At 47.5% G+C, this 288,358-nt stretch overlaps 1 protein-coding gene across 1 annotated transcript; it reads left to right on the top strand.

Annotated features, from left to right (window-relative positions):
• The first annotated feature begins 70,676 nt into the window (after positions 1-70,676).
• On the top strand, positions 70,677-273,224 carry MSANTD1 (Myb/SANT DNA binding domain containing 1). The gene is made up of 3 exons (XM_069632051.1): positions 70,677-71,118; positions 183,456-183,740; positions 268,369-273,224. The coding sequence occupies exons 1-3, from the start codon at positions 70,865-70,867 to the stop codon at positions 268,607-268,609; spliced, it is 780 nt and encodes a 259-aa protein (XP_069488152.1). The 5' UTR covers positions 70,677-70,864; the 3' UTR covers positions 268,610-273,224.
• The last annotated feature ends 15,134 nt before the right edge of the window (positions 273,225-288,358 follow it).

Below are 288,358 nucleotides of genomic sequence, written 5' to 3'. Positions count from 1 at the left end.
GACTTTCCATATGAAGGACAGCCAAAGCTGTATTCAATATGTAAAGTGGACCTTCTCCCCGGAATACTCCAGTTTCTTTGCGGGGCTGGAGGACCAAAATCATTTAAGATGGTCCACCTATAAGGCGGCCATCTTGAAACATTTTTCTGTTCACAGAAATCCTCAAGAGGCTCGCAAGGCAGCCTACAATTTGCAATGTGGGGAGGATCAGGCCCCACAAGAATTTGTGCAGGAGTTAAAGCGTGCTTTTGCACAGACCACAAGAAGGGTGCGCACGGATAGCAGGGAATTTATAAATACGTTTTTCCATGCCTTGCCCAAATATATCATGACCCAGCTCGTGAGGGATTTTCACGAGAAAAGATCTTTAGACTGGGTCATTGAACAGGCTACCCGGATCTATGAGGTGCAGAAACCGGTAGATAGCAAAAGTAATGCCCAGAAAAACCCCAAAGCCAACAGCACCCCTGCTGCTGCCAAGGTGGCAGAGGTAAAGGTCACCCCCGTTTTGGATTTGGAGATGGGGGGGCCTAAAAACCTGCCTGCACCTAATAATGCTAGGCCCAGGAGGTCCTCGGGTCAGTCACAGACAGGGAGCCAAGGAGGCAGCCCCACAAATGGGGTCCCTCGCTCTCCTGATTATGTAAGTCCCCGTTACAAGGGAAATCGACCCATCCTGGGTTATGTGTGGACTCCTCCAGCCCAAGGGGGGGGATCCAGACAAGCACCTAACCCAGGGAACTTCCCTCCAAACTTCCCACAGGAGGGCAGAAATTTACCAAACCCTGGGCAGAACTTTTTCCCCAGATATCCACCCGACTTTCAGCCCCAAAACCATCCATCCTTCTTTCCCCAATTCCCTGAGCCCAGACCACTGAATCCGGGAGAGGGGAGGCCAAGAATGGAGGGGGTACCCAAATCTTCCCAACCCGGGGTATCACCAGAGGAGGGACAGCTACCCTTCCCGGGATCAGCCCAGGGGAGAAAACAGGGCCCCGTATCAGCCTGAGCGGGTTTCCCAGTTAGGGCGCCAGGTTCAAAACATGGCGCGGGACCTGGGTCACATACTGAGGGCTCAGCAGAACCCTCAGATGGGCGTGCCGGCGCAGAACGCACCCAACTCTGGACCTGGTGCTCCAGAACAATGACGGGGGCAGCACCCCGATAACACACCGGTTCCCAGGGAGGAGGCACAAAGGGAAGGGGGGTGTAAAGCCTTGGAGGAAGCTTCCTTCCTCACTTGTAAACAGCCCCTGGAAACCCAGGAACCGGAAACGAAATCTCTTGCCCCTGAAAGTCTGCCCCCTAAGGAGCAGAGGGGGGGTGGGAGAAACAAAAGACCCAAACAGACTCAGTTTGAGGAGGAGGTACAGGTCTTCCAATTTGAGGGAGAGGGATCCTCAGAGGATCCTGGGAAAAGGATCTTCTCCTTCAGAGAGGGGGGAACTCCTCCCAAAGAAAAATGGGTCCCTAGGGATGCAAATCCAGACTGGGGAGATGTGGAGACTGAGCTACCGCCACCCACCATCTCATCCCAGAACCAACAGCAAGAAAATCCCCTGGTTCAAACCCATCCTGGTGACTGCCTCCAAAAAGGGGGGGGCGGCCCGGAACCGGAGCCAGGGGAACCCACAATGGCTCTGATCTCCAGTTGCCAACTTTTTCTTTCAGATTCCCAAGGCTCTCCACAGAATTCTGCCCAAAATTCTTCTCTCGCGATGTCCAAAACCAGAAAGTTAGCCCACCAGTTGTCCAAAAATGTACATTATCTGTGCCCCCTTGAGGAGAAGGAGGGAAGATATTATGCCTCGGTACAAGTACAGGGGCAGGGTACAATCTCGGCACTGGTGGACACTGGATCTCAAGCTACCCTTCTGTCCAGAAGGGCCTTTGACGAACTGAATGCAGGAAGGGGAGAGAATTACCAAATTCCTCTCACCTCTCTTCCGGGACAACTACAGAACTTTGACGGGAAGGAAATTCCCGTTGAGGGGACTGCAGACTTGGACATTAAAATTGGGCGACATAAGTTGAAACACCCGGTCATAGTTGTGACCCCGGAGGGCACCCCTTGTTTACTAGGGAATGACCTCCTGAGAAGGTTGTCACCCCTAATTGATTGCGTAAACAAGGTCCTCTGGACCCAGACTAGCCGACCCATAAAATTAAAACAGAGTGTCAACCATGTTAGTTTAAACGGCACATGCCACATGGTTGAACAAAAATCTGACCAAGTAGAATTTCACTTCCAGAACAACCAGATTCCAGACGTGACAGTAATAGCAGTAGGACAACAGACTAGTGATGGGGGGTCCTCTCTATTTCTGAAAATCAACCTTCCTTCCAGTTTAAGGTGGTATTCCACGCTGGAAGGAAACACTCTGAAATTCTATACCAATCCACAATCTGAAACTCCCACTCCTATAGTCCAGAAAGATGTGAAATCAGCTCAGAGCCTGGCTGATATTCAGCAAATTGGAGAGCAGTTGTTCATCCCTGTTCAGTTAAATGATGGGAAGGACTCTGTTCTCGCTCGAGTGTGTGTGAACAACGGTAAGAGCTTCATCAGCGAAGCCATGTTTCGCCAACTCCCAAAAGATCCAGCCATTCCCCCCTTCAAACTGATAGACAAATGGGAAATGGACCTGGAGGCACCTAATTCCAAACATCTCCTGCCAAGCAGGTGTATGCTCAAAATCTCCATTGGCAACAAGAGCATAGTCCACAATTGTTGGGTCGTGCGAGACGTCCCTGCCGCCTTTTACTTAGGCAGTGACTTTCTCAATCGCTTTGCCATTAGTTTGGACCTAATAAACTTCAAAGCTTGGTCCCGATTAGCGGATAATCCCATGGGCTTTGATGATCCAGAAAAAGCATTTAGGTCAGCTCAATTGCTACCTTATGCAGTTGAAATTCAGATCAAAGAGGAAGTCACCATCCCAGAAAGGACCCGACAATTCTCCCTGGAAGTGAAAGTTAAAAGAGGACAATATTTGCAAAACCCTGATGCTTACATACATCTAAATGCTTCTCTCCAACAGCAAGGGTTGGGGGTAAACCCAACTCCATTAGTCAACATAGAACATGACACCATTCTAATAGAGGTGGATAACAGCGACTTAAAGAGTATTACTCTAGCCGCAGGCACCATTATTGGAATGGCGGTTGATGACCGACATTTTTCCATAGATTTAGGTAATGAGCTGTTAGGACCAATCCCCAAGGACTGTTTTGACAGTGACAGTGAGGACAATACAACACCAGACAGGATTTTTACCCGGCATGGGGGGAACTTCCTGGTGTACACTTCCTGCCCTTATGGTAAGGAAGATGTGACGTGTGACTTCAGGAGGGATGAGGTGATTTTCCAGGTCCATGAGGGCTGCCTTTCCCACCTGAAGCCTCCGGTCCAAATCAGCACTCTGACCAGGGACTTCTCCACCCAGCTGGAGGAGGCCGCGGAGATAGCCAAACCAGAAGTCTTTCCAGGCTTCAGGCAGATGGTGGAAGAGAGAGTCAACCTAGCTGATGCCTGTGTGACTCTGGAACAAAAGCAAAAGTTGAAACAAGTTTTCTTGGATTTCCAAGATCTCTTTGCGGTAGACTCATATGACTGTGGTCGCACTGACATCCACACAACAACAATCCCCACGGACCCTGGCATGACTCCTGTGTTTGTGAAGCAATATCGCTTGCCTCTCGCATCAATGGAGTCCCTTACTGAAATAATTAAGAACCTTGAGTCCCGGGGAATAATCCGTCCAGTCCACAGCACCTTCAATAATCCGGTGCTGGGAATATTGAAGCCAAACGGCCAGTGGAGACTCTGTGCCGACCTCAGGGAGCTCAACAAACGGGTCCATACTTCCCGATGGCCTCTGCCCTACATTGACCAAGGGCTGGCCCAGATCCAGGGGTCACAGGTATTCACAGCAATAGACCTGACCAATGGATACTGGACTGTGCCTGTCAGTAGGGAGGACCAATACAAGCTGGCTTTTACCTTTGGGGGCCAGCAGTACACCTGGACCCGGACTCCCTTCGGATACCTCAACTCCGGCAATGAATTCAACATTTTTCTACACAAGGCCATGCCCGACTTGGGTGCAAGGGGTAACCTGGCTTATGTAGATGATGTCCTCATCAAAAGTTCATCTGTGGAGGGACATATAGCGGAGATCCGTTATGTTCTGACACAGTTGAGGGCCGCCGGAGCAAAACTTTCCTTTCAGAAAGCACAGTGGTGTAGAACCCGTGTTAATTTCTTGGGGCATGAGATTACTCCTCAGGGCCTCTGTCCCCAGGAAAAGAAAGTGGAAGCACTTCAGAAACTGAAAGACCCCACAACTCTGCGGGAACTAAGGAGCCTCCTTGGACTGACTAATTACAGCAGAAAGTTCATTGAGGGCTACGCAGAGATCACCAGACCCCTGATTCATCTCCTGAAGGGGGGGGTCAAGTGGGAATGGGGTCCAGAACAAGCCGCGGCAGTAAAACAACTCAAAAGAAGCCTCTCACAAGCGCCTTGCCTAGCTTACCCGGTCAGAAACAAGGAGTTCTTCCTGGAGACAGGGTTCTCTAATACGTGCTTGACGGCAGTATTATATCAAAAGCATGACAAGGTCAATAAAGTAATCTCCTATGCGAGCAAAACTTTATCCTCTGTGGAGGAAAAATTCAACGATTGTGAGAAGGCACTCCTGGCAACGGTGTGGGCATTGAAGAATTACCGCCCGTTTATCCAGGGGGAACACATCATAGTGGAGACTCCACACCAGCCTCTGCAATATCTCCAAAGTGACAGAATCCGGGCCGGAAATGTGAGTAATTCCCGAATTACTTCCTGGATTCTGTCAATGCAAGGCTTTCCTGTGGAGGTCAGATATGGCCAAAACAAGAAGAGTCCCCTCGCGCAAGGTCTGGCTGACTTGCATGATTGTGCCAGAGAAAACTGTCTCGAGGACGAAAGTCTAAAAATAAAGGACAACATGGAGGCATACCTTAATTCCCCACACAAAGTCTTTGAAGAGGACAAGTGTGAGGGAATGCCCACTGTGTATGTGGATGGATGCTCTTACCATGTTGACAACAACGGGGAGAAAGAACTGGTGGCCGGCGTAGGGAATGCATGGGTGAATGAGTTCCCAGAACCCTCCGCTGGATACAAAATTGGTCCCCGAAGTAGTCAGGTGGCAGAATTGATGGCTGTGCATCAGGCCATCCTCACTGCTGTCCAGCATCAACTCCACGAACTGGTCATAATCACAGATTCGGATTATGTACGGAACGGGTTCGTGGAGCACCTGGTTAATTGGAAAACCAGAGGCATGTTATGTGCTAACAACAAACCCTTGAAACATGGGAAGTTGATCCAAAACATTGATGATCTGGTCACCTCGAACGAGATGACCATCTATTGGAAGAAGATCAAGGGTCATTCCAAAGTAGAGGGACCAGACAAAACTGGAAATGACTTAGCTGATCAGTTGGCCAAGACCGGGGCCATCCAAGGGGATCTAATTGAGATTGAGTCCCTGTTGGGGGAAATCCAGGTCACTGCTATCACTAGGTCCCAGACAAATGCTCACAACGACCTTTCAATTGCACAATGGAGTAAGGAGACCCCTGATGCTGATTTGATTACCGCTCAGAAGGGGGATCCAATTATTGGTAAATTTTACCAGCACCTTGAGGACCCTGAGAACTTTCCCCTGACGGATACCGATTACATTGGGAAAGAGGACCTAAGAGTGTTGATGAAATGTCCAAAAATGTTCCGAATCCAAGACGGTTTGTTGGTAAGGAAATCCAAAGCTGGCCACGATCAGTGGGTGGTTCCTACCTCATTCCGAAGCCTGATGTTAAGTCACGCCCATGATGCGGCCACTGCCGGTCATAGGGGGTTTCACACAACATTGGAAATCTTAAGAGAGGTTGCATACTGGCCACACATGGGGCAGGACCTCGACCAATACTTGAAGGGGTGTCTTGTGTGTGCACAATTTCAGCCATCATCCCTTACGCACCGGGCGCCTTTACAAAAGAGGGGAATGACACTGCCATGGTCAGATTTACAAATCGACTTTGTAGGCCCTGTGATTCGCTCGGCTAGGGGGAATAAGTACATGTTGACCGTGACATGCTTGTTTACCAAGTGGGTGGAATGTCTCCCAGCCCCAAATTGCAAGGCAGAAACTGCAGCTGCCTTGATGATTAACCACATCTTTTCCCGTTTTGGTCTACCTCAAAGGATTGAGTCAGACAGAGGTAGCCACTTCACCAGTGAAGTAATGACAAAGATGTGGGAGATACTGGGGGTCAAGAGAAAGCTGCATATTGCTTATAGACCAGCTTCTTCTGGGGCAGTAGAGAGATATAACCGGACAATTGTGAGCATATTAAAGAAGTTTGTGGCAGATTCTGGGCCAAGTTGGGATATCCGATTACCTCTGGTCCTAATGGCCATCAGATCTACCCCTTCATCTGCAACCAAAATGTCACCATTTGAGTTGATGACTGGGCGCAAGATGGTGCTTCCTCAGCATTTGCTCTACAGGACCCAAGAGCAGACACTAATAAATGCCTCCACTACTCATGAGTATGTGGAGAATTTAAGGAAACACCTTCAACATGCTTTTGCTTATGCTCAGCGGAATCTAGAAAGATCAGCTGATAGCATGAAGACCCACTATGACCTGAAAACTTCCAGGAAGGAATATCAGGTGGGAGACCGGGTCTATCTATACAACTTCCAAAGGAACCAGGCCAAGCAGCGCAAATTTTTGCCTACATGGAAGGGACCCTTTGAGATCATCGACAAGATCTCCCCTGTGGCCTACAAAATCCACATCCCCAAAGGTCCTTTGGCAGCGGGGGAAGACAAGTGGGTCCACATAAACCAGTTGAAATGTTGCCATCCCAGGCACACTCTGCAACAACTGGAGGAATCCTCTGGAATCCTAGCGGGTACTGTCTCAGACTAATTCTGTTCCAATCATAAAACATACCACATCTAGTCTCTAAAATATTGTGATTTGCATGAAACTGTCTCTTAGTTATACTGTTTTTTTATCAAAATAAGAATGTAATGTTTCGTCATGATGAAATGCATATGCTGTCCCACCATCTCAACAGTGGTGGAAAAACGTCTATGAGTAGGTATTGCCGCTCTTCCTTTGTCGTCCTAGGAGAAAGAAGACCTTGAGACTGGCCAAGGAGGACGATCCGGAGACCGGGAACGAAGATCCAATGGGCCCAGTGGACCGCCCAATACTCCCATCAGGACTGGCGAGGAGAACCGATCGATCAGTACCGGATGGAGAAGAAGATGATGAACTGTGCCATCTATTGGAAGAAGATGAGGAAACATCCCAGGTCTTGCGAGTCCCATTCGTGAAATAGAATGGCCATCGCAAGAGGGGGGCTTGTGGGATGTATTTACCCATGCATCCGAGCCATACCTCAAAACTGTGCAGTACTGACATGGAAAACATCATGATGGCCAGAGCTTCCCAGAAAATGCACAGGGAAATGCATGAAGAATAGGCTGCCATTCATTTTTGCCGATGTTATGGGCACAGAAGGAAACTGCCTAAAACCACCATTGAACTACCCACACAGTAGTCTGAAACCATTGGGAATGGAAATGCTGATTGCCAAATGCAACCTAGAATTGTGGGGAATTCATTTCTTAAATCCCAAAAATGGGTGCAGTACCAGTACTCACCACTATCCAAAAGCCGGCGTTTTAAAACCACTCTGTTTCCCTGAAGGCAAGTCAAAATGCCTATTTTCAAACATTGCAATATGTGCAAAATATTTACTGAACACCAGCAGACATTTGGCAGAATGGAATTTTGTGTGCCTACAAAATCTGGGAAATGAAGATCATAAGACAAGGTTTATAACAAGACTGGCTGAGCTGTGGATTGCAGCAGTTTAAGTTGCACTGGATTTAAAGACACTAAAATCGAAAATGTTTAGATTAAATGAGTGACCTATGTTTGGTATCACATGCCTTTGTAACTGTTGAAATGTCATAGTTTTGCACTTAGACTCAGCATCCTAGCTGCATGTGTAAAATTGCAAGTTAAGTTAAAAAGCAACAAAAAACCTGCCAGTTAGCTGAAGGTCTGGCTTAAGGAACTTGATTTTGCTTGGCAGCTACCCCCATCAGGAGTGAAACTTGAGTCACCACTGTGTTCCCAGGCTAACCTTCCTTTTGCTGCCCACACTAAGGATATGCCATCTATCTGATAATTGAATTACCTGTGCTCTGCAGGAGAGTGAACAAAGCCCTCTTCACTCAGGCAAAGGTTTTATTACACAGTCGTAAAATGTAGCTTCCTCTTGGCAGGAGCTGGGAGGGGCACTGCCTGTGAGAGCAAGCTGGCTTGGCAGAACTGGATTAACCAGTATTTCTACCTTGTGCTGAGAGAAAACCACACCCCTTTGTAGCCAGAATATTGTTTAGAAAAAGATTAATAACTCATGGTGCGGACATGTGAAAATTTTATAAATGATACCATAATTCTTGTGATTTTTCTGCCCACAGTTTAAGACGTGGTAGGAACCGGTGGTATGTTCGGGGGGGTGTCAGCGGAAAAGTGGATATTACTCTAAATGTGTGCATGTTAAAAATCTGAAACTTCATCAGTTAATGTCCCTACTCCCTGCGCACATGTATGTAAAGTTGGGTCCATGTCAGAAATTGAAAAATCAGTTAAAAAGTCCATTATGTGCCATCTCTGAATGCAAGCTCCTAGAAAGAGCAGATTTGGACAGAGACATGGCTAAATTCAGCCACACCATGTATATGTAATTTCAAGCAACTGTGTAACTGTGAAATATGTCTTTTATTATCAAATATAGAATGTGTGCAATCTGACAGAGGAGTGTCCTATCTGCAAGCCATAAAATGACATCACTCTGACTCACAGTTCATTCCCCAATCAAGGGGAGGAATGAAAGCTGGACCAATGACAAGTGAGAGGGGCAAGTCTAGTGATGCAACACACACACCCACTCTCAAAAACACATAAAAGCAGAGAGTCAGGACAGATAGGGACCTTCAATTCCATTTGCTGCAACGCGCTCTGCCGGACCATACAACATCCAGAGATCCAGACTTTACCTCCATCAAACCTCCAGAGAGCCAAACTAGAGACTTCAATCTATTCAGAACTAAGAGACCAGACCAGAGAGAAAGCAGTGCTGTACCCAGAGAGACCCAGACCAGCAGAGAGAGCTGACCCAGATCACTGTGAAGTGCAGAGGCCAGACCAGACCAGAGTCCAGTTTAAAACCCTGACCAGATCCGTGATGAGGCCCATTTCACTCAAGAATATAGTGTGAGTACATAGCAAACTGTGCAGAACCAATCTCTTAGTTAAAATAATATAATTCAATCCTATTTTAATCTAAGTAGAACTGCAGCTTAGAAATTGTGTTATTCTGCCATCATTTTTAAAGCTGAAAAAGTGTTGCGTTTAAAATTTGCAAAACTAAAAACGACCTCTACTAAATCGCTCATATCTCCGCAACCGTTTGTGCTAGAGACTTGCAGTAACTTTCATTTTGAAGCTGAGATCCTAGGCTTTCCTAGGACCCCAAAACGATAGAGATAGTCCTTGTGGTTCCTCTGTAATAGCGCTCGGCGCATCCGCGAATTTTGCCGCGATTTGCAAATTTCTCCACATGTAAAATCAGCTGCTGCTTGCCTTCCATTTGCCAGAAATTCGTTTAACCTGCTAATCATTCCTGAATCCTTGCTAGTGTGAGCCTGGACTAATATTAACTAGATACCACTCACCCTGAACCTCTGAAAGGGAATTAAAAGTATTTTAGCATATTTTTCAATTCATTGCCAGCACATATCAAAGCAATTTGGGCCTGTGTTTTCAAACTTATGTAGTCTAAGCTTGCTGGGGTGAACTGAATCACATTTGATTGCATTTCTGAGAACTGTGTGTTTTCCTTCCATTTCCTTGCATTGCATAAAAGGGGGGAGGGGATTGCCAGAGAAAAGTGATTACATTGTTTTGCTGAAATCATATCAAGTTGTTTTCTATACTGCATTTCATTCATTCAACCTTGCATTTCCTTGAACCTTATAAAGCATTCTCTACCACATTATACTTCTGTACCTATTTACCAGTGTGCTACCTTATCCATTTCATGTCAACTCATTAGTGATTATAAGAAGCGTGTTAGTGCCAGATTCTCTGTTGTTAATTTTTATCATATCAGATTAAGTGTGCTAGTCAATTATTAATTTACTATAAAGGGTGATATATATCTATTGTTAAATTATCAAATAAACCTTTTAAACTTGCAAAACAGAACTACTTCTTGGCTCAGTGGGGTCAGGGGGATTCCAAGAGAGGGGTGTTATATAGGGGTAGTCATCCAGAACGCATGAACTGGACCTAAAGATATATCAATAAGGGTTTTCATTCAGTATTATAGACTAGGCGTTGACTTAGCTGTAGTGTTGAATTGAATCCCCTTACAAAGCACAGGCTTCGATGAAGAAAATTTTCCCAGGGAGAGTTTTTGGCGGGACCGGTCGCTACAGAGGTCGCTCGACCGGTCGATACCAAGCATCCAGAAGGCCTCAGTACAACAGAAACCAATACTGGGAATCCAGACAGCCTAATACCTTCTTTCCCCCAAGAGGCCGCTTCCCTAGAGGAAGACTAAGCAGGGGACAGGGAAGAGGACAAAACTTCCCCACAGGTGAGAAACTTTACATATCCACCAGTACCGGGGAGGACAGCTATATTCTGGGAAAACTGGTGCTCGCTTTCCAGCGACGCTTGTGTCCTTCAAACAGTGAAAGGCATGTGTATAGAATTCACAGAAACCCCCATTCAGGACCGAGCGCCATGCCCCGTAGTCACGACGCTGACCGAAAAAGAGCTTCTAGACTTGGAATTGCAAAGCCTAGCAGAGAAACGGGCGATCGAACCATGCATAGCGCCACCAAGATTTGTGAGCAACGTGTTCCTGGTTCACCGAAAAGACAAAGTGAGACCAGTGATAAATCTAAGGCACATGAACAGCTGGGTGGCCTACAACCACTTCAAAATGGAAGGAATCCACCAGCTCAGAGATACGCTCAGACAGAACAACTGGCTGGCGAGGATAGACTTGAATCCTACGATTCCTGTACAGAGGGATTTCCGTCCATTCCTAGCATTCGACTGGGACGGGCAATTATGGCAGTTCGCAACAATGCCTTTTGGGCTCTCCTGGGCGCCGTGGGTATTCACGAAAGTGATAAAGCCGGTAGCCACAGCGATCAGAGGGAAAGGAATTTGCATGCTTTTATATCTAGACGACATCCTACTGATGGCCGACAGCAGAGAGACCCTAGTCTACCAGACCGACTGGGTAGTACACCTCTTAACTTCGTTAGGTTTCCTGGTGAACTGGGAGAAGTCAGAGATGGCTCCGGCGAGGAAGATAGAATTCCTGGGATTTGTTATAAACACCAGGTCGGCAACACTGGAACTCCCAAACAAAAAGATCAAAGACATAAAGAGAGAAATAAGAGCATGTCTCGGCAAAAAGTATATCACTCTGCACCATAGCGAAAGTAGTAGGCTTACTAGCGGCATCAATACAAGCAATCTTCCCAGGGCCATAACACTACCGAGCCCTTCAGAGGCTGAATATACGGCATCTTCAGCAAGGCCTACACTACCACCAACTGGTACTCTTAGATGAGGAGTCCAGAACAGAGTTGGAATGATGGTTAGCGAACATGGAGGCCTGGAACGGCAGAGCCATCTTCGGCGACCGCCCAGACCTGATAATAGAATCAGATGCCAGCAGAGTAGGCTGGGGAGCCCGGTACCGGGATCTCCAGACTGGAGGGAGATGGAGCGCATCGGAACTCCAATTACACATAAACTGCCTAGAGTTACTAGCCGGATCCTTTGCGATCAGGGCATTTACGAAAGGGAAAAAGAACTCCTGTATCTTGCTAAAAATGGACAACATTTCAGCAGTCAAATACATCAACCATTTAGGAGGGACAAGGTCCAAATTGCAGGCGGAAATAGCCAAGGATTTCTGGCATTCCTGCCTAGAATCAGGGATCTCGGTGGTAGCCGAATACTTACCAGGTTTGTTGAATGTAATAGAGGACTGGAACTCCAGACATCTCTCAGACTCCAGCGACTGGATGCTGGACCGGATGATTTTTCAGAAACTGGGAAAGATCTGGGGCCCAATATACACAGATCTATTTGCGTCCAGGCTGAACGCTCAGAAAGAGAGGTTCTTCAGTTGGAGATTGGACCCAGCGGCAGCCGGAGTGGACGCTTTTCTACAAGATTGGAGGGAGCACACGCTTTACGCTTTTCCCCCCGTTCATAATGATGAACTGAGTACTAGAAAAGGTATGCAGAGAGACAGCAGACCTGATAGTGGTAGCTCCGATCTGGAAATCCCAAGTATGGTTCCCAACACTCATGGAACTATTGGTAGATTACCCGAGAATATTGCCCCAAGGAGAACACCTCCTCACGGACCCAGCTGGGTCATCTCACCCTCTGAGAGTGAAGGGGACACTGCCATTGATGGCATGCAGGATAGCAGGAGACGCTGGAACCTCCCGGGCATTTCGCCACGAGCTGCTAGTCTCATCGCAGAGTCATGGGCTCCATCAACTCGAAGGAGCTACGACGCAGCTTGGAACAAGTGGTCGACATGGTGCAGAAGGCGAAATATTCATCCCCTTTCTGCCCCTCTAGTTGAGATCTTGAATTTCCTAGCGGAACTCCTCCAGGACGGCAAAGCATACAGAACAATAGGGGTATACAGATCTGCAATATCAGCAGGTCACCTACCCGTGGAAGGAGTACCGGTGGGAGAGAACGTAGCAGTAATTCGGCTACTAAGAAAATAAGATTCAGGAAACCACTGCAGCCGAAATATGAATCTTTATGGGACGTAGCAATAGTATTGAAACTATTTGCGGACTGGCACGACAACAAGTATCTGTCCCTATGACAGCTGTCTGAAAAACTAGCCATGCTACTATGCTTGGTGTCATGCAGGAGAGTAGCAGACGTGAGAGTCTTAGAAGTGAATAGGAGAACGTACGGGCCGGAAGGCGTGACGTTCAGCTTAGCCAGAAGAACTAAAACGGATTCTAGTACCATCACATACCCGTACATGCAGGAGCACCCGAAATGGTGCGTAGCGGCATGTATAAAGGAATACGAAAATAAGACAGCCGAAATAAGACCGGCAGGGACGACTCAATTATTAATTGCGCGCAGAAAGCCACACAGAGGAGTAGCAACAGCCACCATAGCACGGTGGGTCAGAAATATTATGAGTTTAGCAGGCGTAGACATGACAAGATTCGGGGCACACTCAGTCAGAGGAGCGATGGCCTCGAAAGCACTATGACTAGGCGCAACATTACAAGACATCATGAAAACCGCAGACTGGGCTAGTGATAAGACATTCAGGACGTTTTACTACCAACCTATTAATGCAATGGCAGGAGTAGTAGTAAGAAGCTTTGAACAAGCTTAATGCTCGCCTCCGTCTCGACATAGAATGAAGATTCCCCCTGCTAATAGCGCAGGGAGCTCTTGATTCTATTAAAGACAAGGGGGCGAGCATTAAATTCCCATTCCGAATACACAATGAATGTAATGATGAAATACATGTGGTGAAGTACTGTTGATAATTAACATGGCTATTTCTTCCAGAATAGGGTGTGTATTCCCGCCCTAACGTATACTATTTGTTTCTTATTGACTTTAGGGGATGCGCAAAAGAACAGCTGAAAGCCCGAATCAAAGCAGGTCGCCTAGAACAGCTTCGAAAGCTCGTATGTGAGAGATCGAACTGGTACAAAGCAGGAAGTTCAGCACAAGTTCAACAGTTGAGTGTGCAGTTAAGGAGAAGGGACAAGTTCAACCAGTCAAAGAAGAGGAAGGACAGAGGAACAGGAAGGACAGGGTCACATGGCCAGAGGCTAGGGGACTACAGGATTGATGGGATTTCAAGTTTGTTTAAAAAAATAAAAATAAAATTTTAAATTGAAAGTTTACAAAGTTATATTTGTTGAAACTGCTGGAGAGTAGAGAATAAAGATGAAAGCTTAATGCTCGCCTTCTTGTCTTTAATAGAATCAAGAGCTCCTTGCGCTATTAGCAGGGGGAATCTTCATTATTATCCCGCTTCTTAAGCCCAACAAGCCAAGCATGGACTGCGGGTCATACAGACCGCTATCCATGCTGAATCAAGACAGTAAGATACTTACGGCTGCGCTGGCGAATAGGCTGAGACAGATGATCAACAAACGTATACATCCCGACCAAACTGGTTATGTTCCGGATAGAAGTATATCCGACAACCTTAGAAGGCTCCATCATGTCATAGAACAAACGGAAAGGTACTCGCAGGAGGTCGCAATAATCTCATTAGATGCAGTGAAGGCCTTTGACTCTGTCAAATGGCCTTGGCTGATGGCAACTTTAAAGGAATATGGGATTGGCAGGGATGTCATTTCACCAGAATGCCAGGGGTAGCGGAAGTGACAAAACAGGAAGTGGCATCACATAGCACTGTTCCTCAGTACACTAAGAAATATATGGTTATATCACTGTAATCTGATATACATTTCATACAAGAATGGATCACCATATGCAGCATTAATATCAGTGTGTATAGGCCCATATTACCAAATTACTTTGAATGTAAGCATTTACACTTACCTTGGCTTGCCTGCAGTTACTGTCAGCTCGAGGTTCTGGACAAGGCAATAGGAGCAGCTCCTGCTTGGTGCTGGTGTGCTCCGGCCGTCCTGCTACCAGTCCTGTGCCAGAGGATGCAGAAACCTGGCATAGAAGAAAATGGCAACGCATGGTCATGGTGCACAATTACACTTAAACTAATGCAACATGCATCTAACCAAAAAAAGAGGCAAAGCAGCATGCAGCAAAGTACCCCAGCAGTGAGCACTTAACCCACTGAGCTATCTTACCAGCTATATACCCTTAAATGTGCATACCACATTATTTGGTAATGTGTTGGCTATGGGGGTACCGTTTCTTATTAACATAACAATTATTATTCGAGTGCTTAGAAGCAGCAGGAATATGTCATGCTGCATTAGTAAACATGATGATTGCAGTGCTAGATTGTTTGTAAAGAACTCGTAAAGTTGGTGGGTAGAGATATCCTCATAAATGTTTATTTTCAACTGCACAATTGATTCCTCTTTGTGCCTACTTGCTGGAAACAGTGCATCCTCAGAGCTCTCCTGGGACATCAGACACTTGCTGCTGCAGTCTCAGGAGTAAGGGTCTGCCGCCAGAACTACAAGTTTGACTGTACTGCTCCAGAGGGCAAGATGACTGTCCTGGATTACACCAAGGTCCAATTAAGTCTGCTGCCCCCAAGGAATCGCTCCCGGCCCACACCCTGATGTATTCGGAACAAAATAAAGCTGTTTTCAGCCATTTCTGGGGTCATAATTTCTTTACATACCTCAGCGCCCTTTGACTTTCATTGGGCATAAAACCCTTAAGTTAAAAGTAGCCCTGAGCTATGTAGCCTAGGTCAAGGGTCCCCTGGGCCTGGGAACTAGTAGGCTATGCCCTCACATTAACTGGAAGACTACCGAGCACCTTGCAAAAGGGACCTTTTAAAGAAACCAAGCCAACATGATCAGCAGTCTGCAGATGAAGTCAGCCTCCGGTGCATTGGGAATCTGACTTTTGTGGATTGTGCAAAGTAGTGTGTGCACATCTGGATCCTAGGTGAGTAGTGGGGATGTAGGTGAATATTGCACTGTGAGTACATGCAGTTACAGTCTGGGCAAGATCCAGCTTGCTTCTTCATTTTGTGTTGGGGAAGGTTGCTCCTTCCTATGGTCAAAATCGTCAGTCAAATGCTCTTCAGAACAGTTTTGTCAGCAGAGGTTTCCCGAGGAGCAGCAGTCCGCCAGGCTGAGATAAGAGTGTGCCAGGGTTTAAGGCCCTGTATTCTCAGCAATATGCCACTGTGCCTCTCCTAAGACAAACGCGTTGCCCTCCTGAGCTATCATTCCCCCCCATTGACTGGGAGATCCATGACATCCTCTACCTCCGGCCCTGTCCTATAACGGTGTCCTTCACCTTTAACAATGGGGGAGGTGGGCTGCATCCCTTCTCAAGGCAGTATTCATGAGCTAAACCGCGGATTTCACAAATACATTATAATGCAGGCACCGGGTAGCGATAAAAAAAGCGATAAAAATTTTTAAAAAAGGGCTCGCCTTCACGTGACACAGGCCCGGTGCTACAACGCCCTCCATTTTAGTATTTCACGCTTTCTAGGGCCATTTCTTCATTGATGCAATGCTAATTGGCCTTGGCCAGAGTTATAACGTACCTAGTAGGAGCATAATCCTAATTATAGGGAGGTTGGGGGAGGAGAGTGTTTAATATTTCTCTTTTGGCCCAGGATACAAATTAAGTTTATCGTCTCAGCCTGTATGCATTAAAAGGGGATTCCCACCTCACCCTACATCTCACATGAATAATAGCAAACCAAGATAACAATGATAACAGTGGCCACTTATGCAGCACACACCAAATTGAATGGTGTCTTGGCATTTAAATAAAAAGTGGAAGGATGGGTGGCTGAAAGGGGACTGACAGACTTTGAAATGACCACCAGCAGGTGACCGTCACGTCTCTGCAGTGAATGTTCAACTCGCTGAGCTATCCTTGGCCTTCAGTAGGGGTACGCGGAGTACAGAAGAAGTGACTGCTAGTGAGCACATACAATAGATGTATTACCACGTACTATGGCTAGTTAAACCTCCTGATGTGAGAGATGAGGGATCCGAGGTTAAGGTCTTTGCCCACGATCACACAACGTGTCAGCGTTAAGACCAACATGATAATCGGAACTCTTTCCGACCTCCAGTGCATCTGCTGTGAAAGGCAGCGTTGCTATCCTGGCTATTGAGACACTTGCTTCAAATTCATGCTTACCATGGCTTTTCGGCACCTGAGTAAACACGAACTGCCCCGTTTCCCCGAGTTCTGCTCTTTTATTTTGCCAAAAATTAGCAGAATGCATACGTGTCACAAAAAACACCCAGCTCACAAACACTCCATTAGCTGGCATAGTCTTGTTCAGATGAAAGTGTTTGGAAGCTTAGAGGGGCACATAGCAGTCTACTCCATAGAAGAGCATGGCACAATGTTTAAATGTGAGGTCCTACCATAAACAATAATAAGTCTGTGTTTTCATATAGCGCCTGTGACCACAGTGTATGACATTTGTAAATAGCAGGTGTTGCTGTTACTTTTTAAAATGTATTTAATTCTGTACACAGCAGAAGCAGGCATTCAAAAACAAAGTCGTACGATATACAGTGAGTGCAGAAGTACATACCATAGCATTACAACATCAAGGGTAGGAGGAATTTGCATATGCTTCAACAGTGTAGAGAACTCACTAGTAACCTGCTTGGTTCTAACAAGGGAGTTCTGGCAAAGCTATAGCCGTCTTACTGCTCGGAGCTGGTTTTGTATGCTATCCTGCGGGCCATGATAGATTGTGGGAGGCAGTGTTCGGCAATCTTCGGAGTCACGCCCACTTGATGGCTACAGCCATACATACAGCCCGAAATGAAAAGCTAATGACATAGCCCGCCTACAGCCCGCCCTCCAACATCTCTATTGAGGGATTGGCCAGAGCTACCAGGTGGGCGTTGTTTCAGGGCCTTCACTCTGTCATGGGAAGCCGAATATCATACAGTATGGTATAATATACGGCTTCCCATGTTGGTTTTTTTTTTAATACTGTGCAAAGTCTGGGAGCCTAGCATTCGCTCAGTTGTACATTCGCGCACATGTTATTATTTTAAATGATATAATCATAAGAAAGGTTGTACTGTTACAGTAGATGGGGCACTTAAACACGTTTTATGGCATAATTAACCTTTCTATATTTTATTCCAACATCACACTACAGCCAAAATAAGAAAGGTTGTACTGTGACAGCAGATAGGGCGCACATGTTATTATTTTAAATGGTATAATCATAAGAAAGTTTGTACTGTTACAGTAGATGGGGCGCTTAAGCATTTTTTATGGCATAATTAACCTTTCTATATTTGATTCCAACATCAAAGCACGAGGAATCACTGCAGGAGCCTCTGTTAAGGATAAAGGGGGAGGTTGGGCTCAGTCACACAACTCTGTCACAATGCAGGGGGGTGCACGGTAGGGTCTCCCTTCAGCATGTGTTATTGGGAAGGGAAGTCAACAGTATTTTACGTAATTGGTGTTAAGCTCCCTGTTCACCCCCGGCTTGGTAAACTGTGCACATTATCACACACTGCTGCAAGTGACTGGTATGGGCTGCGCTATGTCATGGATACAACACCACTGGGCTAATGAGGTTCAAGCCCCCTACCTAAAGTGTGGGCTGTTTGCATGGGGATGAAATGCAGACTAGTGAGAGTCTTTGTAATTCCTTTCCTTTTGTCCTCAGCAGTGCTGTTCTTCGGCATTCATGCATTCAGCCATCACACACTACAATGGGCATTTCCAACCGAAAGATCCCCTTCCACTTACAGCTACAACTATCAATTCTGTGTCTGCTTCCAAGACGGATCTATCCGATTACTGTGCCCCAATTACTATGACCCCCACAATGTTGACTTTTTTATTTCAACCCCATTTTCACCTCATATATATGCTGGGAGAGACACCATCAGCCCCCTTACATGTATTATGGTAATTCGCATCCCCTGTCTCCCTGGGGTTAACTCACACTGACGCAAGTGGTCATCCTGCTGTATGTTTAATCTGGTCCCAACCAATGTAGAGGCACCATCTACCCCCTCCCGGAACACCCCCATACCTTTCGATTGTGGACCATACCATAGGAACACCTATGGTAGTTCGCATCCCCTACCTCCCTGGGGTTAACTCACACTAGCGCACGTGGTCATCCTGCTGTATGTTTAATCTGGTCCTAACCAATATAGAGGCGTCCCCTAGCCCCTTCCTGGAAACCCCTATGCCTTTTGATTGTGGGGGGTGCAAGATATCATGGCCTGAATGCACCTATGGTAATTTGCATCCCCTATTTCTCTTGGGGCTATTGACACTAGCGCAAGTGGTCATCCTGGTTTATGTTTACTCTGGTCCTAACCAATGTAGAGGCGTCCCCTAACCCCTCCCGGAACACCCCCATACCTTTCGATTGTGGGGGGTGCAAGATTTCATGGCCTGAATGAACCTATGGTAGTTTGCATCCCCTACTTCCCTAGGGTTAACTCACACTGACGCAAGTGGTCATCCTGTTTTATGTTTAATCTGGTCCCAACCAATGTAGATGCACCATCTAACCCCTCCTTGGAGACCACCATGCCTTTTGATTGTGGGGGGTGCAAGATATCATGGCCTGAATGCACCTATGGTAATTTGCATCCCCTATTCCTCTTGGGGCTATTCACACTAGCGCAAGTGGTCATCCTGTTTTATGCTTAATCTGGTCCCAACAAATGTAGAGGCACCATCTACCCCCTCCCGGAACACCCCCATACCTTTTGATTGTGGGGGGGTGCAAGATATCATGGCCTGAATGCACCTATGGTAATTTGCATCCCCTATTTCTCTTGTGGTAATTCACACTAGCGCAAGTGGTCATCCTGTTTTATGTTTACTCTGGTTCTAACCAATATAGAGGCATCCCCCTAGCCCCTCCCGGAACACCCCCATACCTTTTGATTGCGGGGGGTGCAAGATGTCATGGCCTGAATGCACCTATGGTAATTTGCATCCCCTATTTCTCTTGGGGCTATTCACACTAGTGCAAGTGGTCATCCTGTTTTATGTTTAATCTGGTCCCAATCAATGTAGATGCACCATCTAACCCCTCCCTGGTGGACACCCCCATACCTTTTGATTGTGGGGGGTGCAAGATGTCATGGCCTGAATGCACCTATGGTAGTTCGCATCCCCTACCTCCCTGGGGTTAACTCACACTAGCGCACGTGGTCATCCGGCTGTATGATTAATCTGGTCCTAACCAATACAGAGGCGTCCCCTAGCCCCTCCCTGGAGACCCCTATGCCTTTTGATTGTGGGGGGTGCAAGATATCATGGCCTGAATGCACCTATGGTAATTCGCACCCCCTATTTCTCTTGGGGCTATTCACACTAGTGCAAGTGGTCACCCTGTTTTATGTTTAATCTGGTCCCAACAAATGTAGAGGCACCATCTACCCCCTCTCGGAACACCCCCATATCTTTTGATTGTGGGGGGTGCAAGATATCATGGCCTGAATGCACCTATGGTAATTTGCATCCCCTATTTCTCTTGGGGTAATTCACACTAGCGCAAGTGGTCATCCTGTTTTATGTTTACTCTGGTCCTAACCAATATAGAGGCGTCCCCCTAGCCCCTCCCGGAACACCCCCATACCTTTTGATTGTGGGGGGTGCAAGATATCATGGCCTGAATGCACCTATGGTAATTTGCATCCCCGGCCTTCCTGTGGTTAATTTACACTGACACAAGTGGACATCCTGTTTTGTGTTTACTCTGGTCCTAACCAATGTAAATGCACCATCTAACCCCTCCCGGAACACCCCCATACATTTTCTGTGGGGGGTGCAAGATATCATGGCCTGAATGCACCTATGGTAATTCACATCCCCTACCTCCCTGGGGTTAACTCACACTAGCGCACGTGGTCATCCTGTTTTATGTTTAATCTGGTCCCAACCAATGTAGATGCACCATCTAACCCCTCCCTGGAGACTCCCATGCCTTTTGATTGTGGGGGGTGCAAGATATCATGGCCTGAACACACCTATGGTAATTTGCATCCCCTACCTCCCTGGGGTTAACTCACACTAGTGCAAGTGGTCATCCTGTTTTATGTTTACTCTGGTCCCAACCAATGTAGAGGCACCATCTACCCCCTCCCGGAACACCCCCATACCTTTTGATTGTGGGGGGTGCAAGATATCATGGCCTGAACACACCTATGGTAATTCGCATCCCCTATTTCTCTTGGAATAATTCACACTAGCGCAAGTGGTCATCCTGTTTTATGTTTACTCTGGTCCCAACCAATGTAGAGGCACCATCTACCCCCTCCCGGAACACCCCCATACCTTTTGATTGTGGGGGGTGCAAGATATCATGGCCTGAACACACCTATGGTAATTCGCATCCCCTATTTCTCTTGGAATAATTCACACTAGCGCAAGTGGTCATCCTGTTTTATGTTTAATCTGTTCCCAATCAATGTAGATGCACAATCTTACCCCTCCCTGGACGCCCGGATACCTTTTGATTGTGGGGGGTGCAAGATATCATGGCCCAAACACACCTATTGCAAATTTAATTCTAGCCGCCGCTCCCCATAGGAAACCCTGTGATCTTCCGGCCAATGGCGGACGATGACGGATCGTCCAAAACTCTGGAGACAAACTAGTTTGGATCTTTTTCAACCATCCGCACCGCTACCACGTGAGCATATGGCTCTTTAGTAACGTGCATGCAATGGATGGGGTTGCAGAATAATTCTGAGTCCAAATAATGGAACCAACTCGGGAAGATGGCAAAGGTACTGTTTTATTAACAATTATCCAAAACAGGGAGGTTACAACGGACATCAACGGACGTTCGCTCAGGCTCTTGACGATTTTCTCATAAAAACATCCTTATATGCAAAGAATACGTCAGACGTGATGTCATACTGCATGGCAAATAATAGGAAACCTATCAAAGGCTGTGATAGGCTTAAGAGGAACAACTAAGTATACATTGCATAGGGACTAGGATTGGGATTTGCTGCCCACTCTCAGGTGGAAAACGTATGCCTACCTCTTAAAACTTGTAAAGTACACAGTTTACCATTGGTCTTCAAACTATAAGGCTCTTCACTATATGGCCCTCTACAATTGGTTGGCATACTCGTGCCATGTCTGGAACATTCGGTTCACTTATTAGCACGTAAACTCAAACCCAGGTGCCAGGAGGTGAACTGGACATTACCTCCCCACCTAATTAGCCCAGCATCTCTCATCAACCATGGCTTCTGCCATGAAGATTGTTTTATAAATTGGCCTTGTAAAGTATCCTTGTCTGTGGGAATATATGGGAGTGCAGGCTCTCACTATCGTTGTTCTAGGACTCCAAGCTGAACTCTATTTCCATCCTAGGCTCACATTACAGGAGTCCATGAATTGGCCCATTTTGCAGCAGCCAACATGACCTCTGACCCTTTCAGTACAACTCACACAAAGGGAACTGATGTATGTGTTATTATTGTGTTACAATGCAATACTATTATGTCCGTGGCACTAAATCATAGATATGTACTGTGAATCATTTAAAATTCCAATCCGAAGCATATGTGATTGTGCACTTCTAACAGGCAGGGCACCTGGGTAATTGGCGTGCAGGCCAATGGTGGTATGTGGGTGGGAGCATATCTATTCTCTGTCTTTGCATCAGGTGGTGTGGGTTTTCTTGACTGTGTTTGTGCTTCTTTTTGTCACTTTGGTTGGGTGCATTCTGGTACATGTAGTGATTTTCGTATTGGTGTACGGAATGGATGTTGTTACGCATGCACTGGATCATTTTCTTCAATTGAGACACACCTGTCAAGCCCTTGCACTCACGCATGCTATTACTGTGTTGCACCTTGATTTCCCCCTCTAAACTTGCACGTTCAATGCATTCACTAGCAATAGTAGGTTTGTCTCCCCTTACCTTTTTTTTATCATTACTTGTTGTACTATTGTAGCAATTATTGATCTTTGCTCTAATTCATGGTCTACCTTCCCCTTTACCTACCCTGTCTGCCCTCTGTGCGCTTTCAGGGTGTTTTGCTAATTGCATGAGCGCAGAATATTTGAACAACAAATAAAGGAATGCACTGCTGATCAGTGTTATACGTGCCCATAATTCAACAGTGCACATGCCCTTGTAGTTACATTCACCCAGCATCCGGTTACACAGTCCACTGTGACGTGCCATGTACCCAGGCAGCGTGGAGTTGCGCAGCACCGTGGAGTCATGGGTTGAACCAGGACATCTGGCACAGCAGTGGGTGATGAGGTGGCGGGCATCACACACCATTTGCATGTTCAGTGAGTGATAGTTTTCTGTTCCGGTAGACTGCCTCAACAACATGCCTGGCCACCAGCTCCACATGTGTTCCGTCCAATACACCTATGATATAATATGGGATTTATAACGCACCTATACACAAGTGTTTCAAGGCGCGATGAGGCAAGGGAGGGGAACCAAAGGGAAAACAAAGACAATGGTCTTACTAGGCCAGGTGACATTGAGATTGCGCAAGTGCAGGGGAGGGGGGAAAGGAAAAAGTGCGGGGGAGGAGGTGGCTGTGCAATACATAGGATCAACAGTAAAAAATAAATTAAATTTAAAAAAAGGTAAAAGTGCAGCCAGCTTGTGGCAAGTGCAGGGGTAAGTGCAGACATCAAGTGTCAAGAGTGTGTGGGGGACTGTAGGGATACAGAAACAGCCACCCAAGTGCAGCTGTTGCCTGGAAGGCAGTGCAGGTGTGCAACTGGTGGGGGAGGGTTCCTGGGCCCGAGATGAGAGGGTAGCCAGGTGACCAATGCAGTTTCAGTCAGGAGTTCAGCAGGGGAAAGGGGGAGAAAAGAATCAAAGAGGAAGGTCTTGAGGTCCTTCCGGAACAAGAGATCGTTCTCCTCAAGTTTTAAGGAGGCTGTTCCAGAGGGAAGCCCCAGCCGAAGAAAGAGATTTACCACAAACTCGTTGCTTAGAGAAGCGACTGACCCTGAGGGAATTCGAGGCGGGTGAGCGAAGAGCTCGACAAGGAAGATATTTAGGAAGAGAGAGTTGAAGGTATTGAGGCCCCAAGCCTCAGAATGGCTTGTGGACAATGCAGAGGGTTTTCAACTTAATCCTCGCAGCCACTGGGAGCCATTGCAGAGATTTCAGTCCTGGAGAGATACGATCCCTGGGCTTGATGCCAAAAAACAAGTCTTGCAGTCCTGTTCTGGATGAGTTGCATAGGGCGCAGAGTAGAAGCAGGCAGATTAAGAAAGAGGCAGTAGTGCAGCCTAGAGAGAACCAGAGCTCTAGAGACAGTGAACTTCTGGAGGAAGGAGAGGAAAGGAAGAATACCTCTGAGGAGGTGCAGCTGGTAGTATGACTTCTTAGAGAGGTCGGAGATGTCAGGAGAGAAGGAGAGTGGGGAGTCGAAGATGACCCCGAGGTTTTTAGCCTCACAGGTGGGAGCAGAAAGAGGGCCAAGAGAGGCTGGCCAGAGAGCGACAGTAAAGGAGGGAGTAGGTGTGCCGATGAGGAGAATCTCTGTTTTACTGCCATTAAGGCAGATGTCGTTGGCGAAGCACCACACCTGGATAGCGGACAGACAGACAGTCAGAGATGAGAAAGGGAGAAGAGGTGGCAGAAGGGAGCCTGAAATGAGTGTCATCCACACAGCACTGAAAGTTCGGGCAGAGAGCAGCAATGCGGTGGGCAAGAAGTGCCAGGTATTAATTGAACAGCCAGGGAGAGAGGTTAGACCCCTGGGGAACACCACAGGTAGAGATAGAGGAGAGCAAGGATCCTAGTTGGACCTAGGAGTGTCGATCGGAGAGGAGAGAGGTCAGCCAAGCCAGGGCCTGATCAGTGATCACGGAGACAGTTGAGCAGGATGGCATGGTTGACCATGTCAAAGGCAGAAGAGAGATCCAGTCATGCCTGCAAGGGCATGGAAGGCAATTTTAGTGCCATTGACCTGGTCAGCAGTCCTGAGTAGGATGATGTGGTCTCCAACCTGAAACAGGACACGCGAAAAACAGGGTTGCAATATCCCATGCAGTTCACCCACAGTGTGTTGGTATGTGCCCGTGGCTATGAAGTGTAGCACAGACACTAACTTGAGCAAGTGGGGGGTATGGCTGTACGGATATGTTTGTGTTCCTGTCCTTTTTGTTGTTCCTCTTCTTCCAGGAAAGGTTTAAGTGCCTTGCCTTTTTTTTCCTTCATAACTCTTTTTCCTTAATCCCTTCTACCTCATATTCAGTTCTTTTTCACCTTGGAATAGTTGTTTAATGTGGTGAGAATTTCTGTGTTGATTTCTTTCTAAAATGTGAAACTGGTTTAGTCACTGTATGGATTAGCAAAGTTGGGTGGCATGGTTGATGTTTGGAGAGGTTTTTTTCTTTTGATCTTTGCTGTCTTTAAAGGTGGGTAAGAGCCAAAGGTGAAATTCTCTATTTCTGTAGCAGACTGTGAACCAATAATAAGATTCTATCCAAAATAAAAAAAGATGCGTATTGGTACAAATTTACAACCATTTGCTTCTTAAATATCCATTGTGAAACATGTTTAAAAGTTATCGAGGGGGGTGTGGTTTAGGAGGCCCACACACGGATGCCTCCTTAACAGTCTCCGGACATCGCCGGGCCTTCAGTGTTAATGGCGCCGTCATAAGTGTCGCCAGAGCCTAGAAATCCTCACTCTGGTTAGGTGAGGCCTCGAGGCATGCAGGGACCGAGTTTCGGCACCCGCAGCCCTCGCTGGACAGGGTTGGGAATCCTGGAATCAGCGGAGCGGGGACCGCACCAACTCCAACATGGCGCCTGCAACCCTTGCTCGCCATAAACTGAGCAGCTGACCCTCTTCTCCAGGGTAGAGATGCGTGGGTCTGGGACTGTAACTTGCACTAAGCTGTCTGACCCGAGCTTTTCCTTTGGGGATACCTGTTGTTTTTTCTCTGCATCTTTCTCCGCTCTTCCTTTGGGAGCTGCCTTGAATTACATGCTTTCTGCCCAGCTGGTGAGTGCTCTGGCAGTTGGAGGCTTCCCGCGAGGACTTGCCAGATGCCTGACTCATTGCTTGATGCATACGGAGCATCTCCTTGAGGGCTTTGGTTGGTCCTAGGTGTGTGGTGCCTGGGTGTGCGGTGCTTCTTACTACATGGGTGATAGTGGTATCTGTTGGAGTCCCTGTGCATGGATTACATGCTGCCTTATCTCTCTTCACGAGCATTGTAGTTAAGAGCCCTCAGTCCCTGTGCACAGATCACATACTGCCTGATCTTTCTTTATTGGTGCTGGGGCTACCTGCGGTCCCTGGATTTGTTACCTGGAGGCTGTGATGGCAAAGAGGGGAAATACCCCTACAGATGGTGATATTGCGTGCTTGGTACATGCCTGTGAAGGACCTAAGAAGATTGACAACGCTGCCCTGCTGGTGCAGTGTCCCCAGGAGAGGGGAGAGGACATGGCTCTACCAGCTACCAAACCGGATCTGGCTAACCTGATGAGGGAACTGAAGCAGGCACTCCAAAACAATGTTGCCGAGCTCTCCTCTAAAGTTGTGACAATTGACAAACGCGTGACGGAGGCAGAACAGTGTATTAGGGACATTGAGGACTCTTTCTGAGCAAACCTTGGAGTCTTGCGATGCTTCCCAATGCCTTCCGAGGTGTGAGGCCCTGGAATACATGCAGGAGGACATTGACAATCATTCACGACGTAACAATGTCAGGCTACGAAGCATACCTAGATCTGTAAGTGACTGCACCCTCTTCCGGTCTCCTCTCTGACTGTCTGAGGATGCCAAGGTGGAACTGAACCATACCCATAGTCTTTGAGGGTCTCTCTGGGATGGATCAAGCCAGTCACCTGATGTTCTCAGTAGAGTCAATTTCCTCACATTTAAGCAGCGCATCTTGGAAGCAGCACGTGCAGACCAGTCTTCACTTTTCGGGGTGCCGACCTTCAGATATCCCAGGATCTGGCGACTTTCACAATCCAGAGGAGCAGGATGCTTTGTCTACTTACTGTGTGGCTCAGGGAGGATGGTATTCATTTCAGATGGGGCTTCTCCACTGCTCTGTTCTTCACTTTGGAGGGGAAACAGTGGTCAATAACATCACATCAGGATGCTTAGGATTTACTGTCGTCATGGCCATCTGGCCCTCATGAGGTTGGGTCCCTAAGCCACAGAGGGGATTGTGGTCAAGAGCTGGTAAGGCGCGAAACCCTGGGGGCCACTCGGGAGTAAAATGAAGGTGATTGGCCCCACGCAGGTGAAGTAGTTCTGGATGCTTTTTTTTTTTTTTTACTTATCTCTAAAGGTTCTGGTTGAAATTAAAATGGATATTTTATTTCTATCGCGCTCATACACAAGTGTTTCAGAGCGCGACAAGGCAAGGGAAGGGGAACGGAGGAGAAAGAAAAACAACAATCTTATTAGGCCCAGTGACATTGAGAATGAGCAAGTGCATGCTAGAGGGGGAGAGGGAGAAGTGCATGGAAGGGGGATCAAAAGGAGAGTGCGGAGCAAGGAGGAAAAAAAACATAAATAATAATAAATAAATTAATAAATAAAAAGGCAACAAACAGAGTGCAGCCAGCAAGTGGCAGTACTGGGTTTAAGGCAGCAGGCTGGGTAGGTCTGATAAGTGCAGGAAGAACAAAACAAAGGGGTAGGGGCTGTGTGGGTACAGATACAGACCCCAGTGCAAGGGGTGGCTCGGAGGCAGTGCATGCGGGTGGCAAGAGGAGCAGGTACCTGGGCCCGGAGGAAAGAGGGTGGCCAGGTGCATGGTGCCGAGGGAGAGTAGAATCAGCAGGGAAGAGGGGGGGTAAAGGCAGAAGCAAAGAGGAAGGTCTTGAGGTGCTTCCGGAAGCGGAGATGGTTCTCCACAAGTTTCCTCAAGATGGTTCTCCTCACTTTAACTGTTTGGACGATCTAGACTCTGTGAGCGGATGGACTTGGCGATGGCATGAATATTCTCTCTATTGATTTGTAACTGTGTTTTGGTCTGGCGACAGCAGGCAATAGCCCCGGTCTGTGATAATAGCTCCTTTTCTGAACCGTTTTTATTTTTATACAAGTCTTTCTTGTTGGTGGGTGTGGGTTGGGCTTTTTTGGAAGGGTTCTCGTAAATGTTGAGGTAAAATTGGATGCGCGATGGTAAGAGTCATGATCAGTTCACTACTTGTAGAGTGTGACACCTGCTTAGTTTAAGCTTATCTTTTATTTCCACTTAGCACTGAGGTCGTGTTAGCGGACTCCCCGTTGGGCCAGAGTTAAAGAACTTGCTCTTAATGTGCACAGATTGAACTCCCCCTTAAATCTGTGTTGCAGAGATTGAGGGACCAGGAATGTTCCATAGCCTTGTTACAGGAGACGCACCTCTATTTTCGTAGACTGCGCAATAGACACTTTGCTAAACAATATCTTGCCTATTTCAGTACTAATAAAGGTGGAACAGGGATCTTTGTTGAGTTGGGAGAGAAGAATGACCCGGGGGGGGGTCGGTTTATAGGGGTCAAGGGCTTGTTAGGCGGTCATCTGTTTACTGTCATATCTCTTTATTCCGGCAGTGAGAAGCAGGGTGGATTCCTGGTGGACTTTCTGTCGGAAAGGACTGCTTTTGCAGATGGACAAGTGATCTTGGTGGTGGGGGTAAGGGGATTATAATGTAGTACCTGACCCCATGATTAATCACACCCACCCTCTGCTACAGACTTTAAACTGGCCCAGTCTTTAATTAAAGTTCTGAGGGAAATGAATCTGGTTTACTTGTGGAGGCTATTGCACAAGGGAGAACTTGACAACACACATTTTAAACGCATATAGGACTTTCTCAAGGATCAATCTCTGGCTCATATCTCCCTTTCTCCAGCATGGGATCTGGCATGGATTCACATGCTCGTGAATATTCCCCGTTGTCAGGCCGGGAATCCTCGGTAAAAGAATAAACTGTTTGACTTGCACTTACAAACTGTCTTTCTTCTATACACCAAACACTGAGCTCTGGGTCATACTGTCCCCAGCCAATGACTGCCCTCTCCCTAAGCCACTCCACTGGCAGCCATCTTCACATTTTTACCGCACGTTCAAGTGTTGGGAGTCCTCGTGTTGTGCTCAGAGAGCTTTTCTACGTTTTTGCGCTTTTTCGATAAAAAGTTTCTATTTTTGTCAAATAGAGCCCGTGTGTTCTTTCGTTCCTTTGACCGGCAAGCAGGGATCGGTTTGTCGGCGTCTTTCAACGCCCCTTAAGGGCAAGAATTTCATGAAAGAGTTTCATGGAAGATTCCAGAAGATTCCAGAACGCCAATGGGCCTACATCGCACTACGGACCATGTCGGAGGAGCAGACAGAGGGAGGCTCCCTCTTCAAGCTCTGCTCCAGCTGCGGATTGAGGAGGATTGAGGACAAACACTCTCAGTACCTCTACTGTCTCCATCCAGACCACAGCGAAGCATATTGTGAAATCTGCCTTGGGTTCTCCAAGCGAACCATCAAGGACAGTCACAGTAGGTTGGTGGCATGGCTTAACGCCAAGGCCTCTACCCTGTGCGGCAAGCAGGGGTATGCCTTACCCAGGACCGGCCGGTCCAAAGAGCTGGCTTCTAAGTCCTTTGAGGGTGCTCGATCCGCGGGGGCCCAAGACAAGGCCAAGTACCGCAAGTTTGTTTCCGTCTGGGTTTCCGCACAAGTGGGTCCCACGATACGCAGCGCACGTTCATCTTCGCCATCTGCCTCCATCGCCAGTCATCGCTCCAGCTCCTCCTCGAAGAGGAAATCGGTTAACCCAGGGAAGCTGCGGGAAAAGCCGGAGAAGACCAAGGCGCAAGGAAAGGTGTCCGACCTGCCCCTGAAGGCCCAGGTGGTCCAGACTAAGTCATCCTTGAGGATCGAGCTGGTGGCGGCCGCCCTCTCGAAGGCAAAAGGGGCTGACCTGGTCCAGCGAGTGGGAAAAGATCTCCACCAACCGATGGGTGCTGGACGCTCCCACCCACGGACACTCTCTAGAGTTCCAGCAGAAGTGTCCGCGGATACCACTTGTGGCCCGGCAGGAGCAGCACATCCCTCCGCTCCTGCGCGAAGTACGGGCCATGTTAAAAAAGGGGGCTATAGAGCTGGTTCCGATGTGACTGCGGGCTCCGCAGTCTACTGCAGATACTTCTTGGTGAAGAAGACTGGAGGCCCATTCTAGACTTGCGGTGCCTTAAGAAATACCTCAAGTTCCAAAAATTCATGATGGTCATGTTGCAGCACGTGCTTGGCCAACTGGAGGAAGAGGACTTCTTGTCGTCGCTGGATCTGGAGGATGCATACTTCCACATCCCCATTCACGAGAAGCATCGGAAGGTCCTGTGCTTCGTAGTACAGGGAAGGCACTACCAGTTCAAGGCCCTTCCCTTCAGACTGAATTCGGCACCCAGGGTGTTCACAAAAGTGCATGGCACCAGTGGCGGCCCATCTGCGCCTACAAGGGATACATGTGCACACGTACCTTGATGACTGACTCATCCGCGCCAAGTCCAGTGAAGTAGCAGTTCAACACACGGAGAGGACCGTCCAACTGCTGACAGATCTGGGGTTCTCCGTCAACTATCCAAAATCCTGCTTGATACTATCACAGAACGTGCTATTTCTGGGGGCCAGGCTCAACTTGGTCTCCTGCCTGACCGCCCCCTTGGAAGAGAGGATAGTGGCCATGCTGGGCAAGGTGCAATAGCAAAAACAAAGAGGTGATGGCTGGAAGGTTTAGACTTAATCTTAACCACTGGCAGTGCTCTGGGCAACCCTCCAGACCACCGTTCTTCGCCTGCCAAGCCATTACAGAAGGGAAAGACCATATGCAAATCAGGCTTGGCCCCACCCCAAAAGGGGCAGTCCAGCCCGAACTGCTAGGCCACATCCCTTCTGCACGAGACCACAAGCATCCCCAAACATGTTTCGCCCTTGTTGGGGCTCATCAGTGAGGAGTAGCTTGGGTCTCTAGGCCCAGCAGGCACGGGACCCACGTCTGGGCATACCCGTCCCACTCGGGGTGACATAGCAAAAACAAAGAGGTGATGGCTGGAAGGTTTAGACTTAATCTTAACCACTGGCAGTGCTCTGGGCAACCCTCCAGACCACCGTTCTTCGCCTGCCAAGCCATTACAGAAGGGAAAGACCATATGCAAATCAGGCTTGGCCCCACCCCAAAAGGGGCAGTCCAGCCCGAACTGCTAGGCCACATCCCTTCTGCACGAGACCACAAGCATCCCCAAACATGTTTCGCCCTTGTTGGGGCTCATCAGTGAGGAGTAGCTTGGGTCTCTAGGCCCAGCAGGCACGGGACCCACGTCTGGGCATACCCGTCCCACTCGGGGTGACATAGCAAAAACAAAGAGGTGATGGCTGGAAGGTTTAGACTTAATCTTAACCACTGGCAGTGCTCTGGGCAACCCTCCAGACCACCGTTCTTCGCCTGCCAAGCCATTACAGAAGGGAAAGACCATATGCAAATCAGGCTTGGCCCCACCCCAAAAGGGGCAGTCCAGCCCGAACTGCTAGGCCACATCCCTTCTGCACGAGACCACAAGCATCCCCAAACATGTTTCGCCCTTGTTGGGGCTCATCAGTGAGGAGTAGCTTGGGTCTCTAGGCCCAGCAAGCACGGGACCCACGTCTGGGCATACCCGTCCCACTCGGGGTGACATAGCAAAAACAAAGAGGTGATGGCTGGAAGGTTTAGACTTAATCTTAACCACTGGCAGTGCTCTGGGCAACCCTCCAGACCACCGTTCTTCGCCTGCCAAGCCATTACAGAAGGGAAAGACCATATGCAAATCAGGCTTGGCCCCACCCCAAAAGGGGCAGTCCAGCCCGAACTGCTAGGCCACATCCCTTCTGCACGAGACCACAAGCATCCCCAAACATGTTTCGCCCTTGTTGGGGCTCATCAGTGAGGAGTAGCTTGGGTCTCTAGGCCCAGCAGGCACGGGACCCACGTCTGGGCATACCCGTCCCACTCGGGGTGACATAGCAAAAACAAAGAGGTGATGGCTGGAAGGTTTAGACTTAATCTTAACCACTGGCAGTGCTCTGGGCAACCCTCCAGACCACCGTTCTTCGCCTGCCAAGCCATTACAGAAGGGAAAGACCATATGCAAATCAGGCTTGGCCCCACCCCAAAAGGGGCAGTCCAGCCCGAACTGCTAGGCCACATCCCTTCTGCACGAGACCACAAGCATCCCCAAACATGTTTCGCCCTTGTTGGGGCTCATCAGTGAGGAGTAGCTTGGGTCTCTAGGCCCAGCAGGCACGGGACCCACGTCTGGGCATACCCGTCCCACTCGGGGTGACATAGCAAAAACAAAGAGGTGATGGCTGGAAGGTTTAGACTTAATCTTAACCACTGGCAGTGCTCTGGGCAACCCTCCAGACCACCGTTCTTCGCCTGCCAAGCCATTACAGAAGGGAAAGACCATATGCAAATCAGGCTTGGCCCCACCCCAAAAGGGGCAGTCCAGCCCGAACTGCTAGGCCACATCCCTTCTGCACGAGACCACAAGCATCCCCAAACATGTTTCGCCCTTGTTGGGGCTCATCAGTGAGGAGTAGCTTGGGTCTCTAGGCCCAGCAGGCACGGGACCCACGTCTGGGCATACCCGTCCCACTCGGGGTGACATAGCAAAAACAAAGAGGTGATGGCTGGAAGGTTTAGACTTAATCTTAACCACTGGCAGTGCTCTGGGCAACCCTCCAGACCACCGTTCTTCGCCTGCCAAGCCATTACAGAAGGGAAAGACCATATGCAAATCAGGCTTGGCCCCACCCCAAAAGGGGCAGTCCAGCCCGAACTGCTAGGCCACATCCCTTCTGCACGAGACCACAAGCATCCCCAAACATGTTTCGCCCTTGTTGGGGCTCATCAGTGAGGAGTAGCTTGGGTCTCTAGGCCCAGCAGGCACGGGACCCACGTCTGGGCATACCCGTCCCACTCGGGGTGACATAGCAAAAACAAAGAGGTGATGGCTGGAAGGTTTAGACTTAATCTTAACCACTGGCAGTGCTCTGGGCAACCCTCCAGACCACCGTTCTTCGCCTGCCAAGGTGCAATGGCTGTTGACACTGAAGACTGCCACGGTGCGGACCATCAAGTCAGATGGGGCATGCTTGTATTCAGTGTTCTCCAAATAAAACTATAAAAATTCTCTTTGGTTATCGACCTCCTGGCCCAGCACAGGCTTTCCTGGAGAAATTAGAATTATTTCTGGCAGACACAGGGAATAAGCATGACAAGCTGTTATGTTTGGGGGACTTCAATATATGGGCTGAGGAGGTGACATCTGGGGATGGGAGAGAATTAAAGGAGACCCTGGAAGCCCATGCTTTGGAACTTCTAGCATCATCCCCCTCACATTGCCAGGACCATTGTCTTGATGTCCTGCTATATCGAGGGAAGATAATTTGTCATGTTGAGACAATCGCAATATCATGGACAGACCACTATGCCATAGTATTTGAAATGAGAATGCATAAGAAAACTCTGCAAGTGCACACGGAAAATTGGATGGGGGAGTTCCGCAAGCTGAAAGATTTATTGAAAATCTCAGGGGAAACTCTGAAACATGCTTTGGAACAGATTGAAGAGGCTCTTCCATGTGAGGAGTTCTTCAATAAAGGCATGTAAATCATGGCTATTCTATGTAATGCACAGGCCCCTCTCCAACAAAACAAAGCCATGTAACCCCTGGTTTTCGCCAGATTTGGCCAAGAAAAGGGTACAGTTGAGATCTTTAGAGAAAAAAATGGAGAAGACATCGTACAGAGGGCATTTTAGAACAGGTCAAGAGCGCCTGAAGAGAATATGGAAAAGCCATTTTTGATGCCAAAGCTAAATTTATAACGGGGAAAATTGACAAAGTCATGAACAGGCCACGGGAATTGTACGCTGCTATTTCCCAGTTAGCAAATCCTGGGTGTGCGTCAGCAGCACCTGAATCGTCACAAGCACAGGCGGATGCTTTTAATAATTACTTTATAAATAAAATAGAGCTAATACAAGGAAAGATTATGGAAATTAAACCATTACATCCCCAAGAGGATCTGGAAGTAACAGAAGAGATTAGCCCAGAATGCATATCTCATGATGAAGACACTGGGGCGGATCAGAAGCTATTTATGTTTACGAAAGTATCTGAGGAAAGGGTCTGCACCTTGCTCTCTGCGTTGAAGGCTACTAATGATGTACTCTTCGTTATTCTATCTTCAGTAGCTAAACTAATAGCTCCAGATATTACCCCATTTATCACAAAATTTGTTAACAAATCTCTTACATCAGGGGTAGTACCGATGATTCTGAAGAAATCTGTGGTCACGCCACTGCTAAAAAAAACTAATTTAGACCCTAAGAATTTCCAGAATTACAGGCCAATGGCAGGATATTCATGGCCATCGAAAATTCTGGAAAACATTGTGACAGCTCAGCTGCAGGAACATCTGGATCAGGAGAATCTGCTATCCACTGCAATCCGGCTTCCGACCAGGTTTTGGGATGGAGATGGCGTTGCTGACGGTCTGGGACTATCTATTGGAGACAGCGGATCAGGGGGGCGTGTCCCTGTTGGTCATGTTGGACCTGTCCGCCGTCTTTGATACGGTTGTCCATGGGACCCTGCTGAAACGTCTGAGAGAAGTGGGTGGAGTAGGGAAACAAGCTCTTCAATGGTTTGAATCTTTTCTCTCTAGAAGAGAACAAAGAGTAGGATTTGGAGATTTCTTGTTAGATTCAGGATTACAAAGCTGTGGAGTCCCGCAGGGATCGTCCCTTGTCACAGGTTTCCCCCTTTCTCACCTGCTTTCACTGCTTGATGGAATCCAGAGGAGTTTTCTTCCGTACGGATCGGGTCTTGCACAAGCCTGCTCTGCTGTCTTCGGCTTCCAGTGTTCGTTCAGCTTTAACGTCCGGGAAAAAATGAGGAAACTCCAGGAAGACCAGGAAAGGAGAAGTGCACTCAGAGGCGGGTGCACGGAATCCGGGAAGAAGGCTAAATAGGAGGAGGGAGGATAGAAGGGAAAGCGGAGGGTCCAGGAATCGGGGAACTACAGAATTCCGCAAGGCGAACTTCGGAGCACACGTCTAGCCACAGCAACAGTAGCGTTGAGACGCGCGGGCCGCGGGGGCATGGCCATTTTATAGAACATGCTGCCTCGGACGTAAAGACTGGTAGGCAGCGTTCTGTGTGTACGGCCATGTTGGAAGTAGTACAGAGTGTAAGCCCCGACGCGTCAAGGACCAGGAGGTCCAGAAGGGTCATGTCTGATGGTTCATGACATCCCTCTCCCTACTGCTTTTTAATTTATATGTTAAACTACTCATGGACATTCTGAGGAAGCACGGCATACAGTTTCACTCATACGCAGGTGTTCTTGAGGATACAGAATCTAGAGGAGACGTACGAAATAGTTGACCGGTGCCTACAAGAAATACAGGCTTGGATGTGTGCGATGCAGCTACTGCTGAATGTCAGCAAAACAGAAGTGACTCTATTCGCTTCAAAGCACAATCTGCAGAGGGAGCATTTACACTCCATATGTTTCCTGGGGACACAGCTGAATTTCTCCAAGAAAATAAAAAATGTAGGCTGTGTCTGGGAGGATAACATGGGAAGTGGAACTCAAGTTAGTGCGAAGGTACAAGCAGCTTTCCACTCACTACGCCTATTGAAACATATCCTACCATTCATTGCGAATGAGGACAGAGCGGTAGTCATTGGCACTCTGGTCAACTCGAGGTTAGACTATGGAAATGTATTGCTGTCGGGTATACCAGCCTATCAGTTGCGAAGACTGCAGGTGGCCCAAAATGCAGCGGTTAGGCTGGCGTATAGCTAAAAAATCAGCTCCAACCTCTAACTTAAGAAGGGCGTATAGCTAAAAAATCAGCTCCAACCTCTAACTTAAGAAGAGCCCTACATTGGCTGGCAGTAAAGGAGATAATTGAGTTTAAGGTACTCTGCTTGGTTTATAGGTGTGTTAACAAGACAGGAACAAGATATCTATCAGATAAAATCAGGAGACATGTTCCTACCCGACAACTGCGCTCAGCAGATCAAAATCTGCTTCATATACACCACACCAGGTATATGTGCAAAGGGGACCGCAGATTCGGCGTCTACGGTCCAAGAGCATGGAATAAACTACCCAGAGAAATCTGTGAGATTAAAACCTTTCCGGCATTCCAGAAGGCTGTGAAGACCTATCTGTTTTGTTAGAACTCTCTTAGACCTTAACTGGTGTATTTCAATCTCATATGATTAAGTGGATTAAGACATGGGCCTCATTACGAGTATGGAGGTAGCCATGCCGCCATACCGGGTACCGGATCCGGGTTCCTGGAATGGGGAAATACCGGGCCATTCTGACCTTGGAGGGCCTGGTATTCCCCCATTCCAGGAACCCGGACCCGGTACATCCCCATTCCCATTTGAGCCCCCATAGGGCTCAATGGGAATAGGGAGTATGCTAACCACGGGCCCGTTAATGACGGGCCTGTTGTAAGCATCCTGGTCTGCTAGCGGGTCCCACTAAGGACGCCTGGTTTTACCAGACGTCCTTAGAGGGACTCACGAGCAGACCTCGTAATGAGGCGGTAGAGGGTTAACGGCGCTGGCAGCTCTACCAGCGCCGTTAACCTGATCCGGCTCTGCAGGTTGCGGATAGGACCCCTTCAGGAATTCCTGGCGCTTGGTGGATCCAGGTGTCTGGAAGCTTTGCAGACAAGATTGTTCTCGACGAGGAGTTCCGTCGAGCGATAAGGTGGTGGGGCGTGCGCTCCAGCATTGCCGGGGGCACGGATTTCCAGAGCCCCCCATACCAAGAGACAGTCACCACAGACGCGTCCCTGGAGGGCTGGGGAGCCCACACCGGACGTCTCCACGCCAGAGGCCTGTGGCTACCATAGGAGAGGGCTCTCCACATCAATGTCCTGGAGCTGCGGGCAGTGTTCTGGGTCCTCTAGTCATTGCTTCTATCACTCAAGGGCAAGGTGGTGAGGGTCTTCACGCACAATACCACCACGATGTTCTACATCAGGAAGCAAGGAGGTACCAGATACCCGGCACACTCCAGAGAGGCGCAGGACTTGTGGCACTGGGCCGTCAGCCAAGAGATGTTCCTCATTCCTTTTCACCTGGCTGGAGTCAAGAACACCATCACCGACTCCCTCAGCAGGGAGCTGCGCTCTTGCCACAAGTGGGAACTTCGACATGATCAAGTGAACAACCTCTTCCTCAAATGAGGCAGACCCCAGATCAATCTGTTTGCGACAGCGATGAATTCCAAATGCCAGGGATTCGCCAGAAGGTTCCACCAGCCGAGGAGCATGGGGGACGCGTTTTCCTTTCTGTGGGAAGCCCTGTTCTGCCGGAATTCCCCTTCCCCCTTGCCTCTCCTGCTGCGAGTCATCAATCAACTCAAACGGTGGCGATGCAAGATGATCCTCATCACCCCGGCGTGGCCGAGTCAGATTTGGTACCCGGATCTTCTCATCCTGTCAGTGTTACCCCCGGTCAAGCTGCTGGTGGTTTGGATCTGCTCGCCAGAGAAGGAAGCGCAATCCTACATCACGACACAGGATCGCTGAACCTGAAGGCTTGGCTCCTGCAGCCTTAGGGTTTGGAGTGTATGAGCTGCCGGCGGACACCAGGGAGGTCCTTACCAGAGCCAGAGCATCGTCGACTCTTCATTGCTAAGGGCACAAGTGCAAACATTTTGCAACGTGGTGCCGGACGCAGAAGACCAACCCTCTGAATATCTCAGCTCCGCAGATTCTTCCGTACTTGTACTTGGTCAAGGCAGGGCAGACGCAGGCCTCTATCAAGGTGCTTCTGGCGGCTATCTCCCGCTACACCAGGTCTCCAGGACGGTCTACTCTTTGGTCCCACCGTCTAGTCAAGGAGTTCCTCAAATGACTGTTTTGATCATTACCGCCGGAGAAGGCCCTTACCCCGGCGTGTGAACTCAACGTGGTGCTGACGAGGATCATGGGGGTTCCCTTCAAGCATATGCATCAGGCCCCTCTCAAGTTCCTTTCGTGGAAGACAGCTTTTCTCGTGGCCATCACCTCTGCCAGGAGGGTAGGTGAGATCCAGGTCCTTTCCAGCGAACAGCCTTAGCTGACTTTTCACAACACAACGGTGGTGCTGCGGATGCACCCCTCCTTCATGCCAAAGGTTCTGTCAGAATTCCACCTCAACAAGCCTTTGGTGGTGCCTGTGTTTTTTCAAAAACCTTTGTCGCTGGCTAAAAGGACTTTGCACTGGCTGGATGTGGCTTGTGCGCTGAAGTTCTATGTGGCACGCACAAAGTGTTTCCGGAAGACATCTCAACCATTCATGAACTTTGGTCCTGTGAACCATGGGAAGGCCTTGTCCAAGGCTTCCATCTCCAGGTGTCTCTCCGGCTGCATCACACACTGTCACTGGTTGTCAAACCAACGCTGCCCGGCCGTCCGAGAGCCCATTCTTCCCGAGCGATCGCTGCGACAACGGCGTTCCTGTCTGGTGTGCCCCTGCTGGACATCTGCAGGGCTGCTACATGGAGGTCCGTGCACACCTTTACAAGATTCTACTGCGTCCACAGGGATTCCAGAGAGGAGTCCAGGGTTGGCCAAGCAGTGCTACGCAACCTGTTCGCTTGAAGGTGAGCCTGTTCCGGAGGGAAGAGTATTTGCTTCTGTTGAGCCTTGCCACCTCCTGTGGTTGTGTAATGTTGTACTGCTATGTATTCTTTATTCATGAGCATGTGAATCCATGCCAGACCCCATGCTGGAGAAGGAACAAGTTGCTTACCTGAAACTATTGTACTCCAGCATGGGTCTGGCATGGATTAACATGCAAAACCTCCCTCCTGCCCCTCTGTGGCTCTTCTTGGTCATACTGCCACTTTATGGGCTATTAAATCTGGAGATAGCTGCCAGAGGAGGGGCTTAGGGAGAAGGGCAGTCATTGGCTGGGGGCAGTATGACCCAGAGCTCAGTGATTGGTTTATTGGAGAAAGACAGTTTGTAAGTGAAAGTGAAACTGTTTTTTCTTTTTGATTCCCGGCCTGACGAAAGGGAGTATTCATGAGCATGTGAATCCATGCCAGACCCATTCTGGAGAACAATAGTTATAGGTAAGTAACTTGTTCCTTCTGATTCCGTTTGTATCAGAGGTACTCATTGCTACCCATGTACTCTCAGATCATGCAGCAGTTGAGTGTACACTTTCAGTTGATAGGTTGTCCCCCGTTAGCAGGCCCCCATGGAAGCTGCACGAGCCGGCCCTCTCAGATTTGGTGTTCAAAGGACTCCATAACTAAGGCAATAACTGATTTCTTTAGGGAAAATAGCACTGATACCGTTCCGACTGCCAGTGATTAGATGGGAACTGATTGCTCACACGACTGCTTGCACTTATAGGAATAGAACCCTAAGGTAGGCACTTTAGGGGGAGATGCGCGCTTCAGAAATGCTTCATAAGCATTTCAATTCTGTCATGGCCAGGAAGGGCCTACGGGTAGCGCGAAATAAACTAGAAGCACACTTAGCAGGACATACGGCCAAATCGATTATTCGTGCTAAGCAATCTTATTATGCCATGGGTAATATGGTGAATACATTTCTGGTTCATAAATTGAAGGCCATATATACAACAAATACTACAGCAGTGCTGGTAGACTCAGACATAAATATTCAGTGCAGGGAATCGGCGAAAAGGAAGGTTTCTGAATGATATTTACCCACAGAATCTGCAGCAGGCCCGCCCCCCCCGCCCCCATCTCTGCGACTTATGCCAGACTACCAAATCAGGCTCTCGTCTACTGGGCAGGAGACCTTAGACACTCCTGTAACCACGGAAGAGGTGGCAATAGCAATAGTTTCTCTTAAACACAGGACCCCTAGTCCAGATGGTTTCTCAGCATCGTTTATACGATTTTTCAACCACAACTACTCAAACCTTTGACTAACTTATTCAACTTGTTCCCGGAATTTAGGGAGGGTTATTCCTTCGATGGAGTCAACTACAATTTTAATACTTAAGCTGGGGAATCCCACACAGGATTGTCACCCGTACAGGCCAATTTCTTTGAACCTGGATGCCAAGTTGTACTCTAAGGTGTTGGCCTCGAGGTTGGGGACGGTTCTACCCCAACTGATAAATCCGGATCAGGCTGGGTTTATTCCAAAGCAAAGCACACAAGACAACATCAGATGAGTCTTGGGTATCCTTGACCTAGCCAGGAGGGGATAGTCGTGCCCTGGGAGTACTCACACTGGATGCTATTAAAGCATTCGACAGAGTGCACTGGCCCTACCTTTGTGAGGTTCTGCTTGCTTTTGGATTTGTCCCGTTGGCTAACTACCATTGACCTTTTACTGGAATAAGGGTTAATTGCCCCTGTCCCTATCGCTCATGGAACTAAGCAGGGTTGTCCACTGTCTCCTTTGATTTTCGCTCTTGTTATGTTATGTTATTTTGCATTTATATAGCGCCTTATATACCATTGGTATGGTCTGAAGGCGCTGGTAGGTTGAATGCCCTTGGGAACCGAAGCTCATATCAGTAGAGGGAATAGAGAGGGTCAAAAGGTGCGTGTGAGCACCGGGTATGTGTGCAGCTCGTGCGGTATCGGTGTAATAGCTGCTTTCTAGCGGTAGGTGTAACGCTCACCTGATTCCCACGGAGGCGCAGGTCTGGCTTCGAGTGCTGATGCTTCTTCAATGGTGAAGCGCAGGACTCTGAAGATGGACAGGAAGGGCCCTCTACTCTGGCTTCTCCGGCTCGCAGGAATATTCCCTTGTGCGTGAAAAGGGAGTATTACCTACTGACTGAGTTATGCTCAAGCCTCCCACTCTCTTCCAACCCTCCACGATACCCTGTGAAGTCTCACCTTAGGGTCAGGAAGGATGAGCTCTCCATCCTGCTTCCGATGCAGGGGCGCGTTGAAACCCAGTTACTTCACTGGATTGAGGATTGATAGGAGTTCAGGTAAGCTTGACTATTCAGGTAAGGCTCTGTAAAAGTTCTGTTGCAAGTTCAAAAGTCCAAGCTTAATAATAATGTTCATTGTCTTTTGGCAGCAAGCGCTAATGCTTATGTCTTTTTTCCCCTTAGGGTCCGGAGTTCGGAATGCCGGAGATATGGCGCCGACCCGAAGTGAAACGTGCAGTTCCAGTTGCAGTAAATGGCAGGTTAGTTCTGGATGAGCGCTCGGGAACTGTCTTTGCATACGCTCATTCAATGTCTTTGTCTTTTTTCCCCATAGGGGCCGGGGTCCGGAAAAATGCCTGGAAGCGGCAAGACCCGAAATGAAATGGGAATGACCCAACAGGTAAGTCTTATTCCCTTCCTTCTCTCACCTCTTATTCTTGTCTTTTTCTCTAGGCTCTGGGAAGTGGCTGTGTATCCGGATGATCGCTGCTGAAGATGGAGGAACCCAGGAAAGGTGAGTGAAATGCAGCGCTGCAGCGATCGTAACAAAATGCTTTTAAAAATAATGTCTTCCCTTTCAGGATCGTCGGTGATGTCTCCGTGGTGCAGATTTAGCTGGTAAGGTCTCTTGTCTCCCTTTGTAGGTGACCCAGGATGCTGACAGGCGTGGCTGAAGTCCAGATGCAGGAGCTGACACAGTGAGCGTCCAGCTGCGAGGAGCAGAACAACGCGAAGCATGAGTTGCTGATCGGGTGTGGTTTGAATAGCTTTGGAAGAAGTCCCAAGTGTGTATCCTTCCTCCGATCAGGTATGTATCCTTCCCCGACCACACCCGGGTGGAAAGTAGTCCCACAGGTAAAGTAGTTCCATTCAGGCCTCAAGAGGGCCTGGATGTGGCAGCATGGTCTGCATCAGGTAAGTGCACATTAAAACACTTGAACACATGTCTAGCTTTATGAGCCTGGCGCTTAAGGCGCCAGGACAGAGGTCCAACATGAGCCTGGCGCCTAAGGCGCCAGGACAGAGGTCCAACATGAGCCTGGCGCCTAAAGCGCCAGGACTGCGTCCAAAGGGCCCCAGCTTGGGCCCGCTGGCACTCCCCTGGGGGAAATGATGCCTGCCTCTGGGGTTGCTGGGTCGGACCTGGCTCCTTGGAGGTAGGCATCATGACAGTAGGTGTGATGGTTGAGAGGTCAGGAGTATGTGTTCGTTCTGGCAGGATTTATCCAGATCGGATGTGGCTGCATTAGGACTGAGGAGAACGCCTGGCTGGGGGGTGTGCAACCAGCAGTGTTTACTTAGAATGATGTGGAGTGAGCAGCGGATGTTGATATGAGAACAGTTATACCGAATGGTGTCATAGTGTCCCTGTGTTCTAGTTGAGTGGTGATGTAAAGGTGAGAGTAAGCATGATGGTGTGATATGATGGATTATATGCTCTTTCAAACGTTATCTGCATTTCAGACCATAGTATACACGTCACGCAATTCTATGCGCTCCTGTCCGTTCCATGCACTCCTATCTACTCCATGCACCCCAGTTTGCTCTATACATTCCGGTCCGCTCCATGCACTCATGCATTCCGGCCCACCCTGCGCGCTCAGGTCCGCCCTGCGTACTCTAGTCTGCCCCAACATTCACAATTCTGTCTAAGTGTGGACATGCTAACATTCAAGGTCCTATCTAGATGCAACGCAGACCAATATTCACAATTCTGTCTAAGAGTGGACATGCTAGTATTCACAATTCTGTCTGGGTGTGGACATGCTAATATTCACAATTCTGTCTGGGTGTGGGCATGCTAATATTCACAATTCTGTCTAGGAGTGGACATGCTAATATTCAAAGTCCTATCTAGATGCAACGCAGGCCAATATTCACAATTCTGTCCAACTGTGGCCATGCTAATACTCACAATTCTGTCCAAGTGTGGATATACTAATATTCACAACTCTGTCTAGGCGTGGACATGCTAATATTCACAATTCTGTGTGAGTGTGGACAAGCTAATATTTACAATTCTGTCTAAGTGTGGACATGTTAACATTCACAATTCCATCTAGATGCGACGCAGGCCAATGTTCACAAATCTATCTAAGAGTGGGCATGCTAACATTCACAATTCTATCTAAGAGTGGACATGCTAAGAATCACAATTCAATCTAGATGAGACGCAGGCCAATGTTCACAATTCTATCTAAGAGTGGGCATGGAAGTATTATGGCACTCTATGTTATTGGTAGGTAAGATAGAGTGGCAGGGGTTCTCTGGAGTAGAGTGATTGCTCTACTCCCCACCCATGCAACACTCACGGTTTTTGTTGGTGTCTGTTGGCTGCTGGCTTCCTTGGCGTCCCCTTGCGGACACCTGCTGACAATTCCTGGAGCCGCCTCTGTTGGAGCCGCCCTTGGCCTTGGGGCCCTTAGCCGGGGGCTGCACGGGCAGAGGGCTGCCCTGGGAGGACCAGTGATGAAGGGTGAGAGGACCAATGAGAACGGGTCTGAGCAGGTTGGGAGGTGGGAGGGAAGGGAAAGAAGGAAGAGGGTGCGGAGTGGGAGCGGACTGCTAGGGGATCAGAAAGGCCTCTGGATATGGGGTCAGCCACAAAAGCCTGCTGCCTCTGGGTGTGAAGGAGGCAGGCAGGGGGCACTGCGGCCGCTAGGCCCAACGAGGAGTCAGGCTCCACCAAACACGGGAGGGGGTGGGCCAGGAGGCGGGAGGAGGGAGGAGGGAGAAGGGACGCGGGAAAAAGGCAGGGGAAGCAGGATGGCGATCGGGGGAAGGCGGTCAGCCACACAGGCCGAGATGTTGTAATGGAGCCATTTGCGCAAAGGATCAGAGACAACTCGGAGATCACAGGGACTGAGGTAGCTTGGGTGCAACACAAAATGCCTCTTTATGCCGATGATGTCCTGCTCATGTTAACTAATATACCAACCTCCCTTGAGGCTGTCATGTCTGAATTAAGATGATTTTAACTGGCTTCTCTGTCAATTACTAGAAATCCTTGCCATAAGTGTGCAATTGCCCAAGCAAGTCATTGCCGCTGCGAGATCCACCTGTCGAATTCCGTGGGCATCTGACACTATTGAGTACCTGGGGGTGAGGATTCCTAATTCCCCGCAGGATGTATATTGGGTCAACTTCCCAGGGTTGCTTAAGGATCTTGCCGAAGATCTTAAATGTTGGAGTAAGCAGGAAATATCACTGATGGGACGAATCGCTGCAGTAAAAATGAATCTTTTACCCAGATTCTTGTATCTTTGTCAAGCCTTGCTAGTTAAGATACCCAACCTTGAAGTACGCATGCTGCAGCGTAGCGTCCTACAATTTATCTTGGTGGGCAAAAAGCCTAGAGTTCCAAAAGCTGAGGTTTTAAGCGATGCCCGGAGGGGAGCAATGGCGGCTCTGGACCTCCTCAGGTATTATGTGGCTGCTCGGGTTACGCACATTTTGGCTTGGAGGTCCCCTCCCAGATGGGTAGTTCTTGAGAAAACCAACTCCTCCTGCCGGTTATCTTTCTTACCCTTTATCGACAATACTAAACTCCCCGATCTGACACACACTTGAGCTCGACTAAAATCTTGCTGTATTACTGGCACGTGGCTTTTATGAAGAAGTGGGTGAATCGGGTTTCAGACCATGCTCTCCAGTCTTTGGTAATGCAGAATTCTCCCCAGGATTCTTAGGGAATAGTTTTTCAAATTGGCATAATGGGGGTCTGCATAGCTTGCATCAGCTGTACCAGGAGGGCTCTCCTCTCTCGTGTCCGAATGTAAGGCTCAATTCTCACTAACCGAAGGCGAATGATTTAGATATGGTCATATTCGGCACTGGATTTCACAACTGTGAGGAGCCAGGTGACCCGCGAAGGTGAGAGTATTGGAATGTACCCAACAGTATGGCATAGATGGGGGTAGAATCTCATGCTTTTATAAACTTTTGGGAGGCAACTTACTAACCGTCAGATCCTCCTACATTGCCATTTGTAAAGCGGATGTGGGACCTCCTGTCGAGGATTTATGGGACGAGATCTGGGCTAGAAACTGTTGGGGAGGATTGGTCCAAAAGACCCTCCTTGCCTACATCCCCTCCCCAGGTGAGGGCCATGGCTCATCAGGCGTCCCCTCTTTACCACCAGGGCCCAGGTGGTGGATGGCTCACCTGCTGAAGGCATTGCCCAAACATATTGAATTTAGCCAGGCCTCAGGAACCATTTTGTCTAATAAAGATGGTGTGAGCTCGGCGCACTGCAGCGTGGCCCCCACCTTTAGAGAGTTTCAATTATCCCTGTGGCCACAGCTCCCTGGCAGATCCGCTGTGAGCCCGTTCCCACGGACAAGACGGACATGAGCTAGTGTAAGATACCAACACTGTAACATTTCACCTTCCGCAGTGTATCACTGCTCCCAACATGACCCGGCCAGCAGAGCCTGGGTGGAAAAAAGAACTGTAAAATGGCCCTTGGATAAAAGCAAAAGTTCCCAAATACTAATGCCAAAACTACCTGCGATGGGTGCATTTTCTCCACAAACCTCTTTGATTAGAAAACCTGCAAAACATATAGATGTGACAGAATGCATGTTCACATGGCATTAGCAATGAAGCACCCACACCACTGCAGTTATGTACAAATAATGTAAGCGTCCCGGGGGGTTATTTGCTATGCGTGTCTTTGAAAGGTTTACACCCCACGGTCCCGCGCCATAACCGCACTAATGCTGCTAGAGTGCAAAGAAAGGCAAATGCAACCATACTGAGGGCTCGTGTGAAGGACGTGCGAGAATGGGCCCTTCATGTGTGTATGTCCAAGCCCCTTATGTGCCCCTACCGTCACGTACGGTGGCGAGTCGTTTTCTATGTACTCCACCAACCTCACTACTACCTCACGTACTGTAAATGTATATGCATATCATAGCTCTCAACTCACACGCTTTTGGCGGGTGTCACCCGCCTTTTAAAGGGCTGACTCACCCGCCAAGCCTCCTGCACGCCCATGCATTCCAATGGGCGTCTCACCCGCCAAAAACAAAATCAGGTGGTTTCACCCGCCTTTGCAACACAAAGGGTTGAGAGCTATGTGCATATGCTAAAATGTTGTAGTTGTTAAAACATAGTGTACAAATAATGTGCTCAGACTGGCTATATTTGAGAGGCATTTAGCAAAGTTAAAATGTAAGCTTTGGAATGATTCAATGAGTATTGTAAAGTATTCGAATGTTTATGATGCTTTCACCTAAAATCGGCAAAACACAAGGAAGATACCTTTGTGAATATGTGCAAGGCCATTCCCCCTCCCTCCCTGAGAAGCCTGTCAGACGAGAGAGCAGAGGCCCGCGCCGCACATCTCCACCTCCCCCAACTAGGCTGGAGCCGCTTCAAAGATTTGTAGCTCCCTCTGCAGCACCCAAGGCCACGACCCGCCACCTGCATTATTCACAGCCCAGCAGTAAACCTCCACCTGAATACACAACTCCAGAGGCGCCCTCCCCTACACCCCACAACCCACCGGATCACCTTAGGTTAATGGCCCCTGTAAAATTAGGTCACCCAATATTATGGCAACCTTACAGCAACACATTCATAACGACTTCTAACAAGACAGGAGGACATGTACCGCCTGTCCCATGCCCTGAGACCCAGCCCCACGACCTATGGTACTCGGTCAACAGGACACTGGTAACCATGTACTGATGAATCGCCATCAAACCCCTCTAAAGGTGCATTCCTCCTGTGTTGCATTAACCTGTAGTATAACCTATTGGGAGATTTACTAAAAAGAATAATATTGCAAATGACTGAATTACTGTGGTGTGCATGGCCTAGGGCAAAGAAGTCAGGAAAAGACATTCATCTCTGACACTGGCCACAGTGGCACAACAACACCGCCCGGATGGACCCAGCTGACCCGCCAGGCCCAGCCCAACCCACGAGGTTGACCAGTGACGTCCTCCAGCCAAGACCAACCACATCACAGCATCACCTATAGCTAGTCGTCGCCACCCAATCCCATTGAACTTGTGCCCCCTATAGTGTGTAGGTTTTGATGACGTTTTTTGTGAATATATACGCCTGTCTTTGCTATTGTCAGGCAGAGCGCTCTCAGAGTTTGCAGAGTTCTTTGCATGCCCTATTCTGATTGATAAACTCCCATTTACGCTCACCCGCACTTTGTCTTGGCCTTATTCCCACTCTGGGAGAGTCTATTACTGTCTCTCATTGCGGGGAGGATCGTGCTGGTTGGGGACGCTTGCCTTCAAAACCACGCCTCCTCTAGATGTGTAACCAATAGAGAATGTATGCATAAACTTTGCTACAGATGGTACCGGCCTCTGCTAACTTTACATAAAATGAATGCTGCTTTGAATTCGGCTTGCTGGAGGAGGTGCGGCCTCGGGAAGCTACTTTCATATGTGGTGGTCCTGTCATGTATCCACACTTTTTGGGTTGCTGTACTGTCTCACATTAAGGAGAGAACTGCAGTGGACTTACCCCTGGCTCCACTAGTTGGCCTATCACGTCGCTCAGTGGAAGATGTGTACCCTAAATCGGGTTGCAGAGCACAATCGGCGACACACCAATTTTTAGCAACTAAAATATAAATAGCACGATCGTGGAAGGCTCCTATGGGGCCAGTATTGGCACAATGGTGGATGGAGGTATGGGACATCTTGGTTGACGAAAAAGTTACAGCATATGTAAAACAATGCGCTGCCTTGGTATCTAGATTTCTGGCTCCCATTTGTTGACTATTACCAGAATTTTCCCTCCCTAACTTTTAAACCGTCTCTACTTTCAAACTATTCCCTGATGTGATGTCCTTGGTATGGTACTTTTTTTATTTTAACAGGGTTATGCATTTTCGCATTAGCGCCTCGGTGGTGGGATGGCTTGTTGGACCCGGGAATGTTGTGCATGATGCATTCAGCCATATTTTACTGTCTATGTATGTCTCGCATCCTTGTTTGAATAAAAGGTTTGGGAAAAAAGTTATAGAATTTTGCTTTTATACTTAACCGATACTTCATTGTTCTGATATTGTGAAATGTGTAGGCTTAATTGAGCTGCAACAAGAATGCTGTGTGACTTGACTAGTTTATATTTGTGTATGATTTTGTATTATCTGGGGAGATGGTTTATATTTATGGCCTGTATTGTTTGTCTAATTGTGCATAGGAGACTTTTAAATATTCATGTTCGTGTGCAAGGTTTGTTGGAAACCAAAGCACAAATGGAAAAATAAATAAAAAAGAATGCTAATCCATGCACTGGGAGGAATTCTTACGCTGAGGTGCAGGCCCGTTTCTTGGCACGGGTGAGGCGGGCAGCTGCCCGGGGCGTAACCGCCAGGGGGGTTCGCAATTACCCCGCTACACTGGAGCCTCTGGAGGGGATAAAATTCTCCAGTTTGTGGGGCGGCGCATTGCCGTGGGGAAAGTTCTGTGGGTCAGGTACTGGCGCTGCCCCTTCCGACTGTAATGTCACAAGTACTACGTAACATTACAGAAGTCAGAGGCTTCCTCTGACCACTTTTGCGCCACTTGGGATGGGGGCATAAGCACAACAATTAAAACACTTCAGGTCCCCCTGCAGCTAAAACCAGCTCCTCCCATCACAATGCAGGCAGGAAACTGCTAATGGTGGGCCATTAGTCACTGAATTTTTTCGTGCTGACATTGTGTTGGGAGGGGAGGTAGTGTGGGGCGTGGGCGTGCACTGTAGGCAGCTTTGCCTCTCCCAAAATAATTGTTTAAAGCGGCGCTCGTTCTTTCATGCTGCTTCTTTTCCAAACTTGATATCAATTCCACTTTAAACCACTTCCATGGCACTGGTGATGAGTTACTTCATTATGCTGATAATAGTTTTGATCAGTGTTGCTGAGTAAATATTCTTTAAGCCATGACCCGGTTCATTTATTTATTTATGCAATGTTTGTCAGGTACATGGACACAGATTATTTATTTATGCAATGTTTGTCGGATACCTGTATCCAACAAACATTGCATAAATAAATAGGTACCCGACAAACATTGCATGAATAAATAAATAATCCGGTTCCATGTCTCCTTATAACACGTCAACAGTCAGACTTTACTGTATCAAAGCATACACTTGATTCCCATTGAAAGCATTTTAAAGTGATTGTTTATTGTGTTCGGGTGTCTCCTTGTCATTGCCCTTTTGGCTTAGGTTGCCTCCAAACCCCCTTCAGCATCTTGTGTTCTTTGATGGTTGCATATACTGCATCCTGTGCCATATTCATGTTCTCTTGGTGTGCCCAGTCCTCATTATCTGCAGCCTAAGTGGGACTAGAGCATACAATTGTCTTGGGCACCAATGAAAAAGTGGCCCACTGTTGCAAATGGCAATTCATTCCTCGTGTAACGGACTGTTTGACTTTGGGTAGGAGTCCCTTAATGGTGTAGTTTGGGAGTGGGGTGGGGTGCGATGCAGTGGGGCTGGCGCGCGGGGTGCGGTGGGGCTGGGACGCGGAGTGCGGTGGGGCTGGGGCGCGGAGTGCGGTGGGGCTGGCGCATGGGGTGCGGTGGGGCTGGGGTGCGGGATGGGATGTGGGGGGGTGTATTCCTAGTGTTTCGCTCTGGGCACCAAATGGATTAGAAACTGCCCTGCTGAAGTGCATTATAATGGTTTTCAAACAGGCAACATAACTGTGGAAACCATGATGACCATTCTCCATGATAAAGAGAGTGGAATTAACATGCAAGGAGGATTCATGACAAGTGGGAGTATGGCATCCATCCTGCCACAAGACTGCAGCCTACCTTGTGTTCACTTATTTACAGGCACGCCTGATGCAGACAGGTGTGAAACCATTGTTCGCTAAACACTCCTTTTGCTTGGTATAATATTTCTTTACATTAATGTTTTGGCTATAGAACAGTGATAAAACACACAAGTTATGAAATAGTTAAGTTGACATTCATCACACAATGTTGTCCATGCACGAAGCCCCCAAAACAGACCACCTTGAGATAAGCATTTCCATAAAACTTTCAGGTGCTTCGTTTCAGCAATATGGTGATTAGCCCTCTCTTAATATGGCATTCTTACGTATTGATGTGTCTACGTACATGGGGGAGTAAACAATGTTACGTTGGTGTCATGAAACAGAAAAGTCAAAATGTTTTTCATTTATGTGATTTTTATTATTTTTTGATCCCAGCAATTAAACCACTGTACAGGGCTTTTGTAATCCTCGGTAGCCTTTCAAATACTGTGCTTTCTTTGTGTCGGTGCAGAAGGGTCCCTCCTTTGTTCCTGCTCAGTCCCGTGTGTGCCTCAAGCTCCTGTATTCCCACCACAGCCCCGCAGTGTAGAGCTTGGTTCTACTCCATGCGACTTGATTTCTTCAAACCCCCTCTTTCCCAGTCTCCCCTTCCTCTCTCCACGGCCGCTCAGTGTTGCCAGGTCAGAAGGAAAAAATAAGCTGAATGTTCCTTTAAAACAAGCCCAAAACAAGCTGACTCCCAACCAAATAAGCTGCAAAAACAAGCGCACCTCTAAAATAAGGTGGAAAGGTCTCAGAAGTTGAAAAATAACTATAACGCAAAGAATACATACAGAGAGCCCAAACATATGTTAGCAAAAAGCATTTATTAAAATTGTTATTTTCTAACAATTGGTGTCTATTTTAATTTTTTGTATGTGTGCGACTTATAAAAGCAACATTATTGGCTTTTTGGATCCTTGGCTGATCTGGTCCTTGATTCGTCGCTCCCCTCTGGTCCTTGGCTCCATTGCAGGTACCTGCCAAGTAGCCCCATGTACTTCATGACACTGAGCCAGTCCAGGCATTTCGTATTAAATGCTAGGACTGGTATTTTATTTCTTCCCATTATAAGTATGGGCCTACAAGGACCAGTATGCAAAGGGAAAATCCAGGACTAGCTCATGTCGACAAGCGTGACATGGCCCCCCCACTGTTGTCCTTCTGGTATTGGGAAACCTGGTTGATTGCTGTCATCTGGTCCTTGGTTCATATAGTCCATCACCCCTCTGGTCATTGGCTCCATCATGACTTACTCCTCTAGTAAATCACTAGCCCACCCATTGACTGTTCATTGTCATGCTAATCCCAACCCTGTTCTTGCCCCTCCCCGCCCAAAACACCTTCTCATGGGAACTCTTTGAGCTCTCTTTAATCAAGCCTTAACATTAAACTTTGCACTCAATGCTGAATTAATTTTAGCTGTAAATGCTACTGGTGTAATAGAAATGTCTTAACCTGGTCTGCGTTCAGCCAATCAAGTTAAAAACACTGTGTGTGTCCTTCAGTGAAGTCATGTTAACAGTTTTTGGCTTTTGCAAACTTATCAGGCATTTGCCAGGCACTGCCATTAGATGCCCTGTAACTTGCACCATTTTGCACCTTGTGCCGTTCATACAACTAAAGACAGCAGTGCCTACCAAGGGCCTTTCCCATGCCTACACAAAACCCTAAACTATTGTCATTGTCTATGCTTGTTTCCATCATGACTAAACTACATGTTGCTGTAAATACCCCTGTTTACCTCTTGGCTAGGTAATGCATCTTCAAACCGTCCAGGACGCTGCATGGGGCTTCACATCAGGAAGGCAATCAGCCCGAGCCTCACAGCGTGTGCATAACTGCTTACAGCAGGACGGCATGTTCGCCTTTCATATTCATTTTTCTTTTTTGTAAATGGGGCCAAGACAGACAGACTGGCAAACAAGCGGAACAATAAGCACACAATTAAGGAAAAACGCGGACAAAAACCGCGACAAGCAACTTGCTAATATTATAAGCGACTTTGGGCAAAAACAAGCCCAAAGTCACTTATAATATAATAAGCGGACATGGAAACACTGCTGCCGCTACAAAAGAAGAAAATATGAGAACTGCTTAAATGATGGACACGGGCACTCAAGGACAGGGGTGGAGCTACGAGGATCACTGGCCAATCCCAGGAACAGAAATGTAGGAGGGTGGGCTATGACATTAGCTTTTCATTTCGGGCTGCATGTATGGCTGTAGCCATCAAGTGGGCGTGACTCCGAAGATTGCCGAACACTGCCTCCCACAAGCTACCATGGGAGGTAGGATAGCATACAACACCGGTGTTGCAGCAACTCTCAAGAACTGATTTAGACCCGCAGCCCGACTCCCCTTCCTCTGAGGTCCTATTAACATAACAACTGCTCACCAGTCTCTTGGCAACATTAAACCCCCTTTCCCTGCACCGTGGCCGTGAACACAGCAGCGCCAAACTCGCTGGGCTGGTCCCTGTTCATAGACACCAGACACAGCCTGAGGACGGTGGTCTCAGCAGTGCAGACCAACCCTCAAGCTCTGCTGCCAGCTGCAGTCACAAAAAGCCCAGCAATGATCCGTGTCCCGGTGCGGGTGCCCTGAATATGCAGGAAGCATAGCGAGGTCGGACAAAGTTCATGGTTGCCAGGCAACCATAACCTCGAGTCTCCAACGCTCCAGCCAGACCTAGTGGAGCCGCGCCCGCCCCCAGGCAGGCATCATGGAGCTTGCCTTGCAAGTTCCCGTGTGCGCGAATCAGCCTGCCAGTGCCTTGCTGCATAATTCTTTTAAAAATATAGTTTTCAAATCAGAGGTCGCAAAAAGATTACAGAGGTCGCAAGGGAATCACCAGAGGTCGCTATCGTGACCTCTGGCAACCCCCAAATCACGTCCATGGGGATTGGGCCCACGTACTTGAGATGGGTGCAACTGCTGTATAGTGAACCACTGGCCCGAGTAAAGACGGGAGAGACCATCTCAGAACTATGGCAACTCAGCAGGGGCACTAGACCGGGATGCCCATGGTCCCCAAAGCTGTTCATTTTAGCACTGGAGCCCTTTGCGATATACCTGAGGCACAATACGAAGAGGTGGGGATTAGCACGAAAGGGGGACTACACTTGATATCAATGTATGCTGATGACATGCTGCTGTACTTAAAATATCCTGAGAAGAACCTACAGTATATCTTGGAAGTGATGTTATGGAGCGATATGCGGCGCTCTCTGGCATAACGGTTGTTAGGCAGAATCCTGTGCAGTTCCCTTAGGGAGCACTACAGAAGATTAAGGCTACAGGTATATGCAATAAATCCCTCTTAGTATCAGTCTGTACCACACAGATTTAGTTGGTAGCTGTGGCTGAGCAGTCAGACCTATCTCAAGAGGGAGATGAGCAGTATTCAGGGTTTACACAATAGGACTACAGTATTATGGAACAAGGAAACACTAACCAAAGCTTTGTATCAAAAAGAATATATATATTTATTTTACACACTCTTAATTCAACATACAAATCACTATTCTTAAAGCAAGTTAAAACAGTCTTGAAAAGTATACACAACTCCCTATTTAAATTGTAGACAAGTTTGAGCAAGAGTGAGAACAGAGCAAAACGGCACAGTGAAAACCAAGCAGAAATGGCACTCTAACAATTTCTACAGAGGGAGGGAAAGAACAAGTTATACAGGGTTAGACTCCTAAACACACCAGCAACACTTCCCAATCGGATTTTGAACACGTTAGGCAAGGCAGTACTTTAGTATAAGCAATACTTTGGTGAAAACCGAGCACAATGGCTCTTCAGCAATATATAAAGGGGAAGGAAAGGTGGTTATAAGAGTTTAGATGCACCAATACATTTCTTAGTGAGAAACAATCTAGAGAAGGCAGTTGTAACAGATTTAGCCATAGTCAAGAGGCCTGTGCCAGAGTCAATGGTACAAGGCCAGGTGCCTAGGTTCAAACTGTTTTAGTCGCTGCAGTCAAGTCTTTGTTTAGCGATGAAAAAGGCCGTTGCAGATGTAAACGATAATGTTAGAAGAAAGGGAGGCCAGCCCAGAAGGTAAGTAAAGGATTTAAAACGCCTTTAGCAATACCCAACGAAACGGGAGGCCTGGCGGAACAATGTACCTTAAAAGTGGTAGAGGCGCCTGCGGTGGCGGTAGTTCCTGGCAGTTCCTGCAGTTCGGGAGATCCAGCAGAGGAAGAGAGGCTCTCATTGTGGAGGAAGGTTCAAGTTACTGCACTGCCCAGGGATGAAACCAGCTGCGGTGCTGCCAAGACGGATAAAAGGTACGCTCCTTTAAATCATGGTTGTGGTGGACGGGTGCCTGGATATCCGGTGTCCTAGTGCTTGGCACTGGCGATTCGACCAAGGCAGGCCTGCAAGGTGATTGACAAACTGGTTGGCCCCACCAGCTCAAGGGAAGAAGACTCTTGCAGATGAAGATCTTCTCGAGTCGTTGGAGAAAAGTGGTGAGGTTCTGCAGCAGGGCTTCACCAGTGGTTCAGTCGTTGTAGATGTCTTTGGCTTCAGTTCGGACCTGAATACAGGGTCTATGAGTGCCTGAGGTTTGAGCCTCCATTTGCGCCCAGGGGATTGTCTATCATTCCAATTTATGGTCAGTGTGACTGGGGAATGGACTGCATATGTCAGTGGAAGTATGCCTGCCTCACCCATCCGGTTTATCAAACACTGGATATCGACCATCGGTCAATTCTAGAGTGTGAGTCGTGCACACTTGAGTAGAATGTGTAATCACGAGTTTGCAGGTGTAGTATTCTCCATGCATCCACCATCCCCAAACCCTCCTGTTTATCCAGGATAACCCGAGCAGCTCTGGTCAGTAGACAGGCCTTGCTCCCAGTTCTATCTAGGCAGAGGTCCAAAATAGTATTGAAGTCCCAACCCCACAGAACTGGAATAAGAAGATACATTGCAAGCATATCCGCAATCTGCATGTTGAAGTCTGGATCATCTATGCTAGTTACGTATATTTTAAACAACACAACCTCCAGTCCCGCCAGTACACCATACATCAGCACATATCGCCCCAAGTTGTCCACATGTATTGCCTTAGGTACAAATAGTATAGATTTATGAATCAGAGTCATGACACCTCTGCATTGTGTTGAATATTGTGTGTAGTATCGCTGCAGGCCCCAGTTCTTAGCACATTTTTCACAGCCTGTCACCAGCCAGTGTGTCTCTTGCAGAAAGAGGATGTGGACCTTGTGTTGCTCAACATATAACTGAAGCTTCCGCATTTTTGTATAATTGCCTAGCCTCTGATGTTCCGGCTCATGCACCCTAGTGTGTTATCCGCCATATCGTACCTGTGAACAAAAGGCATCTTGAACACGAGGGCCACCGAAGTGGCATCCCATGAAGCAATCAATGAAGGGATTATACAAACCTACAGTCTCACCACACTCAAGTATTTTCAGTAACCCAAAACCCGTCCCACCTCCTACAACCCTCACCCCCTGCCCCTCCCAACATGGGAAATGAAAACCCAAAAATATAGATAACTAAACCATTACAAATTAGCATGGGGGGTCTGTTCTTCAAGAGCAGCCTGCTTCACGACACAGCAGTGAACTGTACAGCTAGTCTAGTAGGCACCATATTTCAGGAATAACATCAAGACAGAGGACAGAACTTAGTGGCCTCTCCAGGCCTGTTACAGGAGAGCAGTAGACCGTCCTCAACAGTGTGATATCTACGGCTGTAGTAAACCATAACTGAAGGACTAACCGGATCAACCCGGGAAGTGCTGATCTACAATCTTCATCGCCTCCTCTGGGGAAGGCCAAGGATCACACCCCCGGCACAACACAGAGAACAGGTGATGGTTGGTGGACGCAGCAAAGGTTGCAGAGTGCGTAACCACGCGTTTCTGGGGCCAAGGTATTGACCAGCAGGCACAAGGAGCAAGGGTTCATCTGTGTAGATAGGCACCTCACAGTTGGTCGCTCAGTAGCAGCTGGGATAAGCAAAAGTCTGCAAGGCTAGGAGAGCAGCAGGCCCTAGGGGGGAAAAGGCAGAGTTATCACTTGTGGGGAGGGTGGGCCTTGATGGGAGCAGGGTGAGTGCATCTCAATAGCCAGCACCAATATTCTTCCAAGGGCAGAGAAGCCAGGGCCTGTGCAAGACAGCCCAGAAACCCAGTGTTGTAAAGACCAATGCGGAGTCTCAGAGAGTGCCCTTGGCCGGCCTCGCAGCACCCCGACTGGTTGGTCTCACCTCTGGCTTGAAGCAGCTCCTGAGCAAGTTAAACGTTGGCAGGAGGACACCAGCTGCAGCCCCTGGAGACAGCTGCACATCCTGCAGCTCCCAAGCAGGAACGTAGATGCTCAGCAGCGCACACACAGCGGGGACTAAGATGGTGCAGAGAAACAGCATGTAGGTGGTGTGCCTCTGTGGCACCATAGTTTTAGGATCCCAGTGAGGGCTGGAGGCTCGCCAATCCTCAGCAGGCAGACAGACCAGAAAGAGGAGTGTCACAGTGCCTATACACAGAAAATAATGGTAGGGCCAGGGTTCAGTCCTGAGCGGCTTCGCTCAGAGTGCGCAGTAGATATGGGGAAACAAGAGTTAGGGCACCTGAGCAGAAGGCACCCAAGCCACTGCACGGCAACGATGCAGTGCTCCAGACAGGCACAGGGGCTCGCTGGGCTCCCCGGAGTCAGGAATCCGTTCAGGGAGGGTGTTCATCCTGCGGGCGTCCAGTCCGACGTTGGAGGTGCCAGGCGGCAGCTGCCAAGCAATACTAGTGGAGGGGTCAGTGCACAGCCAGGAACACACCGGCGGTGATGGGCTGCAGGAAGAATAGGGCAGCGGCGATGATGCCGCATGCACAAATCCAGCATCCCCAGTTGGGGCGGGATAGCAGGAGGAACGAACCAGCCAGTAGAATCAAGTGGCCCTCAAGGCGCCTGGGTTTCTAGGTGGGCTGAATGTGAGGGAGGGGTGTAGCCACCCCCTGCACAGGGTATCCTAGGAAACCCAAGTTGCACTTTTTCATGATTGGCCGAGGTGGTTGTCCAGGCTGGACAACCCCCTGCTGGGTGATTGACAGCCAGGCTGTGTGAATGGGGGTTTTTCACATAAAAGGCAGGTCTCTTGGGCTGGAAGTCAGAGATTCGCCACTGGAACTACAAGGAACCGACGAGAAGTGGAGGAGAGGTTGACTGCTGCAACTACCCCGTACCGGTGAAGCCCTGCTGCAGTCCTGAGCTATCTACCCTTCAACGACTAAGAGGAGATCCAGTCCGGAGTCTTCTTCACTTGAGCCTGGTGGGGATAACCAGCTCATCTTCTTCAGCCAGAGGTCGCCTTTGTGGTTGAAATTGCTGCACACTGCTGTAGTGGTCCAGAAAGCCACCTGAAGAACCTCTTCTGTTTTTAAGGAGTGAATCTTTTATTCATTGTCGCTGCTGCCGGCCTCATCCCTGTGTGGTGCGGACCCCCTCATCGTCCTTCTTCGTGCTGAAGCTGCAGGAAAGCGTGGGTCTGTGGGAAACCAACAGGAACAACTGCCGTGGCACCAGCTTCGTTCTTTGAGAAAGATACTGTGTCCTGTTTCAGGAATTTTGGAGTGAAATCCCTATTTCTCTACTTTAAGGCTTGTCCTTACTTTTCCATCCTTCTTATAACTTTTGCTTCCGAACATTGACAATATCAAAGTACTCTTGGCAACGTTGAACCTTAAACTGTCCGACTGTGTGATCCTCGACAACAGGCACCCGATGTCACTTGACTTTGGCTCCAGCCCTTTGACTCTTGAATTCCTGTCTATGTGTGTTCTTCGATTCTGTCTGCCTAACCAACATATTGCCTATGATTTTTGCCCCCAACTCGCTCTGGGTATCTCGGGTGCTAAGTGTGTTTTTGCCCTGGTAGCATTTCTTGCCGTGGATACGCGTTTATCTAGTAGACCAAACTGTCAAAAAGTGATCGCATTTGTATTTGCGGTAACGTGTTCTGTTTCGTAACACCGGTCCATTCAAACACAGGGTACTTATCTTGAGTAATACTGTACAAATTGAATTTGTTAGTTGTAGTATATTTTACGTGCGGTTTTTTAATTAATAGAAGTGTTGTGTTGATAACAGATGGTTTAAAAAATAAATGTACTTATAATTTTTTACCTGAAACCTTGAGTCAGTGTTTGCTTGAGTCACAGTTATTGTAGTCCCTTTGTGTAATCTCTGCTACTGCTCATATACTCTTGAGATAAGCCTGGCTGCTCCGCTACTGCTACCACTTTAACAAAGTAGTACAGGCTTGTACCGAAGGAGGACACATGTGCGCAGAGTCCCTGCAGGCAGTTTAGCAGTATCAGTGTGCTAAACTAGGATAGTATTACTGCTGTTTTGTTCCAGCGAGCCGCGGGGCCACACAATTAGGCAGCCATCTTATTCGTGCACATCAGCGACCCTCCACCAGAGATTTCTATATGTCTGGCTCCCGCTTCTTGAATGGGTGAAGGTCAGAGAGCATCATCATTATTATAAACGGTGGTTGTTAAGGTACTTCTCAGGTACTTCTCAATCTTCTGAGGGTACCGTCCTAGCATGAGTTCAAAGAGGTGACGAGTGGTTAAGAGGGAGTATGTTATGCCACAGTGATTGTTAACTGTTAATTGTTGGGGGGGATAATAGTGTTTTTGTTTTTTCATTGTATTTTCTCAAGTTTTGTTACATAAGCATGGTGAATGTGCTGACCTGACAGAAATCTGGGTCATGGTGTTTGATTATAGATGTATGTAACGTCAGCGGACATCGTTTGTTGTTGTTTATCATGCTGTTTCTGAATATTTACCAATAAATAATGTTTACAACAAAAAAAACAAAATATTTGCTTGAGATGTGCACTCAGCCAAGTCAGTTTCAAGATTGTTACGCGCCAAGTGCAATTGTCTCATGGCTTTTATAGAACTTGACTGTTTCATGTAACGCTTCACCATCACAAACTTCCCTCCTCAGGACTACCCGGAGAGCTCTATTTCTATTGGTGTACGTGGCAGTATGTGCAATGATTTCCCCCTGATTACAGCTTTCATGGCATCCCATAAAACCGCATCCGAGACCACCCTGTCGCCATTCTCCTTAAAGTAATCAACTATTACCCTTTGCAATGGCATCCCTCAAAGCCACATCCTCAAGGATCGCCATGTCCCTAAGGATTGATTTGCACAGTTTCCAAGGCAGTCTGTGGGTAGGGGACAGTATATGTACTGTGAGAAACCAGAGGGTATTCTCACTCCTAGATCCCTTAGATCCTCTGCGCAGGTGGACAGGGAAAGGCCATCGCTATTGGATCCTGACCGTGGAGGCAGAGAAGCGAGGGAGGATCATCTGGCGGGAGGGTCTTGGAACTGGGAGTGGCGCACCCTTGGCCGAGGCATGTATCCCCCTTTGCTAGTGACAGCCACACCTTCCCTTCACCAACCTTTATGGGCTACTATGAGCCAGCTCCTCTTATTTCCCTACAATTGACTGTGGACAGTACTCGGACGAAGAAGAGGCAACTACGATCAATGAAGACTACACTCTTTCACCACTCTGGTACTGGGATGAAGACGAGCATGCAAAGAGCTGTGAGGGTCAGGCATGTCCCTTTTAATTATGGTCATGCAGGGCTAATGAAGCATGCACACCTGCAGCTTTTCAAGGGGCTGCAGGTGTATAAAAAGAGACCAGCCCAACAAGAGAGAGAGCAACAGGGAAAACAGGTAGACCTGTGTGAGGAGTGGCAAAACAAGGAGACCAGCTGGAGCTTTGGTAAACCGTGGGGATCAGAGCGTTCCGAGACCAAATGTCTTGAAACTAGCTTTAAAACTCCTAACCCTGTGTCCAGATTTTGCACAGCTGGGAGCAGTGCCGAACTGGGACGATCTGTAATCCTGAAGACTGGTGCTCGTTGACTCAGGGAGTCAGAGCCACGCCGAAGCATTTTAGGGGCAGACTCAAGACCCCTAATCATCATGGTAGCAGTGCAAGCAGGGGAATCTTTCAGCGAAGCCGCGTGTGCATCCAAGAGCTCAAGAGCCGGTGAGTTTCAGAGACACAATAATCAACTAGAAGCTCTGCACACAAGCACGATACCTTAAAGCAACAGTATAAGCAAATGCATTGTCAGTGCTGTAAAACTGCAAATGTGAGTTGATACAGACTGACAAGACACTGTTAAAGCGAATAGAAGGCTTACAAACAACAATCTTTCCCATTGTGATTCAATTAGGCTTTACACAGAAAATATTATAAACCTGAGAAGGGAAGAGAAATGTTGAGCAAGCCACAGAAATGGTTGAGTGTTTGCTAATTGAACTAAGAAAATGTTGGGAAACCTTTCAAGAGAAATATAATTGGATTTTCCCGATGAAAGGCACATTGTCAATATTTATTTGATATATGTTGCACAACAATTTTACTCAAATCTTAGTCAAGTACATTCAGACTGAAGAAAGCCAAAGAGTGAACTTTGTGAGCCAAACAGTGAGCTTTGTAAATAAATACAGTGCAGCAAGGCCAAAGACTGACAGGAGGTGTGTGACTTTCTCTAATAGAGCCAGGAGGCTACCAAGGAGAGGCCAGGGAAGTGTGAATATTGTCCACCAAAGCCAAGAGGCCAAAATAGAGAGGGTTATTGGCTTCAAAGGTCTGGTCTAACATGGCGACATGTTAGTTCAAAAACTGTTTATATTCTTTCTCAGGTTTGTTCTGTATAAATAAGTCGCGTCTTCCTGGGTTGTGGTTTAGCCAAGAAAAACCACGCATCAGGTAAGTATAGAGTAGAGACCCAGAATAAAGACTGCGGTCCAAGAATACGTTGTAGAGTGATTTAATATTTACAAAAAAGTTCCCTTCTTGATGACACGTGTTTCGGCCTTCGTTAAAGCCTTTTTCAAATCAAATTTAGCCCTCGGTTGAGGGCTACTCAACCAAGTTATTAGTACAAACTTGTAGTCTTGTGTGCCTCTAATACTTTTATAGCATATCTGCTCATCATTATCCGGGTTGGATCCCTGTCGCTCTGTTCGATGGGGCACCCTCGAGGAAAGGAAGCGCGCGATCGAACGCGAGAGGACAGAGCGAATAGGGATCCAACCCAGATAATGACAAGCAGATACGCTATAAAAGTATTAGGGGCACACAAGACTACAGGTTTGTACTAATAACTCGGTTGAGGAGCCCTCAACCGAGGGCTAAATTTGATTTGAAAAAGGCTTTAAGAAAGGCCGAAACACGTGTCGTCAAGATGAGCACTTTTTTGTAAATATGAAATCACTCTGCAACGTATTCTTGGGCACAGTCTTTATTCTGGGTCTCCACTCTATACTTTCAAAAAAGGAGGGATCCTGGTTGCGTGACCTGTGATGGGTGGACTGTGTGGTCTGACAACTGCACCTAGACCAATGAGCCCTGAACTCTGATAGGAAGAAGTCTTGAGACCATCTTTTCTTTGAACTGTGCTATTTGGAACTTAGAGAAGGGAACCCCGGGGATTGTGTGGAACTGTATTACCCTGAGTGGGAGAGAGGTAATTCAGAGACTTTTGTGGAACTTTCCTAAACTTGGGCAAGGGGAGCTGAAGAAGAAGCTGAGTGCTGGAAGCAGCTCATAACTTTGTGTTGATCACCATTGATTTGATTATTGACACCCGTACACATTTTTTAGCTTTAGTTGTGAGGACAAGTATATGTTCTGGACACAGGCAGACTTTTAAGTTAAACTCTTCGATTTTGTTTCATTCAGGTAGGGAAATCCCATCTTAGCATAGGGCAAGTTAAGCCTTCTGCCATCCTGACATTTGATTTAATAAATTACTTTATTTTGAATCTTAAATCTGTTGTCTGTGTCGTACTTCATTATGCCTTCACATTACCAACATGTCAAGTTCCACAGGGACATGGTCAAACAAGATGCGGGCGGCAATACACACCTCAGGATTGTAGGGTACCAAGGAGGGAGGGGAGAGACAAGCAACAGCTAAATCCTCATGAAGGTCCTGTACACATGGGAACATTGTTTATAGTCGCGCTCCCTCTCATGCGGTAGTCTCCAGAGATCTATGACATTCATTTCCAGAAATATTGTCCGTACGGAAAGGGTATGTTTGAGATCAATAGTGGAGGGGGGGTGATTTGTCAGGGTCAGGCACCAGGTTAAAATCGCTCCCCACAATTAGCTCCCCTTCGACAAATGGAACCATATTGGACAGAAAATTAGTGAGAAACATCCTGTTGCTCATTTGGAGCAAAAGGGGAGACAATCATGAACAGGCACCAGAATAGCAGGCCTTTAACACCCACATACCTCCACGTGGATCACGTTTAACCTCCAGTTCAACAAAAGGGATATCCCTAGCGAATAAGATCCCGGTCTCTCCCCTCTTGGATCCGCTCGATTCCATGTACTGTCAGTGAAAGTGTCTACTCAGCATCCTACAGATGTTGGAGGGCCAAATGTGTGTCTCTTGGAGTAAGGCAATAGAACACCCCTTGTCGTAAAGCTCTTGCAGGACTGACCTGCATGTATTGGGAGAATTAAGCCCCTGCACATTGAGAGTAAGCACCTTCACCCTAGACGGGGCAGGGTCTACTATGCTATCGGGATCTAATTTACCATGAGTATAAACATATCTGTATCAACTGCCAGCATTCGGAAACAACAGAAAATATAGTGCCTCTGATAGCCTTGCATCCAATTACAACCCAATTTAAAACATGTCACGTGCCCCAACTGCCCCCCTTATCCCTGAAAAGGAAGGGAAAAAAAGGAAAAATTCCAGAGAGAACTAATAAAAACATGATCTATTATCACCATAGCTCAAAGCTAATGCCTTCTGCCTCCGGGCCCAGAGTACGATCACAGAACTGCATAACATTTAACAGAGCCACCACCCAATCCCAAACACTGCTGGAATCTTAGGAAACAGTCACTAAGATCCAGAGCCCAAGAGAACAGGCAAGAGGGATGCTAGGCTGGCCTCAAATATTAAACAAAGAGGGTCAACACATGGGATAGCCCGGGCAATGCAGGTGAATTTATCCTCATTTAATCCCAGAGGGTCTGCCAGGCCTCTGTGTCTTGCCCGCCCTGAACCATAGCTTTCTTTGAGGTTTTGGGTTGCCCTACTGACATGAAGCAGGTGACAAAGAGGGCTCATCCGCATGAGGGTCGACAGACCATCTGGACAGAAGGTCTTCAGCTTCCTGGGCTTTTTGTATCGGTCACTGCCTCCCCTCAAGAGTAAAGATCAGAGCAGTAGGAAGGCCTCATCTGTAACAGATTCCCTCCTCCCTAAGCTGGTTAGTGATCAGGCGCATCGCTCTGCACTTTTGAATAGTAAAGGCAGCCAAATCCTGGAATGGCCAGTTTCCCCGGAAGTGCAAGTTCCGGAGCAAGACGGTCCACAACCATTACTCTTTATTTGATGGAGAAGAAATTAACCCAAGTAAGGACGTTAGATGGCAAGTTCGTTCTACCACTAGCGGTTCCACAGAGGCGATGTGTAAGGTCCAATTTGATAGCTTCATCATCATGAAGACCAAGAAGGGAACGGAAGTGGGCGCAATCATAGTCTGGAAGGTCAGTATGCACCAAACTAGGAATCCTGCAGATCTGCACCCCCAGCAAGGGTAGCAACAAAGACACAAGTGTTAAAGTATAGGCCACATCATCTCCAGGAGGTAAGTCACTTCCAAGTTCCATAACACAGTCACACCATTTCAATGAGCCGCTGCAGATTGCCAGGAGCAACAGTTCACACACGACCTGCTGTTTCACACAACACTTCCTGGTCATCCGTTGAGTACTCCCTCCGTCTCCATGAGCTCCAGATCTCCCTGACAAGCCAGGACATGTTGGAGTAGGCCACCCCAACATCGCGGTCCAGCCGCTCTGATTGAGAGGCGACTGTGCGGGTGCTATCTTGGATTCAATGCGCCCCTGGCCCAAGGTGACCAGAGGCAAAATGGTTAATCGCCCTCATTATCGTGAGAGGGTGTTTAGATTCTATTAAAGACAAGTAGGCGAGTATTATGCAAACAATCTTTACTACTTGACACCACAGCAGGAAAGAAAAAAAACATTTTACACAAAATAAGTTTTTTCAACTTCATACTGAAAAAACTATATTTTAAAACAAAGTGCAGGGACGCATCCCAAACCAAGATGGAGAATAGGTCATGCCCTGCCATTAATCAATGGATAAGGACCCTCCCCCATGTAAGTCCTTTCCTCGAACACAACATCCTCTTCTGCAGCTGCACTATGACAGATGCCATCCCAGAGGATAAAACACTGTAGCACGAAGGACGATCCTCAACCAGGTCCGATATTTGCTCGCACCATCGCCTTCTTGAACCCTCCTGGAACTTCTTTGTACCAGACACACCTCACCCCGAAGCTGCATGAAAATAGAACATAAAAAGGGTAGGTTGGTGGGTTTGTGGCATAATTCTCGCTTCCTTGTCTTTAATAGAAAATAAACCCCCTCTAACGATAATGAGGGGAATTAACCATTCTATGTCAAGAGAGGAGGCTTAAAGTTTAACGCCCTTGCATTTCATTGATGGCTACATGCGCAATACGTTTATGATAAAAGGTCTTGAACGTGGATTCTCTAGACCAATCAGCCACTTTTAGAATGTGACCCAAACTTCCCCCCAGGAAGGCGGCCTTAGAAGCCATTGCAACTCTTACTGAATGGGCCCTGAAAGAAGAAATGTCAATACCTGCTTCTTTCATGACCCACCTTACCCACCTGGCTAAAGTGGCTGGGGACACAGGCTTATGGGGTCTACGGTAAGAAAGGAGCAGCTGAGAGGTCCCCGTGGCCCTAAGCCCCGTCGTCTTTTAGTCAAAACATTTTGAAGATTGCACTACACACAGCTTGTGATCCTGTGAAAGCAGGGTATGATACCGAAGAAATCATACACTTTTTAAGAGATAAAGAAGGTCACCCCTTGAGGGGAAAACATTTTATCATCCACATCCAATGCCCTGATATCAGACGCCCGCTTGATGGAGACAAGACACAATGGAGACAAGACACAATAACATGGCTAACTTGGAGAAAGGTTGCTGCAATGATAACTCGTTATTATGAGGCCAAGAATGAAATAAATCCAATGCTAAGTGGACATCCCACAGGATGAAATACCTGACCCTAGGAGGGACTTTGATGAGAATAGACTTAAGAGCCTTACGCACCAGGAAGTGCCTACCCACCGGCTACCCCTTTACCAACACATGTCCAGCAGAAATGGCAGACCTGAAGCTGTTAATATTTCTATAGGCCTTACCCTCTTTGAACAACTCAACCAAGAAATTAACTACCTCTACTGGAGAGGCAGAAACGGGATCGGGGTGCCGAGCCATGAACCAGCCCACCCGACGGCTGCATGTTGAGGTGTAACCTGATTTGGTGAAGGCTACCCAAGAGTTCTTGATGATGCAGAGAGAGTCTTGTGAAAGTCCTTGGAAGCACCAGGAAGAGCGGAAATCCTCCAGGCCATAAGGGAGAGAAGCCCCTGAAGGACCAGCTCATTAGGGAGACCTGCTGGATCCATTATTACCAGAGGGTAAAAGGGGAGAAGTCAAGGAGCCTCGACCCCAAGCTCTAAGAGTGCTGGAAACCACACCTGAGAGGACCAAAAGGGAGTCACTATGCCATTGTCGTGGCTTACCTGCGCACTTGTACTAGGACCGTCGGTATCATAGCAAACCTGGGAAAAGCATAGGACAAGGGACTCAACCAATCCTGTAGGAAAGCGTTGGTTGCTACTGCATTGGGATCTGGACTCCAACTGTAAAAACGGCACACCTGACAGTTGAGCCTCGAGGCATGGAGGTCTACATAAATCGGACCCCAGAGAGAGGATCCTGGCAAACAAAGTTTTGTCCAACATCCAGTCGCTCGTGCCCTGAAGATGCCTGGAATACCTGTCCGCCACCACATTGCTGTCCCCGGGAGATACTCTGCCTTCCATAGAATGTTCCTGTCCAGGCAGAAATGCCAGAATTCCTTTGCTAAATCCACCAGGGCTTTGGGGTGAGTTCCCCCCAGATGGTTCATGTAACAAACTGCTGATAAATTGTCAATCCAAAGGAGGACACAGCGATTCCCCTGATCTTTGAGAAGACTCTTGACTGCAAAGGAGAGTGCTAACAGCTCCAGACAGTTGATATGCAGAGATTTCTCTTGACCTGAGCACTTTTCTCCCATAGACACCTGCCCTATCCTGGCACCCCAGCCTGCTCTTTTGGCATGCTACTCCAGAATGTCATCCGGAGAGGGCCCAAAAACTGCCCTGCCATTCCAGGCGTCCATGTGCTTGAGTCACCAAAGGAGTTCTAACCTGGCCTCGGGAGACAGAACCATTAGCTGAGTGTAAGATAGACTTTTGCGCAGATGCTTTCCTATGAGGCGTTGCAAGGCCCTGTAACAAAGGGGTGCTGGAAAGATGACTTGAATGGAGGCTGACAGCATCTCCACTACCCTGGCTAGCTGCCTGATGGAGACTTTCCCTTTCCTGAGGAGGTGGCAGATCTCCTTCCGTATTTGTCTGCTGTCTTGAAGGAGAAGGATGTAGTGCTTGGAATTTATACTAAAGCCCAGAAATTCGATACATTGCGTATGTTGGGAAATTGACTTCTTGGCATTTATGAAAAGCTGAACGCTTGTAAAAGAAAAAACGTTAAATTCAGATGAATCTGAAGAATCTGAAAACTCTGTGCTAGAAAGAGCATGTTGTCCAGGTAAATGATTATTCGTATCCCTTTTGACCTGCGATGATCCATCACCGGCTTCATTAGTTTGGTGAAGCACCATGGGGCTGATGAGAGGCCAAACGGGAGGGAGGCAAACTGTCAAGTGTGAGACCCCCATTGGAACTGGAGGAACTCCTGGTGGGGGGCATAGACTGGGACTACCAAGTACTCTTCCTTGAGGTCTATTTTGACCATCCAATCTGCAGGGAGAAGGGTGTCCCTGAGGAGGTGAATTCCCTCCATTTTGAAATGTTGATAAACCACAAATGAGTTGAGGGGTAGCAAATGTATGACTGGGCGAAACCCTTCCTCTGGCTTTGGAACTAGGAAAATAGTGCTTACAAGTTGGCAGGCTTTGAAGGAGGCTGGAACCACTGCACACTTGAAAATTAGATCTCAGACCTCTGCATCTACTAATTTTTGCTTGGCCTTGTCAAACACAAGGGGATGTGAGCTGGCAAGGAGGGGAATAAAAGTCTATTTGAAATCCTCTTGCAGTCTGCAACAGCCAGCGATCCAAAATAAGCACCTCCCAGTGAGGAAAAAATCTGGCCAACTGCCCCTAAACTTTTGCAGGAAGAAACATTTAAAACATGCGGCATTACCTGGAGCTGTCCTTGCTCTACCAGCACCCGTGCCAGCACGTCCTCTCCAGTGGAACCCCCTTTGGGGTAAAACTCAGTCTGGGCTCACCGAGCAGAGGAGGAATTGTGTGCACCTCTGGATGCATATTGTCTGGGGCGGGTAGAGCCCTTGGGAAAGTGCCCAGAGGAACAGGCTCTACCTCTTCCAGCCTTGTCAAAAATCTTAGGGGCAAACACCTTTTTTATGTTAACCTGTGCCTTATCTAAGGCTGTGAAGGTATGTACATAAGCAGACATGTCTTTAATGAAATGTCTTTAATGAATCGTTCACCGAACAGATTCATTGGGCTTTGGGTCCCGCCACCCCCTCTGCCATATCTGCTAATTTGGAATTGAGACACATGAGGAGAGACTTGCGCCGTTCCTTGGAAATGGCGGCGTTGGTATTGCCGAGAAGGCAGACCGCCCTCTGCACCCAGCCCCGGGGGGCCTGAACATCTACAGGAGAATTCGATAGCTCAGTCAACTCCAAAATCAGCTTCAAGGGGCCTAAGATATCCAATAGCTTATCTTGGCAGCTCCTCCAGGCTGTATCAATCTCCTTCTTGTGGTCCTTCCCTTTTTGAGATAGGAATGAGACTATGGACTGGTCGATATCTGGGGTAAGGGCCACCTTGTCTGGAATGACAAGCCTGGGACACTCAGAACGGAGCTTGTTCCTATCCTCCTTAGGCAAGGGCTGGCTAACCCAATGATTCAAAAAGGCAGAGATAGTATCAGACGGGTGCCACTCCACTGATCTGGGATGCTGAATGAGGGAAGGATCGAAGAAAGGAACCCGACTGTCGTCTAATAACGAGCCCGGTATCCTCTGGGATAAACCTGCAGGACCCCCTTTCTTCTTACGTCTTTTGGGAGAGGAGTCTGAATCCTCCGGACTATATTCTGAAGACATGGGAACAGAAGGGACGCTAATAGGTGGCTCAGTGACTCGGCCAGGCGGGACCCGGCTGTGTCTGAGGGAGACCCTCCTGGACCAACTTTCGCTTTGGTCCCATACTAGGGGGATGACCCTGGCCTGGAGATCTGACACTGGATTGAGTTGTTCTTCCAAATGCTTGGACTTTGCAGAACACTTTCGAGGGACATGCACTGGAACCGAAGGTCCCCCTCCTCAGGATGAGGGTGAAAACCAGCGATTTTATTTATTAGTCTGTCAAAGGCTGAGGCCAGAGTGGAATTCAGGTCATGAAGGGCAGAGTCCCTAGTAGCCTGACTCACCTGAGCCACTGAAGGCTGGGCAGGAAAGGATAGCTCCTCCGAACCTCTGCTAGCACCATCCTCCCCCAACCTCTCACTTTTTTTAGAAGGCCTAACCTCACTAATGGCCTCAGCTGAAGAAGGGGCTTCCGACCCTTTACTGGCCACCATGATGACAGCAAACACAAAATATGGAAGGGAACAGGAAAAGAAAAATGAAGAGGACACACTTTCCACAGGAATAATGATCCTGAATCAAAACACAGTGTTCTGACCAGACACACAAACTTTCAGCGTAATAGCAGTAAATCACTGAGGCACAGCAATGGTGTTTAAATATCAGCATGCCGAGCAGGCGGTGTGCCAACAGCTGCTTACTCCAGCAGTGTATGTTTAATTTAGCAGCGAGCGAGGGAAAATGCCTCGGAGTCACAGACAGGTCAAGCCTGTCAGCCTAGCAGGCGTTACGCGTCAGGCATAATGCGGGTGGGGCCGACTAAGTCGGGAGAGCTTCCTGAGAAAGAGGGAGAGAGCTGCCAGACCACATGTGTGCTGTCTTGTAGGACCGCACGCATCAGGCGTGACAGGGAAAGAAAAGAAACTAAACGCCTGGAGGCGGGCTCTCGCACGTGTACTACCACTTCAACCAGAGTTGAGCAAACGCGGCAGTCGCTCACGAGGAAGGGACAAACAGGGTAAACCTATTGTCAGGCCTGAGGGAAACGGCAACACCTAGGGCGGTAAGGAACACGCCCTTGAGTACCAGTGAAGGACCCGAGGTGTGAGACCACGGGAGCAGAGACCCAAGTACTGGGGAAAACAATTTGCTTAAAGCAGAGACAATGCTGAACCCACAATGTTACAAAATAACTGTAACTAAACTGACTAGCAACAAAGTACACAACTGTAGGGAGTTACTTAGCTTGTGGTGTCAGCAGCAAAGAAAGAGGTTGTTGTGTTCGAGGAAAGGACTTATATGGGGGAGGGTGCTTGCCCATTGATTGATGGCTATGCATGACCTATCCTCCATCTTGGTTTGGGATGTTTCCCTGAACTTTGTTTTAAAATACTATTTTTTTCAGTTTTGAAGTTGAAACAAACTTATTTTGTGTAAAGATTTTCCTCTTTGCTGCTTTGGTGTCAAGTAGTAAAGATTGTTTGCATAATATGAAGCCTCCTGTCTTAACATAGAATCCGCTGTCAAACGGGGATGGAAGGAGCTCCCCTTACACCCTGGTGTGCTCACCAGGTTGCCCACATATAATTCGCCACTCGTGGCTTCTCAAGGAAGCAGTGCCGTGGTGGCATGGTGTTGGGTCAGGCATGGAACGAGGCGATCAGAATTAAATAGAAGAACTGGTCCTCCTCAATTTGGAGGACCCTTTCGTATGGAAGGTCCTTTTGGGGAACTGAGGTTTATCCTCATTGCTTCTGCTCAGAATTGGCTCAGCTCCTAGAGCCAGCGTTGTGCTAAGCCTTGACTTAAAGAGACAAGATGACCTGGGGACATGGCGGCGTGTGGGGAATCCTCTGCATCTACTCCAGGTGGCACTTAACACGGGGTGCAAAACAAGAGTCGAACTGTGTGATTTCGTCACACTTCACAAAGGTCTTCTTTGAGGGTTAAGAGGACCTGTGTGTTTTGGCACTGTCCACATATTGTAGTTTATGCTTGACTTATGTGAGTATCTGTACCATTATATCAGTGGTCTTGTGAACAGAGCTACCAGCAAAATATGGAGCCGGGGGCATTACAGGCAGTATAGAATGTGTACTTCGTTGTGGACATGTTACGTTAGATTGCTTGGTTTTTCATCTTTCTATGTTTGAAAATATCTTTGTTGCTAGTGAAAATCAAAGGAAGATAATGCAGAATAGAAAGTCACCGGTATTGCAATAGAATTTACAAAAACGAGCATCTTATACTAGCAAGTAAATTAAGATATACAATAATTTAAAATGTGCAATAGAGAAGGAACAAAAGGTCTCACATCTAGCAAGAAAGCTGTACATATAAAAAATATGCAATAATTTGACAGTGGCCAGTGTAATATGTGTGTACTAAAACCTGGCTCTAACACTAAGATTTCAAACACAATATTAAAATTACTTCCTCTTGTGTCCTTTGCTTCTGCTCTCTTAATCGTCTGCGTGCCTGGGAGACTAGCTTAAAAGCCCCTTGCAACCACCCCTCCCCCCTGCCAAGAACAAAATGTCTGTTTGAAAGGCAAGAGGAGAGTTAAAACGCTGGAGAACTTAAAAGTGGATTCCTCCCAGTCTGCATGGCGCTTTTTCTGTGAAATCTTTTTTTAAGTGTTTAAAAGCTTTAATATTGATGGCCTGTCAACTTTGTCCTGATTCCTTGGCTTTCAGTTAAAAGGTTTTTGTTGTTGTAGCTTATGCAGTTGCTCTGTTGCTATGGGAACGTGACATCGAAATGACGTTTCTCTGTTTAAAAGCTTTTAACTAAATTCCTGCCTGTCAGATGTAGGCCCCATTTTATGCTTTCAGGCTTCAAGCTGTTGCAAAAGGGTTTCATGTGTGCAGTTGCTGCTGCTCGATTCCTCCAGCCACACACGGCCATGGCTCGGTCTGCAAGAAGCTAAAGCAGAAAACCTTGCTTGAATTAAGAGGGCTCTTTTAAAAACCCTCTGAGATCAGTCAGAGATGGCAGCCGCAGACATTTCCAGTTACATCCTTGCTTCCCAGAATGAAAAACACAGGAGGGCCAGAAACTGGACTGATGCAGAAATGAGAGGTCTCATGTTTGTCTGGGAGGAATATTTTGACGAACTGAAGCAAACCAAGCGTAATGCAAAAGTTTACGAGAAAATGGCCAACAAACTCTTTGAGATGACTGGGGAGCACCGACTGGGGGAGGAAATAAAGATTAAAATCACTAACATGACGTTTCAGTACAGGTAAGATGCAATTCATATGCTTTAATTGCTGCAAGTTTAAATACTGTGGTCTGGGTTATATTAACATAAAACCACACAATGTGTTGGTTTGTGTTTTCTGTTCCTCAAAATACTTTTGTAACCAATGTATTTAATTATAAATAAATCTCCATGCAAAATGTGATTTTTCTGTTGAACATGTAATGCCAAAACTTATATCGCTGAAAGAAGCGTTTAAGTCTGTTTCCATGCACCTCTGACATTTAAGTCTGTTTTCCATGCACCACTGACATTTGGTGGTAGGGGATCATCGAAGTTCAGCGCTTTCGTCAGAGGCTTCCTTGAGTATACTTAAAAGTGAAAGTTCAGACTCGAAATGGCGGCGTTGGGAAGAAGCCTCCCCTGCTTTGGTCTTGCTGGAGGAGGAAGTGTTACTCTGGGTGGGTGGGGGTGAGGGGTCTTTTTACTGACACCAATTGGTGAGCCAAAAAATCGAAAACGACAGCAGCTGCAAGAGAGCTCGCGCTAATGCTGTGTATTCTGAGAGAAGGAATCAATTTGCACTGTGAAAAAACCGCTGGTTGGAGGGGGAGGGGGAATAGTTCAACCACGGATTCAAGGCAATTATATAGCTTCACATCCACGTAGCGGGTGAAACACACACGTGTACTGTAGACAATGGGAAATTTGAGCTACAAGTATGCCATACGTGAATATATTTAAACATTATCATGAATTGTGTTTCAAGTCGATTGCGGCCACAAAGCACGGTGTAATTTAATTGGGTTATCTATAAATCTTCAACTTTGTGTATGTGAGTGGGTGCAACGAATGTCTCGCTCATCTGTAATATTGAACATGCGTCGTTGGTTTGGCCGTTTCCAATAATGTTGTGAATGTTTGTCCACGTCAGGCGACCCTGATAGCTTTTTCGATTTGACGTTTATTGTACGTTGGTATTTTGCCAGAAAGTGGGTAATCGTATACAGCAAAAATACAGATGTTTTAACATCGTGAGTATATGGCCACATAACCAACGGGTTCACAAGGAACAATGTCGCAGGTTGGGAAATCTTGTTACAGTGAAATAAAGTCACAATTGCGAGTCATTTCTGGTGTTTTTGAAAAGTTGAGTGACCCGTTGCACCTGTCCTTGAAGCTGTTATATTGTCCCAACATCCATGTAATTTTTTTTCTCTGCCTGCCAAGCCTGCTAGTAAACAGTCCCTTGCCCGCAGCTAAACTAACCAGCAAAAACAAATCAGTTTGTGCTTCAGCGGTGCAAGCAGGAATGTGAAACTACACACTTTAATAGAGATCTCAACTACTTCCATTTTAGAAGTGTAAATCACGCTGCCATGTTTTCAGTTCTGCCTATTAGGAAGCGTTTATCACCACCTATATAGGGAAACCTCAGCTTTGGAGTACAGATAGGTAGACGTTGGGATGTGAGGAGGGGCAAGCAACTTGTGTGTGCTTGGTTATTTATGCAGTCAAGGACAACCTAGGGCCATGTTAATCCTTATGGCCATTTTTACCCGCTTCCTGCACCTCCCCGCCCAAAATCAGCAGACCTAGGATGTTTTTAGATAGCTTTATCAAACAGTAACATCAAACGGTGTGCTGTACAAGGCTGTTCTGTGTTACATATAAGCGCTCTTCTGAGAATTAATTGATTAATAGTGCTATAAATTAGCTCTTAGTGTAATACAAATATGTTAAACAAGTGTGCCTTCAGCCACTTGATTTATAAGTAATGTCTGTCCTCACTACTGTCCTTGCACGGAAGGCCTTATAAAAACAAGCATTTTCAAAGCCAACTGTTTTGACTTGTGTATAGGTATTGGGCACGCATTTGCAGAGAGCTTGGCTTGTGCTGGAGCAACTGCCAGATTTGGATGGGTTAATTTTGAACCAACTTTGAACTGTTTCTGAAGATTTGTGGACATTGTATATGGCTTCCACTTTTGCTCCGCCCCATTGCGCCCAATTGCCTATAAAAATAATGGTCACACGCATTTTCAGGGTGCTTGGCGAGTACAGTTGTGCAGGAGGAACCGCCAGATTTGGATGGTATGTCAGATGGACTATTTTCACATTCAAGGATTTGTATCACAGCCGGAACTGTGATCTAATATGTCCTTATTCTCATTTTCAGTACAGCGCAATTTTTGAACCAGTTTTGAACTGTTTCTGAACTTTACAAGTTTGTAGTTATTTCAGAGGTCAATCCTCTGAAATATCACCAAATGGATTTACAGTTACCACAACTTGGTCAGGTGGAATTTCTACCTGACTCCAAGTGGTGGTAGCGGTGTAAATCCCCATTTATTTTGAGTCCATTGGACCCAATGCGGCTTTTTTTGCAGAATTACCGCTGCAGTAATTCTGCCAAATGTATTATTTTTTTTTGGGGCATTGAGTGGCAAGATTTACCTCCATGGTTTTTCTAGAGGTAAGTAAATCTTCCACTCAAAGCCAACACTCATAATTTGGCGTAGTGGTAACACATTGGAAGTAACTCATTACCTCCAATTTTACCACTTACCGCCATAGTCGTAATGAGGCCCATTGTATACGGCTTTCACTTTTGCTCCGCCCCATTGCACCCAATTGCCTATAAAAACGGTTGCACGCAGAGTGCTTGGCGAGTGCAGTTGTGCAGTTTGGCAGGACGAAAGGGGACTGTGGGTTGTACTTCTGTTTAACTGTCAAACTTTGCATATAAGACCTGTTTAGTATTTAGAAACTATTGGCTTTTTATTTCCAATTTTTATTTGTAAATATCTTGCGTATATACTTTGATATCAGCTATGCCGCCTATTAACACCTTCACCATTAGTGCGGTCCCTCTTTCCACCAAATGTGCAGGGAATGAGCCCTCTAAATCAGCAGTGCAACAGCGACCTATTCGAGCTGGAAAGCGAGCGCTATCCCCAACTACTGGCATTAGAGGTTTCTGTACAGTAAATTCACACGCAGCTGTCCTTGTCGATTCTTCGTCCAATCCCAGGGGTATGGAGCTCTCGCATAGCGCAGATACTTAAATCTCTGACCAGATACTAATTGACTTTGTTGATTCTCCAACACCTGACTCTTAGTCACATTCGCCACCTGCCGACTTTTGCTCCTCTGACTGTTCAGCACCCTGTAGCCTAAAACATGTCTTCTATTGAGCGCTCAGTAGCAATAAAATCATGTTCTTCGTTTAACGATGGACATACTAAAACGACTTATTTTAAGGATCTCTCTCTTTCAAGTAAGTGTGTGTCTAGTAACGCTGTTTCATCTTCCCTAGATTCTAGTACCATAGATCTTCCTGATCCACTTCAACCCCCCCTTGTCTGCGATTGATCGTGGGGGAGGCAATTAACCCTCATTTGGTGTCGGCCGTCTTCCATCCCAGATCCCCTCCCCCGCCTGTTCTAACTGTGAATGATCAGAGAGGGGAGGTAATTAATTCTCATGTGGTGTCAGCGGTGTTAGGAAAGATTTCATAATTGTAGGTAATTTTCCTTCCATGTGGCAACCCCTAAACTTTTTGCTGTTGTTTTCACCTTGTTCTTGACTTTGCCAGAGAAGTGCAGCCTTCTGCCGCACTCCTCTGGGCTTTCGCTCCTTTCTTACGGGGAAACTGACATGCCCTTAAGACAGTCAGTACCGGGGAACGCTGTTTCCCGTAGTTTCTTTTATCATGTTGCGGCTTTAGTGCAACATGACACAAGAGGGCACTGTAAGCTAAGTTACAGCTCTCTTGGGTCTCTAGCCTTCTACAGGCCCTAGATACTCTTTTAGGATGGTATTTTGATCGGTGCAAGTCATTCAGGGACTGGAATGGTGGCAGCGATCGTTTTGTTTATTTTGAGCTCCTTTTGGCGTTCTGAGCACGTTTTTCGCACTGAACCCAAAATGGTGGCCTGGCTCCCAAAATGGCCAGTCCACGAGGCTCCTTTGTCCTGTCCACTGACCGTCTTGCTCCCTTCACCTTCCCCAGGTCGGGCGACCCGGGGCCTTCCTTATTTGGGCATGTACTTTCCCGCGAAACGTGGTTGCTTTCGCGGGCTTCTACATGTCGTTTGTGTGCCTCCAGGGTGTGGGCTGGGATGTCTGGTCCCAATACACATCCTGGGTGCCAGAGAGTCTAGGGTGGTGTGAATGCCTGGGACCACCGTGGTCCGTGATTGGTCCACGTATGGTATGTGTGTTGATGTGCGGATCTCCCATTGGCTCCCCTCCATTTTGGCGCGAAGGGAACCGTGGATAAGAGGGAGCTGGAAACACCACTACCATGTCGATCTCCTGAGTTCTCACGAACGAAGGAATACAGGAGCCAAGTATCCTGCAACCAAGAGGCTGGACCGAGGAATCGCTGGTGACCCGCTGAAGGAATCCTCCTTTGTACTGCTGTCGTCCTGTGAAACCCTTTCCTCCTTGGATCGAACCAGAAGGCCTGTACTGGTGCTTCGACCTTTGGAATAGCAGGAACAGCTATTCCTGGCGACTTCATCATCTCCTGCCAAGTAAGCCTTCGGAAGTGTCTCTGGGCCATCCAGTTGACTGACCAGCTTACAAGGGAGTCCTGCTCTGTAACCGCCACCAGGTTGTGTTGTATTTCGAGTCCTTGTCACTCTCCCACGCTTCGTACACTTGGCGTTCCCAAGTCTGAAGGGAGGAGTGTACATTTGGCTCGAATACACACGGCCGCTCCGTTGTCCTGCTGCGGCAACAAACTGTGCTGGTTTCGTCGATTGGGACGTCTTTTTGCTCTAGACGACTACGAGGCGTTCCCTGCTCTTCTTAACCTGCTAGCTGCTGAAACTAACGTGGAGAAGCCTGGGTCTGCTTGCTTCGGGAACCGGTGAGTAGTTTAGCTAGGATCTGGTCGCCCTCCTGCAGTATCCCATTGCTTTTCCCTGCTGTGTAAAAACAGCACCCTTTTGGCCGTACTCGCGCTCTGCTTCTGCCCGCTGTGGAGGCTGCACTTGAGTTGCGGAACCTGTTCTCCTTCTGCTGTGCACTAACCCGAACTGCCTGACTTCCTCCGAAGAGCTTCCCCTTTTGCCCGTTGGCACCGGCGTGGCAGGTACTTTGAGCACAAGGCTCCACTCTTCGCAGGGCTCGGACTTCCATCTAGTTAGGTGCCTCTGAAGGCGAACTGAGTCTAAAGCGTTATCGCACTGCCTGTTTTCCTTTCCTTTCAGGTGGACTACATATTTCGTGCTTTAAACGCTTGCGACTGTGTATTTGTATATATATTGTGTTGATATGGTATGTGTTGGTTTAATATTGTGATATTGTGATTTTCTCGCTACGGTCATTGTATTTAAAGGCCTTAAAATAAATGTGTATATATTTTTGATATAACAACTGTTTGGAGTAGTTTGTAAGCGCTCTTGCTTTGTGTGCTCATTGCGGGCTTTCAGTCACCCTCACCCCTCTTGAGACCTAGTCTTGACCGCCGCGATCGCTACCTTGGCTTGTCCAGAGGTTACCCTGTTCCAAGTAATTAGGTTGGCCTTCTGAACTTCTGCGCCACCAGGACAGAGTTCAGAAATCCGTCTTAACAAGCGGTTATTCATTCCTCTCCACCGCCACCTTCTGGTTCGTCACAGTCACCTGCTATGTTGTCGAATTCTGCCACTTCTTCCCCCTTATCTTTTTTTTTTCTTCTTTTTTATTGTATTTAATTTATTACAAACTTTTACATCATCTTTCAGATTTTCAACTTTTCCAATTTACTCCTAAGGTTATTATGATATTCCATCCCAAGGGTCCTTTACAATTAATTTAAAAATCTCCTGTACAAATGTTGTTGGGAGTAAGGAGTTTTGTCCCCAACAGACAAGTTCCCACCAGTCCTCTCCCTTTAACAGTGGTCGTTCTGAGATGAAAGCTCCCAGATGCCGTGTACTTAAGTTCCTCAAATTTGGACAATGCAGGGTTAAATGCTGCAGAGTTTCCACTGCATTGCACCACACTCGACAGTTTTCATCTTCAAAAGTTCTTATTCTTCTGCTCTTCAATAGTTATTTCTTATGAAATGATTAAAGCGAAATCTCATAATGGTGCAGACTGGGTAATTTTTCTAGGTATTTGGGCAAGCAATTTAGCGATTTTACTTCTTTGCTTACATTTCCAAACAACCTGTACTTCTAGTTTTGTTCAATGGTTTTTATCCAATCTTGATCCACTATTTTTTTTTTTATCTGCCTCAGGATTTAGTTTTAATGCTTGTGAAGATGATCCAATATCTTCTAGAACTTTGATGCACCGGTCAGTCCATTCTGTTAGGATTAATTTGTTGCTATACTTACTTTCTGTTTGCACTGTTCCGAACTGCATCGGGGATAGGTCCATGATTAATTTCCTGTACAGGGATAACGATCCCCATGTCACTCTTGCATTCCTGCAGAGCAGTCCTAGTTCATACCGTATGATGACTGTGGAACCGATCTTGGTAAATGTAATATTTTCCTCGAGAAATTACTTTCTATTGTTTGCCAGAATTCTCAAGAACAGCTCAGTGCGCAGCCAGTCCTGGAAAATAATGTGTGGACCACTTTCTGTTTGCAGAATGCGACTATCAGTGTTAGAGAAAATGTTCCAAATGTCTTGTGGATTATGCTGCCTTATGCCACAAGGTTTTTGCTTTTAGACTTGATGGCAACCCAGGGGGCATCGGTTGCACTCAGATTTTTGCACATTGAAAGAAATCTTGTACATGTGGTGGAGATGTGACAAGGTCCAAGCATTCTGGGCGGAGGTCCTTAGCTGGTTGAAGGAGGATGGAGAGGGACTCTACCCACTAGATCCCATGTTACTAATATTTGGATTACAACAAAAAGATGAACATTGGGAAAAGCTTCCAAACTTGACACACTCTCTGTTGTTGGCGGCCAGGGCAGCGCAAGCTAGAACCTGGAAGAGAGCTGCCATCCCTGGAAAGGGAGAATGGGTAGCAGTAGCTAAGGACATCTACTACATGGAAAAGCTGACGGAAGCAATGCAGGGCTCGAGCTCACGCACAGAATCCGAGTGGCTACAGTTCATGGAGGCGTTTGGCAACGAACGAGACAGAACCTGATGCCCTCATGGAGGGACGACCCGGCCCCGCAAAACTCATCCGAGCCTAGAGCATCTGGCGCTTGACCCCCGAAAGTCGGCCTACCACCGACTTACATGAACTCGGGCGAAGCTGCCCAGAGACGCTCGTGAGCGGACCAGCTGAATCTGTACGATGAATTAAGAGGGGGTGGGGGAGAGGGAGGGTTTGGAAGGGGATAACTGGCAGAGATCCGTGACCTCTTTAGGTGTGTTTTCTTTTGCTTCCATAGGCTCGAGCCTAATGTTGTTTAAATTTGACAGGTTACTTGTTCGTATGAAAACTCAATAAAATTGATTTAAAAAAAAGAAAGATATCTTGTGCTCTTCACTTGATTCAGCAATTCTTTCCCCAAGCACCAGCAACATCTGAATTTTCCTTCCTTTTAAATTCTGTAGTATTAATATCTCAGATTTAGCTGTGTTGATTCTGAGACCATTACATTGAACGTAGTTTGTAGTGTCTCTAGTTTTCTTTGTAGGTCGATAGGAGTTTGATCCAAATAACTAGGTCGTCTGCAGAAAGCATCCAACCTAGTGGTTTGTCATTGATTTTTGCCAGAAATGAGTTGGACTTATCCATCGCCTCTCTGAGATCCGATATGAACAGGCATCCCTGTTCGACACCTCTATATGTGTTATTGGTTTTGACAGAAGGCCAGTTTGATTAAATCGTATTTTTACAGCAGTTCCAGAGTGTAAAGCTTTGATGACCAGCAGGAGGCTCGCTGAACAGCTCCATCTCTGCAGTTTGGTCCATAATAGTTCTCTATCTGTGCTATCAAAGGCCTGGGCCAGGAGTATGAAAGCTAGATAGACTTTACTTCCATCATTGAATGATTAGTAGCAGATTTAATTAGCAGCCAACTCCTTTAACGAAGCCTGTCTGTCGACAGTCGTAGTTTTGTGAGATTTGCACCCAGCTTCTGAGTTGCAACAATAACAATGAGGCGAAAACGTTCCCAAGTACGTCCAGTAGGGCTATAGGCCGAAAGTTCTTTGAGTTTGACCTTTCGCCCTTCTTAAATACCAGTACCACAATTGCTGTTTTCCACGACTTCATGTTTTCCACGACTTCAGTGCTTCTTTCTTTTCAACTATCTGGGTAAATAAGGTTACACAAAAATCTGCCCAATCTTCAGTTTGCTCAATCCGCAAGGGGCCGGAGCTCTCGAGTTGCTGACTTTTTTGATCAACAAGAGAAGGTCATCTCTGTCAAATCCAATTCTCCGTTTATTTAGAATGGGCAAATCTGGATCCTGAGTCCTTCCCTTTTTTTCATATAATTAATTGTAATATTGCACCCACTCCTCTTCCGGTACCATATTACTTTGTAGGGCTTGTTATTAATTGTTCATGTGATTATTATTATTTTTTTAATAATGCTTGCATCATGGATTCTGCCTCACGTTTTTGTATTATGCTCTTGTGCGAGATGAGCCAGTTTTTATACACTTGCCGATAAAAAAAGATTTCTCTGCTTTGCGTCACAACATTAGGAGGTTCGATGAATTCCTGATCGCTTTTTGATACGCCCTCCTCTGTAACGATATTTCTATATCATGGGAATGTCTCGGTTTAAAGCCAAGCCTGCAATGTCCTTGCTGTATTTCTGTGTACTCATATTCGACTCCGACTACTTGGTTTTTTCGATTGCCTGTTGGTATTTTTTGTTCAGCGTGCCCAATTTCTAAGGGTGTGATCGGAGTATGTTTCTTCCTCACTCTACTAGGACTGTTTGCCTCCAGTAGCTTCGTACAATGTTCTCTCGAAATTGAAATCTTAACTCTTAACGGGTCATGATCACTGTTGTTAATGGGGATTACTTTAAGTGATGTTATTCTTTGATTTGCGTTTCCTGAGACAAAGAAATAATCCAGCGTGGATTTTTGTTGCCCTCTTCGCCATATTGCCTTCGTCTGAATGTCTCCTGTGGTCTGTCCGTTCAGTATGCAGATATTTCACTCTTCCATTTCTCTTATCCACAACTTTATTACGTTAGCTTTTTCCGATGATGTGTTATTAGGCTATACAGTTAATATTCAAATCGCCACATAGAATGATGAATGGATTCACCATTGTGACATTGTATTAATCAATTATGGATGTTATTTGGTCCACAAATCTGGTTGAACCAGCTGCTTTGTGTTGCCAGTACAGGTTGATTACAGTTATTGATTGAGTTGTTTCTCTTGCTTCTTTAACTGGTTCCAAGACAAGTATTTGGATATACAAACTTGGATTTTGTGTTTTTGTCACGTGGAAACCCATTCCGTGTCTTATAAATGTCAGCAAGCCTGCCATTGGTCAACCATTTATTCTTTTTATTTCTGGGTTCATGTAGATACTGAATCCGTCTGCAATTGGCAGTTTGGTTGCCCACGTCTCTTGCAGGCCCAGGATATGAAAGCGCGTTAAGTTACATTCATCCTTTGCAAATAGATGGACAAATCCCCTGATGTTCCACGGTCCAATTAGGGTTGTCCTCTCTTGCTTTTGCCGTTATGTTTTATTTCCAATAACTAATGCCTCTGCCAGCCAACTCCATGAATCCTGCTCTAAATCTTTTGGATCTTCTTGCTTTTCTTTATTTATTACCCTTGAGGTGTTCTTTAGACAATTGAACATGACCCTTGGTGGATTGATGTTTTCAAGATCATCTCTTATGCTCAATGGGAACTTTTGAAGTCTACCAGGCTGTGCATGATGGATCGCTTTCATTTATTTGGTAGGTTGTGCATGCTCCATTGAGGGTTCTCGGTCAGGTATTAGTCTTTCCAATGCAGAGTTTGATTCTCTCAATGCTGCTGACATTCGTTTTTCTATGTTGGTGTATTTAAGCTTCCTATCATTTCCCAATTCGAATTTGTATTCAGTGATGTCCGAGCCCAAGTGTAGCAGACACTGCGAAGCATCAAGTAGAAGATCACAAATCATTCTAGATTGAATGTGTAATCGCACATGGTCGCCTTGCTGTTCTTCAATCTACTATCGCAATGTCGTCTGAATCGATTGCACAAAGCATCGGGACATGGTGGAGCAGTCGTAGTACATTGTAGCGATTCAATATCAATACATCATTCATTGATAATAATCACTCCAGCAGCAATTGAATTATTTGTACTAGGTCTTTTTTCTATCCTTTTGGTATTTCTTTTGCTCGCTTTAGTGTATCCGGGTGCTTCTGATGTCTTCTTCATTTTGTTGCTATCCGATTGTGATAATTAACCTTTTGATAGTAGTTCTCTGGGCGATCCCAGTTTTCTTTTTTAAATCACGGTTTTGTTTGAGGTCCCCTCACGACATCTTGCGTCAATTTTATGTCTTTTCTCTGATAACGTGATGAACGAGTTATGGGGTGTCAGTTCCTTTTCACACACGACCCTTCGACCCGCTGAATCTGCTTCTACGTATTGCTCAAGATCACACATCGGGATTGAAGTTATCACGTTTTGGAGACACTGCTCTTCTTGTTCATCATCTCCTGGTTCTTTGTCGTGTGCTGTCATGTTCATTATGCTAATCAAGTTCTCTTCAGTGGTATTTAGGCAGACAGAAGTGTGAGTTTTTTCGATTGGTCTTGTAGATGCGTGAAAATGTTCTTTGGTTTGTCACTAGACTATTGTTTGTCGTATGTTTCTCTATCGGTTCTGGTGAGTAGGACTCTAGACTGGGGAGAAACTTTCACGATTCATTAGATTTTGGCTGTTTCCACTTTGTAACTTTTTCTGATTTTTGTTTTTTTTGTTTGAGCAACTGTTTCCTCTTTAGAGATATGTTTTTAGTTTTTTGTTTCCCTCGTTGTAAGATCGGGAAGCTTCTTTCCGCTATGTCTGTTGCTGCTCTTCTTGGTATCTTAGATCTATGGGATTTCCCACTTGACCTTCTGCGTCTGCAGATGTGGAAGGAATGCGAGTCCGTTCACTTTCATCCATAGGAGGTAAGGAATTGCTCCTTCCGATCGCTCTGCCTAATTGGTCCTGCTTTTGTTGTAGTGTTGCTTGGCAGGTTCAAGGCAGTGTCGGAGATAATGGAGCATTTCCCTTGTGTGCTTCCTTCACTCTATTTTGTACATCCAGGGCTTCCGTTTGACTGCTTGTTTCTGTACAAACTTGATTTGAACAGTTACCATCTATGCTTGTTACTGTGCTTGTGCACAGGGTTTCACATGTCTCCCTGTCATGATTCTGTTCATTTTTAGTAGTGTTAAAGCCTCCTGAGCCACCTCAGCCAGAAGTTTCTTTTCTTCTCCATTTGTTTTTAATTGTTCGAACAGAGTCTTTTGTGCCAAGCTTGCTCTCTCGGAATCTTGGTTCATTTTTCCCTGGATCATAGATATAAAGGATTGTGTATGCAATAACTTTGAGTGCATCATGGCCGTTAGGGTTGATTGATCTTTGTAGTCATCATTTATGTGTTCGTACATCTTCAGAAATGGGGTCAAAGATATTGTTAAAGCCGACGTTAGGCTCGGGTGTGGTTCTGTGTTAACTTATTTAAATGGGTTTTTATGCCTCCGTGGGCTTGTTTACTGATAGAAGCTGTCCGTCTCACCTTCAGATACTCTCTTTGTATAAAGGAAGAGTCAGTTGCTGACTCATCTGAGTCTGTCGATGTGCGGGAACTGGTGTTAGTTCTCACGTTCCTCTGGGTGATGGACATCAGCTCAGTCCAGTATGTTTGCCCTTTTTACTCCTTGAGTGATTTGTGAACTAGTAATTCACAGAGGAGTATACAAATCAAGTCTCCTGTGTTTATTAGAAGGAATGGCCGGGGTAATTTGTTAATTCGCAGTGATTTTGGATTGGAGAGTCTGGCTCATTTTGTTTGCTCTGTTGTTCTCCAACTGTAAGGCGATCTTGACTATGTCACGTGACAACTTCTCAACACGGTTAATGATCCAAGTGTGGGCTGTGCCGCTTCACTGAGCCGATCCTTCTGATTCAGTTGGTCTACTTGATTTCTTTTGTCAAGGTTGTTATGGTTTGCAGTTTCCAATGCCAGTAATGGTAGTACAATGGTATCATGTTGGTTTACGCCTTCTGTCAGTTTTGTTGTTGTTTTCTGCCTTTGGCATTCAAAGTCAACTGTGTTCGCATCCAGGTCTAAAATATCAGGTGCTACAGTGTCTTGATTTTGGGCTGCATCGTCTATGTCAGTCATTTGCTCTTTATCCTGCCCCTGCTCGCCTTGAGTTGCTAGTGATGAGGACTCATTGTTTATTTTTTCTAGAGTGTTTTTTGCTGTGTTATCTCTCATCTCATCAGTTGCCATGTCTCTGGTGTTGTGCTTATTATTATATCAACTAATGTTTTCCTCTGATAGCTGTGACTGTGATAGCTGTGACTGTGGCAGCTGTAAGTCCATCCCTATTATTAAGTTAGGGGGCTCTGAGTGCTCCACCATTGTGCACTGCGCCTCAGTTCCCTCCTCCCCGTGATTTAATGTCAGATCAGAATGTACTTGTACAATCGGTAAAGTGCGCCCCGCTTTAACACTTGATTAACAAGAGTCAGTCAGGACTATGTTTTTACAACAATCATTGATTGATCTTTTCAGTGCCGCTTTGCCTGCTGTCTCACTATGCTCCCCCCCCCCTGATCCGCACTTCTAATGGTATCAGGCCGGGGGATAGCAAAAGGACAAGCTCTTACCTCCGTCCCTGCACCAACATCGTTTTCAACATCGCCATCGGTATGCCTTAGGATTCCAGCTGACGCCGTAGGTATGGACGGTTGGTTTAACAAGCAGAGCTGCGCTTCTCTGGACGGTTGGTTTAACAGGCAGAGCTCCGCCTGCCTTCTCGTTTGTAGCGTGGCCTTTTCCGCCCACTCCGGCTCTGTGTCCATGTTAAGAGTGGCTGAAACAGATTGTTTCTTTTCGGTTCCAGATCCCATGGTCACACAGGGAACACAGGAAACACCCCTGACACACCGCAGCGCTCCACGTCGTGGAGAGGGCTTTTGAAGGTAGCGCCTCCTGAGCAATTCAGTAGGCAGGGAAAACACACTGCTTCAATGCAGAAACGTGCACAGCCTCTTCTCAGTCTTGCCGCACAGGAAACACTCCTGACACTCCGCTCTTATCAATCTCATATGCTAATCCCACACTGAGGAGAATATCATTTCCACAACTGCCCTCTGCGACACTTGTTTAGGTGACTTTAGGTGCAATGAACACAGCGCTAGCTTCTTTGGCTAAACTTTATGAAGCGCTGTACAGAATGATTTACTGGCAGATCTTTTTTCCAAAAGCGCATTGAACAAGGGTTTTGCTTTTCGTAATGTACATGGGTGTGCGTGTCAAAAAGATGCTTCAAACACCATATGTGATTTTCAAGGCACTGAGATAGCTCTTTACGTTCAAGCCCCCCAGGAAAACAATTTGCATTCTCTTACAATGAAACCTAGTGACTTAGAAATTATTCACGAAGGCACTATTGAAGCAACCCAAGATGTAATACCGCATTTGAAGGCAATTGCTTCTAATGCTACCTACCAGTCTTTCACTATCTTTGCCAACACAAAATTGCAGGCTACCCAAATGACCAAAAAAAACAAAAAATCTGAAGGCTCACCCAAGTCATCTCATCCAAGGACACGAGCATTGCCTGATAAACAAACTTGAGGTGCAAAAAATGTATTAACTAAAAAATATGCCAAGATTACACAGGCCAAAAACAATTTGCAGTGTGTTCAATTAGCTCACTTACCTAACCCATCCTCTTCTCCCCCCGTATAATATGAACCACTTGATGACTTAATAACTGCAGCAGAGCCCTTAAGTCATGCAACTGAGCAGGGCCCACACTTTTTTTTTTTTTATTTTTATTTTTATTTTTTTTTTTTTTCACCTTAAAAGCCTCCCACAGAGTTCCCGCAGAGTCAACGCTGCCAGTGTTTGTATCGAAATAGCTAACTATTTCTTCCCGCATGTCCTCTCTAAATACATGGTCTTTAAGCGCCTCTGCGCGCAGACGCCACGTCGGGATCCGCGCCCTGGGGCGGCCATATTGCCATCCCACCACCATAGGCGAGTGGTCTGATAGGACCCTCGCTTTATATTCCGCACTAGACACCTCTACCAATACATCTGACGTGGCAAAAAAATAGTCAAGCCTAGTGTGCAACTGCTGTGGGGCCGAGTAGTGGGAATACTGTCTCTCGTTGGGGTGCCTAGCCCTCCATACATCTTCGAACTCGAAGTCCCGCAGCAGCGCCCGCAACGCCCGGGCTGCCGGGGCGGGCCTAATCACCTTGTCGTCGGATCTGTCCAACCCCGGGTCCAACACACAGTTAAAATCCCCTCCCCACAACACCGCACTCCCAACACACCAGCTCAAGTTGGTACTCATGGTCCGGAAGTACTCTGCCGTGCCCTGGTTGGGGGCATACGTATTTACTATACACATCTCTTTATTCTCAACCACCCCTCTTACCATAACCAGGCGCCCCTCAGTATCCAACATTTCCTGCCTCAGTTGGAACGGGACATGCGGCGCCACCCAGATCAGCACACCCCTAGCATAAGCTGAGTACGTGGATCCCACCACCGTTCCTCTCCACTTTTTCTTTACCAGCTCTAGTTTATCTCGGGTCAGATGCGTTTCTTGTAATAATGCGATGTCTATCTTCTGTCTTCTCAAGTATAGCATGACTTTGTTCCGTTTCAGATAACTATTTAGGCCTCTGACGTTCCATGTCAACAATTTTAGCTCCCCCATAATTCACTGGTATCCTGCCCTCTCTCCTCCGACCATCCCCGCTCATCCATGCCGTCCGGATATCTCATCCACAATACTACCTTAGTGCTCGCGATCAAACTCAAACTTCCCAACACTATATACACCCCAACTGTCCCCACACCCCCAACTCCCCCCTCCCATCCCCCCCCCCTAACTCCCCCTACAACTGTTGCCCAGCTCCATCCCTGGATCTCAGGCCCCCCCACATCTAGTTCCGGCTGTTACACCCAGAGCCCAGTAGGGTAAAGTCGCCCTAACGGCCACTTAACTAAACAACACTAAACGGGGGTGAATGGACTAGCCCCGAAAGGCTCCCTTATAAGACAACAGTTCCAGTGCAAACAGTGTACTAACCACCCAGTTCCAGGCCCGACTTCCCCAGGCCATAGCAATAACTATAGTCAAGTCCCATAGTCTCCAGCTGCACCCTCTCCCATCGTCAATCACTTATCTCTCATTTCCACCTTTATCCGCCTGGACCTCCGACTCCTGGGGGCTGCCCTGCATGTCCAGCCACCCCATGGCTTCCTCGGGCGACTCGAAAAACAAGGATCTGTTGTTGTGGATCACCTTCAATTTGGCGGGGTAGAGGAGCATATATTTCTTTCCCGCCTCTCTCAGTCTTCTTTTGGCCGCCCCAAAGTTCATCCGACTCCTTTGCACCATCATGGTGTAGTCTGGGTAGGGCGTTATAGTTGCCTCCCCTCTCTTGATGGTTCCCCCTTTGCGGAAATGCTCCAAAATCCTCTCACGGTCTCGGTAATTAAGGATTTTGGCTATCATAGGCCTGGGCGGACCGCCCGGTGGAGGCCTCCTGGCCAATGCCCTATGCGCTCGCTCCACCGCAAAACCCTGCGACAGCGCACCCCCGGTGATCTCTTGGAGCAGCATATTCTCAATAAACTCCGTGGGGTTATAACCCTCCAATCCTTCCGGAATGCCCACAATACGGATATTGTTCCTCCGGGCGCGCCCTTCTGCTTCTTCGGCTCTGTTCTCCAGGTTGCGCACTTTCTGCGCCAAGACATGCAGGTCGGCCTTATGTGAGGCACAATCCGCCGTGTTGGCGCTCCCCTCCTTTTCTAGGCTCTCCGTGCGCTCCGATAGGGTCTTCACATCCTGTCGAAGTAGATTCACCTCCTCCCGAACCTCTCCCACTTTGAGGTCGAGTACTGTTTTCAGGTCCGCCACCACCATTTCAAGCTTGGCCTCCCAGGCGGTTTTCAGGTCAGCTTTCAGTTCAGCGATCGCGACTAGCACATCCTGGTTTGGACTGGCAGTGGCCATGCCACATACGGATGGCTTCTCCTTACTTCGAGCACTCTCTGGGCCCGTCGGTGTCTTAGTAAACTCATCCAACGTGGGCTGTTTCACTCTCTGTCTGATGGGCTTGTTCGACATCCCGCAGCCACTGTATGCCGTGGGCCCGTTCACTCCCACCTCACCACCACCAAGGGGGAGAGAGGCCTACTTTCCGCCCCCAATGGAGCGTGTTCTTCTTCACGCCTCAAGTGTCCCTTTGTAGCAGTCTCTCCCACCACTCATCCGGGTTTCAGATGCTAGCGATGTCAGTGCAGAGGGGATTGCAGTTGCCCATGTAACCACTGTGAAGCTTTCCACTTGTGTAGTCCTGATCATGCATTCGGATCAAGTCGTGGCCCGGGAGCTTCTCTCTCGCCCCTGAGCTGCTTTTGAACACCCGCCTCTGCGGGCTGAGGGACTCACATGCGACTTAGCGGCTCCAGCGCTGCAGTCCGCCGTCTCCAGTGCCCGCTCCGGCCCCGCGCACGCCGTCCGCCCCCGAGAAATGCAGGGCACCTCGTTGTTTTCGTTGCGAGGTCCGCCTCGCCCGCCAGCACGATTGGGCCCTAGTGCCGGCCGCTCACCTTCACGGGCCCGCACCGGGCGACGGAGGCCACCGGAGACACGGCAACGCACCCCAGAGGTGCGCGGATGTCCCACACGGCCCGCCCCGCGGTCGTCCCCACACAGAGCGCTTTCCCCAGTTTATGGCCCTTTGTTCGGCGCAGCCGCCATTTTGTCGATGCCAGTCCGCAGCTCCGGGGACTTCGCACGCTCAGATCTACCGTTCCCTGGGTTGCTCGAATCCCGTATTATTAGCAATTAGTCCACATGCCTTCATGAGCAAATGCCTGCGTTCCTGGCGTAGGAAGGTCAGCACAAGTGCACTTTTTCCAAGGATAGATGAAGGATCTCCGGGAGCTCTTCCGAGAGCACGTCTCCTCACATGGCCGTCAAGCCACGCCCCCCGAGCAGGGCCCACACTTGATGTCTTGATCTCCTCTAGCCTCCCCCTATCTATCCCTCTCTCCACTCCCCTCTCCTGGAGTGACCACTACCTCCTCTCCTCTCTCTCTCTCTTTCCCCCAAGCCAAGCCTACCCCAACACTGCCACCAACCTTCCTGGACATCCGGCCCATGAAGCGTGTGTCAGTCGAGGCTTTTGCTTCCACCTTCTCCCCACCTCCTCTTCCTCTGGCTGACTCACACCCTGACACAGCCCTGTCTTCTCTCTATTCTTCTATTTCTGATACTCTTGATGTTCTTGCCCCTGTCATGAGGATCCGCCTGAAGTCCAAAGCCAAGTGCAATTCCTGGTATGACTCCGACCTAGCTACACTTAAACGTAGGTGTAGGGCGGCTGAGAGAAAATGGAGGGATTCCTGCTCATCCTCTGACAAACTGGCCTGTCGCCTTCTCCAAAGGCAATACCGTCTCTCTGTCCGTACCAAGAAGAGAGTCCACATTCAAGCCCGTGTCTCTGCGGCATCTAACAGCTCGGCCGAACTCTTTAAAATTTGTAAAGAGCTGGCCAACCCTGCTGCAGTCTCTACCCCTCCCCTTGCCTCTCAGGCTCTTTGCAATGCCCTGGCCTCACACTTTATCTCAAAAACCCAGGACATCCTGGCAACACTCTCCTCCACCCCCTCTCCTCTCCCTTCTCCGTCGGTACTCACTGACCCTCCTCCAGCCACCCCCCACCCTCCTTCTCTTCCTTTCCTCTCTTCTCTCCTGATGAGGTCGCCAGACAAGTCCGATCTATGAAAGCCTCGTCAAAACAGGTTCATCCCAGTTCCTCTAAAACTCTCAAAGACCACATTGATACCCTCGCTCCGGCCCTTGCCGACTTCTGCAACCACTCCTTTGCCTCAGGATCCTTCCCCTCCCCTCTTAAGCACTCCCTTGTGCATCCTCTCCTCAAGAAACCCACAGCGGATCCCTCTTGTCCGGCCAGCTATCGCCCAATTTCCATTACCCCTTTCTTAGGCAAACTCCTTGAAAAGCTGGCCATCTCTCAGCTAAACCTTCATTCTGATTCTGTTGGCTGTCTCCATGACCATCAGTCTGGCTTCAGATCTGGCAGAAGCACGGAAACTGCTCTCCTGAACATCCGTGAAGATCTGCTTTCCAACCTTGACTCTAGCATTCCCTCTGTTCTCATCCTCTGCCTTCGACACGGTCAACCATACCATCCTGCTCATCTGCCTCCGGGATAACTTGGGCATCACTGATCAGGCTCTGGCCTGGCTGACCTCTTTCCTCTCTGATCGACCCTCCCAGGTCCAACTTGGGTCCTTCCTATCATCTGTCTTCCTCTCCACCTGTGGTGTTCCCCAGGGGTCTAACCTCTCGCCCTGGCTTTTCAACCAATACCTGGCAACTCTTGCCCGCTTTATTGCCATTTTCTGCTCAAACTTCCAGTGCTACGCAGACGACACTCGACTCATTTTCAGGCTGCCCTCAGCCACCTCCTCCACCTCTCTCATCACTGATTGCCTAACTGCCATCCAAGATTGGTGTGCCGCCAACGATTTTTGTATTAATGCCAGCAAGACAGAGATCCTCCTCATTGGCACACCATCACCTTCCTTTGCCCTCACTCTCTGGCCAGCCTCCCTTGGCCCTCCTCCTATCCCCACCTGCGAGGCCAAGAACCTTGGTGTCACCTTTGATTCCACACTCTCCTTTTCTGCTCACATCGCTGATGTATCAAAAAAGTCAAACCTCCTACTGTACCTCCTCAGAGGTATTCTTCCTTTCCTCTCATTCCCCCAGAAGCTCACTGTCTCCCAAGCTCTGGTTCTCTCTAAGCTGGACTATTGCAACAGCCTCTTTCTTAATCTACCTTCCTCTACCCTCCGCCCTGTACAACTTATCCAGAACAGGACTGCGAGATTTGTCCTTGGCCTCAAGCCCTGGGATCGTATCTCCCCAGCTCTGAAATCTCTCCATTGGCTCCCTGTGGATGCAAGGATTAAAATCAAAACCCTCTGCATTGTCCACAAGGCTTTTTGGGGCCTGGGTCCAACATACCTTCAGCTATCCCTCCGCAAATACGTCCCATCTCGAGCACTCCGCTCCTCTACCTCTAACTCCCTCAGGGTCAGTCGTTTCTCAAAGAAACGAGCTGGGGGTAGATCTCTGTCTTCGGCTGGGGCCTCCCTCTGGAACAGCCTCCCTGCCATTCTAAAACTCGAGGAGAACCATCTTCAGTTCCGGAAGCACCTCAAAATCTTCCTCTTTGCTTCTGCCTTCTCCTCCCCTCTCCCCTGTTGATTCTGCTCTCCCTCGGCACCATACACCTGGCCACCCTCAGTCCTATGGGCCCAGGTACCTGCTCATCTTGCCACCCTCACGCACTGCCTCCGGGCCACCCCCTGCACTGGGGTCTGTATCTGCACCCATACAGCCCTCCCCTTTTCTTCCTGCACTTTCAGACCTACACAGCCTGCTGCCATAAACCCAGCACTTGCCACTTGCTGGCTGCACTCCCATTGTTTATTGCCTTTTTATTTATTATTTTATTATTATTTTTGTTTTTTTTTCTTCTCGATCCGCACTCTCCTTTTGTTCACCCTTCCATGCACTTCTCCCTCTACCCTGCACTTGCACGTTCTCAATGTCACTGGGCCTAGTAAGATCGTTGTTTTTGTTCTCCCCTGTTCCCTTTCCCTGCCTGGTCGCACTCTGAAACACTTGTGGATGAGCGCGATAGAAATAAAATATCAATCAATCAAAAACTGGATCTCACGAGGTTCTGTCAGCTTATGATTGTCCCTCATTAACAAATATGCCAGTCCCTGACTGCCCTGATGATAGCTTGTCCACACAAAGCCTCACACGTGACTCACAGTTCCTCACAAGGAATAAAATTGCTAAATCGATCACAATCTTCAATGGTTTACCAAAGTTAGGGTCAAGCATAATAATGTCACTCTGCGATGAACTTGAGTCTAGTGAAATTAAGGCAAGTCAAAATGTGAGGAATACCAAACTAAAATTTGTATTTAATGCCAAGGCGGCTTCTATTTGTCAAGAAAAGAATTCAGGTGCTTTTGGAACTTATCACACTCTAATATTACACTGTAGAAGATGTTCCCATCAGACTCACACTCTTAATAGATCTAGCATACTGAGCATATTTGGTGCTATCCAAGCATTGGAAGACCTGTGCTCTTTGGATATTAATCAAGTTGTATTCCTTCATGATAAAGATTTGACTCAGATTAGACTATGGATCCAGGATGGTATGGTCTTAAATACCATATGGAAAGCGAGACAAGAGCTATTCCAGATGGGATTTACTTAGAAACAAGATTATCTTCGCAAATTTGATTATCTAGCCAGTTTGGTTATTTCCCCCTGTATATGGTCGGACCATCATCTGCTGTCCTTCAATTTACCAGGGCCACCAGCTAGAGTATATACTAAGCCCAGATCAGTCATATGTACATGTAACTGGAAGGGTATAACCCCTGAAAAACTCTCGCTGTTACTTTATGATAAGCTTGGTTCTACTGAGGACTCCGCTAAGGCAGATGAGTTTTGCTAAGGCAGATGAGTTAGCTCTTCATATTACCAATACTCTTGAGGATGCTATTAACCTTTTAGCACCTCTGAAGAATCATGTTGTAAAAAGGGAATGTCATGATTCCTGCCCCTCATGTCCCCAGCCCTCCAAGAAATCAGGCTGGCGCCAGGCCACGATCACCTACATGGCCCTCAAGGGCCTCTCCATCCCTCCAAAGACCCACTTGGAGTCAGACTTGGTGCTTGTGGCACTAGACTCCCTCACTCCCATAGGATAACATTGGGGATTGGACTTGTAGTGCATTGATGGGGACAAGATGGATGCCCCCACATATTTCGGTTCCCAGAACTGCATGTGCAGTCTAGTCTTTTGGGTGTGGTTCAGCCCAGAGACACCTGGGATGCCCAGAGACTATTTAAGCCACGCCCAGGCTGAGAAACATGCTTTGTGTTTTCTGCACCTGCAGCGTGTCAGTCACTGTGTTTGGATTGGTCTCCAGTAGGCCTGCATCTTTCTTCTGCACTGAGCTCCTGCAAGAACAAGAACACCGTTAGGAACAGCCTTACCTTGCGGCGCTTCTGCCCATCATTCATCGCTTCTTCTGTTCTGCGGGAATCTTCGGCGGTGTCATTCCCATCCCGGCACGCCGCTTCCTAAGGAAAAGGGAAAAGAACAGAAAAAAGGCATTAGTAAGCATTCAGCAATTCTTCGCTTATTTTTAAAGACTGTATGAGCTTCAAATGCTTACCTGAATCCCAGCCGCTCTGGGGGAACTCTGTCTCCGGAACTTCTCATTCATCTGCAAGAGGGAAAAGACACTCCAGGTTAGTGTGGAAACATCTAGAGGCGCTGCATACCGCGCTTACTCATCGCATTTCTTCTTCATAACCGGCATCCACGCTGAAAACGTTGTGGCACCTAAAAGACACAGAAAAAGAACTCAGTTCAATACAAATACGAAAAGGTTGCATCGCGCTCTCACTCACCTTCAGCGCTACTCACCTCAGCAGCACGTCGCCATCCCCGGATGCCAGCCATCATCTAAGGAAGGAAAGGAACGAAGTTGGGGAACTGTTCAAAAGACTCATTATACTTACCTGTCGGACTCTTGCCAGTGAAGTAACTAGGCAGCAACGAGCCTGCATCAATCAACACGCCCCTGCGCTGAAAGCAGGACGGAGAGCACACTTTCCAAGAAAACAAGGTGAGCTGTGGATCAAAGGGAAGGGTTGGACCCCAGGGAAGAAGGGGTTCAAGCACACAGAGACAATAGGTAGTTAAACTCTACCAATCCTGTGTTTCAGACCCAGTCTCCAGTCGAATAGACTCCAGGGAAGGGTTTGAGGTCGTAAGAGCTAATAACAGGCTGAGTGACGTCCCTGTGGATACCAGGTGAGCGTTACAGAACACAAAGCCTCACATCAAAATCCACCTCGGCGTCATGGAAACGTCAGAAACCGACCAGTTAGCCCACATGTTGGGGCAGCTACGTTCCGAAGTACATGCAGCCAGGCAGGAGACCAACACCGTGAGGAGAGAGCTGATAGTAGCCAAAGAACGCACTGATGATTTAATCCGGCAACTTCTCCAGTCACAAGCAGGGCATGCACCATTGCCGGGAAGCGTGCCCTCGATGCCAGCACCATCCGCCAATCCCGTTCAGATAACCCTTCCTGGGGCAGTTCCCTTGGCCCCGCCCGAACGATTTACGGGGGATCCCAAGAGGTTTGCAACGTTCATGAACCAGTGCACCTGCACTTCCTTTGTAGACCAGGGGCCTTTCCGAATGACCAATCACGGGTCGCTTTTGTGACATCCTACCTGAGTGGTAGCGCCGCGGACTGGTCTGTGCCCTTTGTGGCCCAAGACGATACTTTGCTGCATGACTTCAGGGGCTTTCAGCAGGAGATGGAAAAGCTGTTTGCCCGTCATACTCATGGGCAGGCATTAGACAACAAACTTCTGTCCCTACGCCAAGGGAATCAAGACCTATTAAAATACATAGCCTCGTTCAATAGACTCGTAGTTGAAGCAGAATGGCCAGTGGAGAAGAGAACAACATTATTTCATCAGGGGTTGCGGGGGGAGCCAAGGATGTTCTCGCACAAGTAGTGAACCCCCCGAAAGACTGCTCAGAATTCATTGACCTTGTTGTTCAACTGGATCACAGGTTGCGGGACCGAAGAGCAGATCGAACCAGACCGGACCCTCACCCTATGTATGTGCATTAAAAGGACAATATTGCCCGCACAACGGAAGGTTCAGGAGAACCAGTGCAAATCGGGGGGGTCAGATCCCCCTTAACTAAAGCGGAAAGGGATAAAAGGAGACAGCAGCAGTTATGTCTGTACTGTGGAAGGTCAGGTCATTTCCTTAAAGAGTGCCCTGTGAAGCCACCGAGGAGGACGGTAGGGGCCACAGACAAGGAAGTTACCATCAAGGAATCAGAAAACTCCCCAACCCGGCAAGTGTAGGGGTTCACTTGTCGAGCGAAGAAAGTGAACTACAGACCTCCCATCTGTGGTCTTGATCAATCACTAACAACCATCTCGGATGCACGCAGTAAGAGCGTACATTGACAGTGGAGCCATTAGGAATTACATCGACCAGGATCTTGCGGCAAAGATGGGGCTTCCGTTACGCCCTAAATCAACCACCGACACTGTTACCACTGTCGACGGCATGGAAATAGCTTCTGGTCCAGTATCCCAATGCACTGCAGCTTTAACCCTTCTGTGCCAGGTTGGACACCAAGAATCTATAATTTTCGACCTCATTAAGGCACCACAGTTCCGGTTGATTTTGGGAATGCCATGGTTGGTAGCTCACAATCCTCGAATCGATTGGCGAGCAAAAGAATTGGCCTTTCCCGAGACTTGCGCCCACACATGTTATCGCCAAGAGAAACAACCAATGGACACCAGAACCTCCACGCTTGCGACTGTGGCAATCGGCACCCTACCAAGTGAATACCAGGACTTTCAAGATGTCTTTCAGAAAGAACAGGCTAATATCCTGCCACCGCATAGACCATACGATTGCCAAATCAACCTGATACCCGGTGCACAAATCCCTTGTGGGCGAATTTACGCACTCACAGAACCAGAAAAACAGCTCCTGAAGGCCTATCTTGACCAATACCTGGCCAACAGGTTCATCCGTCCCTCGAGGTCTCCAGCAGCCAGTCCTCTATTCTTCGTACCGAAAAAGGAGGGGGACTTGAGAACGTGCATCGACTATCGCGCACTGAACCAGATTACCGTAAAAAACCGCTACCTCCTGCCACTGATCCCTGAATTGCTTGATCAAGTCAAAGATGCCCAAATCTACCCAAAACTAGACCTGAAGGGGCATATCACCTTGTTCGCGTAAAACAGGGGGATGAATGGAAAACCGATTTTCGCACCAAATATGGCTTGTACGAATATCAAGTAATGCCATTTGGCCTTTGCAACGCGTCTGCAGCATTTCAATACTTCATGAACGATGTCCTACGGGAATTGATTGATGTCTGTGCTCTAGTGTACATCGACGATATTCTAGTATATTCCGCATCAAAGGAGGACCACGTTAAACACGTCCGATCCGTATTGGAGAAACTCTGTCAACACCAGCTCTACGCCAAGCTCGAAAAGTGCTCATTCCACATCTCCGAGGTGGAATTCCTGGGCTTTATTCTCAGCCCGAATGGAATCCGAATGGATGCACACAAGGTAGATGCTATCCTGAACTGGCTATCCCCAAATTCATTCAAGGGGGTTCAAAGTATGGTGGGTTTTGCAAACTTCTACCGCCGGTTCATCCCAGGATTTTCGCAAATCGTGCATCCCATCACGTCATTGCTAAGGAAAAGCAACAAAAGGTTCCAGTGGACAACAGAAGCCGAGGAAGCTTTCCAGGAACTCAAAGCAAGATTCACATCTGCCCCAAGCTTACGCCACCCTCGCCCTGATCTGCCATACCTGGTGGAAACGGACACCTCAAGCATGGCTATGGGAGCCATCCTTTCACAAAAGGACCCCGAAACGGGCCAGTTACACCCTGTTGCCTTCTGGTCACGTAAATTCACACGCCCTGAACTCAATTACGCTATCACAGACAAAGGACTCCTGGCCATTAAGTCAGCCTTTAAGGCATGGCGGCACTACCTCTTGGGCGCCAGACACACAATCACCGTAATAACTGACCACCGGAACCTCCAGTACCTACAAACGGCAAAGGCCCAATCCTCACAAGAACTACGTTGGGCTCTTTTTTTTTTTGTTGTTGCTGAATATGACTACGTGATTACATTTCGACCAGGGGTGAAAAACGGGAAGGCCGATGCCCTTTCCCGTATGGGGGTGGAAGATCAAGGGTATCAGAACCCTGACCCAATAGAAATCATCCCGAGTGACAAGCTCCTAGGAATCAGAGCAACCATAACTCAGAAAGAATTACATGAAGAAATCAAAAACCTGATGAGTCTGGAGCAATTACAAGCGTGGATTGCACAAGGAAAACATTACATGATAAAAGATCAGTTGCCCTACTTCAGGAATCGTTTATTCTTACCGAACCAAGAACTACGAGAACAAGTCATGTCCGGTTATCATGATTCCTTGATCGAGGGCCACCCCGGAATCGCTAAAACCCTAGCCAAGATAAAACGAAATTATTGGTGGCCCACGTGGCGTAAAGACATTATCCAATTCATCCTATCTTGTGGAGTGTGTGCTCAAAACAAGTCATCCAAGCAGAAACCGGCTGGGCTATTACAACCATTGGAAATCCCACTAGCACCCTGGCACACGTTGTCCCTCAATTTTATTACTGACTTACCACCCAGTCAAGGGTTTAACACTATTCTTGTGGTCGTGGACCTATTTTCAAAAATGGCACATTTCATTCCTCTTAAGGGGCTCCCAAATGCTTCCACTCTGGCCAAGGTATTTCTTGAAGGCATCGTACGGCTCCATGGGTTTCCTTCAGTTTTAGCCTCAGACCGAGGTACTCAATTCATATCTAACTTCTGGAGAAAATGCTGGTCTATGGCCCAGATCGACATCCGGCCATCCACCAGTCACCATCCCCAAACGGATGGTCAAACTGAGAGGATAAATCAGACGCTCGAGCAGTATCTGCGTTGCATGTTACACCAAGCTGAAGGAAGCTGGTTCGACCTATTATGGATAGCTGAATATGCTTTTTTTTAATTTTATTTTTTTTAAAAACATTTTTATTGATTTTATGTGAACAAACAAAAATACGTCAAACCAAACTTACAGTGGATGCATAAGGTCAATCACAAAGAAACATGAATTGCTGTATTCTAGCCCACTGTAGCACCCCTTCCCTCCCCCCTCCCCAGCCTACTTCCCCTCCTTTCCAGTCTCTACCCCTTACAGTGGGGATTCCTCTTCAGCAGAACTTGTTGTATCTCCATCGTTTGGTCTATCATGCAAAGGCCCAAATAATTCAGCAATCAGTTGCCTACAACCGAATAGGGATCCGGCTTCTTCTTCTATCTCCCCTTTACACACTTCCTGCCATACCACTGTTTCCGCCTCTGCCCACTTCTGCAGATCCCTCCACCACGTTTCCATTTTGGGTCTATGACATGCCTTCCAACCCACCTCAATCCTTCTCTTTGCTAGGACGTACGCTAGATCTTTCAGTTTGCTTACATGTTTAAGCTTACGTGGTCTGGGAAACAAACAACCCCATGCATTATCCACCTTCATATGGATCCCTTTGTCTTCCATTTTCTGGGCTATTTCTCCACAGTATCTTCCTATCAGTGGGCACGCCCACAACATATGCACCATTCCTACTTTTTTTTCACTACATTTTGGGCACACCTGCTGCCTGGCATTTTTAAATTTAGCTATCTTTTGAGGCGTCAGGCATGCCCTGTGAGATATGTACAACTGTATCTGCTGTAACCTGGCATTTCTCAATACTTTTTTATGATATCCCTGTGCTCTCTCCCACTTCCCATCACTCATCGGGGCCCCTATTTCTTCTTCCCAGTCCAGCCTAAGTTGCATCACCTCCTTGCCCACGTGGGACATTATCATTTCATATAACCTAGATGTTTCATGTCCTCCTTCTGCTATGTCATATATCGTATCTATAGTGGCGTCCGTTTCCTCGGCCAGTGCCACTTCCGACCAGGTATCTTTAATTCGTTGCACTACCCCTTGATAGGTGATGTATTGCCCCTCCTTCAACCCCATTAGTTCCACCAGTTCCCCAAATTCCAATATCTTCCCCTCCTGCCACACATCCCCCATCGTAACTATCCCCACCAATTCCCAGTGCTTCCTAATCATTAACCTCAGTTGCTTTTCTCTACCCACCACTTTTAACAATGGGATCTGGGGGAGCACGACGATGGCTTTTCCATTAACCGACACGCTCTTCGCCACATCCCCCATCCAAGTACCATCATCCCCGGGCGGCCTTCCAACTCCAATTTAGGCAACCATATCATCTCTTGTAGAAAGTATGGGGCGCAGTTCCCCTGAAACAGCCTGTGTTCCAAGGTGGGCTCCTCAGAGAGCCATTTAGCCACCCACGTATTGTAATTGGCTCGCTACATAATAGACTTCCCAGTTTGGTAATTTAATGCCTCCTTTCTCGTGTGGATTTTGTAACCTCCATAGGGCTACCCTGTTCCTCATCCCGTGCCATAGGAATTCCCTGCATATGCCATCCAGCCTAGCAAAGAATTTCCTGGGTATTGAGTATGGGATATTCGCGAAGCAGTGCAACAATCTGGGAAGCGCCACCATCTTGAGCATCGGCCCGCCGTCCCATCATTGCCAAGGGGAGCTTCACCCAAAACTTCATGCTACTCTCCAGTTTCTTAACTGTTCTCTCCGTATTATGCCTATGTTCAGCTTCTACAGTATGATATGTCTACTCCCAGATATCTGAATGTGGTAACCTCCCACGTTATCAGTAGGATCGGCAAGTGCTCCAACGGAAGCCCTCTATATCTACCCAACGGGAACACACAAGACTTACTGGGGTTCACAGCTATACCTGATAGTTCTGCAAACCTCTTCATCACTTCCAATATATATTGGAGATTCTCTTCTGGATAGCGCAAATATAGTAACATGTCATCTGCATACAATGAAATTAAATGTGGTGTCCCCACTACAACAATACCTATTGCATCATATCGCTGCCTTAAATAAATCGCCTGGGGTTCTAAGGCTAAAATATACAGCATGGGGGACCATGGGCATCCCTGTCTAGTACCCCTACTTAGTTGTCATCTTTCTGAAACTACTGATCCTGTTTTCAATCTCGCTAGTGGCGCGCTATATAACAGTTTGACCCATTTGAGTCAAATGCCTTGATCGCATCTAATGATACTATTGCCATCTCGCCTTCATATCCATTTGCGTGTTCAATAACTCGATGGAGTCGCCTAAGATTGTTTGAGATGTTCCTATTTGGGACATATCCTGTCTGATTGGGATGTATTAACTTATTAATGACCTTCTTCAGTCTATTTGCCAGGACTGCCGTTAGAATCTTGCTGTCGTGGTTCAACATGGGCAAGGGCCTGTAAGAGCCACAGTCACTTCCAGGCTTATTGGGGTTGGGAAGTGGTATGATGACCGCTTCACGTAAGGATTCAGGTAATTTCCCAGCTTCATATGCTTCATTAAGCATCTCCAGCAGTGGGGGCAGTACCTCTGTTTTATATGCTTTATAAAATTTGCTTGAGAGTCCATCAGTTCCCAGGGTTTTACACGTCAGCAACTGCCTCACTACCTCTTTTAGTTCCTCCAGGGTGATTGGGGCGTCTAGCTCCTCCCTCTCCTCTGCGCTTATCTGGGGTAATCCTCTTCCAATGTATCTCCTATCTGTTCACTGTCGCTTCCTGTCTCATCGCAATACAGGCGTCTATAATACTCTGCGAATTCCTGATTAACTCCCTCTTGTGTGTCTGCTATGCTCCCATCTTCTTTCACTATAGTTCTAATTGGGGGCCTAGGGGCCTCATTTTTATATAGCCATGCCAGGACTCTCCCTGGTTTGTCCCCTTCTGCATGTTGTCTCTCTATATACTTTTTATAATTAAGGTTGCATAATCTCTCCCAGTATACTGCGCATTTCTGCTGCAGGCCAAGTGCCTTTTCCGTATCTTCCTTAGTATTACCACCACTTTCTGACACCCTCTCCAGCTCCTTTTCGGCTTCTTGCAACTCGACCATGATCCCTTTCTGCAGTCCCTTAGTCTTGGCTATGGCAATCCCACTCACCACCACCTTGAAGGCTTCCCAGAGTGTGCCTGCTGTCTTAACACTGCCAGTGTTTATCTCAAAATAACTTATTATCTCCTCTCGCATATCCTCCCTAAATACGTTGTCCTTCAGCGTCTCTGCACGCATGCGCCATGTGGGTATCCTTCCCCTCAGTGGACGGTATTGCCACACTAACATCAGTGGTGAGTGGTCTGAGAGGACCCTTGCTTTGTATTCTGCATGCGTTATTTCAGTCATTAGTTCATGCGTGACAAACACATAGTCTAATCTAGTATATAGGCTCTGGGGGGCCGCGTAGTGTGAATATTGTCTATCCTGTGGATGGCGTGACCTTCATGCATCGTCCAGCCCAAAATCCGTCAATAATGACTGCAATGCCTTTCCAGCCGGTGTGGGTCTATCCACCTTAGTTTCTGACCTGTCCATGTTTGGGTTTAACACACAATTAAAATCCCCCCACAGTACAGCCTCCCCTACACTACCACTGAGCTTACCATACAGGGTTCTAAAGTACACAGCCGTGTCCTGATTCGGGGCATAGGTATTTACAATACATATCTCCCTATTTTCTACCAGCCCTTTCATAACCACCATCCTACCGTCTGACTCCGCTGCAGAATGCAACAACTGGAATGGGACATGTAGGGCCACCCATGTAATTACCCCTCTTGAGTAGGCTGAGTATGCTGCCCCTTCTACAGTCCCTTTCCACTTCTTCCGTATCACTTCCAGTTTTTCCTGCGTTAAATGAGTTTCTTGCAACAAGGCTGTCTGCACATGTACATCATAACCTTGTTCCTTTTCAAATAATTGTTGAGCCCCCTGACATTCCAAGTAACTATCTTAAGGTCTCCCATGGTTCATATCGTTTTCCTCAGGGTGTAGGCTCATACCCCAACTGTACACTCTCCCCAACTACAACAAACCACTGCACACAACCCCTTCCCTCCCTCCTCCCCACCATACCCCAACCCCAACAGGTGCCCAGCTCCATCCCTGGATCTCAGGCTCCCCAGCGTTTGGCCCTACCCTGGAGCACCCAGGCCAGGACCCCAGCAGGGTGTCACCGCCCTATCAGTGACCTAACTAAACTCTAAATGGGGTTATAAGAACTAGCCCTGCAAGGCTCCCTAACAAAGCAATATTCAAAGTGCTCACGGATCATGTTCCTTTCTAACCTGTCCGTATCACCCCATAAGCTGCATCAGTTACTATAAGCAAGTCCCATAGTTTTAAGCCACGACACCTTCAGGTGCCCCCCCCTGCACACTACTTATCTCCCCCTTCTCCCATCTGGATGTCCGACTCCTGTGGGCAGCTTTGCCTGTTGAGCCACCCCATAGCTTCTTCCGGAGTTTCAAAAAACAAGGTTCTGTTTTTGTGGAAATCTTTCAGCTTCGCCAGGTATAACAACATGTACTTGTGGCCCGCCTCTCGCAGTCTTCTCTTGACCATCCCAAAGTTCATACGGCTCCGCTGCACCATCAGGGTATAATCCGGGTAGGCAGTTATTTTTGCTGTCCCTCTTTGTATCGTTCCACCCTTACGGAAATGTTCAAGGATTCTTTCTCGATCCCGATAGTTGAGGATCTTAGCAATCACCGACCTGTGTGGGTTGCCCGGCGGCGGCTTCCTCGTTAAAGCCCTATGTGCCCTTTCCACCGCGAACCCCTGGGACAAGACTCCTCCAGCTATCTCCTGCAGCAGCATAGATTCGATAAACTCTGTGGGGTTGTGACCCTCCGCTCCTTCCGGCAAGCCAACGATGCGGATATTGTTCCTCCGGGCACGTCCTTCCGCCTCCTCCGCCCTGTTCTCTAAGTTGCCCACGCGCTGCACTAGGGCGTGAAGTTCCGATTTGTGTGAAGCACAGTCCGCTGTATTCGGCACCACCTCCTTCTCCAGGTTCTCAGTGCGCTCCGCCAGTGACCTGACATCTTGCCAGAGAAGATTCACTTCCTCTTGCACCGCCCCGACTTTGAGCTCTAGCGCTGTTTTTAGTTCTGTCACAGCCAGTTCAAGCTTGGTCTCCCAAGCCACCTTCATGTCAGCGATCGCAGCAAGGACTTCCTGGTTCATGCCCATGGCGGCCACGCTCCTAACGGGGGCCCTATCCTTACTCCTAGCTCCTTCCGGGCTGGGGGGTGTCCTGGCGTACTTGTCTAGCGTGGGCTGCTTGCTCTTCAGTCTTGGAGGTTTGTCTGACATGGTTCTGCAACCAGGATTCGTAGGCTGGCCCCACCACTTGTGGTTTTCGACCCCGGCGAGGGCAAACTTCTGCTATCGCCTGGGCCCAGGGGGGCCGCCCAGGAGCATTCCTGCAACCCTTGGTACCATGTGAACACCTTCTACGCGCTTCCTCACAAGATGTATGGAGCCCTTTGATTATTTATTTGGCCCGCCGCTTTTTGTAATGCCTAGGCGAGGGGGCACTATCAGCTCACTGTCCCATCCAGCCACTTCCTTGATCCACCAGAGGCAGTCTGCAGTAGCCTGCCAATCCACTTTCTCCCTCCTTCTGTTATCTTAAGGGCAGTGTTCAGATGCTTGCAATGCCTCAGCACAAGGGTCAGTGCAGTTTATTCCATGGGTGATAAATGGAGGGGGTTGTTACAATGTAATGTAAATGCTCATGTAAACACTGTAAAGCCTTCCCCTTGAATCGTCCTGATTCCAATTGCGGATCGTGGCGTAACCCGGGCGCCTCACTCCTCGCCTTTGAGCCGCTTCTGAGCACCCGCTTCTGCGGGCTGAGGGACTCACATGCGGCGCGGTGGCTACAACGCTGCAGTCCGCCGTCTCCAGGGCCCACACAGGCCCAGCGCACGCCGCCCGCCCTCGTTAGCCCTGAGAAATGCGGGGCGCTTCGTTAATTTCGTTGCGAGGTCCGCCTCGTCTGCCAGCATGGTCGGGTCCTAGCGCCGGCCCCTCACCTTCACGGGCGGTTCTCCGAGCCCGCACTGGGCAGCGGAGGCTAACGGAGACATGGCAATGCCACCTCAGAGGCGCGCGGACGCCCCACACGGCCCGCTCCGCGGCCATCCGCCCACAGAGCGCCTTCACCAATTTATGGTCCTTTGTTCAGCAGAGTTGCCATTTTGCCAACGCTAGTCCGCGGCTCTGGGGACTTCTCGCACTCAGATCTGCCATTCCCTGGGCTGCATGGGTCTCATGTTATTGGCAATTGTTCCCAGTGTCTTCATGAGCGGATGCCTATGTTTCTGGCGGAAGGTTTGTGCAACTGCACTTTTTCTAAGGTTGAATGAAGGATCTCCGGGAGCTCTCCCGAGAGCACGTCTCTTCACATGGCCTTCAAGCCACGCCCCCCAGCTGAATATGCTTATAATTCCCTACACACCAGCACTGGGCAGACACCCTTTTATACCATGTATGGCAGGCACCCATGTACTTCTGAGTTGGACGTTCCTACAACCCTGGAAATGCCAACAGTCAAAACCTTGCACACTATCATTTCTCAAACCTTTAAAAGGGCAGCTGAACACCTACTTCAAGCTAAGAATCGCCAAAAGAAGTTTGCTGATCAACACCGAGCAAAGGCCCCCAGCTACCAAGTGGGAGACAAAGTCTGGCCAGCGTCTAAACACGTGTCCATTAAAGGAACCCAAACTTTCCGTCCAAGATACCTGGGTCCATTCACCGTCACCTCAGTGATAAATCCTGTGGCGGTCAGATTGATCCTGTGTTCCACTTGTCTCTCCTTAAACCTGTTCAACCTGGGACCCGGATAGCAACGCCACCGCAGCCAGTAGTAGTCGCCGGGGAGCCAGAGTTCGAAGTCAAGGACATCCTAGATTCAAAGTACGTCAGATCCAAATTATACTACTTAGTAGACTGGAAGGGGTATGGTCCACAAGACAGGACATGGGAGCCTAGTGAGTACATCCATGCACCTTGCTTGCTCCGACGATTTCATCAAAACCATCCAAACAAACCAGGACCAGACAGAAGAGCCACCTTGAGAGGGGCCTTGGGGGGGGGGGGGGGAGTGCTGTCATGATTCCTGCCCCTCATGTCCCCAGCCCTCCAAGATGTCAGGCTGGAGCCAGGCCACAACCACCTACATTCTGCCCATCATTCATCGCTTCTTCTGGTCTGTGGACATCTTCGGCGGTGTCATTCCCATCCCGGCACGCCGCTTCCTAAGGAAAAGGGAAAAGAACAGAAAAAAGGCATTAGTAAGCATTCAGCAAATCTTCGCTTATTTTTAAAGACTGTACAAGCTTCAAATGCTTACCTGAATCCCAGCCGCTCTGGGGGAACTCTGTCTCCGGAACTTCTCATCCATCTGCAAGAGGGAAAAGACACTCCATGTTAGTGTGGAAACATCTAGAAGCGCCGCATACCGCACTTACTCACTGCATTCTTCTTCATAACAGGCATCCACGCTGAAAACGTCGCGGCACCTAAAAGACACAGAAAAAGAACTCCGTTCAATACAAATATGAAAGGGTCGCATCGCGCTCTCACTCACCTTCAGCGCTACTCATCTCAGCAGCACGTCACCATCCCCGGATGCCGGCCATCATCTAAGGAAGGAAAGGAACGAAGTTGGAGAACTGTTCAAAAGACTCATTATACTTACCTGTCGGACTCTTGCCAGTGAAGTAACTAGGCAGCAACGAGCTTGCATCAATCAACGCACCCCTGCGCTGAAAGCAGGATGGAGAGCACACTTTCCAAGAAAACAAGGTGAGCTGTGGATCAAAGGGGAGGGTTGGACCCCGGGGAAGAAGGTGTTCAAGCACACAGAGACAATAGGGAGTTAAACTCTACCAATCCTGTGTTTCAGGCTCAGTCTCCAGTCGAGTAGACTCCAGGGAAGGGTTTGAGGTCGTAAGAGGTCAGAACAGGCTGAGTGACGTCCCCGTGGATACCAGGTGAGCGTTACAGGGAAGCCGTTAATAATAGTTTGTTCAATAACACAATTGTCCATCTTCAACTTAAGAAACGGACTGCTGAACGCTGTTGGCGTAAGAACCCTTCTTCCACTATGGCTGCTTGCAAACTCCTGGTTAAGCAGTTTAAAGAAGCAATCATATCTGCCAAATCCTCTTTGTATAACGCCAGGATTACAAATGCTAAGTCTAGCTCCAAGGAACTATTTGCTATCTTGAGTGAAATTAGGGGTAAATGCCTTTTCCTCTATAAAAGATAATGATTGGTGCCAAACTATCCATAATGCCTTCATTAACAAGATCACTACTCATCAAAGTTCCATTCATTCAATCGGGGAAGCGATTGAAAGCAGTGGAAAAAAGGTAAAGACTCCAGGTGTAACTCTGGATTCAGAGTTGACTATGAATCAACACATTGCCCAGATCTGCTCATGTGGTCTGGTCAACAAACTACTATGTAACATTCGTCCATTTGTGACACATGCAAATGCGGCCATCCTGGCCGCTGCCCTTGTTAACTCCGGCCTGGACTTCTGAGTGGCTGCACTTAGTCCAATTTGTCATCCCTCCAGATCTCTCAGAATGGAGCAATACGTGCCATCTCAGGCCGCCTTTCTAGTTGGACCCATATTAAAGTTTCCAGGCGGGATCTTCATTGGTTGCCTGTGAAACATAGAGTCACCCATAAACTGCTCACGCTGACTCACAAGTGTGTTCTTGAATTGGCTCCAAAATATCTTCTAGATCGCCTTGCTCAGTATGCTTCCTCGCGCACTCTCAGGTCTGAGAACCAACTGAGAATTGTTCAGCAAAGATACAAACAGGCCAAAGCTGGTGGACGATGTCCAGAGTCCAATTGCCTGGAATGCTCTTCCGTATAATCTCCGTTATTACGAATAAAAAAAAAAGCTGAAAGCGTACCTCTTCAACCGCCCTCTGGATTAACTTTTTTATCTTCTATGCCTCCTTGCCCTTGTGGATACTGTATGTTCTGGTCCTGCTCTTATTGTTCTGTGCGTCTTGCTTGTTGTGTGTGCGCGCTCTGTTGCGTAGTTTACAAAAACTTGAATAAATAAAATAAATAAATAGTCACCCGCAATTGATCAGGGTGTTTTAAATGCCAATTCTTCTGTCGGTACTAACTCTATATCGTCTTTAAGAATTACATGCTCTCGAGGTGATTTCGACTCAATAAGACAAGGCAAATCCACTCCAGCACTTAATTCACAGGTTGTCTGGACGTCTAGATTTCCTCATGTTACTGAAGGTGCATTTGAAGCATAACAATCCACCACTGTCCATTTAAACACCTGGATGTTAGCGAGGTGGAACACCAGAAGATTTAAACATCTATTGTCCACAGACCAAAATCCTCAAAATAATTTTGATATCATCTTATTGCAGGAAACATGGTTTACTGAACTCCCAGTATGGATGGCATGGCTATATTTTTTCCTTGCTGCCCGCCAAATCATCGACTCGAGCCAGAGCATCTGCGGGACTTATGGTTGCTGTTAAAGCAAATATAGGCTTTGTTTTGGAGTCCTGCCCCCCCAATATCTTTACACAATTAGGTAAAATAAAAACTTCCTCTGCCACTCTTACTTATACTGGAATCATCTTGTAATTGTGGAGGATACCTTTTTACTTCACCTAGAGCACATGCTCGATTTCATTTTACATGATTAACTATAGCCTTTGTTATTTTAGCAGGTGACTTGAACATTCATTGCCTTCCGATCAAGGCTGATAAGAGATCTGATATAGCTCAAAAGTGGCTCAAATTGATGTATGAAAGGCAATTTGTCATGCAAAATGGAGCCTTTAATGGGGACATTCCACCACAACCGACATGCAGAAGAGGTAACCAAACAGCAATAATTGATTACATATTTGTCCAAAGAAATATGCTTGATATCATACAGGACTTTCAAGTCCTTTCGCAACGTTATAATGATCATAAACTATTATCAATAAGTTGGTCGTGGTCTACCTCTCTTATTGACCCAATGTAATATAACTACCCTCTGGAGCTTCTAGGTGGGCGCAATAGGTTTCAGTGGTTTGCCCACTTAGTGACTGAGTTCAAACAGTGTTTACAAACTGTCCTTCTAAACCCTGATCCTATTGTGTCCCACGCGGATGGTCATTATGTGGCAGTTATGAGCCTTTTTAAATTGCAGCCCTCATTGAATCAAAAACCAGTGTTCAAACATAAACATGCTTTAAGCCAGGGGTCAAAAGTTGATTGAGAAACGGACCCTAAAATGCAGTCTAAAAATTGGCTCAAGTTTGATCATGCAGCTATTTACCAAAGAGACTCTGCCTTGATGCTCTCAGTTTTAGCTTAAAAAAAACAGTGCTCAAATGTGTGGTATTTTAAGCTCGGCTAATCATGCCACTGAAACCCCTTATCAGGTTAATTCTGTCTCAAAGGAGACTTGGGTTCAATACTTTTGCGATTTATATGCTTGCCAATCAGAACGTTATATTGATACTTCATCAAATTGGACCACCATTGATAATATTGTATTTGATAAAGATGACATATTACATCAAATATCAAAACTAAATACCTGTAGAACTCCGGACCAGATGGTCTCACAAACATATTCTTAAAAGTTCATCCAATACAGTGGGCAGCGATGTTACATGTCATCTTTCTAAAGTTATCCAAGCAAAGGCAGATTCTGCCGACCTGGAGAAAGTCTATTATTATTCCAATATTCTAGATCTAGAAGGACAAGAAAATGATTGTCCCATTATATTGCTGTATATCCCGGGCAACATTTTTGCACGCCTACTACTCAGAGACTACTACTCAGAGACTTCTCCTTATTGGTTAGAGAGGTGAAGGTGTTTGATATCTTTCAGACAGGTTTTGTTCCAGGTCTAGGAACAGCAGTTAATCTTTTAGCAATCTCAGCGATTAAGAATCATGGGCTGCAATCTAAACAGCCTATCTACATGGCATTTGTAGATTTTTAAGCAGGGTTTGATTCTGTATTAAGACTTCTGTTCAGATTCTGTTATCGACAAAGGGGCAGTTATCAGTCCATTCCAACATTCTGAGGTCTGAAACAGGGCTGCATTCCAGTGTCTTCCCTTTTAAACTTTTTTATAGCGGATATTGGTCGCTATTTTAAATCCGTAATCTCAGATTCTCTGAAACTAGGCTCTACTGCTTTGCTGTGGCTATTATAAACTGACGACCTCATATGGCTCTCTAAAACTTGGAGAGGTTTACAAAATTTGCTATCAGCGCTGGAGTTATATGCCACAAACAATCAATTGGTCATAAATGTGGCCAAATCCAAGATACTGATTTGTGCCACTAAACGGCAAGCTCAGAAGTGCAGGTTTACTTGGTATCTCCATGGTTCCTGCCAAAAGAGGGAATAAAACAGTATTGTTATCTTGGCTTAAATACAAACCATCATCCCGCAGACCTTCCATACCATTTGGAAAAGAAAAGAAAAGTACAGACTGCAGCTTCTCAAGCCTCTGTGATTCACAGAATATATGGTAAATTCCCATAGGAGACATTTTTAAACTTTTACAAGCAAAAAGTGGTACCGGTTATTATATATGGTGTAGAAACCAGGGCCCATATGGACACACCCTTCTGGACTGGGCTTGAAAGTCGCTTCTGGAAGAAGGTTCTGTCTCTTCCATCCAGCATACCAATGTGCATTTTGCGTCACGGGTTGGGTTTGTTATCCCTAGAGGTAAACTGTACATGGAAAATGCTTAATTTGTACAAAACATGCATTGCCAGCAATGAACCTGGCTCCCCTGCTGTCAATTTTAGATTTATATCTTGACTCAACTAATGATGATGTCATAGTAAAGTGGAAAAAACATGTTATTGACGGTTATAATGGCAGCAGATATTGCATCAGATTTGCATCAGATTTCTTGCTAACTAATCCAGATCGGGCAAAAACAAAATTGTGGATCTATGATTGGATTACCACCCAACAACAATGTATCAGATGTAATTCATTCTAAGGCAGTGGTTTTAGATTCAAAGGTCTAAATAAAACATAATTGTACTTAATCAAGTTCCCAGGTCAGAAATACAGAACAATGTTCTTCGATTTAGACTGAACCTTTGGCCCACAAAACAAGTGTCTTTTGTATTTTTGTATTTTATTTTAAGCCAAAGCGCTGTACATAGTTTATGAAACAGTACAATAAAATGATAATGACAAAATGAAACACTCAGATTTGTAAAGCAGAGTCTTTAGTGAAGAACGAAAGAGAGAATACAAAGAGATGGAGCGGACAGATAGTGTAAGCGAGTTCCAATGGGAGGGAGAGTACCGAAACTGGAATGAACACAAGGAGAACGAGGTAGCACCAGAAGAAATTGAATCTGTGTTAAGCAGAAACCTGTGCAGTTCCCTCTGGGACCACTGCAAAAGATTTAAGACTACAGGGTGTTGGCAGTAAACCCACTTGGTAGCAGTCTGTACCACACAGATTCACTGTGGTAGCTGTGGCTGAGCAGTCAGACTTCCCTCAAGAAGAGTTAGGCAGTATATAAAGGATACAGGATAGGTACAGAGGCACAGTAGTACAAGCAAACACTGACCAGAGCTAGGTGTAAAAGTATATACTTATTTATTTTAAAGGCACACTCATAAATTACACTAGCACAGAAAAAGGTAAGTAAGTCAAAACACAGTCACTATTACTTATATGTACATCCCTAGTCATTTGTTGGACAAGTCTAAGTTAACACCACTTATTTCCAAACAGAGGTGAGCGCTTAATGTCAGATGGCACTCCAACAAGTTATTAGAAAAGGGAGGGAAAAAAGCAGAAGTAATGAAAGCAGCAAGGTAGAACACTTTTCACATAAGGTTAGAAAAGGCAGTCAATTGTGGAACAAGGAGAATTGGTTCGTGGCCCGCTTTAGAGAGAGCCAGGCGAAAATATGCCCAAGATCACACAATGTCACAAGTCTTTGCAGGTGAGTAGAAAAGGTTTTACTGAATTTAGAAAAAGTTTAGTTAGGGTGTCCCAGGCTTACCCAGGTTCGAGAGCCGAGGGCTAAATCTACCCCGTACAATCGGTGGCAAGGGAAGCCGGGCAGAACACAGTACCTTTAAAAGTGGAAAGGATCCTCCAGCGGTGGTAGTTGTTCCTGGTAGTGGGTGCAAGTCGCGGCGTCGTCCAGAGGAAGAGGTGATCTCGATGTGGAGGAAAGCTGAAGGTCGTTGCACTACCAGGGATGAGACCAGCCGTGGAGTTTTCCGGTCACAAAGGATTTTACCCCTCTTTCGCGGTTGAGGTAAAAAGTGGTATCCCGGTTGCCGGGGTGCTTGGCAGAGGCAAGGCGGCCACGAGATGCTTCGGGACGGCGAAAAGAAGGCAGCAACTGGTTGTCCCCACCCGTTAAGGGAAGCAGACTCTCCGGCGGGAGATCTCCTCTGTCGTCGGAAAAAGTGGTGAGACGGTTCCGCAGAGCTCCACCGGTGGTGTCGTCTTGGCAGGTCGGCTCGGCTTCTCCCTCTTCGGCTTCTTAGGTCCTGTGGCGACTTCTGAAGAACCAGTCCCAAAAACCCTGCTTTTATGCAGCAAAACCCCCATTCATTCAGCCTAGCTGTCACTCAAACATGCTAAGTGGTGAGCGGGGTGGCTCACCACTTGGGCCAATCACACCAGAGTGCGACATGAGTTGGCAAGGCAACTCAGTCCAGGGTGCCTAAACCCCCTCCCACACCCCCTGTGGTACCCAGACAGAATGGCACCACTGTGGAGGGCTTCTGTGCAGAAGCCCGCCAAAAGTGGAACAAAGGCTCGACTCGGGTTCAGGGTTACTGAAGTGAACCTAGACGCCATTTTGGCGGCGAGTTGTGGCAAAAAATCCCAACCGGTGAATTTATATTAAATAAATAAACCGGCGGTATCTTTAACATTGCACCAAAAAGTGGTGCATTAAAAACAATGGGAAATCCCATTGGGAAATATTCCGGTGGAATATTTCTGTGGTATCCACTGCCACCAGCCAGAACTCGGCGAGGGGGGACGGGACAGTACCCCCTCGACAACAGACCCAGGGGCAGTCTAATTGCCCCTACCAGTACTTCCACAGTAAGATGGTTTGTACTGGTTAAGTTCCTAAGTTAAGACTAGTAAAGTCAATGGTGACTTTACAGACCCAGGGAGACAGTAGTCAGTCCCAGGGTGTGGAGTCTATGTTTGGGGGTCTCTATGACACCCCTGTGTTACTGCACTGAGGGTGCTGTGTAACACACATTCAAAAACCAATGATAGCCTATGGGGAAAAAATACCCCCTAGCCCATAAGCACATAACAAGTCACAGAAACACTCTCAAGTCATGTCCAAGAGTGAGGGTAAAAGAGTCTCACTCTTGGCAGGAGAAAAAATAAACCCCAAAAATCCAGCAAAGCTGCTGGGGGACTCACTAGGTTAGGAAATTCAGCCTAAACAGAGAATTCTCCCTAACAGTCTGGAAACTGTGAGAACGAGTTGGAGGATAAAAAGAAACCAGAGAAGAAAGATAGATTGGTGCAAGACCATAAAGCGATTTAAAGACAAAGCACAGCAAATAAAATTTAAGACGCGAATGAAAGGAAAGCTAACCAAGAGCAGAAAGTGAGGGAATAATAGAATCACGTGGAGGAAGAAGATAGCGAAGAGAAATAGACGCATTGAAAACATTTTCAATAGGGGAAAATGAGAGAGAGGAAGACCAAATGGAGAAACAGAACAATAAAAAAGTCGAGAAAAATATTATAAAGAAACCAAAAGTTTAGTAGTGTCAAAAGTTAAAGATCAAACTTTACAGATGTTAAATAAGTGTAAATGACAGGCTCGAGAAGATAGTGAGGTATGATGTTTGAAAGATAGTTCAGAATCAAAATGAAGTCCCAGATTGCGGGCAGTAGAAGAGATAGGAAGGTGAGAAGTAGTAAAAGAGATTGAAGGAGGAGGAAGAGGATGTGGCATAGTATTAGAAGGAAGAAAAGAGTACCTCCGTTTTGTCAGCATTGAGTACCAAAAGGGTTCTGTCATCTAGGAATTGATGGCTACTAAAAATGCAGAGTTTAGTATGAATTTCAGGAGTGGAAGAAAAAAAGAATAGGAAAAGTTGAGTATCAGCTGCGTAAAAGTGATGAGAGACCAAAAGATGAGAACTTTCGCCAATGGGGAGGTATAGAGGGAAAAGAGAAATGGGCCAAGCACAGAGCCTTGGAGAACACGATAGAAAAGTGGAAAAGTTTCAGAGGTTGACCCAGCCCAGGAATCCGAAAAGGTTCTTTGGGATTGGTATGACTGAAACCAACAATAAACTGACCCTGTAAGCCCAAAGGAAGAAAGTAAAAGAGAGTGATCAACAGTATTAAAAGCAGCAGATAAATCTAAAAGAATAAGAAAGGATGATTGTCTAGAGTAGTGTGCAGTAGAGAATTAGAAACGGAAATGAGAGTGGTTTCTGTAGAATGAAAAGGCAGGAATCCTGACTGAAAGCGAGGGAGAATGGAATTATTTGAAAAAAAGTAGAAACCTGAGAGTAAACAAGACGTTCAAGTATTTTAGCGAGATATGGTAAAAGAAAAATCGGATGAAAGGTAGAGGCCAAAGAAGGATCAGAAAAAGGTTTTTTTAAAATAGGAAGAATAGAAGCATGTTTGAAAGAGGCAGGAAACAGAGATCAAGAGACAGGTGTTAAAAAGAGAAGTTAGATAAGAAACAAGAGAAGGATAGATTTTAGGAATGAGAACAGATGGAAAAGGGTCACCTGGAGAGGCAGTAGGATGAACCTGTGTTAGTATGTGAGAAGTTTCATCATTCAAAAAGAAAACAAAGAAATAGTAGTTTTAGGAGACAGTGGCAGAGCAGTAGGAGTAGAAAGAGGATTCAATGGCGGCACAAAGAGAGGCTACATTAGAGGAGAAGAAAGAAGCAAATGAAGTCGAGTTACTAGAGTGGTCTGGGGTTGCAGGAGAGAGAAGACGTGTGAGAGTTTGAAATAGACATTTAGGGTGCGTTGACTGGGTGTGTAAAGATCAGAAAAGATCGTTTAGCAGACAGTAACAGTTCATCATAAAGTACATGGTAAGAAGAGTAAGTCAGGTGATCTCCTTCAGAGTTGGATTTACGCCACCGATGCTCAAGGCGACAAAGTACACGTCGCATGGCGCAAAGATTTGAATAGAGCCAGTGTCGAGGTGGTTTACGAGAAGTGATGTGTATAAGGACAAAGACTCCACACCAGCATAGGGTGTGCAGATTCTATAATAATATTTTTATATTTTGGAACTTGAAACACTTAAGCATCTTCTCCCTGTTTGTCCAATTTTGCTTCACAAGAGAAAGTACTTTTTACAACACTTATTTAAACCATCAGCCGCTTACTTGTGATATGCTATTGCAGAGCATTTTTAATTGGGAGGGAATCTCTGTAATTATTGCAGCCATGACATTTTTGAGTTCACTTTGTTTAGATTTGACCATCTAACATATTATATCAAATGAATTCAATCTAATCTTGAATCTATGAAAGTTGTGTTATCAAACCTTGCCAAGTTAGCCCAGGCTCATTATTTATGTAGTATACGCCCAGGCTAATTTACTGATGTTAACTCGAAAAGAAAATGTATTGTCCATTTTCAAAATCTGTATTATGTATGTATATATCTTCTTAGAGTAACTTTTGTGATTTTAAATGTGGTTCATGGATGATAGTTTGATCTATTTTAATGTAATTTGAAAGTAACATTTTATATAATGTTGAAAGGTTATTATTACAACCAGATCAATAAAAAAGATATTAGGCATTTGTCAGGCACGAACATCATACGTGCTGGTACTCGCATCATTTTCCAGTATTTGCAATCTTATGGCCAAGTAACACCAGTTATGGACAACTTGAAAACCCCTGAACACTTCAGCATCATGCTGATGAGGTGTATCCTAAAAATCAGCTGCATGCTTTTGTAGCACCCCATATAAAAATACTGTGTGAGATTAAGACATGTTTATTAAAACAACTGACAGTTCTAAGAGACCTTGTTTGACACATAATTTCTTATTAAGATTTGTATTATTACTGTTTTTGTGCTTTGGACAAACCTTTTTTCAGTATAAAAGTAAAAATCTATTTTATGACCGGGTCGGGAAACCTGTGGTCTCAAATGCAAAGATACATGGAGTAATAAAATCAATGGACAAAAAACATACTGAGACCGAGATTGATGTGATGGTAAAGAAAATAGTAGAGGCTTTGAATATGTCCTTGGTTTTGTCCAGGGTTATGGAGGGGGTAAGACCACTGGAGAGTGACTTTGATAATGCAGCATGATTTACACCAAAGTACATAGAGCAACACTCGCCTGGAATACAAGGGGTTTTAGCTCATTTTTGCAAAGGGATGCAGGCTTTTTGCTTCTACTTTCACCAGATATGATATATTTGTACTCTAGGAGACTTGGTTGCAGCATGAGCTAATAATTGATGGTTACCATATAATACAGAACCCTGCTCGCTGGAATACATCTGGCAGACCGAATGGGAGCTTATTAATTGGAGCTAAGAACAAGTCGTACATTTTGAAACATTCATCCCCCCCTACAAAATCATTCTATTTTAAGGGCGATACTGACAGTTATTGTAGAACAGAGAGAAACAGATTTTCATTATTGTGTATTACCCTCCCAGTAATTCCTATGCTCTCAGTATTGTGGACTGTATTGAAGAAATGATTAATGATTTGATTATGAATGATAGGGGATGCTATTATGTTGTTATGGGAGGCTTGAACTATAGGAGACTGACAGAACATGATAATATAAAATTGAGAGATATTATGGATGGAGTTACTTTTATTGAGCATGGGGGTGGAAATTATATGGTTTCTGCTGATTTATGGTGGGATTGATTGCCACACAATTACTTTATCAACCCTAATGGTTCTTCAACATCCTGCATAAGCTGAATTTTGTTAAGGATTTTAAACTGACTGAATTGAGTGATCATGTTGTAACTAAACTTGTGTTGCAGTATAATCCAAGAAAACAATGTTTCTTGGATGGAAATTACAGTATAAATAGAGTCAGGACAGAATTAGATGGATGGAGCAAAATGTCATTGCTTTTAACAAAATATATAGATTTCCAAGATCAAAGAAACGAAGGTCAAATAGTGAAAATAAGAAAAAGGACTGGCATAGCCCAAACCAGAGATATCCTAGAGGGCCGGATTCTCTAAGAGTGAAACCTGTGTCATTAAAAAGAAACTACGCAGAAGTAAAATCACCTAAGGACACTGTCGATGACCGGAAAGACAGTCTCAACTTGTACAAAAAACCAAAGGAATCCATTGTACAGAAAGAAAATAACTATTTCAGAGACGGCAGTCGGAACCAAAAAATAGCAAAACAACAAAGGCTAGCTCTTGCAACAGTTTTTAAGCTAGAACAGATCCCGGCAAACTTTGAGAAGACAACCCTAAATAGGGGAACGGTACTGAAAATTCTGAAACGCACCAGGCATCTCGAAGTATTGACGACGGAGGACCTGATACTAGTCGAGCCTTACCACAAAGACCAAAAAGCAAAGGCGTACTTACATATAAGAGCAGAAGCTAAAAGCAGATGGTCCAAAGAAGGCGAAGCCGACCTCCTAAAAAAGGTCTACTTTATTACAGAGGTGAAAATAGCATCGAGCGATTGTAAACTTCAATCTAAAGAGAACTCTTATCCGCCTGGGAAAATGCACTACAGGTCAAAAACAGAGTCAAATGCGCAAAACCTGATCCAGACCCCAAGGAGAGACTCGGTCCCATGGTCGGACAACCCTGGCATGAGCAAGAACCGACACTCTCCGATAAGGAGACCCACTGAAAGAAATGTATATAGACCAAGTGAAATGCAGGAAAAAAGATTCCCGTCTAAGAGAAGGAATCTGTCTCACTCAGAAACTAAGACTGAGCAAAAACTGTCTGACAGAAGTTATAAAATCTCGAGACACTCGGAATCTTCGTCAGCCAAGAACAACTTGTCAACATTTGCACCAATTAAGCAGCTTTTGGCATGGCTTCCAAAAACCTCTTCAAGCAACTCAAAGAAATAGCAACAAATACCCAGTGAAATGGCGAAATTAACCAAAGATGGAACTAGCATAAAAGATCCAAGGCCAGACCTGATCTCCAAACTCGAACACTTAAAATGATGTCTTGGAACACCAGGGGTTATAATCACCTCACAAAACCGGGGGGAGTAAATCTTGGGGAATTTGACATCATTACTCTCCAAGAAACATGGCTCCTCAAACCTCCAACAAATGATGGCTTTTCAGTCGTAATTTCCCCAGCAAACAAAGGCCGTTTGGGTCGTCCATCAGCTGGTCTCCTTGTGGCAGTCCGTTCTGGTTTTGGACTTTCAATTCAGAAGAAGCTTTCTGCTATTCAAACTCACTTAGCAGTATTAATAAAGTGGGAATGACTGGATGCGAAGAGTCACTCTACGATCTCCTCTTTGATTACCATAATCACAACTTATTGGAATCCTCAAGTCATCTCAGATAGACTTCTTCCTAGCAACCATCGAAACCGAGATCGATGGCATCATGACTGCCCAAAATAACCCCCTTATCATTATAAATGGAGTCTTGAATGCCAAATGCCCGACGGGACTCCTGAGAAGCACTTCACCACGTCCGACAAGCCAGGTGGAATCACGTGCTAAGCAATGGCAATCCCTCATGGATTCTAGAAACCTCTACAATATTGATCACTCTCTTCCGCAGGCCATCTATATTCCCACTTGGGAAAGAGGTTCTCAAGAAGGGAGGATAGACTACATATATGTCTGAGTCGATGCTGAGCCGAATTACAACTTTTGAGGTCATAAGGACAGAAGCAAGCGACCATAACATCCTGAAAATCACATGGCCGACTGAAGGGGGTGATAGAATTCGAATGCCAGAAAAAATTGAATCAAATTCTCAAGGAAACCGCTTAAGACTCACCGCAGAACGAATTAAAGAACTGTCCAAAAACTACGCAACCCACTGCTTGCGGGAAAATAGGGGGACAATAAATTCAACTGACTACCAACCCTTATTGGTTCCGTATCTGATACCCAGGAAGCCAAATCCAAAGGGTACCCAGCAACCATTACACACCTACGACAAAGAGCTGGTAATGAAACGTCGCACCCTGAGAAAGCTGAAGAGGCAGGCAGCAACCTCTGAATCAGATGAACTAAGGGAAACCTACCTAAATGAACAAAAGCTGTACAAATCCTGGTTAAGATTCCAAAGAGCTCCCCTCTATCAACATGACTCAGAAGAAATGCTGAGAAAATTGGCAGATAAGAACTCAGGTGCTTTCTGGCAATTGATTAGGAACACAGGAGACAGGCCAATCGCAATAGGATCGAACAACGTCTCAGAAGAAGTCTGGAAATTACACTTCTCCAAGATATTCCAGCTCCACGGGCAAACTATTCCTCTTCTGGGGTCTGAGTCAAATTCAACTACCTGGGAAGACTTCTCAAATGAAGAAGACATTATACTGGCCATCAGGCGTCTTAAATCCTCCAGAGCTCCTGGCCCTGACGGAATCACCAACATAGACCTAAAAAACCACCCAGAGGAGTGGGCGAGCTTCATTGGCCAGGTGTTCAAAAAATGTTGCACTATAAGATCGATTCCGAAATTCCTGCGCTGCGCAGTAATCGCTCCCATCTACAAAAAAGGAGACAGAACCGACCCAGGAAACTATCGCCCCATTGCGCTTTTGGACACAATTGGTAAGCTCTACGGATCATTCCTCTTAAAGAGCTTCCAAAATTGGGCCAAAACAGCCCCCTGCCGAGAGCCTTTTCAAGCCGAGTTCATGAAAAACTCGGGGACCACAGCCAACATCATGATGCTAAGTGCTATAAAGGCCAAACTCACGCCAGGGCCCGGGACAGTATACCTGCCATTCATAGACCTCAGTCAAGCCTTTGATCAAATAGACAGATCTCTGCTGTGGTCCAAATTGGAACAATGGAAATGTCCGAGCAAAATTCTTGACCCAGTAAAGGCTTTTCACAACAAGACGTCAATTAGGGTCAAGTTAGATCAAGCAGGCTGATTGTCCGAAGAAATTCCGACGCTCAGAGGGGTGAAACAGGCTGCCCGCTGGCCCCGGTCTTGTTCATCTCCTTTCTTGGAGATCTTAAAGAAAACTCCAGCAAGACTAGATCTTTCCCTCCAAAAATTGGTGAGACTTCTGTGGCTCGTTTATTATATGCTGACGATATCATCCTTCTTGACCAGACTGAAATTGGTCTCCAAAGATAGCTCGACAACGTGGCTAAATACATCTCAAAAAACAACTTGGAGATAAATAAGGAGAAAACAAAAATCTTGATACTTGGACAGCTGCCAAGAAAGAACCCAAAAAACTTCAAATGGCATATTGAAAACTCGACCATAGAAGTGGTGAAGTTCTTCAAATACCTGGGGGTCACAATGGATAGCTCAAAGTCTGAGACTTCAATGCAAAACCATCTATGGGACAAGACGCGAAAACTCGCTACCCAGGCAAAAATAATCGACAGGAAATACAGCCGTTTTTCGCTTCTACCGGTCATAGAATTTTACAAAGGCAAAGTAATTCCGAGCTTGGCATACGGATGTGAGGCAATGCCAGCGATTGTCACTGCGATTTGGCCAAAATTGGAAGCCTACTTTTGGTGGAAAGTCCTTCAGCTTCCCAACTCCACACCTATCTCGATCATCAGAAGAGAATTGGGAATCAACTCCCTGAAAGCTGTTATTGAGGCAGGTGAAATGGCGCTGTTTAGGAAGATAATAATACAGGACTCACCGCCCCTGCATAACATAATCAAAACCGAAATGGCAGAAGGAAGGAACAAGTCTCTTACCACCTGGGCAGCCAAGCAGCGAGCACATTTGGTCAACAGTGGATGTTCTGAAGAGGAACTGATTAGAAATCCTACGAAAATAAAACGGAAAATGGACCAATTGGATTGGATAGAGACTTTAACACTAGCAGGAAACAACAAACTCCTCACTCATCTGAACTTCCAACCCAAAAAATTACATTCAACTACTGAAGTCCTAAAAAGATTCCCAGATAAGACTTTAAGATCTATTTTTCTGAGATCTCCTCTTAACCTGCTTCCGACCAATGAAATAAGGGCCATCATGGGCCAATCGCAAACAAATCAATGTTGCTTATGCGAAACTGAACACGAGCCTGAATCGGTAAAGCACCTCCTGATGCACTGCACTACAATGAAAAAATGGCAAAGAGCGTTTTTGAGGCCACTGATTAATCCTAATCTCCTGTATGAAGAAGACGTCTGGTGGAACTGCCTCTTGAGTGGATCTAGGACTACATGGTCAATAGCAACAGCAAAAAAGCCTAGAGGCATGTTTCCTTAAAACCAACGAAGAAAAGAGACAGTCTGACCAATAAAAGTTGGAACAGGAATCTGAATCCGCTGTGAACATCAGAAGGGAACCTCTAAACTTTTAAACTGTGAGAAGGCTGGAAAGAAGAAGAAAACGAAACTTTGAAACTCTAACTTCAAGACTTTCTTCTTCTTCTTCTTTGCAAAATCATTGATTTGATAAAAGCAAATAAATAAAAAATAAAAAAATAAAAATAAAAAAAATACAAGAAAACAATGTTTCTTGGATGGAAATTACAGTATAAATAGAGCCAGGAACAGAATTAGATGGACGGAGCAAAATGTCTTTGCTTTTAACAAAATATATAGGTGATTTATTTAAAGATGCCACAATTAGATGTTTTAATATAGATGCATTTTATAGGGTTTTTGAAAGAGCCACATATTATGTAAAGAATATACAGAAGACAATATTGATAGAGAAGTATCCAAAGGATAAAATATATGACACAGAAAAAGAAGCGGATATTAAAGCTGCGAAAGCAAATAATATTGATTTGACAGAGGGGCATAATAGCAGTGGGACTCAAGACCAAGTATAAAAATGTTGTTAGGATGCATAACACATCTACAATGAGCCCATAGTGGTAATTAATGTTTAATGCCATACGGAGCGCTGATACATGTAGGTTTTGGTCCTTCTACAAGTGTTAGACTGAGGCTACATTGGATAAAAAAGAGATTATTCTAATAGAAGACAATATTTTATTTATTTATTTATTGGGTATTTATTTCATAAGGCGCCTAGTGCAAGGGGAGGCCAGGTGGACAGAGCCAGGGGAAGGAATAGAGTGCAGGGTACAAGGTCCATGTGTAAGTGCAAGGAAAGGGACTGGGAGGGCTCAATGGGATCCAGGCCCAGCCAGGCTAGTGCAGGTAGGGGATTGGGGAGGTCAGAGGAGACTAAGTGCAGGAGTAGACTGGTCAGGGAGGGCCTGCTGCCCTGTAAGAATCTGAAGGAACCAGGCAGCTAGTCAAGAGGCAGAGGGGGACATTAGCAGGGAAGAGGGAAGGAGGAAGAGAAAAGGAGGTTCTGAGAAGCTTCCAGAACTTAAAGAGATCCACTACAAGTCTGAGAGGGGCAGGGAGGCCATTCTAGATGGAGGCACCTGTGGAGGAGAGAGATCTACCACCACCACTCTCTGCTTGGGGAAGCGTCTGATCTGCAGAGAGTTGGAGCTAGAAGACTGAAGGGCTCTAGCAGGGAGGAATTTAGGGAGAAAGAGTTGGATGCAGTGGGGTCACAGGCCCCAGAAAGCCTTGTGGAAGATGCAGAGTGTCTTGAAATTGAACCTCGGTGCAACCGGGAGCCAGCAGAGAGATTTTAGGGATTGATAGATGCGATCCCTGGGCTTGAGTCCAAGGATAAATCTTACAGTCCTATTCTGGATTAGATGAAGGTGGCGAAGGAAGGAGTTAGGCAGGTTGAGGAAGAGGCTGTGTCAGTAGTCCAGTCTGGAGAAGACCAGAGCTCTGGAAACATTGAGTTTCTGGGGGAAGGTTATGAAAGGGAGAATGCCTCTGACGAGGTGCAGCTGAAAGTGGGCCTTCTTGGCAAGGTCTGTGATATGAGGAGAGAGGAGTCGAAGATGACACCAAGGTTTCGCTTCACAAGAGAGTGATGGGAGGGGGCTTATGGAGGGCAGCGAGAGTGTAGGAGGGAAGGAGGGAGTTGGGTTCCCAATGAGAAGTATCTCAGTCTTACTGGCATTAAGGCAGAGATCGTTAGCAGTGCACCATGGCTGAATAGCAGACAGTCAAGAATGAGAGATGAAGAGGTGGAGGCTGAGGAGGGAAGCTTGAAGGAGAGTTGCGTGTCATCCGCATAACAGTGGAAGTTAGAAGAGAAGGCAGAGATCAAATAGGCTAGGGGGCAATGTAGATGTTGAAAAGCTAAGGCGAAAGGATAGAGCTCTGAGGGACATCACAGTTGGAGAGTGAGATGGGGGAGAGAAAAGGTGTCAGTTGAACCTGGAAAGGTCGGTCAGAGAGGAAGGCGGTCAGCCAGTCCAGAGCCAGGTCTGTGATGCCAACGTATCACAGAGCCGACTTATAAGGGTGGCTTGATTGACCACGTCGCAGGCAGAGGAAAGGTCAAGAAGTATGAGAGCGGAAGGAGAGTTGGAATCAGGATAAGGGAGCAAGTCTTCACAGGTGTTCAGGAGTGCAGTTTCCGTTCCTCTGGCAGCTCAAAAGCCAGACTGGTGGTTGTGGAGATAACCAACAGATTCAGTGTGGTGGATGAGCTGGGAAATGGACAGCTTCTCCAAGAGTTTGCCCAGGAAGGGGGTAATGGAGATAGGGCATGAAACAGCCCGACAGGAAGGGTCAGCAGAAGGCTTCTTGAGGGGAGGGTGCACAAGGGAGTGCTTGAGGAGTAACGGGAAGGATCCAGTGGCAAAGGAGTGATTGCTGGAATCCGCCAAGGCTGGAACAAGGGAGACAATGTTGTCCTTGATAGTTGTGGAGGAGCATGGGAGCACCTGTTTAGATGAGACTTTAATAGAGCGGACTTGTCTAGCAACCTCATTAGGTTTCATGGGAGAGAAAGAGGAGAGTGGGAGGGAAGGGGGGCCAAGGAAAACCAGAGAGCGGGTGAGGGAGATGGGTGAGGTGTAGAGGAGAGAGACGATGAAGTGCAGAGGGCCGGGGAAGGCAGAGGAGAGATGGAGACTGCTGTAGGATTGGCAAATTCCTTGCAGATTTTGAAAAGTTCAACCACGTTTTTAGTGGCCCCAGAGATGAGAGCATGGATATAAGCCCTCTTCCTCGAGCAGATGTTGCTTTTGGAGCAGGCAGCTGGCCAGTTTGTTAAAGGATATGCTTGAAGCCCGCCACTTCCGCTCAGCTGCTCTGCACTTGCTTTTCAGAGAGGCCAGGTCGGAATCATACCAGGTGTTGCACATGAAGGCAGGCTGCCAGTGGATCCTCATGACAGGGGCAGGGATGTCCAAAGTGTTGGAGATGGAGAGTTGAAGGTTAGTAAGGGCTGTGTCAGAGTGAGAGGCAGGTGTAGGAGGTGGAATGAAGGTGGCGGCAAAATCAGTAACTGACACTCGCTTCATGGGTCGAATGACGGAAGAGACGAATAGCAGTGCGGGCGGGGGCTTAGCTAGGGGACCCAGGCGGTCCAGGTGAGAGCACACGAGAGCAAGATCAGACCAGGAGAGAGGAGTAGTGAGAGGGTTGGAGAGGGGGGTGTCTGCAGAGATGAGAGCATCGAAGGTGTGTCTGGCTGAGTGTGTCGGACCGGAGGGAAGAATGGAAAGAGAAAGAGGGTCACAGAAGTTGCAGAAGAGTCCATAGGCCGCATCAGGGGAGTCAAGGTGAATATTGAAGTCTCTGAGGAGGAGAAACTTGGAGGTGGAGGCTAGGAGAGAAGAGGTGAGGTCAGCCGAATCTGTGAGGAAGAGGGAGACCTGGCCAGGACCTGGACAGAGTTAGGGAGAGGATAGGGGAGACACCAAGCCTGCAAACAAGGCATTCAAAGGAGGAGCGGGCCTGAGTGGGTATGATGGTAGCAGGGACTCACTCAGGGAAGATCAGGGCCACTCTGCCCCTGGACCGGTTATGCCTGGACCTAGAGAGGGTCTTGTAGAGGGAGGAGAGTGTGAAAACTTGTGACAGAGCTGGAAGTGAACCACGTCTCAGTGAGAGCGAGGATTTTGAAGTCGAGGTCTTCAAGGAGGTGGCAGATGTCGGAGTAGTGTTTCACAGCAGATCGAGAGTTGAAGGTAGCTAAGTGGAGCAAGTTGCCACTTTTAAAGGCCTTCCGAGGAAGGGTACAGGATTGTGGTACACCCGTCGGAGGTGGCAGAAGGAGTGGCAGGAGAAGGAAGGAAGTTGATGAGAGACGGAATCCGCCTATCAAGAAGGAGGAGGTTGAGCCCTGGACCATGACAGTGCCATTTAGGTAAACATTAAATGCAAAAACACATAGATTCAACTTTCCTAGATAGAGGGAAAAGCCCCAAGGCTAACTAACTACATGAGGCAGACTGCAAACATAGATAATAGGAGTAATAAGAGAGGAGGGACAGTTAAATAGGGAGAAGTAATGGCTGTTCCCCCTGCCTGCACCCTTCTTACCTTGTCAGTTGCTGCTGGTTGATGGCTGTGCTGCATGCTCTCACGGCGAACACCGGCAAACACAATCTGGAGCTGCAATTGAAGCAGCTGCCCTTTGCCTTGCAGCCCTTAACCGGAAGTGGGGCTGCTTTGAGCGCTTCAGTTAACTAGGACCTAGTACCCAATCAGGTGTCGGGGGGGAGTGCTGGGGGAGGGAGAAGGGGAACAGGAAGCAGGCTCAGTGGACCTGGCATTACAACGCTGCTAGGTGGCAAAAAAGTTAAAAATTACACAAAATAGCACCAGAACGAGCCGAAGCTCGGATGATCAATGCCTTTACCTTGTGCTCCAGGGTGGAGAATGTTGCACAGAGTTCAATTCAAGTAAGCAGCTTCTACTGCACACCAGTCATAGACCTAGTGTCCAATCAGGGGTTGGTGGAGAGTGATATATTATTAAGATGTACAATGTTTATCGTGTGGGGGATGAAGCCCCAAAACATTATTAGCCCTTTGACAGGGAACATAGATTATCGTTCACTGTTGATGACACAGGCCTCATTACAAGGTTTCGCGGTAACCCGCTGGTGCCACCGATGGGTTGCCTGCAACCCCATCACACTGTTTCTGCCACCGGTGCCACCTGGATATCATAAGTGGCAGTGGAAGGGTAATTCCCAATTCCATGGAGTCCGTTAGGACTCCACGGGAATGGGGCCACGGCTAACGGTGCCGGTACTTCTGTGACAACCATGCCGGTAGGGGCCTGAAAACCCTTCAGGTCAGGCCTGCCGGGAGTTCCGTGCCCCTACTGGCATTGTTGTAGCATGGCGGTCCGAAAAGGGTGCTGGTACGTTGCTACCAGCCCCCTTATTTCCGGACCGCCATACTTATAATGACGCCCATAGTCATCTTGATAAATAAACTAAAATTCTCCAGCCCCCCAGGACACGACGGGATCCCTAACATTGTTTTAAAAAAGAACCAATGCATTGGGCTAAGTTATTGTATGACTTTTTTGGGAGATTGTAAACATTGGGTCCATACCAGAGAGCTGGAGGAGATGGACCCTAATCGTGATTTACAAAAAGGGTGATAGGTTGACCCCTTTCAACTATGGGTTGTTGACGATGACCGATACAAGTTCTAAAATATTTGCTCAATTGCCCTTTGGATAAAAGATTATAAACTATTTAAAAATCAACAATCTGGGTTTTGAAAGGGAATGGGGACCGGTGTCAATCTTTGGACCCTCACTTATTTGATACTCAATGCACTTGAACATAACGACTATGCTTTATATATATGCTTTATCAAGCTATCTATATTTATAAAAGTGAAAATGTTTGGGTGGCTGGGTTTGTGGCAAAGCGTTGTTCCTTATACAATTGCACACTGTTTCACCAATATGCACCAAATTTTGCAAAGTTACCTGTTAGGACCCTCTGGACATTACTGGCTACATGCCATTTGGACACCCCACCCCGTTCCCCCCAGATTTCATGTCCAAATTTGTTTGTGGGTTTGTGGCTTGGCGAAGCGTTGTTCCTTATACAATTGCTCACCGTTTCACCAATCTGCACCAAATTTGGCATAGTTACCTGTTAGGACCCTCTGGACTTTACTGGCTACATGACATTTGGATACCCCACTGTACTTAATTGAGCCACCACCCTGACAGCACTTACTGCATCGTACCACTGCACTCCCCACCCTTACCCCCGGGAACCTCTCCTCTTCCCTCCCCCTCGCACTTGCACAATCTGAATGACAAGGCCTAGTAAGAACATTTGTTTTGTCCTCCCTCTGTCTACCCTTCCTTGTCTTGTCGGGCCTAGAAACACTTGTGCACAGGCACGGTATAAATGACTTATCATATCATATCACACCATTTCACCAATCTGCACATTTCACCAATTTGGTATAGTTACCTGTTAGGACTGTCTGAACATTACTGGCTATGTGATATTTGGACACCCCACACTTTCCCTGGATTACAGCAAAAGTCAACATTTATGTGTGGCTTTGTGGCTTGGGGAAGCATTGTTTCTTACAAGTTTGCACACTGTTTTACTAATCAGCACCACATTTTGCAAATGTACCTGTTAGGATCCTCCGGACATTACTGTCTACATTTTTGGGACGATCATAACCACACTTCAAGGACTTAGGATGCACGTTTCCGGGATATTTGCACCATAACAAACTGCTCCATGCCAGGGTGAGGCGACACGTGGGCAGAGAGCACAGAATATCCCACTATGGAGCAACACACTGTTAGGGAGAATTCTCATTTATGGCTAATTTCCCTCACCTAGTGAGTCCCCCAGCAGCTTTGCTGGACTTCTGGAGTTATTTTTGTCCACCTGGTAAGAGTGAGAGCTTTTCCCCCACTCTTACCTGTGTTTTGCTATGTGTTTCCATCCATTTTTGTGATTGTGAACTCTACACCACTTCAGTAGCCCCCTTCTTTGTGTGTGTCACACATCACCTTCAGTGCCGTGGCACAGGGTTGTCTTTGAGACTTCCCTCAACTCCATTTCTGAGGCGACTACTGTCCCCCAGAAAAAGGTAAAGTTACCATTAACTTTACTTAGTCAATCTACCACAGATCCAGTACACCCCAACTTCCATGGAGTACTGGAAAGGGTTAACTCGTATCCCTTTTTATCTGTACCTCCTAGAGCATTGTTTCGCTCTTTTAACATTTAGACTTGGCTGGTGGCAGTGGTATCTACCCTAACCTTTCTTCCGCGATTATATTAGATAAACGTGGTACTGTTCTTGGCTATTATATTAGCCTCGAACATAAACCTGCTTGACCAAATAATCTTTCATTTGGCTCCGGTTGGTTTTATTCGCCATTTCTTTTTGTTAAAGTCCTTCTTGTGTTTTACTTTGCGCGGCAAACTAGGTTCGCCTTCTTTGTTCACTGTCTTTTGGCAGGCTTCTGCCCAGAAGCCCTCCTCAAGGCACCTGGGTGTCTAGGTGGGCTGGATGTGAGGGAGGGGTGTAGTCACCCCCTGCACAGGGTATCCTAGGAAACCCAAGTCGCACTTTGTCATGATTGGCCAGGATAGTTGTCCGGGCTGGACAACCCCCCCTGCTGGTTGATTGACAGCCAGGCTGTGTGAATGGGGGTTTTTCGCATAAAAGGCAGGTCTCTTGGGATAGAAGTCAGAGAATCGCCACTGGAACTACAAGGAACCGAAGAGAAGCGGAGAGAATGACAGCTGCTGCAACTACCCCGTCCCGGTGAAGCCCTGCTGCAGTCCTGAGCTATCTGCCCTTCAACGACTCAGAGAAGATCCAGTCCAGAGTCTTCTTCCCTTGAGCTTGGTGGGGATAACCAGCGTATCTTCTACAGCCAGAGGATCCTCTTCCGTGGTTGAAATCGCTGCACACTGCTCTAGTGGTCCGGATAGCCACCTGAAGAGCCTCTCCTGTTTTTAAGGAGTGCACCTTTTATTCTGTGTCGCTGCTGCCGGCCTCATCCCTGTGTGGTGCGTGTTAGGGAGAATTCTCTGTTAAGGCTAATTTCCCAAACCTAGTGAGTCCCCCAGCAGCTTTGCTGGATTTTTGGGGTTTATTTTTTTCTCCTGCTAAGAGTGAGACTCTTTTTCTCCCACTCTTAAGCATGATTTGAGAATGTCCTTTAACTATGAATGTGTTTTATGGGCTATGGGGTCTTTCACTCCATAGGGCTTCATGTGTTTTTGGTAAGTGTGTTACACAGCACCCTCAGTGCAGTAACACAAGGGTGTCATAGTGACCCCCAAACATAGACTCCATACCCTGGGACTGACTACTGTCTCCCAGGGCATGTAAAGTCACCATTGGCTTTACTAGTCTCAAATTGTGAACAGAACCAGTACAAACCATCATATTGTGGAAGTACTGGTAGGGGTAATTCGATTGCCCCTGGATCTGTTTTCCAAGGAGGCACTGTCCAGTCCCCCCTTGTCGAGTTTCTGGCTGGTGGCAGTGGATACCATGCGAAATATTCCCCCGGAATATTTTTTATGGGATTTTCCCATTGATTTTAAACGCACCACTTTTTGGTGCAATGTTAAAGATACCGCTGGGTTATTTATTTAATATTTATTCCCCGGTTGGGTCTTTTTGTCAGGAATCAGTTTTAAAATGGCGTTTGTGTTCGCCTCTGAAACTCTAACCCAAGTTGAGCCCTTTGTTCCACTTTTTGGCAGGCTTCTCCACAGAAGCCCTCCAAATGGTGCCACTCTGTCTGGGGTCTACAGGATGTGTGGGAGGGGGATTAGGCACCCTGGACTGAGTTGCCTTGGCAACTAAAGTCGCACTCTTATGTGATTGGCCCAGTGGTGAGCTGCACGGCTCACCACTTAGCATGTTTGAGTGACAGCTAGGCTGTTGAACGGGGATTTTTCTGCATAAAAGCCTGGCCTCACTTGCAACGGACTGTCCAAGGTGTCACGTAAATCTGTGACCTTCCAACTGGGTTGGCCTCCAAACCGTCTAACTTTATCTCTCTGAACTGATCCAACCTCTTTTGACATTTTCTGCAAAGACGATCTTGGGCACATTCCACCTTGCTCTCTCCAAGAGTGGGCCTGGCCTATGAACTTTGGCTCTACAGTAGAACCTGCCTTTCTTGACTTGGGGTGGTTTCTTAAAAGTGTTGGTACTGTGTTATTTCCATACTCTGCCTTTTCTCTCCCTTTTTAACAAATTATTGGAGTGCCATCTACGGTTACGCGCTCACCTCTGTTTTGCTAATGAGTGGTGTCTTAACCTAGACTTGTCGAATAATTAACTAGGGAGGTGTATATACTTACAGTGACTGTGTTTGAACTTGCTTGATATATTAGTGCCAGTGTTTTTTCGTAAGTGTGTTTTAAATAAATAATTATATACTTTTAATACCAAGCTCTGGTCAGTGTTTGCTTGTTCTACTGTATTATTAGCCCTATTGTGTATACTCTATATACTGCCTAACTCTTCTTGAGAGAAGTCTGACTGCTCGGCCACAGCTACCAGGTAAATCTGGGTGGTGCAGACTGCTACCAATTGGGTTTACTGCTTACTCCTGTGGTCTTAAACTGTTTGCAGTGGTCCCCAGGGGAACTGCACAGGTTTCTTTCTGCCTAACACTGGTGTACAGCGGTGGGTTTTGTATTGAGTATACATTTTAGTGTGCTTATAGATACCTTAGTGCAACTAACCACAAAGCTTAGCACTAAAAAGTTTATTTTCTAACCTGTCAACTATGGAAAGTTATAGTCAAGAGTCCCTTGCTACAAAAACTGCTGATTGTTTAAGAGTTCTCTGTAAGCATAAGAATCTCCTGACTAAAGGCAAGAAAATGGAGCTAATAGAAAGATTGTTACCAAACCAAAGTCTGGGTGATGGTTCAGAGGAACCCACTCTCCCAGAGAATGTAGATAACAGTAATGATATTGATATTGATCAAAGTATTGATAATCCTGAGGAAGAGTCAGAAGAGGAGGGTGAGGTTGCTGTGACTGTTTCCTTTAGGCCTCTCTCTGCTCTACCAGCTGTACCTACTGGACCTTTACCAGGTCCCACACTCAGTGTCATGCGCCCGACCACATGGAGGTTATGGCGGCGGTTTTGATGGAGCGGCCATTAGACGTTCCACCACGTCAGGCACTATGATTGGGTATCGGTCTAGTCTTTTTCATGTTCTGTTGTGACCGTCGACAGCCGAGAAGTATTTACTTCCGAGTTGTCGGACTGTCGGTGCGTTGCAACGTCTTAGTGTCTCTCGCTGCCTTGTTGCTGTACGCTATGCTTTTTCTCCTTTCCCTGTTCAGTGGTTACTCTCACTGTTCCCTTCTGCTTCCTTTTCTCCCCCTTCGCGGAACTTTCGGTTCGGCATATCTCTCTCTTTATTTTCCCGGTTCCTGCTTGTCGCCGGGAATCCCCCTCTCACCTTCGCTTTGCTCTCGCTCTCTCTATTTCCTTACCTGGACAGTCCTGGTCCCTTCTCCTGCTTCCAGCCCACTTACTTGCACAGTGAACTCCGGTTCTGCGGAAGTTGCTTCATCCGTTGTTCTCCTCCCCATTCCACTTGGAGCCGTGCAACTCTCCATTCCACCTGGATGTTCCGGATTCTATGAGGGTTTTTTATGCCTGTGGCTTTTTCCCCAAAGAACACCTTTTTGTGATGACGGGGCCGCCGCGGCCACAGTTTCTTGGGGCCGCTGTGGCTTCCCATCGCGGAATGTTCTATTCTTCAGCTGCGCACACCTACCGGGAGTCCTGTAGCTATTCTACATAATCAAGTTCGTCAGGTGAGGAGACGGAGGTGACAGAGGTGGGAAGCGGGTTGGACGATTCCGATTCAAGTTGTGACACTTATTCCTCAATATCTTGAACTAGAAAAAATGAAGCTTGAATTAGAATTCAGGAAACTAACTGCCCAATCTGAACTAAGGCTCAAAGAAATGGAGCTCAAGCATGAGCTAGAGATGAAGAAATTGTCTGTTGAAAATGCTTCTCTCTCCGGATCCTCTAGGAGTTCCAGTCCCAAAAGACCCCGGATGCCTAAAGAGTTGTGTTGGATTGGTTGGCTATATTTGAGTATAATCATGGGCTCCAGGACATCTCAGGGAATGAGTTACTTCCCTGGCTGTTCTCTAGGCTCCCCCCTGTTGCATCTGATGTGGTAATGGAGTTGGGGGAGGTGGATAGAAGGGATTATGAATGTGTGGAGCTAGCTTTAATAGCTAGATTTGGGAAGACCCCTTCCCAGTACCTTAAGAGGTTTAGGACCCTCAAAAAGAATGACGGTACCCCTTGGGATACCTGGGTGAATGAGTGTTTGAAAAACTAGAGGGATGGATTAAGGGTTACAAGGTGAACACTTATGGGGGAATGAGAAATCTTGTAATGTTGGAGTCAATTTATGATGCCTGCTCTCCTGAGCTCAGACAGCACTTGGCTAATTCAAAGGAATTAGATTCCAGGAAGCTAGCTAAGGCTGCTGACTTGTGGGTTGCCAACACGGCTACTCACAAGGATTCAGGGGTCACTCAGAAAAAGGATGAGGGAAAGCAGCCACCAAAAGGGAACCACAAGACTTCTAATATCTCCCAACCTAAAGAGGGCCCCAAACAACAAAATAACTAGTGTAAGCCCCAGGGTAAACCACAACAGGCTAGTGTAACCTTCTGGTCAACAACCAGAAGGAGGTCAGAACAAGCCACCCTTTCAGAGAGCATTTGGAGTATGCTATGTCTGATAGGCAACTGAACATATCAAAGGAGATCCAAAATGTAAGGGTAGACCTACAGGGATTAGCAGAGTCTCCCTAGCCTTCACTACTGAGGAGGATGTCCAAATGGCTAGTGCTCACTCTGAGGTCTTTGCTGAAGAACCTTTGGGCCTTCAAGCAAGTGTACCAGTAGAGTCTATGGGTCTGGTTAGTGATCAGAATAGGAGTGTGTACAAATCCATACCAGAAAACTCTGAAGTTTATTATGTGGACAGTGTTCTTGTCAATGGCCAGGATACTCCTGTCAGGCGAGACTCTGGGGCCAGCAGAACAGTAGTGGATGAAAGCTTTTTCAGTCCTGAGGATGTTGCTAAGGCACCCAAAGGTCCCACTAAGATGTCTGGAGGCCCTGTCCAGATGGTTCCAATTCTACCAGCCCTCATACAGTGTAACAACATGACAGTGATAATTCCTGTCAGTGTTCAGACTGAGGTGCCTGGGAGAGTCCTGTTGGGGAATGATCTAAGAACTCTATGAGTAGTATCCAGTACCCCCAGGCCTCCCAGTATGGAGACCAAGAACCAAACCAAATTGGCTAGAGAGGCCTCCTTAAGGAACCACTCTAAGCCTGTGGGAACCTCTACTGAGAACCCCACTACAAGCCCTGGTGTTGGTAAATTGACCTCTGACCCAGGCAAATTTCAGGCTAACATGTTAGGGAAATGGGAGCCTGAACCAAGCTCCATCATTATTCCCCCAGTTTAAAGTCTGAGACTCCCCCTTCTTCTGAGGAAGAGGTGGATAGACCAACTGGACCCCTAACTAGGCCTACGCGAACTGGTAATTCTCAGTGCTGTTGGAAAAACCAGAAAAGAGAAGTCTAAGGCCAAACACCTTCAGACTGTTGGACCTTGCACTGAAGACTCCAACTCAATTCCTAGTCTTGGGAGTGAAACTCCTAAAATAGGTAAGGGTAGATCTAAGAGGAAGGAGAAGCATGTACCTTGCTTATCTCCATCCCCTCCAACCAAGAGGCCTAAGACCCAACCTTCTCCCAACAGAGAAGTGGTGAGGACCTCTGAAGGCCCCTCTAGATCTAAGGGAATCCTTTATAAAGACCACTTGAAAAAGCCTAACACAGGTTCAGAAGTTGTACCAACTTCTGAGGGACTGGTCAACCAGATCGCCTATAGTTTTAAAAAGACTGATGTTCCTAAAAGGGTTTGTAGGTCATATAGCTTACAAAGGAAAACCTTTGATTTGACCATAGAACATAGGTCAAGGTGTCACCACCAAAATGCTGATGGTCTCTCTAGGATGTATGTCATCGACTAGAGGTATGAGATTCATCCAGGAGTGGATTAAATCCCCCTGTCCCTTAGTCTGGGGGGGCGAGTGTTAGGGAGAATTCGCTGTATAGGCTAATTTCCCAAACCTAGTGAGTCCCCCAGCAGCTTTGCTGGATTTTTGGGGTTTATTTTTTTCCCCTGCGAAGAGTGAGACTCTTTTTCTCCCACTCTTAGGCATGATTTGAGAATGTCCTTTGACTTTGTAATGTGTTTTATGGGCTATGGGGTCTTTTACTCCATAGGCTTTCATGTGTTTTTGGTAAGTGTGTTACACAGCACCCTCACTGCAGTAACACAGGGGTGTCATAGTGACCCCCAAACATAGACTCCATACCCTGGGAATGACTACTGTCTCCCAGGGCATGTAAAGTCACCATTGACTTTACTAGTCTTAAATTGTGAACAGAACCAGTAAAAACCATCATATTGTGGAAGTACTGGTAGGGGTAATTAGATTGCCCCTGGGTCTGTTTTTTGAGGGGGCACTGTGCAGTCCCCCCTCGTCGAGTTCCTGGCTGGTGGCAGTGGTTACCACGCGAAATATTCCACCGGAATATTTCCTATGGGATTTTCCCATTCATTTTAAACGCACCACTTTTTTGGTGCAATGTTAAAGATACCGCTGGGTTATTTATTTAATATTTATTCCCCGGTTGGGTCTTTTTGCCAGGACTCGGTTTTAAAATGGCATTTGTGTTTGCCTCTGTAACTCCAACCCAAGTCGAGCCCTTTGTTCCACTTTTGGCGGGCTTCTGTACAGAAGCCTCCAAAAGTGGTGCCACTCTGTCTGGGTCTACAAGATGTGTGGGAGGGGGGGATAAGGCACTCTGGACTGAGTTGCCTCGGCAACTCAAGTCACACTCTTGTGTGATTGGCCCAGTGGTGAGCCGCCCGGCTCACCACTTAGCATGTTTGAGTGACAGCTAGGACTGATGAATGGGGGTTTTCTGCATAAAAGCAGGGCTTTGGGGACTGGAATTTCAGAAGTCACCACAGGACCTAAAGAATCTGAAGAGGGAGAAGCTGAGCTGACCTGCAATGACGACACCACCGGTGGAGCCCTGCTGAACCGCCTCACCGCTTCCTGACAGAGAAGATCTTCATCCTGGAGAGTCTACTTCCTTTGAACTGGTGGGGTAACCAGTTCGCCCTCTTTTCGCCTTCCTGGATCGTCTCATGGTCGAATCACCCGTGCCAAGCACCCCGGCGGCCGGATAGCCACGCTTCACCACTACCACGAATAAAAGGGTAGTACCTTTTAACCGAGAAACTCTGCTGCTGGTTTCTTCCCTGGCAGCGCAACGACCTCCTGCTTTCCTCCACGTCGAGACCTTTTCTTCCCCTGGACGAAGCACCGACTTGCACCCGCTGCCAGGAACAACTGCCCCCGTTGGAGCTTTCTCACCCTTTCAGGTACTGTGTCCCGCCTGGTCTCCCTTGCAACAGACTGTTCAAGGTGTCCCGTAAATCCTTGACTCTCTATCCTCGGGTGACCTGGGACCTGTTAACTAACTTTTCTGAACTGATCCAACTCCTTTTGAACTATCTGCAAAGACTTTTAAAGTGTACTTCAACTGTGTGATCTTGGGCACATTCCGCCTTGCTCTCTCCAAGAGTGGGCCTGGCCTATGAACTTTCTTGCTCTACAGTAGACTCTGCCTTTCTTGACTTGCTGTGGTTCTTTTAAAAGTGTTGGTATTGTGTTATTTTCTAATTCTGTCTTTTCCCTCCCTTTTTAAATAATTAATGGAGTGCCATCTTGGTTAAGCGCTCACCTCTGTATTTGATAATAAGTGGTGTTCTTTTCCTAAGACTTATCGAATAATTAATCAGGGAGGTGTATATATTTCTCATGACTGTGTTTGAACTTGCTTGACATATTAGTGCCAGTGTATTTTTACAAGTGTGTTTTTAAATAAATAATGATATACTTTTATACCCAAGCTCTGGTCAGTGTTTGCTTGTGCTACTGTATTTTTGTACCTAATGTGTATACTCTATATACTGCCTAACTCTTCTTGAGAGAAGTCTGACTGCTCAGCCACAGCTACCAGGTAAATCTGGGTGGTACAGACTGCTACCAATTGGGTTTACTGCCAACACCTGTAGTCTTAAACGTCTTGCAGTGGTCCCTAAGGGAACTGCACAGGTTTCTGCCTAACACTAGGATTCCTGATAATACCAAGCACTACTTTAAGGACAGTGTGCTGATTAATGTAGTAGATACTCCTGCCCTTAGGGATAGTGGGTGCAGCAGAACTGTAGTGGATTCTACCTTGGTAGACCCAGAGGACGTTGCCAGAGCTCCTCTATTACCCACTAAGTTGGATGATGTCCCACCTCTTAAATTCCCAGTTATACCTGTAAATCTTACTACAAATGGTACAGTGGTCAGGATTCCAGTGAGCATTCAGAGAGATGTCCCAGGAAAGCTCTTGCTGGGGAATGATCTCAGAGCTTAAGGGCTTGTGGGAGATACAGCAGAGAGACCCTGCACAAGGTCGCAAACAAGGGCTGCACTGGCCAAGTCCACTGCATTGCCCAAGCCAAAGGGGGAACCCAAGGCTAAATGAGTCAAGAAGGACAGAAGAGGGAAAGAAAACCTTAACCTGACGAGGCAGAATTGTTACCTGAAGTGTTTGATCCCAATGACCATCCTGAACTACAAGACTTGCTAGTGGAAGGTGGTCCTGACAGGATTGAATTCAGCAGGGGCCAACGTGAGTGCCTATCTCTGGAAGGCCTAAGGAGACAGGCCTGCTCCCAGCTTGGAGGTGAGCCTCCTGGGAAGCATAGGATGTATTGGGAAGGTGGGCTCCTCTACAGTGAGCCTACAGAGTCTACAGAAGGAGACCATAGGAGGTTGGTGGTTCCCATTGCTGTAAGACCTTTCCTCCTACAGCTGGCGCATGAAGTGCCCCTTGATGGTCACCTTGGCATCAAGAGAACCAAGCAAAGGTTATCCATGCATTTCTACTGGCCCAAGATGGGGGTGCAAGTAGATGGAGTTGTGCCACCTGCCAGATATCTGGGAAAAGTGGCACAACAATCCAAGCTCCATTGGTACCACTCCCAGTTGTGGGGTTACCATTTGAGAGGGTAGGGATCGACATTGTTGATCCCCTTGACCCACAAACATCCTCAGGCAATAGGTTTATTCTGGTGCTGGTCGACCATGCCACCAGGTATCCTGAGGCCATCCCATTGAAGACTGTGACTGCCAAGTCGTTGCAAACGCTTTACTTGGCATATTTACTAGGGTTGGCTTCTCTAAAGAAGTTGTGTCTAATAGGGACAGCAACTTTATGTCAAAGTACATGCAGGCCATGTGGAAGGAATGTGGTGTCACCTATAGGTTTTCATCCGCATATTACCCACACGCCAATGGTCCTGTAGAAAGGTTTAACTGAACCTTAAAAAGCATGATAGGGGCTCTGGAAGAGCCCCAACGAAGAAAATGGGATATTCTATTACCATGCTTACTGTTTGCCTACAGAGAGGTACCTCAGGAGTGTGTTGGCTTCAGCCCCTTCGAGCTTCTGTTTGGTCACCCTGTGAGGGGACCCTTAGCAATAGTCAAGAAGGCATGGGAGATGCCCACTCCCCCATCACTACCAACGTAGTTGACTATGTGCTAGGGCTCAGAAAGAGAATGGTACTCCTGATGGGTCTGGCTAGTGAGAAACTGAAGGCAGGGCAAGCACAGGTGAAACATTGGTATGACCAGAAGGCTGCCCTCATCAATTTCACACCAGTTCAGCAAGTTCTGATCATGAATCATATAAGGCCTAGAGCTTTACAGGACAAATGGTCAGGCCCTTACACTGGGTGAGGTCAACTATTTAGTGGACCTTGGATGGGCTGGTTAAGCTCCAAAGTGTTCATATAAATCGACTGAAGGCTTTCATCCCAAGAGTTGAAATCGCTGCACTGCTGCTGGCTTCGGATGTTGAGGAGGATGAGTCAGAACCTCTCCCTGACCTGTTCGAGGGCAGTACTTCAGATAGCTCCATTGAGGGTGTCGAAGTGGCCCCTCATCTGACTGCTAATCAACAAGCAGAGGTGAAAAGTTTGCTGAGGCAATTTCCCCCCTTGTTCTCACAGTCTCCTGGTTTGACACCTTGGTTCAAACATGACATTGACACAGAAGACCGTGTACCTAACAAACGTAGGGGATACAGGATGTCAATCAAAGTAAGGTCTTAATTTAAGACAGAGGTCAGCAAAACGCTGGATCTTGGGGTGATTGAACCCTCCAGTAGTCCTTGGTCCAGCCCTGTGGTTTTGGTTCCAAAGGGAGGCACCTCTGAGATGAGGTTCTGTGTGGATTACAGGGCTCGGAATACTGTCACCAAGACAGATGCACGCCCCTTGCTGAGAAAAGATGAGCTGGTGGAGACTTTGGGTGCCTCCAAATACCTCAGCACATTTGACCTCACTGCAGGCTACTGGTAAATAGCCCTTTTAGAACATGCCAAGGAGAAGACAGCTTTCTCAACATCAGAGGGTCTTTACCAGTTCAGGGTAATGCCTTTTGGGTTGACGAATGCCCCTGCCACTTTCCATGTCCTTATGGATGAATTTTGTCTAGCATATCTGGATGATATAGCAGTTTTCAGTGCCACCTGGGAGGATCATGTGAAACACCTTAAGATTGTGTTGCAGGCTCTTCAAAAGGCTCACTTGGCCATAAAGGCCAGTAAGTGCCAGATTGGACATGGCTCAGTGGTCTACCTTGGACTTGAAGTAGGTGGAGGGGGGATACTGCCTTTGGCGTCTAATCTCCCATGAGATTGAGACCCTCATCAGACGGTCAACATACCTTCTGGAAAGGCCTCTGCATTATCATAACTCTTCACTGGTCTGTGCTCAATGGTGAAGTCTAGCCCTTGCAGGCTAATGGACCACCTGAGCAGTTTCGGGTTTTCACCCTTCATCTGCATAAGCCACTTTAAGGGCTTATGGTCTGTTTGGGCCTTGAAGGTAGACCCTGTAAGGTAGGGGCTAAAACACCTAAGGCTCCAAATTATACTGAAACATTCCTTTTCAACAGTAAGCCACTTAAGTTCTCTACCCTTGAGTTGTCTACTGATGAATATGATCAGATGTTCCCTCCCTTTGTCATCTAACTGGGACAAGACAGCTCCGATTCAGGTGTCACAGGCATCCATCTGGACGAAAAGGGCCTGCTGTTATCGGGTGCATACAACACAGGTGCCCTACACAGACTTTCCTTCAAGCCAATAAAGGGCTTCTGACAGTCTTCGGTCAAATTAACCTTCCCCAGTTGTTTGGGCTAAGTCAGAGCTGTCAGAGGGGCAGCTATGGTTCCATAGTCCGCCATGAAGTTGCGGTAATACCCAGTGAGGCCCTAAAAGGCTCTCACCTGGGTATGAGTAGTGGGAGTCTCCCAGTCATGTACATCCTGTACTTTACTGGGGAGAGGTTGGATTCGACCCCCTTCTACCTCATGACCAAGATACGTGACTTTCCCCTGAGCTATCTGGCACTTGGTGGACTTGATAGTGAGGTTATCCCTTTTCAAGATCTGCAACACCTTATCCAGGTGAGTCAAATGTTCTTCCCAGGTGGAACTGTAGACAGCAATGTCGTCTAGGTAGGCCACACAAAAGGCCTCCAGCCTTCTCAGCGCATGATTGACCAATCTCTGGAAGGTAGCAGGTGCATTTTTCAACCCAAAAGGCATGACTCTAAACTGGTAGAGCCCCTCAGGTGTTGAGAATGCAGTCTTTTCCTTGGAATGGTCCGTCAGAGCTATTTGCCAATAGCCTGAGGTAAGCTCAAAGGTGCTCACAAATCTGGCAGCACCTATAGTGTCCCCAAGCTCATCAGCCCTGGGCAATGGGTGCACGTCAGTTTTGGTGACTGCATTGACCCCTCTGTAGTCCACACAGAACCTCCAATCCTTGATACCTGCCTGGGAACTTGCCTTAGTGACAAGGACCACTGGGCTGGACCAGGGACTGGTTGAAGATTCAATAACACCCAGATCCAACATCTTGGTGACCTCAGCCTGGATGTGGTTCTTAACAGTGTCTGACATCCTGTAGCATCCACTTTTGACAGGTACGCTGTCATCAGTGTCAATTTCGTGCCTGAACCATGGAGTGAGGCCTGGTGGCAGTGAGAACAGAGGTGCATGCTGCTGGAGGAAAGCCCTGCAGACCCTCTGCTGTTCTGGAGTCAGATCTGGAGAGAGATGCACTGCCTCCACTGAGCCATCCCGGGGGTTGCTATGCAGCAAATCAGGAAGGGGCTTACTCTCATCCTCTTCTTGCTCTGAAGCCAGCAAGAGACATGAGACTTTTGCTCGCCTATGGAAAGGCTTGACCCTGTTGACGTGGAATACCTGAGGCGCTACCCCAGGCACTCCCATGTCAACCAGATAATTGACTTTGCCCATCTTGGAGATTATCCTGAAGGGTCCAGTCCACTTATCTGCCAAAGCTCTAGGCTTGGTAGGTTCCATCACAAGGATCTCCTGTCCTGGAGTCCAGTCGACTTGTGATGCTTTAAGGTCATGCCAGTATTTGTTCAATTCCTGGCTGGCCTTAAGATTTGCTGTCGCTTGGCCCATTATCTGTGTCATCCTCTGTCCGAGGCCTAACACATAGTCCCCCCTGGCTTGGCAGGACCTGGAGGGGTGGCTTCCAAACCTTCTCTGATCAAGGCAAGGGGCCCCCTCACTGGATGGCCAAAGGGTAACTCAAAGGGCTGAAACCAACACCCTCTTGAGGTACCTCTCTGTAAGCAAACAGCAGGCATGGTAGGAGGAGATCCCATTTCCTCCTTAGGGGCTCTTCCAAAGCACCTAGCATGCCCTTGAGAGTTTTATTAAATCTCTCGACCAGACAGTTGGTCTGGAGATGGTAAGAGGTGGAGAACTTGTAGGTTACCCCACAATCTTTCCACATGGTTTTCATGTAACTCGACATGAAGTTGGATCCTCTGTCAGAGACAACCTGTTTAGGGAATCCAACACAGGTGAAAATGCCAAGGAGAGCCCTGGAAACCACCTTGGCAGTACCAGTCCGAAGGGGTATGGCCTCAGGGTACGTGGTGGCATGATCTACCAAGACGGACCGATGTCCACCTGAAGTGGGAGGGTCATGGTCACCGACAATGTCGATACCCACCCTCTCGAATGGTGTGCCAACCACTGGCAATGGCTGCAGTGGGGCAATGAAACTGCTTCCAGTCTTGCCAGACAATTGACAAGTTGGGCAGGTCCTGCAGTGGGACTCCACTTCTGCTCCCATCCGGGGCCAGTAGAAATGGGCAGAGAGCGTCTGCTTTGTCTTCTTGGTACCAAGATGACCAGCTAAGGGCACCTTATGCGCCAACTGCAGTAGGAAGGGCCTGTAAACCCGGGGTACCACTAACCTCTTGAGGGCACCAGGTTCAGGCTTAATGGGCTCACTAACAAGGAGCTCACCCTCCCAATATATCCGGAATGTCCTAGGCACTTTTCCCTGTGCCTGAGACAGGGCCTGTTTCCTCAGACTCTCGAGAGAGTGGCACTCTCTCTGACCCTTACAGAAGTCCACCCTGGAGGGTCCTACTTAGGAAAACAGGCATTGAAGGTCAGAGTGGTCCTCCGGATGAGCACCTCTACTGCATGAGGATCTTCTGCCTCGTCTCCCTCGGGAGTTGAGTTTGGGTTCACCTCTGGACCCAGCCCGTCCAGAGCATGAATCCCAGTGGGGGCTGCTGAAGCAGTAGGAAGAGAAGGGGCTCCCTTCGCTGAGGTGACCTTCTTACTCTTCCGTCTTCGTTGTGCCTCGGGTTTCACCGTCGGCGAGGGTACCGGACTCGCAGCTGGACCCGGTGTGATACGTGATCGGGTGACCACTGCAGCAGCCATGAGTAAACCATCCGTGATCATCCCCATTTCCACCAAATCATTTCCTAACAAAATGTTAGCAGGTTGATTGTCCTTAACCAGGAAAGGAAGCTTTGCTGTCTTGTCTCCAATAGTAATGTTGTCTAAGGCTACAGGCAATAATTTGGGTGGTCCACCAGCTAATCTGGTGGTTCTCAGAGGAGCACCTACCATAGTCCTCTGGCTTGAGCAGGGTCCTGTCTACCACTGTCATGCTCACCCCAGTGTCTCAAGCCTGTAGAAGGCTGGCCATTCAAGAGGACACTTCTCAAAAACCTACAGGTGTTCTGTGGGATTGTTGCTAGTACTTCTGCGTATTGGTCCCAGGCCACAAGGGACACTAGGGAAATCTCTACAGGAACACCGAATGTGATTCCTGTAGAGGAGGGGAGGACAGTGGCCTCCACCTCTCGCATGGGGTAAGGGTAGGTCAGGCTGACAGCCTGGACTCCAAGTGCCTAACCTTTACACTTGGGGTCACCCTTCTTTGCAGCAGGTGGACCGCTATTCTTACTCCCACCCACATAGGACTTATTCCCACTCAATTTTTGGGTCTTAGGAGAGGAAGGTTTTGGTTTACTCGACTGTGATTGCTTCCAGGTCTCCTCAGCCTTCTGAGAGGTCCCCTTTTCTTTGTCCTTGTCCTTCCCACTGGAGTCCATAGGGGACACCCGGCAGGAGACCCACTTGTCAGCCAGCTTGGCCAGCTTAAAGGGATCTAAAATGTTCTGGTCAGCAACATACTGACGCAGCTCTGGTGAACAGGCTTCAGAAAAATGCTAAAAAAACAAAAGGTGGGATAATTCAACAAAAGTGTTCACCTTGTATCCATCAATCCACCCCATCATGTTCATATGTGCACTCACCCAGTCAACCCAAGACACATTCTCTCTTTTCTTAAATTCCCTGAACCCTTTAAGGTATTGGTAGGTGTCTTGCCAAACTTGGCAATCAAAGCAGACTTCATGCACTCATACTGACCCCTTTCTTCCATACTCAGTTTCAGAATACAGTCCTATCCAGTCTGAGGCACTCTGCTCACCAAACACTTAGCCCAATCTCTTTTATTGACATCATGGAATCCACAAGCCATCTCAAACACTTCAATCCATTGGAGGATATCCGAACCCTCCGCATACACACCAACCAAATCTTTCATAAACTTGGGGGCTGTGGACCTGACACTCTCAACTGGTTTTGCCAAAGTCTCCACTCTAGCTTTCTCTAGCTCGATTTGCTGACATTCAGTGTCCTTGTTCTTAAGTTCAAGATCCCTATCCTTTAGTTCCAGATCCCTGGCTTTAAGGATCACTTGCTGTGCCAACTCCTTTTTCTTCAGCTCAGCTTCTATTTCCACCTTTTTATATTCAAGTCCAATGTCATCCTTAATAATTCAAGTTCCAAGGAGTTCCCTGAAGAAACATTGCTGGAGGTCGGAACAGAGGCAGCAGGAATGGTAGCGTTCCCAGAATCAGATTCAACAACAGCCCCAGGGTCCGGGTCCTCATTGGTTGTATCCCCCCCTCCAAGAGATTCGCAATCAGCCTGGTAGTCCACCAGGGCAGCTATCCGCTCAACCCTAGACGTATCCTCAAAGTCTAACTCCCTGGCTTCACAAGCACTCTGGAGAGCCTCTAAGGTCATCCGAGTCAATTTACCATTTGCAATAGATTCCATTGCTTGTAATGTTGTTATCTTGTACACAACTTAACCTTAGTTTAACAAAGTGTCAATATTTTGTAAGTGGTAAGATTACACACTGATTCTTAAAACCATTAGCATCCCTACCGCTGCCACCAGTGTAAAGCACCGGGGGGGGGTGTCTGTACTCCTGCTCTCTATATGGCAGAGGAGAGGCACAGAGCACCCCAACAAAGATTCTCTATGCGGTTGCAATCAACGAGTAATCAAAGTTTAAGCTCTCAATAGGTGATGCAGGCTGGTTCTTAAGTACAGTGTAGTCCCCAAGCACTCACAAAAGAATGTCCACACACTATGTTAGTGAAGACGCAGTCTTTGATATTTATGATATGATATTTTATTTGTAACACGCTCGTACACAAGTGTTTCAGAGTGCGACAAGGCAAGGGAGGGGAACAGGGGAGATTTATTATATAAATATGGTTCAAGGTTATATACACAATCACAATAACACATTTTGTACTCTGGCAATACCATAATGGCAAATACATACAGGTCTACGTGGTACCACTCTTAACTATCGATTCCTTTAAAATGCGTCATGGCTAACAACCCAATTACATACGAATCAGATTGTAAGATGAATCAACGATAGACCACAGAAGGAATGCAAGTTAAATCGAGCAATGGCAGAACAGTCTATCCCACTACCATGAGACTGTTCTGCACGAGGATCCCCCCACCTGGGCAACCTGTAAATAAAGCGTACTGACAAGCCCAGTCCAATTATACTCAATATAGTCTTGAGTTCTTTTAAAAGGTTCCATGACCCCAAAGTACCAGGTTTCATGGAGTTCTTTGGTGAGTCGTCGTCAGGTCCTTCTTGAGTCCACTCCCTTTAAGGCACGAGACACTGGTCGTTGAGAGTCGGTGAAGAAAAGGGTGAACGCTGTAGTTGCAGCAGCAGCTTTGGTTTTTGCAGTGCTCGTTGATGATCTGTCGAAAATGTCCTGCAAGCTGAGGCGTGCGGTGCACCTTGACGACGAGTGTTGGTTACCCCAAGGAGTCAATGAAGAAATTTGGCCCAGCAAGGGCATCTAATCGTCAGCGTCTCTGCTGCCTTCGGGTGGCGGGAAACCCACTGGCGGATGCTCCTCGGTCGTCGGCGGCCTTGACTTTCTCCGGCAGGACTAAAGCTGTCGATGAGGATGAGCAAGGGAGTTCTTGTTTCAATGTTCTTAGGCAAGGGAGCACTGCGGCCCCGGTCAGCGACGGTGGTCATCGCGGTGGTCCCCTTCTCTGGTCGGCAGCCTTTCGAGGGTCTGACGTCCAAGGAGCTTTGGCAGAGATCAGCTGGTGCACGATGGTGCCTCGTAGATCGGAAAGAGGTCACCTAGCCAGGTCCTCTCTTGGATCAGTTCTTGAAGGCACAGCAGCTTTCAGATTATGTTGAAGGGAACAGCGGTTCACCTTCTTCCTCAGGTTAGGCTTTGAGTGTAAGCATCAAGTATCAACTTCAGCTTCTGAACGATTTCCATCAGTGAGAGGCCCCTAGATGTACTGTTGATCTTCCATTCACTGTGCTGGGTCACGCAACCAATCATTCAGAAGGGCAGTCAGGCAGTCAATCAGGCTCACAGGTCATTCAGGCCATTCTTCTCCATCCAGACACTCACAACACGGAATGTGGATTCAGACAAACACTCTGCCATTCAGCACTCCACACTGCATTCATACCAGTTTCGGGCAGGGCTGTCTCAGTCAGTGTGTCAAAAACCAGATACTAGACACCCATAACATGGAATGTGTATTCGTCACACACTCCATTCAACCAGGTCCCGGCCCACGGGCGTACCCACAACATACAGTCAGTGGGAAGGCTCCAGCCAGTCCGGCCTGGACTTCCCCACAACACCATATATGGAACTTCCACCCAACAGCCAGTCAGGTGGAAGGGACCGAGTCAGGGCTTCCTGGGACTTCGGGAATACAAGGTAACAGGCAATAGAAAGTAAGAGGCCACAGGGGCCATCTTGTTTCCTATCAGGAATCAACTGATTCCAATGGCAGAGCCTGGGTATCCCAAAATGGAGGATACTCAGAACACCTGTAAAATTCAAAATGGAGCTGCCACCAGCCCATACCCTACTACTCTGTGGGCCACACACAGGTGCCCAAAAACATACACTAGGAGTACAGGGTCGTACTCCCACCCATGGATGCCATAAAGGTATTCCAAGGGTCTGTGCCCCAAACCAAAAAGAGGAAGAGCCGCACCGCCAGGAGTCCCACATGAACTCCTGCGTGGAAAATCAGACGGAACATACATGATGAAGCAATAAGGGACAAGGGTACAGAGGCCCTGTCCCTCCAGTGCATTTCCAGCATCACACCCAGTAAAGTACAAGCAGTACAAGACTGGCCTACCCCCACTACTCAAACCCAAGCCAGAGCCTTTTAGGACTCACTGGGTACTGCAGAAACTTCATGGCAGACTATGGCACCATAGCTTCCCCTCTGACTGCTCTCACAACTCCTAAGAAACCCAAGAAGGTAACTTGGTCTGAAGAGTGTGGGAAGGCCTTCAGTGGCTTAAAAGACTCCTTGTGCCAGGCCCCTGTTCTCAGGGATTACCAAAGACCTTTTAATGTGCAGACAGATGCCTCTGACACTGGGATAGGAGCTGTACTATCACAAGGGTAAGGAACACCCTATTGGCTTCATTAGTCGCCAGCTTGAGGATAGGGAGCTCAGATGCGTCCACAGTTGAGAAAAAATTGTCTGTTGAGTGGGCCCTAAGTAAGCTGGGGCCCTACCTCTATGGGACCCACTTCACTGTGCAAACTGACCATAAGCCCTTAAAGTGGCTAATGAACATGAAGGGAGAGATCCAAAGTTGCTCAGGTTGTCCATAAGCCTTCAAGGCTTTGACTTCACTATTGAGCATAGGACAGGTGTCCAACATAGCAATGCTGCTGGGTTGTCCAGAATGTTTAACCGACCTGAACATGAGACTCATCCAAGGGTGGATTAATTCCCCCTGTCCTTGGTCTGGGAGGGGCGCGTGTTAGGAAAGATTTCCATTCCATGTGTAATTTTCCCTCCAGTTGTGTCCCCCCCAACTTTTTGCTTTGTTTGAACACCACAGTCTGACTTTACCAGAGGAACACAGCCTTCTGCTGCACTCCTCTGGACGTTTCACTCACTTTGTTATGGGGAAACTGACATGCCCTTAAAGACAGTCAGTACTGGGAGACTTTGTTTCCCTTAGTCCTTGTTAATGCTGCAATCTTTCTGCAACACGATGCAAGAGCACAAAGTACCTTACAGTGCAGTGCACTTGGTTTTTCCTGTCATTATTAAAGGCCCTAGTTGCTCTCGAAGGATTTTTTAGGAGAAGTGCAGATGTGCCTTGGACAGGGCTAGTGGCAGCTTATCCGGAAACACCTCAAAACCTTCCTCTTTGCTTCTGTTTTCTCTCCTCCCCTCCCCTGCTGAATTCCTGACTGACATTGCACTGGTTACCTGGCCACCCTTTCTGATCTCTGGCTCAGGCCCTGTCAATTGCCCACCTGCACTGCCTCCCTGGCAACCCCTGCACTTGGGGACTGTTTTTTCTCTATCCCTTCAGTCCCCCTACCAGGACTTATGTCTGCACGTCCTTGCACTTGCCACTAGCTGGCTGTTTTATTTGTCTTATTTATCTTATTTATTCCACTTTCCCATGTACTGCACTTTCCCCTCTCCCTTCCCCCGCGCACTTTTCCTTTCCCCCTTCTCATGCACTTGCGCGATCTGAATGACACCTGGCCTAGTAGGATCGTTGTCTGTCCTCCCTTTGTTCCCCCCCTTGCCTCGTCACGCCTTGAAACACTTGTGTATAGTTGTGTTATAAATGCCATATCATATCATATCTTTCCGTGTGTTTTAAACCCTTTCCTGCTAGGTAAATTGTGATTACCGCGTTTGGCAAGGTTAGGAGGCCTGGCTCCAAAATGGCCATGCCACAAGGTTCTTTGTCCTGTCCTTTGGCCATCTTTCCCCTTCACCTTCCCCAAGTCGAGCCAACCCAGGTCAGTCCTTATTTGGGCATGCATTATCCTGCGAAAGGCCAAGCTTTTGCGAGCTTCTGCACGCCTTGAGTGTGTGCCCCCAGGATGTGGGCTAGACTGTCTAGTTCCAATACACATCCTGGGTGCCAGAGAGTCTGGTGTGCTGTGAATGCCTTGGACCACTGTTGTCCATGATTGGTCCACGTATGGTATGCCTGTATGTGAGCAGATCTCCCTTTGGGTCCTCTTCATTTAGGCGCAAAGGAGATTTTGGATAAGAGAGGGCTGCCAAACACCCATACCATGGCGATCTCTGGAGTTCTCACTGAACGAAGGATAGGATCCAAGTATCTTGAAACTAAGAAGCTGAGTCGAGGAACCACTGGCGACCCGCTGGAATGTTTGGCACCCTGAGTCCGCTGTCATCCCGTGGGACCTCTCTGCATCTGGTCGTCCTAGAAGGTCTGCAAAGACGCTTCGACCCATTGGAATAGTGAGACCAACTATTCTCGGCACCTTCACCAAAACCTGCAAGTAAGCCTTCTCAGAAGTGTGCCTGGTCCAACCAGTTGGCTGACCGGCTTGCGCAGGACCTTTGCCCTTATACCGCTCCCGTTTCGAGGAGGCCCTTGAAACTTGGTACATCGCATGCTCAGTGTTTACGGCACTCTCACACCGACTTTCGTACACTTGGTGTTTCCAGGTCTGGAGTAAAGTGAGTGCGCCAGAACCGGAGTATACGCGGGTACCGTGTCGCCCAGCCGTGATGACGAACTTTACAAGTTCATTCCAGCTTTGGTCCTCTGTGCCCTGAAGCTTGCTACAGCGGAACTCGCCTGATCCATCCACCAGGAGCGGAGAAATCGTCACTGTCCCATTTGGGAATCAACGCTGCAGCTTCGTCGCTGAAAGCTGCAGAGCCACGAGATTGCCACATTTGAACCTGCAACTGAAGTGGACTCGACTGCCGAAGTTTGGTCTGGAGTGCGCCGGGGGTTGTTGAGTAATTGCAACCCTTACCAGTGGCCCCTAGCGCATTCATCAATTTTTACACACAAATGGCCCCTGAGGGCCCCTCTCCTTTCCACTGCTAGTGCGAACTAGAAAACTATTCTCTGAAACTTGCTCTGCACTGTTGGGGAGACCCTCCACGAATAGTGGGAACTTATTCTGCATCACCTCACCCACCTTCCTGAGCTGCTACAGACCCTTGAAGAGATCCCATTTTGCCCATCTGCATTGCCGCGTGCACCAGCGTTGCAAGTACATTTGAGCAATAGGCTCCACTCTTCTTAAGGATTGGACTGCCTTTCAGTTAGGACTGTTTTTGATGCAGAAGGGACTAAATACTATTTGCACTGCCTTTTTCCTTCCCCTGTTAGGTTGTGGACCCATTTCGTGCATTAACCCTTTAGACCCCATTGGTTTTGTATATATTTATATTGATAGGATTGTGTTGGCTTAGAAGTATTAGTGTGATTTTATTTGTGTGTTCAAACTCAAAGGTCTTGAAATAAATGTATTTGTATTTTTAATATATCTACACCTGACTGGGAGTGATTTGTAAGTGTCCTTTACTCTCTGTGATCATTGAGGTCTTTCAGTCACCCTCATCCCTCCTGAGACCTAGTCTTGACCATCGCCAATGCTACCATGATTGGTCTGGCTTGTCCAGAAGGTTACCCTGTTCCAAGAAACTAGGCTGGCCTTCTGAACCTCTGCCCACCAGGTCAGAGTTCAGAAATCGGTCTTAACAACCAGAAATATTGCGCTTGTCCTGTTAGCATATTGTATGCTGGATGATTCCTGAAAGGACATCCCATTACCAGTCACCTATACTGGAACCAGCCAGTTGATACTGACAGCGCCTATTGGATTACCAAATGCAAATTAGGGATTTTGGAGCAAGCATCAGTGCTGTGTACAATCACCTTGCCTAATCGAATCATGAAGAACGAAGATTTTTGTTAATTTGTTTCAAGGCCATGTACAAGCCTTGATAAGGACTTGAGGTCGAAACAAGTGTTGGCGGAGCACATTTGATTTGGTAATTAATGTTCGCACTTAAAAGAAGCATCGGCCGGGAGGATAGCTTAGGGGCAACATGTTTGTCTGGGAAGCAAGACATCTTGTAGTGCTTAGAAACTGATCCCCGGTATTAAGCACGTTATAAAAGAACAATTATCATATCATCATATTAAAGAATCATTTGACTACATTGTTGTACTCTACATTTGTGATATATCATACATATCTACAATAGTTTGTTGGTGTTACAAATTGATAAGGGTAACAGGACAAGCACAGTCTTTCTGGTGTACAACAAAATACTCCTGCATAAGGCTAGTTTTGTGCCATCTGTATTATACTGTTTGGAATCCTTCAGGAATAAGAAGACTGTTTGGCTTAGACAAACTGAGGAGAAAATATGGCTTAGTACCTTGGGGCTCCCGAATTCTACGCCAGTAGAGATGGTATTAATTGTGGGCTGATATTGCTATGTACACAAAAGAAAATGAATAGCAATATATTCTATGTGACACTCTTGAATGAGGCAGTGAACCGAGAAACTACATATTACACTTTTGTAGAGCTTTTAAATCCTGAAACCCTCGGAGGTACTTTGGGAGTATTGATAAAGGAGATTTTATCTTTTTATGGTGACATCGGGTATGAGCTATGCTAAACAGATAGGATGCCCTATGCACTGAAAGACAGAATAAATGTGTTTCAGAAAATTACATGCTGAGGACCAGAGTGTTCATTATTAAAATATATCATTTTATTCTGTTACAAATTCATAAAAAACATCACTTCAAAACAATTCATTTCAAACAAACATATATGTTTTGTAAACCACGTTTTCTTTCTGCAAATAACGCACTTTTGTGTAAACATTTCTCCTATGCATAAATCGCTAATACACAATTCAACCATTCATTTTCACAGCCAAAATCTGGTTTAGATGAAGACTTTCTAAATAACTTTTGCAGTAGTAATATTCCTACTGTGACAGTCCACCATTGTACAGCAACAATTATCCAAGATTATTCTAGTAGTATTCCTCTCATCATTGGATTTCCTTTTTATAGTTTTGACTTGACATCAATTGGCCAGATTTTTCATAACCATTGGTCAACGTCTTCTTCAGGATTAGTATACTTATTCAAAGGCTTTATCAATGCTACAACATATGAAACAACAACATCACAATTTAGAACATTTAAAATTGCTTAAAAACATAGACAACATTATTTTTTTAAAAAACACAATCTCTGAACAACCTCAGTATGCTACTGTTATTTCATGGGTGGGGAGCAAACTCAAATTTAGTATATACTCAAACCCAAAATGCTCGGGGTTAGTTAACCTCCCTATGCAAAAGAGGGTAAATAAATTACCATTATAAACGTGGGCCAATCAGTCCCCAACTGTCTTCAAATAGAAACCTGGAAAGAACCCTTGCTGTACATTCCTGCTATAGCTCAAATGTTAGCTCTAACAAATGTTGTATTAGCATCTAAGGAACTCAAAAAGAAAGCGTATGCTTGAGATAAGAACAATAATATGGTGAAGCTGGCTAGCAAATCGCATTACTCCATGTATGTGTGCCAAGGTTTCCCCATAAATTTGCCATTTAGCTATATTACTAATTTGAATAATACAAAAGTACGAAGGTTTATTATGCAACTTCGACTTGGTTTGTTGCCGACTTATTCGAGTTTGGGTGCATGGAAAAAAAATCCCTCATACGGAACGGTTATGCCGCCTTTGTAACTTTGAGACAGAAACTCCAAGGTATTTGTTAACATACTGCGATAAGCTCAGAGAAATACATTTCAAGGACTTTTATAATTTGAGCTAAAGATTGGATGATTTTTGTAAGGAAAGAAATGGGGCCTCATTCCAAGTCTGACTGAAACCCTGTCCGGCGGTGCTACCGGCTGGTTTCTGCCGGCTAGTTGCTGCCAGATTCGGAATGAATTACCGGCGCCTAACTTCCCGGTAACAGGCGCTGGCAATTTGTAAGTCCCCATTCCCATAGAGTCCTATAGGACTCTATGGGGACCATGGAGGCACCAGCACCGTTGTTAACAATGCCGGTGCTTCCGTAACGGCTTGCCTACTGTGGCTGATATGCCCGGCAGGGTCAGCCCTGTCGGGTACAGTGGCTCCGGCAGGCAAACCTGTAGTGTGCCGTTCTGTAAACAGTGCCGGTAAGCTTACTGGCACCGTTGTTTCCGGACCGGCACATGGCCCATGGTCTTTCCTATTTTCAGGGAGTTGTAAGATTGTAAATGTTTCCCTGCAATATATGAGGTTGGAGGTTGAGAAATTAATTAATGTGGTATAGGATATTAATGGAAGGATACGTGGAGATCCCTTTCTTTCCCAATGTGTCTTTTTAGTGAAATTCTGATGACCAAGTTACAATTCAACAGTCTTAATTAACAAAGGCGAGAACAATGGAACATCGAAATTTCATTTTCATTATACCCCCAGCAGAAATCCCCCCCCCCTCCACTGTGGAACCGGAACAGATAGAAAAGAGAGAAGCAACGAAAAAAAAGAAAACAATTGAAAAGTCACATGGATGAGAACAGCGCTCTCCAAGTACGCATCATGCAGCGCTGACAATCTCCCCTCATTGCCTGTAGTGGTTCATCTTCCCATCACTCCGCCAGAACAGTCGTTTTGGAATATGTGTTTCATGATCTGTGGTTTAAAAAACATGTGCTAAGTGAAATCAAGAAAGGGCTCAATCTGGGAGACTTTTACCATTCGGTCTGATATGAGTCCTCATGTCTTTCCATTGCTATAATCTCCCACACCTTCACCCACCAATAGGAGATGCAATGGTCTCTGGGGTCTTCCAAAAGTGGTCGCGGTTTATTCTCGCAGCCATCAATCAGTGTGATATTAGGTCCGCTCTAGGGCCTGTAATCAGGAAAGTGCCAACATCGGGGACATCCCCCAGGAGTAGGGTCAGCGGGCCCATGTGGAGGAGGCTGCCTGCAGTATCTTTTATTCTTGACCAGATCTCCTGTCAGTATGCTTGCAAAGCTGGGCAGTGCCTCCCCATGTGTGCAAGGTTTCCTAGTTTCCCACAGCCATGCCAACAATGGTCCGAATAATCTGAGCGGATTGCATGCAATCTTTGAGGGGTCATGTACCAGCGAAAATATCATTTGATGGCTCCTTCTTTGATTGAGGTGCAGCAGGAGCACTTGTGGGCACAGGCCCACATCTTTTGTCAGGATTCTTCTAAGATGTCTACCACTACTTCCCTTTCCCAGCGCGCCATGTAAAGAAGCTTGTCCTCTAGAGAGACACGCTCAAATAGGTGGTAACAGGCAGACACCTTCTGTGATTCTCGAACCTCTAGCAACCTCAGTTCTGTTTCCATGGTGGACAACTTCCAGGCGGTTTTACTTGATATTGGACACCCAGTGCCATAGCTGGATATATCGAGAGTGCTCTGCTTCAGTTAAGTCAAACCTCTCTTTAAATTCCACGAAAGTAAGTGGTGCCCCATCCTTATATAGGTCCCACAGATGTAGGGCCCCTTGTGATTCCCAATGTGCAAAAGCCCTTTTTCTCATGCCTGGAGAAATCGCCAGGTTGTGGAGTACCGCAGAAAGGGGACCCAGCCGTGATTTGCAGCCCAGTTGGATGCATGCTTTGTCCCAGTTGCGTAAGGTGGTGCAAGTGGTCTGTAGGAGGCCCTGTTAGATGCATCTCGCTGAGTTAAGAAGGAAGGGAAGGTGAGCCAGTGGAAAAGGTGACCCTGTTTGCTCTATAGCCTTCCATTTCAGGGTCTCTCCGCTCACGCCCATTCTAGCATCGAGGCAATTTACCACCTGGAAGTACCTTTGAATATACAGGACCCCAAACCCTCCCATCCCCCTGGAGCGAAGGATAAGCTTAGGAGTTGCAGTTCCAAATCAATTGCCCCAATGCTTTCTGTAGCTCGAGTAGGTCAGGCTCTGGAGTGATAATTGGCAGGGCCTGGAATGTGTAGAGAAGCTTTAGGAGCATGGTCATTTTGACTATGCTAATCCGACCCAACCATGATATTTCCTGCATCTCCCATCGGGGATCTTTCTACAGTGCTGGGATGTTAGCTCTCAGAAGGGCGTTCTAGGTGGATGTGATGCAGATGTGATCTCACGATCAACAAACCGAAAGGGGAAGGAGGCTTTCAGGGTGTGGAGGAACTCTGGAGGTTCTGTTATAGTCAGCCCTATTGATTTCTCCTCACCCAATCTGGATGCAAGCATTTTACTGTAAAGTTTAGCATCAGTATTTTTTCCATTTTTTTAAACGTGTTTATTTTAAACCAGCGCACAGATGACTGTAAGTGCAGCAAACAATAGACAAAGCATTACTTCCAGTTGAAATTACGAGCAATTCCAATGCTCCTCCTCCCTCACCCTCCTAGATCAGCTTTCGTCGAGGTCTGGTTGGGCATAGGTCGGCGCCAACCATTCTCAATTCGACTGAAGGGCCCTTACGACCAGCCGTGGTTTGTAGGTTAATGCCGGGAAGTTCTGGTCATAGTCTAGGGAGGGCGCCCAAACGTTCGAGAAGCGGTGGAGGAGGCCAGCTTTGGCTGCAGTGATTTTCTCCGCTATTAGAATGTCCCAAAGTTTTAGCCACCAAAGAGTCATCAAGGGGCCTTTGATGTCTTTTATTGTAGCTATACATTGGGACCAGAACTTCTTCACCACTGGACATGTCCACCACATGTGGAAATATGACTCTGGGAGTCCACAACGGCGCCAACATAGGGAGTCCAAGGCCCAGTGAAAGTGGTGCAAGCGGAGCAGGGGATAGTACCATCGTAGGAGCAACTTGTGAGCGCACTCCTGATTGGTGATGGAAAAGCAGGAAGAGTGTGTCCTCGACCAGATGTCTACCCAGGTCTGGTTCTCCATGGGGTGCCCCAGGTCCGCCTCCCACTGTGACATATAGGGGGCCCTAGCAGTGAGAGTGTCTTCTTGCAGTAACTTGTAGAGAGTAGAGATTTTCACCTTGTGATGGTAGATCTTTTACAGTGAGTTCAAGGGGACAGAGGGCGTGTTGTGCTGCTGATTGAGTCAGCGGGTGGGTGCACCAGTGTCGGAGTTGCGAATAGGCAAACCTATCTGTTTCTGCCAATTGGAAGGCTGCTTTGCATTGCTTGAAGGAGTGCGGCTGGCCCTCCTCAAAGAGTTTACCCAGGGATTCAAGATCTCCCACCACTCAATTCCTAAAATTCGAGGGACACGATTCACGAGTGAAGGCTGGATTATGAAAAACTGTGGAGGAGGGGCTCAGGTCCCTCGGGATGCCCTTATGTTTCAGAGCCCAGTCCTAAGTTTTCAAGGTATGTTTAGTGGAAGACGGGGTTCCCGACCAAGTCCGGCGCAGGGGGAGGGGGATATATGGGAGGAAACGCAAAGGGAGAGGCAGGCGTGACTGCTCTATCTCCACCCACCTTGGGTTCCCAGAGGTACTGACCCAAGCCTGAATGTGGGCCAGCTGTGCTGCTACCTGATACTTCCAGAGGTCGGGGACCCCCAACCTGTCACACTCACCTGTGTCTCTGCAGGAGCGATGGATGAGCCTCCCTTGTCCCTGAGTTCTCACTTCCCCTGTTTCACCCGGAGGGATACCTGTCAAATACAAGATGTACACTCAGACCTGAATTCCCCTGGGTCCTTCCCTTCTCTTTACTGTGTGCTGTGATGTCCCCTAAGGGCTTACCTTGCTTTTTAGTAGGGTGTGCACTCCATCCTGCATTCTGCATTCGCTCATATGAATGATGCCAATGTTTGTTGGCTGTGTTCTGATGCCACAGGCTGTTATATGCCTTCACAGCGAGGCCGAGTGTTCAAGGGCCCAGTTTCTTCACTGGCTAGAAAGTCCTTTCCACAAGTGAAGGTTGCGCGGAGGATGTTGAGTGTCCAGAATTGTCTATATTGTCTTTGTTTGCCAAGGTAAAGGTATTTTGTGGGTGAGTAGCGCTGCGTGTAGAAGTCAGCCGCTGGTAGGTATGTGCAGTGTCTTAGATTCGAGCGCGCTTGGTAATGTCTCTTCATTCCCTTGCAGGAGTGGATTATGTGGTATTAGCGCCTCGAGTCTGGGTTCAGCACTACTGGGGACTTGGTGGTCTGGTAAGTATGCACAGAGGCTTTGGTAAGTATGCACCGCGTTATTAGAGAGAGCGCAGTGAAATAAGTCTCTGTGTTATTGGAGCGAGCGCAATAAATAATGTCTCCTCTTTATTATGCAGGGCTTTGAGCGCTCGGATTACAGGCCTGGATTCCAGCGTTGCATGAAGATTCGGTGAGTATGCGCTGCGTTACTGAAGTGCGCGCGCTAACTCCTTTTCTTCTTTGTGCTTACAGGTGCCGGTGTAGAAGTCCCCTCTTGACCGGAGAAAGCTGCAGCGTGGAGAAAGCACAGAGGTTCATCCGGAGCAGGTAAGCCGAAGCAGAATTATCCAGAGCAGGTAAGCAGAAGCAGGAGGATACGGAGCAGATAAGCAGAAGCAGGATGATCCGGAGCAGGTAAACAGAAGCTGGCTTATCCAGAGCACGGCAAGTGTGTTGCTGATGCAGCTCACAGTAAGCAACATGAAACACTGGAAGAATCTTGGGTGTGGCTTATATAGCCAGGCACAACCGAACACTAGAGAGCTCATGAATTGTCATGCACTTCCTGTTTGGCAACAGGAAGTGGTAACCAGGAAGTTACTACAAACACTAGGAAGGAATTAAAAGAAGGTATCTGCTATGGGTTTTTTGTGTGCCTATGCCAGGCCTGCCAAGCCTCCACCCAGCTTGCCCCAACTACCTGCCTAGTACCCATGACACAACCCTCCCAGTTTGGAACTGCCCATCATAGTCCTCTGGGGGATATGCGATGTCCTACCCCTCCAAATGAACTAGAACATTTTCCTCTGCAAGCACTGCAGCGGGGGCAGAGGGATTGTGGTGGGCAGGGATGAGCAAGCGTAGAGGAATCGTGGAAGGAGGTTCATTTTGCAGGCGGTGATACTCCTGCGAGAGCCAGCGGTTGAGATCCCTCTCCAGCTCTTTGAAAAGTGGCGGGAAATTCGCCAGGTAGACATCCCCCGGGCGGTAAGGAATCTGGATCCCCAGATAGGGAATGACATTTTGACTCCATCGAATTAGGCATAGCGTTTCTAGGGATTTCCACTCCCCTACCGCGCCTTGAACCCAATCCCCGGGGCCACTGATTTCCCAAAGTTAATGGTAAAGCCTCTACCCTCCCAAACCTACGAATCTCAGCAAGAGCTGGCTTCAGTGAAGTGGAGATATCTGTAATAGATAATAGCACATCATCGGCATAAAGCGTGATCTTGTGTTGGGAGGAGCCCACTTGGAGGCCTTTAATCTGCGAGTTTAGACGGATACGTTGGGCGAGGGGTTCCATGGCCAGGGCAAAAAGCAAGGGAGACATGGGGCATCCCTGTCTGGTTCCACAGGCCAAAGGAATCGGGTCAGATGAGAGACCATTGACTCTAAGAAGGGTCTTTGGGGACTGGTAGTTGGCTAGCACCAGCTTTCGGAAAGGTCGGACCAAAGCGGAAGGTTTCGAGGGAGAGTCGTAGGAATGCCCAGTCCACCTTGTCAAACGCCTTGGTTGCATCCAGGGCCAGCAAAGCAAGCTTCAGCGAATCCTGATTTGCGATGTCTGTTAGGTTTAGGACACTACGAATATTGTCCCCCGTCGACCTGCGCATTATAAATCCTGTCTGATCTGGGTCTATGATATTGGGAAGGACACCTGCCAAGCGATTTGACAAAATATTTGAATATATGTTAGCGTCGAGGTTTAGTAGTGAGATAGGCCTGTATGAGCTGGTATCCCTGGGGTCTTTTCGTGGTTTAAGAATAAGGATTGTGATTGATTCCTGCATGGAGGGGGGTAATGGTTCCCGAAGTAGCAAAAGAATTGAAGAGGGTTGTCAGGGGAGCTATAAGTTGGGGGCGGAAAATGTTATAGAATCGTGTTGTGTACCCACCTGGGCCCGGGGCTTTGGCTTTGAGACTCTTGATGGCAGCATCGACCTCCTTATCTGAGATGGGAGATTCAAGGCTCTTCCTCACAGGGTCCTCGAGGCGAGAAAGAGCAGCGCCTTGCAGGTAGTCCTGTTGTTCTTCCTGGTTCCTTGAGGATGACGACATTATTTCCGAGAGGTGGGCAACTACAAGTCCTAGTTTGTCCTGTTCTGCAAATTGAACTTTGCCTTGGGGGTCGTGTAGGCCCAGGATAGAGTTCCGTTTTTGCTTTGGCGTGTTTGTCCACTAATAGTTTCTTCGCTTTGTTACTTTTAGCATAATACCCTTGCTTGGTTTTAGCTAGCAGCTGTGCAGTGTCCTCTGCATAATGTGCCTCCAGTCTTTTTCGAGCAGCCTGTAGGGCCGGTGGGATTTCGGGGACCAGCCTTTGCATTTGTGGGCGGCCTCAGCCTCGTGGATCTCGTTCTCCAGGTCTGTGCGGGTTTGCCACCTGCGTTTGTGAAAGGCTGCTCCCTGGGCAATCAGTTCTCCTCGCACCACTGCTTTTCACGTGGCCTCATTCAGGTTTTCCCTGAAGAAATTCTTGATCGTCTTACCTATGGAGTCCCTCAGTGACATATCGTTTAGGACGGGGTCGTATAGCTTCCATCAGTGTCTGGGAGGAGGGGCTGGGTTGTGGGCCCGGAGCGTCAGGGCAACTGGAGCGTGATCGGAGAGCACCCTTGGGCCAATGATAACGTTGTCTGTGAAAGCCAAGACTTGGGGGAAGGCCAGCAGGAGGTCAATCCGCGAGAAGGTTCTGTGCACATATGAGTTGCTGGAGTAGTCCCTTTCATTGGGATAGAGCACTCTCCATGTGTCCACTACGTCTAGGGCCCGGAATAGGTGGAGAAGGCCTGCTGCCAGCCTAGAATCTTTGCGGGTCATAGGATGTGATCTGTCCTTAAGTGGGTCCCGGACCCCATTGAAGTCTCCTCCGATGATGGTTTGGCCCTCGATGAATGGGAGGATAGATTCTTCCAAGACTCTATAGAACTCCTCTTGTTTGTGGTTTGGCGCATAGACTGAGATGAGAGAGTAGAGCTGTCCAAGAATAAGACGTTTGACTGCCATGAAGCAGCCCTCTGGGCAGCACAGGGTCTCCAGAATTTGCGGTCTAACCCATCTTGTGAAGAGTATCGTAGTGTCCCCTTTCTTAGTGCCATTGGAGGCCAGGAATTGTAGTGGTAAAAATCTGCGGCAGAGGCGGGTAAAGTCAGTTGGGATTAAGTAGGTCTCTTGCAGAAAAACCACAGAGTTTACCCCATCTTGTAAACATTGTAGCGTAGACATTGTTTTGGGGGGTGGGGGGAGTTCAACCCTCCGACATTTGGCGTAACGAATTTCAGTTTCAGGTGCGTAGGGGGTGAGTCCTGGATTTCTGTGGGTCCCGGAGGTGGGGGTTGGGCAGAGCCGAGCTCAGTCATCATCTGGAGGCTTAATCAGGATGGGGTCATCATGTGGCCAGGTTTTTAACAGTAACCTCCAACGGGAGGGCAAGGCATTTAACATCAACCTTCTACGGGAGGTTGAGACATTAACCTGGGGAGCCGATTTCTTTTTATTGGGCGTTCCCCTACCCAGCAGGGCTAAAACAGTCAATAAAGGCTGAGGTCCACTCCAATGGAATTTCGGTGGCATGCACCTTGGAGTTGGGCATGGACCGCAGCATTGCTTTTGTTGCGTCATGTTCCAACGCTGTCTGCTCCTTTGGCTGGATCGCAGATGATCATTTCACCTTCCGGCTCCTTCGTACCTTTGACCAGGACAAGCTCCTCAGTTTGGGGGAGACTTATCTGGCTTGACCCCAGTGCGATCAGTTGTAGGGTCCTCTGCACCCCCAGAAGAACCAGGGCGTAGGATTGCTGCAGCGTCATCGAGGTGGCTAATCCTACAGAGGGTTCTGTTGTAGGAGTACTGTAGGGCCGTTGGGAACAGCCATCAAAATCGAATTTGGTGGTCTTAGAGGAAAAACTTAATAGGCCGGAGGGCCCTTCTCTTCTGCAGTGTCAAGAGGAAGAGATCCTGATAGATTTGGAGCGGGGAGCCTTGGAATGTTAACTCGTCCCGGGATCGCCCTGTTGTGGAAATGGCTTCTTTGGTTGTGTAAAAATGGACCATTGTTATTACATCTGGGGGGGGGAGTCCGATTCTACTCCACGTTGTGGGTGCAGCCTATGGGTGCGGTCCAGAATGAGTTGTGACTTGTACAAGTACGGCAGCAATGATTGGAAAAAGTCACCCACATATTCAGCCAGATCTTTGTCCCGGACTGAGGAGGGGACCCCCGTATTCGCAGGTTGTTGCGGCAGGACCTTTTTTCAAGATCCTCCTGCTTGAATTCAAGGATCTCGGTTCTGTTGAGAAGAGCCTGAATCGAGCGTTGTCCTACCCCGAGAGTTACAGCGTGTTCTTGGGACAAGTCCTCCACTTCCCCCAGCCTTTGCTCTGCATCCGTGACCCTCTGGTCGGTCCACTCTACTTTAGTAGTAAGCTCCGACATGCACAACCTAAATTCTGCCTTAATGTATGACATAAAGGCTTGAATGTCCTCTTTTGTCGACATGGCTCCGCTGTCCTCTGAGAGCTTTTGGGGCGTGAGTTTTGGGGGCTCAGACTTTTTCCCCCTTTCTGCTGAGAGTAGTATGGTGGTAATGTCAGTGTTCTTGGCAGGCTTCAGATGTTTAGCCATCACATCGGAGTAAGTTGGGGGCCTGTGGGATGTTAGAGGCAGGATGTGGTCCAGGCTTTGTATTTCCTAGAAGAGGCTGTGGTGCAGAGTTCCAGGCTGCAAAACCAAAGCAAAAGCTTACGGACGTTGGTTTATATACAGGGATGCCTGCTATATGCTTTCTCCGGGCTGGGGACCAAGATCGCTCGCGACAAAATCAGTTAGGGGCAGAAATTTCTGACAGGGTGTAAGGCCGTGGGTCGAGGCGGCCTAAGTGGTAGTTGCAGGACTGGAAGCGACAGATTTTGGAGCTGAGGCGGGTGGACCACGGTGGAGGGGGGAAGGTGTTGAGATGGAGGGATGAGCCCTCAAGAAGGTGCTGGGCTTTCGGAGTGCTCCCCCCCTTATTGAGCCACCACAGATGAGCGAGGTTGAGGCGGAGGTCAAGGAAGTCTGAGGTGGGGCCAAATAGGATTTCTGTAGCAGGCGCCTCTCCAATGGTGGTCTGGGAGGACCTCAGCGGGCAAGTCGCAGCGGGGTCAGACTGAAAGGACAGAAGCGCATCCCCCAGGAGGGTTGCCAGTGAGTATTGGTCCTGCAGTGCAGGCGCAGCGGGTAGGGATGTCCGGCCAGTCGGGGTCCCCTGCCTCTCACACTGCCCGGGGCAACCAATTGCGGGACGCACAGAGAGTGCTGTGCCAGCAAGTCCTGCAGGGTCGCCGAGGTCTGGTTCCGCTCAACAGCAGAGGCCAGTGACAGCTCCAGCGGACCCCGCCGTCACGTTGGCGCTGAATGTGTGTTCTCCCGGGGAGACCACAACCAGGACCAGCCCGTGGCACCTCCAAGGGCTGGGTTCACAAGAGCTATCTGTCGGGTCTCCCCTGGCGCCGCCTCCACAGCCGGTCATTAATCGCTGGGTGGCCTCCGACAAAGGGTATTGTAAAGCCCTGCCCTTGGTGGATGCCGCAGTTAGTATCGGTTGAGGATTCCCGTTGAGTGCCGCGGCGAAGCTTCCATGGACCGTCCCCCATTTTGGAGTACCTTGGTGGTTAATGCCGCATACTTCGCCAGCTTCGTTGTGAGGCTCTAGTGGGCATTAAGGGCTCATTCTGGTACCATCCGTGGCCCTGGCATTCATCTTGCAGCTGGTAGCGTTTGTTTCATGGAGAAACGGCAGGAACATCATATATTTTCAGAAAGCTGCAGACCCCATACAGAGGCCATTAAAGGAGCTGCCACATCGCTGGCGCTACTGGCCATGCCCCCCTTGCATCAGTATTTTAAGAGGGCTCTCGGGTAGGGGGCGTTGTTACGCTCATAGCTGGATGCACGCACCCGCTACCTAGCTCCTGGCGAGACGAAAGCACACCGGACACAGTAGGAAAGGGGGAGAGTGAGCAAGCCCTGCAACAGAGGGTGCGAACCAGCACACAATCCAGCTGCACCCTTTGATGTATGTCAGCGCCACGGTGCTAACGCTGCAAGCTCTGACCTGCTTGGTTTCTGGGCTAACGGCACCACAGAGAACCAAGATGGGGTTCGCTGGGGAACACACGCGAAGTGAAGCCAATGCAACGCAAGGACGCGTTACAAGATACACACAACTTGAACTATAGGGGTGCACTATAATGGACAGGCACCCCGCTGCTGGCCCCCACAAGCCCCCTTCTAGGACACAGCGCTCTCCAAGACCTGAGTGTGTGGATTAATACGCCTCCCCGCCGATAGACTGCATACTACAACAGCCAACAGCGACACGAGGCTCTGGCATCTAATCTTAACTATACGGAATTTACAAAAGAAAGAACACTGGGTGCAGCTAGATCCTGACCTATGAGCACGGGCCTAGTGCACGGTGGCTATCGCGCAGGAGTGCATTGGCTACAGTTTGTGAGCAGAGTATAGTGAGGGGCCTCTGAGCAGGGATCGCATGTGTCCTAGCAGCGTGGGGGAGAAATAGACAACGCTGAGAAACATTGAATGATCCACACGGCCCAAACTGTAGTGGAGCACCCTAATGAGCAGGCATCATGACACTGGCCCTCATTACGACCCTGGCGGAGAACCATGGTGCAATTTGCACCATGGTCCATGGCGCTAAGCTGCCAACTCCGCCATGGTGGTTGGCGGACTTACCGGCCCATTCCGACCTTGGCGGGGCGGTAAGTCCCCAATCCCCATTTACCCTTCCCCATTCCCATTTTTGCCCCATAGGGTATAATGGGAGTGGGGAAGGCGTTAATTAGGCCACCGTAAATTACGGTGGCGTAATTAACAACAAGTCCCGTAGCGCCATGGATTTTTCCGCCTGCAAAAAGCAGGCGTAAAAATCACCATGGCGCTACGGGAACTCGTACTCAGGCGGAAAGGGGCGCCATGGTTTACGCCGGCGTAAACCCCTTTCCGCCAGGGTCGTAATGAGGGCCACTGACCTCCATGAGCCCCCTTCGAGACACACAGTTCTCTAGGACCTGTCCTGCGTGTGCGAAACATCACCCCTTCCCCGATAGACCGCACAGCACAATGATTATTAGCAACACAGGCAGGGATGGACTGGCCTAAAGGGAACTCGGGAGATTTCCCGGTAGGCCTCTGCACCCTGGGCCTCTTTTGTGGGGCCTTGCCACATTTTTCCATAGGAAAAGTGTGGGGCTTGCTAAGAATGTGTAATATGGGGCCACTATGAACATTATTTCCAGGGCCTCTTTTGGTTCTCAGTCCACCCCTGAACACAGGGTCCTCCTACCTAATTATAACGAAACAGAACCTGCAGCAAGAAGTACAATGGACATAGCTGAACCCTGACAAACTAAGGCAGGCCTAGTGCATTGTAGCTATTACGCTGGAGTGTATTAGTTACACTTTGAGAGCAGATCACCCGGAGAAGACCCGGAACATTGGTCGCACTCACTCTAGCAGTGAAGGGGAGGAGATAGAGTGAGAGAGGTCCACAGGTATGTGAATAAGAAGACCTGCACGCAAGGAAGTATTAAGATCTATCGTAACCAGAAAGAGGGGGCAAAAGGTGTATGTTGGACACTGCTCTGTGCATACTGAGCCAGTATTCTTGCCATAACCAGTGAGAGCTCACCCTGAGCCGGAACCAGCTGAACACATTCCGCATTGACTCGCAACCCCGGGACAGGGAAAGCCACAAATGGTACAGGAACTCGGCATCACTGAATAATGCCTAAAGGGGCGACCTCTAAGAAAAGTGGCACAATGGACAAATTCACTAAACCTACTGCTGAAACGAACACCACGGGTAGTGAGGGTACTACCAGTTCAGAACCGACAAAACATTGGTGCCTTCCCCAGCTTCCATGTATCTACAGGGTGTGTTCGCCTCAATGCAGCAATGATTTGAATCCATAAATGATGAGGTGGATGGCATCAATATCAACTTCACGAAAATTAGAACCCAGCTAGAAAAGGCCACGCAGCGAATCAAAGAAATGAAAAAGCGGGTTGGAGCAGCAGAGGATGCAATAGAGGTGTTACAGAATACGGGGACAGTATGACAAAGGATCTCGGAACTGAAATGCGACATCACGCAGCAATAATATACACATCATAGGGGTGCCTGAGGACGCCCTGACAGGACCCATGGAACTAGCTGTTGAGGAATTGCTGAGCGAACTGCTGGGGGACCCCGGCTGGTCTTCAATGGTTGTGGTTGAGCGGGCACACAGATCCCTGGCAGCCAAACCCACACCGGGTGCCTTCCCCCCGCCGATAATATCAAAGCTCATGAACTACAGGGACAGAGACATGGGGGGTCATTATGAGGTAGGTGGTAATGGGAAAACGATGCCGGTAAGGGATTACCGGCACTGCATACCGCTCCGGTTATTACGAGTCAACAACCCAGTATCCGTGCCACCGCTGATACCGTGCACCCCGTACCGGCATGCACGGGGGCTGCGGCCCTTCGGTCCAGCAATACTTGGATGGCGCTAACAGGAGGACATCACAAGTCATGCGGACATGCAAATACCGGCATTATGAAGGCGGTAATAAGGGATACTGGAATGCCGGCAACACCGGCATCGCGAACCACCCGCAAACAGCAATGTGCAGTGCTCCAAACTGCCACAGGTGCACACAATCAGCACAGGTGGAGGCAATGGAGTCTGGCCCAGCACAAAAGGAGCACACCCACACACCACACCCCTTTCCACACCAAAATGATTCCACTTGCAGTAGCATTAGAGGACATGCTTGCATTGCTACACCAGCACCAACAACAGGCACCACAGAGGAGACGCAGGAGGAGAAGGAGGGTGAGACAGGCCCATTCAACCTAACCCCCTGAGCAGATCCACACCCTGTACCGTCTGGACCGGGACACCATCACCACTATTGTGGACATGATACACGACGACATTGTCAGCCTGATTGAAATACGCACCGCCATCCCACCTCTACTGAAGGTAGTGTCTGTGCTCCACTTCCTGGCCACAGGCACCTACCAGCACACAGTGGGGCACATGCATGGCATATCACAACCCTTATTTTCTCGCATGCTGAACCAAGTGCTGGATCGCAGATGATCATTTCACCTTCCGGCTCCTTCGTACCTTTGACCAGGACAAGCTCCTCAGTTTGGGGGAGACTTATCTGGCTTGACCCCAGTGCGATCAGTTGTAGGGTCCTCTGCACCCCCAGAAGAACCAGGGCGTAGGATTGCTGCAGCGTCATCGAGGTGGCTAATCCTACAGAGGGTTCTGTTGTAGGAGTACTGTAGGGCCGTTGGGAACAGCCATCAAAATCGAATTTGGTGGTCTTAGAGGAAAAACTTAATAGGCCGGAGGGCCCTTCTCTTCTGCAGTGTCAAGAGGAAGAGATCCTGATAGATTTGGAGCGGGGAGCCTTGGAATGTTAACTCGTCCCGGGATCGCCCTGTTGTGGAAATGGCTTCTTTGGTTGTGTAAAAATGGACCATTGTTATTACATCTGGGGGGGGGAGTCCGATTCTACTCCACGTTGTGGGTGCAGCCTATGGGTGCGGTCCAGAATGAGTTGTGACTTGTACAAGTACGGCAGCAATGATTGGAAAAAGTCACCCACATATTCAGCCAGATCTTTGTCCCGGACTGAGGAGGGGACCCCCGTATTCGCAGGTTGTTGCGGCAGGACCTTTTTTCAAGATCCTCCTGCTTGAATTCAAGGATCTCGGTTCTGTTGAGAAGAGCCTGAATCGAGCGTTGTCCTACCCCGAGAGTTACAGCGTGTTCTTGGGACAAGTCCTCCACTTCCCCCAGCCTTTGCTCTGCATCCGTGACCCTCTGGTCGGTCCACTCTACTTTAGTAGTAAGCTCCGACATGCACAACCTAAATTCTGCCTTAATGTATGACATAAAGGCTTGAATGTCCTCTTTTGTCGACATGGCTCCGCTGTCCTCTGAGAGCTTTTGGGGCGTGAGTTTTGGGGGCTCAGACTTTTTCCCCCTTTCTGCTGAGAGTAGTATGGTGGTAATGTCAGTGTTCTTGGCAGGCTTCAGATGTTTAGCCATCACATCGGAGTAAGTTGGGGGCCTGTGGGATGTTAGAGGCAGGATGTGGTCCAGGCTTTGTATTTCCTAGAAGAGGCTGTGGTGCAGAGTTCCAGGCTGCAAAACCAAAGCAAAAGCTTACGGACGTTGGTTTATATACAGGGATGCCTGCTATATGCTTTCTCCGGGCTGGGGACCAAGATCGCTCGCGACAAAATCAGTTAGGGGCAGAAATTTCTGACAGGGTGTAAGGCCGTGGGTCGAGGCGGCCTAAGTGGTAGTTGCAGGACTGGATGCGACAGATTTTGGAGCTGAGGCGGGTGGCCCACGGTGGAGGTGGGAAGGTGTTGAGATGGAGGGATGAGCCCTCAAGAAGGTGCTGGGCTTTCGGAGTGCTCCCCCCCTTATTGAGCCACCACAGATGAGCGAGGTTGAGGCGGAGGTCAAGGAAGTCTGAGGTGGGGCCAAATAGGATTTCTGTAGCAGGCGCCTCTCCAATGGTGGTCTGGGAGGACCTCAGCGGGCAAGTCGCAGCGGGGTCAGGCTGAAAGGACAGAAGCGCATCCCCCAGGAGGGTTGCCAGTGAGTATTGGTCCTGCAGTGCAGGCGCAGCGGGTAGGGATGTCCGGCCAGTCGGGGTCCCCTGCCTCTCACACTGCCCGGGGCAACCAATTGCGGGACGCACAGAGAGTGCTGTGCCAGCAAGTCCTGCAGGGTCGCCGAGGTCTGGTTCCGCTCAACAGCAGAGGCCAGTGACAGCTCCAGCGGACCCCGCCGTCACGTTGGCGCTGAATGTGTGTTCTCCCGGGGAGACCACAACCAGGACCAGCCCGTGGCACCTCCAAGGGCTGGGTTCACAAGAGCTATCTGTCGGGTCTCCCCTGGCGCCGCCTCCACAGCCGGTCATTAATCGCTGGGTGGCCTCCGACAAAGGGTATTGTAAAGCCCTGCCCTTGGTGGATGCCGCAGTTAGTATCGGTTGAGGATTCCCGTTGAGTGCCGCGGCGAAGCTTCCATGGACCGTCCCCCATTTTGGAGTACCTTGGTGGTTAATGCCGCATACTTCGCCAGCTTCGTTGTGAGGCTCTAGTGGGCATTAAGGGCTCATTCTGGTACCATCCGTGGCCCTGGCATTCATCTTGCAGCTGGTAGCGTTTGTTTCATGGAGAAACGGCAGGAACATCATATATTTTCAGAAAGCTGCAGACCCCATACAGAGGCCATTAAAGGAGCTGCCACATCGCTGGCGCTACTGGCCATGCCCCCCTTGCATCAGTATTTTAAGAGGGCTCTCGGGTAGGGGGCGTTGTTACGCTCATAGCTGGATGCACGCACCCGCTACCTAGCTCCTGGCGAGACGAAAGCACACCGGACACAGTAGGAAAGGGGGAGAGTGAGCAAGCCCTGCAACAGAGGGTGCGAACCAGCACACAATCCAGCTGCACCCTTTGATGTATGTCAGCGCCACGGTGCTAACGCTGCAAGCTCTGACCTGCTTGGTTTCTGGGCTAACGGCACCACAGAGAACCAAGATGGGGTTCGCTGGGGAACACACGCGAAGTGAAGCCAATGCAACGCAAGGACGCGTTACAAGATACACACAACTTGAACTATAGGGGAGCACTATAATGGACAGGCACCCCGCTGCTGGCCCCCACAAGCCCCCTTCTAGGACACAGCGCTCTCCAAGACCTGAGTGTGTGGATTAATACGCCTCCCCGCCGATAGACTGCATACTACAACAGCCAACAGCGACACGAGGCTCTGGCATCTAATCTTAACTATACGGAATTTACAAAAGAAAGAACACTGGGTGCAGCTAGATCCTGACCTATGAGCACGGGCCTAGTGCACGGTGGCTATCGCGCAGGAGTGCATTGGCTACAGTTTGTGAGCAGAGTATAGTGAGGGGCCTCTGAGCAGGGATCGCATGTGTCCTAGCAGCGTGGGGGAGAAATAGACAACGCTGAGAAACATTGAATGATCCACACGGCCCAAACTGTAGTGGAGCACCCTAATGAGCAGGCATCATGACACTGGCCCTCATTACGACCCTGGCGGAGAACCATGGTGCAATTTGCACCATGGTCCATGGCGCTAAGCTGCCAACTCCGCCATGGTGGTTGGCGGACTTACCGGCCCATTCCGACCTTGGCGGGGCGGTAAGTCCCCAATCCCCATTTACCCTTCCCCATTCCCATTTTTGCCCCATAGGGTATAATGGGAGTGGGGAAGGCGTTAATTAGGCCACCGTAAATTACGGTGGCGTAATTAACAACAAGTCCCGTAGCGCCATGGATTTTTCCGCCTGCAAAAAGCAGGCGTAAAAATCACCATGGCGCTACGGGAACTCGTACTCAGGCGGAAAGGGGCGCCATGGTTTACGCCGGCGTAAACCCCTTTCCGCCAGGGTCGTAATGAGGGCCACTGACCTCCATGAGCCCCCTTCGAGACACACAGTTCTCTAGGACCTGTCCTGCGTGTGCGAAACATCACCCCTTCCCCGATAGACCGCACAGCACAATGATTATTAGCAACACAGGCAGGGATGGACTGGCCTAAAGGGAACTCGGGAGATTTCCCGGTAAGCCTCTGCACCCTGGGCCTCTTTTGTGGGGCCTTGCCACATTTTTCCATAGGAAAAGTGTGGGGCTTGCTAAGAATGTGTAATATGGGGCCACTATGAACATTATTTCCAGGGCCTCTTTTGGTTCTCAGTCCACCCCTGAACACAGGGTCCTCCTACCTAATTATAACGAAACAGAACCTGCAGCAAGAAGTACAATGGACATAGCTGAACCCTGACAAACTAAGGCAGGCCTAGTGCATTGTAGCTATTACGCTGGAGTGTATTAGTTACACTTTGAGAGCAGATCACCCGGAGAAGACCCGGAACATTGGTCGCACTCACTCTAGCAGTGAAGGGGAGGAGATAGAGTGAGAGAGGTCCACAGGTATGTGAATAAGAAGACCTGCACGCAAGGAAGTATTAAGATCTATCGTAACCAGAAAGAGGGGGCAAAAGGTGTATGTTGGACACTGCTCTGTGCATACTGAGCCAGTATTCTTGCCATAACCAGTGAGAGCTCACCCTGAGCCGGAACCAGCTGAACACATTCCGCATTGACTCGCAACCCCGGGACAGGGAAAGCCACAAATGGTACAGGAACTCGGCATCACTGAATAATGCCTAAAGGGGCGACCTCTAAGAAAAGTGGCACAATGGACAAATTCACTAAACCTACTGCTGAAACGAACACCACGGGTAGTGAGGGTACTACCAGTTCAGAACCGACAAAACATTGGTGCCTTCCCCAGCTTCCATGTATCTACAGGGTGTGTTCGCCTCAATGCAGCAATGATTTGAATCCATAAATGATGAGGTGGATGGCATCAATATCAACTTCACGAAAATTAGAACCCAGCTAGAAAAGGCCACGCAGCGAATCAAAGAAATGAAAAGGCGGGTTGGAGCAGCAGAGGATGCAATAGAGGTGTTACAGAATACGGGGACAGTATGACAAAGGATCTCGGAACTGAAATGCGACATCACGCAGCAATAATATACACATCATAGGGGTGCCTGAGGACGCCCTGACAGGACCCATGGAACTAGCTGTTGAGGAATTGCTGAGCGAACTGCTGGGGGACCCCGGCTGGTCTTCAATGGTTGTGGTTGAGCGGGCACACAGATCCCTGGCAGCCAAACCCACACCGGGTGCCTTCCCCCCGCCGATAATATCAAAGCTCATGAACTACAGGGACAGAGACATGGGGGGTCATTATGAGGTAGGTGGTAATGGGAAAACGATGCCGGTAAGGGATTACCGGCACTGCATACCGCTCCGGTTATTACGAGTCAACAACCCAGTATCCGTGCCACCGCTGATACCGTGCACCCCGTACCGGCATGCACGGGGGCTGCGGCCCTTCGGTCCAGCAATACTTGGATGGCGCTAACAGGAGGACATCACAAGTCATGCGGACATGCAAATACCGGCATTATGAAGGCGGTAATAAGGGATACTGGAATGCCGGCAACACCGGCATCGCGAACCACCCGCAAACAGCAATGTGCAGTGCTCCAAACTGCCACAGGTGCACACAATCAGCACAGGTGGAGGCAATGGAGTCTGGCCCAGCACAAAAGGAGCACACCCACACACCACACCCCTTTCCACACCAAAATGATTCCACTTGCAGTAGCATTAGAGGACATGCTTGCATTGCTACACCAGCACCAACAACAGGCACCACAGAGGAGACGCAGGAGGAGAAGGAGGGTGAGACAGGCCCATTCAACCTAACCCCCTGAGCAGATCCACACCCTGTACCGTCTGGACCGGGACACCATCACCACTATTGTGGACATGATACACGACGACATTGTCAGCCTGATTGAAATACGCACCGCCATCCCACCTCTACTGAAGGTAGTGTCTGTGCTCCACTTCCTGGCCACAGGCACCTACCAGCACACAGTGGGGCACATGCATGGCATATCACAACCCTTATTTTCTCGCATGCTGAACCAAGTGCTGGATGCCCTCCTGAAGCACTCGAGAAACTACATATCCCTAACACAGACTGCCCAGGAGATCTTTGACACGAAAGTTGGCTTCCATGCACTGGCAGGCATGCTAAATTGTATTGGTGCACTTGACTGCACCCATGTTGAATTGGTGGTCCTGCATGCCATGGAGGTGGTGTACCGCAATCGTAAGCTATATCACTCCATCAATGTACAGATGGTATGTGACTCCAGCAAGATCATCACACATTGCTGTGCCCGATTTCCCTGATAAACTCATGACTCAATGGTCCTGCGGAACTCCACACTACATGGAGCGACATGCAGGACGACGTGCCTGGCTGCTTGGTAAGTCGCATGACAGGCACATGGCAGTGTAATGGGGGGAGAGATGCACACACCACCATGGCGTCAGTGTTGTGGTGACAGCACAATGTCCACATCGCAAAACACTGTGCCCCAAAGCATCCCAAACTGAACATGACAACCAATCCCTATATCAATGATGGAAGCTGCACACCAATTACAACATGCCTAACTTTTAACCAGCCCACATCCCACAACACGTCCACCACCCATCATCAGACCTCACCCTCTGTAACACAATCCAGCAACATTCTGTGAGTATGCACAATGTAAATGTCTGCAGCAATTCACAACACAGGAGAAGCATCCATGAGAGTGCACAAATCAATCCCACCAAGGGAATACACTGCTTGTCACACGGCCACCACCACAGTAGAGCTGCATGTTACCATGGGAATAATAAGCGCTGAGTGATAAATAATGCTGAGACTTCTGTCAACGCTGCCAGTAATAACATCGTACTAATCATTACACATCACATAATGATACCAAACAAAGCGGTATGCATCCACAGTGCATGAACAACAGCAAGGGAGTGGAAACCCTGTTTCATCTGGAAGCCGCAACCCACACCATAAGACCATGGCACAGCACACACTGTGGCAAGTTAAAATGTGTGCATACAACCAGGGACATGTGCATGTGAACAACAAATATCTGCAGGCATGTGTGATATGCACAGGTGGCAGGAATTCACTTACACATACCTTATTTTGCACCCATGCAGGTGATGGTGGCTATCCCTTGAAGACATGGCTCCTCACCCCTGTCCGTAACCCACAGAACAGGCACGAAGAGGACTACAATCGTTCCCATACCCGTACCCGTGTGGTGATTGAGCAGACCTTTGGCCTGTTGAAGGCACGTTTTCGCTGTTTTAGCCGGTCGGGTGGGGCACTCCTGTACAGGCATGAGAAAGTGGCCAAGATCATCATGGCATGTGTCATGCTACACAACATGTGCATCCGACGGAACGTGCCTCTGCCCCCTGACGTTCAACAGCAACTACCAGGTGAGGATGAAGAAGATGGGGTTGTACATCATCCCGGTGGCGATGCACAGGATGGACGTGCTGTGCGCCAGTCTGTGATAGGCCAATATTTCTAAGACACATGGGTGCAGAGGGTGCCATGAATGTGGGACTGAGGGCACTGGGTGTGGGGGTACATGGACACTATGCACTGTAAACCAATAAATGACACATACACAATAAGGAATGTCCAGTCAGGTATTTTTTCTGGTACACAACGGGTGTATTTAACAGGAAAAAGTAAAAAGTGCTCATACCCTCCACCTCACACACACCCCTCCCCTCTCCCCCCCCAACTCCCCCACACACCTCCTGCCCCCACACACCCCCTACCCCCACAACTCCCCCACACATGGCGTGCAATGTTATGCCACTCGAGTCTTCGAGTCTGCATAGGTGTGCACATGCAGGCTGAGCCTGCAACTAAAGTCCTGTGTCTGACTACGGGGGTAGCATGTTGGGGCGACGCATGGTGCGCACAGACCTGCGCAGGGGGCTCGTCTGTGTGGAGCTTGACGAAGACCCTGTGGGCGCATGCTCTACTGTCTGGGCAGGAGCAGAGCCTCCATGGCATCCGCAATCCTGGCAAGGACCTGCCTCACTGCCGACAGCTCCTCACAGATCTTCTGGGTGCTCGACTCTATGGCCCCTTTCATGGCCGCAGTGTTTTCTTGGGCCTCACATCACCATCAGTGACATATTGTTTCACTAAGCCGGTCAGCTCCTGCTGGCGTGCCTCCATCTGTGACATCCTGAACTCCCCATCCCGGACCCCTGTGGAGGTGGATAGCAGGTGTGGCAAGGGGCCCAATTCTGGTGGGTCCTGTGTGGGGCTCCAGGCCTCTGCTTCAGTCTCTCCTCCCAACTGGACATGCGAGGTGCCATCGGGTGAGCTGATGAGTGTGTACTGGTGTGCATGGGTGGGGCTGGGTGTGCCAAGGAATTCCATGGAGCGGTTGTCCTCCTCAGGGACACAGACCTCGCCTTGGGAAATTACCTCATCGCCACTCTGTGGCACAGTGGCAGCTGCCTCCCCAACCGAACTGGTAGCTGCAGACAGGTTACCATCTACCACCGGCTCTACAGCTGTGGATTCCACAGGTGTTGGAACTTATAGAGTAGTGGATGACCTATGACACCCCTGTTCCCTGCCCTCCAGTGGTGCCTTTGTCCTCGGTGGCTGATGTGCCTTGCCAGTGCCCATGGAGGTGGAAGGCCTGGTAGTGTCTTCCCTGGACCTGGCCCTCTTCGTAGGAGTGGTGGCCTGTGCTACAGATTCCTCTGCATCGCTGTCGGTATCACAGCCTCTGGGGGACCATAAGAGGGACGGCATCAGTGATGGTTGTACATGCATCATGCATACAATGGTATTAGTGCAGTTGTACACATTTGATGACTTGCTGTCCTACTGTTGTGGCATACAGGTTATCTGCCATTTGGTGGGGTTGCTCAGGCATACGTTAGGTTCACACATGTGTGAGGTGGTGTCTGCTGTGTGACATGCCTTTTGTGTTGTGGACTGTGTGCAGTATGACACATGCTGTTTCCCTGTTTGTGGTGTGTGTCTCAGGTATGGCATTGGCATGCTGCATGCATGTGGATGTGTCAGTGCTGGGGACAGCATCTAGGCAGGGATGTGTCCATGTGTGTGTAATGGGCCATGCATTGCCTCATGGCACGGTCACATTGGTGGACTGTCATCATACTTTGCATTACATTGTTTTCTTAGGACTTTCACCTCCATCTGCCGATGACAAGGCTCCATGTTCCATTTCTCCCAAACCTTCTATGGACTCCATACCGATTGTGCTGGCGCAGGTTTCTTCCCAGTGGCTGAGTTTGATCGGTGAGTTAGAGCCACTGCCAGTAGCCAGGCCCTGGCTCGGGTTGGCAGACAAGATATTGCGCACTCTGAGGTACAGGTCATCCCAATGTTTTCTGACGTCCTCTCATTCTTTTTGAGCTGTGCTGCTCTTTTCAGGTCAGAGGTAAAGACCACCTCTGCATTCTCAGCCAGAGTGTCAGTGAGCATGTTCAGTTCATCCTCGGAGAACCGCTCCTTCCGCTGCCGGGATGCCCCTTTCTTTATAGCCATTGGCATGGTGCTGGTGGTGTAGAAGATGATCTGTGTGTTGGTTTGAGGCTCCAAGTCCTGTGTATCGAGGATGGCAATGGATTGTGTTTTTCAAGTTGGCCACCATGCCATTTCCCGTTCCTGTGTGATGAAGTTACTTCCGGTTCGGGTATTAGCGGGCCTGTAATTAGCGGCCCTGCTAATGCCGGGCCCATTATTTAGAGGTGGACGGAGGCGGAAGGGCTGTCAGCGCTTTCCATGATGCCGCTAAGGGATGTTTTTGGGACTTTTAGGGCAAGCCGGTACTGTCGATACCGGCATGCCGATACGCACGTGCACGCATACTCGTAATTGGCCACTGCTAGCGGTGTCATTGCTACCCAGACCCGGTATTGCCTCCATGCCGGTAAAAACTGATTTTTACCGCGAATCTCCTAATGACCCCCATGGTCTTAAGAGCCGCAAGGGAAAAGCAAGACCTGAAAATGGGGTCCAATGTGATCCGTATCTTCCCGGACTACACTCTGGCAGTCCAACAGGAAAGAAGCACGTTCACTGGAGGGAAAAAATGACTGAGGGAATGCAAGATACCTTATGCGATGCTGTGCCAGGCTACGCATGCAATTTAAGAATAAAACATACCTCTTCACGTTTCCCGAGGAAGCAGCCACATTTGTAGAAGCTAACATCCCTCTACCCCGACAAACAGTCACCAGAACAAGAACATTGAAAGTAAGGTAACCCATATCATCTGAGAAGATATTGAACTTGCTGCGCAAATAGGTCATCACTACTTCACCCCGACGACAATTGTGATAGCTAGACTGATCCCCAGATGCTAAGTCGCATTCCGAATGTGTGTATATATAAGTGACGGGGCGGGAGGCGGGTTGCGCACAGGGGTAAATACAAGGTATGTGAGCAGCAAGGTTCTTCATAATGGTCCAAATTAGTCCATGGGACGCACCAGGCAAAAAGGATGAGTGGGACATATTGGTTAATGTGCAGTGACCATGCTACCGTGATACCCACTGTTGAATTTCATTTGTAAGGGAGCGCACTCAACTCTGTAGATTTATATGGCGCTCAGAGAGAATGCAGCACGTAAACGGGGGTGCCCAATGGAACTATACTTGCCCTGTGGACTAAGTAATTCATAATGCGTGTTGGCAACGTTAGTTAGCGGTTTAGAAGAGAATCGGAAAGACAAGGCTTCGACATTATGCACGAACCCTGGCCGCCAAGGCAGCGGCCGTCCCCAATGCAAGTGCACAGTTTAGTTGGAAAAGGGATGGGTGGGGGAGGGCGTGGGGTAAGTGGGCAATGCATAGTCAAAGTTCGGGGTACTATGAGGGTGGGGTTGGGAGTTCCCGGGGGTAGTTGGGTTGGAAAAGGTAGAAAAATGCACAGATCATTCACAACATATTACTACTACCATGCTAGACGACTGCATAGAACTGTGACAGCGATACAGGAATGATGGTTGACAAGGGAGTAAAGGGGATAAAACTGCTTAGCTGGAATGTAAGGGGCCTGGGTGCACCTGTTAAAATGAGGAAAGTTATGCCGTATGTAAACAGACAAGGCGCTCAGATATTATTCCTGCAAGAAATTCATTTACTGGACCACCAGGCCCCCAAGTTTACACCTCCTACTCTATACGGGTCCGTGCGACCATGATTCTGATTCACAGATCACTCCAGTTTACTCATTATGCAACAGAAAGTGACCCCTGTGGTAGATATGTAGTGGCGCATGGAAATTAGGCAGCGTTGAAATGCCTATGATCAATGTGTACGGCCCCAATGTAGACAATCCAGAGTATTATGTCCCACCACACAGGTCATATGCAGGGAGGCGATTTTAATACCATATTTGACATAGACTTGGATAGAACATCCACCTCTCCCATATCACTGACGAATGCAGCACGTATGATAGACACACATACTACAGATCTGGGTCTGAGGGATGGCTGGCGCACGTTGCACGGAACTCAAACGGCCTTTACCTTTTATTCATCTGTTCACGACATGCACTCTGGGCTGGGTGTCTGAGGTCAAGATACTGCCTAGAACACTATCAGAACATTTCACTGTGTCTCTTCTATTTGACATCCCAAAAGGGTCCCCACAGAAAGCGCCATGGTGGTTCAAAGCGGCGGTCCTGCTTTACCCTATCTTTAGAACTAGTCTGTCACAACATGTCACTGAGTTCTTTGAGAACAATGAAGGGTGAGTGACCCAACAAGCGGTCTTACGGCAGGCATTCAAGGTTTACATACATGTCATCGCTATGTCCACAGGACTTGGGGTACTTTGAGACATAAGAAGTGAACTCAAGAGGAGGGAAGAGGCACTGGCCGGACTGCAAGCAGAGTACGCTAATAACCCGACACTGCAGATTGCCATAGATATTAAAACACACCTAGATGAATATCGGGCAACAGATGACAGGGAACTGCAGCTGCATGCAGATACGGAGAGCAAGGTAGACCGGGTAGTCTCTTGGCACAAATGGTGCACAATGAGAGGGGCAACACGAACATCCCGTGCATCACCAAGCCTGATGGTGTGGTGGTCACTAAATCCGAGGAAATCAGTGGGGAATTTTATGATTTTTACGCCAACTTATACTCTCTCCAGAGCGTAGCCACAGATCGAGAAATAGATGACTATCTGGCAAGCATACCCACCATGCTGCTGTCTGGAGAAGCCTGCAATGCTTTGAAGGCATGACAACACTAAGCTAGATAAAGCAGGCTATAAAGAGCCTCCCGAGTGGCAAGGCACCAGGCTCAGAAAGGCCAAGTGCTGAATTTTATAGGGAATTCGTAGAAGAGCTAGCTCACTGTCTCTTGGCAGTGCGGGTAGAAGCGCTGGAGTCCCGCGTTCTCCCAGACACAACACGAGAAGCAGTCATCACCCTGTTGCTAAAGCCTGGGAAGCCACCTGAGGATTGTAGGTCATACCGCCCGCTGTCCCTTATAAACACTGATGCGAAAATATTCGCAAAGATACTGTCTTCCCGCTTGAACCCACTGATGCCATATATGGTGCACGAGGACCAAGCAGGGTTCGTGCAATGTAGGTCCATGGCTTCTAACATACAGAGGTGTTACAATATACTAGCAAATATCCCACAAGACACCATAGGGGCTGCAATCGCATTAAACATGAAAAAAGCATTTGACACAGTATATTGGCCCTTCTTATTTAGAGTGCTATATAACTATGGATTCGGTCCGAATTTCATTCAATGGGTGCTCATTCTGTACAAGCAACCATATGCACGGGTATGCGTGAATGGGGCGCTCTCCTCTATTTTAACATTAGCAGGGGGGCACCAGACAGGGATGCCCCCTCTCCCTACTACTGTTTGCATTGGTGATCGAACCACTATCTGACCTTCTGAGAGCATGATATATACGTGCTGGGATCACCATAGCAGGGAGGACTGAATTGATAACTCTTTATGCAGATGATATTATGCTGTATGTAAGGGAACCTGTGAGATACCTACAGAGGGTACTAGCAGCAATCCAGGAATTTGGGGAATATTCGGGTCTCAGACTAAATACTAATAAATCAGAGATATTCCCTTTGACAGATAGGACAAGTGAACCTAGCAAACTCTATGGTTTAAAATGGGCAACCTAAAGGGTGAAATATTTGGCCGTCGAGATAGCACGTAAGGCTCGACTGGTACGCTCCCTTAACTACTAAGACCTGGCTGTTGCACTTTGCGCCAAATAAAGTATCCACTGGGTTCAGGTTCCTTCGTCCACTGGGTTCGTGGTTTTTATGTCCGTTTTGGAGTTGCTAGTGACACGGCTTCACCGTATTATGTAATTTGAGAGAGCCTGGCTCTCGTAAAGTTAAACGTATTGCACCCCCGGGACCCCAGAAAGACAGGTACACCACAGACCCTGTAACGTCACTTTTTGCTATCTGTCAGAAAATCCTATTGGTAGGAAAATCTGACAGGAATTGTAATGTCATTTTTTGCTACCTGTCAGAAAATCCTACCGAGAACAGGCATTGGGCAACCCACCCAGGGGTAGGAAAAAGTGACGGGGTAGGAAAATCTGACAGCCTGACCTGTCATTTTTTCCTACCCGTCAGAATATCCTACCGAGAGCAGGCATTGGGCAAAAAGATACTGTCACTGCGAGGGATAGGGCTTGTGCCGGAATCCCTCGATCTGATCCTATAGTGTGATGCTGCTCCCAGCAGGCTGGTATCTGGTAGCTACAAGCACGAAGAGTAACAGTCAATCACTGAGAGGAGATGTCAACAGGATAACATTGCAATTGGCTTCTCCAATCCTCTCGGTGATACTAAAAGGGTATGACTGCACAAACCCCCAGCCATTGCAGACAATACTTTTCTATGAAAGGCATAAATAGCTGAGCCCACATCGCCAATCTCTGGGAATCTGAGGCAGACACGCAGGAAGACAGGATGAGACAGCTTGAGTTTGCCTGACAGGGTTTAATGCCTGCTTAAAAATGTAAACTCCACCCCTGCACTGCACATCTTCAAATTCCATTGGCGAAAAAAGAACAGCCAATAGCGTTTAATGGTGTGTATGATTGACAGCAGACCCATGCTTCATACTTGCCCTTGCCAAAGTCTGCTTTCAGTCACACATTGGGAAGTGATGCGCTGTTTGCGCATAGGTTGAGCGAGGCAGCAGGGTCACACCTCTGACACAAAGTCAGTCAAGCTGAAAGGAAATTCAGAGGGCACTGCATTCTTGTACAAAACTCGCACATACTGAAGTAATGACATAGACTCCAGTGCCATCTACCGGAGGAAAGAGGAAGATGTTTTTTATAAATATGGCGATTAAACGCATTGTGAAATGATCTGTATATACAAGAATTAAATGCGTAAAAAGGCCCGATAGGCCTTCTATCACGAGGGCCGCTTCCCATGATGTGGCGTCATACCACTGTCCCTAATTAATGTGGACATCAAGGTGTTTGCAAAAGTGTTGGCCGCGCCATTACTCCCATTTATGTCGCAACTGGTGCACTCTGTTCCTACTAGGCCTACGGCATTCAATTTGAGAAGGCTGTTCTGTGTGATGTCACAGATCAACCCCCAGGCTAGAGCGGATGCAGTGTCATTAGATGCCGAGAAAGCCTGTGATTCAGTTTCCTGGCAATATTTGCTCCAAGTACTTGGATGATTTGGGTTATGGCCCCCATTTCTCTCAATGTATCTGACTATTGTACACTGACCCGACGGCTAGAGTCTGCATGAATCAGGTTATATCTGCACCATTCCCACTCATTAGGAGTACCGTCAGGGGAGCCCACTCTCTCCCCTACTATTCGCACTTATAATTGAGCCGCTGGTGCATAAATTAGAACTGCTCATGGACACCGGGGGTTTAGGATAGCGGGTCTGCCCCAAGTGATATCTCTATACACGGATGATGTGTTATTGTACATTCGAGTCTCTGAACAGAACCCTGATCCAATTATGAGGGACGTACATATATTTACACAGTACTCGTTATACAAGATACACAGCACTAAGTCTAAGCTATTCCCCCTGACGCCTTCTACTGAGCAACCGGCTTACCTCAGGGTTTCGCTGGTCCCCCTTAAACATATTTGGGGATAATGGTATCCCAGACACAACTGTCATTATATGCTGACAATCACAAGATTTATTTACAACAATTGGTAGCCAAACTGAAACTGTGGCCTGTGGAAACTCCCATGCTCCTATATGGTTGGACTGCTTTGTTGAAGATGGTAGTGGTTCCGAAGTTTTTATATATTTTTTGGAATATTCCTATATGGCTGGGGAGGAAATTTTTCACCAAGCTTACATCACTGGCGACAACGTTTCCCTGGGGGGGAGGGGCTGCCAGGATTAGTTGGGCGGAAATGACAGAGCCATACGAGCATGGGGGCCTCGTTGCTCTGGATTTTAAACTCTGTTGTTTAGCTGCTCAAGATCATTTTATGGGACACTGGTATGGGGACGGGCCGAGGGCAGTGCATGTGCCACTGGCCCAGTACGGGGCTTCTCCCACGGATCTGAAATCAGTCATATTCAGTGACCAGTATGTTGACTCCTGTAAATTTGACCCAGTTAGAACTTCAGTCAATGCTTGGTTAAGAATTTTTAGCAGGCTGGAGGGCAAGGCGCCATTTAACAGGGCATCCCTTTGTGGAATTTCCCCGATATCCTTCCCAGGTTTGACAGGGAACTTAGAAGATCTTGGGATGCGCCAGGGCAGCTGAAGATAAGGGACATGTTTCCGGAGGGGAGGTTTGTGTCCCTAGGGGACTTCTCACATAAGCTTGCGAAGTGATCACCTATGAGTGCTGCAGTAATATCGAATGAAGTCAGCATTCCCTAGAAAGTGGCCCTCTGTCCCCATGGAGCCAGAGACCCCGGAGTGTGTTAATGTAATAGTGACAGCGGAAGGGTCCAGGCGGGGTGTGCCTGGATTGTATAACCTGATAAAGACTCATCCTAAATAGAAAAATATGATGCATGCTGTATCAGAGCGACACTTTGGGATAACTCTTGAGGATGATAAATGGAACGGGTGCTGTAAATTTACAAAAACAGTTTCAATCAATGCGAGCTTCAGATTAATAGTTTAAGATCCTTAATCATTTGCACTATACACCGGTAAGACTCGCTAAATTCTCCCCTGATGTAAGTGGTGAGTGTGGGAAATGTCGTATAGCACAAGCCGACTGATTTCACATGTACTGAAATGCTCCCTGATCCTAGCATTTTGGGGTGCTGTGGCAGCAACACTGAACACTATACTGGACATTTTGCCATCTCTAGTGCCGATCAAATAGACATAGGCAAAACCTCTGTTGTTGCACTACCTTTTTTATGTTGGCTCCGCTGTAGCAAAGGAATGTATACTTAAATACTGGAAAATTAAAGTGTGCTCCTAGCAAAGAGGAATGGCTGCGCGACCTGGTATATACTCATGAGAAGGAGGAGGAGTATATTCTTACTGTGACGTCTATGTGCCCCCCAAAGACATATGGGGCCTCATTACGAGTTTGGTAGCCATGCCCTTATTAAGCCATGCCCTTATTAAGGGCATGGCTACCCCCAAACTCGGGTCCGGGTCCCGCAAAAAGCGACTTACCGGGCCATTCTGACCTTGGAGGGCCCCGTAATTCCCTTTCGCGGGACCCAGACCCGGTACGCCCCCATTCCCATTTGAGCCCCCATAGGGGGCTGCTACCATCCTAGTCTGCTCGCGGGTACAGCTCTGCACGCCTGGTCTGACCAGGCGTCCAGATCGGCATCCGCGAGCAAACTCGGAATGTTCCAGAGAGGTAACAACGGCGCTGGTAGCACTACCATAGCCGTTGTTTCCTTACCGCAACACTCCTAATGAGGCCCATGGAATCCACTCAGACTGTACTTGGCTACCACTGCCTCTGAGACGTCTGAGGGGCATGAGGTTGCATCAGAATGAGCCACCCAGGTGTTTGGGTACCCCAATACATTGTAAATGTTCTCCAGCATGGGGTCTGGCATGGATTCACATGCTCATAAATATTCCCAGTCGCCAGGCCGGAAATCCCCGGTAAAAGAAAAAAGTTTCAGTGTCACTCATAAACTGTCTTTCTTCTATAAACCAATCACATCACTGAGCTCTGGGTCATACTGCCCCCAGCCAATGACTCCCTAAGCCCCTCCTCTAGCCATCTTCAAGTCTTTACCGCACGTCCAAGTGTTGGGAGTCCTCATGTTTCGCTCTTAGAGCTTTCTGCGTTTTTCTTGCTTTTTTGCTATTTTTTCTCGATCGAGCCCGTGTGCTCTATTGTTTCTTCATCCGACTAACAGGGATCTGTTTGTCGGCATCTTTCATCGCCCCTGAAGGGCATAATCGTCAAGTGTTTTTTCGTCGAAGATTCCAGAAGGCCATCGGTCCTACACCGCACGCCGGACCATGTCGGAGGCGAAAAAGGACGGGGGTTCCCTCTTCAAGCTCTGCACTAGCTGCGGTCTGAGGAATGTGTTCATGGAGGACAAGCATTCCCAATGGCTCTATTGTCTTCACCCACGCACAAGGAAGAGGATTTCGAGATCTGTCGTGGCTTTACCAAGCGCACCATCAAGGATTGGCACATCAGATCGGCAGCGTGACTCAAAGCCAAGGCCTCTACCCTGTGTGGTTCACAGGGGCATGCCTCACCCGAATCCAGCCAACCAAAGCGGGCTTCTAAGTCCTTTGAGACGCTCCATCCGTGGAGGCCCAAGACAAGGCCAAGCACAGCAAGTCAGTTCCCGTCGGGATCACCACGCAAGCGGGTCCTGCGACGAGCAGGGCTCGCTCATCTTCTCCATCGGCCTCCGTGTCCAGCCACCGCTCTAATTCATCATCGAAGACGAAGTCAGCTACCCCGGGGAAGCTTTGGGAGAGACCAGAGAAGGCCAAGCCTCAGGATAAGGTCGCCGACCTGCCCGTGAATTCCCAGGTGGCCCAGGCTAAATTGTCATCTACTATCGAGCTGCTTGCAGCTGCCTTTTCAAAGGTGAAAGGGGCTGCCTGGTCCAGGGGGCCCCGGCGGCAGTCAGAGTGACTCTTCCTCCCAGGTGGGAGGCTTTGGCCAAGGCAGTGGAAAAGACCCCGGAAAAGAGGATGCCATCCCTAAGCCCGACCCCTCAGGACACAAAGAAGGGGGGGAATGGGGTGTGGAGGTTCTTCAGAGCACATATATTTCTTCTTCCGATGAGGAGGACATGGTTTCTGGCAACAGGAGGACGTTGAGGACGATGACGAGGGGAACGTCGAGGAGGTGGTAACAACGACAACGCCGGCGTGGACGACTACGTATGCGCTGGGCCCAGCGGACCTACTCCCCCAACACCTCCCAGAGACTTGTCACAAGACATTCTTTCGACTTTCCACACGCTGGTGTCGGAGATACAGAAAAGGAAGCCGACGGCACCACCGGCCCCGGCCCTGTTGACACCGGGTCTACCGTCGCTGAAGAAGAGGAAGCGGCACCCTACACTGCCTTTCCAACCGCTGCATGGTGCTTGCAAAAGTGCAAAGACGTATTTGCAATGTATTGGGCCCTGAGATACTTTGCATTGCACTGCGGAGAAGCGAATGATGTGCTGTGCAAATTTAAGGAATCCCAACTAGACATTCACAAAACGTATGTTCAGAAATTTGCGAATTATGCAAAAAAGGTGCAATTTTACAACCACCTGAGACCTGGAGGTAAGTACTTGTAAGATGGTTATAAAGACACTGGAAAAGCTTTCAATACACCCGAGATATATGTTATGGGATCTCAGTGTTTCAGCAGTTATTCAGGCTAAACTAATTTATCAGTGCTTAAGTCTAGCTTTTGCCATATTTGGCGAAACAGTTCAAATTGAAATTTTGATCTGCAATGCATAAGCATGCTGGGGAAAGTAACCATGGACACGTTTCAGGCACAGGACGTTGAATATGTGTGTTCAAATATAGTTTATTTTTGTAAAATTGCAGTATGGGCTAGTTTGAACCAAGAATGGTCGACATGAATTCTGCTCTGCACATGGCATCACAGTATATATGACATCACTTTTTGCCGATGCAGAACGGATGAAAGCGCCTTCAGAACATGGCTGAGGTTTTGCTGTTGCCCATTGTGATTGATTGCAAATACATGATAGTCATAAGTTTACACAGAGATTTTTACTGAATTGCAATGCGATTCATGCAATTCATGCTCTCTTTTTGAACATGCCACTTAAAGAATCGTTCTTTGGAGCTCATTTTGCTCCATTGAGCAGTACTTTAAGTGGCCTGCCAACTCGAGCCGGGGCTCATAGAGGGGCGTGGCCTGGCGGGGGGTCAGTGCTGCAATTAAATGTAAGCACCACTTACCTGACCTGAATGCTGCCTGTTGGACCACAGCCCTGGAAGAAACCAGCTAGATTTTGCAAAAGGCCCGGCTGCTCTCCCCCACTCACTACCCCACTCTCATGGTCAGACCACTCCCTCCTTCTTCAAACCTGGGTCCTCTCTGCCACCCGACCACACCTCCCCCAGCTCTGCCAACCTTGTTCACTGACATTCGCCCAATTTAAACGTGTTTCAGCTGCTGCCTTGGCATCTACCTTCATCCTCCCCTCTATCCGTCCGAATACTCTATCTCTGACTCTGCTCTCAGCAACCTTCATCTTGTCAATATCAATACTAACACTCATGACATTCTTGCCCCAGTCATGAAGATCCGTCTGAAACATGCCATCAAGCGTAACATCTGGTACGACTCTGAAACGCAAGTGCAGAGCTGCGGAACAGAAGTGGCAGACCTCAGGCTCACCCTCTGACAAACTTGCTTGCTGCCTTCTCCAAAGACAATACAGACTTTCCATCCGTTAGAAGAAAAGGGAACACTTCCTGGCACGCATCTCCGGTGCTTCCAACAAAACGGCTGAACTCTTTAAAATTGGCAAGGAATTAGCCAACGGTTCAGCAGTCTTCACCTCGCCTCCTCCCTCCCAGGCCCTCTGCAATGCATTGGCCACTCACTTCACTGCAAAAACTCAGGACATCCTGAGCACTCTCTCTTCCTTCTCCCCCTCGCATCCTCCCTCTGCCCTTCTCTCCTATCACATCTGATAAGGTCACTAAAGTTGCCCCCCCCTATGGAGGTCTCCTCCAAACAGGTCTCCCCCTGAACTTCCAGAACTATTAAGCACAGTATCGGCTCCCTTGCCCCTGCACTTGCTGATTTCTGCAATCACTCTCTTGCTACTGGGTCTATCCCCTCTTTCCTCAAGCACTCGCTTGTTCGCACCCTTCGGAAAAAACCTTCCGCCGCCCCCTCTTGTCCGGCTAGCTACCACCCCATCTTGATCACCTCCTTCCTTGGGAAACACTTGGAGAAACTGATCTACCACCAACTGGCCCAGCATACTGAGCTTGCTGGTTGCCTACACAACCATCAATCTGGATTCCGAGCATTCAGAGGCACGGAAACTGCTCTTCTGAACACCCGTGAAGAATTGTTTACATCTCTTGACTCCAACTCTCCAGCTGTCCTCATTCTACTTGATCTCTCCTCTGCATTTGATACAGTCACCCACTCCATCCTCATAAAACGGCTCCACGAAACCCTTGGTATCTCGGAGCGTGCACTGGACTGGCAGACCTACTTTCTCGCTGACTGTCCCTTCCAGGTTATCCTGGGCTCTTTCTCCTCTCCCACCTCTATCTCCATCTGTGGCGTTCCCCAGGGCTTCAAACTTTCTCCCTGGCTCTTTGGCCCAGATTACTATTTGATCTAGTCCTTTTTTTGGTACATCCACTGGAATAGATTTATCAAAGGGACAGTATTATTTTTGGTACTTACTTATAATTAAGTGTATTCTGGCCTGGACACAGGGTTGTGCAGATGAAAATGAACAACCTCAGAAGGGCGTGAGTAGTGCTTCTATGGGGAAAATACAGTACAGTATTTGGGCGGATCCAGCATTAAAAGATAGCAATACGTATTATAGATATTTTACACATTTGTAACCTATTGTGTTTTTTGTGTCTCTTCAATACAGGAAATTGAAATGCATGACAGATGGTGAAACAATGCCACCTGATTGGCCTTACTATAAAACTATTGATCGAATTCTATCAAAGGTCCCTGAGAACAATGAAATGAAGATCGATGATCCTCAGCAACCGGGTCCTTCAACATCGCAAACTGAAGCTTCCCAATCCCCATCCACCAAGTCCACTCCCCTGTACTTACCATACAACCAATTCACCTATGAAGGAAAGGAAGAGTGTTTTGAGGATGCGTGTTCAGAGAGTTCGTCCAGCATGCAGTCTTATAAACTAAGGTAATGGCTTTGCGCCTAATGTGTAATTGAAAAGGGTTCCAGGTGTTAATAACGACCCCGTAAATAACGACCTACATTTTTAGCGACACCTAAATAAGGAGATAATTTCGAACATTTTGTTGTTGTTGTAATTTGGGTGGGTCCTCCCTCGAAACCCCCAGTTTCCCCCACTTTACTGACCGCCACAAGCCTCCCAACCTTTTTTTATCCCTTACCCTACTCCCCAGATATACTTTAATAAAAAATGTCGATATTTTATTCGTTATTCAGGTGTTACTGAAAATGTTTGTCGTTATTTATTTTTCGTTATTAACCCTGTATACCATTGAAAAGCATACATTCTGGTGGACCAAGGGATCCAACTAAGTGGAGAACTTGCCTATTTTGCAACATAAAATCTGGCCTATACTCCCAACAAAGAAAAACAGGTTAACAGGCACACATGTATGACCTCTTATGCCATTTGCGCTGCTCAGGTGATGTGTTCAGACCATTAGTATTATGACCACCTTTTTTCTTAAAGTGCATCTCTGCTGTACTGTTGGTACTGCTGTGTGGCAAAGTCCCCTGTCAGCGACTGGGGGTAGTGGATGGGGTAATGGGATGGATGGGGTAATCGCAGAGGCTGGGGCCGGATACCCTTGTTGTGATGCTCTGCCCAGAAGAATTATCCCCAGGCAGAGGATGGTCACTGGTGACATACTTTTAGTTGTCCTGTCTCTTTATAGGATTGTCATATATGTATTGCTGACCACCTCCCTTATGGCCTCTTTACATTACAGATCCCCTTCATGTCTCTAACTGGGGGGAATCTTCTGAGAGGCTGGCAGGATGAGGGGAGCTCTGTTGCGATCTGCTGGCGGCATCTGAGGATTACAATAAATATGTCTATTTTTTAAAGTGAACATATATTTTTATTTATCTAAAAATGCGCTAGCCAGAAATTAGAATTATGTGTCTAAGGGATTAATCCCTCCCATAGATTTCCTATGTTACAAATATCCCCTCAGGTGCAAGCCAGCCTTCTTAAAGTTTTTCATTCACCAGAGGGAAGGTGGAGGGAGGTCGTTTGCCTCTACATTGGCACTGTTCAGTTTTTTTGGCAGCCGCAACACCGGAAATGATGTCATTGGTACCTGTAACTCCGGAAGTCATGTCATGCAATTATTTATGAAGCCGGTTGCACACCACAACCTTAGTTCAATATTCCCAAATCCTCAGGTACTGCTATCGGAATGCCATTGTTACAATTTAATGACTGTATTATGTCTCCTTCGAAGGCCTCTGGATTTAAAGACTGCAATGTCTGATCCAAACCAATGCTGTGTTTGGTGTCTGGCCCAGGATCACAACACCAATGGATGGGGCCTATTCAAGTAGTCAATACATCAGAAGACTGTTAGGGGGCATATCGCCAAAGTCTTCATGCCCTTGCACAAGGGTGACAAAACCCCTTCAAAGTCTTCATGGAATCGGAGCCGTCGACTGTTGAGGAATCGGAGAGATGCTGGTCCCGTGAGGAAGAAGCAGGGAAGAAGCACAAAAGAAGATACCCGTGCTCATCTTTTTCCAAACAACACTCTTTTTCTTGCTCTCTAGGAAGAGGCACCATCCTTCTTGAATGTAGTAGTTTTAAAATTGGTACAGGACTCATTCCCCACAGACCTTTCAATGCTGCAGAAGTCGGATGAGCACGAGTAGAAGATGCTGGGCATATTTGGCAAGGTCTAGTGCCAGCTGCTTTGGCATCAGTGTTACCGCTAGAACCAGTGCTCGATGTGATGTGTCTTTCAATGTCGGTAGAGGACCCCATAGACCAGCCAATGCACACCTATGCACTTGCGCAAGGGCATGGAGCTTGAAGGTCCCCACTCTCCCGCTGTGCATATGGCTCCGTCATCTGGCATAATAGCCTCAATGCTAGGCTACTCAGGTTCTTTCCATGAAGGACAAGAGCGAGTCAAAGATACAGCCCAGGCTGCAGGAGTAAATTCACGTCTATGTTCTCTTTGAAAGAGGGTCCCGGATCCCTTTGGCCTGAAATTCCTACAAGAGGAAGAGTTTGGGGACTTCACTCAGGAGATCTACAAGCAGGATATGGCCTTGTGAACATGGTTCCAACCTTTGGGATTCCTGCGATCTGACATCTCTCCACAGCTTGATTTTATGCAATCTGCTCCATCTGTGGCCATACAACGAGATTGCCTAACAAACATCTTGGAACAGGGTCAAGCCAAAGATACCCTCCTTCCATTCAGCTTGTCCATTTCTGATCCTTTAATTACAGTGTAGGTGAAACCTGCTTCAGTCCGGCTGTTAATAATGACTTAGCTAGGAAACATAGGCCAACACTGACTCTTTTATTTAAAGTTTTACGTTTTGATCCAAACAAAATCGAATCCCATAATGAGCAGCTAATCAAAGAAAACCTCAATATGCAGTCGGCTTATAAAACCTTGACCCTTTTGCTTTTCCCCATCATAACACATCTGATTTTTCATCTACACATATAGGAAGTACCATGATGTTAATCCTAGATTTAGGAGTGTACCCCCTCAGCTATTCAATTGGACAAAACCATTAAATTAACACAGTGTTTTTGAGAATCAATGGCTTATATGATAAGTGTTTGCTGTCCATTTGAAAATTGATCACCGGAAACCAGAATTTCTCGAGTGACTGAGAAAAGTCATTTAGCATTTCAGAGATCTCCTTCATAGCTATCATACTCCAAATCATAATTCACCATTTTGCCATCACAGAGCTTTTCTGTGATTTCCAGGACTGAGCTAAATGGCAGTGGATATGCACCTTTTTTATCAGAATTTCTTAATATTGATAGTTTTGGGTCCAATGACATTTGCACTCCAATCAGATTCTGTGTTTTATCCACCAATCCTACACCTGAGCAACAGGTCATTCAACAATCTACCATGAGGACCAAGGTGTATACATTCCCTAACACCTACCTCCCCTCATGAAGCAAAAGCTCCACACTCTCAGGAGGAAGATCTTTACTTCTAGTAGTTTGGCCCTGAGGATGGTTAATTTCTCCTGCAAACTCCCCTGTTAGTTTCACACCCTGTTGGATTTGGTCATGGAACCAGCTGTCAACATGCCACCGGAATTTCAAGGGTGCTTTCCTGAATTGGTTGCAGAGGATGAGGAGGCTGCCTAAAAGATTTTGCAGGTATACCTAGACACGGAAATCTGGGTAGTACACTTACTGGGCTGAGGTGTAGTAGTCCTTACAAGGCATTGGCGGATGCCTGGCTTAGGATTCACGCATTATGTCAAATGCAATCTTTTTGACTTCCCCTTTGACAGAGTTAACCTTTTTGATTCCAAGACTGAAGAATTCATTGAAAAGATCAGGTCTTCAAAGCCCACAGCTAAGTCAGTAGGTCTGCTGGTGTAGCTGTCCTGCACATCCTTTGCCTTAGTGGTAGGCCCAGTAGTGAGACACGAGAGACCACAAAATATGTTTTAACTCCTCTTTATTACCACTGAAAAGGTGGGGAAAATGCTTATGGGTCCCTAGGAATGGAACTAGCCCTAATATATTTTATGAAAGTTGTGAGAGTCTGAAGAGCATAGCTTAGGGGCTCATTTTGAGCACAGCGGTTGATTCCCATCATGGCTCATTTTCCTGCATTTGTGTGGCAGAGAGGAGAAGCGGAACATGACTTGCGTTTCAGCCACCTCCCTTACTCTTCGTCATACAAATACTCCAGCATTTTTGCTGGCATGGATTTTGATGTCCTCCTCCCTCTCCTCTGCATTAGCCGTACCTGTGTTTCAGCTGCGTTCTTCATGAGGGGAGTCGGCTCCTCCGGTAGCTGCGTAATTGCTCTTCTGTGGTCGTCGGCTCTCTAGCAGCAATTCTTCGTGCAGGCGTTTCGGCCAGCCAGTTCAGTCTTTCCCTTCAAGACACCTTGGTGCCTTGGACTGTCTGCACTTCTGGACTCTGCAGCATTCCAAACTCTGGGATTCCTCTGCTGACCACGTATTTGACATGGTCCTGCCTCCAGGATAGATTGGCTCTACGCTACAGCGCATGCTTCTGTTGTGTGCAGCCTGGCTCAGGCTGGCTCTCTCCTTGCAAATATGGTCTCAGCCCTTTTATGTTGCTCTGTGCAACAAGTGATGCCACACAATTGGTTCCACATTTTTGACATCATCGTGGGGTCAGCAGCCAAGCCAGGCAAAGTTAAAGGTCCCCGTACTTTATTAATGTACTCAGCCCCCATGTATCCAACAAACAATTGTGACTCTTGTGTTAAGGGAGATGGTACACATCTCTCACTTGAGGATTCCTTGTCCCCCAATAGGGGTCAACCCCCAGTGAGATCCTGCTTGCCCAGCCCCCTAGGGCAAGTTTTGCACAGCGGGCTCACCTCACTAGTACCAAAAGGGGTGGCTCCCCACTTGGGAGAAGGGATGAATTCCATGGATTTGTCACAACAACTTCCTGGCACTCTGGTTGAATGTTCAAATCTTCTTGTTCTTTGCAGGAAACTCATTGTCTTGGCTTCTTGTCTCCAATTTCTTCCCCTGGTGACAGGAGATCTTTGGCCCTCCACTTGCCCCTGGTATCAGAACAAATTGGGTGTAGCTATCAGATGGGGTTCCCAGTAAATGGTCTCTTACTACTTCCTTTCTCGCCGGGGGTCATTTCTGGATCTTTCCGGTTGCTCGTAATGCAGATAGGTATTTCATCCATCCTTTTTTAGGTTGTTGTCAGGCAGCCAATATTATTTCCCTTTTCTCTCCTGCCATGTGCATGCCTCAACCTTCAGCTTGCAGGTAGAGGTCCTAGAATGTGGCACCTAAAATTGCTGTTTCTCCTGGCACGTATCGGTCTCCACCACATCCAGCTGGGCTCAACTAGGCAGCAACCTTGAGTTCTCCCCTAGACTCAAGGGAGCAGGGGAGAACACAACTGCATCCCTCGGGATCTACTTCCCGACTGCGTTTTTCCCAGTCACTTACCTTCATTAGTCATTTATGTTCAGAGTTTGAATCCAGGAGGCTAATAGATAATTTAGGTAACCACCCTATTTTTCTCTGTAGTGGGTCCACCAGCACTGCTCTTATCTGATTGCGGAACACGCTCTAAGGAGGTTTCACATCCCCCCTCTCTTGCTTGTCATGGCATTCCTCCAAGGCCTTTAACCCACTGCACAGTTTGCCTCCTGTTCCTTTTTCTCTCTGCAGGTGACACATGCTCACATTCAGACTAACTGCTGTGGCTCACGATTTTCTGCAAACTTTCTCCATTGGGACTTCCATGACGTAGTTGCTTCCTGGGACCTGTAGTCCATTAAATCATTAGCTTCTGATGTGAACACTTTGAAGGGGTTATTGCATTCCCTGAGCGATGACAGGCCAATGGATCCCATCCCAACAGCACATGGGAAGGTGCAGGCCAACCCCATACCTAATGGCCAACTACCACTACAAGATAATTTGGGAAGTTCATAGAACTCAACACACTCTCCTTCCTTACTACGAGGCTCTCCCTTTGGTGATCGATGGCAAATATTCTCAATAAGTCCATGTTACTTTCTTCTTGCCCCTTTTGGACATTGCACTTATTTTTATTTATATTATTGGACATTTTGCCCAGCGCTGGCCCTACCCAGAAGGTACCCAGAAGTGGCCTAAGCCACTTCAAAACTTTAGGGTGGAAGGACCAAGAAACACCTAGTGATACAGGCATTGGCATCTTTTGGTCAGGGTTGCCATACAACTGTGTCATGGTCCGTAACCAATGTGAACGTTTGACCTTTCAGGTAATACTGATGGGGCTCGATAGCCCATTTTAGATTTACTCCTCCAGTTTGCGAGTTGCACAGTTGGTTTCCCAGGGAAAGAGTTTCTGTCTGGTAGAGGATGAGGTGCTCTTTCCAGTCATGCACTTGTGAACGGAATGCCTCAATCCAACCTTGGAGGCATCGATATGAAGAAGAAATGGTTTTGTAAAGTCTGGTCATTTTAACAAAGGAGGATTGCATTAGACATTCCTTCAGTTGGTTAAAGGCTTCTTCGTCTACTTCCTGCCACTGTAACACATTAGGTTGGTTTTTCACAGCTTCTCAGTTAAGGGAGCAGCTACGGTAGGGAAGTATGGTTTGAAGCATTGATAGTATCCTACTAGTCTTATTGAGGCCTTAAAAGTCCTTTTCAGTGTGGTATACTGAAGTTTTCAAGACTGCATCCATCTTCTTTTGTTGGGGTTTAATTAGCCTCTTCGCTACAAAAAACCCAAAGTATGGAACAGTGCTTTGGGCCACATAACATTTTATCGGGTTGTTCATTAACCCCGCCTTTCACAGTTTTCTGGAGACTTCATAAAGATGATCTATATGGTCTGACCAGGTGTTGCTATAGAGGATATCATCTAAATAGGAACTTGAAAAAGATTGTAAGGGTTTTAGTAAAAAGTCCATGTGCCACTGAAAGACAGCAGGGGCCCCATGTAAACCTGAGGGTAATCCCAGACCAGGCAGAAGCTCTGCTCACTACCCTCCCCTCACTTCCTTCCCCTGAAAGACATCCTCCCTTAGACCGTTTTGACTCCTGGCTCTCCAACACACTTCTCCCTCTAACCCCCACTAGCTCCACTACAGCCTGCCAAGGTCCGACCCCCAAGTGGTTCACCCCCCCACCGCAAGCCATTCAAAACTCTAAACCAATCCCTAGAACGCAAATTGCAAGCCACCCGAACCCCCCAGAAAACAAATCAACATATGCCCTTCATCACCGTAACTACAAAACGGAGATCTGCAAAGCCACAAAATCCTACTACAATAACAGAATCTTGAACTGCAGCATCAAAGAGCTCCACAGGATCATCTCTGAATTTCTGAACTCTCCTTGCACCCCCCATCACCACCTCCCAACTCTCTGCAACTCCCTCTCTGAACACTCCATCAAAACAGCCATAGAAAGGACTGCCACCATTAACGCAGAACCTTTCAAAATCTCACATGTTAAACCGCTCCTAAAGAAACCTTCCCTTGACCCACTCCAACCTTCTAACTACAGACCCACCTCCAACACTCGCTTCTGGGTGAAGCTCATAGACCGTACTGCTTACTCGCAACTCAACTCCTTTCGCGGAAACCAACCACCTCCTGTATCTAACGCAATCAGGTTTCCGACCTCTCCTCGGAACACAATCCACACTAGTCTCTATTTGGGATGCCCTTAAAGTTACTGCAGACGCTGAAGGCTGCACTGCTCTCTATTTTTTATCCTTGGCCTCAAGCCCAGGGACTGCATTTCTCCAGCCCTAATATCTGTCCATTGGCACACGGTTGCCTTGAGGATCAAATTCAAAACCCTCTGCATCATCCACAAGGCATTCTGGGGCCTGGGACCCCGATACATCCAACTCTCTCTCTCTAAGTAAGGAAGGCATGATATCAACAGTAAGACAGACACAAGTGACCACAGTTCAAGAGTGTTTACTAAACTTTATAAAGGGTTTGAAAAACGCCTATCTAATCTTAAATCTAAAGATGGGAGCAAGCTACAAACATCAAATAATAATAACACAGTCCTAGTGGTGTCCTGTCAAAATAAAAGGGCCTATACTAAAATAATCTATTGCCAATCCTTACCTCTAATTACAAATAGTGTGGGAACAATGTTATGTAAAAGAAAGGAATGTCCAATAAATCATATGTCAGGATATTCAGGCTGTTGTTCTCTTTTCCCTATGTTTCCAGCACAGGACAAGGTGGCACACTCGAGCTTAGCACAGTCTCTGTTTTTTCTAGCACCAGGGTGCAGTTCAAACATTAGCATCAGGGCCTTCCGTGCCCAAGTCTCTTCACCTTTCAAAGTCTCTTCTTTCAGAGGGCCTGATGCGACAAACAAACAAGAAGTTATTTCCCTCTCAGGATTTCACACGCACTGAATTTCTCACGTCATTCACTATTCACCCCGGATACCCCTCTGCCAGGCTCAGATCCGTCTTGACACAATATTCAATCAGTCTCCCTCAGCTGGACTCGGGCCAATTGTAATTTCCTTTAACACAAACTTTGCTTTAACCAAAAGCTCTCAGCTGATCTCCCTTGTTCGGGCTCGGATCAACATTATCTACTTTGTCATCAACTTTCTTTACTCTATTAACATTGAAGACTTTCGATTGTGCACAGGATTTAGCTTGACCCGTTGCAGGACCACTTCGATTCACATTGCTTTGTCACTCTTTCGCTTTTGCCACCTCTCAGTTGGATACCTTCGAATGAGAATGCACGCCGTGGCGGACCACTCTGTCTAAGGCATTCATTGTATCTTGGTTTCAAAGTTCAATCACTAATCGGTTGTCCAATTTTACTCGCATTGGTTATCACTTGTGTTTCATACACTATTTGCTTCACAGCGTTCACTATACATTGTTGCTGTTTGCAACCTTGGCTTCAACACAGACCGGTCTGGTATTGACCTCCCCAACCCACCGGCTGTGTTGATTTCACTGGCGCTGCTTTGTTGTAGGAGCCAAGGACAGTACCATGGCAGCCGGCGATTCTCCCCACCTTGATTATCGACGCAGGAGAGCCTCGGGTTCCTCTGACACCCAATGCAGGATTCTTCAGCCTGGTTTCCTGGTCTTATGCTTTCTATTCTCGAGGATTCGTGAAAGTAACGGTTCTTCATCAAAAAGGTCAAGGGCACTTCCCTCCTTGCGATCCCCTTTTGTTTTGCCGTCTGTCGCCTCATGTTAAACTGCCATCTTGGAACTGCTGCTTCCTCGTGTGCTTTGTGTAATAAAGGGAAGCATACACTGAAGGTAAGAGAAGATCCTTTATTGATAACCAGCCTGAGCCCAGCAGTGCTCAGCCTACACATCACCTCTCCACTTGAAGTCCTCAACGGCTCCTATAGAACGTAGAACCTTAAACAGATGTAAACATGTCATCAGAGCAAGGGTGGAATTCTACGAGGTAGAATTCCACTCAAGAGCAAAACACATATTACAGCACTTCTCCCCCCTTTACCCAACAACACACACAAATCCATCCACACCAACCACATACACCCACGCACACACATACACACACACACACGCAGGCACACACATACCCACAGGCAAGCTACCCACACATGCACTCACACACCAACCCCAGGTCCCACCTGAAGAAAATGGAAAAGAATAAGGCAGAACAATGCTAATGAAATATGGCTCCCAAGACATAATCTTTGTACTTGGAGGGAACTTTCCTCTCCCTGACAGAACGGGCATTACCCTGGACAGAGTCAGCCGCCCCAGCCCCAGTGGCGGACACCCCCTCATCACATTCACTCACCGGACTATCGGTGGTATCAAGGTCATGAACAGAAACCAGAATGGAACGTACCTCATCCTCCTGGACATCCAAAGCCACCCAACTGCCCGTGGGCTGCAAGTCAACTTGTCCCTCACTGGCTTCCCCAATAGAGGAGCATTTTAACGGACATCCAAAATATTACAACACTTTGCCTTGCTCAGAGTGTGCTCTTGTGCTCTGCCTTTTATCTGTGTGGGAAATGTAATGGAAGTCAGGTATGTGTGATGGTCAATAATTGCCTGACTCAACCTGACTATCGAATTGGGACATGTCAGGTATAGGTCTCGGGTGTTAGCCCGAATTCTCACATAGCCAGCTGACTGTGAGAAAGTGTTTGTGTTGTAAAGGGGGAGGGGGATAACTTTCTAAGTATCCTACCTGGTAGGATTGGATAAAGGTGTTACAGGGAAGGGGATACTGCATCTCACCATCCTCCCGCACTGGTCCACCCCCAGGAACTGGATCCAAAAGCAATGGCATGCCCTAGCCACCTGGATGACAGATCCCCAGGGACTAGCGGGTGAGACACCTTCAGGTTTTGCACAGTACCACCCTGATAGAGCCCTTTGGTCCTCTAGCTCCATCTTGCTGCAGATCAGATGTTTCTTCATGCAGAGTGGGGGTAGATCTCTTCCTTCAGCAGGTGCTTCCCTCTGGAATAGCCTCCATGCCCCTCCCATACTTGAGACGGACCTCCTTAAGTTCCAGAAACTTCTTAAGACCCTGCTTTTCTCAACCTCTTTCCCTCTATCCCTTTCTTGCTAATTCCACTTCAGCCACTGCGACTGGTAGCCTGGCCCCCTATGAGTCTTACAGGCTACCAGGCTCTCCTTGACCAGCCTATACCAGCACTCCCCCTGCCAGCATTGCCCTTTCGAGCCCCCTCCCTGATTAGCATCCCCTGAGTCTGATCCACCCTAGTGGGCCTCACTGCTGGCACCCCCTTGAACTTACCCCTTTCCCTCTCCCCTGCACTTGCACATTCTCAATGTCACTGGGCCTTGTAAGATCGTTGTTTTTGCCCTTCCTTGTTTCCCCTCCCTTGCCTCGTCATGCTCTGAAACACTTGTGTATGATGGGCGAGATACAAATAAAATTTATCATATAACCCCCCTCCCCCGAGGGCTCCCTGCTGTACTTTCCTCTTTCCTAGATACTGGGCCAATCCTTCCCCCTATTCTTGAACTGCTCGTTACTGCACTTGCACGATACGAATGTCACAAGGCCTAGTAGGACTATTATTGTTGTTTACGTCCTCTGTTCCCTCCCCTTTTTTGCCTTGTGTCGCCTGGAAAAACTTTGCTGTATAGGCACCTTAAAAATTCTCCATACATAAAATAGATTTTTCTTGGACTCTCAAGCAGCCTTTCACACCATCAACCAGAACATCCTTGACAGACTACAGTCCCTCGGCATCCTAGACACTGCACTGAAATGGATTGCATCATTCCTTACAGACAGACATCAAAACACTTACCTCCCCCCCATACTCCTCCTCTGCATGACCCGTGATCATTGGAGTCCCCCAAGGCGCCTGCCTATCTCCCTTACTCTTCAACCTCTAAATGAACCCTCTGCCTGCACTTATCTGCTCCCACAACTTCACTTGCTATAACTATGCCAATGACACCCAAACTATCCTGAGAATTCCCAAATCAACCTCTGCCCCTCACCCTGACCTGGAAACTTGCCTGTCGGACATTGACCAGTAACCAACTCCTTTTCAACCCAGGAAAACGGAGATCATGGTCTGCGGAAAAACGTCCCTTTTCCCACAACCTATACCATGGCCCCCTCCTTTCCCCTTCTCCCAACCACCACCGCCTCAGTCAAAACCCTTGGCTGCACAATCGACTCTAACCTTACCCTGTCCCATCACATCAAACATGTCTCCACATCCTCCCACTTCCACCTTAAGCTTGTGAGACGCATCTTCCCCTATCTCACCTGCCCCATAGACTGGCAGCAGTTATATTCATTGTCATGTCTAGACTTGCCTATGCAAACTCCCTATACCTGGGTGAACCTGCCTTCCAACTAAACAAACTCCAAAGAGTCTGGAATTCCGCAGCCATGCTCCTCCTTGCCCTCCGCCAAAGGGATCACATCACACCTGCACTTTGTACCCTACACTGGCTCCTAATTGGTCAATGAACCACTTGGAAAATCATGTGCATTACTCACCGTGCACAAAATCAGCCCAAAATACTTCAAGAAAAGATTACACCCTAAATCTCCACTCACAACCAGAGATCAAGCACTGCCCTCCTCCAAGTGGTCCCCCCTTTAAATTGGCCAGAATTGGCAGGTCTGCCTTCTCAACCCAGGTGCCAGCAATCTGGAACTCTCTGCCCCCCTCCGTTCGACACACGCAAGACTACATGGCATTCCGGGAAAGCACTCAAGACCTGGTCCCCCTAGAACAGCCTAAACGACCCACCTAGCATCTCCCTCACTAGGAATCCGTACCTCCGCGGCTAACTATCCAGGGCTAAGAAAAGGTTAAGAACCCACTACAACGGCCAGGAAAGAATGCCCTTATAATCTCTTAATCATGTACTGCTATGTATTAAACTCAGATGTTATTTTGGGCATACATTGCGCTGTGAAGACTGATGTTGTTTGGGCGAGCTCGCCCTCGAATGGTTAGCCACGCTCTGCACCTAGCAATTTTGGCCATCAATTGCACCTAGAACACTCAGCCATCCACTGCACTTGGAATATTCAGAGGAGCACAGCTCCTAAAAGGATGGCCATGTACAGTGCTTGAATCTCTATGTTCCTGGGGGATCCAGCCACGCATTGCAGGAAGTATTGAAATGTTATCATAAACTCGGGCGTATCTGCTACTCCAGAAGCATATAATTAATTAACAAACCCCAAAAGATAGACACAGAGAATATAGACAGAAATATGTGATGCCTTGGTCCTGTATTGCGCCAAAGTCTATAACCATGCTACCCTTAGCAGACCCCTGGAAGGACGGGCTGTGTATTGCAGATAGAGCTGGGATGCATACTTAGACCTAGATGTGCTTGACGCACAGTCAAATCAGTAAGTACAGGAAGGAAGTCAGGGACTGGGAAGTTTCTTCAATCCATGATTACTCACACATACCAACCTCTACCTAACTCTCTGCTCAGCACCTACGAAACTAGCATTCATCCATCCCCCACCACGAATACGGCCTACCTGTACACATACTACCTGTGTGTCTCACCTACTCAGCGCAACACCTCCAGCATTAGAAAGCAGCTCTCCCCTCCTCTAGATCCAATAGGAAATTGCTGGGAATGGCCTCTGCAGTGGCGGGATCACTGGTGGCCAAATTCTGGAAAAAGCAGAGGGCTCCAACAATACACGAATGACTATCTGGCTTAAGCACTTGTGAAAGATGTGAAAACAGTTACACCTTCATGTTACCCAGCAGCAGCAGGCCCTTTGACTATTGGGCTCCCCTGCAGTCATATATGTACAGAGACATTGTAAATTACGATACTGAAGGAGAATAATGGGAGTCCTGCTGGGAGGCGTTTGGAAACAATGACCGCTAGAATAGTTGGGAAGGGCGGGGGGAGGGGTAGGGGATGTAGCCTAAAGACCGGGGAGGCAGCTGGGTGAAGGGGGAGGTGAGTTTGTATTTCATTTTCTGTGATTTGCGCTCAAGCTGGTAAGCCGCCCCGCTCAGGAGTTGGAAGTTGGGGGATGGGTTTATTTGTCACATGCTGGGTATTACAATTTTGTTTGCAAGCACTCTCCTTTTGGATGTACTGTGCTCTCATGGGGTTGCAGATTGGGTGGGGAGGGGGGCAATGGAGGGTTGGTTGGTTTTCTGTTTTGCTATATGAATCTATGAATATAAAACATAATATAGAAAGTAAACAAAAAAAGAAAGCAGCTATCCCCCATGGCAAATTCGATCTTGCTGAACACATACACATATCTAGTGGACACATGCATTATTTAATTCTGACAATTTCCACTTCCCTGGACTCCACCCTCCGAGGGCGTTCCACCTACAGCGTGTTGAGACCATGCCAATGGTGAAAGGCGCTATACAAATACCCATTAACATTAATGTTAACTGTGAACTGATGCAGCCTGTCAGTGGTGGAAAATGCTGGTTTCTCCTGGTCGGGTCGGGTTAGTGGGACCTGCCAATAACCTTTGGTCAGATCAAGTGTAGAAATATATTTTGCTTCCCACCGCTGTTTAACCAACTCCTCAATCCTCTGCATGGCATAGACATCAAAGGCAGAGATGTTATTGACACATTGAAAACATATGCAAAATCTCCATGTCTCGCCAGGTTTTTGTATGTGGATGACTGGAGGTGACCACTGACTCTGGGAAAGCTCAATTCCCCACTGATTTAACATTTTCTGTGCCTCCGCCCATATGATATGTCTACGGCCTCTATGATCTAATAGGGTCTCATATTTGCTAGTTATCCTGGTGAGGCTCTGAGTAGAATGGAAAAATCCTTCTGCCTAGCCTGAGTTTTGGGAGAATATGTCGAAAAACTGCTCTAAGAGTACAGCTTATTTCAGCTGGACATCTAGGTAGTTTGGTGGGATTTTGGGGTCTTTCCATTCTTTGAGCAGGTCCACAATATAAACCTGGTCTTTACCCATCTATCAGTTTGCTGGACCTGGTAGTTAAGGTCTCCAATGACCCAGATGATGCCGCCATAAGGTCTGTGCCATTTGGCAAGCAGCTTGTTGTCAGATGTTGGTAAGAGAACCAAAAATCTGATCACCCACCTTGAATCTCCTTAGGCGAGCCTGTTATACAGCTCTTGTTGTTTCTTTCTGTGCTCAAGACAAGTGGGTGTTCACACTAAAATCAAAGCCATCCAGCCCTGGTAGCTTGTGTGAAATGAACTATGTTCGCATAAGGGTCTGCCTGCTACTTTCGCACCTTGAAACACTTGTGTATAGGCACGTTATATATGCCATATCATATCATATATCATACTCCTTGCTTTCTCTAGGCATAAAAGTACATTTCCGTGGCTCTCAGCTGTATACTAGTTAGAATAGGGAAAGCCTATTGTATCTTTGCAGTGTTTTACAAATGCAAACAATGATCATGGTATAAGAGCATCCTCATTTTTTCAATCAGCCTGTATGAGCTTCCTATAAATGTCTTTAAGGATCTTATTAAACCACTGTACACGCCCATCCACTTGTGGGTGATAAAAGAAATTCTCAACGTCTTTATTCCCAGTAGATCTTTCACTTCACCCAGTACTTTGGCCATAAAGGTACTCCCCAAGTCGGTGAGGAGCTCTTGTGGGAACCCTACCCTTGAAAAACAAGGCAACAGATGCTTCAAAATCTGTTGTGAAGAATTCTACCTCAGCGGGAACACTTCTGGATGTTGCATATCATAGTCTAAGATGTCCAGAATATAGTGGCCCGCTATATCTGTTGCAATTCTTGTGGGCAATGGTTGCAACAGTGTTTTACGCACAGGCTGGTGGGATGTTTTCTGGCAGATTTCACACTGTTTTAAATACCGCTTGATAAGGTTAGAAACACAAGGGCGATAGAATTGTGATAAGACATGATCTTGTGTCTTTGTCACCCATTGATATCCTGCTGTAACTTGTGCATGTGCCGACTCCATCACCTCTCGTTGGATAGGAGTGGGTACTTAAAGTTAATAACATGCTCGACCAACTCCATTAGGATTGGGCTGTTCGGGTAAAAGAGACCAGTGGCGGCTGCTGAAGTTTTTAAGTGGAGGGGCGTAAATGTCTTCAATCAAATGCCTCAAGTGAGCCAGAACCATACCCGGGTTATCCAAGTTGTTCTCCACAAGAATTGTTTTAAAATAATTTGTTGCATTTTACAGCAAATACTTGAGAAAAACTACTTTAAAAAGAGATTCAATTTGCTATTGGTTCTGTAGGGGTACACACAAAATGCTTCAAATGATGCTAGATCACCAGCAGTACACAAGAGCAATTTACAGCATACCATCATGCTGACTGTGTCCAAAGCAAAACCCTGACAGTTGTCTCAACAATATATACCAGCACTATCATGGTAAAAAAACACATTTTCAGGTTGCGTGTGTGTGTGTGTTTGTCTTGTGTTGTGATTGTATTTTGCTTGGATCTGCTGGTTCTTAGTGTTGTGAAATGTGTCTGAGGTCATTGGTAGACGTGTGTCTATTTTATTTGCTGAAATGGGAATGCGTGTTATACTGGTCTTATGTTGTACTGACTCACTGCACTGAATATTGATCTTTCCTTCCCCGCACAATAGCCCGAATGCCAGTATGTATCTATGAGCAGTCAAACCCAGAGGTCCACTCCTGTACAGGTGGTGGTGCTACCATCAAAATCAAACATCTTTATCGGTCTGATTATGTTACAAATATGCTAATTATGTATTACTCTGGTTCTCTATATACCAATACACCTTAACAAATAATTGAAACATATTTGCAGCAACGAGACCTATGGATGTATTCCATGATATCCAAGGCTCTCTCATATTGAAACTGCTCTTGGGACATTCACAAGATCGACCGTGAAGCTGTTCTTGGATGAGGCATTCAGCCTGCCACTGGGAATGCCCATGAAGCTGGATGGATGCCGAGAAAGATATGACACAGTGGTGATGCTGGTGACAGACACTGTTGCGAGATAGGCAGATCAGTGCTCAGTTGAATCCACCGAAACCACAGTAATGTTAAATAGCAAAACGTAGCATCATGCTCCAGGCTCTTTCTTTCTGTATGCTCTCATTTCCACCAGCACATTTCCTCTTCTTCTCTCTCCTTCTAGCCTCGCTCACACATGCCCCTCGCCTTTCTGTTTCCCACTCAGTGCTTTACCTTTGAGGTTGCAGAAAGACAGCAAAAGCTCCACGTCTACGACTGACATAAATGACTGAACATAAGTTTATAGGAATGGGCTATTTCTAAAATCTCCACTAACGTGTGTGGCAGAGGTGGTTGCAATGCTATCCTGCAATGGATTCGGTTATGTATGTGAGAGATTGATGCTGGGTGAGTCTGGGCACAGCTTGTTTGTGTGTGACCTAAAATCGTCCCTAGGAGTTACAGAACTCGTTAGTGCTATGATAGTATCCAGCATATCACCAAACCCGTCTTTAGGGAATGGGGAAGGCAGTGCATATAAATGAGGAGGGTATTGTTGGCATCGTTTGCTTTGGCATCATCCTTAGACCATTGGCGAGGGCATTTTAAAGGCTGTGGTTAGAGGGCTGCTCCATTCCAAGCCAGGGAACTGTATGTTAACATAAAACTGCGTATGTGTGCCAATTGATAAAACACACAGTCATGCGTAGGGGTAAAGAATTCAACAAGCGGGAGAACAGCCAGGTTCATACCTGTTATCTAGGGCTGGTGTGATTGCACGATGGGAAATGTTATGGGGATAACATAGCCACTGTTGGGGGTCGCCTGCCATGGTCATCCGGCAGGCGCCCCTGGGCGCTATCTCGGCTAGCGCCGTGCTGTCCCACTAGGTGTGTGGGTGGGGGCCTGCCATGGACATCCGGCAGGGCCCCGGGTGCCAGGGCCTCTGGCACCCTGGCGTGGGGTCACAGCCTGCCAGGCCTCTCACCGAGGGAACCTCGACTGCCATCCTGGCATGCGGGTCCCTCAGTGTCTGGGCGTGCAGGCCTGCGCCTCCACGTGTAGGCCTGGGGCCTACATGGATAATGAGACACGGACTCAGTCGTTCCTCTTTGGGAGTCTGCAGCCGCTCTGTCTCACGTGCCTGCAGGAGCTCCTTTTATTAGCTTGGGCCATGACACAGTCATGGCCCCTCTTAAAGGGGCAACACACGTGGGAGGAACACATCCCCTTAAAGGGGCAATACACATTGGGAGGGTCACCCGTAACACTCCTCCTTTTTCATAACAAACAAACAAACATGGCTGACACATACTTGCGTCCCAGTGGTTACAGAGCGACAAACTACTTCTTGCTTCAGACCCTGCTGAAACAACCACATTCTAAGCTATGACACGGCCACCTGCATAATGACTCAAAATGATAACAAACCTCACACCAAACACTTCTCCGTGGGGAAAACAGTTGCGGGGTGAGCTACCCGTGGAATGTAGGCCTTTCCCCACAGTTTACAAACCCTTTATTAACCTGGGGTTAGAACTTGCAACCATTAACAAAACACCATATGCGGCTGGCGCTATGTACGCCCCATATATGCGGGGCCACCGCTTCACCTTATGGCTCACTACGGAGACCACTCTAAGCATGTTAGTAATAGACAGGTCCACAGCGGCACTGCACCAGATTACAGAGTCCTCTTTACGCAATCGTAGGACCGCAGGATGTCATCTCGCCTACTACTGGCATCAGCTCAGGATTCACTTCCCGGGTCCAGGTCATGTGACAGTACAGTCCATGGCCGGCAAAGCCGCACCTGGGGGTACCAGGGGCCACATCGGCCTCGTTCCCTGATGTTCATAGCCGATCCGCGGGACACCGGTCACTAGTCATTCCGCTTCTCCTTTGGCTGTTGGCGGGGCACGGTGCTGTTGATCGGGCACGGGGTGATCGGTCATCACCTGCCCCTTCTCCGGCGATGTTCCCCGGTCCGAAGTGTCTCCTTCCACCCGGACCGCACACGGGCGCACAAACCCTCAAGCTGAGCTGCTACTCCCTTCTATCCTGACGTACTGACCCCTAGGGTTGGGGTCCAGGGCTTTCTGGTTTGCTGGTAAGTCACACAGACCTTCGATGTCGTAGCATGCAGGGTGTCCTTGGCGACCCGCTGTCTGAGCCCACCAGTCTGGCAGGCCGGGTGGCTCTTGTTCCGCTGTGTTCTGCTGGCACTGTGCCGGGAGGTGACCACCTCACTGCAGGTCGACCTCCCCTTGTCCTTGTTGTCACCGTGCCCCTTCCTTGTCTGGCTGGCATCGCTGTGGTGCCGGCGGATTGCTACTGCCCAGCCGCTAGTGCTGTGCCGACATGGCATACGTGATCGCTCACATTCCGCTGGATTGAATGGCCTCACCCCGACCTGCCCAGTGCACCACCTCTTCATGGGAGTGTCACGGTCAACCTCCACTCCTTGGCCCTCAGGTGGTCCAGTGGGGACTTCCGTGGCAAGACGTCGAGTCCCCTTGCAGGGCGGGCACAGAATCCTCCATGTCGGTTTGTCCTCGCACTCGATGATGCTGACATCCCGGTGTACAATGCCCAGGGATTAGGACAATGAAACGATCCGGAGTACACTGCACAGGGCGTGGGATGCTGATCTGTTCCCACTCGGGTTCTGATGAACATGAGGGTGGAAGTCCCCGGTTGATCACAACATGGCTATCCAGTGGCCCCCTGTGGTGTACTGGGGTCATCTCTTCCTCAGGCCGGAGCATGCACCTGTGGTAGTGCACCACTCCTGACTGGACGAGGCTGGCACCGCGGCGCCGGACGTGGTGTGGGCGGCCCCTTGTCCCTTGTTGGCCATGATGGGGTAGGGCTCTTCTTTCACGGCTCCAGGCCGGAGCAAGTCCTTGTGGGGCCCTGGGTGATGCTAGCAGGCCGGCAGGGCCACCAGCTCCTTGATCCTCCGATGTTCCAGTAGGGGATCTTGGTGGGAGGGTGTCGAGGCCGTCTGCGGGGCCGGCAAGACATCTTCGTTGTCAGGGTGATCTATCTTCCTCTGGCCCTGTCACTAAAATGTCCATAGTGCTGGGCGCCGGATGCTGAAATGTCCTGGCTTGGAGTTCTGAGGAGTGTCGATCAGCAAATTGCCACCGTTTGTGCGCCGAGGCCACTTGTTCTTCCGGCAGTACGGCGCGCCCGTGGCCGTGGGACACCCGTGACAGTTTGATGTCGACAGCGGGGTTCTGCGAATGGTGTCGGCAGGCGCCCGAGTCTTACTCAGTTCCCGGGGCAGGCGTCTGCGCTTTTGATGCATTTAGATTCTCCATGCACTGCCACATGACCGCCGTCACTTCCCTTCTTGTTTTCTTGCTGGCACTGTGCATGGAGGTGACCACCGGTGCAGGACACAGCACTTCCCATCATTACTCGTGTCCCCGAAGTTCCATTGGACCATCCTGCCCTCCACGACTTGCCAGGGGGGCCCGGGATTACTGAAGAGCCGTCACTTCACGCCCCACTGCGCCGATGACTGGCGCCGCAGTTACTTTTAGTAATTTGTCTTCCTTTGAGGCCTTCCCCTCCATGAGCCCTCTCCTTCCTGGGGGAAGATGCGGCCTCACCTTGCCTTCCCCTCCATGGGCCCTCTCCTTCCTGGGGGAAGATGCGGCCTCACCTTGCCTTCCCCTCCATGGGCCCTCTCCTTCCTGGGGGAAGATGCGGCCTCACCTTCTCCGGGCGGGGTTTGTATTGCGGGCAGGCACCCTCCCTTAGGGATTTTCTTCCACACCGCGGCGGGGCCAGCGGCAGCTCACGCGGCCGACGCCGCTTTCCTTCGACGCCATTTTCATTGTTGTATTTATTTTTCTTTTTTTTTTTCTTTTTTTATTTTTTTTTCTTTAGGGCCCGGGTGGATGTTGGGGCCGTCTCTGGGGGGGGCGCGGCACCTGTTTGGCGACTCCCCCTTTCTTTCATCCCTTTTTTTTTCTTAGCGTCCACGCGGGTGGGGGGAGGGGCACTCAGCTCACCTCTTTGTTACGGCTCCCGAGGGGTGGAGGCGGGGAAAGACATCGTCCCTACCGGGCAGCCGGCAGCCATTCCTCCCCGCGGGGGAGGGGTGGACAGCCGCCTTCGCTTCGTCCGTCTTCTCTTTTGTTTTCTTTGCTCCGGTTCTCGGAGCACCGTCCAGCCCCCTCGTGGGCCCTGATGGTGGGGCCTGAAGGCGGGGCGAGGCTCTGTCTCCCCACGTCCGTGGCCAGCTTCGCCGCCATACTTGTCCTCACGAGGAGAGTGCATCAGCTGGCACGGTGCCGCCAGCATATGCATCTTCACGCGGCCGACGCCGCGGATCAGACCACCTCCACAAGGTTGGGGAAAACGGCTCCCTCCGTTGTCTTCATTGCGGCAGAGCGCCGCCAGGTGTGAATCCCACCGCGGGGTAGCCCGGGCCTCCCTCGCCCATGCCACGGCGGCGAGGCGCAGGCCACGCGAAACCGCGGTAGGACCGGACGCTCCTCTTCCAGTGCACCTCACCGCAGGGCAGCCTGGGCCTACACCGGCCATGTCACGGCGGTGCGGCGCAGGCCACGCGATACCGCGGTGGGGCTTGATACTCCTCTTCCTCCCCCTTTCCACTCACTGGCGGAAAAGTTCAACGCGGGCTCGTGGTCCTCGTCGCCATTGTTGGGGGTCGCCTGCCATGGTCATCCGGCAGGCGCCCCTGGGCGCTATCTCGGCTAGCGCCGTGCTGTCCCACTAGGTGTGTGGGTGGGGGCCTGCCATGGACATCCGGCAGGGCCCCGGGTGCCAGGGCCTCTGGCACCCTGGCGTGGGGTCACAGCCTGCCAGGCCTCTGACCGAGGGAACCTCGACTGCCATCCTGGCATGCGGGTCCCTCAGTGTCTGGGCGTGCAGGCCTGCGCCTCCACGTGTAGGCCTGGGGCCTACATGGATAATGAGACACGGACTCAGTCGTTCCTCTTTGGGAGTCTGCAGCCGCTCTGTCTCACGTGCCTGCAGGAGCTCCTTTTATTAGCTTGGGCCATGACACAGTCATGGCCCCTCTTAAAGGGGCAACACACGTGGGAGGAACACATCCCCTTAAAGGGGCAATACACATTGGGAGGGTCACCCGTAACAGCCACATAGGTCTTGCCAGTGATAAAAAAATAAATAAACATCTTACTAAGTCAAATGACAACGGTTGATTCTGTTTAATGAGGGAGGGTTTGTGGCAAATCTGTTGCGAGAGTGTGTTCTGCCCCCTACAGGTACAGGCTGGTTCCTTAATGGTTCAATGACATCTTTTAAACCGACACGTTATAAATACTTGTTTGTCAATGACAAACAAGTATTTATAAGTTCAGATGGCTCTGCAGCGCCTTCTCGTTTCAGCTGCAAAACGCAACTAGTGGCTTCAGAGACTTTTTTCATACAGTTATAAATTGATACGAGTGCAAAAAGGTGAGCGAACAATAAAATAGCAAGCACACTGTCGACATAGCTTGTGTTACTTACTGCTTCATTACACATGTATTATTTATTTATTTTAGTGTGTATTACAGTACAATCTGTACTTTTGGCACAAACCAACATAATACTCCATTTTCCAAACAGTTAACAATTGCAAATTCAATTTCAATTCATTCATTAATACTTTTAAAAGAAAACAATCTCTTGAATACACAATACAATTAAAAGTCCAGTGCACATTCCTTTAAAAACCTTAAAATTCGAATTAGTAGAGAAAGTTAATTTGCATTTAAAATCCTCCTCCACACATCCTGTTCTGTCGATTTAAAATCCATAGATCTAGTTTCACCCCTCAGTGTCTGTAGGTTGGGGCAGTACACACAGATGTTTCAATGTCGCAATCTCAATCGCACAATACCTACAGAGTCTCTGTTCCTTCGGGACTTTCATTCGTCTGCGTAAGACTTCTTGGGTTAAGACTAGATTTAGTCTAAATCTTAAAATGTGTGACCTGAAGTGTCTTGATGGGTGTTTTTTCGGGTAAGGGGCAACAGTATTATAATTCTTTATTACCAAGTCGAAAGGATCTCCAAAGCATTGGTGTTGCATTACATTTTCTCCGAGACCAATCCACATCTGTCTGGATAATTTCTTCTTTACCAAATGGGCTGTCACTCCCAATTCTTCAACTGTAGCGCCTATTGTTTCTAATGACTTAAAAACGCTCAGAACCCCACTCTACCAATACTTTAAATGTGCCTTTTTTCCACAATACATTAAGGATATCGTAGATGGAGGCAACCAGCGGAGCCAATGTAGATGCAAGAAACTGCCGCTTCCCCCAGTCCATCATAGTATGAATGGGGAGCTGTCCGATTTCGTACAATATCCCCACTAGTGGGACTGATTGCGGCAGACATAGAAGCCCCCGCCAAATAGTTCCCTCCAGTTTAGGCCAATCAGTTTGGACGTTCCTTGGCTGAGCTCCATGTATTAATTCAGGAAGTATTTGTTGCTTATACAATTTGAGTACCGGAAGGGCCGCAATCAAACTGTCGCATCTTTACAAGAGCCCCCTGAAACTGGGCTTTGAGGTTGATTAAAAGATCAGGCCCTCCTGTGTTACTATAAATTAAAGACCCTAAATATTTAAACTTATTCACCACCTCAAGGCTATCACTATTTAACTTCCAAGGAACAGCTCTGCATTTTGTATTGCCTGCCTTTAGCAACAGTACTTTGGAATTTCGGTGTGTTTATCAACAAGTCCAAACAGCCCAAAAATTCTTCAACTGCAGTTAGAGCTCTTTGGAGACCAATGGCTGTGAGGTCACATAACACAATGTCAATGTTGAATTTTGAACTCTCCTAGCCTAGCCTAGGGGGGTGGTTCTTATTGAAGTTAAATGATCTAATATTCCTAAAATATAAAAAAAATAAGAAAGGCGCCAACACACACCCTTGACGTACCTCTATTAGTCTCAATCCATGGTGTATATGCGCCGTGGGCATCAAGTCTCACTCTGATTCTTGAAACCCCTTTTGCTGTATAGGTGCATTATAAATAGCCAGTAAATACATAAATAAATCCCTCCCCATCTGATCCTCCCACAGTGCACCACCCCCAGGGGGACTACTGGACTGTGACTGCCCTGCCCTGGCCACATGAGAAGAGCTGTCCCCTCCGGGAGAATGGACGACATCCCTGGATTTGTTACAGTTCCCACAGTCCTCCACGAAAGGACCAGAGCTCATCCACATATAAGGACCATCTGTCAGTAGATGCCATACCCTCCCCAGGGTTTTATTTATTTATCACATTTATAGCAGCACACAAAACCCAGAGGCATCCAAGCACTTGTTTTCTCAGTGCCCAAAGGAACAATCCCAACATGATGGGGACATTCAGACAAGTCATATCTGAGGCAGCCGGGAAGGCCCATTTATTTTCATTGAGGAGTGGTTTCTTACAGGGGCGGTGTTGTGGCCTAAGCAAGTACTACTCACAGACGTGATGATATAGTTACTGGTATTTATTCTCTGGGAGCAGGCTCAGCCAAGATAGTGCAGGGGGAGGGAGCCCGGAAGGACAAGTGCAGGTTTTGGGGGTGGGGGGTGCGTGGGTCAGGGTAGACCAAGTGCAGGGGTAGACTGTTCGAAGAGGGCCTGGTGCCATGTAGGAATCTGAAGGAATCAGGCAGCCAGTCAAAAGGAGGCAGAGGGGACATTAGCAGGGGAGAGGCAGAGGGAACTAGGAAGAGAAAAGGAGGGTCTTGAGAAGGTTCTGGGACTTAAGGAGGGCCAGATCAAGTCTGAAAGGGACAGGTAGGTCATTCCAGAGGGAAGCACCTGAGGGGGAGAAAGATCTACCCCCCACTATGCTTGGAAAAGTCTGATCTGCAGAGATTTGGAGCTAGAAGACTAATGTGCTCAAGAAGGGCGGTATTTATGGAGAGAGAGTTGAATGTAGCTAGGTCCCAGGACCCAGAAAGCCTTGTGGATGATGCAGAGGGTCTTGAACTTGATCCTCACAGCAACCAGGAGCTAGTAGAGAGATTTTAGCGCTGGAGAGATGCAGTCCCTGGGCTTGAGGCCAAGGATAAGTCTTGCAGTCCTATGCTGAATTGGATGAAGGGGGTGAAGGGAGGAGTTAGGCAGATTAAGGAAGAGATTGTTGCAGTAGTCCAGCCTGGAGAGGACCAGAGCTCTGGAGACAATGAGTTTCTGGGGAAGGTAAGGAAAGGGAGAATGCTTCTAAGGAGGTGCAGCTGAAATTGGGCCTTCTTGGCAAGGTCTGTGATGTGATGTGAGGATAGAAGGAGAGGGAGGAGTCGAAGATGACACCAAGGTGTTTGCCTCACAGGAGGGTGAGTGGAGGGGGCCCATGGAGGGCTGCCAGAGTGTAGGAGGTAAGGAGGTGAATCCATAGACATAGGGCCCTTTAAGACGAGGTAGCAATACTTTGACATGAATGGGGGATGCAGAAGTTACTCCAACATCAATAATCAAACGATTTAGGAAGTTGGAAAATCTCAATGCTGTTTTAATTGCAATTGTCTAAAACAGGGAGTTACAACGGACATCAACGGATGTTCGCTCGATTTCTCTTAGCGCATCTCATAAAAAACACAACTTTTATAATCAAAACGGGTCATAAGTGATGTCACACTACGTGGTAAACTACAAAGACCTACTTGGGGATGTGATAGGATTACAGGGAACATCTAAGTATACGTTACATACTGACGGGGGAAGTGATTACGTTTCTACTGTCAGGTGGGCAACTAAGCCCATCCCAAGTGCAGATAACCTTTTGTGTCATTCTAATACTCAACACCTCATTGGTTATCCAAACTAGAGGGCTCTTTGATACATGGCCCTCTACCATTGGTTTGGCACCTTTGCACCCTTCTGAATATTCCACACGCTAGCAGCACGCAGGCTACCATACCAGGTGCATGGAAGGTTGGCGTGATCATGTCTCCCCTTCCAATGAGACCCACATCTATCATCACTCTTGAAGTCTGCCAGTCAATTAGGCTTTGAACTAGGCTTTGTAGAAGCTCTCTGTGCCTGGGAAATAAAGGTAGTATCTTCTTGGTTTCGGTGTAGCTCAACCCAATGTCTATATTGATCTGACAATGTGACTGGGAGACCGCATTTTCAAGCCTTTTGCAGCATTTAATTCTATTAAATGTTGAACTCTTGACGCCTTCAGTGTTTTTACAATCCATTTGATATGATATGGCATTTATAACGCCCCAATACAAAAGCATTTCAAGGCACGACGAGGCAAGGGAGGCGGAACAGAGGGAAGACCGAGACAACGATCTTACTAGGCCAAGTGTCATTGATATTGCGCAAGTGCAGCGGAAGGGGAAAAGTGCGGGATGGTGGGGGGTAGGGGACAGTGCAGTACATGGGATCGACAGTAACAAATAAATAGAATAAATAAAGTCATAAGTAAAAAGTGCGGCCCGCTGGTGGCAAGTGCAAGGGTAGGTGCAGACATCAGGTGTCATTTGCTGGTGGGGGACTGTATGGACACAGAAAACAGTCACCAAGGGCTTGCTAGGGAGGCAGTGCAGGTGTGCAAATGGCGGGGAAGGGGACCTGGGCCTGAGATCAGAGGGTGGCCAGGTGACCAGTGCAGTTTCAGCCAGGAGTTCAGCAGGGGAGAGGAGGAGAGAAAGCAGAAGCAAAGAGGAGGGTTTTGAGGTGCTTCTGGAACCGGAGATGGTTCTCCTCAAGTTTCAGGGAGACAGGGAAGCTGTTCCAGAGGGAGGTCCCAGCGAAGAGAGATCTACCACCAACTCGTTGCTTGGAGAAGCGACTGACCCTGAGGGAGTTGGAGGCGGATGGGCGAAGAGCTCGAGAAGGAAGATATTTAGGAAGAGTTGAAGGTATTGAGGGCCCAGGGCCCAGAAGGCCTTGTGGACAATGGAGACGGTTTTGAAATTAATACTTGCAGCCACTGGGAGCCAGTGCAAAGATTTCAGTCCTGGAGAGATAACGATCCCTGTGCTTGAGGCCAAGGACAAGTCTCGCAGTCCGTTCTGGATGAGTTGCAGAGGGCGGAGAGTAGAGGCAGGCAGATTTAGAAAGAGGCTGCTGCAGTAGTCCAGCCTAGAGAGAACCAGGGCTCTGGAGACAGTGAGCTTCTTGGGGAAGGAGAGGAAAGGAAGACTACCTTTGAGGAGGTGCATCTGGTAGTGTGACTTCTGAGACGTGAGGAGAGAAGGAGAGTGTGGAGTCGAAGATGACCCTGAGGTTTCTAGCCTCACAGGTGGGAGCAGGAAGAAGGCCAGCCAGAGAGTGACAGGAAAGGAGGGAGCGGGTGTGCTGATGAGGAGACTCTCAGTCTTGCTGGCATTAAGTCAGAGATCATTGGCGGCACACCATTCCTGGATAGCAGACAGACAGTCAAAGATGAGAGAAGCAGAATAGGTGGCTGAAGGTAGCCTGAAAATGAGCTGAGTGTCATCCGCATAGCACTGAAAGTTGGGGCAGAGAGTGGCAATGCGGTGGGCAAGAAGTGCTAGGTATTGGTTGTTCAGCCAGGGAGAGAGGTTAGACCCCCGGGGAATACCACAGGTAGAGATAGAGATAGAGATAGAGGAGAGGAAGGACCCAAGTTGGACCTGAGAGGGACGATCGGAGAGGAAAGAAATCACCCAAGCCAGGGCCTGACCGGTGATACCCAGGTTATCACAGAGATGGTTGAGCAGGATGGCATGGTTGACCGTGTGAAAGGCAGAAGAGAAAACAAGTAAGATGAGGACACAGGGGGTGTTGGAATCAAGGTTGGAGAGCAGGTCTTCGCGGATGATCAGGAGAGCAGTTTCCGTGCTTCTGGCAGCTCTGAAGCCAGACTGATGGTCATGAAGGCAACCAACAGATTCAGTATCAAGATTAAGCTGGGAGATGGCCAGCTGCCGGCAGAAGAGGGTGCACAAGTGAGTGCTTCAGGGGGAAGGAAAGACTCCAGTGGTGAAGGGGTGGTTGCAGAAGTCAGCCAGGACAGGAGCCAGGGAGTCAATGTGGTCCTTGATGGTTTGGAGAAACAGGGATGAACCTGTTTTGGCGAGACTTTCATAGATCAGACTTGTCTAGAAACCTCATCTGGGGAGAACAGGGGATAGGCAGAGAAGGAGGGAGGAGAGGTGGCCGAAGAAGGTGATAGGGAGACAGGGAGGCCGAAGAAGGTGATGTATTCAATTCACGGAAGCCATGTAAGTATAACTTGTGTTTATTAAGTTATAAACATGCAACCCGGCGCCCTGCCTGCAGACCTCATTCATGCTACGCCGTTCACTCCGTCAACCGCCTCTGCCTAGAATCTCTCTGTTCACTCATACTCAAACATTCCAACAAACACTCGTGCAGGCAGGGAACCCGGATACCTTGGCGAAATCATAATAACCAGAATCCATCTTTAGTAAATACAACATCACCCCCCTTCCAATAGAAATTTAACAATGAAATAAAAAACAAAACATGGCAAATAACATTACTTATAATCCTAAACCAAAAAACTAAAAGTCAAATTAAACAATAAGATGACAAAATCCATGAAAGCTAAATAAAGGTCTTTTTAGTTTTCCATGGCATAGTCTCTGGACCAAATCGATAGTCTCTAACAAAATCCATGAAAGGTAAATAATGGTCCTTACTTTTCCATAACATAGTCTATCGACCAAAACGGTAGTCTCTTCTCTCTTGAACTACGCACAATCCTATTCTCAGCAATAACACATAATTGTTCCCATGCTGGATGTCTACTCCTCCAGCCTGCATGCTAGCATCATCATTCACGTTCTCATCACCATTTTGAATAGGAACATCATTTGCAAACAAATCAACTGCTCTTCTGTTATATTTTATTTGTCCATCTCTAACACACACACTTTTCCAACACCATTTATTCACTCTATCCATATTCCACACGGAACCACCACAAACTCTAACCGCCCTTTTAAATACTTGAACAACTTTTACTGGACTGCTATATTTGGATTCACCCTTTCTCACACTTTGACCTAATTTTATTCTCACAAAATCTCCTGGAGAAATTCTAGACTTATCTTGGTACTTGTGAACTACATCTTCCTCAGACTCCACATTTCCCCTTTGATTAACCCATTCAGGATTAAGCAACGTATTAGGGGCTCTCCCTCTCATTAATTCAAAAGGAGAGACCTCCATCCCTCTTTTGACAGACATTCTCACACTCCACAGTTTCTCCTTAAGAGCCTCATCCACTGGCATGTTATTTCTTAATGCCAATTCTACTGTCTCTACTACCACTCTATTGCACCTCTCAACTAACCCATTAGTTTGAGGATGATATAATGCCGAAAATCTCCATTCAATTCCCGATCCTCTGGCAAACTCCTTAACTTCCCTACTTCTAAATTGAACACCATTATCACTATAACTTTGCCTTAAAAATTTAATTATTTCCAAGGAATCAATTTTGCTAACCACTTTTACCTCCAACCAACCTGAGAAATAGTCGACCAAAACTAACAAAAACCTCTTTTCACCCATCAAATTTGCATAAGGTCCACAATATCAATGCCTAACTTCTCCCACGGTGCTTCCCCTTTAGTGATGTTAATGGGCCCTGACTTCACACTTTTGCAACTTGTGTCACTGTTCTGAAACGGCCAACAGTTTCTAACGAACCTCTCAATCATCAAATCCATTCCTGGCCACCAATACTTCGACCTTACATTACAATTAGTTCCAGTAATTCCGGATGCCCTTGGTGTTCCTTTTCTATGAGCTCACCACATAACACTTGTGGAGGAATCAACTTGTCCCCCCTTAGCAGGAATCCATCTTCCATGGACAACTCATCCTTTACTTCCCAGAACATCAAACACCCCTCATTAACCAGTCTCTTTTCAGGCCACCCTGATTCAGTGTATTTTCTGATTTCCTGTAAAACCTCATCTTTACAGAATTAATCCAACCATGTTTCTTTGGAGGTTACCTCAAGAACAACTGCCACCATTTCTTCATTACCTTCTATATCTGTCTCAACATTCTTTAAAGGTAAACGTGACAAATAGTCAGCAATAACATTTCTCTTCCCAGGCATGTATTTCACTATAAAATGATAATCTTGCCGTTTGAGGCTCAATCTAGCCAACCTAGGTGAAGCTCTGCACATCCCTTTCACTGTAAGAACTTCAATAAGAGGCTTGTGATCAGTCTGAATAATGAACCTGCTTCCCCAGAGATACTTTCTAAAGTAACTCACTGCCCAGGAACATGCCAACAATTATTTTTCAATGACTGAATATCTACTTTCAGTGTCTGAAATAGCTCTATAGGCATGACTGATCACCTTCTCAATTCCATCTTCATTAACCTGAGATAACACTGCTCCCAACCCGTTCCCACTGGCATCCACCGTGACCTTGGTCAACCTTCCGAAAACAAATCCTCCCAATTCTGCAGAATTACAAATCTCCTCCTTTATGCAATTTACAGCTACATTACACTCATCACTCCACTCAAATTTAGCATCCTTTTTCAACAGTCTTCTCAAAGGCTCTGTCACACTGGCAAAATTCTCTACAAATCTGTTATAATATTCACATAACCCAAGGAAAGATTTAAGTTCATCTTTGCAATTGGGGTTAGGTGAATCCTTAATTGCTTTTATGGCATCCCACTTAGGTTTGTATCCTTTACCATTCATTGTGTGTCCCAAATACTCCACTTCTTCCACTCCAAACTTACATTTACTCTGTTCAATCTTTAGCCCCACTTCCTCTAGTCTTGCCAACACTTCTCTCAACCTTTTATCATGTTCCTCAGAACCTTTGCCAAATACAATAATATCATCCTGATACACAAGTGTCCCATTCAAACCCTTAAGAACATGCATTATCACTCTTTGAAACACCGTGGCCGTGGATGCTAAACCAAACGGCATGCGTTTATATCTGTACAATCCATGCGGAGTAATAAATGCTGTGATGTCCCTACAATCCTCCGTGAGTGATATCTGATAAGCACTTGGAAGATCCAATGTGGAAAATACATTTGCATTCCCAATGCGATTTAGCATTTCAGATATTATCAGAAGAGGAAAAGTATCAATTATGATGTTCTTGTTGACATCTCTTAGGTCCACACAAATTCTAGGTTTGCCATTCTTCTTCAATGCAACAACGATGGGGCTCACCCACTCTGAGGATTCAATCCTTTCTATGACTCCTTCTGATTCTAACCTCGCCAATTCTTGTTCGACCTTGTCAGCAATGGCAAATGGGATGGGTCTGGATTTCAAGTGTTTGACCGGCAATGCTCCTTTCTTGAGCCAGATCCTGTGTGCAACATTTTTTAACAAGCCTAGATTAATTTGTACTTCACTTCCTTTTGTTGACATTTTGTCCCCTTGCCCTTGACTACTAGTAACAATCAAAATGTGTTCTTCTTCACATGGATCCAATCTGATTCTTAATCCAGCTTGATCTCTCCAACCCACTATATTCACACCCTTTTCTGCCACGTAAACTTTCACTTGGGCACGCCTATCCTTGAATTGAATGATGCATGAGAACCAACCAATTATCTTAATCTTCGACCCTTCGAACCCACCAGGGTTTCTTATGTCCGATGCCTTCAACTTACTTTTGAGACCATATGATATTAACTTTTGCTAAGTTTTCTTGGTGATGATCGTCCATGGTGAACAACTATCTACCTTCACCTTGATCTTCCAATTGTCAAATATCACTTCACAACTTGGGCATTTGAATTCTCCTCCTGGTGGTTCATGAACCATAAACACTCTCTCCTCATCTGATTCTTCTTCTTCATCTTGAATAGCGGAAATTCTCTTCTTCTGTCTACAAGTGACAGCAAAATGACCTCTTAATCCACAATTTCCACACGTCTGCCCTATCGCTGGGCACTGCTTCGCATATGCATAATGGCCAAACCTACCACAATTGTAGCATCTGTCCCCGTTTTTGGTCTGCACGTTCTGAGTTTTGGGTTCATTCTTCACCCAATTCCTTCCTTTAGAAAAGGTGCCTTTATTCTCAAAACCCTTCATTCTGTTACCTTTGACTGTAGTGACCTCCAACCGTTCCTTGGTCCTTATGGTACTGACCAAACCTTGCGCCTCTGCTTCTAGCACTTTGCAATTTTGCTGCTGCATGTTGTGAGCAGCCTCCTGTTTTTTGCACTTCATTTCTTTGGAACACAATTGACTGTGTTCAATTCGTTTGGGGATGGCAATAGTCTCTGGTAGGGACGGGTTACCCACCATCCATAACCTATCCTGGACTAAACTGTCTCTTGAATGGATAATGAACTTGTCTCTGATCAGTTCATCAAGAGTAATACCGTTTCCAAAGTGGCAGGTGCGTGACAAAATTCTCAATGCCGACATATTCTTCAATAGTCTCATGCTCCTTTTGAATTCTTGTGTAAAAGTTGTATCTGTTTATAGCTACATTAGTCTCCGGAGCATAGTACTTGTCTAAATGCCTTATGGCCTTTTCATGCTCATCAGCATCACCAACTTCATCTCCCGGCAATTCTGGCAATTCTCTGAACTTCCTTTGCCCTTCCAACCCTAAGGCATGAAGCAATAGTATCCTCTTTTTGTGAGAGGTGAGTCCTTCTTGCTCTACGGTCTGAATATAATTCAACCAGAACTCCTTCCATTCAGACCAAGCAACCACAGGTTGACCCGGGGTCGGAAGGAAGCTTGCAGGTAGCTGAATGCTGATGCCTTGCATTTTTCTCTCTGATTATTTTGATCTTGTAACAGTAACAACAACAATATAGTAAACAACTGCACTCCTCTCTTTTATGATCTTCTGTAGACTCCTCCACAGATATACGTATCAAAATCCTCTGATACCTTTTCACTCTCCTAGTATGGATATGCAACAAGATGACAAAGAATATTTCTTTTTTCTTGCTTCACTGAGACGAGGATGAGGAGATTTCCTTAATCCTCGCCTGACTTCCCGATAGCTGAATGAGGTCCGTATCACGTGATCGTGACACATACGATGGGTCCTTTACTTTAATGCGCGCATCCAATGTATGCTGAGCCCAATCCAAACGTGTAAGTTCATAACAAAATATATGGCTCACAATCCAAGCGTATGAGTCTAAAAGAAATATATGGCTCCCACTGAAGAGCTAAACGTATACTCCCTGCCTCCTTTCCCAGGAGATCCAGCACAAACAAATGCGACGCGTTCGTTCGGAGCAGCTGCTCTCTTTCCTTTGTCCTTTGTTTCCCGTGGATTCGTCGGACGCTGGGTAATCCTCGTCGCCAATTGATGTATTCAATTCACGGAAGCCATGTAAGTATAACTTGTGTTTATTAAGTTATAAACATGCAACCCGGCGCCCTGCCTGCAGCCCTCATTCATGCTACGCCGTTCACTCTGTCAACCGCCTCTCCCTAGAATCTCTTCGTTCACTCATACTCAAACATTCCAACAAACACTTGTGCAGGCAGGGAACCTGGATACCTTGACGACATCATAATAACCAGAATCCATCTTTAGTAAATACAACAGAAGGGCCAGAGGAAGAGCAGGTAGTAGAAGGAGGAGGAGGAGAGGAAGAGCGGGAGTACAGAATGTCCTGTGTTTTAGAGATGAAATGAGAAGCCCGAGCCGTACAGAGGACAGGAGAGTTAGAGACTGCAGCAGGATTAGCCAGTTCCTTGCAGATTTTAAAGAGTTCGGCCGAGTTGCTGGATGCCGCAGAGATGCGGGATTGGATGTGAGCCATCTTCTTGGTGCAGACAGAGAGCCGGTATTGCCGTTGGAGTCGGCGGCAGACCAGTTTGTCAGAGGATGAACCAGAAGCATGACATTTCCTCTCAGCAACCCTGCACTTGCGTTTAAGGGTGACGAGGTCTAAGTCATGCCAGGAGTTCCACTTGGCTTTGGGCTTCAAGCGGATCCTCATGACATAGGCAAGAACATCCAGAGTATTGGATATAGCAGAGTTTCAAACAGAAGTTTTGTTTCTTTCTCACGTTCATGTAACTACTGGATGGTCACCCAGACTCACAGTGACCTTGTATTCTTGGTGCTGGGCCAGCCAAGCCTTTCTTGAATTTCTCTCTCACCATCAGTAATTTTCCAACTGCGCCACACTTGAAAACTCTTTCCAATCACAGGGTTTCAGCCTTGCTTAAAGTGAACTGTGGAATATCCAGGTTCTATACATTCCTATGTATTGTACATTGGCGCCGTGCCACAAAACTATTCACTACGTAGCCAGCCTTAAGATTACTTTGTTTACTTGCGTTACTGCGTCTGTACAAGTGTAAACTGATTTACATATTCTTCAGTGTTTCTGTAGCATGAGCAGCTTCATCTCGAGCCCGAAATGTTGCTCATCTTTACCATCTCCTCTTCCGAGCTTATAGAATGACTACGTTCATCTGCCTCGTGCGTCTTTTCCAGGTGGGTCATCATGTGCTCCCCGTGCAATCACCAGTCTCCTCTTTCACTCATTTTCACACTTCTTCTGGGACTTAGTCCAAAAGGCCATTATTTCTTCGTGAATGCATATAAGGTTTTCTTAATGGATACTTTCTTTGCATGATTTTCTGTGGTACAGGCATCCTTACTGGTACTGCACGTGTTGCAATTTCCGGCTTCCACTATATAGGCAGCATGGGGGCAGAGCTTTTGGTGGGGGTACTTGACTCCACCTCTACAGAGGGAGCAGGGCTCCCAATGAGAAGGATCTCAGTCCTACTGGCATTAAGGCAGAGATTGTTAGCAGTTCACCATGCCCGAATAGCATAGAGACATTCAAGAATGAGATAGAAAGAAGAGGAGGCATGGGAGGGATGCTTGAAGGAGAGCTGCGTGTCATCTGCATAACACTGGAAGTTAGGAGAGAAGGCAGAGATCAAATGGGCCAGAGGGGCAAGGTAGATGTTGAAAAGCTATAGTGAGAGGATAGGATAGAGCTCCGAGGGACACCACAGGTGGAGAGTGAGATGGATGAGAGAAAAGGGCCCAGTCGAACCTGGGAAGGACGGTCAGACAGGAAGGAGGTCAACCAGTCCAGAGCCAGGTCTGTGATGCCATGGGTGTAACAGACGATTTATAAGGGTGACATGATTGACCCTATCTAAGGCAGAGGAAAGGTTAAGAAGGATGAGAACGGAAGGACAGTTGGAATCGAGATTAGAGAGCAAGTCTTCAGGGGTGTTCAGGAGTGCATTTTCCGTGCCTCTGGCTGCTCTGAAGCCAGACTGGTGGTCGTGGAGACAACCAACAGATTCAGTGTGGTGGATAAGCTGGGAGATGGCCAGCTTCTACAAGAGTTTGCCCAGGAAAGGGTAATGGAGATGGGGTGGTAGTTAGCCAGATAGGAGGGATCAGCCGAAGGCTTTTTGAGGAGAGGGTGCTCAAGGGAGTGCTTGAGGAGTAGCAGGAAGGATCCAGTGACAAAGGAGTGATTGCAGAAATCGTCAAGGCTGGAGTAAGGGAGGCAATGTTGTCCTTGATAGTCCTGGAGGGGCAGAGGAGCACCTGTTTGGATGAGACTTTCATAGAGCGGACTTGTCTAGATACCTCATCAGGAGATATGGGAGATAAAGAGAAGGGAAGGAATGGAAGAGGTGGGCCAAGGTAGGCCCGAGAGCGGGTGAGAGAGGAGGGAGTGGTGTAGAGCAGAGTGAAGACAGGACGTCCTGCATTTTAGTAATGAAGTGAGAGGCCAGTGCAGTGCAGAGGGCCAGGGAAGGCAGAGGAGAAATGGAGACTGCAGTAATAATAATTTCACATTTACATAGTGCTACGAACCCTCAGGTACCTGAGCGCTGCTTATTATTACCCACGGTGTGTGGTGCTCATTTATCGACCTCGGAAGGATGAAAGGCTGAGTTTGGCCCAGCCGGGATTCGAACCTGCGTTAGCAGGCTCTGCACGGATGTCAAAGCGAGCGCTCTACTCGCTGTGCCACTTGACCGGCTTTGGTAGGATTGGCGAGTTCCTTGGAGATTCGGGAAAGTACAGCCTGCTTGTTAGTGGCACCAGAGATGCAGGCTTGGATATAGGCCCTCTTCTTAGAGTGGATGGATAGTCTGTATTGCCTTTGGAGCAGGCAGCAGGCCAGTCTGTCAGAGATGTGCATGAAGCCTGCCACTTCTGCACAGCAGCTCTGCACTTGCTTTTCAGAGAGACCAGGTCAGAGTCATACCAGGTGTTGCGCTTGGAAGAAGGGTTCATGCGGATGCTTGTGACAGAGGAAAGGATGTCCAGAGTGTTGGAGATGGAGAGTTTAAGGTTAGGTAGGGCAGTGTCAGTGTGAGAGTTAGTGGCAGGTGTGGGAGTGCGAATCAAGGTGGTGGCAAAAGCAACAACTGAAACTTGCTTCATTGGTCGAATGACAGAGGAAGAGACTGGCAGTGCGAGCGGGGGCTTAGCCGGGGGACCCAGGAGGTCCAGGTGAGAGGACAGGAGCATGATCACACCAGGAGAGAGATACAGTGAGAAGGTTGGAGATGGGGATGTCTGCTGAGATGAGAGCATCCAATGTCCGATGTCTCTGGCAGATACTAGCCACACCACAGACCGTGGAGAGGAAGGATGACCTCTGTGCGTGAGGCGGCACTGGACACAGGCGTAGTTGGGAAAGTTTCATGCTCAGCATCAAGTATCTTTCAAGAATTGGCCTCTGGACTGTAGGAAGCTGGAGGACAAGCCTGATCAGGGCTTTTTTGCTTGCTGTATCAGCAAGCACCCCATTCATGTTGGTGTTTCACGGTTTGTGCACGTTCCGCACAAGCCTGGGAGAAGTGCAGGGTGGTGGAAGTTAGGGATGTTTTCTTTTTTGTGCATAATTACTAGTCTTACATCGCTTGGAAGTTCTGTGGGAGAATGTTTGGGTGGTGGGTCCTTCCTTGGCATGCACAGGGATACAGTTGGGGGGGGGGGGGGCTTTTTGGGGCAATTGCCTGATATTTGGTACTCAGGAGAGGATGGCACGGGATAATGGTGTTATTTTCCTAACGTGGAACGTCAATGGAATGTGCTGTTGAACCAGACATGCACGGAATGGGTGGGCTTCCGGTGGCCCTGGGGAGGCGCAGAAAGAATATCCTTATATGCGGATGAGCTGCTGATTTATATGGTGACCCACAGGTATCCTGTCGTGCAATGTCAAAGATATTGAGTGACTTTCAGGAGGTCAGTGGCCTTAAGGTTAACTGGCAGGAGTCGGTCTTCTTTCCAATACAGGACGAGTTCCCCTATAAGGTGTCGCTGACAGGCTTCCGATATTTGGGAATTCAACTGGCACACACCTCACAAAATTTCTCGACCTGGACCTAAAGCCGATAAAGGCCAAATTCAAGTCGGATGTCACACACTGGCAAACCCTCCCACTGAATTTGATGGGCAAAGCAGCCCTGTTTAAAATGATATACCTGCCCACATTTCTGTATATATTACAGAATGCCCCACTACCCGTCCCCAGGAGTGTGTTTGGAGACATTGACAGGTGCTTGAGAGAGCTTCTGCGGGGTGGCAGGCAGCCGCGTATTGCCTTCAAAACCCTGCAGCGGTCTGTCTGGGAGGCAGGGATTGGCCTGCCCTGCTTACGGCAATACTACTGTTCTGCAAAGTTGGGAGTTGTCAATGACTGGTTACATGGGGATTCTGGGTTGCCTCATATCGCATCCGAGCTGGGCTGGGTGGGAGGTTGGGTCCCGGGGAAGGTACTTTATGGTAGGAAAAGTGGATGGGTGGGGCTCCCCCATGACGTGGCATGTGCAGCAGACTTTACCTAAGGCGCACACACACATTGGTTGGGGAGGGAGAACCATCCTCTATTGGGTAATTCACACCTTCCGTAGCTCCTCAAAATGGGCCATTTTAGGAACTGGGAGAGGCAGGGGGTTCTTCACCTGGGGTATGTGGTGCAGGAGACTTGTATCCAACCATTCAAGTCTTTGCAGGAAAAGTTCACCCTCAGGGATGGGGAACGTTTTCGGCACACAAAACTATTGCATGCAGTAAGGTCGCAATTTCCTGTCATAAATTATATCTCACAGAGCACCCCGCTGGAGGCAAATCTACTACCAGCCCGAATTAGGTCACATCAACGCTGTACCAAGTAATATCTGCTTTTGGGACCGGGGAACTGGCTGGCCTGAGGGATAGGTGGGAGAGGGATGTGGATCGATCACATGGAGTCTGAGGAGTGGGTGGAGGTGTTGATGTTCCCACGGGAGCTAGGCATATCAGCCAGGCTCTGCCTCATACAGTACAAGATTCTTCACAGGGTTTATTACTCCCATACCAAACTGTGGGTGGGCATGGGCAGACAGCGATAGTTGTTTTTCCTACAAACCTCATGTAACAGCGTCTCGATGTCTCTGGGCTGTAAGTGCGCTATACAAATATAAATAAATAAATGATGAAAGCCGAGGTTTCTAGAGACCCGAACAGTGTTCTGATCGGGATATGGGGTGGGGGGATTCACTAAGCTTGAAAGGATCTTTCTAGCTGTGGCCTTGGGACTAATCAAGAAAGTGATTGCCTCCATGTGGGGGGGTCACTAGATCGCCCCCAGATGATCTTTTGGTTTGCCGAGATGGACAGATGCATGGCCTTGGAAAGAAGGATACATAATGCAAGGGGATGTCCTGTAAAGATTTTGAAAGTATAGGGAAAATGGGATATGGGGGGGCAGTGGATAGTGGGGGTGGGGGAGAAGTGTCGTTTTGTTAGATACTGGGAGACTGGTACATTGCCTGAACTTCTGTAAAATGTTTCACATTTCTTAATTTTTTTTTGTTGTATTTATTAGTTTTACATAAATAGAGCAAAAAAGATAACATTGAATCTTATAACATTCCCTTCACCCTCCCCCCCTCCCTCCCTTTTGGATCGGATTAAGTCATATTGTCCCGGGTTCCTATTATGCGTTGAAAATGTCTGAAATTTTGATGTTATGTGGGCACCATTGTTCCATAAAGTCTGACTGGAGGTATTGCAAGGTCCCTTCCCATTCTTTTACGAATTTGTCTCCAGTTCCTTGAAGTTTGTGGGTGAGTTTTTCCATTGTTATATGGGCCCATACTTTCTGAAGCCAAGAATAGGTCAGTGGGGTATTCTTATTTTTCCAGTTTTGTGCTATGGTGGTCCATGCCGCTATGAGTAGTCCCATAAAACTTCTCCATTGTGATTTACTGTATAGCCTTGCTGTATCATCTCTAATTCCGCAAAGCCACACCTCCTCCCCCATCAACCCCACATCCGGGAGTATTTTGCCCATGTAATTTTTCACTTCTTCCCAAAAGGGTCTAATGCCTTTACAGTCCCACCATATGTGACTCTATGTTCCCACTTCGTCACATCCTCTCCAGCAGTGGTTTGGCGTGTTTGGGTACATCAAATGGAGCCTCTCTGGGGTATAATGCCACTGTGTCATAACTTTGACCCACATCTCCCTGGTTTGTGCCGAGCGGGTCATTCTGGGGATCTGCTTCCATAGGTCTTCCCATTGTATATCCGTTAGTTCCTCCCCCAACGTTCTGCCCCATTTTATTCTGTATGACCATTTAATGTTTTCCCCTTGTGAGTTTATGCATTTGTACAGAGTTGATACTCACTTTTTTTCCCCCGTGTTGGATATGATGTATGTCTCGAACCCTGTAAGGTCCCTGGTTGCTGCCTCAGTGATTATCGGGGAGTTTAGCCAGTGTTTTAGCTGCTCGCATCTATATCTATCACTTTTGGGAATATTCCTCCCTACAAAGCAGGATTCCAGGGAAATTATTTCCTTGTCAGCAAACATCTCGCCTATTTTAGTAATGCCCACCTTCTCCCAGCTGTCGAATGCCCCTTGTTCCATCCCCGGTGGAAATTGTGGATTTCTGCAGATGGGTGTAAAGGGTCTGATCGCCGTGGTCATTATGCCTTTTCTTGTTTGGCAATCCCATGCTTCCAGCGTGGACTTCATAATTTCGCTTATTCCTAAATTTTCGTGTCTGTGCTGCCTCTGTTTCCAGAGAAGTTCTACCAGTGGGGTCCTTGCTACTGCTCTGTCTTGTTTGGCCCATATCTGCTGTGGATTCTCCCCCACCCACTCCCTCAGGACTTTAAGCTGTGCTGCATGATAGAATTTTTTTAAATGGGGGAGCGCCATTCCCCCTTCTCTGGTTGGGGCTGTGAGGACCATCCTGGCTATTCTGGGTGTTTTTCCCTTCCATACAAAGGACGATACCAGTTTTGTTAAGGTTTTGAAGAACGTGTCTGGGACGCCCACCGGGAGAGCCTGAAAATAATATAGTACCCTTGGGAGGATGGTCATCTTGACTGATTGAATTCTACCCCACCAGGATATATGTAGTGGGTTCCATCTGCCTATTTCCCTTCGGATGTTTGTAATGAGCGGCGGATAGTTTTCACCATAGAATTGCTCTATTTTTTGAGGTACCGTTATTCCCAGATATTTTACACCTTTCTGTACGATCTTGAGGTCCAGTATTTTTGCTTCCCTTTCTATGTTTGCTCTATCCCCTGCCAGGATTAGGATCTCTGATTTTTTCCTATTAATTTTTAGGCCTGAGATGGCCCCATAGTTTTCTAGTTCTCTCACTGCAGCTGATAATGTGGATTCAGGGTCCTCTAAGGTTATTAACATATCATCCACATACGCAATCACTTTGTGTTGCTGACCTGCCATTTCTATCCCTTTAATGTGTATTGATTCCTGTATTTTAATTAGGAGGGGTTCTAAGAACAGAGCGTACAGTAATGGTGAAAGGGGGCAACCCTGTTTTGTTCCTCTCGATATCATTACCTTGTCAGTAACCTCGCCAGTGATGGCTATTCTACTGGATGGGGAATTGTAGTTCGCTCTTATGCTCGCAATATACATTTCCCCAAACCCCATGCACTCCAGAACCCTGAACAAAATTGACCACTCCACCCTATCAAAAGCCTTCTCGGCGTCTACCGACAGTAGTATCGCTGGGGTGTGGGTTATACCTATTTTTTCCACTAGATGGGCTAGCCTCCTGGTGTAGTCGTGAGTTTGCCTGCCGGGAATAAAGCCTGATTGATCTTCGCTAATCAGTTTAGGGAGAAGCGGGGATAACCTTGTTGCCAGAATCTTCGTATATATTTTCGCATCTAGATTAATTAGGGAGATTGGTCTATATGATGCGGGGTTTATTGGATCTTTACCTGGTTTGTGAAACACCAGCACCTTCGCTTCATTCATTGTGGGGGTCACGTTACCGCTATCCTTAAATAAGTTCAAGAGCCTTGTTAGGATCGGGGTCAATATGTCTGCATATTTTTTATAAAATGGGGCCGTAAACCCATCTGGGCCTGGAGCTTTGTTACTTGGGAGTCCTTTTATGGCTTTACTGACTTCCTCTTCACTGATAGGAGTCTCTAGTGACTGTTTGTCTTCTTCTGAGATTTTCGGGATCTTTAGGGCCTCTAAATATGAAACGTGGGCGTTTATATTGGGGTGTTCTGTGGAGTAGAGAGTTTGATAGTATTGCCTCAGTGCTTCCCCCATGTCGTGTGTGCGAGTTTGGATGTCACCCTTCGCATCGCATATGGCCTTAATCGTTGTTTCTTTTTGTTTTGCCCTTAATTGTCGCGCCAGGAGTCTGTCTGCTTTGTTCGCTCTTATGTAATATCCCTGTTTCAGATAGAGTAGATTCCTTTCTGCGCCCTTCGTGCGTAACATCTCTAGTTGGCCCTGTGTATGTTTCAGTGATTTTTTTAATATCTTAGTTGGGTGTGTTAGTAATTTCTCTTGGATATCTTCAATTGTTTTTTTCCAGCTCTTTTTCCCACAGATACCTTTGTTTATCTCTCGTGATTTTCATCGCTATCATCTTTCCCCTCAAAACTGCTTTAAACGCATCCCAGACTGCGCTCATTGCGACCTCCCCGGTGTCATTTTGTATGAAGTATTCCTCTATCATTTCTCTTATGGACTCCCCTGTAACTGGGTCCTGTATCAACTCCTGCGGTAGCTTCCACCTCCAGAGCCCACTCTTCCTCCCTGGGAGAGTCACGTCTAACCATAGCGGGGCATGGTCCGAGAGGGCTATTGTGCCCTTATCGAGCCCTTGTATCTTTCCCAGTAGCCCCGCCGATACCCAGAGATAGTCAATCCTAGACATAGTATTGTGAACATGTTAGAAATATGTGTACCCCCTCTGTTCTCCCTTCAGTTCCCTCCAAACATCATCCAGGGCCATTTGGTCCATTTGTTGTCTCAGACGTTTTGATGGCGCCCCCTGGCCATGTGTGTTCCCTGTACTCCTATCTAGATGTGGGTTCCAGGCCAAATTAAACCCCCCCCCAAAATCACTTCTCCTTTAGCATAGTCTTCCAGTTTCGATAATACGTCTCTGATAAAGCCATCCTGTCCCTGATTGGGTGCATATATTGAGGCAAGTGTTATGCGATGTCCTTCGATTTCCACATTGGCGAAGGCAATTCTCCCTTCTTTATCTATGATAGTATCTAGCAGTTTAGTGTCCTTTCCTTCTTTCATCGCTATCAGCACTCCAGCTTTTTTCTCTGTTGTCGTTGCCAGTGCCCATATTTTGTATCCTTTTATCCGCATTTTCTGCTTATCCCTTGTTCTAATATGGGTTTCCTGGAGAAGTAGTACATCCGCCTTCCCCCTTTTGAACTGTTTCTCCAGTTTCGCTCTTTTTGTTGGGTGATTCATGCCCCTAATATTGTAGGTCAAAATGCGTATCATCCCCATTCTGTTTTGTTTGTATGTCGTTGCATCGGGTCCCTTTCTGTTCTTGTTTCAATTCTTTGATTCTTCCGATCCCTTCCCCTCCCTTGAACTTCCCCTCTCCCCCAACTTTGAACTTTAAACCAACCAAACTGTCCCCCGAGTAGGGCGAGGGTTCCTATTGACGCTCGGGCGTTGCGCCCTTCGCTCCCTGCCCTCCATACCCTTGGGGGGTATGTTATGGGGAGTCCTAAACCCCATTGACCCATTGGTCTTCGCCGAGTCCCAAACCGTCGGTTCTTAACCCGACCGCCATCTGTGTGTTGTCCGTTCCGCTCCGCTCTCCTCCCTCACCCGGACAGGGTTTCAATATCTGCCTTTCCGTGTAAGTTCCCCAAGTATGTGGATTCTCTGGGTACCTCATGGAACTTTTCTCCGGGTCTCCCTCCCTGCGTTTGCCTTCTTTTGCGTGCTTGTTTCCCAGCCCATTGGTCTTCTCGTTCGATCTCTCCTTCTCCTTTGAGGTCTCCCCCTGTTCCATTTCTTCCTCCTGAAGTCCCATAGTGCTGAGGCCCTCTTCCACCGTGGTCACTCTTCTCTGTTTTCCTTCCCATGGAAATAGCAGCCCAAATGGGAAGGTCCATTTGTAGCGGATTTGTTTTTCTATTAACACTTTCACCAGTGGGGCCATTTCTCTTCCTATTAGAGCTAGGTCCTGATACAATTGGATGTCTTGCCCATTCATTTTAATATGCTCCATTTCCCTGGCTCTTCTGAGGATCTGTTCTTTCTGCGGGTAGGAGGAGAGAGCCACCAGGACATCGCGTGGTCTTTCCCCTTGGGCCCCTGATCTTTTTGGTCTTACCCTGTGGACTCTGTCGACTCCGACATCATCAGTGTCTTGCGTCCCCAGTATGTCTCTGAACACCTCCTTTACGCCTCTTTAAGATCTTTGTCTAGCACAGATTCCGCCATGTTCTTGATTCGAATGTTGGAGCGTCTAGAGCGGTTCTCCAAGTCCTCACATTGTATTTCCAAGTTGTGAGTGAGTGTCACCAAATGTTCTTGCGTTTCGCTTGCTTGTCTCGTGTCTTCTTCAAGACTTTGCACAGTTTTTTCCACTATGTCCGTTCTCTCTTCTAGGTTGTTTATATCTATTCTCATGTCTTGTACCGCTTGTTTCATTTCATTCTTCATGGTTGTAAACTGCTCTTGAACTGTAGACATGAATTTTTCTTGAACCAGATTTGCATGTCTTCCCTAGTCAATGGTTGTTGTTGCTGGGATAGTGATTCTGCCTCACCCCTGGGCTCTCCCTGGGTTCTCCCTCTCGGTTGCGATGTCCCCTCTGTTGACCACATTTGTAGTATGTCCGCGCCTTGTTTCGCAGATTGAGGTGTCTGTTGGATGGGATTCCCCTTTCCTTTTGCTCTTGACATGGTAGAGTGTTTCGTTATAGTGTCTGTGGGGCTTCTGCGCCCTCGTGTAGCCCTCCGGTAGGCCTTCCACCAGTTCATGTCCTCTGTTATGTTCTTGTGCGTGGGGGTGCTTGCTTAGCTAGGCGTGTTGTCTGCGATTCCGTTCCTTCCCCCGTCGTCTCGCAGTGCCTGAATGTTAATGGCAGTTTCGTTTCTCCATAGATGTTTTCCCCCCGCTCCTCACCCCCTGGCTCGTGGGGGGAAGAGGCCTCTCCTTGGATCAGGCCTGCCTGGGGGGGGGGGGTTCTCGCGTATTGTATTCTTTGGGACCGGAGGGAATCCCCGATTGAGTTGACGCCGGAGTGCTTGCGCCTTGCAGGGATTTTGTTGTGAAAGTTTATATCTTTTACTTATACCGCGTCTTTTTGTGTCCCCCCCCAGGGTAAATATACGTGGGCAGGTGCTTTTTTTTTTTTTCTTCCTCCCCTCTGGGTTGGCTCACCTTGTTCCACTTCTTGCGCTTTGTTTCAGGGCGGCCCCCGCTTCTCCTCTCCAGCAGTCCGCCCTGATTATGCCGCCTTCTCCCGGCGCCGCACTTCTCCCAGGCCGGAGCTGTTGCCGCAGCGTCTCTGCTCTCCACCGTGCTCCGCGCTCATCGGAGCGTTGCAGGGTGGGGTGGGGGGGCGGTCCTTCCCCTCAGGGTTCCGCAGAGCCTCCGATCCAGCTCCCCCCCTGGCCGCCGTCTCTCGGTCTTCCTGTGCCACGCTGTGTGCTCCTCTAGGGCGCGGGAGAGTCTCGTTCGGCTCCGATGGGGGAGGGGCCGGTCTTCTTCTCTCCTCGCTTCACCTCCAGAGTCTGCTTTGCTGCGGCACCGTTTTCCTCGCCGGGGGGGACGTAGGGGGGAACTTTAGCAGTCGGGGGGTAGAGAGACAGTCCGTCACGGCTTTGGTCGTGCTTATTTTTGGCGGCCCGGGCGGAGCGCGGTTTAGCTGCGACTCCTCACCCCGGCGGCCATCTTCGGAACTCTCATTTCTTAATTTTTATCCTGCTCCCTGAGGTTATGTCAAGCGATGGTGGTTTGTTTATTTGTTGTATATGGTTCTTTCTTATTTTCTTTTGTTGAAAAACAATGTTTTATTAAAAAAAAAAGGGTATGAAAAAGGCAACTCCCCTTCTCTGTATAAGAATGAAGTAGGAGATACAGCAGCCTCAGGGAAACCCTCTGGGGAAGAAAACACTGGTATCTGAAACTGCACAGCGTCAGAATTGGATCAGCCTCTTGTGGAGCAGCAGAGTGTAGAGTTCACGCGGGAAGACTGTAGCAATGTATTTCTGCCTGAGTGTCCTATTCTTCATGCAGCGTGCATGTTCCGGGGCAGAAGCCTAGTCGTGTCTTGTTGGGAGAAAAGAACAGCATTAAAGTGAGGGACGGAGGACGCAGAGTGAAGATGTACGGTAGCCTTTCTAAAGACAGAAGCGTACCTAATTTTCTGACAGTTCAGCGTCATGCGCGATAAGGAAGGCAGGCTCTTAAGCTCTGATCGCGTTCTGGGAGTGAAGGGAAAAAGGAGAGCAGTAGATGTAAAGATCAGCAGAGTACAGAGGACTATAGAATCAAGGATACAAGAAGGGCAAACTTACGGAGTATCCTAAGAAAAGAGTAGCAATGCGCCGGGTAGCTGGAGAAGGCTGCATATGACTTGTGCTGACGCTGGAACAATGAGAAACCAGGAAGTCAGCTGCAGAGGAAACTAGACCTGCACAGGGCACAGCAGGGGCCATCTTGGGAGAATGCAGGCAAATTACCCAGATTCTTTTCCATCTATACCAAACAGAATGGCGCCGCACCCGGGATGTTACAGCTCCCAAATAGCTTTATTAGGTCCATTTTGTTAAAATTTCATTTGAACCAGTTACCAACTAAAGAGATACTTTTAAGAAGAGGATTAATCTCCCCCTGGGAAGTAATATGCAGGTTCTGTAAGGGTTCTAATACTGTGGAAACTTTGAATCATCTGATTTTACATTGTAATGCACTGAGTAACAAGAGAATGATCTATCTTCAGAAGATGCTGGAGCGTATCGAGTGGTCTACTGAGGATAACCCCTGTAAAAGATGTCTAAATTGCGTTTTTTTAATTCACTGTGCTTGCATCTTACTTGAATTTTGTATTTATTTTAACTACCGTTACTGTGATGTGATTTGTATTTTTATGATGAATATATGAACTGTTGATGAGATTCGAATTTTTAGGATGAATATATGAATTGTTGATGGTTCGTTTTAAGGAATTATTAGATGAAAAATGTGTTCTATGACTTGTAATTGATGCTTAATTCTGTATTTTATCTTTTCCTCATTCACTGATGTATTAAATTGTGAAGATATTTTTACCCACATGGAATAAAAAAATAATATATATATCTTGAAAACAATACTTATTTTCTATTGTCATATAGTCTCCACATATGATGTCATGAGGAGATTATGCCAATTGGAAAAAGATAATAAAACAGAATTTAAATAATCTAGTTATGAGATAGTTCCCTTCCATATATTAATGGGCTGATTTCCAATATTTCAATATTTTGTGTTACTTGTGTATATAGTAATGGCGTTGCCTGGAGCTCATGATGTAGAGAGGTAGAGACGCCGAGCTCCGGTCGAGGCACCATATCCGGATCCTTTTTCAGTGTTCGAACGCACACCATCAACCATAAAATACAGCTACTGGGGCGTCGGAAGCGGCACCCGTCACGGTGCTGTAACTCAGCAAAAAAATCGGACCCAGTGCGGACGAGCAATCCCACTTGAACTGATCACCCCCATCCCCTGGGATGCATCCAAGATGGCGGCCGAGCCCTGAAATCAGCACCTTCCAAGACTAAATCGCCCGCCACCTCAACTTCCAGAGGCGGACACTTTCAGCAGACCCAGGGGAGGCGCCGAAGTTGGTGTGAATACCACCCAGCAGCAGAAGCAGGAAAACAGTCACACACACCTGACTTCTGGAAACCCAGCTAGTGATCGAAGAGACACAGAGTACCTGCCCCGGAGGATGAGAGAATGACTCCTGCGCCAGAGACTAGCAGAAAAACACACCTGCGACTCCGTGCCAGAGATGTGAGAGACCGCAGGCGAGTGCTCCGTCCGCGACGAGGTGCGCCAAAGCGAGGACTGAAGCACCCTCGAGAACTGTGGGGAGATTGACGCCGACACACAAACCAGCCAGGTGAAGCGAAGGGAGGCAACCCCTTTTACACATCCCACGAGCCATCCGGCCCCGGCGCTAAAACCGCAAGCACACCAAAGGTGAGAAGGGCTGTGGGGCACACAGGTGGTTGAGGCACAGGGGCAATCATACCCATTAACGCCTTGACACGCACTACCTGCGCAGGGGGTAACCCCCCAGAATCAACCAAGAGACATGAACATTAGGCCTTGAGAGTCCACAAGTGGGCACTGGGTCCTCACAACATGAGTGGTCCACGCAGCACATTGAGGCGCTGGGAGTGACACTGCAACACCCAAACCACTGCACCACAGGGGCAGGAGGACAGCGAGATTGGCCCCTGTACAAGCAAAGGTCTCCATTAAGTCAGGCCAGTGACACACGCCAGGACCAGAAACCCCGAGCGCAGACTAGTACTGAACACCAGAGCATACTGCCTCTGGACCACACCGCGCCTCAAACCACTGAAACCCCACCATGTCCTCCAGAAGCAAGGGGAAGTCATCTACTATGGACACATATGTCACTACCAAGACGCAAGCCTCAACCCAATCCCCTTCCTCAACCCCCGAACTCCCGCAGGCAATAGAAGGGGAGGTCAAAGACAGCCAAGTGCTAGAAGCAATTGCAGCCTTACGAACATTTATAGACACAAAAATCGATGAAATCAAGGCTGACATGCAACTTATGCGCCAGGATGCCCGGAACCTAACCGAAAGAGTGACTAACACTGAGACAACCTTACAGGAGACAGCTGAAGACACCACGGTCCTGAAAGCTAAAGTGGCAGATTTAGAGAAGAAAGTGGCCACGCTTGAGACACGATCCGAGGAGGCAGAGGGGCGTTCCAGACGGGGCAATGTCAGAATACTTGGGGTGCCAGAAGGAACTGAAGGCTCAAACCCGACTGCCTATATAGAAACCCTGCTTCAACAGGAGATAGGGGCAGAGAAACTAACACAAGGCTTCGCATTAGGAAGGGCACATAGGTCCCTCCAGAAGAAACCGCCGCCAGGCTCACACCCTCGCCCAATAATTGCTAAGATACTTAATTTTCAGGACAGAGAAACCATTCTTAAACATTCCACAGGGAGGGTGGAATCATAGAACGCGACAACTCCAAAATTGTCATCTATCCCGATTATACTCCAAATGTACAAAGGGCGAGAAACTCATTTGTACTAATTAAAGCCAGGCTCCGACAACTAAATTTGAAATATATGCTACTCTACCCGTCAAGATTGAAAGTAATCTACAAAGGACGTGCAATATTTCTAGAGACTCCGGCAGCCGCCAATATGTGCATGGAGCACAATAACCTGGCAGACGCAAAGGATACACCTCCTCAAGAACGCTGATGTGAGAACACAGAGCAACATAGGAGACGAGCATCCACCCCCTAACCTGCACTCCCAACACAAACAAAATGTAACCACAAGCCAAGAAAGCGATTTTTAAATTAGATTGCTAAACGTATATGGCCCTCGCTCGGCCTCCCACCGAGCACACAGCACAGCCCCCACGAACAGACCAGTACAGGCCAGTTGCCTGCACGACCCCGTTGGGCGCACCAGTTTTAGTTATGTTAATAGTTCTGTTTGTTACACTGTCTTCGTACTACAAAAATCTGAGAGGCGCAGGGCTGGACAACCTCAAGTCCCAAAACCAAAAAGACTTGGGAATCTAAAGGAGAGACCCTCCAACTGGAAATGGAGACCACCCCGAAACACCAAAGGGGAATGAAATAATAAAACCACCACACCTACAAAATGGCAACACAACTTAAGGTGATGACATGGAATGTGAGGGGGATGGGCTCGCACCTACGTAGGAATCGAATTCAATCCTACCTCCGCAGAAAGAAAGTCTCAATTGCAATGCTCCAAGAGACCCATCTCACTGAAGAAGCCACATCCAAACTATCCGAACGATGGTGCGGAATTGGAAGAGGAGCGCCTTACTCCAAATACGCACGAGGAGTCTTTACTTGGGTGAACCCCAATTTACCATTCCAGCTACTGGGATTGGAGGCGGACAAGGAGGGCAGATACCTAATACTGGGGGGGACAATTGAACACACTAAAATATGCTTGGTGAACTCTACTACTTTCCACAACATGGAATACCCGCCCATCTCAACACACTATATGCCAAAATAGCACATCACCGTGAAGGTACCTTCATATGGGGAGGCGACTTCAATTGTGTTAGAAACGGTGCCATCGACAGATCCGAACTGCCACAACATCCAAACAAAGCCGCCACCAAGCGCTGAACAACACAATTGAGCACTTGTACCTGATAGACATCTGGAGAGAACACCACCCCACGGAGAGAAGTTACTCTTATTACTCATCCCCGCATAAGATACACACCAGGATAGACTACCTGTTCATCGACAGGGAACAACTTCCCCTAGCAGAGTCCACAATGTACCTAGGCAGGTCGATCTCTGATCAATCACCCCTACTCATGCAGTGGAACCTCAAGGGGCCCAGGCCACCGATCCCGATGTGGAGAATGCCCACCACAGCACTCACCGACTACGAGTTCAGAGAGGACCTCGATACCAAGCTGGAGGAATACATAGACACAAACAAAGGCACTGTGGCCAGCTGGGGCACACTATGGGAAGCTATGAAAGTGGTGACACAAGGAGAATCGATAGCAGGAGTGGGAGGTCTCCGGGAGCAACTGAAAAGAGAACTACAGGAAAAAGAAAAAGAGGACGAAATAACGCACCTGGAAGCCAACACCAACGCCACAGCAGAGATGATTGCGTGCATGCAAGAGGGGTTTTCCAAGGTCCACAACAAGCTGGATGACATGACTACCACCATTGATTTTATAAAAACGCACATTGACAAGACTGACCACCAGCTGGCGGAGGCTGAGATGCGCGTGGGCACTGTGGAGGACAGTGTGTCTTCCATGAGGAGTGAACTTGCCACTCTATCCAGGCGGGTGCTACAGGTGGAAAAGAAGAACGATGACCTTGAATCACGCTCCCGCCGTAACAACATTCGCATTTTGGGGTCTCTGAAAGTAACATGGGGAACCCAATATTATCACCACAATTTGCAATAGAGCGTGCCCAGAGATCTTTAACACCAAATCCTTGGCCTGGTGCATCTCCACGACCCATCATTGCCTGCAACCTCAAGTACTGCGACCGCGCCGTGCTTCTCCGTGCAGCTCGAGAGCAAGGGGACCTGAAGCTGGGCTCGAACAGGATTTACATCTATCCCGACTTCTGAGTGGCCATCCAGCAGGAAAGGAAATCCTTCTTGGTGGACAAGAAACGACTCTGCAATGACATCTTCAAATATACAATTCTATACCCAGTGAAACTGCGTGTTGAATGGAATGGCCATACCTTCTTTTTTACAGTGCCTGATGAGGCTATGAAGTTCCTTGATGAAGCCTTGCCAGCACCCTGAACACTGAGAACACAAGCCAAACTGGGCCTTGTGGGAGCTTCTGGCTCACATTCTGACTCACACACTCTATGGGTTGCCCTGCGTAACAAAAGTTATATCCTCTTTCTCTCATATTGGTGTCCCTGGAGATGGTGAAAGTATGCGCTTTTCTGCTTGTTTTGACTTCAGCTGGTAATATGTTGGCTACTCCAGTGGGGGTCAATTTCATGAGTAGCATGTGAACACTTATCCATCTATCTGTACCTAAGTTGACCCGGTGGGTCCATGTGACCGCTTCCGTCATGCCATGTTGCGTTAAGTTGGGGTGGTATTTGTGGGAATGCATCTCCCAAGTTCCTTAGGGGGAGAGGGAGAGGAGGGCGAAGGATGGTTTGAGTTATTAAAGTTAACAAAATTGCACTTGACACACACAACGCTCACACACCATGGAAGGGTGAGGGGGCGAACTGACAGCGAGGGGAGGGCTCAATCTAGATACTATGCGAGTGGGCAATATGGATCTGCTTGCGTCCAGATGGGAGATATATAACCTGCCTAAGTTGGAATGTCCGGGGCCTAGGTTACCCAAGTAAATAACGGAAAACACACCTGTATGTTGAGAGACACAAAGTCCAAATCCTGTACTTAAAAGAGACACATGCCCTCTTGCCGATTTGTGAGGGATTTGCTAGAAACTGGGGGAAGAATCGATTCTATACATCATACTCCTCACAGTCTAGGGGGTTATGATATTGATGAATCGATCTGTCCCATTTCAATGCACCCACATACTAGCAGACCCACTAGGCAGATATGTGTTAGTGTATGGGACTCTTGCGGGTAGGGAGATGCTGTTGATGAACGTATATGGTCCCAATGTGGACAACCTTCAATTCTATGCAGATATTTTACAGTAACTTGCTCGGTATCCATATCCACTGGTCCCTATTTTGTGAGGTCGCGGGCTGATTTTAATACCATCTTAGACTTGGAATTAGATAGATCTACAAACACCCACAGAGCCCCCACCCAAGCCGCTTACACTATTAGAGAAGGTATGAACTCTCTAGAACTTGCGGATGCTTGGTGAGCACTACACACCTCTGACCGTGCATATACCTTCTACTCCTCCGTCCATGACTCCCTCTGCCGCATTAACATGTGGATTATCTCTAACACATTATTCAGTGGGGTCGGAGATGTCTCCATGCTTCCTCGCACCTACTCTGACCACTTCCCGGTTAGTATCGCCTCGACCCTGCATACGATCTCCAGACCTCGCAACAACTGGCACTTTAAACCGCTAGCCCTGCGAGATGTTGCATTTACATCCACTGTTGACGACGACGTATGCCTTTTTTTTTTTTTTAGAAGTATTTAAGCTTAGTACCCTCGCCTAGCACACTCGTGGAAGCCTTTAAGGTCTACCTCTGGGGAATTGCGATCTATACATAGTGTAGTGTCCTCAAGGCAATTCGATATAGTATAACACAATGGGAGGGTAAACTGCAAGATTTGGAGTGGGAACTGACGGGTTATCACCCTGCGACCACACTTGCACAGATTAAAGAGGCCGTGGATCCCTTTAGAACCCATGCATAATGTGAAGTAACATTTTTGAATGCTCCTATGGCCGCTAGGAAATACGGGGAAGGGGATAGACCTGGAAGATTACTCGCACGTATGGCATGACAAGAAGACGGTAGTAGCTGTACCCCTCTCGTACGGGGTGAGTCGGGCGACCTGGTCCACACGCCTGCAGCCATTAATGGGGTTTTTGCGAGGTTCTATCAGGCCCGCTATACCGACAAAGACACATGTACGCAGGAAGAAATCAACAGGTTTCTCAATACACTACCTCTTAGTCAAATATTACAGACCACCAGAGCCCTCCTGGATCTTCCAATCTCGATAGTCGACATTACTCAGGCAATTGAACACCTCCCAACTGGGAAGGCCCTGGGTACAGATAGCTTACCCGCTGAATTTTGTAAGCATTATAAGGAACTCTTACCCCATACCTCCTCCGGGTCTTGCACAAATCTCTCAAGTCCCAATCACTCCCAGACACTATGCGAGAGGCAGTCATCATGGTCCTGTTGAAACAGGGTAAGGCAGCAGATCAATGCCGCTCATACCGCCCCTTGTCCTTGATTAACACTGATGTAAACATATTTGCAAAAATATTGGCCACTCATTTACTGCCAGTTATACCGTATATTGTCTATCCTGATCAATCAGGATTCATCACCGGCAGATCCATGGCACTTAACCTTCTATGCCTTTTAAATATACTGGCACAGATTGACCCCAAAAGGCATGCGGTAGCAGCCACATTAGATATTCAAAAGGTAATTTATTCGGTGTCCTGGCGGTTCATGTACACTGTATTGTCACAGTGCGGATTCGGCTGGGAGTTCCTCAGGGCCCTACATCTCCTCTATGCTGCCCCATCAGCCAGGGTTAATATGAATGGGCTACTCTCTGCACCGTTTATGATGGGACGTGGCACCCGTCAAGGCTGCCCCCTGTCGCCCCTAATATTTGCCATTATAATTGAACCCTTGGCAGACTTAATAAGACTCAAACACAAACACTGCGGGGTCCGATTGTCAGCTGAACATCAAATTATCTCCCTCTACGCAGACAATACACTAATATACATTTGGAATCCACAGGAACATTTAAGGCCCATTATGCAGGATATCGTGAAGTTTGGAGACGTGTCAGGTTTTCGAGTAAACTGTGGTAAATCCAAACTGTTTCCGCTAACAGACATCACTTCCCCTCCCACAGGGGATCCAATGGGCTCCGACGACTATACACTATCAGGGTGTGATGGTAACCAGACACGGCCCCATGGTGTATGACAACAAATACAACACATATATGAATCAACTGCGAGCTAAGTCCCCATCCCCATCACAATAGCGGGTAAGATTGCACTTCTTAAAATGACAGTCCTTCCTAAAGTACTATATCTCTTTCTTAATATACCTTTTTGGCACGTGCGACTCTTCTTTCAGGAGCTAGAGAGCAAATTCGTATGGCACTGGGGTGCTACGACTGAAGTGGAACACACTAACACAACCATTTGACAGGGGTGGGTTTGCTGCCCCCAACTTTGAGTTATACTGGATAGCAGCACAGGTACAGTATGCAGCTCTTTGGTTTAGTGATAACCGCCCTCCCCCTCATATACTGTTAGAGAGACATTCGGTAGGAAGCAGTAATCTGCTCTCCTTGGTTTTCCTCTGAGTATTTGCCGATGATTGCTATTTTGACCCTGTTAGCGTCACAATGCTGGGCTGGCGCAAGATTTGGAGGGCAATTGATGCACGTGCCCCATTTCATGAGGACTTTCCTCTATGGAATTGTGTCCCATCTCTGCCCAACGCCGACCCTGATGTGCGGGCGACGTAGGCACGACAGGGATTTCACACACTGGGGTCATTATACCCAGAAGATAACTTCATTCAAACCTCTGACATCCCAGGGCTAACACGGGGCACGTCCTTTCAATGGTTGCAATATGAAGGCCTGCGCAGGGCATGTAAGAAATTGTGGAGCTGCTTCCCAGCTAAACCCGAGAACTGTGCACTACTGGGGTTCACACTGACAGCAGGTGACAGTCGTAGCCAAATGTCGTCCCTATACCACTTAATTTAAACATGTTCGGTTGCAGTACATCACAAAACATGTGCTAAATGGGCAGGGGATCTCCAACTGGATATAGCCGATGATCTCTGGTCCGACATGTGCGCACAGACCCAAAAGGTATCATTTAATTCCTGCTTTCGACTGGACCAGCTTAAAGTGGTACACCGGTAAACTACACTCCGAATAGAATAGGCATGTTTTCAAATGAAGGTGCTGGTGCATGTCCACGCTGTGGTCTTGCTCATGATGAATACTTCCATATGCTGTAGGTTTGCCCGCGGCTTGTGACCTTTTGGGGAGATGTGTGCGCAACATTGTCTGCAATGACTGATACAGATGTCCCCCCACTACATTGCTCTGCCTGTTTCACATTCTGAATTCATCGTCTGGCACTGTCAGTAAATGTATACTGCTCTGTCTTCTTTTGGCCAAGCACTGTATTCTTTTGCATTGGACAGGTGCTCATGCTTCCAACAGAGAGGTTGAAAGATGTAACATGGGCTAATGACATGGAAGAGCAGTGGGCACATATGCAACCACCTGAATCACGACCAAGAGACATTTGGAACCCCCTTAGAGTGTATTTCTTGCACTCAGCGACAAATGCAGGCAGGACTTACAGTCGACTTAACTGCCCCCTCCAGACTGTGCCCCAGATATGCCCCAGATATGGGAACCAGGTTGACCCACCCTCTCTGCATAACCTTGTTTGCCCTATTGAACTGTGCTGCACTCATCTCTATACTCTGCTGTCCACTCATCTTTAATGGCACTGTAAAAGGTACCCTACTGTATTGTGTTGTGTAACGTCAAGTGCTTTAATGAAGAAAGTTCAACAACAAAAAAAGAAACCAAGAGAATTATGCACACGATGGTACAGAAGGGTCATGGACCCCTTGAAGTCATAAGTTAGCACGCAAACAAGGTGCTGAGCTACAAGACAGACCTGAGAGGAAGGTCTGGGATCCATATGAAACTGGGGAAGCCACACGAGAATACAGAAGGGTGAAGGAGCCATTGCAGTATAAGGAAGCATGCAAACAAGGTGCTGAGCTACAAGACGCACCTGAGAGAAGGGTCTGGGACCCTTGTCCCGGGAGGATAGTTCAGGGGCAACATGCTCGCCTTGGAAGCAAGACGACACGGAGCAACACAGGTTCGGTCCACGATTAGAAACCTCTGTAGAAACCCAAAGTAGAGGGGTCTGGGACCCAAGGCAGTCCATGGCAGAAGAGTACACCAGGGCTGCCAGCTGAACTGTGTGGCAGTCTTCCAAGCCTCAGTACCTGGGTGAAGGGGGCGTACCAGGTTGGCTGTGTCAGGAAGAGCAAATAAGGGGAAGAGAAAATATTACCCTTGACCAAGTTGGATGAAGAAAGACTGACTTAGCACCTGGCAGGAGAGTATACCAGGCAGAAAGACTGACTTAGCACCTGGCAGGAGAGTATACCAGGCAGATGGGGTGGTAAGAAGCTGATGAACTATAAATTGTGAATACTGTGAACATTGTAACCAGGGGAAGAGAGTTATTCCACCTGGTGCTGTTTGTAAGAATCATGAGAAGCCAAGAGAGGAGAGGTGTCCTCTTGGCATTGTGTAAATTGTAACCAAGGGGAGTGGGTCATTCACCCCTGGTGTTTGTGAGAACCTGGAGAAGCCAAGAGAGAAGAGGTGCCCTCTTGGTACTGTGAACGGTGTGGAAAGCCAGGGGAGGAGAAACCTCTAGGCATTGCAAATACTGTGACCAGAGGAAAGGGGTCATTCCCCCAGGCGTTGTTGCATCCAGGCACCGGCGTTGGTTGGTCTGGCACAATTGGAAGTATATACATTGTGTCATTCCTTTGAACACGTCTTCGAGCCGTCCTGCAACCTTTTCCTCATGTACTGGCAGCGGTCTAGCTGTTTCTCCCTTTCGGATTGCCGTGACTTGTACGTTGCGTGGTGATGTCATCCCGGAAGAAGCTAAGCAGCCCTGAAGACATCAAATGCAGCTCCGATGCAGATCTTGGGGCGTTGCTACTCTTTAGCTACATGACGCTCCTCATCTAGTCCATCAACATTGACTCCTCGGAACTCCTATCCCTCCTCGCCTGCACAACACAGAGTCCTTCACCAGCTCCAGCGTTCTGACGACCGCTCCACCAGTCTCAGGGTCTTTTACACCAGGAGGGTTTCCCTGCGACTTCTGTCATCCTGTGAGTTTTAACGGGTGACAGAAGTACTACGGGGGCTGTCTTTTTCATCACACAATTGGTTCCGGGGAAATAGTGTTAGTGCCTGTGCTACATTTTGCCTTTACCTATTGTTTAGAGCGCAACAGTTAGCGACGCCCTAAAAATTGATCCAACGCAGCAATTGGTAGCGGCAGTTCAGAATCTCACACTTGAGGTTCAGAACCTAAAGCAGGAAAACCGGTAATAGTAAATGGTAATAGAGCCTTGCGGCCCCTGATGTGCCCCTCTGAGATCCAATTTAGTAAACCAGGAAGCACCACTTACAGCCCTCAGAATATCAGGGGTGAGAGGCATGGGGTAACAGTCCAGAATAGTGATTTTATTAAGACCTCTATAGTCAATGCATGGACAAAGTTCTGTGGTATTCTTCTTAGGGATAAAGAAAAGCAAAGCCCCTGCTGAAGACTTTGATTCCGTAATGAACCAATTTTCCAAGTTGGTATTCAAATGCTCCTTAAGGACTGACTTCTCAGCTTCCGACAAAATGTACATTTGCCCAGGGGAATCGGCTGATCCGGTTGTAGTTCAATGGAACAGTCGTCTCTGCGATGAGGAGGAAGAGATTTAAAATGAGGGTCAGAGAATACAGACTTTAAAATCCCAGTGGGGTTCTGGAATCAAATTCAGGTTGTCTACTACCTTTGAGGTGGACTCACGTAGTTGACCAGAACAATGGAGACCCACAGATCCTTTGGTCAGACAGTGAGCAATGCAAAATCTGGAGCCCAAAAATATAGTTCCCGCCGTCCAGCTAATGAAAGGGTTAGGGCGGCATGGCCATGGTAAACCTAGAATCACTGGATGGTGTGCAGCTTTAAATCGGTCGAAAGTAACAGTGGAACTGTTTGTTCTCTAATTGGTCTGGAAACCAATGGGGTACCATCCACACCTTCAACAGAGATCAAGTTGTCCTTAAAACAATGGGCGAGACCTTTCTCGTTGATCCAGTTGTCATCCATGTACATGCCGGCTGCCCCGCAGTCAATTAATGCAGGCACATTACCTAATTCGTGATTAACGAAATGGAAGGGCACATTGGCAACCACATAGATTGAGACCTGTCCGGGATGGTTTTAGCAGGGGATACATAGATGACTTTCCCTGATCGTTTTCCCATCTATGACCGGGAGCTAGCATTTCCCGAACACCTAGGAGGGGCAATGGGACATTCCCAAAGAAGATGATTATCGGAGGCACAATACATGCAGAGCCCCTGCATACGACATCTGGTTCTTTCCTTCGAGGAAAGTGGACCCCATGTGGCTCCCAATTTCATAGGCTCCTTATAGTCAGGCTGTTTAACTAATGGTTTTGGGCCATCTATTGGCTGCCAAGAAATACACCCCTTTCTGCGTACCCTTTGGCTCTCCTGTTGTCTAAAGTGCAACTGCATGACCGTAGTGACCATCTCTGCCATATCAGCAGGTCTGGCCATCCTAGAAAACTTGTTTTTTAAATCCTCGGATAAACCTCTCCTGAATAGAATGATCAGGGCATAATCAGGACATGCGGTGTCCACAGTCAACTGAAGTGAGTAATAGAAAACAAAATGTCCATGGATCCCTGGCGGCAATCAAATAGTTGTTCTTGGGCTGAGACAGTGATCTCCTGTCTACAAAATAGGGCTCCGATACTGTGGGTAAAGCCTTCATAAGAATCCAGAATCGGATTATTGGTTGTCACTAACGGAGTAGCCCAGGCTAAAGCTCCACCAGGCAGGTTGGATGTCATATAACCGACTTTATTTTCGGTCGGTAGGGAAGTATGTTGCCTTGGAAGAAAATTGTACAGTGCAGGAATCAAGGAACTCCTTTATTTTATCATGTTCAAAACCATTTGAACCGATGGCGTGCACGGTCATCAGGCTAGTAACCTTCAAGGCGGTCCGAATAATCGGCCTTATCTCGGGATGCCAAATTAGCGAAATCCAGGCGCTGGTGGCTTCAGAGCCATATACTACATTTTACAAGGACAAGGTGGTGCTCAGAACACACCCTGCATTTCTACCTAATGTCGTCTCCTCTTTTCACCTGAATGAGGAGATAGTATTACCAACATTCTTCAGGGACCCTTAGGATTATACTCGGAGGGTATTGCACTGTCTGGATGTCAGACGTGCGCTGAGATTTTACCTGACCAGAACCAAGAGCTTCTGTAAATCAGACACCCTCTTCATCACTTTTGGGGGATCAAAACCAGGCTGTCAGGCCTCCAAGGTTTCCATAGCAAGATGGATGGTTATGGCCATCAAGGAGGCGTATGAGGGGCAGCACAAGCCATTGCCAGCAAACATGCATGCCCACGCCATCAGAACCAAGGCCACGGCGGGAGCTTTCCAAAGACACGTTCCGTGGTAGGTTGTCAGCAAAGCGGCTACATGGGCTACTCCCTCGGCCTTCTGCAAGCACTACTTCTTGGATGCCAGCGCCAGGTCGGATGCAGCATTTGGCCAGGCAGTGTTAGGGAAATTGTTTTCTTAAGAGGGGCAACTCTCCACCCTGGGACAACATTCAGTTGTAATCGCCCATGCAGTATGGAGGAAAGGGGACGGGACGTAGGAGTAATTATGTTATGTTATGATAAGTTATGTTATGTTAGTTGGCATTTATATAGCGCCTTATATATCATTGGTATAACCTCAAAGCGCTGGTAGGTTGAATGTCCTCGGGAACCGCAGTTCAAGTCAGTAGAAAGAGAGTGTCGTATGGTGCATAGGCGCACCGGATATGTGTGCAGCTGGTGTGGTTGTTGCATGATAGCTGCTTCTTAGCGGTATCTGTGGTGCTGAGGAAATCAGTTGGATGTGTTCAGTCTGGAGGGTGGACACCCGGACTGAGTTATGGCTGCGTTAGGCCTGAGGAGACGCCTAAGCTAGCTGGAATGTGCTCAGCTAGCTGTGTTTTATTAGGATGATGAGGTGTTCGTGGGGTCATGTTACTATGAGAACAGCTAGCCGAATTTAGCATGGTATAGCTGTGTTCTAGTTGAGTGATGGTTATAGGAGAGAGTAAGCGTAGTAGTGTGATAAGGTGGTTGTCAGTAAAGCGCCTGAGACCAGGCACGAGAGCAGAACAGTGGGGGCGTACATAGCGGCATATGTATATAAAGCGACAGGGTGGATAGGGGTAAACATGTGATACAGATAGCATGGGGATACAGGTACATAGCATATATAGGAGATACAGATATGTACCATCTGCCACAGTATCCGTACCGTCCATAGCATCTGCATCGTCCGCAGCATCCGCACTATCTACATCGTCCACACCATCCGTAGGATCCACACTATCCGTAGCATCTGGACCATCTGTAGCACCCGCATCATTCACACCGTCTGCAACAACCATAGCATCCGTCAGATCCGTGACATCCGCAGCATCTGCATCATCCATAACATCTGTGACATCTGCGCTGTCTGTTCCATCCGCACCATCCACGCCATCCGAGACATTCGATTGGTCTGTTCAATTCACTCCATCCATTCTATCCGTTCCATCCATTCTATCCGTTCCGACTGCTCCATCCGTTCCGTCCACTTCATCCGTTAGTTACTCCATAAGTTACTCACCATAGTGACTAGCATACTCCTAGTCCATAGTCCCCCTTCCGCAATAAATCCCACCGTCCTCGCCCCTAATAGAACTGGTGCCATTAAGCAATGTTAATATTATTGACGCGTCAAAGGGGACTGAGGAGTGGCGCCGGTGGGCAGAGTCAGGGGAGCGCATGCTCACAGGGCCGCGCCCCCGAGTGCATCTAAATTTAAAGGTGAAGATGATTTTTCTGAAAAAGGTTCTGTCTCCCGTCCCTAGCGAGGGACGCTGATACAGCATGAAGGAAAGGGGACTATGGATTAGGAGTACATTAGTCACTACGGTGAGTAACTTATAATTTCTTCTATAAGGGTTTCATGTGCGAACACCTATCAGCTTTGTGTGGGGAGATTTTTTCATGTTGCAAAGTTACTAATGTTTATTAGCTAGAGTGGTATAAAAGTTTTAAATTTAGGGGCGTTCCGTTGAGGGTGCCTTTTAACACAGTTCACTTCCGCAAACTGTTTGAATATAGCTGTCTCAGCTGCGTCTGTGCCGTGAATAAACTTGCGTTACTTCCTGCCTGACGTACACTCCATTTTGACTACATTTGTCATTTTTTATTGGTGAGTCCCGAGGTGACCCCTAACACAGCTGCCTGGGGGCCCACCAACGCCACATGGGTGCAGTCCAGTGCAGCTTTCATGTTGGGCATGTGTGCTGCTTCACAGAATTGTGCATTCATGGTGTTCTCCTGTGCCAGGGTGGTGGGCAAGGGGATGTTCTGGGAGCTTACAGCACCTGCACATTTGAAAATGTTGGCTGGGACATGCCGAGCAGCATGCCCATAGCGTGTTGCAAGGTGACCGTTGCACAAGAAATGCAGGACTGACTGAAGCTTCAGAGTGGGGGTAAGGCTGTGCTGATGTTGATCCTGCTATCTGTTATCATGGATCAGGGTGAGCAGCTCAGCGATGGTCTCCCTATTCAGTCGGTACAGGGTGATTAACTGGTTGTCAGTCAAGGTGAGGCCATGGGTGCTCACATAGCGTCCCCCTCCCCCTTCCCTCTTCTGCGTCCCGTTCTTCCAACCTCTGCAGTTGAATGCGGATCTGGAGCAGCTGCATGTCCATGTGCACAGAAGCCAGTGGCAACATGATGATGTTGCAGTGTGTTTGAGGAAGGTGTGGGCCTTGTGTACCCTTTCTGAGTGGATTGGGTTAACCTGTGGCTTAATTTCCATTATTTCCTTCTCGCCCCCCACCCTCTCCCTTCGGCTGACTCCCACCCAGACACAGCCCTCTCCACGCTCCACTCTGCTATATCTGATACTCTTGATATCCTTGCCCCTGTCATGAGAATCCGCCTGAAGCCCAAAGCCAAATGTAACTCCTGGTATGACTCGGATCTCGTCACCCTAAAACACAAGTGCAGAGTGGCAGAGAGGAAATGGCGTGCTTCATGTTCATCCTCTGACAAACTGGCCTGCCGCCTGTTCCAAAGGCACTACCGACTCTCAGTTCTCACCAAGAAGGGAGCCCTTATCCAAGCCCGCATCTCTGCGGCATCTAACAATTCGGCCGAACTCTTTAAAATCTGCAAGGAGCTGGCCAACCCTGCTGCAGTCTCTACCTCTCCTGTCCCCTCCCAGGCCCTCTGCATGGCACTGGCCTCTCACTTCATCTCTAAAACTCAGGACATCCTGTCCTCACTCTCCTCCTATTACCTCCCTCCCTCTATTCCCTGCTCCTCCTCTGGCCCTTCTACAGCCACCCCTCCTCCCTCCTTCTCTGCCTTTCCCCTTTTCTCTGCTGACGAGGTTTCCAGACAAGTCCGGTCTATGAAAGTCTCGTCAAAACAGGTTCACCCCTGTTCCTCCAAAACTATCAAGGACCACATCGACTCCCTGGCTCCTGCCCTGGCTGCCTTTTGCAACCACTTCTTCGCCTCTGGAGTCTTCCCATCCCCCCTTAAGTACTCCCTTGTGCACCCTCTTCTTAAGAAACCCTCTTCCGACCCGTCCTGCCCGGCTAACTATCGCCCAATCTCCATCACTCCCTTCCTGGGCAAGCTCCTGGAGTAACTGGCCATCTCCCAGCTTAATCTCCATGCTGAATCTGTTGGTAGTCGTCATGACCATCAGTCTGGCTTCAGAGCTGCCAGAAGCACGGAAACTGCTCTCCTGAACATCCGTGAGGACCTGCTCTCGAACCTTGACTCCAACACTCTGTGTGTTCTCATTTTGCTCGATCGCTCTTCTGCCTTTGATACTGTCAACCATGCCATCCTGCTCAACCGTCTCTGTGATAACCTGGGTAGCACTGGTCAGGCTCTGGCGTGGCTGACCTCTTTCCTCTCCAATCGACCCTCCCAAGTCCAACTGGGGTCCTTCCTATCTGACATCTTTTTCTCTACCTGTGGTGTCCCCCAGGGATCTAACCTCTCTCCCTGGCTGTTCAACCAGTATCTGGCACTCCTTGCCCACCGCATCGCCACTCTCTGCCCCAACTTTCAGTGCTATGCGGATGATACCCAGCTCATTTTCAGGCTACCCTCGGCCTCCTCCTCTCCTTCCCTCATCTCTGACTGTCTGTCTGCTATCCAGGAATGGTGTGCCGCCAATGACCTCTGCCTTAATGCCAGTAAGACTGAGATTCTACTCATCGGCACACCCACTCCCTCCTTCCCTGCATCTCTCTGGCTGGCCTCTCTTGGCCCTCTTCCTGCTCCTACCTGCAAGGCAAAAAACCTCGGGGTCATCTTCGACTCCACACTCTCCTTCTCTCCTCACATATCTGATGTCTCTAAGAAGTCACACTACCAGCTGCACCTCCTCAGAGGTATTCTTCCTTTCCTCTCCTTCCCCCAGAAGCTCACTGTCTCTCGAAGCTGGACTACTGTAACAGCCTCTATCTAAATCTGCCTGCCTCTACACTCCGCCCTCTGCAATTTATCCAGAACAGGACTGCGAGACTTGTCCTTGGCCTCAAGCCCAGGGATCGTATCTCTCCAGGACTGAAATATGTACACTGGCTCCCAGTGGCTGCAAGGATTAAGTTCAAAACCCTCTGCATTGTCCACAAGGCCTGCTGGGGCTTGGGGCCTAAATACCTTCAACTCTCTTCCTAAATATCTTCCTTCTCGAGCTCTTCGCTCATCCGTCTCCAACTCCCTCAGGGTCAGCCGCTTCTCCAAGCAACGAGTTGGGGGTAGATCTCTCTCCTCGGCAGGGGCCTCCCTCTGGAACAGCCTTCCTGCCTCCCTGAAACTTGAGGAGAACCATCTCCGGTTCCGGAAGCACCTCAAAACCTTCCTCTTTGCTTCTGCTTTCTCTCTCCCTCTCCCCTGCTAATTCTTGACTGAAACTGCACTGAATCAGCAACTGGGCCACTCTCTCCGATCTCGGTCCTTGGCCCAGCCACTCTCCAGTTGCACTGCCTCTCTGGCAACCCCTGTACTGCGGGACTGTCTCTGTATCCCAACAGCCCCCTTCCCAGCACTTGTCTGCACTTACCTTGCACTTGCCACCAGCTGGCCCTATCATTTATCTATTATTCTACCCTGTACTGCACTTTTCCCCCCTCCCTTTCCCCTTGCACTTTCCCTTCCCCCTACCCATGCACTTGAGCGATCTGAATGACACCTGGCCTAGTAGGATTGTTGTCTGTCTTCCCTTTGTTCCCCCCTCCCTGCCTCGTCGCGCCTTGAAACACTTGTCTATAGGCGCGTTACAAATGTCATATCATATCAGCTGTATGCATTTACACCCACCCTCTAGGTGGAGGTAAATGCACTGTGCTTTTGGCGGTATTACCACCCAATTTGATAGGTATTGCCGCCATTTTCCTACTTGTAATACGGTGGTTATACCGTTTTGTGGTTCCAGCGGTAATACCGTCTGCATTAAATACACCAACGGTATTACCGCCAATGGTATTACCGTTGGCTCCTAATGTGGTGGAATGGTAAAAGTGGCTGTAATACCATTAACGCCACTTGTAACGCATCCCACCAGACCCTTAAGGAGCTCTTTTGAGCTGTTGCCCCCTCTGACACATGCGGGCAAAGTGTCCTCGCAGCCCACATTTGAGGCACTTGTGAGGAGTCAGGAGTAAGTTGCGGACATGGTGGTTGCTATACATTTTTATTTAATACCAGCGAAAAGGGGATTGATAAACTCAAATCCTACCTTGCCGTGCCACTATGAGGGGTTTCCCTGCCTCAACAATGTTATGTTATTTGGCATTTATATAGCGCTCTGTATATCATTGGTATGACCTCAAAGCACTGACAAAACGCTCTTGCGGACCGTAGTCCAGGTCAGTTGAGAGAGTAAGGTGTCGTAGGGTGCTTGGGTGCTCCATTTTTGTGTGCAGCTGAAGCAATTGTCTGATCGTAGCTGCATCCTAGCATTAGGTGTGGTGGTATTGATATCAGTTGAATGTGTGCAGTCTGGCTTGTGGACACCAAGGCTGGGTTCTGGCTGCGTTAGGCCTGTGTAGGATGCTTATGTGGGCAGCTAGGCCGGTTAGCCATGGTATGTAGCTGCATTTTATTAGAATAAGGAGGTGTTTATGGGGTAATGTTCGTATGTGAACAGCTAGGCCGAAATTGATCGAGGGGTGTAGCTGCACTCTAGATGTGTGATGGTGTAAAGTAGATAGTAAGCATAGCGATATGGGAGGTGAGTGTTTGGGTGGAGTTAAGATCTAAGGAGTTTGCTATATTGGATTTCAGGCGTGCGTTTGCTTAGTAGTGACTTAGTAAGTGTATTCAGAGGCGTCATTGCTCAGGATCTCATTGAGCATTAGTCATCCGGTTGTAATGTTCGTTCGCTTCAGATGGTCGTGGTCGGCATTATGGAAAGAGCCACGTTTTTAGAGCTTTGCGGAATGTCAGTCTTGGGTGTGTCGAATATGTGGGGGGAGCGAGTTCCATAGAGTTGGGGCCAAGGTTGAGAAGGCGGATCCTCTGATCCTGACAGAGTTAGAGGTTGGAATCACTAGAAGGAGCGCAGTGCTTGATCTTAGGGTGCGAGATGGGAGGTATGATTTTATCTTTTCTTGTAGGTACAGTGGGTCGGTCTTGTGCACTGCTCGTTGAGTGATGCATAGGGTCTTGAAGGTGGCCCTTCGTCGGACTGGCAGCCAGTGGAGGGTTTGGAGAGCTGGTGAGATGTTGTCTCTTTGACCCTGGGCAAGGAGCAGTTTTGCGGCAGCGTTTTCGGCTCTTTGGAGTTTGTTGACATGGTATGCCGGAGCTCCTAGGCATAGGGAGTTGGCATAGTCCTGCCTCGATATCACAATAGACATTACTTCGGCAAGTTTCTTTGGGTAGGAGAGGTAGGGAAAAATGCACCTGAGAAGTTTGATGTGGTAGTGACAGCATTTTGACACGTGCAGCCCAGATTTTTCTCTATATCGGAGGGTGGGGGAGGTGGGCCGGGGGCCAAGGGAGTGGATGTAGTAGAAGGACAGTATTGCCGCACACCATGATTTCAATTTTTATCAGGGTTAAAAAGGGGGTGGTTTATTGTCATCCATTGGTCAATATCGCAGAGACAGGCTTCAAGGTCAGGATGGGGGTTGGTGCCTGACTTTGGAATTCTTAGGATAATTTGGGTATCGTCAGCGTAGTTCTAACAGGAGATGTTGTACATGCGGTTGATTCCTGGAAGAGTGGTCATGTAGAGGTTGAACAGGAGACCAGATAGGCACGCGCCTTGGGGTATGGGATACTCCTGTGTTCACCGCGTAAGCAGTTGAGACAAAAGGGGAGAGGAGGGTTATTTGTTTCCTGTTGCTGAGGAAGGAGGAGATCCATTTGAGAGCAATACCATGGATTCCTAAGGAGTGAAGGCGGTCAAGAAGGAATGAGTGGTTAATCGTGTCAAAGGCTGCAGAGAGATCGAGGAGAATTAGTGCTGCACAGCCTTCAGAGTCTGCAGTGACCTTGAGATAATCTCAGATTGAGATCAGAGTGGTTTCTGTTCCATGTCGCGGTCTGAAGCCTGATTGTGTGGGGTCGAGGAGACAGTTGCATTCTACAAAGGAGTTGAGCTGGAAGTATGCTGTCCGGTCAATCAGTTTCATGAGAAATCTGGTGCTGGAGATCGGTCTGTAATTCCTGGGGTGAAGCGGGTCACGGGATACCTTTTTTTAGAAGTGGCTTGACATGCACTATTTTGAAGGCATCAGGAAAGATGCCAGAAGTGAGGGACTCATTTAGTATGGTTCTTGCGTGTTCTCCTGCGCAGGTTGATGAGAATATTTCTTTCAGGACAGAGGTGGGGCAGGGATCGAGGGGCAACCAGGAGGGTTTGCTGGCTGATAGTAGGTCAAGGAACTTGTCTCTGGGGATGGGTTTGAAAGAGTCGAACATAGGGAAATTTGGCGTCAGGGCAATGGGATCGGGTGAGGGGGGGTCGGTGATGGGAGGGGGAGGAGGGAGGTCAGTTTGGAGTTAAGGGATGTCGTCCTGTCAAGTGTGGTGTTGTAGAAGTGTAGGAAGAGGGAGTCGCAGAGTGATTGTGAGGGGGTGGATTGGTTAGAGGTGCAAGTGGGTTTGACCAATTCTGATATGATCATGTGGAGTTCTTTGCTGCAGTTGCTACAGTTGAGTATTTGTTTATTGTAATAGGCTTTGTTGGCCTTTCGGATTTCATCTTTGTAGTTACGGTGGTGCAGGGATAACATGGTTTTAGATGCACGCCATTTGCATTCAAGAGAGTTATTTTGGTTTTTGCCATTCCTCAGGTGTGACATGAACCATTTGGGGGACGGTCCATTGCATGAGGGAGCAGGGCGTAATGGGGTGAGAGAAATTAGTGAGTCATTAAGCAAGGAGTCAAAGGAATCTGTGCTTAAGGGTCTACTGGGGGAAGCGTTGCAGGGGGACAAAGAAGCAGGGCTTCGGCTAGGTCGGAAGGATCTTGACTTTGTTCCAGCATTTGAGATCCCGGTGGTACGAGGGGCGGGGGAGCTGTGGATAGAGAAAGGGATGGCATAGTGGTCAGTCCAGATGAGTAGTTTGGAACGGGATATATAAACTAGGTCATGGGAACTGAAAATTGCATCAAGGGTGTGCCCACCTGAGTGGGTTAGGCCAGTGGTATGATGGGAGAGGTTGAGCACATCAAGAATGTCAACCAGCGGGTGAGTCATGGGTTTGTTGGGGATATCGAACCAGACATTGTAGTCTCCTGCGAGGGTAAGAGAAGGGTGATTTACTTGAATGGTAGCTATTGAATCACAGAGGTTGTTGGCGAAATGTATGTCGTATCCGGGGGGTCTGCAGATGAGTAGGAAGCTGTGAGAGAAAGTCAGCGGTAGCAAGAGTTTTACTAGAAGGGATTCGCAGAGGTAGTGCATGTCTGGGATTCGACGAGTGAGATGGAGAAATGAGGATTGAAGAGGACTGCCATCCCGCCACCTCTGGAGGGTCTCTTGTGGGGGATGAGCGAGTAGCCAGGGGCGAAGGCTTCATTTGCTACAGTGCCAAAGTCATTGGAGAACCAGGTTCGGTGATAAAAATGAGGTTGGGCTTGCCAGAGGATAGGAGGTCAAAGATCCTGTGTCTGTTTCTTGCTACGGAGTGGCCATTAAAATGGATGCAAGTGATTTCGTGAGGGGCTGTGGTTTTCATGGTGCTCATTGGAGTGGGTGTTTGAGTGACATGGGTGCCCGGTAAGGTGGTGGGTGTGGTAAGAACATTCAGGGTGTTTGAGACGGGTTGCAGTGTTGTACGGGAGGGGCTAGGTGCATGTGGACTTTGAGTGTCAGTGAGAGGGTTATGTTGATGGGGGCAGGAAGAGCAGGCGGGTGGAGGTAGGAATGTGAGAGATGAGGGGTGGGCCAAGGGGGGTTGGGAGGGTGTAGAATGGATCAGTTTGAGTGAGGGGGTTTAGGTGGGTAGATTTTGGAATGAGTCTGGAGGGCGCAGGGGTCTTAGGTGTACAGGGTGAGAAGTCAAGAGAAAGGGGTGGAAACTGGGGGGGGGGGTGGAGGGGAGTGAATGGGGGTAGGGGGTGAGAGGCTGGGAGGTTGTGCTGAAGCAGAAATGTTGAGGAGTAGAGGGTCGAGGCAGAGGACCAGTCACATTTTCTGCATTTCGTGGGTTTTGGTTGGGATATGGAGGGGGCGGTTTGTTGGCGGGGCTCGATTGGGGGTTAGGGAGAGGGAGAGGGTGGGATGGGAGGTTGGTTGAGTGGCTGGTGAGTTCTCCAGTGGGCTAAGGGGGAGGCAGTGGGTAGCACGGGAGGTCGGAAGAGAGGGAGGGGAGTTCCGCAGAGGGCACACGTATGGAGTGGAAGTGGAGATGGAGTTGCACTGTTTGGAGCGCCAGGGGGCTCCCCTGGCTTGGGAGTTCAATAAAGGGCATGGTGTATGGGTGGGGGTATTAGGGTGTTCTCAATGGATATCAGAGGCAGAGTGGAGGTCAATGTGTTAGGGTGGGATGGAGGAAGGGTGATAAGCACTTGAGGAGCTAGGTGTTTGGCGCGCCAGAGTGCTCCTCTGATCTTAGAGTTGGACGAGGGATGATGGTCGGGTGGCGTCTGGGTGTATTAATGTACAGGGTGAGGGGTCGTGGTATGCGAACTGCTGGGGTGCAAAGGGGGGTCGTGTAATTTGGTGCTAGAGCGCGGGCCATGCGCCACGGCCGGTTATCCATCGATATATCCATCGGGGGGTATCCATTGTGGGGTATGGTGCGGGGAGGTTAGGGATCAGGACGGGTCAGAGAGGGGGTATAGGATGAGCTGGGATCTCCATCCCGGGGGAGGTCAGGGCAGTACCTAGAGATTGATGAACTAGGAACAGTTGAAATAGAGGCCCTAGATGTACAACCAGTGTCTAGATTGTGGACATCAGAGCAGTGGGAGAGGGCCAAGGAGGGTAGTGGTAGGGTGGAGGTCTAGATGCAGTAGCAGGCCCTAAAACATAGGCAAGTAAATTACAGTACTATCTCATGCAGCACTTTGTAGTTATGAATCAAACGAGTGAGGGCAATTCTAATTGTGCAGTGTGGGCAAGTAAATCACAGTGCTATCTCAGGGGTACTTTCAAGATGTGAATCAAATAAATTAGCTTTCTGCTAGCTTTATAGATGTGAATCAATCTAACAAGAACAACTCCTAAAAGTGTGGGACAGGCAAATAGATCACGGTACCATCAGAGCGGGCACCTTCTAGATTTTAATCAATGTGACAAGACAGATTCTAAGTGAGCGGCACAGGCAGGCAAATTACAGTACTATTGCAGTGGGCAGCTTCTAGATGTGAATCAATGAAACAAGAACAATTTCTGGTGAGCGGTACAGGTAAACCAATCGCAGTACAATCTAGCGGGCATTCCGGAAGTGAATCAGACTAGCAAAAGCAATTCCAGGTCCGCGGTGTCAGCAAGTAAGTCACAGTACTATCTTAGTGGGCACTTTCTAGGTGAGAAACAATGTAACTTTCTAGGTGTGAGTCAGTCTAACAAAACAATTTCTAGGTCAAAGTGGATGTAACAAGAACGGTTTCTATTAGAATCAATGTAACAGATTCTAAGCGAGTGGCAGAGGCACTAAATCACAGAATATCACAGTGTGCACTTTATAGATGTGCATAAATGCAGCAAGAAAATTGCAGTAGTCACAGCGGGTACTTTCTAGATGTGAATCAATGCGACAAGAACAGGAACAAGTTCTAAGTCACAGCGGGCACTTTCTAGATGTGAATCAATGCAACAAGAACAATTTCCTAAGTGTGTGGTACAGATAAATCACAGCATTAACTCAGTGGGCACTTTCTCGATGCAGAACAAGCTAACAGGAACAATTGCTAAGTCACAGCGGGCACTTTCTAGCTGTGAATCAATGCAACAAGAATACATTTCTAAGTGTGTGGTACAAATAAGTAACAGTATAATCTCAGACGTTAATTTCTAGTTGTGAATTGAACCAGTGAGAGCAATTCTATTTTTGCAGCCTATGCAAGTAAATCACAGTGCATCTCAGGGGTTACTTCAAGATGTGAGTCAATCGAGCTGTCTAGATGTGAATTAATCTAACAAGAACAATTCTGAAGAGTGTGGGACAGGCAAGTAAATCACAGTGCCATCAAGCGGGCACCGTCTAGATTTGAATCAATGTAACAAGACAAATTCTAAGTGAGCGGCACAGACAAGTAAATCCCAGTACTAGCTCAGTGGGCACAGCTAAGTAAATCACTGTACTATCTCAGCTGGCACTTTCTAGGTGAGAAGCAACGTAACTTTCTATCTGAGTCAGTTTAACAAGAACAATTTCTAGGTCACAGTGGATGTTAGTGGAGCGATTCGAACAGAATCGATGTAGCAGGAATGAATTCTAGGTGAGCAGAAAGGAAACTAAATCACAGAAAATATCACAGTGTGCACTTTCTTGAAGTGCATCAATGCAGCAAGAACACAAGAACAGTTTCTATGTGTGACCGGCGTAGGTAAGTAAATCACAAAACTAATGAATGAAACTGTCTGTGTCAGAATGCCCAAGTAAAGTTCTCTGTTCTCTATCCAAAATCCTATCCTGACCCGCACAAGCTCTAAACTCATTAAAAGTGATAAGGAACAATGGGCCTCATCACAAGTCTGGCGATAACCCTTAAATGCGGTGGTAGCGCTATTACCGCTGCATTTAAGGGTCCGCCAGATCATGGCTTTGGCGGATTTCCCCCCAGCTCTGAGCTGGGGGAAATCCGCTGCAAAATTGCCGATTTTCAGTGCGATTACCGCAAATTTCTCCCATTGGGTGCAATGGGGAATGAGGAATTCCCGAATGGCCCAATGGGGAATGGGCAATAACCCTTCCACCAAAACGGTGATCCGGCGCTAATGTCTCTTAGCTGCTCGTCCGCCGCCCACATTTACAGTTTAAAGTGTCAAAAATACAGTTTCAAAAAGGCATTCAAAACTCCAGGGAGATTGTCTCCCTTCCACAAGTTCTTGTTCTCCTTGCAAATCAGTTGCAGAGGGATGACACCCCCCAGCCTCTGGTTTTCTCTTTCAGTTTCTAACAAGCCAAAAAGGATAGCTCCCTTCTTTTAGCTTCACAATGTTCAGTGGCAATAGGTTTGCTTCTTCCCTTGTCTTTACACAGGTTGCCACACTTCACAATGCCGAGGGGTATGACACTTTCCTTAGCTTTTCTCCGGTTTCTACAATTCACAGTCACAAGGGTTATGTCTCTCCTCTCCTGGGCATCACAGATTCCTTCTCTTCAACACATTCAAAATTCACGTTCCCAAGGGGTATGGGTCTGCTCTTGAGCTTTTTTCTTAAAGTAACACAATTGGGTGTGGGTCCCAGATTGACAATCTGCCTGGTATCCTCCCATGCTAGGATTTTCTTTTTTTTTTTTTAAATTCTTTTTTTATTAGTGGTAACAGAGAGGCCAACAGCACCATTGTACAGTACATTTCAAAGATACAACTAGAATAAACGTGGTCAATGCAGTTTCACAGAACCATATTATGGTGACAAAACATCATCAGTAATCATATAGCCTGAACAGGCCCCATATGTCTTTGGGTCTGCACATCGAAGGTTGGCTCAAAACAAATTGCTCCTCCGATTCATTAACATGTGTCAATTCTTGTAAAAAGTGGTTCATGCTGGGCGGCAAGGCGCTTTTCCATTTTAATAAAATACATTTTTTGAAAACCGCACATGAAATGTTGAATAGTCTTCTGATTTTTTCTGAGTGCTTGCCTATGTCCCCAAAAAGATATTTCTGGGGGGTTAGATCCGGAGGCCCCCGTTATGCCTTCCAATACTTCTGCTACTTCCCTCCAGAACCCCTTAATTACCGGACATTCCCAGTACATGTGAAAGGAACCCGCCTGAGGGGCATTACATTTAGGGCAGGCATCCGAAGAACCCAGTGCGAATTTAGCAATCCTGGCCGGCGTGTAATGTAATCTGTTAAGAATTTTAAATTGGATCAACCTCAGGCCAGAATTAAGTGAGATTTTTTTAGTTAGTGAACAGTATCTGGCCCATTGCTTCGCCTCGATGGGAACTTGTAAGTCTGCCTCCCATCGTCCCTTTATCTGATTCACTGTGGGGGTATGGGCCTGAACCTCAGCGTATAGCCTAGAAATTCCCAAGCCATTTTTGGCTGTTAGCAGTTGTACACATGGATCTGGTGGAGGTTCATCCGGGAACAAAGGCCACTTTTTCTGAAATGCAGCTTTCATGTGCTAATATTGCAATGTTTTTAGTGGACCATCACCCAGCGCCCTCAACAGCAATTCCAGGTCTGACAAAATGCCATTGACAAACATATCGCCGAGTTTCATTTCACAGTTAAGGTCCCAAGACTCCTGTATACTCGTGTCATGTGTAGGAGGAATCCCCGGAAAGTTCCAAAGAGGTATCTCGGGGTTGTAGGGGGCCTCCAGTCCAAGCCTTTTGAATATAGCCTCCCATGCCCTGACTGTGCAGCTAACTGGATTATATTCACATGTGTCTTTGTAGCGTGGGTCAAAAATGACTGATTGTATGTTGGTGGGATGTGTAGTGTATTTTTCTATCCATGCATGGAGTGTGCTGTCCTCATCATTATACCAATATTTAGCGAACTGAGCCTGGGCCATATAGTAGTAAAGTTCGAAATCTGGGGCCGCTATACCTCCCGAAGAATATGGTTCTGTCATTTTTTCCCAGCTTATCCTCGCAGTCTTACCGTTCCAAAGAAATGTTATCGCCATGGATCTGAGTTTGGCGAAGAAGGCTCTGCCAGGTCATATAGGGATGTTAAAAAATAAATAAAGACGTTTAGGGAGGATAACCATTTTAAGAATGGCAACTCGGCTGGCCAAGGAGATTGGGAGACGCCCCCACAGTTGAAGCTTGGCAGTTAAAGTTTGCAGGGCACTTTCGTGGTTATCCGAATATAATGCAAGTTTATCACTGGAGACAAGAATTCCCAGGTATCTGATATGGTCGTCAGACCATTTAAGTCCATCTGTAACTGTGGGGCACTGGGTGGCCGGTGTGAGCGGAAATATCTCTGATTTGGCTCTGTTTATCGTATACCCAGAATACTCTGCGAAGTCCTGAACCTCAGCCATAATGGGTGTTATATTAAGTTCAGGTTCTTTAACGTATAACAGAGTGTCATCTGCATGAAGCGATATTAGTTGGGTAGATCCCTTCATTTTGATCCCTCTATCCGAATGTCTGAGGCGGAAAGCAGCTGCCATTGGCTATATGGTTAATGCGAACAGCAAGGGCGAAAACGGGCATCCCTGTCTGGTTCCCCTCCCCAACAGGAACATCTGGGAAATGGCTCTGTTAGTCAGGATTCGAGCCCCAGGATCTGTGTACAGTAGTTTCACATATTTTATGAAGTTGGGCCCCACCCCGAACGCTTCCAGCACCACAAGGAGATAGACCCATGAGACAGAGTCAAACGCTTTTTCAGCATCAAGGGATATGGCCACCGCGGTCTTAGTGGGATCTATCTGTGCCATTATACCAAAGAGTCGTCGGAGGTTCAGGACTGTAGATCGCGTAGGAATAAACCCGTTCTGATCAGGATGTACTAAAGTAGGGATCATTGGCAGGAGCCGATTTGCGAGGACCTTTGCAAGTATTTTAGCATCGGTATTAATAAGTGACAGGGGCCTATAGGACGAAACGTCCTGCGGCGGTCGCCTAGGCTTATGGAGTACGGTTATGATAGCTTCTCTCATAGTTGGGGGAAGCCTGCCGCACTCCAGGGCCTCCTCCCACACCTGCAACAGTATCAGAACAAGTTCCTCGTGGAACTCTTTGTAAAATTCGGCACCCAACCCGTCCGACCCCGGTACCCGGCCCGAAGCCAATGCCTTGACTGCTGCTGCAATCTCTTCCGCAGTCACCGGTCGGTCCAATGCCAGGCGTTCTTCATCAGAGAGTTTAGGAAGGGAGAGGGCTTCAAAGTATATCTCAATTTCTGCGAGTGTTTTCTTATCTTTATTGGAGGATAACTCCTTGTAAAACTCCATAAATTCCCTGTTAGTGTCTTCATCTCTGAGCAGTACCCTCCCCTGAGCTGTGCGTATACTTGTGATCTGTGTAGGTTGCTTATCGTGCTTGAGTAGGTTTGCAAGCGTTCTGCCTGCCTTATTACCCTCCCCGTACCTACGCGCGCGTATAGGGGCCCATGCCAGGATTTTCTTATATTGTTCACTTTTACATGGGTGCAGGTCCCAAACTCGCAGTTTGTCTAGTATACTCTCCTGCCTGGACTTTCTTATATTGTACACGTTTACGTGGGTGTGGGTCCCAGACTCGCAGTTTTCCTGGTATACTCTCCTGCCAGGACATTGTTGTTATCCCCTTTGCGGAATATAGACTGTCACTATTTCTTCCAAATAGCAGGGTTTCTCCTTTTGGCAAATGTTCCTCCTGGGGTCACAGCCTCTTTTATTCTCCTTCTCCGACTGCTCCCCACCAACTCCCGGACCTCCAACACCCCCTTGACTGCCCACATACCTGCTTCTTTGGTGCATGACTGTTCAGCAGTGGTTTGGCCTCCTTACAGAGCTGTCGGACATCTTGCAATCTAGATTGCAGGGGATAGTGAAATAGGGCCAGCAGTCTACAAGTGCAGTAATTCAAATGCTTAAGATGCCGCAGAAACTGATGGACACCTGGTGGCAAGAGAGGCAGTGGTAAAAAGACATGCCTGGAGCACAAGGTTTAAAGATAAAAGGGAAACTACCTTCATTGACAAACCCTTAGAAAACTCACTAACATTTAAAAACCTAAAGGAGAGCTTGAGAACTTTAAAACTCTGGGACAAATCTCAGGCAAGACCAACCAGGGTCGATATCTGGCAGGCACACTTTTCAGACCCAAGGTTTAACTTGCACTTCCTTGCAGTATTTGCAGTCAATCTATGGTGGATGATGGCAAGGTACATCAGGCAGGCAAACCAGTTTGTACATCTTGCCACAGCGAGCTCAATGCCGCGGTAGAGGCAGAGGAAGAAGCACACTCTTAAGGGGATCAGATTCCTTAAACCAGTGAATCCCCGGTTCAGATCCCCTCACATGTCTTTCCAGTAGGAAGCAGGAGAACATCATTCATCCAGGCATGGGGATCACATAAAAAAGTGGGTGATAAGCACAGTGAAGCAGGGTTGCTGCATAAAGCCCATTGGGAATCTGCGTGATCTACTACCATGCCACAGATGATTGCTCGTCATCATCAGCAATTGCTTTAAGGCAAAATGAGCATGCTCCTGTTAAAATGGGCAAAATCGCCAATCAAATTTCATCCTTTACATAACCTGTTGGCAATGAATAACAGACCACAACCATGAACTTGGCAGCTTTGTCCCGAGGTAAAATAATTTGGTTACTTAAACCTGCATCAATGTTGCATATACATACTATGTATGGGCAGAAAACCAAACACAGGACATTCCAATATAGTGCAAAAAGAAACGGATAAATCCATTTGATTGCTCACTAGCAGATGTTGTTATCTATCTCATGTTCCTCTTAGACTCACGCTTAGAATACTATTCACTCAAGTTATATTTAGCAACCCTGGCAGGATACACCATCTCACAACAAAAGATATCTTGGTGGAAATTGCCACTGGTCAAAGATTTCATGACAGGATTAATGTCGTCAAGCCCAGTCTCTTTGCCACTGCATCCCAGACCTTAAATGTGACGCTAGTGGGGGGAAGTTTGTACAGGACCATAGGGCAATCCTGGTGCAGAACCCACAATGTGTATCTTAGGGGTCTACCCGCTACCTGCTTCTCTATTTGTTCCCAGGGCTTTTTTGAATTCGGGTCAACCCAATCACGCAGTACTCGCAAATGCGCCGCTTGATAATATTTTCGTTGCTGCGGCAGAGCTATCCCACCTCTGTCCTTAGGCCTGTATAGTGTTGCAGCTGCAATCCTGGCAGGACAGTTTCTCCAAACAAATTTGCTGATTTCCCTCTGAAGAGTCTCTAGCACTTTTTTGGGAACTGTCACGGGAAGAACTTGAACTAGGTACTGAAGTTTAAGTAGGATAGTCATTTTTATCACAGCCACTTTGCCTAGTAGTGATCATTTCTGTACACTCCACCTCAACAAATTGTACTTGACTGCGCCTAGCATTGCTGGGTATTTTGCACTATATAAATTGCTTGCTTGAGCTGTAAGCTGTATGCCCAGGTACCCGATGGCTTTTGGTGCCCACCTAAAGGGAGAGATGCCCAACATACTCACACCGTGTTGTGCTCCAGGGATATGTTCACATTTATTGAGATTTATTTTGAACCCTGAGACCGCCCTGTTCTCCTCCAAGAGGTTACGTATCAGTGGGAGTGAGGATTCAGGTTCTGAGATGGCCAAGAGAATGTCGTCAGCAAATAACACTATTTTATGCATCTAATGCTACCAGCATCGCCGGTATCCTTTCCATATGTGCAATGTCGATGAGATTTATCACCCAGCTAGTATTGTCAGCAGTTTGCCTCCCGGCAACAAAACCTGACTGATCAGTCGTCACTGGAGATGGGATTACCTGGTCTAGCCATGTCGCTAATATCTTGGCATAGAGCTTCCTATCAATGTTTAGCATCGTGATATGAGGAGCAAAGAGCAGGATCTTTGCCTTCTTTAGGGATTACTGACACCCTCGCCTCCTCCATCAAACCTGGGACTCTTCCCTCTCTCCAGATCACATTGAATAATACATGGAGCAAGAAAAGAAGTGCAGTCGAATAGGCTTTATAGAATTCTGGGGAGAATCCATCCAACCCTGGGGCCTTATTTTTTTTAAGGGAGCCGAAGTCCATTGTTATAACTTCATTTAACGCTCATCTATGCTCCAGCATCACCGCTGGTAAAATAAATTTCCCCAGAAAGACGTCAATCGATTCCTGCACTAGGGAGTCAGCTGCATAAAGCGCACTATAGAAATTATCAAATGCATGCTGCTTCCCCTGCTCTGATTTGATAATGCTCCCACTGGGTGTGCGTAATTCCCCCGCAGTTCTTTTGTTAGCCCAAGCGCTAAGTTTCCAGGACAATAATGTGCCCACTGTGTTCCCCTGTTTGTAGTGCCCCTGCTTAATCTTCAGTAGGGCATGTTCTGCCTTATTCCCTTATATCTTATTGATCTGCCTTCTTGTCCCCTGGAGCTTGCTATAGATTTTCTGAGAGCCAGAGTCTCTATACTGAACTTCCAGTGTTTTGAGCTGGCCTAACAAGTTCTCCTGTTCCAGTGCTCGTACCCTATGTAGTCCTACACTTTTAGCGATGATCACTCCTCTAATGTAGGTCTTAAATACTTCCCACCATGTTTCCTCCCTGGTCTCCCTTTGTGCATTTTCGTTATAAAGCAATCAATGTTTTCACCAATTTCCTTCTTACACACTGGGTCATTGAGTATGGATAAGTTTAACCTCCAGTAGGTGGAATTGTGCTCCCTCAGCCACAGGTCCCAGGAGATCAACACTGGAGAGTGATCAGAGTGAGTGATTGTGCCTATCTCTGCTGTCTCAACCCTTGATAGAGCCCTCCTTCCCACCATGATATAGTCCAGTCTGGAGTATATTTTGTGCACATGAAAGTAGAAGGAAGAGTTGCTTACCCGGGATTCATCTGTCTCCACGCGTCCACCAGCCCTGCAACCTCTAATCCCCTTAGGAGAGCTTTTCAGGGCTGGGTTGTGCCCATATATGTGCCCCTGGAGACTTCCCAATTGGGATTGAATGTCATATTGAGGTCTCCTGTGACCAGCACTTCCCCAGATGCAAATTCATCAGTTCCCTTAGCACTGCACAGCAGAAGTCGTTTTGGCCACTATTCGGTGCGTATATCGAGGCAATTGTGAGTTGCGCACCATTGTACCACCCCTCTACAAAGAGATACCTTCCCTCCTTGTCAGTTTTGTTTTTCATCAAGCCGAGTCCCTCTTTTCTGTACATTTGTCATAAAGTAACGTTCATGCCCTCAATTCGATTACCCCGGGAAGTTCACAGCTTCATCCAACATAAACATGCTGTCATGCTGCTCTCATTACACTTCTTGTAGCTGGAGGTCTCGCCTTTCCCTGGCACTACCGGGGCCCCATAGTCACCTGCACGCTGGAATTGTGAACCAGTGGTTGTTGTTTGGTTCACCTTGCTCACTTTCAGTTTGTAAACCAAGCTCTTGGGCCACCACCTCTGAGGATGTACATCGCTTTTCTCGCCCCTTCCAAGTAAACACTAGGCCAAAGGGGAAAAACATCTGTAGCAGACCCCATCTTTTTGCAGCTTTGCTGTAATCTGCCTGAAGGGTTGTCTCTTCTGTAGAGTGAGTGCTGCTATATCTGGAAGATTAGTAGGGACTGACCTTAGAACTCAATGGACCCTAGCTTTCTCGAGGCCCAAAAGATCTCTTCCTTGGTGTGGTATGAGTGACATTTCAGAATTATACCTCTTGCTTGAGCCGTTGGGGTCCTTCGAAGGGGGTCAACGCTATGGACACGGCCCAGTGTGATACACTCCACAGCAATCTCCGGCACTCTAGATTTAAAGACTTGCAATACCCAGCTGCGGAGATCAGCCCCCTCTATGCATTCGGCCAAGCAACGTATGCGCAGGTTCTTTCGCCAGTGTCTATTTTCCAGGTCCTCTATGGTGGTCACTAGTAGAGACGTGTCCTGTTAGGTACTGGCTAGCTCTCCCTGAAGGTGGAGAACATCCTCCTGTAATGATTGCAGCGCCGTTTCGGTATCTCCCACATGTGCGTCCAGCTGCTTCGTATCCTGAACCAGATCTGTGATTGACTTCTTAAGTTCTTCAGCATTGCATTTCATCTCTGCCCATATAGATTGGATGAGTTATTCCTTCAGCTCTGTTTTTAGGCTCTGTAGGCAGTGAAACCAGGTCAGCTTTAGCGAGCCCTCCCGCTTCCCCGGTGCCATTTCTTCCATAATTTCACCTGCCTTCATTGGGACTGTGCCCACCGCAGGGGGGTCCCTTGCACTCACCATCTGCCAGGGAGTGGACCAGGAGGTGTTTAGTGTAGGGGTCTGCATGCCTCAGCATGTTGATCTGCGCTGTGACGTCCGAATACACCAGACCTTAAATGGGTGGTCGACCTCTCCTTTGTTGATCTTACTTGCCCTTAGTTTGCCTGATCCAATTGTCGGTCTGTCTTCTTTCAAGCTCCTTCCTTGCTTCAGCTGCCCAAGATGCTGTTAAGAGTCCCCAAAAATGTACTGTTCTAACACATCTTGTGCTCTAGGAATGCGAGAGCACTGTTTAGTGCCCCCTCACTCCTGCTGAGGAGAGTCCAATTAACCTTTTGGTTGCACACAGACTTTCTATCCAATGCAATTCATGTCTGATCCGAGGGCAGCACAATCCAGCAGCTCTATTTTGGTATTCCCTGCTTGGAATATACTGCACTGTTGGAGCTATGCCTTGCAATTCATGCTCAGGTCAGTGATTGCGGAGCACCCACCTGTTTAAGGCCAATTAGGCAGATTGTACCAGTATCCCCTGTTCCTGTGGGGCTAGGCAGATTGTTCAGGTATCCCCTGCTTCTGTGGGGCTGCTCTCCACAATTGCCCGTTCTGCTAGACACTCTGGGAGGTAGAGGACCCCGGCAGCTTCCTCAATTTCAGCGGTGTTGCAGGGCTTGTGAGTCTGCTTCGGGCCGTGGCACAACTACGCCTTGCTCACCGGTGGTGCTCAGCATACAAGCACACGGTACACTCGTTGATCAAGGCGGGTCTGCTTCCACTTGTCGGATGTTGCTTCAGCCCAGGGGTCAACACTCTGCCTGCTCGGAGTCTGCAGGCTATACCGTCTGTTCCATCGCGCGTGCGGCAGCTGCGCTACGGAGGTGTGGGCCACTCCTGAGGCTCATTCACAGTCCTCTACTTGCCTGGGTGTTCTGCGCTTTGCAGGCTGGCTGAGTGTACAGCAGCTGCGCAGAACTAATAGAGTGCCCTCAGGGATCCTTCACGAACGCCAAGCCTGCATTCCTCAATGCAGGCCTGTAGGCATTGCCATGTTGTCACCCTCTGCCCTGTTTCTCACCTGTTTTTCTCGGGGTTGTGTCTTCTTTGGAGACTTCTCTTTCTTCCTGGTTGTTCTGCACTTGTACAGGTAAGGGCGCGTGTCCTCTGGGTCTGGGTCCAGTGTGAGGTTCGCAGTATGCCTCAGGAAGCTGGGTGTGGTTCAGTATCCAGGATGGAAGCACTACGGCGGATTCCAGGAAGGAGCAGCGGCGTAGATTCAGAGTTCAAAGCGAGCGGAAGACTCGCTAGCACGGACCGCACATGCGGTCCGGGAAAAAAGAAGGAAGGAGTCAAGAATTGCGGGAGCAGTTCAAAACAGGGGGGGCAGCCTGGAAGGAAAACAATAGAAGAAGCTGGAAGGAGCTGATGAAGGGAGCAGTAGCAATCGCTAGCAACACAGACAGTAGCGTTGAGGCGCGCAGAGCCGCGGGGCGTGCCTATTTTCTAGAAGGCAGCGCGTCCGACGTAAACGCTAGAGAGCAGTGCTCTTGTGCCGGCAGCCATGTTGAAAGGATGATTGTCCCAATGATGCAGTGCCTTATGGACCATGAAGTCCATAGGGGGCGAAAGTGGCGATTCATGACACATGTGGCCTCTAAGCAGCCTATCACCATTCTGGGCTGCCTACGAGACTCACCAATTCAATGGCGACCAGTTTTAGGTTGCTGCTCACTTCATTCCAGGTGCCGCCAGCTGTGGACAAAAGCTGCTCCATTTTCGCTGGGGTTTCCCAGGGTTCTCGGAGCAGTTCCGTTAGGCGGCCATGTTGGGTGCCTGAAGCCACGCCTCCCCAGATTTTCTTTCTTTCTGCTCCCAAATTGAAGGCATGCTGTGGGAATGCCACACTTAACCACACTGACAGTTGTGAAACATCCCCAAACTGGCAACCAAGCTTGTACCTTTTTCTAGCTATTAATAAATGTGTGATTGGAATATTAGAACTTGTGGGGGTCATTAGGAGTTTGGAGGTATCCCGCTGGTAAATCTCGTGGGATAGCACCAAATAGTATTATTGTTCCCGCCGCCTGATATCCTGGAATTACCGGGATATTACAGGTGGTGGAAGGGCGGTAAATCCCCATTCCATGGAGTTCCATTGGACTCCATGGAAGGGATTGTTGGTATTACTGGCACCGATAATACCAGTGCCGGTAATACCGGTTGTTTTTTGCCGGTGGGGACCTGATTTTCCTCCAGCTCCTAGCTGGAGGTAAATCAGGTCACTCCCACCGGCAAACTTGTACTCTGCTGGTCTGCAAAAGGTTTTGTATACGGAAATACTGGCACTTTTTTTCGGGACTGCTAGAGTCCTAATAAACCCCTATGTTCCTAAACCACTGGGTATGTAGTGAGGCAGAATTTTGTTATTTTCATTTTGTCTGTGCTGTTAAAGCAAGGACCAATAGTATTCAAATCCACTGAACCCTCCTCATTTTATTTATTTATTTAAATGTATATAGCGCTCAAACAGCCCTTGGGCATCGAGGCGCTGTTACATGTGATGAGCTTAGTTATATGCAGCATCTGGATGGTAGTTGGAATAAATGCAAACTTATTACGAGCATTACAAATATTACATGCAGGCATATCAATAGCGTTTTATACAGAGGCGTATATTACAGGCAGGCATATTAATATCGTTTTATACAGATGGTGTAAAGTCAGGGTTAGATGTAGAGCAGAGTCTTGACAGCTTTGCGAAAGCTATGTGGGAATTTTCAGCTCTTAGGGACGGTGAGAGGGCATTCCATTGCAGGGCTGCTAAGTATGGGAAGCTGGCTGCACTCATAATAGAGAAGCCTGCCCTTAAGTTCTTAACCATCAGGTAGGGTGTTGGTCCTAAGTCATTGACATATGCTTTGCCATAAACAGTCCCATGAGGCAACTCAGATCAGTGTGAAACAGTGCTCTACAAGTATCAAATCTGGCAAACTAAAAGGAATTTCACGTATTCGGATTAACAGAAGCTGATGAGGGAGATAAAACTAAATTTGTATTTGTATTTTTTCAGCAAAAGAGCTTTCAATTTGATCAGAAACGCTGTACATGACACAATCACTGTTAATGGAGCAATCCCTTTGCTGGATGAATTACAAGGGGTCGGAGTAAATGAGAGTATGTTGAAAACCAGGTATTGACGGAGATAGAACATTGGGGTAATTAAGTACTTAGCTACCCTCAACTCTTGCTCTGCCATCTGTCACCTCCTTGAAGACTTTGACCTCGACCTCCTCGCACTCACTAAGACGTGGTTAAATACCAGCTCTGTCACTGCTTTTGACACTCTCCTTCCTGAGGGCTACAAGATCCTCTCCAAGCCCAGGACTGACCGGTCTGGAGGTGGAGTTGCCCATGTCTTCCCTGAATGGGTTCCTGCTACTTTCATTCCCACTCAATCTTACTCTTCCTTTTAATGCCTCGTCTGTAGGCTGGGTGTCTCTCCCACCCGCTGTCTCACTCTCGTCACTATAAGCCCCATGGACCTACCCCCCTTTTCCTCTCTGAATGGGCCGACCTCTCATCCTCTCTCCTGACTTCCTCCCGCAAACTTCTCTTCCTCTGTGACTTTAATATTCATCTAGATTCTTCTGGATGCAGCCACTGTATCTTTCTGCGACCTCTTTTCCCCTCACTATTTTTCCTTCCGGTGCAAACCGCTCTGCTGCTCACACCCTGGATGCTCTCATTCCAGCAGACATCACTCTCTCCAACCCTCTAATTACTCCTTTCTCCTGGTCTGACCAAACTCTCCTTTCCTCCCACTTGGATCTCCCTGGCCACACGGCAATGCCTCTGCCCGCACTGCCAGTCTCCTCTGTCATTCGACCGATGAAGTGTGTGTCAGTTGCTGCATTTGTTGCCACCTTCATTCCTCCTCTCAACCCTGCTTTTGACTCTCATACTGACTCAACCCTTGCTTTCCTCCATCTCTCCATCTCCAACACTCTGGACATCCTTGCCGCTGTCATGAGGATCCGCATGAAGCCTGGCTCCAAGTGCAACTCTTGGTATGACTCCTACTTGGCCGGTCTGAAACGCAAGTGCAGAGTTGCTGAGCGGGCATGCCTCAGGCACATCCTCTGACAAACTGGCCTGCCGCCTGCTCCAAAGGCAATATCGGCTCTCCATCTGCTCTAAGTAGATGGCTCATGCCCAAGTCTGCATTTCTGGGGACACCAATAACATGGCTGAACTTTTCAAAATCTGCAAGGAACTTGCCAATCATACTGCAGTCTCCTCTTCTCTTCCCTCCCAGGCCCTTTGCAATACACCGGCCACCCACTTATCCACCAAACCTCAGGACATCCTGTTCTCTCTCTCCTCTACTGCCCTCGCCACCCCACTCCACTCCTGCCTCTCTCTCCCCCCCTACTCTCCCATTGTACCAGATGAGGTCTCTAGAGTAGTCCGTTTATGAATGTCTCCTCCAAACAGGTGCTCCCCTTCTCTTCCAGAACTATTAAGGACAACTTCTCCTCTCTTGCCCCTGCCTTGGCTGACTTCTGTAACCATTCCTTCACCACAGTTTTTTCCCCACAACTCCTCAAGCACTCCACTCCTACTTGATACTAAAGAAGACGTCTGCTGACCCTTCCTGCCCACCTAACTATCGCCATATCTCCATCACCTCTTTCTTGGGCAAACTCCTGGAGATGTTGGTCATCCCCCAACTGACCCACCACACCAAATCTGTTGGCTGTCTCCATGACCACCAGTCTGACTTCAGAGCATCAAGAAGCACAGAAACTGCTCTCTTGAACATCTGTGAAGACCTGCTTGCAAATCTTGATTTCAACTCTCCCTCTGTTCTGATCCTTCACAATCGTCTGCCTTTTACACGGTCAATCATGCCATCCTCATAAATTGTCTCTGTGATACCCTAGGCATCACGGACCTGGCACTAGCCTGACTGACCTCCTTCCTTTCTTACTGAGCATCCCAAATGCAACTGGGTCCTTTTCTCTCCTCCACCTAGTTCTCTACCTGCGGCGTTCCTCAGGGATCTATCCTATAGCCGTGGCTTTTAAATATTTGCCTTGCACCTCTGGCCCACTTGATCTCCACCTTCTCTCCTCACTTCCAGTGTTATGCTGATGACACACGGCTCTCCTTTATGCTTCCCACTTCATACTCCTCTCTCATACTTGACTGCATGACTTATATTCAGGCATGGTGTCCTGCTAATGATCTCTGCCTTAATACCAGTAAGACTGAGATCCTTCTCATTGGGATGCCTGCTTCCTGTTTCCCTCCCACTCTCTGGCCGCCCTCCCTGGACCCCCTCCCCTCACCCTTTGTGAGGCAAAAAACCTTGGGGTCATCTTCAACTCCTCTCTCTCCTTCTACCCTCACATCACGGACCTTGCCAAGAAGTCCAACTTTCTGCTCCACCTCCTTGGAGGCATTCTCAATTTCCTCACCTTTCCCCAGAAGCTCAATTTCGCCAGAGACCTGGTTCTCTCTAGGATGGACTACTGCAACAGCCTCTTCCTCAGTCTGCCTCTTTCCACCCTCCGCCCTCTTATAATAATCCAGAATAGGACCGCAAGACTTATCCTTGGCCTCAAGCCCAGCGGCCGCATCCCTCCAACCCTAACATCTCTCCACTGGCTCCCGGTGGCTGCAAGGATCAAATGCAAGACCCTCTGCATCATCCACAAGGATCTCTGGGGCCTGGGACCCCACTACATCTAACTTTCTCTCCCTAAATACCTTCCTGCTAGAGTCTATCCTCTAGCTCCAACTCTCTGCAGATCAGACGTTGCTCCAAGCAGAGAGTGAGGGGTAGATCTCTTTCTTTGGCAGGAGCCTCCATCTGGAACGTCCTTCCCGCCCCTCTCAGACTTGAGCCGGATCACCTTAAGTTCCGGAAACCTCTCAAGACTTTCCTTTTCTCCACCTCCTTCCCTCTCCCACTCCCTTGCTAAATGCCCCCCTGCCTCTGCGACTGGCACCTGGTCCCTCATGTGCGCTTCCGGTGCCAGGCCCTCCTTGTCCAGTCTACCCCCAGGACCTCTTACCAGCACTTGCCCTCTGGCACCCTTCCCAGACTAGCCTGATTTTGGTCCACACCATCCCCTCACTAGCTGACCCTTACCCCTGTCTCCTCCTGCACTTGCCCTCCTGGACCCCCCACAGAACTTTCCCAGCCTCTGGTAGGCCCTGCCTTCATGCTTTTCTCCCTTCCCCACCCCCACCATTCCGTCCTGACCTGCCCCTCCCAACTGCACTTATTCACTGCACTTGCATGAGCCGAATGTCACAACCCCTAGTAGGACCGGTTTCAATTCTTTTAAAACAACAAGCTGTACTAATACAGTACTCTGGTTGAGGGAGTTTTAACATTTTATTTTTGCGAGCACATTTATTTTGAAAGATTCTGTTTCCATTCACTCCCTAATTTCTTTTCATGTTGTTTTAGGCCAGAAGAAAGACCAGTAAAGAAGAGAAAATTACAAACCGGCAATTATCAGAAGAAAAAGCTGAAAGTGATGGAAGCTATGCTGGAGGAGCAAAAGAAATTGAGCAGAGCTATGGAGGAGACCTGCCGGGAAGTGCGGCGGATCCTGGATCAACAGAACATCATCCAGGTTCAAAGCCTTCAATTGCAGGAGCGAATGATGAACCTCCTGGAAAAGATGATCTCCAAAGCTAACACTTAGCTACCTGTGCAATGCCACTGGATCCAACCCTATGTGCTCTGTGGAGACAGATGTGCTGTATCCATAGTAGACCCATGAACATTATTTTGTATGACTATTCCAATGGGAAGGACATCAGATGTGAAGTTGGAGTTGGACATACTGCCTGTATCAGTCTTCAAACAGGGACATCTCTGACAATATGTGTGCTGCTTTTTTCTATGCATTCAGGATGTGGCAGACAGAGACTCATAGCACTTTACATCCCAAGGGCATGCCTAGATTCGACAACTAGCACTAGCTGAGAAGGCAATTCTGCCTTCCTGCTGCACTTCTTTTTGAGGAGGGGACTGGATTATTCCAAAGAATGTTTTCTGGATTATAGTTATGGTCTATCCTGATAAGCACACCTTGTTCAATGCATGTTTGTTTGTACAGAGCAACATGCTTCTGATGATGGATCTTCAGGGTGCTCGCGTCATCTCTCACACATACTATATTAGGGCGAGTACTAGGCTTGCAGCCAAAATAGAAGGAAGAATCAAAAATAATGAATCATTTTCTGTGAAGGCAAAACTAAACGGGTGAGTTATGAGTAACACCTGAGAAACGCCACAAAAATGTGACCTGTGAGTATCTGTCTGTGCTTTTAAAGTTCACTGATAGTCATTATGCATTCAGCACCTTTTAGATGGATGTGCCCCGCCAAACTGACCCAAACTTATCCCCATCCCCTGTTGCTTTGCTGCATCCCATGGCTCCTCCTTCCCCCACTCAGCACCACAACAAACAGAATCACGTTTATCTATTTCTCCAGAAGAAAATTGGGCATTGAATTTTTTTTTTAATTATCAGGTGATTCGGTGGCAGAACTGGTGGGTGTCTTCCTAATGTCTGGCAGTTGCATGTAGTGGCAGTGAGGTGGCCATTGTTCTCGAAGAGCCAGGATGAAAGCGGCAGGAGCGGAGTGTAAGTTGCAAGAGCTATTTCAGATCCCCAACTTAAAATGCTCTATTTAAAAAGCAGAGAGCCATTAAAGTGTAAATGCTGCTAAGTGGGAAGCAAGAGAGAAGGCTTTAAAAGTAGGCTTATTATGGGCTTGGTGAACCAAGGGAAGTCTCACGATGAAGGAAGAGCAGAACACTCTGATACATAGTAAATAAGGTACAGCCAGTTTCATTCAACAACAAAACGCACTGGATAGGGAAAAAGGAATAATACATAAACAGAATGGCACACTCAGCAGATGTTTTTGTATCAACAAAAGGAGGTTAATTAAACCTTGAGGGAATTTTCCTGTAAGACTCTGGGTTTAGGTGGTATGTAGCCAACCTCTAGTCTTGTTGGGATAGCTTGTCCCCTATTTGTGGAGTATTAGTTACCCATGGTGGGTTGCCTCAAAACTTAATATTTCCTGCTGCTTGAGTTCTAGAGTCAAGGCAGGGGTAGACAAACACCTGCAGAATCTAGGGGAAGATCTAGACAACAAATGTAAAGGTTTCCAAGAAAAGAGGGTGTCAGGATGAGATACTAACTTAAATCTAGTGAAGAGCCTAATCTAAGAGGACCTTGTGTCCCGAGTCCAATGTCCAGTCGCTATTTTCCTTCAAAGGTTCTGGGGTGTACACATCCAGGAAGGTGCCCTTCAAATCATGCATAGTCTCAGAGTAGTTTGCCGGGCCGCACATTTTCCAGATGCTGAGTAGTCTCCTGGGGAAAGATGATCATTCAGATAGAATTTGGTTAGACGAGAATGGTGCCCACGAGAAACACACGTCATTGTCTTTGTCCTGGCCAAATTGATGCAAAGGCCTTTGCATGGCATAAATTCCTAAAAACCTAAAGCTGGTGTTGGAACCCCACCAGAGTTTTAGCTAAAAGGACTGAGGTATAAAATAAACCTGTCTGTCATCTTGGGGTCTGGCAGGGATACCGTTTTATCTGCGCATTACAGTATTATCACTCGAAAGCGGGTGAGTTTGTTTGTGCCTGGATTGCATGTGCACATAGAGAGAATATTCTTGTCGAAGGTGTTTCTTATGCTGCCTAATGATCTGCATCATGCTCCACAGTGCATTCTGTGACTCATCCACTGGAATTTCGCTCTCGGCACAGAGAACTGGTCCGGCAAATTGATTTCATTTTGGCATCCAATGTTTCCTGTCCAGTGTTGGCCACCCGCATATGATAGTAACATGTAGCAAGCCCTTCCGGGCCTGATTTTATTTGGGTAGTTATCTCCTAATCTGATCTGCCTTACAGGCTGACAGCATAGAACTTGTATTGTCCAATTTGTTTTAATTTAATTGAACGCATGGTAGATTTAGGCAAATTCAGCCAGTACCATTTGTTTGATTAAATTCTAATATGGGGAGTGGGGGTTGCAGGGGTGTCCCCCGCCCCCCATGTTTAGTAGTGATTGCCTTGGGGAGGGGGTTTAGGGGTGTCCTCTGCTTCCTGAGGACCGGAGGCGGGGTCAGGGAAAACAAAAAAAGAGAAAAGTGGACAGACCCATGTAAGAGGAACAGAACCGACGCCGCAGGGTCAGAAGGAAGCGAGGAAGCAAAAGGTAAGTTCGGGAGGTCAAGGTTTTGCTGGATTTGGCGACAGCAAAATTGTATTCACAGCAAAATTTACCCCGGTCAATTCCGCCACAAACAATTCTTCCACAGTCAAATCACGCACATCCATAGAACTCCCTTCTTTGCTGCGCATAAACGTAAAGCTCTTCCTATGCACAGGGGGTGTGGGCCATGTAACAGGCAGCACCGGGAGGTCTAGGGGAGCTCTAGGCTACCCTATATTTTTGAGGTTTTCTACTCTGTTGATCTTTTATTGTTTTGTATATACCTCCTCCAGGGGTCACATCAGGGAGCTAGTGCCTTTCCATAGCCCCCTGAGTTTCTGTGGACATTTCAAATGTGACTTTGTTAAACAAGCAAGAACGAGAATGCTATTGCACAATACTGCAAACTATCATAGTTATTGTTGTTTACCATTTGTGCCTGTATTATGTTAAGGTGGTCCACCAAGAAATATATAGTAATTTGTAATCGGGAAGGCTCCATCATCCTTTGTGCAGTGGTGCCAAATTATTTTAAAGGCTTATTTAGGGTTTCTCTGTGGCCCATAGCATGTATCGCCAATATTTCAATGCTGGCATTCTTGCAGATCCTTTCATTATTCAATATAAAAAATGTGTGCAATATATCTTACATTACTTGCGTACAAGTTCTATAAGTATATATACAAGATATACCTCTGACTTTAAGCCGTATAACTCTGAAACTTGCTGTTTACCAGTGTATTCATTGCATACATGAATTTTCTTGGGGCTTTCTTATTCTCTGGTATTCAGTTGCATATATTACATGACAGACATCTAGTATTGGATCCCCCTAGTAGAAAGGTACATAACATTCTTGAAAGACCTCTTTGATCGCCTCTTGCCCTGTAAGAACAATCCCAGAATAATCACCCTGTAATCTTGCCATTCCGTTTTTATTTGATTAATTTGTGGTTGCCATGATTTATGAAAGATTAATCTTGTGTGTTTGGCTTGAATGGTTACATCCCTTAATGATCCCCAAACATTGTCAGTGAGCGTGTAAAACATTTACTAAAAGCTGCAAAAGTAGGCCTATTCTTCATAGTCATTGATACAGCTAGGTGGTTTTACAGTCCTCTAATGATTCCCCTTTTGAAGATGTTGGCACTATTAAAAAAAATCATCTTTTTTGATGCAGTGTCAACGCTTATACATATATAATTTAAATGCTTTATCCCTCCGATGTCTTTTTCACCCAATAGCAACAGAATTGAGATATATACACTGGTTCCAATCTTCGGTAGTGTTTTCAAGGTGTTCTGGTCTACTCTTGGGTTAAGCAACAGAAATTGAAAAATTCAGCAACTGTGGACTACTATTTGTACACTACATTTATACTCATCATACCTTACTGAAAATGGATGACGTGTTCATATTCAGAATGCGCGTAGAACAAAAAGCTATTGACATCCTTCAAACCTTACCTTCTCCACCAACCTACGGGACTGCAGATTCCCTAATAAGGCCTTGAGTATTTGACTCTATCACTAATAATAGCAAATGAAAAATGCGGTCGTGACCCTCATCGTGTGAGTGATTTGCTGCCCCTTTGCAGGATACCTTTGGTGACCTTAACAGTTTTGTATTATTCAATCATATCGCGAGGTTTGCATAGTAGTGGTGCAACACATGTACATAAGAAAAGATACATTGGGCCTCATTACAATTCCCGGCGGCCTGGCCTATCAGGCGGCAGAAAGTGTAAGTCCCCATTCCCATGGAATCCCATAGGACTCCATGGGAATGGGGACATGGAAGCACCGGCACCGTTGCTAACGGTGCCAGTGCTTCTGTGAAAACTCTGCAGGCGGGTGTCAGACCTGTCGGGTGCACCGGCACCCTTATTTCCGGACCGCCACACTTGTAATGAGTCCCACTGTTTGTATTGTGCTTTCAAGACAAACATATCCTTTTCTAAGCCTATTCCCTGAAAAAGCTTCATCAAACAACGACATAATATTCATTATGAACACCAAGACGTACTGTTAAACTCAGAGGCTTTGATACCTAACTTTTAATAGGCACCTTTTTAAGGCACTTATTAAAAGTTTACCAGGCAATGTCAGATTACTTAGGAGATGGAGAGTCAGATGGTAGAAAAGCACCCTGTGAGATGTCCTCAACATTAGACACATTGAAACATTGATGCATTGGGCCAGAAAAGAAGATTTATCCTAGACCTAGACTCAGAAGCCCTCCTCAAAATCTACTCCACTATCCAAACCTGGAGGGCCATCAATGGTCTCTGCCTAAACGGAGACAAAACCAAAATCATCATCCTAGCCCCCAGCTAAACACTAACTAAACTTAGCCCCGACTATTCTCACATGATCATCGACAGTATTAGCATACCTATCTCCTCTGCCATGAAGACATTAGGAGTCTACATAGACGCCACACTCTCCATGACCAGACAAACCAGCGTCATAGCCTCAGCATCTGCGCTGACCACCAAACTCATTTATGCCATAAAACCATACCTTACCACACCCAACTGCCTCTCCATAGCCAGAGCTACTATAGGAGCCAGATTGGACTACTGCAACGCCCTCCTGGCAGGCACATCGTCTAAAAACCTCAGCAGGCTCCAGATAGCGCAAAATAATGCCCTCCGCGCAGCACTACACATCCCCAAAACTGACCATATTTCACAGGTTAGAAGATTCGTCTATTGGCTCCCAGTCAAGGAAAGAATCAACTTTAAAATCCTCACTCACACACAAGTGCATCAATCACACAGCACCCCCCTACCTATCTGAAACTATAACAAAGAACTCCTCCATCCGTCCCAGAAGAATCCATCAAGCCAACCAACTCCGAGTACCCACTGTAAGAAGAGCCAAAGCCGGCGGCATTGGCTTCCCACACATAGCACCTAAGCTCTGGAATGCCCTCCCTAACTCACAAAGAGCAGAACCATCGCTGTACTCCTTTCGCAAATCCCTCAAAACGACTCTATTCAACTAACATCCTCCCTCCCTCACCTACACTAGCTCAAATACGTCTGATACGAATTTTGTCCTGTAATGAAAATTGCTTTGTAACCATCTACCTTCCACTGAAACCAGATTATGTCTTCATGTAACAGTGCCACGATGCCCCCTTTGAATAAATAAATAAATAAATATCCCTCCTCTCAACTAAATTGCTTTGAAGCATGGGCCTATTTAGATGGATGGAAAAATACAAAAGGTCATTAAGAAATGCAATTCCTGCCCGACCTTTCTGAAATGTATCACACAAAGTGCTGCTTGGAAGTATTTGTTGTATGTTTCCAAACATAATAAAATGTGTTATAAAAAGAAAATGCAATTCCTATTTTCTAAATCATCACTGTTCCTCTGAAAGAGAGGCTCGGGGTAAAACGAACATATCTCTAATAATCAGTTATTTTTTTAAGGAGTGGGTTATATTTTAAAAATAGCTGTATAAAATTGTATTACATTTTAATATGTTTATAATACAAAAAATACTGATGTTATAACTGTTACAAAGCAGCCTCCTTGGACACGCAGGTAAGGTCCTTCAAGTAAGCTTTATTCATGGTTACTTCACAAGCTGTTATAGTGAACCACTGGGTCCCATCACCCAGGCTGACTTCCACCAACTGACCAATCCTAGAACCTTGACACAGCATTCACACCTAAACATTCTATCATAGCACACCAACATTCTCTCAACTCATCATACACATGCATACATTGCAAGCACTTCACAACAATAACAAAATACTGTAATCTGTTAGTTGTGGAATTGCATAGACCAATAAAGGTAATTGAATACATTTCAGCTGAAATGTTTCTGCCTATAAATGTGTTTACAGTCAGTTAGTAACATTTATTTCAGGATGAACCTCCCTAAGAAGTATTTTTACATGTACCCACAATGGCATTTGTCAAGTTTAATATTCTATTTTTATGTCAAAGACAGTGAATTGAATTTTTGAAATGAACGAGTATGGGATTTCATATCAGCAGAAGTATTATTACAAAAGCCATAAAAAAGTTTCTTAAAAAGGAAGTTAACGAAAAACATAGTTTTTAGGTCTGGCGAGGGAGCGCTTGATGCCTGCCAGCCTACCGCTGGTACATAATCAGCATACATAATCAGCAGGAGGCCAGCTGCTTGGTGCAACCTGCTGAAAGCTCAGTTACAAAACAGACATATTTTAACAGTCAGTTGAGCTGTTAAAGCAGGGGAGAGCTTTGAGAAACATTCTTTTAAAGCTTTTTTTTTTCCCCCCCGCCGCTTTGTATATGAAGGCGTTTCCACTGTACTGCTACATTGCATTGTGCACCGGCCTCCAGATAAGTGTCGTACCAGGCCTTTTTACGCATTCAATTTAGCAAATACATCTTTGATCTTTATATGCATACATTTATGCACCAGTTGAGAGCAGTGGCCAAAGAAAAGGAAGGTGACTTGACAGAAACCAGAACACAAGTTTTGAATTTTACATGCATGGATGAAACTGCAGACCATGAAGGAGAGCGGTATAGACATTTTTCTCTAAACCTTGTTCTCCAAGCCCGTCAGAAAGAGCACTGAGTGAGATGAGAAATGGTTTATTTCAGTTCATCTACTGTTGTGTCTTGTGTATGGAGAGGGGCATTATTATTTTTTGGTGTTTGGTGTTGGACAGACTGCTGCTGAACCGTTGGTGTGCTGCTGGCCCCTTTAACCACGAGAGCAAGTGGTGTTTTTTGGTGTTTTCTGGAGTGGGCTGAAGTCTACTTCATTATCTGAAACTCTAAATTTCTGACAATCGCGCCTGCCTTTTATAGCATGAGAGCTTCCATGCATGCATCCTCTGCCAAAAAGTTGCATTGGAAAACTCGGACCCTAAAGAGAGGGAAGCAAACACGCCCCCACAGAAACAAACAACCGTCTATCTCGCTAGTACCCCTCTGCATAGACCACCGGACTTGGATGAGGAAATGGCGCAGGAGGGAAATACAGATCGCAGGACGGAAAGCCCTCCAATCAAATGAGGTGAGGCGGGGGCGGCGGGTGGAATTATGGAATTTGCAGGGAGGGAGGAAAACGCAAGAGACTATTCCCAGTCATTGCCTAGCGTTTCCGTAGAGACCAGGAGAGACCTGCAGCCACTGCTACGACCCCAAATGTTGACAGATTCAGAGAATTCGGCGCCTGGTGAGAACGAGTTGAGGATAAAACGAAGTGATGATCAGATCTCTCTATCCCCGCCCTCACGTGAATCATCGAGTAAAGAGATTATGCAATCAACGTTAAGGGAGGAGGAGAGTGCAGGACAGGCAGGTGATGATGACGTCTAGAAAAGATATCCGATTTGACTAAACAAAATCTGCATAATGAAGCGATGCTAATGTGGTAAACCCGGTTCTGTCTGGGAATCAGCCGGATAGGGGGATAAATGAAAAAAACCCTATTGTAACAAACACCCCCTATTTAAATCCAATAGGATGCCTGGATTTGACACATTCCGAGGCAGTAAAGGACATACAATCAAATATTAGTGAACTGGATGCTTTAACCTGGGAGGTACTGGATGACTGGGATGTTCCCGAGGTCCCAGTTAAGCCAGTGAGAACAGAATCTGATCGAGAGAGAGATGGCCGGATACTACAAACTCCAGACCTCAATTAAGAGTCAGGTAAAGAGCCCCCCACAGTTGCAATGGCCAAAGGAGCTACTACCGCGGTCACAAACCTCAAAAATAGAAAGGTCAAAGGAGATACTACTGTGGGCATAAACCTCAAAAATATTATGGCCGCAGGAAACAAAGAACTATCCCCAAATGAGATGGCTGATAGATTGTTAAAACAGACTCCGGGCAGGACTACCGTGGCCCAGAGTGAAACGAAACAGTCTCTCATGTATTAAAGAAAAGATTGCGGCACTTGACATCGAAGCCGCTCGCGTCCCACACATGCAGGAGGAGATGGGACGGGAAAGTCGTGAACCCGAAATTATCACAGGATGAAAATGCCCATGGACCCTCCCGTTGATTAACAAAGATCAAAACAAAATAAGTTCAGGGAAGCAAGTATGGATGAAAGTAGCAGAAAGGAAAGAATGAGTGAATTAAGTCATGTGCAAAACACAGTCATGACAGCCTTAACCATTGCAATTGCCCCTTTTGTAAAATTGTATGAAAACATTAATGAGTCCATGCAAGACCGTCTTACAGCAAATCAAAAGGCAAAGGATCAGATGATAGAGCTTGAATGCTTTATGAAAAAAATTGAATTAAGACTAGATAAAGGAGCCGATCTAACGAATACATGGTAAAATCGGCTGAGCGTTTGTCCAGAAGTGAGGCCAACGACAGAGCATTGCTAATGGAGGTGGTCCTGGAGGACTGTAAGTGGATGAGGATATTATATAAAAAAGGTGACGATCGGAATGAGCACGAACGAGGAGGGGAGGTCCTTTCTAAAACTGTACACAAGAAAAAGGAATGCCACAACTTGGAAGAAAATGGAAAAACGTATATAAAGGGAAAGGATAACAACTCCGAACGTAAGATGGAGAGAGGGCTGCTGCAATTGGTCAAAGGAAAGCCCAAACAACAGATGGGAAAGGTCTCTAAACAAATAGAAAATGAGCAAGATGGCCCAGTACCGATCCCGCAGCAAACAATGGATGATCTTGACAAATTAAACTTTCCCATTTTTCAGGGCTCAAATATAGGGCGGGCAATGACATCAGGAGGAATTGATAGTAATCAAATTGTTAAGAAGAATAAAAGTGAAAAAGAAAAAAAAATCTAATAATGCAAAACAAACAGTCAAACGCAAAATGAATGGCTCACAAGCATTCCTAAGGAACATTAGAATGTCACCGAGAATGGAAATAGCACAATGTGCCAAAAAATCTAGAACAGAAATGACGATAGCAACAAAACACTCTGAGTTTCAAGTGTTGGATGACTCCAAGGTGAGGAAGAATAGTCTTGAAGAGAGTGACTTTGTGGAATTAGACTCGGATGGCTGTCTTAGTGACCTGATTGAGATCATTGAAAACAATGAGGATAATGATAAATGGGAGAATTTCAGCTCTTCAGAATGGGATGAGATCTACAAGCAGGTACGAGCTTTGCCGACTGAAGAAAACAGAGAGAAATCACCTCCAAGGATCACTAAGAAAATTGGATCTGAAGTAGGCCAGAGGGGAAAGAAAGAGGTTGGGTGGATAATGATAAGAGAGAGAGTGAAGATTTCAGATCACTGGAAGAAAAAAGAAAAGCTATAACAGACAAAAAAAGCTCAACGCTGGATGAGAAAGAAAAGAATGGAAGGGCAGCTGAGAAAAGTCTGCAAAACAAAACTTGCTCCCAATTGAAAAGGAAAGATCTTGATAATGAGAGAAAGTCTGACAGAGATGCAAGAGGGCATAAAGTTTGGCTAGAGAAAGTTCAGAAAGACTCAAAAAAGGTATTATTAAACCGGGAAAATGTGATGAATCTTTTTAAGCAGACCCCCGCCCCGCATTTCAACTCATCAAATGACATCCAACTTGTGGAATTTGTAAATGAGAGAAGGCTAGACTGGGTTATCCTGCATTTGAAATCAAGAAGAACAAAAGAATTACTAATTGAGAAGAGAGAAAAAATTGCCCTTTGGGGTTAAAAATTAAGCGACCTGGGAAACCCTGACAAAAAGCCGAGAGATAACTCAAGGGAAAGTGGGTGAGTGAAGAAAGCCACGATGAGCACTAAACCCGGAAACCCAGTCGACAAGAAAAGGGACAAAGAAGTGGGGACCCAGCCCAGCCCAGATCAGTTCCAAAGAAAAATTGATGTGCAGAAAAATGCCACTAACACTGATGAGAGGAAAAAGCACCAAAGAGAAAATGCGATGGGTCGTGCAGGGGGGAAAGTCCCAGAGGATCAAGTAAAAAAACTCAGATTTACAATCGATAACTCCCGGAAACAACCAGAAATGATAAGAACCTTGCAGCTAAGGAAACAAAAAAACGCAGACTGGTCGTGGATGTCCAAGGTGCTAGCTGAAAAAAGATACAATAGAACGAAAAGAATGAGGAGCAGGAGCGAGTGGTATGTGCATCATAGATCACTCGTGGATCCAAACTTCTGTACTCAGACGAAGACGACTTTCTAGGGCAATATGGAATAGTATGCCTACAAGAAACCTGGTTAAGGGAGAAACCAATATGTGAGGGCTATGAAGTCTATGCAAATCCAGCAAGGAAATGGGTAAAGGGATGACCCTATGCGGGTCTACTTACCTTGATTAAAGTCGATAGTGGTTTGCAGGTAACAAGCCATCACATCCCTAATCTCCTTGTACAGATCCTGAAAATCAAGAAATGTCAGGGAAAGCAGGAGATTAAAATACTCCTAATTAACACCTATTGTAGTGAAAATAAATGCCACACTGAGAAATATATAAAGGACATCATGGATGAAGTTGACAGGTCGATGATGGAGGACAAAAAACAACTGGTTATCATTTGTGGAGACCTTAACATTAAATTGCTAAATAAAGAAGGGAAACCCAAAAAGGAATCAGAACTGGAAGGTAGAGCTTTGAGATGGACCAACAAAATGGAAATACGAGCAATGAGGATGTTAAATGGTATGACAGCGGGGGATCTACAAGGGGCCGATACGTGGTCCAGTGGTACTAGTAGTGCCTGTCTTGACTACTGCTTCGTGGCAGGAAACACCCTGCAATGGATCAATTGGTTTGAAATCAAGCAACAACTAAATAGCGACCATAACCTACTAAGGATTGAAATGAAATTGCAAATAAAGAACTCTGAGAAGATAATGATAGCCCCTGTAGAAGTCTTGTGGGGACGTAATAAACTAAGAATAAAACAAATGGAACTACCGAAAATGGTAGGTAGATATGAAAGTCATGTTTCAGACAATCCTGACGGTGTGGAATACATCTGGTTGCTGAAGGATTTTGAAATGAATAAGGATCATAGAGGGAACCAAATGGTAGTCAGAAGGAATGTATATGATAAGGAATTGGTGGTTAAAAGGAATAAATATAGAGCTCAATTGAAGGAGATTTGTAAGAAAGAATGTCTCATTAAAAATGATCTGATAAGAAGATGCAAACAAACATATAAGAACAGGTTAAAGGGCACACGGGCAATAAGAGCCCATTGAGGTTCAGAACAAATGTTGGCTGCGATAACTACAAGCAATGCAAGGAACTTGTGGGATATCATTAACAAGGGAGACGATTTCCGAGCAGCTGTAGAAACCAGTCAAGTGTCAGAAGAACGCTGGGTGGAACAGTCCTATTTCATGGGAAATTATCAGTCAACTGTCAAAAGAGCAAAAATAAAGGGCGAGCATCGGCAATACATTTCGACCACGAAGCCATATCCTGGATGATTAAAAAAAACGGAGTCCCTCAAGGGCAGCAGGGCCTGATGGTATTTTGAACTACATGCTCAAAATAATGAATGTTGGACAGATCTGATACATTAATTATTTAGACAAATAGTGAAAAATTGGACCATACCATCGTCATGGAAGGAGGCTATTGTGGTCCCCATTTACAAAAAAGGGGACCGTGGAGACCCCAACAACTACTGGCCAATAGCCTTACTTGACTCAATAGGCAAATTATTCGCCTCATTGCTTTTGCGAGATCTGAAAACCTGGGCAATGGAGGCGGGTATATTAGACCCACGTCAAACAGCCTTTAAAACTGGATTGGGTACGTCATTAAATGTATTCATCTTGAGCCTTTTAAAGGATCGAGCCCTGGAATCCAAGACCAAAATCTATCTCGGATTCATAGACTTGGAGAAAACTTTTAATGGTATTAGCCGTAGTATCCTATGGGCCAAATTAGAACGCTGGAAATGCCTGAAGGACCTACTGGAAGCCATTCAGACCCTCTATACGGACACATCTATACAAGTCCTGTTGTCAAAAAAGGGTTCCATATCAAGGAAAATCCATACCTCTGTTGGCATAAAGCAAGGCTGCGCCCTGGCTCCCTTCCTGTTCGCATTATACTTGGCAGATATGAATGAATCACAAGGATGCATTAGAACTTTCCCGCCTAAAATGGAAGAAGGCGTGATTCCGTGGATAATATATGCAGACGATATAGTCTTCATAGACTTAACGGCAATTTGCCTACAACGGAGACTTGATGCGTTCAAACGATACCTAGATGGAAATGAGATGAAGATAAACGTCAAGAAATCAAAAGGTCCTAATAATGAAATCAGCACGCGGCAATCAAAAAAAGGCCAAAGTTTTCAAATGGTTCATCGACAATCAACAACTGGAGGTGATAAACTGGATTATATACCTTGAGGTACGGATCAACATAAATATAAATGAATTTGGCCATCACCTGCTGATCAAGGATACATTTTTGAAATTGACGAACCAGGGGAGTGGCCTCCATCGCACATATGGAACATTCTCTTTGATCCAGACTATCAACTTTTTATATATATTTCTTTTTTATTGGTTTATTACAAACCTTTAAAAAGAGAACAAAGAAAAAGTACAAACTACATACATTTCATATTACACATAAACAGAAAGCACAAAGACCATCCCAAGAAATTACAAATCAACGATAGCAAATCCAAGATTCTTTATCTATTTTGATCAAAATTCCTACAGTTCAAGGTCCAATCAAAGGGCCCATGCAATTATTTTTTCCAAAAAGAAAGTTAAAGCTATCGTTAGATTTCGGTCAGTTTCATCGAAGAGTACTTGCCACCAGTCTTCTAGAGTTAAGGATGGTCTTGCTCTAATAAAGTTCCCTAAATGATTTGTCCGTTCGGTGTATAGTGCAGGACACGACATTATCAGGTGTTTGAGTGTTTCATCCAAACCGTTTCACAATCTACATAGTTCCGTTGATGCGACAGCATTCGCCCATAAGTTTGTGCGTTCTCTGGTCTGAAAAAGGTTCAAACGAAATTTCATGTAAAGTTTTCTTCGATGTTGATCCGGGAATTTTATTAGATAGTTTTGGATTTCGTTGACCCTTCTTTTTTACATTGGTACGTTTTTCATTAGCCAGTGTTTGCGACTTTGTTCGCCTGTTAGAATCCAATCCTACATCCAAAGTTTTTTCTTAACATAATTGGGATTAGTCTGCAAGGTGATCAGATCTGTGCCAAGTTCCAGTAGCATTTCTTTGGAGCACTCAACCCACATTGAGAGAACAGACGAGGTCTTCTTTTTGTTTGCTTGATTCAGTATCTCAAACTGTGGGCATAGCGATGCCATTGATACCTTTCGATAGAGGTTAAAAGTAAGCCAGCAAGCTCTTGCATTAAGTGAAGTCAAACTAAGCTCATATCTAATGCACGCTGTTGGAGTGCCTTTCGGGAGGCAAAGGACGCGTGACCAGAACATGTTTTCCAAACTGTTACATGTGTCAAAGAAACACCCCAAGGCACATTCTGTGCCATACATGAGAGCAGGAACAGCTTTTTGTTTGTAGAATAGTAATGCTGGTAAAATTGAAAATTTACCATATTTTTTGTTAAGCCAGGCAGCTTGAATTGCCAGTTTTTTGCATTTCATTTTGATATTATTAACCCAAGGAGCGTCATTTATGTTTGAGTTGAAGACAGTTCCCAGTTATTTAATTTGTGATGCGGTTGCCAGCATTTTATCACCCAAATACCACCTGAATTTTTGTCTGCTTTGAACACTAGATCCCTGGAGCTTTTGTATCACTATGATCTCGGATTTGGTGGTATTTACAACCAATGCATTTTCTTTCACATAGTTTCCGAGAGCATTCAAACTGCGTTGCATCCCAATTGGCTTAGAGTCAACAAAAATGAGATCGTCAGCATAAATCATAAGGCCGATATGGAAGCCGTTGATTTTAGGAGGAAATTAAGCGGCTTCCTTTAAGCTTAGTTCAACATCAGACAAAAAAGGATTAAAAATTATGGCGGCCAGGGGGCAGCCTTGTTAGACCCCACAAAATGTTTGAATGGCAGATGAAAGCCTTCCCATCTTATCAAGTCTGATTCGTATATTTGTGTTGGTATTGAGGTCCTTGATAGCCAAGAATAGACTTGCTGGACAATTCCACTTCAGCAACTTATTCCATAGGATCTGGCGGTCGATACTATCAAAAGCATGTGTTAGATCTATAGAAGCAATATAGATTTTACCACTATTTTGCAAGTTGTCCATTTTTAACAGATTAATTATCAGGAGGTTCAGGCTACAACCCACACCTTTTATAAACCCAGTTTGTCTGGTGTCTATATGCTTACTAGACACAGTTCACCTCTGCAAGTAGCGTTGCAAAAGAGTTGCATAGATTTTCCCCAAAACATCTACTAAGGCGATTGGACGATATTGACTTGGGTCTGCACGGTTGCCCCTTTTAAAGATGGGCACAATGATTTCACTTTTCCATGAAGTTAGAGTTGTGGCAATAGAAGCAATCTTTGTAAAGAGTTGATGACAAAATCCGGCCCACTCGACAGGATTTTGCTTCAGGGTGAAGTTGGTCAAACCGTCGGGTCCACGAGATCTAGATGAACTTAAGTTTGTGATGATTTCTAGAATGTCAGATTTCTCAAAGGTTAAGTCCCACTGGTTTAGATCGTGAGAAGGGGATTCACCAATATCGCCTTTTTTTCGAGAAAGTTGTGTGTAATGGTTTATCCAAATTTCCTCAGATAACATTTTTTCTAGGAGTGCATCTCCAGGAGTACTAGAGTTATTTATGATGCTCCAAAAGTCTCGGGTGTTTTTGTTTGCCAATTTAGATATAGCATATCTTCTGCATCTTGTTGAAGAAGGTGCGCTCTATGAGCTTTTAACCAATTTTTGGAGGACTGTTATTTTTTTTCTTTTGCAAGAGGTAAACGCTGTTCGGAACTCTTGAGCAGCGTCGAATCTCAATTCTCATCTGGCGTTATGTTTCAAGATGTTCAGATCAAAAGAATGAGTTTGTTGAAAGTTTTGACGGCGGAAGCAATTTTTAGTTTCCTTGTATTGTTTTAAAAGGTGTTGGTATTCGATTTGGACAGATTCCGCTGAAAAGGCTTGAGTTAGAGACCTGACCTCCTTTTTTTCAAGACGCAGCCGAATTCTATTGGATTCTACTGAGACTTTATGATCCCAGTATGTGCGTGTTTTAACAGCCGCGCTGATTTTCAGTTTAAGGAGGTTATGATCGCTTTCGTCTTTATCAATCACATTAAGAGATTGAACACGAACATGCAATTCATCTGAAACGTAGAAATAGTCGAGGTTGGATTTCTGATTCAGCCTTTTCCAAGTAATTTTTGCTGGAACGTCTCCATTTGTGCATCCATTCAGCATAGTCATTCCTCTTGCTGACATCTCGGCAATCCAAGTTTGTGCATCATTTGAATTTGACGATTTGCTATGTGGCAGCTTAAGTTAGACTATTAAGCAATCAATATTTAGATTGCCACATAACAAGATGTTAGGTGAAAGTTCCTTTTCGTTGATGGTATCGATAGTCGTGGAAACATGTTCAATTAATTTGATTACACTGATAGCTTTATGTTGCCAATACACGTTGATGATAAAAATTCTATCCGAGGGTTGTTTCACAGTGAGCTCCGATTTAACAGTGACCAATTGAATGTAAGGAGTTATGTTTCTGGCTTCTATAATTTTATATCCTGAACTTTTTCTTATCATGGTCGGTAAACTGACCATGGGTCTTCCTGTTTTTTTTTTTTTAACCAACTTTATTTTTATTTTTTTACTTAAGACAATAGTTGAGCTTTCGTTACAACATGTGTTAAGAACATTGTTATCAACATGAACCTTTTATTCAACACCCTTGAACTTTCTTGTAGAGTCTAGTATTGTCTTCATACTTTTCCCCACCCCTCCCCCCGCTCTCCCTACCCACCCCCCCTTCCTTTTATTAATTGAGCCAATCAAAACCATGGTTGTAACCAGAACAGTTCCAAGAGGCAACCCCTCGCCATATCTTCTGCTGCCTTTATCTGATATGGATGTTTCTAAGAGCCCGGGGTTTAAAGTATTGATTCTCCCGCTCCCCCACATAGTCCTGAAGTGGGTCCCATATGGCCAAGAATTTCAGATATGACTCTGATTTTGTGGCGCTGATGTTTTCCATTGCCATGACTCCCCACACTTTCACCCACCACCATGGAGTTGTAGGGCCCTCCACTGTCTTCCATCGTTGGGCCACTGTCATCCTTGCTGCAGCCAGAAGGTGGGTTATGAGGGCCGCTCTGTTTCCCGAGGCTGCATATTTCCTTTCTGCCACTGCCCCCAGCAGAATGACTTTTGGGGACCATGGTAGGTCTGTGCCCGTTATGTCCCTGATCAGGCTCAGTATTTCTTTCCAGTATATTTTTATCCTTGGGCACGACCACCACATATGGAACATGTCTCCTCTTTCTCCACACTGACGCCAGCATTCTAGGGGGTACGTGGGGATCATTCTGTGTATTCTACTTGGGGGCAAATACGAGCGATAACATAGTTTGTATGCCGATTCTTTAATTGCTGTGGATTTGGATAATTTATGCGCCCTCCTCCAGATTTGACTCCATTCTTCCTGCGTAATGTCCTCTCCTATGTCCCGCTCCCAATCTTTCATGTACTGGAGGGAGTCGTCTGTTTGCGCCTTATCCAGTAGCTTGTATAGTCTAGTAATCCCTTTTTCATGTGTCCCCTCCCGTATTGTTAGTTCTAGGCCTACCGGGGGTCGTAACCCTGCTCTTTTTACCTCTGGGTGTGAGATCCAGTGACGCAATTGAATATATTTGAATCTATGGTTTTCGACGAGACCGAATCTATGTTTGCATCCTTCGAAGGTGAGTGGGGCGTCGTCCTGGTACATATCTTGTAGGGACAATGTGTCTGCTTCGTTCCAGCCTTCCCAGAACCTTTTGTGAAGGTCAGGTGAGAAATCTGGATTATGCGTGATAGGGGATAGTGGGCCCAGACCTAGTTTAACCCCCCTGCTACGGATAGCCTTATCCCAGCTGTGTAGTGTCGTTTTAGTGGCCGCTAATACCTCCCGTATCTCTTGCTTTTGTTTTTAGGAATGGTAGCTTACTCAAAGGAATATCTTTCGCAGTCTGTTCTATTTTCCCCCAACCTGGAAGAGGGTCTTTACCCGCCCATTTCAATGCTGGTGCCAATTGAGCTGCTAACATGTATCTCCCCATATCCGGGACTCCCAGCCGCCCAAGAAGTGTGGGCCACATCAGGATCCTTTTTTGGATCCTCGGCTTCTTATTTCCCCAGATAAATTTAAACACTGCCTTTTGGAGTTCTAGGATCTGTTTTGGGGGGATGTCCACTGGGGTTGAGCTTACTACATACAGTAATTAGGGTAGCAAGGTCATTTTTATCGCCGCTATTCTAGCAAACCAGGACAATTCCTGGGCATCCCATCTCTGCAAGTCTTCCTGCAGGTTCTTCCATAGAGGTGTAATGTTTGCCTTGAACAGATTCTTGACGGTTCTAGTGATATGGATTCCTAAGTATTCGAGGGACTGTTTTTCCCATTTCAGGGGATAATGTTCCTTCAGGAAAGCTATGTCCCCACTACCTTCGGTTATATTCAACGCTTTGGATTTTGAATAGTTTATTGTGAACCCTGATGTCTTTTCGAACTTCTGCAGTTCTCTGATTATTCTGGGTAATGTGTGTCTTGAGTCTGCCATATAGAGCATGATATCATCTGCGTAGAGGCTATCTTGTTTTGGATCTCCCCGGTGCGCACCCCTCTAATTCCCGGGTCTTCCCTTATTCTGCAGGCAAATGGTTCCATTTCCATGGCAAATATGAGCGGGGATAGAGGGCACCCCTGCCCGAGTACCCCTACGGATATTGATTCTTTCTGAGGTGTAGCCATTCACCATTAGTTGCATAGATGGATGCTGGTAATTTGCCAGAACCATCTTGGTGAATATCGGTCCACAGCCAAAACCCTCCAATATCAGTTTTAGGTACCTCCAATCTATGCTGTCGAATGCTCGTGTGGCATCTAATGCGGCGATCGAGAATTTTTGGGCCTCCTTGGCCCCCCAGTCTATTATGTCAATTACGCGCCGGACATTATCCTGAATGTGTCTCCCCCTTATGAAGCCTGCCTGGTCTGCGTGTATTATCTCGGGCAGTACTGCTGCCAATCGATTCGCCAGTATTTTCGCATACAGTTTTGCATCTGTGTTGAGGAGAGCTATGGGGCGGAAACATGCATTCTACTGGGTCTTTCCCAGGTTTGAGGGGTAATATCGTGGTCGAGTGTCCCATATCCTTTGAAACTGCTACCCTATCCATGATTAGATTGAAAAGGCGAGTGAGGGGGGTTGCCAATTGTATCTGGAACATTTTGTAAAACCCATTCCCTAGTCCGTCTGGGCCTGGTGCCTTTCCCCTGGGTAGTGCTGCTATCGCATCACACACTTCCTGTATTGTGATGGGGTCCCCCAATTTTCCTTTTTGTTGTTCCGATATCTGTGGCAGTTTTATGGCTGACAAATATGACTCTTGTTGTGCTGCATTCAGGTTCTCGCTAATCAGCGGTTTTTTGTGAAAGTGGACCATAGTTTCTAGTTTATCCTCATCTCCCGTCTGCAGTCCCCCTCTACTATTTCTTAGCCGGGTGATATAATTACGTGCCTTCTGTTTGCGTAGTTTATCTGCCAAGAATTTCTCCCCATGTATGTAATATGATTGTTTCGTGTTTAGCAGTATTTGCGCAGTTCTATCTGCGGTATAGTTTTCTAGTTTGGCTCTGGCCTTTTTAAGGTCTCGTCAGGCTCTGGGCATCTGATGGGTCTTATGGAGCTTTTCAGCGTTTCTAACCTCTTCTTCTAATTTGCGCGTTATAAAGGCTTGCTCCCTATAGTATTGCATTGCTTGTGCTATGAATTCCCCCCTAATTACTGCGTTCCCCGCATCCCACACCACCCTCCAGTCCACCTCTCCTTTGTCATTTTCAAGGAAATAGTTCCCTATGGCTTCTTCCATATGTGCCCTAAGTGCAATATCCCTCAGGATTGTTTCATTTAGCCTCCATTGTGGACGGGGTCTATGTATTGTCCCTTGCAGTTCTATGTAGGTCACGATTGGGGCGTGATCGGAGTGGTATTGGACACCGATTTCTATTTTTTTGACATAGGGGATCAATGTAGAGGACACCAGAACCATGTCTATTCTA

This window comes from Ambystoma mexicanum, chromosome 6q, assembly GCF_040938575.1.
Source record: "Ambystoma mexicanum isolate Mex_15411 chromosome 6q, UKY_AmexF1_1, whole genome shotgun sequence".
In the NCBI taxonomy this organism is placed as follows: domain Eukaryota; kingdom Metazoa; phylum Chordata; class Amphibia; order Caudata; family Ambystomatidae; genus Ambystoma; species Ambystoma mexicanum.
This window is presented reverse-complemented; position numbering and strand designations above follow the sequence as displayed.

Coding starts and splice junctions, on each gene's coding strand:
- MSANTD1 (XM_069632051.1), top strand. CDS start 70,865: ATGGCAGCCGCAGACATTTCCAGTTACATCCTTGCTTCCCAGAATGAA. Junction 71,119..183,455: donor AACATGACGTTTCAGTACAG/GTAAGATGCAAT, acceptor TCTTCAATACAG/GAAATTGAAATGCATGACAG. Junction 183,741..268,368: donor ATGCAGTCTTATAAACTAAG/GTAATGGCTTTG, acceptor ATGTTGTTTTAG/GCCAGAAGAAAGACCAGTAA.